This window comes from Rhea pennata, chromosome 4 (genome assembly GCF_028389875.1).
Source record: "Rhea pennata isolate bPtePen1 chromosome 4, bPtePen1.pri, whole genome shotgun sequence".
In the NCBI taxonomy this organism is placed as follows: Eukaryota; Metazoa; Chordata; class Aves; order Rheiformes; family Rheidae; genus Rhea; species Rhea pennata.
This window is the reverse complement of record NC_084666.1, coordinates 57,659,615-57,947,972: the sequence shown is the minus strand read 5'-3', so window position 1 is coordinate 57,947,972 and position 288,358 is coordinate 57,659,615. Positions and strand designations below refer to the sequence as shown.

Here is a 288,358-nt window from a genome sequence, read left to right as displayed (position 1 = left end):
ACGATGTTCATTTTCATTTTATTAATGATTTGGTAGAGCCTATTCCTGACTGCATGCATCTTCTAGAATGCATCTGGAAAGGTCTCGTAAAAGAAATTTGAATGGAGGTTAGGACAACAAAAACGACAATTTATATACAAGTAATCTTGGTTAATTCTGAGCAATATGGGAAAGGTAAGTTATTAAGAGGGCATTAAACCAGAGTACAGGAAGAGCCATGCACATGGCTTCAGGGAGTTTGTTCTATCTAGAGAAGATGTTCGAAAAACAGCTAATAGAGGTGACTTGTGAATGACTGACAGACTGGTAGACAAGCTTGAACATTAGCAAATGTGGGTGATAACACAAAGCCTGACAGGGAGAGATAAAGAGGGAAGGGACAGTAACATAAAACTTCGAAACTGATGACAAAGAACTTAAATTTAACTTTGCAACTGATAGCTAAAAGGGCTCTGAAAAAGAAGAGTGATACAATCAATTTGGTGAGTCAAAAAACCAAACCAGTTGTATATTGCGTATTTGAGAGGAATGGAAACAGTAATATAGTGGACAAGAAATTTAATTATGGAGCTGGAACAAAAATTCTAGGAAAAGGGAGAAAAAATTTGCATTGTCTTGTTATCCAAGCCAAGGGTGAGGATGAGGGAGGAGGCAAAGAACAATTTCTAGGTTGTGCTTTGGTACAACAAATAGAATAAGACTTTAACATCACTGAGGGAAAAGTGGAGGAAATGATTAGGGAAAAAATCTTCAGCCATTGTTAGGGAGAGAGACAAACGAAGTCCAGTAATGAGGCAGCTGTCTCAGGCTCCTTCATGCTGCTGTTTTCCTTTTAGGAGTTACTGCCTAACACAAATGAGAATTTAGTCTCGTGTATGCATGTCTAAGATTTGTGTATGCGTGTGTGTAGCCCAACTTTGGAGAATTTTCAACTATTAATATTTAGTGAAGGCTTTTCTTCATTGAAGAAAAACTTCAAATAAAATACAACTCATCCTGCTACTGCGAAGGCTGGGAGAAAGAAACACGTATGAAAAGATTAAGAAAATGTACAGATTTTGAATCTTCTTTGCAAGGTGGAAGGCCTCTCAGAAGGTCACGTGACTTAGTCTTATGATTTGAAGATGTTCTGCTAGTCTTAATTTTATCTTTCAGATATATTTTGTACCTAATAATTTGCACATTTGCTTAAAGAAATCAGTTGAGATCTTCAGGCACAAACTATTACTTAAAATGTAAGTTCTGTACTTATTAAGTACAAATTCTATACTTATTTTATTTAGGGAGTTAACAAACTCTGTGAATAGGAGGGCCAGACAAACCACTGTAAAATTTCTATTCCATTACTTTGAAAATCCTCCCCTTTGCCCTCCCTCTCCTAACCACAACCACACATATATCTGCTATTTTGAGGAATGCCAACATTGTTCTCTGTTGTATTTTCCTTGCAGTTTTAGTGGTTATAAATTGAATTCTTCATCTTCTACTCTGGTTCATATTTTTTAACCTAAATCAAATTCATATGTCAATCTCCAATTGACTAATGCATGCCGTATAAATTTAAGCAACAAGAATGTGAGCTATACACTGAGGATGACATAATACTTGGTAAGATACCGAATATTTACTAAGCTAAAAGCCAGAGGCAGAAGCAGAACTGTGAAAGGGAGAATCATCGGCTAACTTAGCCAGCTTTTGACAAAAAGGTAACTTTGACAATCTAAAAATAGGGCCGTAAACATGCGAAGTGTACTGTTTACTGATGATATTTTGGTAGTTAATGAGAAATTGCGCTAAACGCGTAGTTAGCATAAGTTGCTATAACTCCACAGAAATTAATACAGCTCTTTTGATTTCCATCAATTAAACATCTATCCCCAAATCTAGCTGCAAGTATTATTTGCAGAGTAAGCCAACTGATTTCTTTGAAATCCACGTTGATGTCAGTGCACGCAGATTCTCATTTTACTTGTCCCTGACTCTTGTGACATCCAGTATTTTGTCTTCTCAAAAAACAAGTAGAACCCTTTCCAGGTAACATGAAATGCATCTGTTGAGTGCTTTCCTTACTTATCAGCTTGATCACATTGCCTCCCTGTTTTGTGTCTCTCTGCTGGCTCCTCATCTGTTACTGCATCAGATTTAAGCAAGTTGTTTAAATTACAAAACTTTCACAGTTTTGTGTGTAAGAACAGCTTGCCCTCCTTAGCTGTCCTCCCACATCAGACTTCCTGTTCTCATTCCTCCCCATCCGCTCCTCCAGGATTCCCAAATGCATCTGCTTCTCATATTATCACCATCTTTTTTTTCATGCAGTCCCTGCTGAACAGCACAGCCTGCCTGAGTCAGTTTGCAAGACTCCTGCCTTATATGTTTATGTTCAAGTTTTTTTTTCTTTTTTAAAGTTCCTGCTTCATCTGTGACTTGTACTTTAAAAGAACCCTTCTTGCTATTCCATTTTTATGCCTCCTCTGAGATGGATAGGCCCATAAGGCAGGAGCAATTCCATCTTGAACGTGTAGAAAACACCCGTCACCCCATGATCATGAACAATAAATCCTTATGGTGGAATGTTCTCTTAAATGCACTGTGAGATGTTACTGGAGTTGTCTTAGGAATTTTTTTAATTAAAATCTCCTATCTTTTGTCCTTATTTACTGCTTGAAGAGAAGTTCTTCCATAAAGCTCTTGCCCTTCCCTCAAGGAAGGAAGAGTTCGGATATTCCTACAGCACAATTCTGTTCACTCCTATTTCACGTAGATCCTTCTAGGAAGTGGCATGATCTGTGCTGAGAACTAGTGCAGCCATTTGCCCAGCTAAAGGAATTGTCTTTAAAGAAAACGGTACTGGAAGAATGTTGAAAATGGATCCAGTGAAGAAAAGGAGGCCACAGTTTAATCAGAAATCAAGAACCTCTATTTACGAGCCCTTTCCTTTTTTTTTTTTTTTTTTTTTTTTTTTTTTTTTTTTTAACTGATAGTTGGCTTCAGTGGGTCTAAGCCCACCTGGTCTAATGCCTGCCCAGTTCTCGGTTAAAAGAAATTTGAATCTAAGCATTATGTAGAATTAAGTTCAGACATAGTGAAATGGGAGATAGGGCACAAACATTACTGAGAAAAAGGGAAATTGGGGTGAGCCCCAAAGTCTCTGAGGAACAACAGCACAGTAGAAACTTTCCACCAGCTTGTTGTTAAAGGGACCATCAATGGTAATATATTTACTTCTCAGTAAAGTAGAGCTGAGCCAGCTTTCTGAGATTCATACCTGCTATTTAAGCCTCTTCTGTATTTCTCCTGACTCTAATGAGGCTGAAAAACATTTTGTTTAACTCATAGGCTTAGATGGTTTAATACCAGAAGGGACCATGAGGGTATCCATTATTAACTTCTGACCAGTTAATTCTCTGCTGAACCCTATTATTTATGTTTGACTAAAGTGTATCACATACAGAAGTGTCAGTTTTGATTTGAAGAATGGAGGATCCATTACTCTCCCCCCTACCACCTTATATGGGTGTAAATAATTAGCTTAAAAATACTTTATTTAAATATGTCCAGCTTCACTTTCCAGCCGTTGGGTCTTGAAATACCTTTCTTTGCTAAAATTAAGAATCCTTTGGTGTCTGGTATTTTCTGTTCATGAAGGTATTTACACACTAAGATTGTTCTCAAGTCTTCTCATTTAAAGTGAACAAAATGAGATCTTCAAGTGTGTCTTAGTGCAAGAAATGTCCTCCAGCTCTCATATTTGTAACTTCTCCCCACTCAATCACTTTTCTCATTGTCTTTTTAGAAAATGAATGCTAAAACTATGCAAAAATATTTGTTAGTGGCCTCATCATAACTTGTCTAGAGGTTGAAACACTCTCCTTCTGCTCAGTACGCTTCTGTTTTATATGTCTTTGATTTCATTATTTAGTCTTGACAAAGCATTGAGCTTAATTTAAATTATCTGCATACTCTGACACCTAAATCCCTTTATATTACTCCTTTAAAAGATATAGTCCCCCACTGTATGTCTGCCTGTAAGTGTCTATTTATTTATTTATAGATCACCAATAAAAATGCTGAATTGCATTAGACCTAGTATCAGTTTATGAGGGCCTATTCCTAGGGAAACTTCCATTCAGTGACTATTCCTCATTGACAAATGATTAAAAGCTAGTTCTTAATCCGTTGATTATCTTATCCGTTGTCTTATTTATATTGGATAATACTAAAGAAATCAGATCTGCGTGTCTTACAGAAATCTAAGATTAGTGTGTCTGTGCAGTTACTTCCATTAATGGAATATATAATCTCCTCAGAAGACTGAATGGGATAGATGATGTTTGACAAGCTCTGTTTTCCATAAAAACATGCTGACTGGCAGTAATTACGTTCCTATCCTTGAGTTCTCTATCAGTGCAATTCCTTATTAGTTTTCCATTATTTTGCCTAAAACAAATGTCAAACAAACCAGCCTATAATTACCTGCGTCATCCATTTGTAAGTACTTGCAAATCATTAGCATTCTTCCAGTCTTCTTGAATTTCCCCATTATTAAAAGATTTGTTGAAAAATTAACTTCATCAGGTCAGATACATACTCAACTAGTGCTTCTAGGAATACCCTGTGCCTGCTCTCTTGGCCAGTTGGCTTTAAAGTGACTACAGCTAGCTGATATCACTAAGCATCTTCCTTGACTGTAAACTTCATCATCCTGGGATTCAAGTCTGTTTCTCTCGTTTTTGAGCCATGTTATTTCTACTTGAATATTAATATTTTAATCATTCCTAACTATCGTGGATCCTGATCTCTGTACTAAGATATTTTTATGTTGTTGTTTTATTTAAAAACTCTTCATATTTTCCTTAATCCTGCCATCGTTCATTTTTAAGCTTTCTTTGGCAGTTTTCTCCACTGCATAACTCCCAATTTTATGGATCACTGTCTCCTATTTTTCCATGAGTTTTAAATGGGATACTTTCTTCTCCACTGGTGTCTTAACTTGACTAAACCACCAGCTGGATCAAAAGTTATCTTCTTTCTTTGGATATGATTTTGTGGCCTTTTCGCATATGGTGAAATTTTTCCTAAAATAATTTCTGAGCCATTTCTTTTGTAATTTTTCCTCCCAGTGAATTTTGCTCAAAAACTTCCTTAGCTTTGGGAAGTGAGCTGTTTTGAAGTAATGCATATAATATATGTGTGTGTGTGTGTGTGTGTGTGTGTGTGTATATATATATATAAAATAGATCTGAGTGACTAAATATGCCACTAACCAGTCCTGTTTGCCATGCAGTATGGCTTTAGCCATGTCGGCCGAACCTGCAGTAGTTAGCTCAGCACGCCAGAAATGCTTCTGGACAGACTAGTAGCTCTTGCTCTAGAAGCAGCGTGCAAAAAAGTATACCAAGGTGATTGTTTATCATCTAACTGTTATATAACACTGAGTAATGCTGCTGAAATGGAAGATTTGCTACCACTTTACAGTGATCATGTCAGCCTTTTCCCAAGAACTTATAAGTTGTCCAAACTATCGGAGAAGGAATAATTCTTGCTTAAAAAAAATTTTTTTTGATTGAAGTCAGTGTTAAGCTGGGGCTTGGGGCTGCTATGAGGAGGGACATTGGTTTAAGAGTATAACAAAAATGTTCAAAAAAAAAAAATTCTAAAATTTTAATATTGGACATTTCCCATAGCTTCCAATAAGCAGAAAACATTGTCTTTTAAGAGCACTATATATATAGTAGCACACACTTCATATCTGGATTGTTTTAATGGGTTTGCTTTCAGAGATGAATGCCTATCACGGTGTTAAGTAAGCTTTTTATAATAATAACTTATCTGTAGTGCTACTGCACATCTACATGTGTGTGACAGTAAATCCTAACTGTCTTCACCTACCTTCAACATTAATATTAGATACAAACACACACTTGTGTATATTAAAAATAAATAACCCATTGGATAGCTGGTAGATGATGTGCAGCTCTTTTGGTTACTGGTTTTGGTTAATGAAATAAAATTGGGAAAGGAAAGCACAGAAAAGATTTATTGTTACATAAATCTTAGATATATTTGGTACATCCTTGGAACAACAGAACTTTAGACATTAGTTTTAAATAGATTTACAGGAGTCAAAGGTCATAGTTCCTGAAAACAGGGGAAACTATGCATAGAGATTGTATTTATTTTCAGTCTTTTTAAAAAAAATCAAATGAAACCATTCAGTGTATAAAGCAGAAGCACTTTGTTATGAGTAGCAGAACCAAGGATTGTGGATATTTTCATCTCCCTGGTTACTGTGTGTAACAAAAACAGACGTAGAAAAACTTGTGGCTTTTTTTCGTCGTTACTTGCCTTAACAGTTTTTTTTAATTAGTTTGTTTAAATAAATATAGTAATTCTCATGGAACATCTGCCCATAGAGCGTGCACCAGAACCACCCGCAGCAGACTGGAAGGAGAGGCAATGTGTAGTAGCCTCAGAGGAGGGAGCCTGGTGGTAGATCTGTGCCACCTTTCTGAATAAGGGACTGCTGAATTATATGGTTTACTGCAGGATAGATGAAGATAGATTTACAGGATAGATAAAAACCTAATACTGAGATATTTTTCCACAGATTGAATACCAAAAAAAATAATTTTAAGTAACTTATTAAAAATATATCCAATTTTAAAGGAAGATTATTTTCCTCAATTGTTGAATACAAAAGTTACGGTTATTTAAAGCTGGAGCTCAGAATGATGCAAGTCCCCCTTTTGACTAGACTGGACATAACACTAGCCTCCTTTAGACAGGCTGCACACCAGAGGCTGGGTCATCATTACTTTCCTGATGAATCCAGTATTTTTCCATAAAGGACTATCCAGAATCATGCTTATCCTATCCATCCATTTTAATTTAAATTTTGATTTATACACTGAGGGCATTTCTGGCTTTATTTTTGATTTAAATAGCTTATGGTCCTAGAGTTAGTAGACAGAAGAATTTTACTCAATGTCTCTTATAGATCTGCCTTTTATATTGTATAAAATATTGTTTTTCATAATGCTTAGGAAGCAAACTCAGCATTCACCTCCTGTTTTTCTGCTATAGTGGCTAGTGATATCACTAATCAGCCATGGGACTGTTTATGAACTTCCATCCTAGTTCACATCATCAAAGCCGAAGGCTTCGAGCAGGGCAGCTCTGTTACCCGAGTGTCTGGGAAGCTGCTGGGTTACATGTTGGTGTCAGTTATTATAGCTGTGGTTCATCAGTTTGTAAGGTAGTGGATTCCTTCTATTGAACAGTTGCTTTTGGAGCATATCGGTGCATAACCTAATATATGAATGTATTTATTTATTTGCGGTGTTTTTATCAGAGTAAAAGCTAGGTGCTTATTTACAAAGAAAAGCTAAATTGCCCTGAATCAATAGCGCGTGGCTCTGTCCCTGCCTGCGTGCAAGTCCGTGTGTAACTGAGCACCCTCTGGACACATTTGTGAGGGTGGAAATGTTTAGTGGAAGTACACAGCCCTTCTTAAAGCACCGGATGTCATAGGCATTGAGGAGGCTGAAATACCTGGGGATTATAACAGGCAGGAGGGAAAACATAAATGGAAAGAGAATAGATAAAACAGGAAAGAGGAGTGATCAGCGCTCTTGTATTCCAGTAAAGAGAGGAATCCACAAGCCATTTTCTGTTTGAGACCAAGGATCACAGCAAGTACAGCTGGATCATGGACAAGTCTGAAGAATAAGCCTTGTGGAAGGGCTTACGCATAAGCTTAGCACTTCTGCTGCTTACGTGTTAGGAAATGCAGTGCGTTTTCTATTATGAGCACAACTGTCTATCTATGTAATAGAAGTTTTGCCAAATACATTGTGTTTACTACACCTTCAAGGGCATTATTTACATGGTATTTGCATGGCCTAATTTTAGTCATCCAAATCCAATAGTGTTTTAGAAACTTCATTTCCCAGGGTCCCTATGCATCCAGTCAAAAGAAAGACGCTAACATCAGTAGCAAAAACATCCTCCTAAGCTTTCCTTTGCTCCTATCTTTCAATCATTTAACTGGAGTTTGCTACAGTATCTTTAGCTTTCATGAGGACATTTCTAAGTGTGTTTGAGCAATATGTCAAATCTATAATGTGTAGCTGATATTTAGGATCAAAATCCTTCTGTGCAATTAGACTTTTGAAATATGTTCACAAGTGTCTTATCCTGAATTCTTTTTCCTTGTCATTCTGTCATGCTTTCTGAGGTCATTTATGAGGTATCTGCCCCCGAAAAGTGGTTGTAGGCTCGACAGAGGGTTTCCTTGGAGGCGTACGTCAGGGTTGTGCATGCACAGGGAAACTATTTCGTCCTGCTATCTCAGTGAATCCTTTTTATAATCGTGGTGGTCTGGCAAAGTTCCCCTCTGAATCAGTCACCAGCCCATGCTGCTGTCACGTAGGCAGCAGGTCTCACGGCCGCTGGAGGTGGAGGAAGTCCTTTGGGCTTGCAGCATGCCCAGGAGCCCCCAGCTCTCGGCAGCGGAGAGCAACGGGATTTCTCGAAGCGAGGGTGTGCAGGGGCCAGGAGCAGACGCTGCGCATTGCGGATAGTGTTTAAGCACTGCACGCAGCCAGGTTTAACGTCTTGCAGTCGGTCAGAGCTGACCCCTTAGGTATACCCAGGGCACGTTCATGCCGAACGAAAGGTCAAAGTGGCAAAGGCTCAGAATAATCAGCCAACAAAATGAACAGAAAAAAATACTAGTTCCCTTCTTTTCCTTCACTTGGGGATTGGATATTTGGCACCAAGCTTCAGACGTAATTAAAGCGGGGGCCTTGTTCGCAGCAGGTACAGCAGAATACCTTCTTTCATAGCTGCTGGACTACAACACCACCGTTTCTCTTGCACCAGAATGATTATTTTGTTCAAATACCTCTTTGGGGCATAGCTCTTCCTGCACTGAGTGTAGAAACCTGCGATCCCCGTTCAGATCATCCGTTCCTCCCTTCCCTTCAGGTCGAAGCGGGCAGGCTCCCCTGCTCCCCGGGAAGCTCGGGAAAGCCCTGATCCCACGGACATAGCTACTGGCAGAGCAAGCGAGACCGATGTAAAGGCCTGAGCTAATCAGACTGCAGTTTTACTTTTGGAAGACAGGGAAAAGTCTGTGAGGTAGAGAGGGATGATATCTGCATTTGTGTGTCCAAACATGTCTTGTAACAGTCAAAAAATGAAGACGTGAGAGTTGTTCCTCTGCAGACAGATGTAATCAATGCCTGTATATACTGAAGCTGTTGAGTGTCATATTTCCACTTGAACTCATCTTGCAGACTTCTAAAAGTAGTGAAGTTATGGAATAAGTGAAATACCTAAGTGAATAACATAAAACAAGTTACTCTAAATGTTCTTGTTTTTAGTACAGTTTTATCTGTGTATTGCATGGGAGAGATGTGCCACCCTGAAAAGCTTGGGGGATTTTCTGCAAAGCTTTCAGCTTTTCAACTTCCCCTTTATGACTGTGGGTCAGGTAGGAAAGTCAGGCTGTGAGGACTGTGACGGAAAAATTATGTTTGTACTTGCATTTTATGCACAGACCTTGGGTCCGTTTCTTTAAAAAGCTACCTAATGGTGCTGCTATTTTGTGAATATCGCTGCTAAGGTTTGAAGAATCCACTCTAGTTAAATTGAGCATAGTGGACTTAAGTATATTTTACTGTTTATAAATCCAGCTGGTTTCCAAATGTTCTGGGGTCTAGTCTAGCCTTCTAATATAATTATGAAAAAAAAAGGTCAGGCTAAATGTCAGGTGTTGACAAAGTACTGATTGTTTCCACTTTGCAGGCTTCATAAATGTCAAGAGAAAAGAACTCTGCTGTCTTGCCTTATTAGAAAAGAATTTAGTGAATGTAATGCGTCTGAAGAGTATTAGCCTGGCAGCACGGCAGTCTCAGTCTCCCTCCACTCCAGGTACCTCCTGGGGGATGGATATACAGGTTTCTCCGTTTTGAATTTATGCTGTCTGTGCTCAGAGAGGGTACAGGTGTGACTCAGAGACTCTTTCCCTCTCATTTCCCACTCAAAGTTTTGGCCTTTCTGTGGAAGTTACCCACTGATCTGTGTCGCTCTATGTTGTTTTCCCTTTAATTTGCTTGCAGAAGCAAGTACCCTTTGAACCTGCTCAGCTCCTTGTCAGTGTGCTTGCAGTCACCGTTACCCTGCCCTCAGCTTGTTCCACCCTGATGGTCCTAACATGAATTAAGAAGGATTTTGAACACAGTGAATAATAATGCTGGTAAAAATAACTCTTCTGGAGAATTGCAATATTCATGTGGCCACAGCACAGATGGTTAAGCAGTGATTTAAATTTTTGAGGGCCATGTTCTTTCCTATCCTACATGAAGACACCTAGAAATTGAGATTAATCTCGAGGATAAATTCAAGAATATATATGAAATTCCAGTTTAAGCACATAGTATCAACACACAAAGTCTGGGCTTTGACCGTTCAGCTCAGTGGGAACTTCCATGTGATTAGCACTATTCATACGCACTTGCAGGATTATCCTGAAAGCTCTAAAAGACAGTTGTAAAAATAGTTTATTTAAAAATAAAACAATATTGAGAGCAGATGTTTTCTCAGTTAAAGCACTGTGAATTAATTTAGAGTATTTCCTTTGCTTTTTAGTATATTTCACTCAGATTTGCCCGTTTAAATCTCAGACAAAGGAAAAGTGGACAAGACGTTCTCTGTGCAGTCTGGCACAAAAAAAAAGTATGTGAAAAGTAGGTGTGGATGGCAGAGATTGCTCTTGATGTTGAGAAATTGGTGGTTGCCTAGAACACCAAGAGGAGACTTTTCCATGCCACTTGGGACACTACAAAAGGCATTTATTTTTAAAGAAGACTGGGGTAATTACCACTACATTTATGCTAGAGGTCAACATTAGTGTTATTTCCTCTATTGCCTGGTTTTACAGAATGTTATGCCCCACTGCTTTTATTAGATCCAAGCAACGGATGAAATAAGTGTTATTAACTTCTAATGCTTGAAAAAAAATGGTTTTAAGAAAAATGGAGACAAAGCTGGGCAGTTGTTTTTTCTCTGTTAGTTGGGTGAGGTGCTCTAAAACATTGCAGATTTCATAGTTATTTCATATATATCCATAGACAAAAAAAAGAAACAAAATAAAAACTATAAAAGTTAGTAAAATACCTGCAGTTTGTCTTAGGTCCATGACAATCAAATAGAACAACAGAAGCTCTTTACTGAGCGTAAAGTCATTTGAATTTAAGAAACACTAATGAGAGTCTTAACCCCGAATTTTAACAAAATATATGTCATTTACATCTCATTTGAGAGTCAGAACCATTTTAGACACAGTCCATTAGTCCATAGAGGACCTCGGAGGTTATCTTTGTCCATTTGCCAGCACAGCCTTTGCTAACCTTACAAAGAATTAGGTCTCAGCATCAGGACAGTGGGATCTGGACAGAGTTTGACTTTTAAACTTCTACTTTCTTCTGTATGAGTTAAGCATATACTTAAGTGCTCTTTGAAAAACTTTATTTCTTCATTTCTTAATTTGAATCTTTCATACAGTGGCCTCGGGAACAGTGAGGAGGAAAGAAAAAGGTTTTAAGGAAAAAAAATATTGTTGTAAGACTACAGACATTGTCAGAAAAAAGTAGGAAAAAGAGAACAGATGTACCAGAGCCATTTTAATTTATTAAACACACACACAAACACTAACCAACCGACTGACTTTGAATTACTGGTGTTTTTCTGAAGGCTGATATAATCTCCCTTATGGAACTATCCCAGTACTCTGCGTTTTGGGAAACTGAACTGATGATCTCATTGGTCTTTCTTATCTCTGATCACTAGGAGGTTATATTTTATTCCCTATTGGAACTTTTAAAAAGCTCCTGACTACTTGTAGATGATAAGGGGGTGTGTCATTGCTTGAAATGAAAAATCCACTTTAGATGCATGTGAAAAAGAAAAAAAAAATGCTTTTAAAAATGGCGTGAGAGGCTTCTGTAAGGCTCTTGCAGTGTAATTTCTGTGGGTAGCACTCATGAAAGAGAGCGCTCACTTGCAACACCATCTCTATAAACACACGTTATTGCCCTTCTTTAATATCACTGAAATTTAGAAAGTAAATACTGTCATTCTCTAAGCTGCTTTGTATTCAGTGACCCAGTTAAACCTACTTGGGGAATATTCCGCTTTTACTTACTTTGTTAAGGAGCTCTTCAATTGTTTAATTGAGTATTTTAAGCCAATAAATTACCCTTCAACATTTCTGTCTGGAGGCTTACTCAGTATCCAAAACAAGCTCGCCATTAATGAACACTTTCTCAAACAAAAGTGAGGAAGGCAGCAGATCTGAACTGTGGCCGTTGTTTGGTTCCCTTATTCTAAACACATTAGTACACTGTATTTCCCCACTTATATAGGCTTTTGTATGGTGAGCATGTGACTGTTTTAATGTCCCAGCAGGGCATCCAGAGATGTCGAAAAGAAAAGAAAAAAAAAAAAAGAAAAAGGAAAAAAAAACAGAAGAAGAAGAAAAAGAAAAGAAAATTGTTTGGAACAATTTGCATTAGTTCAAGGGCAATGTTAAGCATTTTACAGCTGGTTTATTGCTATTCTTGTGCTGTTTAAGCTGTCTTTCATGTCAAAAGTCCTTTCCTGCTTACAAATCATGGGGAAGAATTGCGGCCACCACGCTGTTCGCCTAAGCTCCTCCAGGGGCTCTGGCCCTTTGATCACAGATATCGTTTGCAATCGAGTTAAAAACGGGGCTGCTGAGATAAGCCCAGGCTGTGAGAGCAGAGCAGCTTTCCTTTGCTTTCGGACTTGGCTCTTGCCTTCTCGCCTGTGGGAGCCGTGAGCTGGGCCCAGAAGGAGCAGCCTGGGGGGCCTGGGCGCTGCGTTTGCGGGAGCTGGGCGCCTCGCCGGGAGAGCACGGCCTCCTTCAGCTTCGCAGGAGCCCCGCGTTCACAAGCAGGCTTGCAAACCCGAACCTCCCTACGTGAAGTGAACAAACGGAAACCTGCCTCGGGGTATTCAGCTCCATGCCAAATTTTAGTGTTTCCCCGCTCTCTTTACTGAGGAGCAAACGTTTTTAAAAATGAAGATCAATTGCTCGGGAATTCTGTTCAAATTGTCCAAGAACCCTTTGCTTGCTGAAGTCGCTTGGAAATCTTGGTTGACATTGATGGGCATTAGATCAAGTTCTAAGTGGCGTGTTTTGGGGAAAAATCTCCAGAATAGTGCATTTATCTATATGCTGGAAGTAAAGTTTTCTTGAGCAGAAGAAGAAAAGACTACACTGCAAGTGAAGTAAATAAAAAACATCTCCCTCCACCCAAATACATCAGTTTTATTTTTGTATTGCTGTCTTTTTAAATTATAGTAATGTGTCCTTAAGGAAACATCCATGTTTAGGATAGAGTGGTGATTAATTCAACCTGAAAATTTTAGACCTTGAAAAGATCCAAATAATACAACATATAGTCTACATAGAGGTTGTATAGCCCATGTGCACACTACCTTTTTTATTATTATTTACTTGTTTAGTCATATTGCTTAGGAACCTGATCCATGAACCAGAAGCCTGTTGGATCAGATGAAAAAACAGTAAGACAGTAAGGAAAAAACAGTTTCTTCAGGCTTTTTGTAACCGAGGATCTAAACATAGGGAGAGACAGACCAGCTGTCACAGCACATCAACAACTGATGTTTTTTGTAGTCCTCATGGCAAAAGAGATTTTTCAGGAGGTATTTGAGTGTGGATGCAGAGGTAGCTTTACAACCATTTTTTGCAAGACATGCAGCTTGTATTTCATGTGATAGAGAAGAGGGAGCTGGAGAATATGTCGAAAAGCATGTTGCTGATACAGCTATGATGTTTAAAGGATATCAGAAAGGAAAGATTAGAAGAGAGAAGCATATTTTATTAGGTAGATAGATTTATTTGGGGCTCCCTCTCCCAAGATCTTAAGACGAGTTTGTGTGCCTGCAAGATTTCCCTCCCCCCAGCATAGCAATTGGTATAACAGTTACTCTTCGCATAAACTTTTTCTTGTTTTTAGAAAGGACTTACATGGCCTTAGAAATATGCTACAGATATCGTAATACTGAATTTCAGCTTTACTTATGCACTGATTGAGTAATGTAACAGTAGCTCTGCTGCTATCTGACTAAGAAATCACTGCATGTTATCATTCTCCAAAATAAGTGAGGGAAGGGGGGTTGATTTTGTGTTTTTTGCAGTGCACATTCACATAGGAGCTGTGGGCTGACTCAAGTGTTGCAGAAGAACATGATATTTTATGTAATCAGGAAGTGGTGAATTCAGAGAGAAAAGTAAATCAAACTTGAATTTTATGTGCAGTTATTTAGCTCTTACAGAGCTGCCTCAGTATGGCGAGTCAAGTCAGAACTGCTGCTGCTGAGCTTTGCATTTGGGAATATTTTAGTGATGTATAAATTCTACTAGCAGTAAAAAAACAAAAACAAAAACTGTAATCTGAAAAAAAAGTCATTTTTGGTATTTTTAGTGTTTTTTATTTTTCTGGTAACGTAGAACACTTTCTTTTTTTCCTGGATGCTTTTAGTGATATCCTGACAGAAAATATCAAATGGCTCATTTATCTTTACGGTAAAATGTGTTTCGATGTGCCCCAAGCATTCACTAAAGAAGCTTCATCATCCATAAAATAATAGGAAAGCGTTCATAATTTTTCAAAAAAAAAAAAGGAATCTCATTGTTAATATCTCAAATTCAAAGTCACCTTGAACGACAGCTCTTGTGTTCTGCCGTATTTTATGGTGTAGTCTGTGGAATTGCTGATCACCCTTCACAGAGTTAATATTCACTATGACTTTCTGTTTTTAACAGGCTGATATTGACCTCATGCCACAGCACAACTCTGTAATCTCAGAGCTTATAGTATACTGAGAAAAAAATGCAATTTCATGCTAATATCGTCTATAAATTGTCAGGAGGGAGGAACTGCAAAATTTCCAACAAAATTCTTAAATGAAAAGAACAGAATGTTCTTGCACATCCATCCCTATGTCCCAGCCTGTGAAACTCAGATGGGAAATTAGTGAGTCCCAAGACTACAACAGAACTGAGAATATACTATTACAATGGTAAAACATTAGCATAAGCTAGAATGAACAGTATAAACAGTATGTTTTTTAATGAGCAAAATGCGGATGTGGCCAAAGAAGACATGGCACAGTGAAAAATGGATCCAGGAGATCGGCAGGGTCACGTGCTTATTTTAGCAGGAATGGTCTGAACCTACGTTACATCTCTACATCTTTGCACTCACTGTCCTTGGCCCTTTCCCAGTAAACAGAGAAACAGAGACTAAGAATAGGTATAGGAATGCTTATTCTATAGGATACCTGATGCTAAAGTACATATCTAAAATAGGTCAAGTAAATTAAATGTTAAAAGTTTCCCTCTTCACTGACCCTGAAGGGAGTCTAAGGTGACTAGCTTGGCTGTAGACGTCGCAGTGTACATATCAAAAGCTAAGTGACATGGATTACAGTCACCCAAAGCAGAGGACTGGGGTCTTCTCCTACTGCTGTAGATGCAACACGGGGATTAGGTTTACTTACCTTAGTTTTCCATCAGAAGGAAACTGTATTTACTTCAGCTTTCCCCCAACTTTGTTTGCCCTGAGGACTGACGAGTCTGTCAGTGGCATGGGGAAAGAGGCAGGTCAAAATACTGCCGGCTGCTGAGAAATCCTTGACCCCTGAGTTGACCCTTTGTAGATCGTCATCTGGTGGGAAGTAGCACAACCTGCCTAGGGGAACTTCATTTGAATGCCAGCAATGGGAGAAGGAACCTGCAGTAGCATATGAAATCTCACTTCAAAATACTAAATTGTCCTGAGCAGCATGTTGCACTCTCTGAGCTTATTTCTAATTTGTTCAATTATGTAACTGTTACATTTTTATTCAGTTTAGTAGTTCAGTATTCATTAGTATATGCAGAGTATTTTAATATCTCCAAGACATTGCATATGGAGAAATCAAAACATTTATGTCAAACATATGTTAAACATGTATAATTAACATACAGAGAAAAATATTTATTGCTCTTTAATATAAAATGTTATACAGTAAGTGCTAATAACAAATAACCATAAATCTATATTGTGCATGATGTAAAAGTGCTCATCAAATTCAACCCTTGGTTGGTGCTAATTATATAGCTTATTTGCTAGTTAGGCTCCAGTCCATTCTGTAACTTCTAATAGTGCTATTTCAATTTGTATTAGGAAGCTTCTTAACTACATGATGTTAAGCAGTCCTGGTTGCTTGCTCTTGAGACAAAAGTAAGCAAAATTGCTTGTGAGGCAAAGTTTGGGGATGTATTTTTTTCTATCTCTCTACCTACCTTTTGCTATCCAGCGTGGGAGAAGTTTTCTTGTTAGGCAGATCAGGATATTCTTAGAAAAGAAAATATTTAGTGGGTGTGTTATGTCTTTGAAATATCACGTGGCCTTGAATTAAAGAAATTTGTGATCCTAAACAGAGCTCTGTGACTATGGAAGGCATAATTTCCTTTATAATGCAGTAATCGCTAGTGTGTAGTCTTGACCTGCCACTTGTGTAGGCTTTGGAAATGTGAAAAGTAACATACGTTCAGATGTTAGGTAGGTATTCCTGTTTGAGAGAAGGTTTAGGCTTCTATGCTTGAGTCCCACCTTTTAATGCAACAAAAGAAATGGGAAAGCAATGACTTGCTGTTTGAGAAGAAGCACTTGCTGCTTTGCAGCCTTTAAAAAGTGTTGTTTTAATTTGGTCTTGCTCATAGAGTACCGGTTAGGACCAGACCAGAACTCACTACTTCAGTGAAATGGCTTAGCTGTAGCATGACTGAAACCGCCAGTTCTGCTTTTTGCATCTGCATTTGCATCCTCCTCCTTTGATTTTTTTTCTTATTCAGTCTCTAATATATTGCAAAGCTATATGCAGTGACATCTATGGCCAACATGGCATTATCTCTTTTATAAAAGGGCCAGCATAAAAACAATATTCAGAATTGTTCTAAATTTCTTTCTGATGAGCTGTGCCTCAGAGAGGGAAGATATGGGAGGGATGGAAAAAAACCTTTGAAGAGAATGGAAAATCCATTTGCACAGATGTCTGGAAAATCAGTTTCCTCCCAAGCTGTCATAAGACTTTTGAAGAAATCATTATATTACCTTTTAATCCCCTAGTGCCAGCAGTTGCCTGTGTGACCAGACATTGCCAGCAATGGTCTGTGTGTCTAACAGTTTTTCCTCAGTGTCCACATGTTAATTAGATTTGTTCCTGTGGAGAAGTACATTCATGTGCACGCAAATGCACGCATTTTTTGGTTTTCAGATTTTGACAGAGACTAAGAATTGCAGGTATTAATAGGACTTTCAAACAATATGGAACATGATTTACTTCCTTTTTGGCATCAGGCATGTCCTGTCCCTGTGCTAGGGAAGTACTACTAAAAAACGTTGGCCTCCGCCTTGCTTGCAATGGCCCATACGCTGAGCAAATGGGATACTCAGCCTTCCTCTCTTTCTCTTGCAGGACAATATAAATGGAATATTTTCCCAGTAGTTTTGTTGTGTGTCTAATTCTATATTATTCATTGAATATACCCACATTTATATAAATGTAAGAAGTCTATTTAGTAGATGTGAGGTATTGTAAGGTCATAATCCATGGCATTACTCTTATCTCAAAGATGTGGTGCTATATAGATAAATACCAATCGTATATGGAGTCAACAGTGTTTCTGTATTCATAAAACCTAGTTTTGCTTTACAGGTGTCTCCTGGGGAAAAAAATTACAGAATCAGCTACTAGAAAATTCTTTTATAACACTGATGCATGGAGGGATGGACTGCAAGGGAGTGTGAACAAGGAATAATCCTGTGCTTTGTACACTTTTTTTGTGTTGAGCTGCTGTCATTTAAAGGTTTGTTTGATTATTTCATGCTCTGAAATACCACTGTCAATCATCTACAGCTACATCTCCTACCCTTATTTGCTCAAGGAGTTGTACAGAAATTAAGAGATCTTACTCACCTAAGTGACATGAAAGAGATTTGTCTCATGATGATTGATTATTAAATCAGTGCAGTTACTAATGTGGCGGTAATACTGTGGTTAATAGGATATCCCATGTAAACAATGCTGTCTTTGTAGTCTTAATACTGAATATACAAATCCATGCAACGCCTTCAGTAACAAGGCTTTACTTTAATTGCTAACAAAATCTGGAAAAGTTCTTGCTGAGGACGTGTCTCCGCGTAAAACGTTTTATTGGGCACCCTTGGGTCGGAAGCGGCGAGCCAGACTGGCTGCTTAAGCCTCCGCCGCCGAAATCGTGACTGCGTGTGTTGGTGATCCCGGGACTAGCGCGAGAGGAGCGAAGTCGCTCTGTTTTTAAGGTCACGTTGCTGCCGAGGTCTTTCGGAGGAGACCGGCTTGCAGTCGTAAGGATGGCCTCAATTTCCTCCTTTCCCCCCTTTTTTAACGATTCCCGTGTGGAAGCGGTGCAGACGTTCTCGGCGCGCTGTTTGTCCTGCCGCGGAGGAGGGCGTCGCGCCCCGAGTCGGGGCCGCCGGGCCCGGGGCCGAGAGCGGGCGCGCGGCCGCCGGCCTCCTCCTGGCGGCGAGCAGGGCTGTGCTGAGCGCGGCGGGCCTGGGGCGGGGGACGGCTGGCAACGTTTTCTGGGAGTCAGCACGTGCCGTGAAAAAGCCTTAAACGTGCGACTAAAGGAGCCTCGGGCGCTCGAGAAACGCGTCCGCCGGGGGACGCGCGTGCCCCGTGTGCCGAGCCGACGCAGGGGACCGGGCCTGTTCCCGACACAGAAACGTGGAGGGGAAGAGCCGTTTCTGCCTTTTTTTTTGCCGTTTTTGAGACGGAAAGCGCCGGCCCGCCGTCCATCTAAAAGCCTGATCTCGGCGGACAGGCTCCGCTCGCCGCGTTCGTGCTGTCCGGTCCCTGTTGCGTTACCCGGGGGCCACGGGTCTCCTCGAGGGAGAGCTGCGAGGGGCCTCTCCCTCCCCCCAGGACGGGCTGTGGTTTGCCCGTTACTTTATATTGAAATTAAGAAGAAGAAGAAGAAAAAGCTTTCTCGTTTCACTTGAACGCAGGAAGCTATGAAGCCCCAAAGAGAAAGAAATGACAGAGGGAAAGTGAATTTTGAGCAGCCTGGTGATTAGGCTTGTCCTCTGAGGCTCGCTGACATCTGCCTTACAAATTCTCAAGTTCAGCGCTTTAGTGCACTCTGCCAGTTAGTTTTTTCTCTCTGCCCTATCGCTGTTTTTATAGAAAAGCCTATCGAATGTTTCTAGTTTTGTTTTAAAGGCTTTTCTTTGCTCCTTTTCCAAACGTTTTTCTTCTCGGAGAAGCCTGTGCCCAAATTGACAATGATCCATGTAATCTTAAGACGAGCCTAAGATGATGCCCCCTTTTTCCTTTTCCATCTCCTTTTCCTCTTCCTGCGCCTTTGCTCCTCTCCTGTATGGGCCTATGTAAAATTCACGTGGTAGCTCTATGGAGTAATTCATCAAAGCTAGCTTGCAAGAGTAACAGCGCTTTCCAGCAGAAGATTGCCAGGCGATAGAGAGGTTTGTTTTAGCTTTTCTGTGCATTGCCTGACTTCACTCCTGTTGAATCATAACATGTTGAGAAACAGAAAGCGAAGTCGGCAAGTACCCGCATCCACAAAACGCGGATTTCTGAGCTGGAGTTGACACGTGTACGTAGTGCTGCGCTCCAGGCTCTGTGTGTACCTGTGTCGGGCAGATTCCAACCTCTGTGCTCTACTTTCCTTTGAAAACATCTGACCAGAGACGCTGTAATATCTTCAAGAAAATTTTAAACGATAAAGAATTTAGTCAACTACTGCAATAAGCAGAACAGCACCATATGTATGAATGAGATGTACCATGTGATATTTCTACCTCCATAGTAGAGAAGTGGTGTCTTAAGATCTCCCCCAAGCCTCTGTTTGCACAGAGGGGCTTGACGCTGCAAGTCTTTTCTTGCCGTAAGAAATTAACTTTTGCAAGCCGGTGATCTTGCTTGACGTAGGCTTTGATATCTTTTAGTGACTATGCTGGCATTGATGTAAAATTAAAATCAGACAACATCATAGCAATCTCTAAATGAACCTTAAAAAAGTTATGAAAATTTTACTTTCTTAAAAGCATTATCTGTGCTATTTAACAACAGCTACGTACTAATTGTTCAATCAATCCTATTAAAATACCAAACTGATCTCTTGTATTAGAGCTGGCATCATTTCATAGCATTCTATGTTACATGGATAACTACATTAGAGGCCTTCTTCTTCAATACAGATATATTTTCTACTATTTTTGCATTTAAAAAATTAATGGTATGACTGAGCAACCTTAAACCTTATGCTTCCAAAAATGAATTGTACTCTATTTGTATCAATACACAGTCTAAGTCATTAAAATCAAAATGAAAACACATCACACATGTTTGTTTTCACACATGTGAAAACACATCTTTTTTTTTTTTTTTTTTTTTTTTTGAGGGACAGGTTGGTGCTGAAGTAGAGTGTACAGAAAAGCAGAAAAGTTCTTTTCTGACAGATACTGACCTTTCTGCCTGTCTCTCCAAACCACATTTCCAAGCTCCTCTCAAAATGTTGCTTGTAGTCTGTTTACCACTGGCATGTATGCAAGTCCTGTGATGTAAAGTGGGTTTTTGTGAATATTCTTTGCCTGTGGCCATATTCTACGCTTGGATAGTGGTATTCCCCCTTTCAGCCCCTCACTCTGTGGTTGTGGAGGGGAGTGTGTGTCGAAGATGGTGATGTGGCCTGCGAAAGCTGCTGTGAAGCCCACAAGTGCCGTAACTACTGATCAGTAAGTCAGGAAGAGCTTAGAGGTCAAAGGACTGCCGCTTTCCTTCCAAAGCGGAACGTCTGCTTTTACAAAACCAACTCTTCTCCCCTGGGTCTGCAAATCCTCTGTCATTCTTCTTAATGGCCGGTTTTGTACGCCTCAACAGCCATCAGCTCTTAGTCCTTCCATGGGCCGGGCAGGCTCAGTGACCCGTTCGTTCCAGAGATTTCTCAGGTGTCTCACGTTAACCAGCTTCATTTTCTGTCTCTTTTTGCCCTTTCTGCCACTCCTCTTCCATATCCCAGGTTTCTCTTGTTGACCAGCGTCATCCCTGACGCTGCTGCTTTCTCCAAAGTCCACAGATGTCCTTGATTCTTCATCTTTTTCTTCTGCTCTGATGTTGTTTTGTAGGTGTCCGTGTGAAAAAGGTTAATGCCAGCCTGTTTGTTTCCAATTTTCAGATTGGAAACATTATGAGATCCAAAATACAATAGCTTACTATTATTGTTATTATTTTTAGTACATCCATTTATCTTTTCTGTGGCAGCTGCTGTAGAAGGCCCAACAATGGGGGAAAAATGAAAAAAAGGCAGATAGTTACATTAGAACATTGATCCTACAGGGAAAACTAAGCTCAGTGATCAAGACCAAACTTTTTTTTTTTTTTTTTTTTTTTTTTTTCCTTTTTATGTGAAAAGACTGAATCCCTTCACGTCTTTTGTGATTTGAAAAAAAATTACTACTAACTGCATGTTATAATACAAGAAAAAACTATTTCTTTATGTAGTGTGAATCTAATTTTTGATAGATTACCTGTAAAGTTGCCTTGGTTGCTGCAGAAATGTTACCTGGTGAATTTTACACAGTTGGCCTATACATCCCTTTTATTCAGCCATTTTTCCGTCTGGAGATACTTAAATAATAACTTGAGGGTGTTTCCTCTTAATGAGGTAATAATACCCGTATCCTGGGCTAAATAAACTTGAGGCCAAAGGCCTAGGTGTTTATTAGCAGAGGATGTGGTAATTAACGAAATTTAGCAGGAAGCACCCTCAAGTTATTATTTTACTGACATTTCTAATGATTATGCATTTGAGAAATAATTGGTTGAAAAATAATGCTTGTACTTCTAAGCGGGCAGGTGAAGCAGAAGATAGGCTTATAACAAACAGTTTCTGTACTCTATCATGCTTGAGCCTTCTGAGACAGGTAGTGATACCAGAGGCAGGAAGATCAGTACAGTTTTGGCTATTGTTGCTTTGGGCACTTCAGACCAGCAAGTTACTCTTTTCCATGCATGAATGCCCATGGAAGTTTTGGTTTTCAAGTCAGTGCCAGGTAGACCATGCATTTGTTTAAGAAACTACAGTTATTTGTAAACAACAGAGGTAGCAAAAGCACATGAATTTGCAAAGTTTGCATGGTGTTAGCTCTAGCAAGTGACAACTGCCATCCTAATCCTCTTTAGTAAGGGACTTTCACCCCCAAAAGAGCAATAATAATGAAGTGTAGTGTCTGGAAAAACTAGTTCTCATCTCTGCATCTTAATTCGTTTTACAGAGATGAACAGGGGAACAGAGACCAAGGGAACTGGAACAGCATGCCAAGTTCCTGCAGGAAGTAAATAGCAGCTTGGAGAAGACTCTGGACTCTTAAGTCTGGCGTTCAGTCATGTTGCTTCCTCTGCCTTGTAATGTACCTCCATCCTGCAGATATTTGTGCTGCATGAATAGACTCAGAGGGCTTGGCTACACTTACCAGGCACTACTGCTGTGGATAACGTTTCTTTTACAACCCTTTTCGTTCACTTTGTATGATGCAAATACTGGCAGGATGCAAACTTACTGATGATGAGAAAGTACGAACCACTCACAACTGCAAAACTAAGCACGTATGTACATGTTTGCAAAGCTGGAGTCTATGTGAGGTCAGATTATGCTGTTTGGTTTCACTCGTATGAAATCAACAGCCATATAAAATCCCTTTTATGGCTACAGAACAGAAACTCATTGAATTTAGTATTTACTGAATTGAGATATCTCTATTGTTCTTAGTTTAGGACAGAAATTCTAGTAAAGCATTGTGAGGTTAACTAGCATCTGTAATCCAAACTTTTGCCAGGCTCGATACCTTCCTTTAGCACTTTGGTCGCTTAGGTAGTGACGAATTGCCATGCTGACAGCTTGTTTAAATTGAATATAGGATGCTAAGCTCCTGACATTAGAACAAAAACAAAAATACCAACGGCTAGCTATGTTTTGCCTACAATTAACAGAACAAACATCTTAATAGGCATAGAGGACACAAACAGATGTTCTAATTGCACATCTGTGAGAAGCTGATATTTGCTAGTTCCACTCCAGCTTGACCTCTGCACCTTGGGAGGTTTCAGTCCCACAGGATTTAAGTGATTTATTGATCTGAATGCAATGAATATTGCAGAAACAAGCTGTATTTTTAAGAAGTTAAATACATCCTCACTCTGTGTAGCACTAATTCATTTTTGAAAGGAATCCACACTCTGCTTTAATCAAAGCAGAGATACTAACATTGTTCAGCGTATTCTTGAACAAGTTGGGGGAAAGATGAATTATAGAGAGGGTATGATATTGGGAAGCTGGAGGAATGTGGAGAAAAGGGAATAGGTTCTAGTAATTACATCTTTCTCTTTAAGCTTCTTTAAAAAAAAATTTTGTAAGATAGACTAGAGAAAACCTAATGGAAAAAAACATGCTTTTTTGTACCAAGCTAAAAAAAAAACCCACCCCATTCTACAGTGAAGATTAATTTTGTATCATGGTTTGTTATCCAGAAAGTCAACAAAGCTTCATAGTTCATACGAAGCCTTTCAAAAGCAACATAAGATTTGTATTGAGGGATTTTCATGAAAATTTTCAAAAATTTCAATAATATTAGGTAGCTTTTATCCCAAGGACCAGCTGCAAAATACAAGACTCGGCAGAACAGTATCCTTAATTATACATTGGAAAATTGGCCATAGTAGATTTTTACATTCATTTTATTTTGCATTTTTTTTTCTGAATATTTGCTTGCGTTGTTTTTCATAACTATGCCTTTTACACAGCAAATACTTGCCCGTGTGCTTGGCTCTGAATATTCTGGGAGTTCTGCCGAAGTCAGTGCTTACAGGCACACATGGAAGATTGTATCTGTAGCTGGCTGTCAGGGCTAACAACAGTTACACTACGTGGAATCAAAGTGCAGCAAACCCTGCCTTTTCAACTGCGCTAATTTTTGTATACATCTGTCCAAAATCAATGCAGAGAAATAAATAAATAAATGGCACAAGGCTTGATTTGTTTGACCTGCCAGAGATCACTGAGAGGTTTTTCTTTTCTTTTTTCTTTTTTTTAATTAAATGTCAGACAAACTTGATGTTAATTTTAGTAAAGGAAAACGAGATTGGGAGGACTAACAAATCCTTTGCGGTAGAGGAATGGGTGGCCGTTTCCAGCTAGGATCAAAATGTCTGTAATCACTATGGCAGTACCTGGAGCACGTGTTCCTTGTGTACGGCTCCGCTCTGGCTGGATGCTGCCTCGCAGAATCCCTTGCTCAAGGTGTTCATGGCACCCTTGAACCCTGGCAGCACCTGAGGAAAGCACTTAAGGCATTTAAAAAAAAGTGAATTGAGAAAGCGAGACGGTGATAAGAAGGAGCAGAGGGAAGATAGCAAGAAAGTGAGAAGGAGAGTAAAGAAATGGGTGGTGCTGGTCCTGGCTGGCTTTACTGGGATCTGGGTGATGATGACCAGGAGGAGCTGTCTTTTCTTGTCGTAGTGCCGATGCTCTGTGGCATTATCGAGCTGCTGACTGGTGGGTATAATGGAAAGGAGTGAGCATCTGAAGTAGGCTCAGGGATCTGTGCATCAGTGGTGGCTAGACCCTTAGCCGACCCTGAACTGTTCTGGCTGGGAGACTGTTGGGAGACTAGTGTTTGTCTTATGGAGACAACTTCAACAGAAATTTATAATCCTTTTTTTGAGGCTTTAAACTCAGCTCACCCCTAAAAAAGTTGCTATTCATTACTAGAAAGAAGAGATTATCATTGAAGTACTATTATACTATATCCTTAAAACAAAGAAATCCTATAAAACTGGGAAAGCACATGCACACATTCATGCATGCATATAACTTGTATAAATCTCTGTCCAGAGGGTGGCTCCATTAACGACAGAAGTTTTGCATAGGGAGAATTTAGCACAGTATTTTCAATTTATTGTTTTTCTTGTCATTTCTATACCTTCTTTTTTTATATCTTATGATTTTGCTCTCCTTTTCTGGCAGAGGTGCTCAGCCTGCAGTTTTCAGATCATTTCAGTGATGCTTTCTGGCTTTTAAAATATTTTATGTGGCATACAGAAATCTTTGAATTAGAAGGTAAGTGGTTCTTTGATGCATATTTGAGGAACCAGTAAATGGCTTCTAGGTTTCAATTTATCTTTTGTTAACACAGGAGTAAGGACATCCTCTAGGTATTTTCAGTTAACTGTTTGGTATAGTGCAAACACATTTCATACCTTTTGTGTATTGTGTCTATGTACTTATCTGGAGCTATTATTAGATAACGTTGAAGAAATCTTTGAGGAGATTGAATGTATGATTTTAATGGTATAATTTCCCTTTACCTAGAGATGATTTTTATGTATGTAAATACATATGTATATTTTCCAAACATACATATATACATATAAAAAAAAATTAGAACACCCCAAAAGTCAGCCACAAAACTTAAGGCTGTGGTCACACAACACAATTACATGCAATTCCAGCGTCAAAGGGCTCCGCTATAGGAGTTTGACACCATTGTCATGAAGTATGGCTTAACATAAAACAAACTTAAAGTGTTTTCTTATGCTGCAAGAGAAAGGGAGAATTTCTTGCTGTTCTTAAATATAAGGTCCTGTTGTAATTGGGTTGTTACGTGCACTGCTAAGGCTACACACTGAAAATTAAGAAGAAAAAGAGATCGTGCAAATCTTCAGTTCTTAAGGCCAGCTGAGCTGTGATGCGGACCCCTTGATGTAACTTCCCTTGTTAGAACGTGACTCCGACTGGACCTGGAGAACTGAAGTCTCTCCTACAGCGTATACCTACTGAGAAAGGGGCACGCACGCCTCTCTCCTCTTCTGTGCCTATGGAAAGCTGCTGTGGCAGCAGAACTGGCAAGGTGCTGCGTTTCCTGGTCCCCAGCACAGCCTGCACTCGTGGCCCTCTGGCGCTACGACTGCTACGTTCAAGTACCCGAAGTCCAGCGCTTCTTTAAGGTAAACCTGGTCTGCGAACAAAAGCTTTAGGGTTGTTAGATCACTGTATCTATGTGTATAGACAAAGCAGACTTAAAAAACTTGTGGTTGTCATACTTTAAGAAGGACATTAATTTTGGTAAGAACAGGTTCTGGATTACTCAAAGTGGTCATATGTTCGGTGTATGGCAGTATTGTGGCAATATGTTTTATGCATGTTTTATTCTTATATGTGAGCAATAAGGTGATGTTTTTTGTATATAAGAGTGGAGGAAAGCAGATAGTTATTCTGAGTTTATGAGGAAAAAATGATACATGCTCTGTGTTTTACTTCATGAGACTTCATGAGATGGTGTGAGAAACTTGCCATAAATGAAAGTACAAGCCTTACAATGCTCTGTATTCTTACAGATTACTTTTTATAGTCTAGCAAGAGGCAGGATATTTACTGAAAACTGTACGAACGAAATGATAGAATTCAGATGCAGCAAAAATCAGTCCCCTTCATGACTGTAGTTGGTAAAGTCCATAACAGTCTCTATGCGACAATTCTTAAGATCTTTGGAAAGTAAGAGTACGGTTGATCTTGCAGTAGAAGATATGAGCTAGAGTATAAGGAGATGTAAAAAAAAAAAACAAAAAAAAACCCCAAAAAAACCTTCAGCTTATGTAGTCTGGAAAAGGCACAGAGATAATGTCAACTGTAATTACTGTTTTCTTCCGAACACAGGGAATAGGCCAAAGGGCATGAATGGAAATTAAAGAAAAATGGGAAACAGATGGTAGGAAGCATGCTACAGGAACTGGGATACAGGCAGCACTGTACATAATTTACGAAAAAGAAGAGAGGCCTTATGAGTTATTTTGTCCCACTTTAAACAACATCATCTTATGGTCTGTTTCACAACAACGTTATTACTAACCAAGTCTGTATTGATAGCAACTGCTGTATTGTTGCCAGAATTTAAAATTCCTCCTTCCCCAGCTTTTATAAGACATCTTTGAAATATAGGTCAGGCAAAATTGGATGCTGAAAGATAGCTACGTAAATTAACGGTCTGGCGTTCAAAAGTACTGGCCACCATATATTTCAGGGGGTACAGACCGAATACCCGTCGTCTTGGAAAAGGTTGACACTGATTTAAATGCTTCAGCATGGGATTAGTAGCCTAATTTTAATAACCATTTTAAAATAAATCATGTCAATATTTATGATGATATATTGCAAAATGCTATTACTTTGTTTAAGAGGCTTTTGTCTGGATAGGAAATAATTTAGCCCAGGCAGATTGTTTTTTTTTCCCCTTTACAGTAGATTTCTCTAAGTTGAAGGAGCTGGCTGGGGAACAACCCAGACATGCAGAGGGGAGGTTACAAAGTCTGAAATCTGAAAAGACTGTAACAACAATAGACTGATTAAATGCAAGGAGTGGATGGTAGCCCTTGAAAGCAATCCTCAAATTCATTATTGCTTTTGAAACTAAAGCTTTTCCCCTCGGAGCCGAGCCTGCCCCGTGCAGCCGTGGGGTGGGAAGGACGCGGGCACTAGCTCCGTCGAAGGCAGGGCAGGCGCCAGGGCGGGCTGGGCTCACCAGGCAGCGTACTGGCTGCGGGGCAGCCCTTGTACCCGTGCCGTGATCAGAGCTGCTTTGGCTTCTCTGAGCTTTTGAACACATTTTTTTGTGTTTGAGTATTTAGCTCAGCCCTGCTTGGGTTGATTTGCCCCATCCTGACAGCGTTGCTGTGCATTATACAGCATCACTCGTGTCGGTGGTAGCTTTTGGTAGCAGGCAACTCTCCTCCTAGCTACCCCGTGTAATTTTTGTGAGGAACCGGGTCTTATACTTTTCATGGTTAGCTTCTAATTTCTTGAGTTTTGTCTGCGATGAGGCAGAGCATTCAAATCACGTGTGGAACATGACGCCCTTTCTCTGAACAGCCTCAGTCAGAAGATTTGTTTCAAAGGAGAGGGAAAAAAAGGTTACATGGCTGCTTTTAAACATGTTAACACAAGCTCAGTCATCCCAAGGCTTCCAGCACCATGATGGGAGAAGGTAATGAGATCAGGAGTTGCATTTTTTCGGGTTCTGAAGACTTTGAGAACTGAGGAACAGTAAATAAAGGAGTATTTATTAAATGAAGAAAGAATTATTCATTAAAGGATAAATCTTGCTGGCTTCATGTGTACAAATATTTCTCATTGACTATGGACTAGTCGAATTCTTGCCTAAGACATTTATAACTTTTATGTAATCTTATAAAACCCCATATATTCTGTATGCTCTATGTTTAAGAAGCATGCACCAGTTAGCTAGTTGGATAGGTGTATAATAAAACAAAATATGCTCATTTTTACTAGAGAAATCTTCAAAGACAGATTTAAACAAGAAAACTTGATATCTGTTTAACCATAAGGCAAATTTATCCAGAAAAATATCCAAATAAGCAAGCACACTTCGCTGGAGACTCTTAATTGCTGTGAGAAGAGAGTAGCTGGGAAAAGGAGAGGAGGACCAAACAAAGCATGAAAACATTCAAAAGGTATTTAAATGGAGAGTTTTGCTTCCTCCCGCACATTCCTCAAAATCTTTCAGAACATGGAGCAAGGCTAACCCTAGAATGCTGCTTGCTGGATAACAGTAATCTTTATTATAAGACACTACAACTTCATTTCAAAATAATTTTCTTCCGGCCAGCCAGCTGTAGTTACTCAAGGCAGATTAACCAGAACATGATTGGTTTCAGCCCCTAGTCAACAACACCAGCTAAATACCATAACTGTATAGGATGCTAATACAGTTAGTATTAACTGTTAACTTTGAGATACCTCTGGCTCTTTGCAACTGTCACATCTCTGGGCTGAGCTTTTCCAGTGTACAAGAGCAATGTAGCGGAGGGAATCGGGAAGCATGAGGCACTCCTGTCATCCACTGCATGGAAGATGCATGGATTAATACCCACAAGGATATTCCGTGCAGTGCAAGTGCTCAGCTCCTGCCCAGACTCGTGGAAGCACCTTCTCTGTCAGCTGTGTGTGACATATTTGTAATCAGTGACTGTTTGTGCCTCAAATATGTCTGGTATTAAGTCGCTTGGCAGTTTGCAGAGCATTTAACTGATGTTATGAGCCATACACTAGATGCTAAAATTGTTCTCATCATCTTTCATCTTTATTGATGCAGTTAGGTATCATCCTGCTGTATGTTTCCCATAATTTATCTCAGGAATGCGTAAATAATGGCCTTTCATTAAAAGAGAAGGAAACATTCAGCCTCCTATTTTAATTTTATTCAGAAGAACAGCTGAATCCAAGAGGAAGATTTGGATTTTTTCCCTGCTTTCTTTGAAAACTCAGTTACAGAAATTTAGGAGAGCAGACTTGAATCATCACTAGACAAGTGCACTGAGTACTGCTCTGGAGTAACTCACAGACATTCTTTTCCCTGTGGTGAAATATTTTGAAATCCCTCATTTTTGTCTGAATGGCAAATGCCAAAACCTCAGTGTTCTTCATGAGGAGGAATTCTTGTCTTCTGGCCAGCTCAGTTAGCTTCACAGCAAGAAATGAGAAGTTAAGGTTAAGGCAAAGGGAGGATTTCCACATTCATGTGGAAGTAGAGAGCAGTTGCTTTCAGTCCTTTGACCTCCTCTAGCACTGAGATATCAAGCATTAGACTCATGACACTGTACAGAAAGTTATCAAATAAACTAATTCCTCGGGGCTTTGACTGTATTATCTATAATTTATCTCTGAAGATAGTTTAGTTAAGCTTAGACATTCATCATCTGTGACTAAAGATCATGCCAGGAAATTGTCACAGCAGGTATCAAGTATTCTGTGCTAACTCTTTAAAAGAAGAAGTAAAAAATAGAAGGGTGAGACGCTGTGTTCTCTCAGTATTCAAGCTGAAATGTATTTCTTTCCTTAATTCACAGTGCATACTGCCGTGGTCCAACCTGTCACCCATAATCTGTGTTCAGTCTTCAGCTTGATCTATGCTTGTGCTGTAACTTTTACAGATTCTCTGTTTTGTATTAATGTCACGATAAGGCAATTTTTGTCCAGCTCAACTTTCTGACTGGGCTCTACATTGCATCTTTTCCATGACCACAGTCCTTGTTTGCACTAATTCCTCAGAATGTGGTTGCCAAGATCATGCTCCTAGACCATGCTTTTGACTGCATCCTCCTTCCTTCTGCGTCCCTCCTTCATCTGCTTGTCTTCAGCCTGAGGGCCCTTCCTTACTGCTTTGCTGTTCACTATAATGATTCACTGTCATCATTGTCGTCGGGTCTGTAAAGCCAGGCCCCACTGTTGGCTTGTTATTTTGTCAAGCAAGCTCTTCGTAACTGTGCGTGGGCCAGGCAATCTCCAAACATCCAGAAAGTGACTTTGTTAATGTTCTTCACACTCCTCTTAATGTGCTGTCAGTCCACCTGCTTGGGAATGGTGCTGTTGCAGATGCGATGAGCAATATTGTTTCAACATTTCTGTGCACTTCACTGCCTGTCTCAGTTACCACTTGTCTCCCGCAGCTTGTGGTAGGTACAGCCCCTCTGTTTGCTCTGTGTACGTTTGTGCCACCTGGCATGGAAGCATGTGGGTTCGTGAGCAGGGCTCCCTTACAGGGTGCTCTTGGATGACCTGCTCTGCTGTGGCCAAGGACCAGTGCTCCTCTGCCTCCCAGGAGCCTCATACAGTCGCGTTTGGCTTCTCAGACCTTTCCTCCTCTGAACGGGTGGGCTTGTCAGCATGACCCACAAAGTCAGCCAAACGCTATAGGGCTTCTAATTACCACATACGTTGCTATGTCCTGGTGTAGCTTTATAGAAAGTAGTCCTGGAAGTGCTGTGTTTCTCAAGAGGAAGTGATAAACAATGTGTCCAACTTTTTGTCTAGGAGTGTTTTTTCTCTGTGGTTGACCACAGCCTTCAGTTAACTAGGTCTGTTGAGTGCTTTCTTCCCTGCCTCTTTTATGATGGATTTATCTGTCCTACCACGTGTTTTTAGGTGATTTGATAATAGAAATTGGAATGTGTTAAAATGCAAGCAAAATACATATTGTGTGTATTGTAAATTGAATCAGTCAAGAGAATTATTCTAAACTGGATGCACTGGAAGTTAGCATTAAAAAAATATTTACCTTATTCTTGTCAAAGAATATTTCAAATTCTTTATTCAATACCTTTCTTGCCACTGAGTGATCAGGATAGCAGTGAAGAGAGTAACTGTGCATGTCATGTCCATCTTCCGTTTCCTTTTCCCCTGCAAAGAGCCCTGTCACAGGCATCACTCTGGGCTGAAATGCTCAGCCCCTCATTAGCGTTGGGGTTGCATCTATCTCTGCGTTGGCCAGACAGTGACCCAGGTGGAACTGAGATAGCCAGCCTCCAGGTCCTCCTAACTTGTAGGTTAATACAGTATTGTTCCAGCTTATATTGCTGCTTCCCATTCTGTCTCTCTCTAGTGACTGCTCTCTATTTCTGGTGTTTGCTTTTAAAATTAAGTCCATTAAAACAGGAATTAAGTTTTTTTACAATGGTTTTATGGTAACGCAGTTTTAAATGGAGATGCATCTGTGAACCATTGCAATCTAACATCATGATGTTTCCTTGGAATTATCCCTCAGTTCATCTGTGACCTCAAATAAAAAAGAGGAGCATCAGGCATGTTTTGATAGGTTACATTTGCATTTCTTTGTTAGTTGATTTATCTTGTTAAATTTGTATTGACACCTTGCAGCTTAGTCTGTGTTATGCTCCATGAACACAACATGCGTTTTTCTAGTGCTAACAATTTAGCAGTGCTAATAAAGTGCAGGCTGACATGTACAGTGCTATGTAAAGCCAAGCTGATCAAAACTATCTTCCAAGAGGAGGAGGAAAAAATCTCCATGGTTTATTACACCCCATTAACCTTCCTAACCATAGCAGCCAGTTCTGAGGAATTCTTAACCTAAAATTCACCTCATTCATCTTCGTCCTTTTTCACACGTTGGAGTATTATTATTATTATTAGACATCATTAGTGACACGTCTATCGCTGGAGTCTGTAATTCTTCTAGTGGGAAGTTTAGAAGGGCAGAGAACTTCTAGTTCAAGGGATAGTTTCAGCCATTTTCCAAGCTAATGTAAGAGAAATGAATGATGGACTGTTTGTCTTTGGAAAAGTTACAGATCTTTCTAGGGAAGGAAGGGTTTTTTTGAAGCCTTTGTGTTTTAAGTGCTGACTGGAACTGATGAGGAAAACATATGCATCAATAGGTGCAAACCTGGAGATGAAAAGTACTGACCGGAATCAGAAGCACTCTGGAAAAACTCTCAGAAGTGAGGCTGGAAGCATGAGCCATTTCTGATGTTGGCTGAGATAGATGAAACTCTGGATGGAACGAGTTGCTTATATGTGCTTGGCTTCCAGGACTGACTTCCAGGATAAACACAGCTTGATTACGCTATCTCCTTGATGAGCGCTTGGGTCCTGATTTCTTTTTACCTTCACACGGTTTCATGTTGTGTAACAGGACTCATGCCCCAAGCCTGTCCAGTGTCCCTGGTTAACCGAGACTCAGGCTCTGGAATTCAATCAAACGAACAAGAAGCTTTTTTGAGGTGGGCACAAAGCACTTCGAGACACTGTGCTGAAGCTGGAAGCAGGTTAAATTCTCCCTCATGCCTACGCCAATGGTGCGTGAATTTGGTGGCTACCCAGAATAAGGCCACTGATATTGAGAAAGGCAAGAACTTTCCTCGAGTCATGAAATACTGTGTGGAAACAAATCAGTCCCAAGAAAAGCGATTTTTATTCTTGAAGTCATTAGACTGTAAGGGCTAGATTCAGCTTAATACTTAAGACTATACAGATCTGGGTCTTAAGTGGTGTCATTTGTTTGACACAGTTTAAAGCCACAGTTCTAGCTGCATTTCAGAGCATGAAAAATAGTTTCCATTGGATTCCTGTAGTTTTTACTTCATCACTTGAGTTACAATGATTTCTTGTTGTGCCTGAACAGAGTCCACAAACTCTGCAATTTACTGCTTCCTGCAACAGTCTGACACAGTCTCCTGTGGGAAAAAAATAAGTTAAACACAGAACTTTTTCCCCTTAAGGAATTATATTGATCTTGCAGATGCTGAGTTGACTTACTATGTTTTTCCTTAGAGCACTTGGCTGCAGATCTACTTAAGAGTAAATATAAGAGCTTTATCATCTAATTTCTCCTTAAGCCTAAGCATTATAATCTATATCAGTCACTGATATGCAGTTATTTTCTTTTAAAGATGATTTTAGTTGTATGAGGCATCTCCTCAAAGTTTGCTAAATTCCGCATTGTTATTTCCCAACTATGATAACCATTTCATTTCTCTTAAAAATCTGTACCTTATACACAATGTGAATTTCAAGTGCAGTATATAGAAAATATAAATATTTAAATATAAGATATGGTTTACATTGTTTTTCACTGGAGTGTCTCCTCTTGTTTCAAAAACCACAAGAGTGTAGCTTAAGTAGCCCACTTGAGAAGGCAAATTCATCATGTGTCTACTTTAAGGCTTTCTTGTTGTTTAAGAGTTAGATTGTGGTAAATAATCCACAGACATTAATAGGAGGCAGGGATGATCTGTGTTGGGAGAGCACCAGTTTGCTCCTCTTCGTATCTTCCTCCTCTTGTTTGCCCCTGCCCCATCTCATTTTCTCTGGGATGGGAATGAAGAGTTTCTTTCATTTCTGGAGACTTATGTGTGGTCTATTTAACATAGACCTGGATGGTTTTATTTCAGCTTTCCTGAGCTCCTCAAGGAGAGATTTCCATATTCTGCACCTAGCACTCTGAGTTTCCAAAATGAGGACTACTCTTGGCATCTGCCTCTAAATCCCATGTTTTTCCTCAGCATGAAAGTGTTGTCTTCATATTTTCATAAAAGATGAGGAAACTTCTCACAGGTCTTCTGCCTGTGAAGCTCTTCTCACATTCAGACTAAGACATATATGTCTACATCGAGTAATAAACAGTGCATGCCTATTAACTTGACCTTATCCAGGTAGTATGCCATGATTTTTCTGTCTTGAGGTTATCCTGTGGGCATTGTCAGATGAGCTGTGATAAGGAACAAAATTTCTATATTGTAGTATTATTATATTTGGATTTAATGCTTGAGAATTGACCCCTTGTGCTAGATACTGTAAACATATAAGAAGAGAGGTGGTTTTGGTCCCATAGGCTTACAGTTTTAGCCTGTCGTAGGAGCAAGAAGTTAATACAACAAACAAATAGGCAATATCATGGGGAGAGAATATGACACAGGGGTTGTGAATCTAATGCAGTCTCTCACCTGCTGTTGAGTAGTTGATGCATACAGAATGTGCAGCTTGAAGGCACAATACACAGCTGCTGCACTTCCTTTAAAGCTCAGGGTGTTTACCATCCAGGGTTGATGGTCATTGAAATCTTCTAATTGATTGCTTTATTCTGACTTATTTTCACACTAGTGCTAAGGTGATTTTATTCTATTGGCAGTTTCACCATATTTCAGCAAAAGCAAATAGCCCTTGCTTTCCTTCTGCAGAGCTCCTGTGGCTGATAGAAAATGACCCTGACAGGCAAGTGTTATATTTCCACGGTGAAAGAGACTACGTTTAGGGCAAAAGATTTTAATTTCCCTTAGTAAATAAAGGAAAAAAATCTTTTAATCTCTGACACTGTGTTTTACAGGTAATTGATTTAAAAAATTGACTTTGCTTCCTCTTTCAGGGGTAAGAAGCAATAGTACCACCACCCCCTACAATTCTAAAATTCACTACAGAGATGTTGCAAACAGAGAGAGCCAGGAAAAAAGTGAGAGAGAGTGTGCAAAATACCTATTAAACCAGACATCACATTTCTTTATGATGGTGGATTGCCACAATTGTTTTCCTTTCCCTCACAGAGCACAAGGGGTATAATACTTGTGAGAATTGTATCTCAGCCTTTCCAATGCTAGTTAGCCTATTATACAGTTTAATCAGAAGTTGCGTTTGTTGGACTGTACAAGTCACAGACAGCTACTGGGCATTAGTGTGTAATGCAGGAGTAAATGAAAGTCTTTGTTCGTATTTGGCTTTAATAATTGGACTGCATAAAGGGATGTAATGGACCTGGCTTGGGCTTTGGTGATACGGATGTTCAACATGCGGACCCTTCCCTTGTGCAGTTGTGTTGAGGGCAGGCACAGAGGCTGACTTTTTTTTCCCCTTTCTGTCCCATCCTCGTGTGGAGCTCTGAGGATCACCAGCTCAAAGATGGTGGTGCAAGGAGATGGCTCTCCCCAAGCTGGGGACGTCCTTTGCATTGCTGGGCAAGAACTTCAGAGAGGGAGGAGGGAAAGGGCAAAGCCTTTCAATTTAAGCAAAGAAAAATCCGGTATTTAATGGAGAATCTGGGCTAACACTACTGAGTTTTTATTTCGGTGTGTATGTGTTTCATCTCACAATGACCATTCTCCTCTGCTTTTCACAGAGGCTCACTCCTGATGCTTTTAAATATGCTTGTGCAAAGAAAGCTACGTCCTGGCTTTTCTCTAGCAGTCTTGGATATGTGTCGAAGAGGTACTGATGCCTTTCGGAAAGAGAAAGGAAAATCTGAGCATGTAGGTCATGAAGAAGAGACCTCAAAAACAAATCTAATAGATTGATGCAATCTTGTGAGAAGGTCTTCATCATTTTTTGGTTTTATTCTGTTAGACTTATCCAGAGGTGGAGCGTTGAGCAAGAGGGGGACTTCCCAGGGGAAGTGGTCTCCATTTCCATCTGAAATTACAAAACGGGCAATTTGAAGAGTTTTCTGACCAATTAGCAGGAACAATGTACAGGATATGGAAATGTAAAGCAATTTCACTACTTCTCTCCCATGCCTCCCATGAACACTACTAGAAATTTCAGTGTGTTTTCCCACGACACTTAATGAATGCAGATGATTATGGGGTACAGCACCATGGCAAGTAATTTCATTTCTTTTCAAGTCCCAAGTGGAACAAGACTGTGGGCTCTGTTTCTACTCACTAGGTTGTAGTCATGGTGGGCAAATCTTTTTTTTTTTCAATTTTAACTGTTGAATTCCTAAAAGTATAGCAAAAAATTGAGTTGAATTGGGGCAGTAGTTTCTGATACATATGCGCCTAGGAGGTTCCCTCAATTATGTGGGAAAAAATGCCCTTTGAGCAGACTGTCTCTGAGAAGGTGAATATTTTGTAAGAGTAAAAAGCACAAAAGACAAAGCATAGTTGAGGTTTGTGGTGTTCTTCAACTTGTGCTCTTTTTAGGAGGAGCCTTTTGCTGGTTAGAGAAACTGGTTGGTGCCTGCATAACATCAATTTTGCAGTTTTCTCTGATGCCTTATCCAAGTTGCCATGACAACTATGGCCTTAGAGGAGTCCACTTTATGGCTGGACAAATGATCTGATCATTGAAGATGCATGCTGAGGTCAGAGGGTGGTTGTTTGATGTTTGTTTAATTGAGTCTCCTGACAGAAGCTGGAAAACCCTGCACAGGAAAGGATGCCATCCAGGGCATGTAAGAACACTGAAATAGGCCAGATGTTTGAATCTGACCTTCCTGAAGCTGGCAAAACTTTAGGTTTTTGTGCATAGTGACTTTAAACAATTTTGCAATTTCCTGATCCTAAATCTGGTAAATCTATTGCTGCGCAATACTGTCAGAGTGCCTTAAGGTCCTGGTAGATAAGACAGCTACTACCAGAATTGGTATTTTTGAATTATATTAAGCTAGATGCTGTAGTGCTTAGTGTTTTACTTCACATCCAGTTAATAGAAAAGAGATGAAAAATTAATGAGAACACAGCCCCCTTAGTTTAACAGAGAACATTACAGTTCTGTATCTGAATGAGATTGCTGGCACACCTCATTCATGAACATCAGCCCAGAGCGGTGTGCTATTGCTGCTGACTTTGAAATGCCTGTTGAAAAGGAAACAGAGATGTTCCTGCTCCAGGAGACTAGAGTTTCCTAGGGTGAACGTACTGCCGGTTGGTGCCAGGAACAGCAGAAGGTCTTTCACTTGCAGAAGGGGTTTAATGACTTAATGAACCTGCTGTACTGAATCAGTCAAAAACCAAGCAAATAAAGTTGCAGAAAAACAGTGACTTCTGATAAGAAATACTTGTTTACTGAACTTTACTTATTTTATGAGCTGTGATAGACCGTTATTTTCACATTAGATATGAGGGTAGTTACCAGAATTTCAGTAGAGGACACGTGTGTCTATTTTCTGGGAAAGGTTCATGTATATGTAGTCAATGCTGGTTTATTTACATGATGTCCCTCAAGAATACTGAAAAGCCTAAGGTTTTTTGCCCAAGTATTGTCCCCCTCAGAATTTATTTCCACAGACATATAAATATAGTATGAGCTGTAACATCTATAAGAAGATAACCATAATTACAAGAGAAAAATAGTTTTTTGCACTGGGATTGTAGGATGACAGTCTGTTTATTGGCTGGAACAGAGACTTGGCACGTTTGGATTGTATTACTTATTTTGCCACTACTCACTGTTTTAAAGAAGTGCAAAATATTATTTTTGCTTTTTATGTCATATATGTTAATAATGTTGTGCAGAAGAAACCAGCGGATGGCAATGGAAGTTGTGTGTATGTAAAGGCAAAATTAGGAGATTAGAGTATGCTAACAGAAGTGAAAATTCTGGCTTAGGTACTTAGACTATGATGCTATCCTGCAATGTGAACAATATGTCTACAAGACATGTGACATTTAACATTTATAGTGGTGAAGTACAGGAACCTCTATGTATTCTTCTACTTATCTATATGGTGAAGATTGGATATAAAGCTCTTTGCAAAAAGTAAGGCAAAAGTATTTTAGTATATCATGAAGGTCAGGCTCAACTAATCACCAGCAGCTCCTTAACATAAGTAATGTTACACATATATAAATGGGTTTGAAATTTCACACTTATGGTCACATCATCCCCTTGCATATGGCAAAATAGATTGCTGATGTCCGGTTGAACTGGAACAATTTATAGTATCTGGCAGCTCAGCGTTTTAAGTATTTAACTTTAGAAACCCAAATTATTTAAAAATCTGTAAAACATCGTTTTCAGAGCAAAGGAAGTAAAGTTATATATTACAAAAAAATCAACTCAGACATGCCTCAGTTTCAGTTTTAGCGTGAGCCCTAAAAACCTGGCCTATGTTTCTTAACTGGTTTGCAACCACAAGCCAGCTTTCAAGGGGAACACCCTGCTCTCCACAGGGAAGGATTTATGATTTTATTCGGGATGTATGAAACGCGTTGTTTTTGGCTGGATTTCAGGAAACAAAAGAGGGGAGCAAAGTCTTCATTCATTTACACCCCTTTCAATCTGTTTGTTGTCAGCTGAGTTTTAATGACCATAAACTGAGGCGAAATACTAGCTAAAAGATGGGAACTCTGTGCTTTGTAATAACGGACCAAAGAAAGTTGGTGACACTTCTGCGAGTGGAAGCTGCTGGTGCTGGCCCAGCCCTCAATAAGAGGGCTGCCGCAGAAACTGAGCGGTAGGTTCAGCTGTCCCCCGTTAAGGGCCTTTCCTCTGCATCCTGAATTCTTTTCTCTTTGACCTACTGAAATGATCTGTTGTAATGCAACGTGAACTAAGTTGTTGTAAATAAAGGAAAACAGTTGCATTTCCAAAATTCACCTATGTGCAGACAAGTAGCTGCATTCCTGGGATTAGCAGGAATTTAGGAAGCTGAGCCGCATGAATGGACATTTGTACATTTTGAGGGAAGCTGTTTGAAACTGTGCTTGTAGGAACTCGGAAAATTGTGTGGTATCCCATTAGTTTAAGCAAAGGTTCCCCACTATTCCCTGTCACTTATAGTTTAATGTTACCTAACACATGGTAATTTTTCTGTAATAAAAGGCGGCTGGGGGAGGATCACTACTTAAAACAAGCAGTTCATGAGCCAGCTCCGTAGCTTGCTTGCATTCCCTTTGCACTTCTCCTGCACGAGGGAATTGCTTGGTCCCGACGAACCAAAGTAGCCTGGTAGCCTTCAAAGCACCCTCCCGCGCTGCCTTTCATGGAGGGAGCATGCCTGGGACCTAGCTGAGACCGAGGAGGGGTACTTAAACCAGCAGTGAACTCTGTCAAGCCCCAACTGCTGAAGCAGCCTTAGGAGGGTATTGCAGCTGAATGCAATTTTGAACAGTTGGAGGCAGCTCTGTGTTGCTGAGCGGGGTCCCAGCAGGCTCCCAAGTGGGATGAGAAGTCCTGAGACTTGCAAATTCTTGCTGCTGCACTTGCTTCTTGCTGCAGGAGGTGATGCCTGAGTATCAGGGCCCAAATGTGTTATCAAAAGCTTCAAAAAAGAGTGACAGGCTTTGCTGAATGGGAGTGAAGACCCTTGCCTGTCATCAAAATATATCTGCATTTAGTAAGCAGAGCAATAACTTATAATATGTTGGAAGTAACAGGTATTGCCTAGGAGGCTGAAAGTGAGAGCTGAACTAGTGAGCTGTATTCCACCTGGGATGTGAGAGCGCCTTGAGGTCACTGACAAAGATGTCCTGACTTGAAACTATAAACTTTCTTTGGGATATGCTCAGCACTTGAATAATCAAGTGTGAGATGATTTATTGACATTTTATGCAGATAAAAGACTCAGTCTAAAGGGAGACAAGTATGCTATTGAAATAGATTTCTTTTTGATGGAAATGAAAATAAAATGCTTGGCTTGTTTCGTATCATGATGTAGCTTGCAACCTTCCACATATCCTCAGAGAGAGAGGGTTCATACACACTCCAGCTCCAGTGTAACCAGCATTACATTTTTCACGTAGTATCTAACACATACATGTTGTGCTCCTCATTACTGCTCAACAAAAAGCTTTCACAGCCTAAACTTAATTAAACAACAGAGCTGCAATGCAGCAGCAAGTCCTTGTGAAACTAGGAAATCACCACTAGAAATGTTAGTCACAACAAACTAAAAACCTGACGATCTTACCATACTAAGCTGTTCATGTCTTTCTTCCTTCTTGCCTACTAGCATGCCTAAATATATTGAAAAATATTAAAGTGTAGTTACACAGTATACACTTGACTGGAATGCTTTCCCTCACCTGCAGTATATGTCTAGCTGCTTTGTTAATATTGCCAATCAGGTACAATTTAAAATCAACAGAGAAAGTTATTCCAGAACCTACACGGAAGGTCACAAACTCCCTTTGAAAGCGCTGATACTTCCTTTTGTTCACTCTTATGTATCTGATTACAAATTACTAAATCCTACTGCTATTTGAGAACTTTTAGATTCTAATCAGTACTTTGATGAATGTACAACACAATAATGCAGATGAGTGATGTCACCTTTTGTGCATACAGCAGCATGCATGAACTAAAATATGGAGAAATTATTCAAAAGCATGGGGACCTTTGTGATCTAGGAGCTTCTTTTGTAATCAATCCTGACAGTAAATTGCTGTCTAAGCTTCAAATATATATATATATATATGTAAAATACAAAATGTTCTGCTTAGAATTGCTTTTTTGATAAGATTGGATAAGATACTGGGATAAGGAAATATTACAGAAATTCACTGGAATAAATGAAAAGGAATTACAAATAAGTGTCAGTAATGCCAGTAAATTGGAGAGTTCTTCTTTACCATTTAGGAATTGAATAACTTCCCTGCACTTTGTTCTATGATAGAGTTTTTTTTATCAAAGAAATCCTAGGTAAGTATCAAAACAATTTTTTTCCATGAAATGAAAGGTAAACAATGTTATTAGGTATTAATAAATAAAATTCTGAGAAGGCATTTTTTTAAAAAGGTAACGAAGCTAAGTTATTTAGGTAGAACACCATCTCTATAAACATCATGGTGTGTCTTTTTTTAAACCACAGATGAAATGTTCGCAGGTTCTTTTTTAGTCAAGTTAACACATTCAGTATTTGCATTGGCTATCAAAACTTTGTAAAACTACTCTTTAAACTGAAAACTGCATTGAAAGAATGTGAGGATGGTGCTATGAATTCACAAAAGAGAAGAATGCAAGGACTGGCTGTCTGGTACCTCTTCAACACCCGATGAGGTCCCAGTAGGAATGATGTCTCTCTGTGGTTATGTATTCTTTATGTGTAGATTTGTTTTGCTCCTGTGGTTTTGCATCATAACATCAATATTCTCCTAAACTGGCTTATGAAAGAATGAGCTTGACTTACTTTAAAATGCACACTATTAAAATAGAATAATTGGGGGATTTCTTGTGAAGAGGATTTTATCTTTCCACTGCATGTGGGTATTTGTGCTGCTCTTCTGAGGCTGCCCATGAAAATGATAACAAGAAGAGAGACCAAAGCAAAGGTTCCACAGTGACATGCGGAGCTAAGGAAAGGATTCTTTGTACTGATGTACAAGATTTAAATTGTTCTGATTTTAAAGAAATAGCATTTTTAGTAGTGTCTTAGGTAAAAAGAAATAATTTGTTAGACAATACCTCATCCTAGTCCTCCTGCAGTCCAGAAAATGCCTCTGCAGGTATGACCTTTGGTTGCTGGGAACTGAAAGCTGCTCTCTTATAGTAACCTTCTTACTATTTCCCACCTGGGACTGCTGGCAGTCCCGGTCCTTTAGGCTGATGTATCTGAAGTACAGGGAAAAGACTCTTTGTGAAGGTTTTAAATGCATCTTTAGCATACCTGTATGGATTCTTTAATCTCTTAGATAATCAGTGCTGCTTATTGGTCTAAAGTATGATTAACTGATCTTGCTGCTATCTATCACTCGATAGATAGTGGAAAAATGCTAAACCACTTGTAAGTTTGTCACTAAAGCTGACGAGATCTTACTTAAGGATCAGGTACTAGCTGTGATCACAGTTATGCTTGTAGTTTAGTTTATTGTCAGTTCAAGAACCGGAGACCAGCTTCTGTGCAATTGTAAATTAAGCTACTGTTTTTTTGCTACTCCATTCTTTTTTTGTGTGTATGTATATTTATGCAACTCTGCTGATGCTGTTTTATCTGGGAAGTTCATTCTCCAAACCTAATGCTTTTCCCAGCTGAGAGTAGACTCTCTTCGTAGTGTGTCGCTTTTCGTTATCATGGGGAGCTGTCTTCTCAACACTTAAGCATGTCACGTCACCACAAGATTAACATTTTAAGCTTTTAACAACAAAAGTCACTGTTACTTGCCTACATTTTCCTTGTTGATAGTTATATGGAAAGTCACTCTCCTCTAACTGGGCAAATTTCTTTCAAGCGAGGTTGAAATAAACATGGGCAGAAACATGGTATCTGTTCATTTCATTCCCTTTCTTCCTCCTCTTCCATCGTATCTAATACATCTGATGCACATCAAAAGATCCTGGGCATAAAGTGAGCTATTAGAAGTCTCGGTTATTTCCAAAGCTATGGTGGAATGCAAAACGTTGAAAGAGGTCACCCTGAATCTCCAATCGTATGGAAAAGGCAGACCTGCTAGCTCTGATGGCTTTTCTTTATGCTTCTAGGCTATAAAGAGAGGCATTACTATTGCTTGGAAGGATTTTTTTTTTTTTTTTTTTAATGATCAAAAACAGAAGAAAAGGATTTAAAATTGTTAATATACTGCTTGAGTGCTTAGCCCTTTATATTTACAGTAATTGCTTCTGGAAAAAAAAAATCCTTCTCCTGCCAACATGCAGGAAAAATAAAGGCTGATTGAATTAAGTCTGAGAACCAGTTTGATTAGAAATTGAAATGAATCTCCTGGGACTCTAGAAACCCGGTTTATTTGCGACATTCCTTCCATAGTCTAATGGGCTCTAGTGCCTGATACTGAATGATAAGAAATGCTAAATGTTTCTGAAAACAGCTGTTGTGGGTTTGGTAGTTTGGAACTGCATTTTCAGAGCTGAATTTAAGCCGTAAATATATGCAGATAAATGCAAATCAGCTTTTTCCTTCTGATATGCTTTTGAACCAATGATAATTCTTTTGAAAATTTTCGTTAGAGATATTAGAATTCCACCTTTCACTTTTTGAAAAGAAAGCAAGAAAGAGAATAGGTAGTGCCATTATTCCCATGAATGATACTGTGTGAAGTGTGTGTAATAGGCAATGTTTTTTATATAAACCTTTTAATAAGCACTTGGAGGAACTACATACCAGTTTTTTGGTATTTTCAATTTGTGGAACTGTAGCCCAAAGCTGTTCTCCTGGGATGCTGCAAGTATTGGTTTGGAATCTGATTTTAAAAACCATTTCTGTTCCATGTTCTTGTTAACGCAAGCCAGGCCTTTAAGTACCTAAAAAAAATTGTGGCCCCCATTTCTACCCTCTCCGCCACTCATTAAAGCTTGTAAGACACGTTTGGCAATTATTGCCCGGTGGTGCTGGAGCTCTTCTTCACCCCAGCACGGTTCTCAGTGCAAACTTGAAAATGAGTTTCTTGAGGCACTGAGCGGACCACAACTTATGAGCTGAAAGCAGCAAAATCCTTTGATTACTAGATGTAGTGGCTTACCTCACTTCCCCACTTTCTTGTTACTGTTACTTCCAATAATCACATAAAAATTAGAGCAATGCCTTGGGCCCTCCCTGGTGTAACGCCAGCTCCGAACCCAAAGGAAAGAGTTGTGTGTCGCATCCCAGACCCGAGGCTTATGAAGGTGCTAGTAAACATTTCTCAGTCCGTAGCAACATTAACGTTCCTGCAGCCATGCAGAGGCAGAAAAACTGCTCAGAGACAACAGGTCTAATTCGCTTCCAAAGAGCATAGGATTTCTGGTATTTTTGCCCATTTTGTGAGACATGGAAAAAGTAAAAAAGGCTGGTAGGATTGCTGCATTAAATGATAGTGAAAGGCACTGAAACAAAGAGGAACATTTATGCATTTGTGAAACACAGGCTAAGAGAGGAGTTTCTCCTGTACCAGTCTTGAAAATACATACTCTGCATGAATACATATTTTCTATTTTTTAAATAGAAAAATTAAGGCCTTTTTTCCACATATCGGTGATGGTAGAGACTCCTTTTTTTTTTTTTTTTTTTTCCTTTTAACAGAAGTTGTGTAATGCTAAACACATTTCTCAAGTAGCTCTATTTTGCAAGTACTCTTTGAAAGTGACAAATTAATAATGATTATAGTTTTATATAATATATAATTATCTATTATTTGCAGAATAAAGAGTGAAGAGTGAAAGTAGAGATCATGCCATAACATGCAGTGCATGAAGATTCAGAGAACAGTACTTTTTTATTTTATGTGTCTTCCTCTTTCATCCTGTGGAAATTGTGGGAAAATATTTCTAAAATACAGTCTTAATAGGCATTATATTTAAAACTAAATTTAATGGAGCAGACAGTGCAACAGTTAATTAACGGTGACTTAAAAATACTTTTTTTTGTAGCAATTAGTCATAGTAGAGTCTCAATGAACACAATTTTGGGGGCTACTTTTAATTATATTTGACATATTATAGAATATAAGTCAGATACTATTGAATAATGTAAATTCATCCCACATTTTGGAAAAGAGCTTTTCAACAATTTCAGTGCGTAATGGAATGATATTTGATACTTTTGCAACAGTTGCAAAATGCAGTTAGCTAAACAAAAATATGAAAAGAATTAGTTGTTTCTGTGCATAAGGTGCGTAGAAAGATTTTGCACACAAAAATTTGTGAAAATATATAGATAAAAATGTGGTGTAGCCCAGAAGTGTAATGCATACAAACTTTGTGTGCAGCTCTGAAAAACCATTTTATAACTTGAGTTCCTTAGTGCAACTTCTTCATATTATACCGGCATAGTACCAAAGGCAAATAAATCTATATACCTTCTGCCTTAGCAACATGTAACTTTTAGAGAAAAGAGACAATTCAAACCAGTTAAATTATAAATGTTTACAACTCGCTGATCTTAAAAAATACAAAATTAAATGATTACATTCAGGAAGTGCATGCAATAAAAAGCTGATGAGTTATGAGGTTCATATGAAGGTTACGTGGCGTTTGCCAAACGGTTTCCAACTCAGATCTGTGGAGCAGATGAGGGGAGAGAGGGTGAAACACAGCCAGCGTTTCCACACGTGCCTCTGCAGTCCTCTGCGGCTGCTGTCCGACTCGGTGGCGTGCTCGGTTAGAGCTGCTGCGTGGCCCCACGCTCTCTTGGTCGCCGGGCCCAGCGCAGTCCTGCGTGTGCTCGACGCTGTTGCGTCTGCTTGTTAAGTCCTGCGAAGTGGCCCGTGTGACTGAAAGGGTGCAAACGATTTGTACTGGGTTTTACGGCCACGATTTCAGTTTCAGACCGAGGAGGTGGAAAGGGTTCGTTTGTCGCTGGAGATGAGCAGCTGCGGGAGAAGAGAGTAAGCTGGGAAGCAGAGGACCAGGAGGTTTGCCTGGCAGGGGAAAGGGAGGCAAGAGGAAGCAGGAGAAAGCATCTGGTGTAGAAGCGTGAAAAAAGCAACAGTGGCATGAGTTTAAATGGAGTAAAAAGTGCAGCTGAACACTCTGTTTTCCTTTGCTTTATGTACCCTGTGAGCAGAGCAGTCCATATGCAGACAATTATACCACCGGGCACTTTAGGTTGCATTAGGATGCCACGCAGGCTTTGCTCTCCAAGGTTTATGGTATCAGCTGAACTCCCTGAAAGGACAGATGATACAGTTCGTGATGTGACTCATACCGGAAAGCAGATATTCCGTAATGTGCCATAATGCAAGTGACAAAAAGACAAAATAATAGCCGAGGAGCAGTGACAGCAGACATCGTGTTCTGTCTATCTTCTGGCTATTGTTTATCGTATTGCTGTTATCATTATTATTTTGTTAATGTTATCATATCACCTACTGACAAAAACTCAAGGCCTGGAGCCAGGATCCTAGACAAAACAGGATTTTTGTCTAGGATTTTTGCCATAAGCATTACGAGCTTATGGCAGCTTCTTCCTTTGTTAGTTATTAAATTGTTGCTGTGAACGAAGATAGCGATAACAACAAGGGGGAACGCGCACCATGCTGGGACCAATTTCCAGCCGCGCCGCGAGTGAGCGACTTGGCTACCTTCTGCGGCCACGAGGGAGCTCGTAGGCAGAAGGAGCTCTCTGAATTGAGAGCGTGGCTGGAGCAACCTTCTGAACTACACTGTGAACCCTCCTCGCCTAGGACGTCAGAGTGCACAGCTTTACTGCATACTGAAAAATGTGAGCACAAGAAGGTAGATCTGCAAGGGCTGCTTGGCATTCAGATTGAGTACCAGTATTGATTTGCTGTGGAGATGTCAGTTTTGTGGTGAAGTTAGAAACATCCAAGCTTACCCTCTTAATCTGCATTTCACTGCCTTTTCTCTTCCTGTGTTTTTATTTATCAAATTACGCTAGAAGGTGCCAGAGAGAATCACTTATGAAAATGAGGTGCCGTTGCTTTTCCAGTAGATGATTAATTAAAAAAAGGCTATCTTTTTTTAAAGCTCTGTAACTTTATGCAGAGCCTTGGGATATGCTATTTGTTATATTTTTTTATAAGCCTTTTGCTAATACTTTTGTAGGCAGACTTGGGAACCCCAGGAATTAGATAATGTTACATCAGTGAAAATGTTTCTTGAAAAAGACATAGACATTAGGAACATTTCCACTGGGAATTACATTCAGTCATATTTTTTTCCATTAGATCATACTTCTATGGAGTTTCTAGACTCTTATTAGAAGATCCTGCTGGCTCTTGGACTGTGACTGCAGAATGGCCCATATGTTTGTTAGTAACTTATATGGGAAGCAGAGGGCTTCTGAGCTTTTCAGCTGTAATTCAACAATATTAGTCTTAGAGTGGAGAGTGAAAATTTATTTACTGAGAGTAAAATATTTGTTTTGGCTAAAGTGCAATTTTTGGCAGAGGTGCCTGTGCTTTTTAGGTCAAATTTTGGTAGTAGGATGGTAAGCCTATGACTACAAAACAGCTAATTTAAAAGTTAAGAACCGTAGTCTGATCTCATTCCTTTTGGTGTAAATCCAGAGTATTTTGCTGAAACCCGTTGCCAGCTGACTAAACTTTCTGTTTTCAGGGTCTACAAGTACACATAGTATTCAGTGTTATCAGCCCAGAATAGGTATATACTTAGATTTTCTCATTATCATAGAAAGTAAAGACAGAACAGCTGGCCCACTTTGTAAATTACTATGTGAGTAATGAAAACCTAGCAATCCCAAGCAGGTGACAACCTCATGTTACCGATGTTGCAATTAGCTAGATTAACAACAGCAAGTAACTTTAACAGCAACAATAATACTGTATTCTATTTTTGAAATGTCAGGCAAAAATCAAAATAATTGTAAAATATCCTCCTGAAGAAAGTATTAGTAGCTCTTTTATGCAGAAAAACTGGATCTAAGAGGTTAAACAACCCATCTTGCACTCCTGCATAAAATGGGAATGAAACTTGTGTGGATGAATGATGAATTTATGCCAGGTGCCTAGTGTCACTTGCTACTTTTAGATCTAACTTTGCTGTACCTATGCTTAAAAGCTTGTGGAGGTAATCTAACTAAGACCTTCCCTCACCTTCAAGACAAGAGGCTTTTATCTGCTACATAGGAGATTAGTACAATAAGGAACCATTGCTTCACTGCACTCAAAAATATTTTCTGCTTGTATGTAATGTGGTATCTTTTTCCTTCTATTTTCTAGATTGTCACCATCTTCGTGCTTGCTTTGCTAAGAGGACGGCTGCTGACAGGAGACGGGGTTCCTGTTATATGTGGCCTTAGACAGCTCAGAGAAGACAGCAATTGTAAGTTCTGGGTCCCTGAGAGTTTCCTCTCTGTGTTTTCCAGGAGACTGCGCAAGTGGTAAATGCTGAGATTCCGCATAGTGGTCGCCTGCTAGAGAGGTGTAATTAGCTGTGTCCTGAGCCGTGAGCTGATTTCACTCTGTAGAATTGCACTCTCATCCAGGGAATTAACACCAACATTTTACTTGCTCCAGATTTTCACCTCTCTTTTGAGCTTCCTAGCCATTCAGCCAGAATTCCAGTTTTGACTCACTAGGTTGAGACATTGAAAGCTGCAGCTAGATCCATCGACTTAATAGAATGAACCTCCTGTGGAGGCTCTGGGCATGCTGCACAGAAAATGTTAGCACTCTAATTCAGATTTTTCAAGATTGGAGGTAGATGCTTAAATGTGGCAAGTAAGCCTAAAAGTTCTGGTTTATACTTTTAGATCCAGTCTATGCTTTAAGATGTCAGAAGTGATTTAAGCAGCTATTAAGTCTGCAACAAATTGCAGTGGAAAGATCAACAGAGCATAGAGAAGCCAACGTTCAGGTTATACAAGGTACCAGGAACCACTTGCATAACAAATCTGTCAATGATTTATAAAGTGTACAGATACAGTACCAAGGGAAGTCTCACTCAAAACAATTGGTTACTCATTACCACACTATTTCGGTGATCTTCTCATCTTACTAGATGTGCTGGATAGCAGAGAAGACATTCTCGTCTCTTAAGCACCCACTGATTCTCAGACAACTTTGTTGCCCTCTCTATAAATTAATGACAGCTTTCTTATGAGAAGTACAAGACTGCCTGCAGAAGTAAGATGCCTGTTTTATTTGAGTATTTTTTAGGAAAGGGTTTAGAGAGCATCCATATCAAACAATTTCGATCTTGCAGTATTTGTACTTCGAAGAGTTAGGTCAAGGGTTTTGGATCAAAGCCTAGCTGAGATTCAGAGACTGCATACATCATGGCGCCCAGAGAGAGAAGCATTAAATTTCTTGCTTAAAAGTGGCTGTTAAATGCAAATGCATCATCTTTCATGTTATATAGAATTTGAGTTGAGTGTCCTGTATTTTCCTGAGGCAGCAAGCTGTTGAACAGATTCCCCTTCGTTTCAAGGTCTTTGGATTAGGCTCCTGATGAATTCATTAAACTATTCATTATAGGTGGTGAAAAGTATATAACCTTTCTGGGAGGGAAGTGGTCTGCTGCATAAATAAAACTTGCCTGTAAATTAAAGATGTGCTAGAATGAAATACCCGGGTCCAAGAGTGCTGTAACTTGAGCAAGGCAGCTGTTTGTAGTGGTAGCTTTGGGAAGGAAGCTACTCACCGTGGAATAGATGAACCTTACGAAGTGCCAGCATAGTCTGAAAAATCAGGCTGTGGTGGACCAGGGGAAAAAGTAAATTCCAGAACTGAGGTGTCTCAGGGAGAATACCCTGCCAGAATTTCTCTTTTGCTATATATCGAGTTCCTGTCTGAGTATGGCCTCAAATCAAAAACACTAGAGTACTGCACCAGGAAAGAGGCCTAACATGTAGGAAACCTTTGGATTATATTCTGAGAGGTCAATTTGTACAATCTGTGTCCTTTAGGAAATCAGAAGATAGGTGTTCATGAAATCGTGGAATGCTCTTCCTGGTTACTTTCTCTGTGTTTATGATGACTACGTCTGTTGCTCTCTGTATTATTTGTAATTCCTCATGAATATAAAATCTGGTTCCAGCATTGAGAGCGCAGCAGTAGTCTAAGGAAGAGTTAACGTGCCAGTGAGTTCCACATATCCATGTTGGCCAGAAACATAAAGGAGCACTGTCTTTCTCATCGCTGTTTTCAGGCTGGCTGCTATCAGGCGGTGGCTAAGCTCGTAGCCAGATCCGCATCCTGTGATGTCAGGTGACAAATAGCAGACACGTACTCCTATGCAGAAGGGTCAGGCATAGTCTTTGCCTTATTTTGCTAGTGATTTTCCCAACGTGCCAGTATTACTTTGGCTTTATATGGATTATATTCCATCTAGATCCTGTAAGTGAAATACCAGTCAACCACAAGCTTAATCTGTGACTTCAGAAAACCCCAACCCTCTCCTTATATTTTCAAGACTTCACCACTTTAATTTTTTTTTTCCTTTCAAACGAACAGTTAAGCTTTGCGTACTTTGGTTCAAAATGCAACAGTGCTGCAGACAGCTCCTAGGCACCATTTTCTGACCAGTATCTTAGCTGTGCGTGTTCATGCAGTCACTGTCAAACTCATCGGCACAGGCAACTGGCCATAAATGGCTTACTGCACAGCACTTGGTAGAGCAGTCTGATGCCAGTGAAGAAGATTTTATGGCAATGGCAGCCTTGCAGCATCTCGGTTGTTTTTCTCAATCATTAGACACAATCCAATCACAAAAATGTTAAAATACTAATGTAATCTGTGTTTGTGGAAAAATAAATATCCCATATAAATATCTAACTAAATACTGCTCAGTGCAGACTGACAGAGGTGCAAGCCAGATTAATTAGGGAGAAAATAATATTATCCTCATATAATGGACCATGTGACGGTGGTACTGCATTAAATCTATAGTTGTTCTGTATTTGAGTACCAATTCAAGATGCAACTAGTGTTTTAAAATCTATAAAATGCTATGTTCTTTTCTTAAGACTCTCTCTCCCTACCCTCCCTTAGTCATCAAGTTTTGATCTGGTAGAGCCAATTCTGCTTTCTGGAAAGCTGAGACGATTCTCAGGAGCCTTCAAAGCTACTGTAGAGAAAGGGGCTATAGTGGGTCACTTGCTAGACACAAGTCACTTTTTTTTTTTTAACAGTTTAATGCAGATTCAAAATAAGAGCCACTTTTTAAAATTTTAGCATGACAAGGCATGTGCAGCCACAAATCATACAGTTGTCCTCAAGATCTTAAAAAACATACTACTTGGGGGAAAATACACTAAAGCAGTTAAACAAAGCACGCTGAAGAAGGAAGAAAGGAAAACCCACAAAGGTGAAAGAGGAAATTAGTGCACTACTTCCTGGCACACTTCAAAATCTCTCTTCTGTGCCTGAAATACTAAATACTGGGCTGCAAAAATGTAGCCTTCATGCAAAAATGTATTACTTCCTTCAGCATAAATAGCACTGCTTTAAAGCAAAAGATTTTCAGTGTGTGAATTGTATTCTTGTGGTGCAAGCAAACACTTTGTGCTATTGTTGCAATTTTCCTTAATAAAATGCAGAGAGTAGAGTGGTGAATCTTTTGAAGTTGCTCCTGAACATGTAGTATTTAGCTTGAGAAGCAGTAGTGAGGAAATGAACATGATAAGAGCTCATTCAGTAACAGCCCTAAATTGATTATTTCCTTCCTTATGTAAACTTATCAGTCCGCCCTTTGGGCTCACTTCCGAATACCAGCTCAGCACAAGAGTCTTATCACAAGGAAATGGAATGCAAAAGCCCTGACAATTTTGATAAGGCACGTACTTGGGTTATTATCCTTTCTCTCCCTTCCTCCCTTTTAAATAATTCAGCTGCGCTAAAATGAGGGATGCCTTTCTTTAGCTTTTGCATACATGTAGTTTGCTGTTATTCTAGTTATAATAAACCCTGGTTATTTATTCTGCTGTTTTCTCAGGATGTTCTTAAGTAAAGAGACTATAAGACACTATGTCAGTTAGGAACAGTCTTGGGGTGAAGTGGCACTGCGTAGTGATTAGATTATTTCTGAGTTTTTGGAGACGCTGTGTTTTGGGTACACTAAACGTTCTCACTAGGAAGGGTACTGAAGGAAACTAAGACTCCCTGGTTTTGTTTCCCATCTCTAGTCTTGCACTGACCCATCCATTATGGTGTGGATCTGGCATCTCCAAGTGAAACTGGACTAAGTAAAGATCCAACAGCTCTCAGTACAAAAGCCAGTCAAGCAAACCAAAGAAAATACTATGCAAATACCAAACCGCACATGTACACATGTGTATAGGAAAAGAAAACTGACGAGCAAGCCCTACCTGCCCAGTCACCACATCCTAAAACCTCACTGAACTAGCAGCCAGAAACGCAGGAAGGAAGCCCAAAATTCAAATTTAACCTCATTCACTAGTTCCAGTAAAGTAATAATGCAAGAGTGTATGTAACAAGCTTTGTGGTTCATTGCATTCCAGGACAGCAAAGCCTGATAAAAGTGCTCAAATGTTATTGTTTGAGATGTGATGACATACTCCTTAAGCAAATGTTGTAGGCAGCAAATCCGTGACCCAGTAAAATACACTCCAGACCATCAAAGTAGTTCTACAGCTTGATGAAATCCACTTGTCTCTAGCAAGAATGACCTAAAACTCTTCAGAGGAATGAAAAAGTGTGGTGGAATTCAGAAAGAATGTTTTTTAAGCAAACAGTGACATACCAAAGTGGAGTGCAACTTTTTCAGTGAAACCTAAAACTAAGTCAAACTTACCTGATTTATTTTTTCAAAAGAAACTCAAATCTTGAGTCAAGTTTCGTGCAAATTAAGGAAAAGTTTTGAGTGAAACTGGACTGGAATTTCATTTTGATTGGCTACTTAGCAAAATCTCCTCTAAATGTCTTTCCAACACAAACCGGAAAAAACTCAGTAATGCATATCACCAGAACATAAATCAAGAGGGGACTTAATCCCGACTCTGTCAAAGTTAATGGCAAAGATCCCATTGATTCTAGTAGGGCTAGGCGTTCTGCAAAATTTTGCACGATCCTCTATGTGCAGAAACCCCCACACTTCCTCATAAGACACCCTAAATGCTTGCCTTTGAAGGGAAGGTCTCTTGTGAGGGTAAATGCTTTTGGTGCAGCAGTATGATTGTAATAGAAACAAGACCGGAAAAAGGTCATGGAGCAAAACCAGAACATGCATAAATTCACATACACACACAGAGGAAAAGAAGGCTTTCTAATGAAGGACTTAGGGTCAGAGAAGAGTAAATGAATTTATGTTACCTTTGCTCTGTATATGCCTGTGTGCAATATGAAGTTTAATAACTCTACACTTGCTATGCCATCGCATCATTGATGCCACCACACCTGTAAGAACTGTGTGTACCTAATGAGAAACTTTTACTAATGTTTGGGAAAAAATATAAGAATTAAAAGGAATAAAAGTAATTAAAAGGAATACAAGTTGTAAGTTTGCACAGCATGCGCTAGGTAGCAAAAAAAAAAAAAAAAAAAGAGGGTGTAACTACTTTGCCTGTCATTTATTCTTTGTGCCTACAGCAGCAGAGTCCTCAGGGAAGGGAATTAACAGTAGAAGATATTATCTTTCTCTAGCGTTGTATTTTCTATCTTAATAGTGTGTAGGATTTTCTTTATAATTGGCATAATCATTCATGAATCTATTTTATTGCACAAGCTAACACAGAACACTGTGTTGGTCCATGAAACCTGATTTGTTTTATGGAGTTTAAATTAAAGCCTTCAAGATATTAGTAAGACAGACAAAATACTATTTATTTATTTATTTATTTGTAAATATGTGTGTTTCTTCACTAGCTGAAATTTTCAGTCCAACAGCCAGGCTGATGTTCAAAGCAGAGAACAAGTGGAAGGGCTGGGACTTTGCACCGTTTTCTGGACGTGCTGATGTTTATGTTATGTTTTCCCTGCCTCCATAGGGGATAAATCTGGGGGAGTTCACACACTTTCTGCAGTGACTATTTGTAGCATGCACCGGCTTTGCTTTATGACACAGAACTCAAACACTGGAGAAGAGCAGAGCAAATAATCAGATGATCCGTAATGTAACAGAAGCTCTGCTCGTAACAGGCTTTATCAATAGTAATTAAAATGAGGGCAGAATTGTGCTGATCAGTCATTGGTCACTAAAATGCAGAGAATGGAATAAATTCAGAGAGAGCTTTTGGAGGAAGTTCCAGGCAAAGCTCAGTTGTCCATCCATGATGTTATAAAGATGTGCATGGCTAAGTCTCTTAGGGCCTGGTTCTGCCACCTTTACTGGATGTACTATGCTACAAGCAGAAACTCATTGGAAAAGTTTCGTGACCTGCTAAGGGGTGGCAAAATCAGGTATTTATTTAGGCCAAATAGATTCATGTACTTGGAGACCTAGGGAGCTTATGGGTAAGTGAACATGGTACAAAAGAATTATGTACTGCACAACTGAGGAGAAGCATGGATGAAATAGCTGCGTATACTCTGAGTAGGTGTCCAGAGACATTTCATGGTGATCTGGAGACAATTGTGTGGCCAGAGACTTTCTAATAAAAAGATCTACAGAGTCTGAAATGAAAAAAAAAAAAAAAAAAAAAAAAAGAGTCATGAAAGCAGACCAAAAACAAGAGAGGAAAAATAATTAGTTTTGCATCCTGGGCTTATTAACAATGATATTTTGGAAACACGTGAAGATCACCTAGTACCCAGCTCAACCTTCAGCCTTCTTGAACGAGTTTGGGCTGAAATCAGGTTTCAGGTATTTTAAAACATTAAGCAGTACATTTTGTTGTCTGAAGCTTGTGTGAACTGTTTTAGGGAATTCAGTTTGTCTGTGTTAAGTAAAAGGGCATAAAAGCGAGTCTGGTTTGTTAACTAACAGTAAACACGTTTCCTTCTTTGCTAGACAGATAGGACTGTATGAAAATAATACAGAATGCACAGATTGTGCAAAAATTTCAGCAGGTAACTCTAAGTTTATAACCAAATTAATTGTGGCAAAATTTTCTGGTAGCTGAATTCGGCTTTTAAATGAGCATTTCCATTACTTCTTGTTGTCCTTTTTTAATAAGCTACACTTTTTCCACCAATTGCATGTAGTTCCTGCTAACAGATGATCTATTTCCTGCAGTGTTGCCAGCCCCAAATCGTTGTTGTAAAAGATTCAAAGTCTTAAATCAAGATGTATTGTTATTGTTTACTGTAGCTCTAGTGCTGGTTACATATTATCGGATATGTGAAGCTGCATGGTGCAATGAGTCATCTTCTACATTTCCAATGAACAAATAAAGAGATCAGGTGAGCAACACATGCACCTTGTGGGCTATCACAAGACTCAGTCTAAAGGGAGTGGTGTAACTCAGGAAACTGTCTGCCAGCTGGTGCAATAAACCATGAAGTGACATATACGTGGTGCTCTGTGTCAGACTGCCAAACTCAAGTGCTGAGGAACAGTGCAAAGGTTGTGTAACGCGGGGGCAGCATGTGGCTGCTCCGCTGAGAAAATTCCTGGGGAATGCTGGTGGTCAACGTTGCCTATGTGCCTTGTGGGGGAGCAACGTGCTGTGGAAGCAAATTGTCATCACCATTTAAGGGCCATCTGTTCAGTGCTGGTTAGAGCCGTGGAGCTGGACGGGTTACTGTTGGGTCAGACAATGGTTGTCCTTTCTGCAGAAGACATTCTCTCCTTGTTTACACAAGGCCTGAAGGGTATTTAGCATATATTTTTGCTTTGGTGGATATGTCATACAGGCCAGACATTCAAGATCTGAAACCCTGGCAGTATGAGTGGTGAAAATAATGTGACACAAACCAGATTTTTGCCCATTGCAGATAACACAATGTGACAAGCCAATGATTCAGTCTACAGTGGCCTCATAACCAAGCTGGGAATAGACATTAAATTGATCTCTACTTTAATATGGCCTTTCAGCATTTTTTTTTGTAGCTGTGTGAATGGCATAACAAAGAACATCACACACAAATCTGTGAAGTTGATGTATCTAAAAATGTGTGTTAAATTCTCCACTCCATACAAGTTGTATCATCAAGCAGAAACATTACCTCATTTGGAGAGCTCATCTTGTAAATTAGCATCACAACAAAGCCATCTCCTGAAGGAGCTACCTCTCCTTCCATTTCCTTTCCTTTTGTGATAGATCAGTTATTCACAGGACATTCTTTCTTTTGAGAAACCTTGTTCCACTCCTGTTGTCTACCTGTTCCAAGCTGTGTTCTATTATATGGGAACACATGCAGGCAACAGATGCTTGCAAACAGATGCATTTCTTACAAAATGGTCTTTGCAAGCATTATATCTGCTCCCCACCCTGAAGAAGAAAAGCTTTGTTGAGAACAAGTAAACCTATATTCATTTCCCTTAGGAAAGTCTGTCTTAGTGACTTCAAAAGCTATTACTAAACATATACATTTGAGGAAATAGCCTGTATATCAAAAAAGTGAAGAGATTTCTCAGACATCAGGCAGATCAATGATACTTCTGCACTAATCATTTGTGCTATCATGGAAATACATTTCTAATTAAGCATGAATCATACTGATTTTCAGGGTTCCCAGATTTTGAGTCAATTCTATTAAGTACACTTCTCTTAATTATATCTAATATATAACAGTCTCCATTTCTTCAGGCACTTGATTCCCTGCTAGTTATGGAAGTTATATCTTTCATTTCATAACCAATGATCATAACATCATTAATCTAAACTCTGTACATTTATTATGTGTGGCATCAGTCACTTGAAATGTGATCACATCCAAAGTCAACTTTGTCGTGATGCAAATACATGGGTATTCCCAGGATTTTTTTTACGTTGCATAAGTTACAAGAGGGAAATATGTGCTAATATAGAAGACAAGGAATATTAGAAGTGCTTGATATAAACTTGGAAACAAGTCTTACCAAGCACAGTTATTTTTTTCCATAGATTAGAAATAGAACAAATGTTTCAAAAGAACTTGCTGTGTTCTGCTACCAGCAGAACAGCTGGTAATTATTGTAGCTGGCCAACAGTCTAGGCATACTTTGCCCTTTTAGTTTTCAACTGCTTTTTGTTCACCTTGCAAAATCAACATGTGATTCAGTGTGATTTGCTTTTTTTTTTGTCTGGTGCTCAACAGGGCAGTGCTAGAGCCCAGGATATTTGAGTCTTGACCGACTGGGTGTAGGATATTTGAGAGTCCTGAGATAATTTATTTGACTACTACATGGTTGCTCAGCATAGCAGAGCTCTCCACCAGTAAATGGAAGGGACAATTCACCTGGGTATGTGTCATGATGGCAAGGTAGAGGTGGCCCAATAGGCATTTGGATGTCATGCTCCCCTGGTACCAAAGTGTTTCCTTTACTGGGCATCTGTGAAGGGTAGAGATTTATTGACTTCAAGAACTGGAGAGATTTTTGAGTTTTTCAAGCTGTGCAGTCCTCTTGAGGTTACTCTCTCCACAAAATAGTTGGCAAAAGTGTTAGGTTTTCTGAGAAGAACTGGTACGCTTCAGAGCTCTGTGTTGTTACAGATGAGAGGCTCTTCAGAAACTTGCCACGAGGCTGTGAGGAGTGGGGAGGAAACATTTGGGCACTAAAGATTTAGAGAGAGCTAGAACGGTTATCTCGCAAAGTATTACCTTCCCAAATTGGTACATTACTGCTTTTTTCCCTTGCAACAATTTACTGAGGAGCTGTAAGTAAGCCTTATTAGGAGAAATCAATTATTTGTGAACGTTCTTCCTTTCTCTGCAGCGAGACTGGAGGGGCTGTGTCTGGTCCTTCCAAAACATTCAGTGTGATATTCCTGACCCGAGAAGGATTCAACTCCTCGCCTCCTTGTACAATTTCCCCTGGGAAATATCCAGTCCAATTAATATTACAGAATAGCAATTCCTTGGGTTCTTAAGTGCCACCTAATCTCACGTATTTGAACTACATGTTTATGTTGCTCCCAAAAAGTTATGCTGAGGAAGAAGAGAGAATTATGTTTATTGCGATATGTTATTTGGTGTTTGATTTGAAGTTGTGGTGAGAGGTTCCTCTTCTCAGCTTAAATATTTTAGGTCAACCAGGTACGTATGCACTGCATAGATGCCCAAATATTTACACAGCTTTTAGCTTTATTGAAGTAGAATATAAATGAACAATTTATAGTGCTTAATTTAGCAGTGTTTTAAGTACTTTAGGTAGAACCTTTAGATAGTTTTTAAGTAGGTGTGATTTAGGCTCTTAGGAAAATTGTTTTATATGGAATCTTTTGCAGAAAAAATATTTTAATTGCAGGCAGTGAAATAAATGGAACTAAGATAAATTGTTCTTTTTTAAAAAAGCAGCAACCTTGGTTTCTTGTCCTTGTGCACCTGTCCTGGTGCCATGTAGATGATTTCTGTATCACTTGTCTGTTGTATAGAAATTGAACATGTTTTTTAATGGGCCGAGGGCATGCCGAAGAGTGTTTTTATTAGGGTTACTGCAAAGAAAAAAAGATCTCCTTCATCAATTATTTCTTTGTCTGAAAGATGTCATTAAATTTGATGATAGAAGCTGTCAATGTATAAAAATACACAACTGAATGGAAGGTGAGAATAAATGCTGACAAGTGTAGTGTACAGCCCTGTACAGACACAGAGTTGAGTTGAGCAAATGGATCATAAAGCTCATTTAGCAAGAGGACAGTAAAATCCTTCCTTTAAGGTGATTTAGCTTTTTATTAAGCATTTCTGTGGAGACAGGGGTCTACCCTGGTAGGTGGAGGTGCTTACTTTTACTAGGTACTGCAGACACCACTGCAATATAATTTTAGTTTATTGTGGCACTAAAACTACTAAATTGTTGCATTTTTTTAATCTTGAATTAACAATTGTTTCTGACTAAAAGCAATAGCTGTTCTTTTCTTATGCTGGTTATTGTTTTTGACAGACAATCGTTGTCATCTCTTTTTGTGGTAACATACAGGACTGAGTTCATTTTGTGCTAAATGGCTTTAAGGGAAAATAATACAGAGTTAATTATAGAGGTTGCTAAGTATCTCATAACTACACTAGCGTAACTTAAAAAAAATGCTAAAAGGCTACTCTATTCTCTGTTATTGATTAGCTTTTTATGTCAAGTATAAAAAATAGTGATGGAGAGCCATAGGGCTGTTTGATGCCGTTGGCCAATATCTGTCGGTTTCAAGACTCTAGTCTGAAAACTAGCAGACTAGATGTAAGGGAGCTGATCACTGCATTCAGTCTCCAAGCTCAAGACCAGCCTCCCACCCAGATGCCAGCGTAGTAGAAACCCCTTGCAGGTATGTCACCACTGAGCAAGCCTCCCCCCAAGCATGAGGGAGGTCTGAGCACGTTAGGCTGAGATCAGGGCTGTCCGAGTAGAAGACCACCAGCCTGCTGCTTCTCAGAGGTGGCAGGCAGTCTGGCTGATGTCCTGGTCTGCTGGGGTCCATCACTGCTTATGGTAAAAGCCTGCCCTGTGCCAGCTGTGCCCCTACCAAGCAGTTCCTCGTATGGCACAGAGCTCCTCGGCGCCTGGCAGGCGCACCGTCATGAGTTGTGTTAGTTTGGGTGCTGTCCTGAGGAGGTATCCAGAAACTCTCACTCAGACTTGCAGAAGATTTTTCCAGAGACCTCTGTGGCCATGGATGATCTAGGTGTTTCTGAGAAGCCTTTGGAAAATATTACCAGTATTTCTCTGCTTAGGTCTTCATCCGCTTAGAGAAAAAGAGGATGTTTTGTAATATTCACACATTTTCTGTCAAACTGGATGAGGAAAAGTCATACAACATGTAAGTCCTGATTTGAACTGAAAGCTCAACTTTAAATTCATGAGATGGATTAGAAAGCTCAGCTTTAAATTCACAAATTAGATTAGAAGAAAAATTGTCTAAGAACACTGACAAATTGGGGCTATCAAAAACAGATTTATAATGATGTCCGAGTCTTATGCAAGTCTTAGAACAATTCTTTATTGATTTTATTCAATTAGTTCTTCACAAAATAGACTGTAGGGAGTTGAACTTACATTTACTTTCCTATAGCAGTCCTTGTGCTGAATAAGAAGAGACATAATCACTCTGTTATTAGGAGCGTCCTTTGGAGAAGCACTCACAGACCCACTTTGTTTTTTTTTTTTTTTTTTTTTTTTTTTTAAAAAAGTTTTCTTGGTTACTTACTCATGTTCCAGGAATTCAAGCAAGCTGAATCAATCTTTTTTCATAGATGTGGGGACAGATGAATATTAAAATATTGTATGTGCTTGGGACTTCCTCGCTGATACTGAGAATAAGTCCAAAAGCAAGCATGGAGTTCACAACTCCTGGTGCTGTACTGCTATAAACTTAACCCTTTTCTCACTCCAAGAAGGGTCTTTCCAACAGACATAGTGAAATAGGCTACCGGCATGAGATAGAAGCAGTCCTAAGTCAGGGTCAGTGTTGTGGATGGGGTTCAAAGTGACAGGAATCCTGGTTTTGTGTAGAGCCTAACCCAAAGCATGACCTTGTCAGTGCTGCCAGCCCCAGATGTGATGCCAGCCAGTGGTACCGACCAGTTGGCATCATAAACTATGTCCGAATTTCACCTCAGCAAAGTAACCACCTTATTTGGGAGAGAGCTCTGCTATAGCCTCAACTTTTCAGTTTATCCCAGGAATATCAAGCATGTGCAAACTAGCAGACACATTTGTTTCCTACAGACAGCAGCAAGGAGCTTAAAACTTTTTGCTCTTTGACAAATTCCAAAATACATGTATTAGCGGATTGTTCGTATTATCCAGAATTTCCCCCAAAGTTGAATATATATTGCTCTATATTTGTCTCACTCTTGAACAGGGAAGAAAACAAAAACAAAAAAGACCCCTCATGTATTCCAGAACCAGAAACCACTGCTTATCTCATGCCTACCCATAGTCAGATGGACAGGTCTACTTTGGTATATCAAACTTTAAACCCTTATCTCACCTTAAACTCTAGCATGACAATTCTGTTGAGATCAGACCTTGATGGTTTTGAGCTCTTAAAATCATGTTTTCTGAGAACAGTCAGTAGTCTGGGACTCCGAGTCATTTTATCTCTTTTGTAGCAGTGTAACTGAGCATGATACAAAATACTTAAATTCTTTGAAACCACTGTCTGTGTTTAATGGCTAACAAAATAGGGTAACAAAATGAAAGCAGCAAAACAGCAGATATGTTAGGAAAAAAATGGCAAACTAGCAGAGACCATAAAGTCTATTATTTAAGTGGATGAGATAGAAGATTATTTACCTTGCTCTGAAAGCGCATGGCACTAAGTCTTTTGGCTATCAGGACAGCTTAAGTGAAAGTGGTGTTTATCACTGTGCCATGTTAAGTGAGTTTGAGTGCAACAGAAATAAACAGAACAGCCTCTAGAAAAGTTTCAGGGCCATCAAACTGGGGAGTGTTCTGGCTTTGCAGACAGCTCAGGTCATTTATTATGAGCCAGCCAGTCTGCACAAGTGACAATATGTGCTTTTATGTCCTTTGGTTTCTTTGTAAAGAAGGTGGATTTCTCATGTGTATGTTATCATAATGTTACCTCCCTTTTCATTTAAAAACAAGCTTTAGCCAGTCCATCTGACAGATCCTACATCTTCTTTCAAATGCTCTCATTTGCTCTCCTCCTGAGGAAAGGTCTCCTTTGCTTCTCTTCTTTTTCTTATCTGACACAAGCTAGACAACTCTGGTATCCTATAAGTATGGTAAATTATTCTAGTTTTTACTTAGCATTGGGATGTTTGCTGCCGGCTTTTCAGAAGCGGTGTTTTGGTAGATGACCAAAATGAATGCAATCCATGAAGTCCAGGATGATAGCTTGCAAAGGGTACAGGATTTGCTTGTTGGGTTTTTTCTGGTACAAAAAGTCCGTTTTCTAGCCATAGAAAATGGGGCCTCCCACCACTACCACTCAAATATCACTCCTTCATTTTAGTCAAAATGTTTCTAATTGGTTCAGTATGTATCTGATCTAGCAGATGCAGAAATTCCTAGGAGTCTTAAGATCAAAATTCAGAGCTTTGTTCTCTAGCAGCAAAGAGTTTGAAGGACTCTGACTTAGCCTCTCCTTTGATCTACTAAAATTTCTAGGTAAGATGTGAAAAACTCTCTCTTCACTGTTGCAAAAGTAAGCTAACTGGTGTGAAAAAGCTCATACAAACGTTTTCTTGTTGCTGGTCTCTTGTGACAGTTGTGCTCTCCAAATGTGATGTGAGAAGATGAGCAAGGATAATGAGGAGAAGGTCACTACCACCTTTATTTCTCCTCCACCTTTAGATCCCTGGCAGACCTTATACAAGTGGTATAAGTTACTACTGGCCCTGGAAAAGCTCATGTAGCCTATATTCATATTAAAAATGTTAGAAAATATCAAAGTCAAAACCATTGGATATAAACAGCTTTAAAATTTGTTTACAAACACTGAAGTTTTATTCTTGAGGCTTCTGTCATGAAAATGTGAAAGTTACTGTAGTTTTCTTTGTTGATACTTACGGCTTTTATGTTGTAGTCTAAGAATAGGTTTTGGAGGCTGGTATTAGATAACTTTTCTCAAAACTTTGGCAGCTATGAATATTATTATTATTAGAAAGAAAAAAAGGTCAGTATTTTTCACCTTTTATTAGCACAAGATGGGGTGGAAGAGATCTAGTTTTGATTTTTAGCAATTTCTAATGTTCATTTCATTAATGTTTTAATGGGAAATTTTGTTGCATCTTTGCTTGTAAATTTTTGGATGATAATTCTCCATCTATTTGGTTTTGAAGTCCAAGCAAATTACTTAATTTCTTTAGTTTTGCCATGAGAACCTTATTCTCTAAAATACTATTTTTTCTGTTAGCTGGCTGTCTTAGTGCTTTTATTCTAGAGAGGTATAAAGACATTTTGATCAGTGATATGTTCAGACTATTAATTGCAGAGTACACTAGAAGATTACAAATAGGAAATCTGATGGGTTTAGTGTCTCATATGCAGCTAATTGGTAATGTGCAGTAACTTATCAGAAAACAATTATTCACAGTAGTTTTACACAATATTTCTGGGAATCAGTTTTGACACTTTATTTACTGTGTCTGTCAGCATATATGTTATTAATCTTATTGGGATATCGCTCAGCAGCCACTGTTCCACAGTCTGCAGAAGAAGGTAAAGATCAGGAAAAAAGCTTGCTTAGATGATCAGTAGCACAGCTTCTTGAAAGATACCTGATCTCTCTTGTCTAATTTATTTTTTGTCTGTTTGTTGTCTGAGATGAAAGTGAAAACACATAGAACATTACTGGCTGCTTCTCTTAGCTATTCTTGAAATATTAGATGGTTATAATGCAGTTATTCCAGTGATTAAAGAACTAAAAGATTTCACTAGACTGGGAATTCTAAATAGCTAAATTTCCCATGGAATATACTTAAAGAAGAATTTAGGTTGGAAGGGACCTCCAGAGAACGAGTGCAATCCCTAGCTCAAAGCAGATCTGACTAGACCAGATTGCTTAAGGCATGTCCAGTCAAGTTTTGAGTATCTCCAAGGATGGAGGTTCCTTGTACTCTCTGGGCAATCTTCTCCAGGGTTTGATCAGCCTCGTGGTGAGAAATATTTTCCTTATATCTAATCCAACCTTCCTGTTTTACAGCTTGTATTCATTGCCTGTTGTCCTGTCTTTGTGTCAATCTCTGAAAAGCAAAGAGAATTTGTCTTCTCTACAGCTTCTGATCAGGTAGTTGAAGACAGCCATAAGGTCTCCCCTTAGCGTCCTGTTTGTAAGGTGGAACGAAGCCATCTCTCAGCCTCTCCTCCTTGGGTGAATGCTCCAGCCCCTTGATGATCTCGGTGGCTTCTGCTGGTCTTGCTCCAGTATGTCAGTGTCTTTCCTGGGGAGTCCCAAAATGGACACAGTAGTTCAGTTGTGGCCTCGCAAGTGCGAAATAGATGGGAAGAATTGCTTCCCTCCCTCAACTTGTGGGCTGCACTCTAGGTAATACAGCCCAGGATGCTGTTGGCTTTTCTTACCACCAGGACACACTGCTGACTTGTGTTCAACTTGCTGTCACCAGGACCCTCAGATCCTTTTCTGCGAAACTACTTTCTGTCCAGTTGACCCCCAGCCTGTACTGTTGCATGGAGTTATTATGTTCCACATGAGGAATCAGAGCCTGAGATATTACTCGAGTATATATTCGTGTAGCATACTATTTGCTGAAAGTGTTTTCAAAACCGGCTCCTGAATCACTTTGGAGCTAAGGCAATTACAAAACCTAGCAGTCCCTGCCTGTCGTTAATGCCAGGAGTGAGACGCTGTTGCAAAAAGTTGCAGTTGACTCCCTCACTTGTCTAAACCTCTGATTTTCTAACATCTGTCACAAGCTTTTCCTTCATAATAGGCATGTGAAAAACGTATGTCACATTAAAAACATTGTAAAAAGATTTAACCACAATCAAAAAGTTATGAAACCAAATCCACCTTAAGAAGAAATGAAAAACAAAACCAAAAATCCAAGCCTGGGTCATAATGCTGCTTTTCTGTATCACAAACTCATTATGAAGGTAGCTTTTACTTAACCTCTTAGTTCTCACATCACTCATGTTAATGGCCAGGTTTCTGATAGGGAGACATTTATCAACTGATCATCGGTGACTTCATGAGTCACTGTCTCCAGGCTTGACATAAACCACTCAGACTCTTTGCTAGGGTCACCTGGACTTTGTCACTATTTAACAATTGAAAAGGAGCAGTATTTTCTTAAAACACAGGCCAGGCCCTCAGTGATGTAAATGAGCACAAGACCAGCAAAGTCAACACAGCGCTGACGTCGCCTAACTCGCCAAGGCAGGTGAGGGGAGCGGTTTTCCCTGGGCGCTCTCTTTCCTTTGCTGATTTGTTCCCTTGGTCTCTTTAGTTAAACATACCTATATATATGCAGCTGTTGATAAGCAGCTGTCAGTTTATTGCATCCAAACATTTGGGTGAACCGAACATGCAATTGATGAAAATTCTTGGATTGTTATCTTTTGCTGTTTCCCACGTAAAGACAGAGTAATCACAAGGGTGTTTGCTTTTCTGTTTTTTAAAGAAAAAGCCCTCTGAATAAATGCCTTGGTGCTTTTCTTTCAGTGTGTAGATGGAAAAAGTAGAAGGAGAGTAGAGGAAGAAAGTATTTTATTTATCCTGCTTTTCAGTACAGTGGTTACCTCTGTGTGAAAGATTTGATTTTTGAGGAGGCAGAACACTCAAATTATGCCCACGGCTAACGCTTTCCCATGCCCAGGTCTGTAGGAAGAGGAAAGAAGCAAAAAGGCACCGTTTCTTCAAAGGCAGCGTCACATCTCCCTTCTTGTAGAGTTTAAAGCCCTAGCAAACCCGGGGCCTGCAAAGTGCCGTTGCCCGCCTTTAGGTAGGCTGCAACCCACTGTATAGCTTCCATACAGCCGGTAAAGCTGCAGGCAGCAGAGGACCCAGCCACAACATGGGGACCAGGGTCTGTAAGTGAGCTAGTGCCACTGACAAAACCTTATTGTACTTAAGTCTTGTTCTTGGGAGCTAATCTGCAAACACAGACACTGTTTTTTTCCAGGTCAGCTCTGGCTCCAATTTTATTTCTTTTATTTTATTCCTGACTTAAGTAAAAGGTATTGATGGATTTCAGGAATTTGTTGTATGGGAATTTGTGTGCAAATGCAGAGACACTTATTTCTTCTGTGCATGCATTCTTTAGTACATTAGACTAGCTAGGAGAAGCAGAGCACTGACTCAATGCAGAGTGTCTCTGAAACTGAACCTGCTGCTGGGAATTCGCTGTTGGTACTAGTGAGCAACTGCTGGTTAGTCAAAGGACATGCTTATCCGCACATCTCTGCTACTCTGCTTCAGTCCTGCCCTGAAATGCACATCACAGAATCTATTCCTGGAACAGGAGGCAGCAGCCACCAAACAGTCCTTTCGGATTACATGGTTGACCAACTGGAGGCTTCGCTCTCGTCTGAAGACAAAAAGGGGCCAATTTAATGTTGAATGCCATAATTAGCTCCATGTGTTTTGAGGCATTAGTGCAGAGTGAAATGACCAAAAGTATACTAATAAATAAAGACCATATCCTGGTATTGATCTGCATGTGGAACTCACCTCTGAAATCAATAGGGAACACTGAAAAAATCAATGGCAGGATATGACCCTAAGATAGGCTAGTTTCAAATCGTTCGGTCTCTCTATTACAAGAAGACAGGTTACTGTGTGTTATCTCGCCGTCACACATCCCCAAGTACTTAGGGAAACAGAAAAAGGCACGGGGAAAGGAAAGGATATATAAATATTTACATGATAAAATATGTATGCATTTCATAAGACATTGACTAGTCATTGCTTTTGAATATCAACTCTATGAATGAGATAATTAAATGGTTTCTTGCGATTGAGACTGAAAGTCTCCGAGAATACCTTTGGGAAGAGTGAGTGAAGGAGCAGAAGGAAACAGTGTTTATGTGCACTTCCTACTAGCGTAACTGATAAGCTTGCCCTTCATGAGAGCGTGGAGTAAGCACTGCAGAAATAGGGCCTTCGGGCAATTGCTCTGCATGAGAATTCAGCCATGTGTCGAGGAGAAAATGGAGCTAGGAAGCTCAAGTGACGCAGAGCACCCTCTTTTCTAAAATACGTTTTTCACAAATGAACACAGTTTAGTGGTTTTTTTTCTAGTGGGTAGCACAGAAGCCTAGTTTTACAACACACAGGTTATGTTTCTTGGCTATATTTGCTTGTGTTGTATCAAGTCAGCCTGTGCTCGGTGGGATCTTCCAAAGCACACAACTGCAAACAGGGATTCTCCCTGAAGCACGCTGCAGCTCCCTCCAAGCTCACAAACTTTTTTTTTTTCCCCTTCAGAAGCCCAAGTGAAAGCATGGGCTTATGGACACCCAGATTTTTGTCTAATGTGGCATCAAGATGAAGCTGCAACATATAACCAGACCTAAATGTTCCAGTCCTGGCTTACTAACTTTGATGTCTTGGTGACCTGAATAAATGAGTAGCTTTAAGATGGCTGCATGGATACTCTTCCTGCAAGTCTTTTCTGTTGATGTGAGTATTCCAAAATTTTTTCTTCACTGTAAGAGAAATGTTCAAGCAAATGTTTCTGGGAATGAGAAAAAGAATTTTTATTTGGGTTTACTCTGGTGAATATTGTAAAATGCTAATCATATGATACAAGGCAGGCTTGATGTCAACTAAAAAGAAGAATTTATATAATATGGAGATAATTGTAAATTGAAGCTGAAAAAAGATGGAACCAAGAACATTTATCCAAAGAGTTTCCATCTTCAGAATAACTCCCTTTACTTGCCCTTGCTTGTCATTGTTGTCTTTTTTCCCTTTAGATTGTAGATATATTTAATGCATGTGAAATGTTTCATGTAGCCACAGACATAGTATTCATTTACATTCAGAACCTTGTGGACTTGTTGTTCCCAATACCGGATGGTGTAATCTAGCTAAAACCCTCTCTAGATGGCTCTGATACTTACTTAAAGTACAAATCTTTGCTTGGATCCTTGTCTGACCCTTTTCCCTATCTGTAGCTTTGTTCTCCTTTAGAACTGTAAGTTTGAAAATTCCTGATTCTTTTTATCCGTAAAAGAGATCTCTCTCTCTCAGTAATACAAGCTTTTGCTTGCTGCCTCAGTAGTGTCTCATCTTAATCCATGCCCTGAGGGTCCAGATCTAGGGAGGATAGAGTAATTCAGTCTCTACAGAGATCTTGGACTCTTCTCAGTTGACCAACAAGTGTGTCAGTTACAACTGCGTTTTCATGGCTTTTCAAACCAGCCTATTGCAGAGAATGTGGATGAATAAAATGGGTTTATAATCTGTAAATTATCATAAAAAATCATAAAAAGAATGGTTTTCCCTACAAAATTATCTGACTTCTATTGTGTCGTTGTTCACAATTTAATCAGAACCTGGAATGTTACCTCTGGGTTATGGAAAGTGGCAAAATTCATAACCTGGCAAAAGGGAAAATGTTCACAGAACTCTTGGCAAGAAATCAAATTAAACTATTCTTTTTAATTACAGGTGAGTAATAGCACTCCTACATTTCATACAAATAACGTCAGCATGCTCCTGCTCTGTGATTGATGGGATGTGTTAAGTGGAGTACTTTAATTCAGCACAGCTGGAGGTCTCTTTTGGGGTTCCACTTCTACACTCAGAAATTTTTATTTTTAGATGTACTGGCAATGACTTGCACTAATGAGGCTGGAAAACATCCTTCAGAGTAGGTGTTGAGTGGTCAACTCTTTGCTCTGTCGATATCTCTGCTAAAGAAGACTGGGGATTAGTGTCCAGCTGTTGTTTAACCAAATTACCAAGTCTTTCAAGGTATTGTTCTAGCTTTTGAGTTGAACCGTAATGTCTGTTAGGAGAGTCGTTTGTCTGTAGGGTAAGTGCTTCCTCGTAGTAGTTTCAAAAACATCGTTTCCTCTCCCTGGGTCTCAGACTGCAGTTTTGTGGCTTGCCGTGGCTAGGGTTAGGCGGCTGAATGCAGACTGACAACTTGAGGAGAGTTCCCCACACTTTTTTAACCCAGGTGCATGGCAAGTGAAGTGCTGATACGAAATCTGCTGCCTTCTCTATAAAACCAAGCATTTAGCTTGTAAAGATGTTTGAAAGCCTAATTTAAAGCATATTTCGAGAACAGGATTATGCAGTGGTAGCATATAGGCCTTCAGATCATATGCTGGACCGCAGTGCTTTGCAAAAGCTAGGGAAAAAGAAAAATCTTCTGGATGTTTTGGGGAAGGAGGAAGACATTAAACCATTTCTGTTAAGCTTCCAAATGAGAAGGCTTTAACTGTTCAGCAAGTGGAGCTAAGGACAGGATTCTTTGAGGATCAGACTCCTACCATGCTACAAGCTATAGAGTTTATTTAAACTAGGCATATACCCACTTAATGCATTAAGTTCCCCAGCAAAAAACTTGCATGGGTTTCTTTATAGTCTCTGACTGGAATCAATATGAGGTTTCAAAGCCCTGGAGCACATAATAACAGGAAAACCGTGGCTCTCGTTAAACACATCCCCAGGGAACGCCTGGTAAATGTCCAGGGTAGTGATTAGGAAAGGTTAACTTATGATGTGACAAGGAAAGTAGTACAACTTAGATAACGCTAATAAATGACACCGGTGCCGAAAAATGATAGATTATTCTGATGTGACCTGTTAAAAAGGGAATAAATAAACTGAGCAGTTTTAGAGGAATATCCTGAATCTGTGAATAGATACAGTTAGTTACTGTACTAGCATACCATTTTGAATGTCTGTGTGAGTGTGAAAAATGTATTACAGAATGTATTACAGAAGGAATTATTTAATATGTAAGGAACTGTCTGCTGTACTCCGTGCAGGAAAGGATATTTTACAAACTTCCAATTTGTGCAGCTGTCATGAGTGGGGATCCACAATAGCTTTTTTATTGGAGGAAAATACCGGTGATAGAAAGCATTTACAAAATGACTGAAAACAGATTTGCAAAGGAGAGAGAATTGTTCTCTTTGCTCTGATTGGTTTTATGATCCATACCTTGAAATCCATAGATTTTGGAGTTAGTAAAATGAATTGTGGGATTTTTTTTGTCAAAAACAAGCAAACCCCCAAACCCTCAACATTAAAAAGTTCTCTTTTTCGAGAGTTAGCCGTTTTGTTATTGTTGTTTTTTGTATGTTAGAATTTATGCCGTAATCTTCTTTCCTTCTACTTTATTTTCCAGTAGGAAATATTATTGCTGGATTTCTGTCAAATATATGCTTCTGGGCTTTATTCTCTGCTGCAGTGCAAGCTCCCAGTCTTGTACAGGCTTTCAGATTTGCTTACCTTCTTATACTGAGATCTGAAGTATTGATTTCAGCGGGAGAGTTTGCAACAAATAGAGTTAAGCAGCCCTTCAAGATCTGGGATCTAAATAGCTGTGTCTTGCTCAGTAGTTGAATAGTTGTTTAGTATTCAAAACTTCCCGACACTTGGAAGGACTGAGAATGTCTGCTGCGTGCCAGGGGCTGTGCTGCACGGATATCTGATCTGTCCTGGGGAAACCCCGCTTGTCTGTCCAGCACCGTGTGCAAATAGCAGAGCAGGTCTCAACTTAGCAGAACCCCATGCTTGACACACTTCTAGGGCAACCAGGTCTGCAGCTAGTTTAATAGCTGTTTATTTGCGTGTCACTATGCAACACTCCACTACCGTGCATAGACATACTCAAGGCATGTTTTTTAGGGGAGATGATGCAGAAATAGCACAATGAAAAACAGCTATCCTTGCTGATGCACTGAGTTCATGTGGGTATCTGTAGCACCCCTCGTTTCCTCAGGTCTGTTCTTGAAGTTTGAGATAGACATGTGATTACACTTTTACGGAGGGAGAAGTAAAAACTGACTTTTTTTTTTTTTTTTTTTAATTCCAAGTAATATACTGGGGGATTCCATGGCACCTAAAGAAAAAGTGACTCAAAATACTAACTAGAGAGACCCTTTCCCCACCACTCCTGTAATGGATAAATAATATATGCAAGGAAGATGCTATTATGAATCATGCCTCTCTTTTACAATAGTGCCAAGTGTTAAAACTTGAGTGTGTATGTCCAGAGCAAACTAATGTTCAGCAAGGTTTAATGCTTTACACCGTGGTCTATGAGATGTTTCCCTGAAGCGTAAGCAGCTGACTGCGGTGTATGTCACTGACTGCTTTCTAGGTTCAAGCACTTAGTAGTGCTCATCAGCTTTGAGATTTAAACACCTTGGCATCTCTGACCTTGAAGCCAGTTCTTTAAGGCATGCGCAGGTGCAACAAAATTTGAGCCTGAAATACGAAGCTAGCTACAAGGTTAATCACCAGTTGCGAGAGATGTCTGTGTTAAATTAGCACAGGCATACACCTACAGTTTCTTCCTATTGCTCTGACTCTTCTTCTGACACGGTGGTAGTGTGGATGGCCCCCTTTGGACTGCAGTCTTTCACAGAGGCGCTGCCGTGGAGGTGACGGATCCAGTTACTTCACGGTAACTCTTTTGCGGGTGACTTCTCTGGGTTTGAAGTGACCCGGCTCAGAGAGGACAGGCAGGTTGTGCCGGTTCTTCGGCAGCCCCAGAGCAACCTACAGGGTTGTGGGAAGGAAGGGCTTTCCGTTCCAAAGTTTTTCTAAGACATTTTTCAAGATATGCCATCATTCTCAAGATGCTGCCATTTCTCTCTTTCCTGAGCTGTGTGTCTGGACAGGGAAACAATTCAAAACAAATTGGCTTCTTGTCTGGACTCCAGGGAGCTGATGGTCTATAGCATAAGAAAAAGAAGACTATAAAAAGATTTATTTTTCAGCCAGGTTAAAAAAAAAAAAAAAAAAGTAATGTATTTTCCACTGAGACCAAACAAAAGCTGTCTTTTTTTTTTTTATTTTATACCAGGCGTAAGCAGGCTTCATTTACATTAAGGTGCAAAGTTGAGACGAAAAGAATAAATTGGTTAGCTATTAACTCAGGAAAAAGGTACCTATTCACTTTTGATATATGATGCCAGACCAAAATATAGAAAAAAATTCTATAAATTCTAGAGAGCATTACTGTAATGCCCTAGCTTATCCTTTAATTCAAAATCTTTGTAGTCTATAATACCAATATTCTTTTTCTCAAGTGGCTGCAGTCACAGCTGTGGGTCTGTATGCAGTGAACTGGAGCTAGAATCCTGTATGAGTGAGTCTGCCAGTTAAAAATACTAAAATTGCTTTGTTCCCTTTTTGCTCTTCCATGCTTTCCTCTTTGCAGATGGCAGAGGACAATAATGCTGGGTCTGCAATAACACTGACTCAAAATGCCTTGCTAATTGTAAGATAACTTCCTAAAGATTGCAAGTGAAAGGAAGTCAGAGAACAAAGCAATGTCAAGCATGCACATGTCACAACACAATGTGCTGATTCCAAGCCTTTGGAAACATGCTGAAAGACATGTCTGGAAAAAATAGGGAAATACTTCCACACAGACTTTCAGCATAAAAACAACAGCTGAATGTGCCTGTTCCCACCAGGAAAAAATACCCTGAAATAACAAAAGGTGCTGGAAAGCTAGAAATGAAATCATCAGATGGCTCGTACACGCTTTGTCTGTTCCTAAAATTTACATGGACTGTACTTCCACTACACTGTAAATCAAGGGACCAGTCTGGAGCAGTGTTTAACTGCAAGGAGCCAAGAAGACCGAGACAATGGAATGTATAAATAGGTCTCTTACAAATAAAGAGCTAGAGGAATAAAACAGAAGTAAAGCAAACAAGGGGCAACACTTTCAGATAATGTATCTGCAGGAATGCAAACCCTGTGCATTCCTGATCACTCCTGTAGGTGCTGAGGGTGCAAAAGATACACTCTTGAGGAGAACGGCATACACAGCGTTTCTTTGTGAAACAGTCTGCATACATTCCCTTCATAACCACAGGTAAATCTTTGTATCATTGGTATACTCTAAAGATCTAAGTGTTTGTGAGTGAGTCCAATTTTATGTCATCTTAAGAACTAAGCACCAGAGCTTGTATGTGCAGCATGCATGAAACGCTGCGTTGATGCTGCTGACATAAGATATTACAAAAATATCACCTAAAGAAACAGAGGGATACCATACCATACATAAATGCAAATCAAGCAACATTCACTTATTAATAACGACATGACATTTTTCTTTCAAAGCTGACAGAGGGAAGTAAAATTATCCCTAGTTTCTCCAAAAAGAAAACTATACAGAGATGAAAAGCAAGTTACCTAACACTGCACGTGACATCAGGAATAAATTCTCCACCTGCAGCTTCTCAAGTGACTTTATAAAAGTGTTACTTTTCCATAACAGCCAGACTCCAAAGAGCACTCATGACAAGTGTACCTGAAAGGTTTGTTTTGCATTCTGTGCTACTATTGAGTTTCAAAAGATACATGCTATAAAATGACATCAGAATTTGTTAATGTTTCCTACAGAGGGCATGAGGTGCATCACAATGAAAATCCAACCTTACTTTAAGCAAAACTTACTCAGGTGTGTATAACTAGAAGTTTCCTGCTATAAGCTAAAATCTAGCATAAATGTTTCTGCTGCATATGGAAAAAGTGTTTCTATACCAATTATAAAGGTGAACACTGATTATAAAGGTTGAATGTAAGCTGAAAAATCATTTATTTTCCCTTGCTGCAAACTGTAGTATCTCTTTGAAACCTATTTGTTATATATTTCCTGCTAGTATACTGTTTGGGGATCAAGTCATTCTTGCTGGTTTTAATCTGGACTCCAACCATAGGGAACACTTTTTTAAATTGGGGTTCAGCTGTCTTCTGTGGACTTTCATACAATAAATGGATTTCCCCTTCTCCTCTTGGGCTAAAATGAGAACACTGACTGAGTCTCCCTGTAGCAAGTGATGTTCATGGAAAATCTGGTCCAATTCTACCAACCCTATTTTTTAAAATTATTTGTGTAAACAAGAACCTGACCAAATTGAGCTCCCTGTTTTTTAATCTTGTTTCTTGCCATAGAAATTAGTAGGTTACTTTTCTGAATTGCAGAAATCCCACAGTAAATTTTAACATTTCTGTTATTAGTATCTGTCCCTGCAATGTCCAGACCTACTATAAAGCTGAGGCAGCTTAGCTCTTATGAGGTTCATACAAATTGTGACTCTGTGGTGCAAAGGAGGAAGGACTAGAGTTTCATTTGCTGTTATGTGTTATGGTTCCAGGACTTTATGCCCACAGTGTGTCTGTGTAGGCAATGAAGCTTTGCAGTCCCAGGCAGGCACTGTGCAGGTGGAGGTGTGACTGCAGGAGGACCGGTGCCGCATGGGAGGTGCAACACTACCACCCTGGTGTGAAATTTCACCCTTTGAGCCGCAGGCAAGCAGCTCTGAGGGCCTGGTGGTGAACCTGAGAGCATGCTACCAGGCTCCAAGTACAGATGCAGAGCAAACTGGCACTAGAAAGAGTCCTGCTGCCACAGTAAATCACTCATGCAGGTGCCAGACTATGCCTGCCTGTAACGCAGTCATGTGAAGGAGCGAGATGCTCCATTACTGCTCTATGTGGCCACCTTGCATTTGGGAGCTGGCAGGAGCCAGTGTGTAGTAAGGCATGTGGAGCTGTTAGGCAATGAAAAAAGATAGGGAATGTACCTTAAAAAGAGCTTGCCAGAGGTTTTGAAATAATGCAGAACAAGAGCATGTCATCCTAGGTAAGCTACTCCAGCAAACCGCATTTCCCTCGACCAAGGGAACAATGACTTTTATCATAATTCCTGCTCTTAGGCCCCAGCAGAAATGAATTGAAAGCTAACTTTAGTTAAATAAATAAATAAGGTTAAAACCAAGAAATATTACAGTGTCCAAAAGCAGTGAATAGACTATAGCAGGTGGTCTCACCACCTGTGCTTGTCTACTTCCCCTCCAAATAATCTCCTTATCGAATGCAGGGAGGAGCAGACACCCTGGAGGGTCCCACAGGAAGAAAAGTGACTGAAAAACAGAGTGACTAACTAGAGAGACATGAACTTGTGGTGCAGGGAATACATAACATCGAGAAGGCAGAACAAAGTGAAAATCACTGGAGACAGAGCCTTGTCTCATTTACAGCCTGTGAATATAGAGCAATGCTGCTGGTTTCAGGGGCAGCTCTTCACATTTATGTCAAATTGGTAGTGGATAGGAGATAATAGGTCCAGCAATTCAAACATATCATTACATGTTCTAATGGCTGGCAGAGAAAAAGGCCAATTAACCGATGCTTTTATAACAGCACCTATTTTCTTTATCCTTCCTAAACTGCTACAGGAAATGCTTTAATTTAATAGAGCAGTAAGGAGAGGCGTTGCATGAATTCCAAATGGCATGCTAACAACATAATGATCCCTACCCTCTGCATTGCAGAGAAGTAAGTGGTTTGTTTCTCAGTGGTTTACACTTACAATAGCTTTTTATGACTATCAAGCTTTGGGTAAAAGAAACAAAGCACTGGCTGAAAAAGAAAAAAAACCAATAAAATCCCATTCTTGTTGTGTATGTGAATATTCCTTTTCACCCATTCTTTTCTATGCATGAAATTTCTTAGGTAAATACAGCTAGAAGGGAAAAGGTACCTCGAAGGAGCATGCTGTTGCCAGCATGTTTCCTTGCATTCAGATTGTGAAAGTATTCTCAAAGTTGAGGACTTCTCTGTCAGGCTGCCTGCTGGGCATGATGCATACCCTGGAGCTGATGGCTCTACCTACTCACAAGCTGTTCTTCAGCAAGCTGAAACACTAGGTACTTCCTTTCAAAATGGGAGTCAGTGTTGCTTTTTCGTCAGGTCTCCTCACTGTGGTGCAACATTGCACTGACATAGCCTAATGGCTTCTCAAGTGCTTGGTGCTGCTCAGCCACATTCCACTTTGCAACTCTGAATGGTCTCCAAGACAATTTTAAATTTTAGATTGACATCCAAAGGCTTCCAGAGTTTCCTACCTGCATCATGCAGTAAAGAATGTTTTGTAATAACTTCTCAAGAGGTCTAATATACAATATATAATCTTCCTTCTGTTCCTCATTGACATTGACACATTTCTGTCAGAAATTAAGGATCAGCTTGGTAACAGTTGACATTAGATTTAGACTTTCCTTAATCCTCTCTATTTTAGCAACACAGCGTGATATGGGCAAAAGTTGAGGCCTGTTCATATCAGTGAGGAAGGATGACTGGTGCTCTGGGTAAGGGTATCAGAACCCAGGCCCTACTTTTTCCCAGCTTGATAATTATGCATAAAAAGAAACACTGTAGAAGAGCTATTCCTAAATCTCCAGCATAGTTTCTGCAGCCTTCAGTGGTTTCTCCTATTGTAACAGTGTTTTCTATTATTTTTTTGATGAAGGGAATCTTCATTTTGGATTTAACACTATGGCCTTGCAATACTGTGTTATTCATTTTGATGATTATTTGACTGGTTCATTTTGAAATACAGTTTTGAGATCCTTGGGTGAAATATTCTAGGTGAGTTAAGAGAACAGTACTGCTATTTTCTTTCAAGAATCAGAAGTCATTTCTTGCATGATACTGTCAAGAAAAGAGTATCCTAATTGTACCTATCTCTTTGGTGCATCTCTTTGGTTTTGGAGAACCATGATGTTTTGGGGCAACTTCTGGGCTGCTCAGGTTTGGAAATATTTTCAATACAAATCTTCTCTCTCTTTTTCTTCTTAAGTATTTAAAATCTGCAAGTAAATGTTTATTCCTGGCTGGAAATTGCTTGATATTTAAGGCCTAATGCAACAGGCGTATTTTTTTTGATCATGTGATTGTTAGAGTACACAGGCTTTGTGCTAAATTTTTAACCAAAAAATGCTGCGTGTGCAAAGGACTAATGTTCTAGAAGCATAAAAGTCAGGAAATAAAACCCAGTGGTTCTCTGTAACTATGCCTCTTTCGAACTATATGACATTTTCCGCTTCAGTGTAGGATAATGACTCTCATATCTTCATAAACTTGCACAGCATGTCCAACTTTATAGTAACTTTTCTTTTGTCAGTTTGGCACTTCTGCAGTCTCAGCTTACATTGTGGTAACATCCTTTTTTAATATTTAATTTCCTTGACTGAATCCATAAAACAAAGAAAAGAAAGATTAAAGTAACAAGTACACTGACCTAAATTCAGTTCATAGCTCATGCTGGTTTCCGCTGTGTACTTACAGCCGATGAGCCAGAACTTTTTTGGTGAATGAAATTGCAGAAATGCTTTTGCTCTTTCCTCTTAGGAAAGAATTGTGTCAGAACAGGACAGGCCCAGAAGGACTTGCCACGAAGAAGTGGCAGCTGTGTTGATGCCAAGTTTTTCAGACCTCTTCCTCCCTGCAAATGTATAATCATGTTGATCAGAAGGCTTTCACTAATCAGACTTGAGGTTCCTGTCAGTATGAATCTTCCTTAGAAATTCTAAGCAGACGCTCAAAATTGGGTAGGAAGAAAGAATTCATATTACGATGAAGCTACTCTGAGGAGTTTGATTACTGGAATAATTACAGGATCAGAAGAATGTGTGTGGTAAAGTTCAAATCAAGACACTGTTGTTTCGCTTTCCATATTGATAAAAAAATATGTGCAGAAAATGAGGGAAGAAGAACCAACGTAGGCCAAGTTCCTGCTGATCAGATTCCAGGGCCATAGCAATTGTTCCCATTTCAGGAAGAGCATCTTTTCCAGATGATATCCTTCTTTCTTCAGCTCAGGTAACTAGAAAGGTGTTCTGTGACAACAATGGTTCAGGGATCACGCCATAATTAATTTTTACCTACATATATGTAAGACTATATCTTAATGTGGTTAGGAAATGTTGTATTTATAGCTGCCTACAGAATGCAGCTCCTTTCCACATTAAGATATAGTCTTTAATTGCATAATCACATACTATTTTTTTCCAAAGGACCTCTGTCTCACTCAGGGCACAGGACCTACAAGAGGGTTGAGCAGAGGTTATGCAGGCACACATAAATCTGTCACTTCCTAATTTAGCTGTGCTTGACTTTGCAACCTAAATAATTTTGCTTTCAGAGAGATACACGCATAATTTTTGTTAAATCATACTAGAGAAGCTTTCTGTAAATAATCTCTTCTAGACTGGCTTTGGACATCAACTTGCAAAGACTCCTAAAGGAGACATAGTTAAGAAATGGATAATCCGGTAAACACAACCTCCATACATTTTAAACATGCACAGACTAGCACTTCATTTGCTCTCAGTTTGGAGTGTCACATGGTGTTTCAAGTGCTAAAAGATTTACTATGGTTTATGGCTCAAATATTTCTAACTCAATTTGTCGTTTAGCACCAAACTCCCCTGTCCTGCAGCACACTCAGAGGCTAAAGGGCATTGAAGCATTCTCCTGCTTAACTGCCCATGGATTGGAATAGCTCTTGTGACCTTTCTATTGCTCTTGGGATCTTGTATAAAATTAATTATTAAAATGCGAGGCCTCAGATCCATCTGTGATGTAATTCTTGAGGTTTTCAGAATAAAACTAGATCCTCTCAGTCACAATAACTTTTATACATTTTACATGTTACACTTTCTCCTGGAAAAGAGATATCTTTCAGTTTAATCCTGCTATTTTAATAGGCCGTATTGCCATTTTACTCTTCTGAAAAGCACTATTAGCTGAGTGTATTTCCATTAAATTTCAAAGTAAATCCTAGTCTTTTTCAACTGGATGTTATTTTGAAAACATTCAGGTTCTGGCAGTTACGGCCTTGGTAGGACCTTTATTTACTAAGAATAAGTATTCTGGTTATGACACTTTGCTTATGGCTCCATGATTAAACTGCTCGAACACTACTACAACAAATGGGTTGAAGCTACAAGTATCTGGAAAATAATGAACAGGAAATAGAAAAACAGAGAAGAAGAATCAAGTTGGGGGCAAAATCAAATTTGCAATTAAGCTTGTCACATCCAGTTCTGCTAACTTTGCAAATGGTAGAACGTCTTGCCCAGTCATTTCAAGCCATCCTCAAGTGAGAAGAATGTTCCCAAAGTAGAAGAACTGGAAAGAACAAGAAGATTTAACAGGGAAGATTCTGGAAAATAACCCTCTTGTGTTGATACGAGTGTTAAACTATTATAAAAAACCTACAACAAGAGACAGCACATAATGTTCTTTTGGATATCTGTCTATACTTAACAGGCATCAGAAAGACTCCTTCAATCCGAGGTGTTCATATTTCGTAGGTGGTCAAGTCAACAGATACGTCATTCATAAAACTGGTTTGCTACAGAATTGCATAAAATTTACTGGTGGAATAGTTACTGAGTGATGAACACATTCTAAGGTAGTTTAGTGGCAGCTTCACAACTGACACTGCAGAGATCTATTACACTCTAGGTTTTCATAGGCTCAGCAATTTTATTTGGGGAAATTACTTTAAACATTTGAAAGCCAGAAAAGTCAAGAGATGCCCTATTCCAGGGTTTGTGACAGCCTTTGCTAAGGATATTTGGCACTTGTATTTTTTTCCCCCATTTCATCTATAATTTTTAAGTTGCCTACTCCTATTAAAAGGAGCATACTTCATCAGCTACTGGGGAAGCAAACAGGGGAAAACACAGAAGGCTGAAGAAATATGGAACAGATAGAAACTCTGAGCACATCTTTTCCCTACCTGAGAAGATCACCCCATTGACATTATGGGGAGATACATTCATTCAATGAGAGCATCTGAGAGCTATCAGTCTCAGTGAATAGGCTTCACCCACTCTATCTGATAGGATGGTGTAGGACTCATCAAGAAAGCTTTCATACTAAATACTGATTCTGTTTCTCATTTAACAAGGAGGAAATCTGAAAAAAGCAAATGCTGTTTCTGATTGGGGATTCAGCTGTTAAACATCGAAAACTTTCACTTCAGATGCATATCTGAGGCGTAAGATGGATGGGCAATCTGAGGCACTGCTGAAAGAATTCTTCATTTTTCTCTTTCCAGTTTCTTCCCGTCTGGGTTTACTAGATTACCCAACAAATATGAAGTAATATTCTAGTCTGCAGAGAGTTCTCCTCTTTGTATTCAGGGGGACTAAAGATTTCATAACGGTTTTATGAGATGAGCTTAGACTTGCTTTTTGGAAACATGTTTTTAAAGAGAGGATGTGTTTTATCTTTCTTTAGAACTTTTTTTTTTTTTTTTTTTTTTTTGATTAAGCTGGCAGGAATTTGTATTTTTGTGATAATTTAAGCATTGTGGATCCAGGACCCAAATTACGTGGAACTTAGGTAGAATCATGGCAGAGGGATGGTTGAAGTAATGAAGAGAAATTCAGTTTGATGTTGAAGATAGGGTCAGTGAGAAATACTTCAGCTGTTGTGTTATCCTGATTTAGTAGATAAATGAAAGGCTTGTGTGCATCGTATTGACATGAAGTGACTGAATGTGTGCAGATGCATCATGACCTGAAGTCTGCTGGGCTTATGTTTGTAGACGTACAAATGTATAGTGAGTACATACAGAGAGAGTTTGTTCCCGGGAGAGGCCAGCCATAATTTCTGGAAAGATCCCAGCAAATCACAGTGAAGTTATTCAACTACATTTTACTGCTAAGATGGCACAAAAATAAGATGATTTATCAGTTTTGGGGTTTTGGAGCATGACAGACATTAGAGGTTATTACCAGTGATAGTAAGGATACAGGGTCACATACAGAGCCCAGAAGCTTCCCTAAAGATTCACATGAAGAAGTGTAGAGGTTCAGCTGTGTGTTTTGAGTGCCTGAGGGAGGAGCACTTAAAAGACTAGGCATTATGTCCCTAAATCTCTGGGCTCCTAAGTCTACATCTACTGGATGTAGCCCTCAGTGTAGGAAATCCCCAAAGGGTAAAAATATTATTGTCTCTCAAATATTTGCATGTACAGGTGGCCAACACGTGTAGTTTCTACTGGTCAGAGCCTAACGATAAGACCTCCATCCACAGAGACTGTAAGGCAAAATGCCGTAGGCCATAGAGTTATACTCCACATCAGCTAAGCATGCTCAATCTAGCTGATATTTCTAGATGGCCTAGACACTAATCCTATAACCAGCAACAGTATCAGCATGGTGCTGTGCTTGGGCTACGTAGCTTCCCTCAGCAAAAGTATTTGGTGGGAAAGATCTGTAGCATGACTTTTTTAATTCAGGGGTGAGGTAGGGTGGGGAGGGAAGGCAGTGTGTTCTCCGACTGAAGTCTGTTGTTCAAAATCATTACTTTTTGAAAAATGATTGACTAATATTTAGATAGCATTACCCATCTACTTCTATCAATTATTTAAAAGGAATTAGTGCAAATAATGCTTCATTTTTCAAGCTGCTCTGCTGCTTGAAATAAAGATACATTTAGAGAAATGCTGAGATTTTGAGATTTTTGAAAGAGGTTTAAAAACAATGGAGTCTGGAAAAAAAAAAATCAATGGAATGTGTTCAGTTCCTTTAGAAACCCAGCCTCTGCCTTCAGAGTTTTCTCAACAGTCCATATTTTTCCCCGTCACTAGCAAAACAAGGATAAAGGCTTTCCCAAGGGAAATCTGTTTAAGCCTGTTGCAACGTCTGTGAGGAGTATGGGTGCTGGTGGAGAGTGATACAGGGAGGAACTGTGCTGTCAACAACAGGAAGTTGGTGAAAAATGAGCGGTGCCCCTGGGGAGGTGAATGCAGAGCAGATGGCTCTAATTGTGAGTCACACTGTGACAACTGACAAGAGAAATTCTGCACTCTTGACACTTTAAAGATACCAAAAATACCAGAGAGCGCATTCCACGGCTTCTTGAAGACTTCCATATCGAGGGAGCTGGGGGGGAGAGCTCCAACTCCTCCTGTTTCCATCACGAAACAGCCCATAAAACTTGCCGTTGATAAGCTTCCAAGCGGCCAAACATTCTAATACTTAGATAAGTCACTAATGTTAATAAAAACACTGAAGAAATAAGAAGGAAGAGGTGCAAAGGGGATACATGTGCAGGGCAGCACCAGTTGCTTTAGATACTGATCCTTTCAATTAGGGGCGGTTCTGGATAAGAAAGGGGAAAGTAACATCCTTGTTTATAAGCACTGATAGATTTTGAAATCTAACTTTTTTTTCATCTGGAATGACTGCAAGAGCATTTTCTTCGTGTATTTTGGTTATTGCCCGGATACAGAGTTGCAGATTTATATTGTGTTTCTTTAGTGGAGTTACAGAAAGTCAAGACCAGAAACCATTTATAGTTGGTTGCCAATTTTTTATTTTGGGATGAATGTCTGGCTTGGGTAGAAATCAACAGAGCTATCCCAGAAATAAGTTTTGTTTGCTGCATTTGCTTGCTTAATATCACTGTTTTAATGCCAGTGCCATGATACTGAGGTGGTCTCTCTCTCTCTCTCTCTCTCTCTCGATCATACCCTGGTTGTGTCACCTGAACCCTCATAGCATAGATCAGCTCCTTTACTTGCAACTCTGTTAATATCAGGCTGAGGTATACTTGTTATTCTTCTTGTAGCATGCAAAAAATGACCCTGGATGTTTAGGGGCAGAAGTTCGGAAATTTCATAGTATTAGAAATATTTTTGGTGAGCATCTCGTTCTGGCAGGATTCAGGTATCTCATATTTTGGCGTTCCCTACTGCCTCTCAAATAAGTTATTTGTGAAAGTTACTAACAATGGAAAAGTGCCTCTAGTCGCGTTGGAAGGCAGATCAGCTGCACAACTGTTACTCTTACAGCTGTTAAGCTGCTCCCTGAGAGTGTAAAGCACATTTGAATATCCCTATGTGAAGTGGTAGGTTAGCTCAGGCGGATCCCACAGTACAGCGCCAGAAGTTCAGTCCAATATTTCTGAGCTAAATAGAGTTGTTCTTTTTCCATTTTTTTTTGATATTAGTTTGCTTTATGCTGTATCAGTTAACTTGATTTCACAAAGTTATCTGTGAGGTAAGTCTGCTAGAGAGAGATACCCAAGATAAACCGAGCAAGTAACCTTAGGCAGCAGCAGTACCGCACACTTAGTGCGGCGCTCCGCTCAGCTCAGCTGATTTGCCCCGGTAGTGCCTCTACGAATGGCAGTGCCCGTGGTAGTCATGGCACTTTGCACTGTGGCACCTGGAAACGCGAGGATCTGCTCCTGAGGTTACGCCAGCGGCACTTCTTCATCCAGTTCTTTTGTATTAGCAGCACGGATTAAAGTGAGAATAATTTCACTCCTTGGGCATTTTAGAACAAGAAAGCCCCGTTGTAGCTGCTGTCCCAGTTTGACATTTGACTGGCTTATGAGCAGGTATTTCATATGTCAGCTGTTATTTTGCCATTTTTAAAGATTTTGCTACCACTGTGAAAAACCCAGAATTTACTGCCGATTGTAATAAACCTACTAAAATACTTGCATTTTCATGCTTTTGAATTTGTAAATTGTATAACATTCATGTACATTAGGCCAACGTGAATGATTTTTGTATTGAACTCAAAGAACTTTGCAGATACATGTCCTAAAAGTCTCCTGGGATATGCAAAGCCCTGTCGTCGTTCTGTGGTATCACCACTGCCAGAGAAGCCCACTGTAATGCCAATAAACAGGACTCAGAGAGCCCCTAATTTTCACATTTGCTGTGGATTTCAAAGTTTGTGTGTTATGTTGTTGTTTTTTTTTGCCGCTGATGGAAATGGAGGGGGTGAGGAGCAGGTAAAACGTGATCTTTGGTACATGAATCCTTGGCAGGGGTTGAGACCGTGACTCTTCTGCCCTTTGAAATGCTTTCACTTGGAGACGTTGTATGATGCTGTGGAATTTCTTTCTTCTCTATATCTGTGTTGGCTAAAGCAAGACAGAGAAGCTTGAAGAGGCTCGCCCTCCTCAAAGGACGCTATCTGATTCGTAAGCATTCCTAGAGGTTAAGGCTGGTGACTATCAGGAAAGCAAATACTTCACGCAAGGGTAAGTCCTCTAATTGTGTTTGTGTTGAATAGCTGCCAGATCCCCGTGTCAGGATGTCTGCAGTCACGGCTCTGATCTCACCATTCCTTCCTAGGCTGTTGCACAATTGTGTTGCGTGTTTGTGGTAGGAGAGAAAGTTGGAGAGCAGGGCTATGAAACCATCTCAGGGAAGGAAGCCATGTTTTATTTTAGTTGCTTGGTTTGGACAGAAGCCTGGAGGAGATTGAATAACATAAAAAAGCATAGTGTGGCCCATTCATGGAAACCAAACCTGCTCTTCTATACAGATATGTGAAATACAAGGTTTAATAGACAGGGTGGAAAAGGAAATGTCAATGAAAATGTGTTCATTGGTGTACTAGAAATCTATATATACATGTGTGATAACTCATTACTTGTTTTACAGGGAATCTCAGCTGTAGTTGCGGGGTCCCCTGGGCTTAGGCTCGCAGATGCAACGAGGGAACTTTTTCCAAAACTGGTTCTGAATCTGCCCCTGTGATGGATTACTTCCAGGATCATCTGTGGAAGACAAATGAGACAAAAAAGTGACAAATCACAGGTTATTGGAGAGAGAGGAAGGAGGTGCAAATATACTGCAGACCATGAGTTTAGCAGTGGAGAGAGAAGGAAATAATGTCCTAAATCCTCAAGCCAGAGCAGAAGCACATTTAAGACTCTTAGCACACGTAAGAGTTGAAGCCACTCTGTTTACACAAATACTGAATTCCTGAAAGAAGACAGTAGTTGCCTTGGCCACAGAAGTGTTGGTTAAAAGTAATATCCTGATTATCCCACTACCATAAATCTTTTCTTAGATCATCAAGTTGTGCATTACTGCAGTTTGGTCAGACCAAAGCAAATTTCACAGAAGCCTAACTTTACTACTGAAAAGTAGTAGGAGGCTGGATGGCTATTACCATCATGTTGTCTCCCATAATAAAGTGTGCAGAGCTGGTAGCAGTGCTCCAACAGGATGTCAGCTCCATTTCCCAGACCAGGAAGCAGAGGATTGGACAATCCAGAGCAATAAAGAATGTGTACAATCAATACTATGGAAATCAGAAGTTAATCTGAACACCAACTCAATCTAATCAGTTTGTATAGCTCTCTGCCAACTGCTCCATTACCTGAAGCAGGGGTCAACTGATAAACATCAGTTGGGCCTCTCATAAAAAAAAAGAAAAAAAAGAAAAAAAAAAAAAAGCAACCTTCATCTCAAATTCCATCATTCCTGATAAGCAGTAACCAGTTCTTCATCTCTCATTTGCAGTTCATATCCTGAGCTACATAGATTTGCTGTTAGAGATAAGGATATGAAGACTTAAAGTGATTTTAATATGCGTGTTGCAACCTGTCAGCCTCTCTCGGGCTGCTGTGGCTGGCATTGTAAGCAGAAGGGGTCAGTCTCTCTACCCAAGAGCTTGGGATCTGGCCGCGCGTCATCTGTTTAACAGCATTAGCCCAGGTGAGTACGTTCAGGGAGAAGAGTACGAGTCATGAGAAGAGCGAAACAGACGATCCGATCAAAAAAAAAAAAAAGTTAAAAATAAAAGTGAGCAGGCAATAAGGAGCGGGAGCGAGCCTGAGCCCACCGTGTGCCTGGGGGTCTTCTGGAGCAGGCAGAGCAAATCTGTCAGCTGAAGATGGGAGAAGAGAGAGCAGGCGATAACCCCAGGCTTTTGAAAGATATGACTCAACTGACAGCAAATCAAACCACTTATATCTGGATTTCTATAGGGTACTCACCCCTGTTAGATATTTGTCAGTTATAGCTGAGACGGTATTTTTTCATCCTTCCTTTTTATCATGAGCAAGATTTTGCTCCTAAATATCCTAAAATATAACTACACCAATCAATAGCAGCATAGCAATAGGACTCACAATTAAAATGGTTCCTGTATCTGTATTCTGATATTTGAGTCAAATGTGGATCTTTAAGTGATCTATCCAATATTTTTCTAAACATTCTGGAACATACAAAAATCGAGTTTTGTGCTTGCTAAGGTATTACGGAACTGAGAGAAAGAAGGGTTGAGTCAACTACATTATAATGCAGGCTTCTTTACTGTGTTCTCAGAGTAAGTCTGATTTACTTGCCTTTCTAGGAAAGAGATGGTTTTTTTTGGTCATGTACTTTAGATTTGCAGAGAAACTAATCAAAGCTAATCAAAAGCAAAATAAAACACAAGTAATATAATATCCCAAACCTGCTTTTAAAGGTCACTGATACAACTTTATCTATTTTAATATATTTTTAATTCAGTTACGTAATAAATAAGCTGAGATAATTTCCTTCAAGGAAACCAAGGTTCCCTTAGCTTGTTTGCTTCACTTCAGACTTAGATAAAAATATTATGTAACTCTAATCACCTGGGAACAATCTGCCCTCTTTACTCTCAAAAGTTCTTCACTATTTCTTTACTGACTCAGGAAAAACAACTCTATTTGAATGAGATACGTGACTTTAATTTAATTCTGTTCAGTAATGATTCAGGACTTCTGGAGAACAGCTGCCTGTAGATAGCTTATAAGAAGTGATATTGTCAAATGAAAAACAACTCTGCAAAACTGTAGAATTTAAATCTTTTTTTGTGGAAAACAGATGCATTGTTTCATTTTGTTTATCTGTGAGTTATCATTCCTATTTCTTTCCAAACACATAAACTTGTTCTCTCCGTCTAGTCCTTACTTTGAATTTCAAAGCGAAAAATAATGGGATTAGAAAAAAAAAATCAGTTAAAATGCCTAGACAGTAATGAAATAAAATATTCTGTGCATCCTAAAAAGTGAGACACCTGCTATTCGACAGGTGCAGCTAATGGGCCAGACTAATGTAGCATGGGAGTGTTTCAAAGCTGCCTATGAAGTTAACCACAGACAAACAGTGTATCAGAAAACCTTACGGAGCTCTGTCTGGGAGAAGCAGGAACAGCCTTGCCTTGTACCTCCAATTTTTATTTTGTTATGATTGTTACTCCCAAATTGTCTACGAGTAAGAAACCGTGTCGCAGGCAGACAACATGATCTGCTTTTGCCGCTTGCCTAGCGGAGCCTGTACTGCTGCCTCCGCTCCGTGTTGCATTTGTTTCTCTAAAGCTGTACTGGAGAATTACGAGCTTAGAGAACTGTAACACTGCATCTTGGTGCATGGAGTCATCACGCTAGTACCTAAAAAGTGTGTTAATCATGCAGGGCCCTTATTCCCCCCCCAGCCATATGTATATATTGATTCTATTAAAAACAACTTCCAGTGAAAATTTTGCATCTGTACAAAAATTAGGGAGTACTGTACAATAAAAACAAATTCTAGCTCTATTAATGCATAACTTTTGCTGGTCTCAAGGCCTCAATCAAATATGGGCTGATTAAAATGCGCCAAATTAATTTGGTTAGATAATACCCATAGACTTAATCTAAAGCCCTCAGTTTATATATATATATATATATATATGTGTGTGTGTGTGTGTGTATATATATATATATATATATATGTATATAATAATCATTCATACATATTTTTAAGGTCTCTCAGATGAAAAAAATCAAAACTTTTATTGCAGTGATTGTGGGTATTCTAATAGCCATAATAAGAGAGCATTTTTCTCATATATTCTACCCTTAGAAAACTGTCATTGCCCTTTATATCCAATATTACAGATTATTTTGTGAAATTGCACAGGTAGTCATAAATGCAAACTGCTTTTCTTGGACTGTTTTGTTCTTATGTTTGTTTTCCATGAAAATACTCTTCGTCTGTTCTTCGTGTTCAATAACTCACTGCATGCGAATTCAAAGCAATAACCATGTCATTTCTTTTGTTCCAATGACTCGCTTTAGTTAGGAACAAACTCTGGTTTTAGCTGTTACTTCTGAGATAATATCATATGTTGCATTCTGACATAATAATGGATTTTAATTTAAAATTATGGAAAAAATAAAATGATCAAAAATAGCCTGTAGGTGATTGGAAATGCTACATATAAAATGATCATCAAGTCTGGATTTATCTTTCTTTTCTACAGATCATATATATATATATATATATTTTTAAGACAGTTCTTGACACTTGAACAAATCCCTTTTCTTCCCCTCAGTAATGTGGTTAGCTGTCGGGAATGTGAGCCACTGGAAATTCTTCCCCACAAAAGAATCTCCATTAAGCTTTCAAACAGTTACTTCATCCCCACAGCTGCATGGATAGAAGACTTTCTAGTGCCTAAATACTTACTGTATATGTCATCCTTAAATTTAATTTTTTTCTTCCCAGCCAGAGCTTTAGGAGCAGGTGCTAGCCTTTTGCTTCCTTTCTGCTTCCTCTGTGGGGAATGAGCTGGAAAGAGCCAGCTAATTAGAAAAGTCTACAGGGAAATTAATTCTGCAAACAGCTGAGGAATGGCATTTCGTTATAATGTTCACTTTGTCTGTCAGCAGGGTCCCGACTGGCTTGACGAGTGGCAGTTCTCCCAGATGTTCCACGTTTTGTGATGAGACCAGAACTGCATCACACATTGCCTATTTACTAAAAGGCGTGATGGAGTAAGAGTGGAGTATGCAAAACTAGCCCGTAGAACATGCTATCTTGCTGTGGTAAGGCAAGAACGTGACATTTTTACCTACGCTTGAAGCGTAGTAATGAACCAAATCATTTTTGCTAGTTTAGTTCCAAATGTCGCCTTTGCTTTCAGGTAGGGCTGAGGCACAGATAACGTGGATGAAAAGAGACATACTGAACTACTTGGTGCAGAAGGGTGGATTGTCAAAGTTAGGCTTGCATATTGTACACATCTACAAACATGCGCAGATCTGTAACATGTCGGAGCAAAAACACTTAAACAGTTGGCTGGTTACAAGCACGTGAAAACAGTCAGATCTGCATACACAGGCTTCCTTGTTCAGGGGTGCTGATGGCTTCAAACTTTGAAGGAGCTGGTGTGAGATGTCTTCGCAAATGGCACTGTCTTGGAGAGGGACATGAAAGCGTTGAGTCTACTCATTTCTCAGGGATCTCATGAGTCCCAATTAAGGCATCTTAGTACTTTTTACTTACAGGCTAGGGGATTTGGGCATAAAACCTCTCTTAGCCACTTACCCTTTCTTTAGAGGTGTGCTGGATTCTCAGCTCTCCTCTTGTGACAGCCATAGACCCTTGTGATCCTCAAGCCAGGCAAAGCATATATAGAAAAAGTCCTCCCTCCTCTCCCCCCCAACATTCCTTAGCTGTTCCTTCCCAAACCCCAAGCTTTTTCCTCAAGCTTTTGACAGTGTTAGATAACTTTTGCCAGCAGACTTTCCCTGTGCCCCGTTCTCTGATTGATTTGGCATCCTCTGTCTCCTTCCTGCTGGGAGGTGGCTGTAGGCTTTGCTCTGGTGTTGAGCTGTTCAGAACTGGCCCCCAGGCTCCGTGTGTCTGGGAACTTGCCCTGGAGGAAAGAGGGACTTCTGACTGCCCACAGGGTAGCCTAGAGCTGCTTTTCTTGTCTTTTTGGTCTAAACATAATGTTGAAGCTGAAGGTGTTACGAGTACCTCCATGTGTGGCAGCTGGCTAATTTTCTAGATGTCTTATTTTCCCTCATTTGGTCTGGTATCTTGAGTTTGTTGTACTCTGTATCTCTGTCATGAGTATCTGAATACATTTCAATCCCATGTCTCTTTAAATCAATAGATCAGATCTAAGAATATCAAAAACTAATACATTCATATACAAGTCCCATGGAGATATGTCACTTTTCTGTAGCTGAAGATTTTCCAATGTATTTTTTTTAATGTTTATTTTACTGTAACAAGATTATTCACATTTTTTTGCCGTTTCCCTTGTTATGTAGTCCCCGAGTGCGGTAGTATTCTATACTCTACCTCAAAGTAAATCCTCATCTGTCTTTCTTTTCTTATCAGTCTGTTCTCTCTGCTGTCATTACAATCCTTAATTCATTGCACAATATTCAAAGGACAGTTTAAATAATCTGTATCTTGGTATCAGTTCAGTGTTATCATGGATAAGTTATTTGAGAATCACTTGAGTAGGTACTTTATTGAAAAAGTCAAAATTTTTGCTATACTTACGCTTAAATATGATCGTCTTTCAGCACTAAACAAACTAAAGGGTGTTGGCTTCAAAAGGGTCATTTTCACAGATGAAGATCGCTCACAGCTGAAAATAGGAGCATTCCATCCTTTACCTTTAAAAAAATCAAGCTCGTGTCTCTACCTTCTAAGTTTACTTCAGCTTTGATAAGTTTCTCTAGTTATATACGTTAGCAAATTAGTAGGACCAAGAGGTGGCTCTCTCCAGAAGAGCTGTGTTATGGATTGTCGAATGTAAGCAACTTGATAATTCTAAGATGTCTTTGAGCTAAAGAAGTCCTAATATCCACATATAGAAGATCTATTCTGCAGTCACTTTTTCTGAATTAATTGACTTTTTAATTTTGAAATCCTAAATGCATCACTGCTTGGCAGTTTTCCAAAGTGCATTGTAATATATCTGATACACATTTTATGGAAATGTGTGAACTGGTCCATGTTTAAAATTAATGCATGTTTGCATTTAAAGTAAACATTCAATCACATTATTAAATGTTGTTATCACATATTCTTCCCAAAATTGCAACATTTATTGTGTGTAATAATTACAGGAACATTGTCAGCTTAAATTGCTGAAATGATTGTCGAGTGACAAATATAATAGGTATAAATATACATAAATGTCTAGAAAAGCTAGATTGCCTTTATATACTACCTAGATAAAAGTTTTCAGTAATTTAATTTTCTGTTTATTGTGACTTGGATGTTCAAAACACTGACCCAGCTGGCATGGAAACTTTTTTTTTCAACTTACAATAATGGATTAAATTAATTCATGGGGGAAAAAAAACTAAGTTAGTGGAGATTCACTGGGAGGATTTGGAAGGATTTTTTTTTTTTTCTTAAAATTCAGCAAGAGTCAACATTGCCTATATGTGTTTAGGAGCTAAAAAAATGTAAGTAAACAAGAAAACATGCATCTGTTCTTAGAAGTTACTGAATAATTGCAAATTTGCACCTCTGGCTTAATGGTATTATCTGATGAATTTTTATGAGTTCTGCTATACGGTGTCAGCTGGACTGGAATGAATATGGGATGTTTTCATGTCATGGCCATCAGAAAGACTAGGAGGGGTCATGCTGGAAAGGGAACGTCCTTACTTTGGAAACACGGGGTGGGTGGTGGAGTTCGGATATCAGGTGAACTGCGCAGTGAATTCAAAATCTGCTTCTGATTTATCAGCACATTTCATTATGTTCTAAACAAAATGCTTACTTCTTTTGGGACAAAGTGAAATGCTTTGTTTCATCTCTGTGTGCTCACAAGAGCTGAGTTTCAACCTGGTTTTCAAGAGATTTATGTTTTTAAAGATTTGTTAAAGTTATTAAAAGATTATTTCAAAATGGTAGTGCTGGTTTAAAAAGTCAAGGATTTTATTTACTTATTTATTTCCACTTCAGAATAAAGAATTCAGTAAGTTGAAGTCCATTTACCCCAGTTTTGGGAGCAGAGCTACACACTGATCTGAGTTTGCAAATGGTTTTATTTATGTCCCAGACCCTATTTTTCAATTAATTTTGTACTCATCAAGGAATTTCATTCAGCTCTAGCTATAATATTGTTCCATTTTACGAGACTTTTTGTATGTGTTTTTCACACATGTTGCAAGATTTAATAAATAAAACCAGTTTCATTTATGACTTTTGGCTTTTTTGTTTGGAAGAGTTTATGAACAACAATGCTGTGTATTTTTAATTAAATTCTTTCTTCCCTCTAAGGATATTATTATCCAAAACAAATTGAGAATTTTGTCTAGAAAGTTTACTCATACCTTCTATTATTACATGTGCATAGTGAGACAAACTTGCATCTGGGGTAGATATTTACAAGAATAGCTTCCAAATTTCAAGATAGAAATGTTTAAATTTTCATACTATCCCTAAGCTTTAATATATAGCTTAATAGTAGGCTTAATAGTATTACTTTGTGATACTTTACATGAATTCTGTATGTTACACAATAGATATGTCTCTGAAAAATATAATAAAATATATTACTGTAACAGCTGCAGATAACAACCCTGCTTGAATTTCTAGATTGTTTGGTAAGGTCAATATTCATGAAGCATTTTATGTACTGCACTTTGAAAGATTTCCTCTAACTACTCTAAAAATGTAAGTGTTATTGAGTTCTCTGAAGTCCCATCAATTTGTTATCTGTGGGCACGGACTGGAAAGGAAGGAAGGATAAAGAGATAGTGGGAGTGAATCAATATTTTATTGCAGTGACACTTTTGTGTTATTCCAGTTAATCAGTTAAATTTATGAACTTCTGACTGCTGTGCTATCCATCACAGATGAGTTGCTAAAAAAGGAAAAACTGGATCCTGCTTGCTGCTAGCTCCTGTGGTGTAGCACAGATGAGAAAACAGGTAGATCTTCACACTGGCTTTGTTCTCTGATCCAAGGTGCTGCCAGTTTAAAGCTGAACCACCTCTCCCACAAACCAAGCCTGTGGAAAGGTGGGCTTGTGCTACCCTTCTTCCAATGGCCCCTCTCCTCTTTTTCCTCTTGCAGAATTAATGCCTGCCTCAGATGCAGTGTCTTGGGAGCTCTGGAAACAGGTTGCTTTAGACCTTGGAAATTTTAAGGGCCTTCTCATCTGAGCTGCTAGGAGACTCTCCAGTTTACCTTCAGATGATGTATACAGTATATCCCGTCATCAGTCCTGCTCGTGCTTTTAAAACAGTGGATGCATATCAGCAATACGTGGCAATGAGATGGATGCTGCTGAACGAGGCTACCTTCATCCCAGTCAGGTAAGCAGATCTAAGCAGATGCCTGCTTCATTAGTCCGTGTGGCGTGTCAGCAGCTGGCGTGAGCCCAGTAGTACAAATATCAATGCACATTTCTTGGCCTTCAGAACCCTCTTTAACCGTAAGATTCGGCACTCGTAGGTATTAGAAATACATCTTAGAATGTGAATATGGCCAGATACCTTAGTTTAGCTGTATGGCTGGAGTCTAACTAATAATTAGGGTGTGTATAAGTTTCTTAATCTAAACAGAACTTAGATAAGCAAGGTTTCATGGAGATTTTTACCTTGCTTTTGAAGTTTTGTTAATTTTAATTGATCATCTAATCATTCCACTGAGTTTATCAACAATTTCCAGAAAGACAGATGCTTAACTGAGCTAAGGATTAATCTGCATGTTGTTACCACAAAACTGTTCTGTTGAACTCATCTGAAAGCCTGCTATTATCATAAGAGAAATGTGGTGAAGGTGGTTAAGGGTGATAGATCATGTTCCTCATGGCTGAGAGGAATAAAGGCATGACATGAGATTAAAAAAAAAAAAAAAGATTTCCAGAAAGGACTAGGAATCTGTTGCCATAAAACATCAATGAAGTTTTTAATGTTGACTACTATAGAAAAAATGTTAGGCCAATATTGACTGCTTCTGAAATCTTGCCCTTAATCCTAGCCTTCCAAAAGAGTAAACAAATAAATGAAGAAATTTCTTCTGCCTATCTGTCTTCTTTCTAAATGGTGGAAAACCCCCCTGAAACCTCTGACCTGTACCTGAATGAAATAAAGAGAAGATGTCATGTGGTTTTTAAGCACATCTAGAAAAAAAGTTAAGCATGGAAATTAGATGAACATATAATGATTTTTGACACATTTGGCAAATGGCGCTCTTTTCTGAAGTACATGCACAAAAACTGTTGTGTAGTCATCCACTTGCTCAGTTGGAGTCAAGAGGATTTCTTGCCAAGAAGGGGGAAAAGGAGATGACCAATTGGCAAAATTCACCCTTTCTGCTCATATTTTCTTTGACTATGACTCTCAAAGTGTTTGGTATAAATGACAATTAGTATTCTGTTTTGCTTGTCTTTTACAACTAAAGCACAGGAGATTAAAGTGAAAACATGAAAACACGGTGCTTGAAAGGTTATATTTGTGGAAAAGAGACAGGTGACCTGACAGACAAACCTGATGTTCAGAAGTACATTAAAAATCTTCAGATACTCAGTATTTATGAAAATCAAAACATTTGTTTAGGAACTTAAATTATACACTAAGTGACCGACCCACACTTTCACAACATGCCAGAAAGAGAGCAGGAATAAAAGCAATGTAAAATCTTCATCGTCCTTGTAATCTATCCTAACTACTCGACCATATATTATGAGGAACTAGAAAAAGTTGCAGGTCTGACATTTTGCTTCACAGAGTCAATGCCTGAACGGCATCCATCTAATTACTTACCATTCTGTTCTATTCATTAGTAATGTGTATGTTCTGTTGTATAGAGTCATAGAGGATTTGTCCAGAAGTTGAAATGTTCTTTAACTACCAAAACATTTTGATCAGTGTGGAGTAAGATCACCTACAGAAAGTAATTATTGAATAATCACTGAATTATTGTTGGAACTTAAATAATTTGGGAGCTCAGCTATCATCAGATACAGCAAAACATGTCCTCTTTACCACAGAGGACATGTAATTATTGGTCAGACAAAAATTACTGAGAAACATTTAGATACTGGCTTCTTGAAACTAATTTTGTCATCAGGGTACTTGCCAGGTATAAAAGGAATATCATATTGTGTTGTTTTTTCTAACATGAAGAAAGATTATTGATATAAAAAGAATAAGATTTTCAAGTTCATGCTGTTACTGTTTATTTCAAGGGGCTCTTCTAAATGTCTTTAGCACTCAAAAGCCCCTCTATCTAAAAAGAGAGAGACTTGAAAGAATGTTGGTAAACTGTGATTTTTTTTTAATTTATTTTATTTTTTTATCCAAGTGAGAAAGAATATGATGGATACACCTGGTCAAAGTTTAGGAATTTTAAGATAATCTCAGGGTCCAGAATAACTTAAGATGTTCAATTTTCAAATTGAACAGCTGATTAATTTTCAAATACATCACTTAGATAGACAGATACAAAGCTTCTGTGAAGAATTTTCTGAGTTAGTTGCAGACATATAAGAGTGGTACTGATTGCATGGGTCTTCTAACCTTAGCACTGTGACAGTATAGTTTTCGTATGGAAATCATGTAGTCATGTGTCAAACATCTGCAAGTCTAAAACATAGTCAAAAACTAGACTTTAATGAAGCATTTTAAAATTTTTATTGTCAGATTTATTCTAATTTCAAATGATACATTGGTCCCCTGATCATCAAAATAACAACAGAGATCTTTTACTTCTGCTAGCATACCATAAAAAACTTGTATAAGTAAAAATATAGAATACCTGCTACACAAAAAGTAGAAAATGTGTTGTGTATGGATAATAGCTGTTCAGAAAATGTAACATAGAGAAAACTCAGAAATTCTTACAGTATCTCAGCTACTCTTAGTTGTGATTTCACAGCTAGACATCAGCCACAAGTTGTTATTTGTACCTGCATCTTCCTATCTTAGAATTATCTTAAAGAATGTTAAGTGAAGGCTAATTATAATTAACTATTAATTAATCGGTTACTGTTTTAAGGGAGCAGGTTTGCTGGCTTCTGTAATACCCAACTTCAAGGCATCCTGCTGGCTATTAGGAATTTTTGCTCCAAGGTTTGACACCCCTCTTCCTTGACGGAGGTAGAGGAAGAGTTAAGTCAGGTTAGAGTAGTGTCACTGGAGACCAGCAAGCTAAGCTCTCCCAGAGAAAAGCCACAAGAAGTCAGCTGCATTCCCTAGAGAAAGGCATTTAACTCTACTTAGGTTTCTCCACTGTGAATCTGGTGTTTGAATTAAGCATCTCATCAAAACTGGCCAAGAGAGATTTCATCCCTGTATTTTAAGTGCTCATCTGATAGGTGGCTGCTTGTTTTCAAAAATCCTTTCTGCTTTGGTTTGAAAGCTTATTTCTCTGGCTCCCAGGTCCTCTGAGATGAGGATGCTCTGCTCTTACTGAAACAGTTTGGTTAATATATATTAAATACTTTGGGGGATGGGGAAGAGAGTGCGGCTGATCAATCAACTTGATAGTTAGATATTCTTTGGCAGATGAGAGAATAGCATTCAGGTTTCTTGTGTAATGCATATTCACATGATTTATGCGGAGAAGAACCTTCAGTGGGAGAGGATGATACATGATGGTCATAAGCTGCCAGGATTTACTGAGGCACAACTGTGTCAGTCAAATATATTAGTGCAATCAGTATTCAAATACAGAGTCATATGCGTGGAGACAGACTATCAAGCTAGAGACCTGTGAAAACCAACTTTCTTCACAGGCACCACAAAGAATGACATCTCAGTATGTAGGACATCAAGTAACAGTAAGTGTCTCTACCTTTTCAGGACTGTTTTTGTAAAATTCAGAAAAAACGTAGAAGGTGCTATTGTCCAATGGGAAAACATTTGTGAAAACAACAGGAGAAAAACAGTAAAATCCTTTACTCTGTGCACTTCTTAAGGAAAGCATACAGAAAACCACATGTGCAAACTGGCAGAGAGATTGGATTGTTTTGTCTGTCTCTGCAGCAAGTCGAGCTCTAACAGACTGGCAGAGTGAAGAAATAACTGTGAAAACAAACACGTATCACGTAGAGAGGGTGGAGTTCTACACTATTTCATTAGAGAGTGAATGGTTAAACGTTTATGTGACCGTGTGGCTGGAGGGGCACCCTACTTACAACAGGGTAAGGATGTCTGCGGAGCGCTGCCCTGGAAGAATTCGCAACGAGATTTCCAGCAGGAAGCCCAAATGCTAAGCACATGTATTTTCTTCCAGACCTAAACCACTGGACTTTTCAATTTTTGATTCACATTGGCAGAAAATCTTCACTTTATCCAGTTTAGCATTTTTAGGCTAACTTTCACAGAGCTATGACTTTTCAACCCTATTGACAAAGACTGGAAGCCACTGAGAAGGTAACGTAGCACAAAGACTGCTCGTTGAATCTGCTCAGTCATCTCTGCACCCCAAAAGCAAGTAGCATTCCCGCTCAGAGGATGTTTAAGGGAGTTATTCCAATTTGATCTTTGTCCCATACATCCTCTATGGGAAGAAACATTGTGGAGGAAAATGGAAAAAGTTCTCAAAGATCCTGCCATATAGATTTCATGGTGTTATGCTCTACAGGAGGAGACAAAAGTTCTTTCCTCAAATTCCTTTCCCCATGTTAACAAGAGGAAGAATATTGTCTTCTGTTAATGTTTTATTTTGCTTCCTTACAGTTATCCTCAAAACATACTATATATAAACATGCTATTTATTAGGCATGATTGTTTTGTGTTCTGCAAAAAAAAAATCCTTTGGGCCCATCTTTGTAATATGTGCTGCAATGTGTTGTTTGTTGAGTGGCCTTATGTATAATTCAGAGAGTCCTGTGTGTACTGTGGAAGACCATTTGGCAAATTCTGTGTAAGGAAGTCATTTAGTTATCTGGCTGCTTTAAGAGTGAAATCAATTTAAGATGAATTAGGTTGCTTTTTTCATTTCATTCTTCTACAAGTACTAAGCTTTTGGCTTTGGAGTAAGTAATCGGCCAGGACTACAAGAGCCTTAGTGAATATACAATGAGATATCCTGTAGTGGGTCTAGAGGAGCAAATTAAGAAAGCATTACCCCCAGCTTTCCATTCCTACTTCACAGCTGGTGGTTACTTCCTCAACAGCTGAGATGTGGTATGTACGTTAGCAAGTGCTTCTAGCCCATGTCAGTTAAAAAGTAGCCAGATTAATTTAAATTACTGTGTCAGATAATTCAGGGACAGACACTAGTCACTCTCAAATGATCTGAGACTTCATTTCAATTTGATTCTCTGTCTCCTCCTCTTGCTGCTACATGACCATCAAAACGTTGAGTGGGGAATGTTGCAACCCAAATGAAAGCAGAGCTCCTACTCAGATTGACTTCAATTACAGAATGCTCATGTTCATAACATAAATTTGAAGAACACACTGCTAAATCTTTGTTAAATGAAGATGCAGTTCACAAGCATTTACTCCAAGTCATTTTCAATATAGTGATAAATTTGTGCAATTTTATTTCTATCTCAACAGGACATTGGACATTGCTAAAATGTGTAACGTATGCAACTTGATACTCTGATAAAAATGATCCATTAGTGATCTGAGTGACAAAAAGCATGTGTCAAAAAAACCCCCCTTAAGGTTAAGCCAAGATTGTTTGCATTTTTTTAGTGATATCCAAATGGTGTTCTAACTAAAGATGTTAATATTTAAGATGTGCAATAAAATTCTAGAAAGAGTTAAACTTACTGGCAGGCTTTATTCTGCTAGTGTTCTGTTTGACATAATTCCATAACCTCTTCTCTTCAATAAATGTCAACTGTTTTATTTTTTAAAATTTCTTAAATGTCGTAGCTGTGAAGAGAGACAGACCATGAAAACTGTCAGGGATATATCACATTTTACAATCACGTGCTTATGGTTTTTGCTGAGGTGACTGAAAGGCTAGAGAAGATGCTGTAGGAAGACTTTCAAGCAACAGTAAATATGGAAGTTCTTTCTAACTCAATATTTTGAAATGCTTAAAACATTTTAATCAAAGAGTCTTGTTATGATCAACTCTGTACAGGAATAAGAGTAATATTTCCACAATAAATATTTTATTTTTGATGATTAACTTTCTCTGAAAACCACCAATGGAGAAGTGAGGATATTTGATGACATCGATTTAAAAAAATGCTAAAAACTTATCTAAAGGCAGATGATGATGATAGTTTTCAAAGATCTATCCACCAGTCAAGAAATGCTGCAGCCAGACAGTAAAAACTTCATTAGTTTTACTTTGAAGCTTCATCGGTCAATGAAATGGTCTGTACAGTATAGTGGTATCTGACAGTAGGGAGCCAGCCTCAAAGGCCTTTGAAGTGCCTTCCACTCAAGTGTCCTTTAGAAGGCAGAATAACATATTAAAGTAAGAGCTTTTTGGTAGCTCCACATCAGCTGTAGGCACCCCTTTACCCATGGCCATCTGGCTTTTAGTGCTTTTTCTGTGGGTAGCATGACAACACGGAATTAGATCTGGTCTTTTTTTTTTTTTGGTACTAGAGCTACTTTTGCAGACCAGGTAATTCTAAACATCGTAAAATGACTGAATCGTAAAGTCCTAATTCATTTCCTACCAAGAAGACTGAAAGACTCCTAAATCTTCCCTGGGACTGAAATAGAGTGTGTCTGTGAACTATGTCATGGAAAGCACCAAGCACACTCTTCATTCCCATCCCACCTCATGTCATGTTGGAACAGAACAAGCAGGAAAAAAAGACAAATAAAGAACTTTCAGTCAATTACTTATGCTGTTATTGCACCTCTAGGTGCAGATTTGGGCTTGGAAAATGGCTTATTATGGAGTCTAAGTCCAGAAAGATGGTTCGGGTCCTAAATAATCACTTATCCTACACATTTTGGTAGAAATTTTTAATAATGTATCATTTTGCACAAGCACGAACTAGGATCTATACAGATAATTGGCAAAAGAAGCTCATTTTGATGAGAGAAATTGGACAAAGCTGTCCCTACATGTCTTTTTCCTATTGTCGGGACTGACAGAAATCAGAAAATCTAATAAGGTTAATCCTTGACCCAGCTCTAACAGTATTTCCAGAGGCCGTTTCAGAAAATAGAAACAGGCTAAAGGAAACCTGTTCTACTCAGCAATCACAGATCTTTCAGTTGTGTGTTGAAGACATAACAACCTAAACTACCTTTGAAATGACTCTATTTCAACTCATACGTTTTTATGAGCTATATTTTAGAAGACTTAATACTAGTAGCACTAGAATTTATTACAGACAAGGACTTAGCTTGGGTTTATGTTAGCATATAATTTGTAAAAGTTTGTAATAAACATGCCTTACTGAGATTGGCAAAAATTATAGGAAGGAAAATACCACTAGTAACTTTGGGCTACTTGCTTTTGCATGCAAAAGGAACAGATAACCAGCTTTGATTCAGACCTCAGGTTTTTTATGTGAGCTTCAAAACTGCAGAGAATTGATGAACTGTTATAAATCTGAGTCCAGAATTTCCAAAGCAGTTGTGTTTTTTTAGAAAATCTGTTTTGATTGAGGATTTTAACTTCCAATGTAAATATTAACCAGAGGCCTTGATACTTAGATCAGGAAATACACTAACAGGTTTCTATTCAGATATGAAGAAATATTCAATACCTAATTCAAGAATTTAGGCCTGAACTGGCATCCTGTAATATGCCCATTGAAGTCAATGAAATTTTATGGTGTACGGGAAGTGCTAACCAAAGCCTTACAAATAAACACTTAGTGAATATTTATAAAAAATATGGTAAACAGAAAAGAGAAATGTCATTACGCATGGTGGTGGGCAGTCTTTAATTATTGCTCTTCTCTGGCAGATGTTTATAGTTCTACAGCATTGTAGGGCCATCCTTATTTTTCCAGTGCTTTCCAAATTGCGGTAAGAAAGAGTTTCCCCTCTACATGCCCAAACTAAAAGCAGGTTTGTAATCTCAGAGCTCCATTTGGAAATTAGTCTTGTTTGCAAATGGTGAAAGGAAGACACTCAGGAACCTAATTACCAAGTTTGTCCGTAGAAACAGTCAGTTTTTCCAGGGTCACTCTTTTCCTCACACCGAGCAGCTTCTCTGGAATATGTTTTCAAATTCTTCAAAATACTTCTTTATCATTTATACAAGTCAGGAGCTGTCAAAATTAAAGAACACATCAATATCTGGTAAGGCACTTTTTTTTTGTTCTAGTTTATTATTTAACCAATGTATTGCAATAACACCAAAATGTTCTGATCAAATTTCAGCATGACATTGAGACACTGCGCAAGCACAGGGCAGGATAATCCATTGCTCTGAGGAGCCAACACTTTAATTTAAAGGTATGCACGTTTCTTATTCTTTCAAAATGAAGTTCAGTCTGTTATTTAATTTACCAGGCAACTACTGTTTGATGGTGATGGATGATCTTAAATTAAGTGAAAAAAAAGATGATTGAATATATTAGATAAACATTTAGTTATAATAAATAATACTATTCTAACAACCAGTGAGATGTCTTGTGTTTATAGATTCTCCTAAAGTATTATGTAAATAATGGAAACAAAATGCTGATTATTCAAGAAACAAAAGCGAATTCCAGTGATGTAACACATGCAGACTGCTAGAGCTGGAAGAGAGTGAATATTTTTTAAAAGCTGTGTGATTGTGTAACTGAATTGAAAGGATTAGATACGAGAATTCACAAATATTCAGGTGAGTTATGTTCTGTTCTCACTGACACTGAAGAAATATCTAAATTTCTGTTTCTATACATACACACCAGTTTTTACAAATCTGAAAATAGGGAGAAGCATTTATTAATGCTGAAATTAGTAACGCTGCAATCATGTGCTCAGCCAGCCAAAACTATGATATGACTTGAATGACCAGTTACACGTAACAAAGTGATTACGGGGCAACTAGCTGGAGAACAGAAGTCTTTGCAACTTGCTGAAAAATAAGCTTGTTAGTATTTGCCTCATAGGCATGACCAAAAGTAACACAGCAGAATGGCAGGAAGGAAAATGGAAACAAAAGGAAATGACCTAATTTTTCATGATTGCAATGCTTGACAAAGCTGGAGGTAGTTCCTTCTTCTCCAGATCGTAGTCTCAAAAGACTGTATTTTCTCCTTAAAGAAAGAAATACATAAAATAAAAATAAGCTTTTAAGACCAGTATAGAGGAATCACCTTGTCCAGTTAAGTGTTTACTGTGAATAGCTGCAACAGATTGAATTGAAAGTCTTCTACAACTAAATTTGTGCTCTTTTATTTCCCAGGCAAATACTCAATGTGTTGATTTATTTAAGAGAAGATGCCTGAGACTGATGGCCATGATCCAAGATTATTAAGAATGATCAACTCATTGCAAAACATTTAAGTGGGTGATAACTTGGTGACCAGTCTCAGATGGTGCTGGTCTCTCACGGACACGTCACCTTGTTGTAGTAACTGCTAGAGCTTTGAATATGAAAAAAGCCTGTACTCTACAGTACATATAGATTAGTAATGTGAGGTAATGCCAAGAGACGGGATCTTTACCCCACCCATTGCCTGTATTTGTTTTTTAACTCTGCGGACCCTATATTTTATTTGGGAAAGCTAAGTATTATCTCTATAGCAATATTAATAAATAGTTGTTACTGGTTGTCCAGGTTCACCTAGACTTGAAGACAGAGCTTGACACTTACAGAGAAAATGTTGTTCGCTACAGAACATTTGACACAAGTACTGACATCTAAAGCTAATGCAGATGGCAGGATTGGAGTGGTGTGCAGACCTCAGAAAAGGTCTGAGAGGAGAAGTGAAAATCTACATATTTGTGTCTGTGCATGTATATTTGCATATATGTGTGTCTGTATACACTAACACAAATTCTATCTACTTGTGATAAGTGGAGATAAAACAGGTGTTTTTGCTGACTTTATTGATTCTTGAGGACACAAAGTATTTTTTTTTCCTATTTTATGTTGGGTTATTTTTTATATAGAGTTCACATGTATGGTGCAGCTTTGTTGGAGTATTGGAAATATATGGCCAACTGCATGGTCTCAGATGCACACCCTTTTTATTTTTGGTCTACATTTCTATTTGGTAGGTCTTTATTGGCTTGGCTATTTTCCTCCTCTTTACAACTACCTTTTGAACAAAGAAACAGAAGAGAGCTTTCCTCCTCCCCAGCCACTCTGCAAAAGTCCTATATGAAATAGCCTCCTGTAGTCCACGAGTCTCTCATAGTGATAATTCAGTCAGGTAACAAATTCCAGTCTTGCCCTATGGACCTTGTGCCAATGCTGATAATCTCTTTGGGGAATGACAGCAAGGAGACTGGATGGCTCTAAGTTTTATTGACAAGATGCTGAAGGTCTGGCTAACGTTTTCGTAGATTCCTCATGGAATCAGCCAAGCCTCTGTTAGTTTTCTCTTAATACAGCTTGTATAGATAGGCTACAGGGGTACAGAGAAGCTACAGATAGGCTTTAGAAGCTCAGCTCTCCATTTAGCCAATTCAGTCAAATGCAGGGTGGTGGTGACTGAAAGCTATGATCAGCCAAAGGCTATATTGAACAATAACTTATAAAAATTGGTTTATGGCCCTCAGTCCAAATTTTACTGGCAAAATGCCAATATCTTAAAAAATTCCCACAAAATTACTGCTTACTGAAACTTTAGGTGCAATCAAGTGTTTAAAGACAAAGAGGATGAACTTTCGACTCTTCCCCTACTAGAGGATTCACTGCATGCCAGCAACAAAGTGCGAAGGGGCATGCTTGTGTTAGCACCACTTGGGCTGTCAATAAAGAACTTCTGTCTTTAAATCTATCAAATCAAATTCACATAATCTTCCTAAACCACCTTCCCACCAGGCAGAAGAGATCACAAAATTAAACAGCATTCCCTCCTTTGCCTTCTTGCATCTCTCCAGTTTTTAAGTACTGTGCCTATCATAATGCTCCCAGGAGGTTTCCTTAACCACAACATCTCATCTCTGCAAACAGCTGCTTCCTTTTTGCACAAGAGTTCTTGGAGGCTTGCTTCACTTATCAAAACTAAGCCACTGAAAAGCTGGGAAATAACTATGTTCTACTGGGAGATGAAATCCCATCACAGATGGACAGATTTATAAAATAATTCTGGAGTAACTATTGTCTTGGCAAATTTTAAAAATATAACAAAGTTTGATTGTTCTTGCCTTCTCCTGATTTGCTTACTTTGGGGTTATTTTTTGACCCTCAAGATGCACATGTTATTCCCATTATTGTTAACAGGACTTATATATACACACACATGTCTAAGGGAGCCTTGACCATTTACTTTTAATGTTCCAAGGTCAACTGAAGTCTGGACCTTTTACTTTCTCTGTCCCACTAATTGAGAAAAAAAGCTTATGCAAGACTTCCTTGGGGAACATGGAGTCTGTGATTTTTACAGCTCACAAGGCTAAAATTCAAATACGAAACACAGCTGTTTGGACAGGAGTCTTGGACCTCTTCATTTTGAACTATACTGACCTGCTCAGTCTCACCAACACATGAAGCTCCAAGATCTCGGCATAGCTAATGACTAGGATGGGAGATTTGCCTGGCAGGCATATCTGGGTAAAGTGAGCAATTAATAGTTCTCTGAGATATGCAGGTGGAAAGGCTATTTACACACATACACACACACACACATATATATACACACACACAGATGCACTTATGTACATGTCACATTTCATTTGTGTGTATATATATCTATATGTACATATACATATCTGTGTGTGTCTGTACATATATGGAGATTTTAATATATATTCACCATTGTAACAAGCTGACCAAATGTTCTTGTTGAAGATGATGATGTTCTTTCTTGCCAGATACAGGTATTTCTATGAGTCCCCCTTGTAAGAGGTAAAACAAGAAGAAAAACAGTGTAGGATAAACTTATCTTTTGATTTAAGTAGTGATAAACCTCCTGTACCCTAAGGATTTTCTTTACTCAACTATATTCTGTCTTGGTTGAGGAATGCTATAGGGATAAATAAGCCTGGAGTTTGCCCATCATGCACCATCACACTTCAAAAGATTTGTGAAGTGGAAAGGAACAATTTTTGGCTCACACCTCAGGAGATGACATGCACGAACTCACCGGGATGCAGAAGAAAATCACGTACAGCTCCACAGATAAGGTCAGTGTTAAAAGTTCAGATGCATCTATTGCACTTCATGCAGTCATGGCAAATAATGCAGACTGAAGCAGAATGGCAAGCTGCTTGAGTCACCCGGTCTGTGGCAGGGCTAGGAGAGCTACTGAAATGAACTAAATCACTATTTTCTATACCTGTGACCCCGCAAGCACTTTGAAGCTAAGTATATAACACATATAAAAGTGCCTGCCCAATGGCGTCACTACAATTGCACAAATATTTAGAATTACGCCAATGAGGACCTTAGATACGATATTCTGGATCAGAGTTAATCTGTTTAAATGGACCGACAGTCCACCTTCCAGTGACTGTTATGAGTTGCATCAAGTGATGATCTCAGTAGAGAGTGCTTGATTGACTACATTTTTTTATGTGTCAGTGGTGGATCTTCTCATAGTCTGTTATATTTAGCACCCAATTCCATTATTTTATTTTCAGAAGTAATATTTGTTCTCCATATTAAATACTGATTGTAGCATGCAAGGTGAAGCATATCTTGCTCTATTTTGTATCTGACCTTTCGCATTCATTTTGCTATTGCAAAATAGATAAAATATTATGGAAAAACTGGAGAAAGTACAGTTTCCTATCTACTGATATAATGAACGTCAATCTGTGCGTCTAAGAGCCAAGGTAATAGAGATTCCAACATTCATGCTTATTGTAAAATGTAGTAAGTAAAAGCTAAGTAAATTCTGCTTGTTTTAATACAGAAATAATTTTGACTGCATCTTTGGCTTTGTATGACATGGAAACTGGTGATTATTTAAGCTTTGCTACTTTTTTTTACTCTGCATTAAAATCCCACATGAGAAACAAATTTTTCTCTAGGAACAAAATGTTACTTTTTTGGGTCTGAATTCTAATTATTTGTGTAGTACGTCTGTTTCTTTTCCGTTGGGAAATGCAAAATGTATAAAATCCAGATGGACAGCACATGATGCCGGAGCCAGCCCTAGCTGATCAGCCACATCACTTGATTAAAGGAGGCCTGTAAGAATGTAAGTAAAAAACCAAACCCGACAAGATTACAAGAGCAGTAAACTGGCTGCAGTATAGGGATTTCATCATAGCTCTGACATTACTTTTCTTTTGCTAGTTGACCTTCCTGCACTTGATTAAAAGCTAATCTGCAGTTGTTTTTAAATTAAATATACATGGGATTTTGTGATTAGTACCCTAAATACAGAAGGTGGAAGATGCATGATAAGAGGAGGAGAAGGATATTCATCATCAGACATCAGGTGACAAGGACCACAGTATTGGGCAACAGGATCTTTGAAGGAAGCCAGCTGAGTTTCTTTGCATGGATTTTGTCTGTGACCGTACAGTCTTTCAGAGGGCAAGTAAGCACTTATTCTGGCACTTACTCACAGGTCCTGCAGTGTGTAACAGCCCTTAAATGTTCCAGGGGGTTCACCAAATCTGAGGGTAAGGTTTTCTGCGAGGTCTAGTGCAGCCCATGGAAAACGTCTGAATGCATCGCAGGCAGGCCTTGCAGGGGGATGAAGCTACATCTGGAGTTCTTAAGGACACTGTAGGAATGTTTATTATTCTTTGTTTATTATTTTGAATGTGTGCTCTCCCTCTTTCTGTCTTCCTTTGTTATTTTTGCAATAAAATTCCTGTAGGCATATAAAGTAAGTCATCTGGAATTGTGCAATTCCTTCTGCCAGGAAACTGGAAAAGCCCCTCTCCTGTGCAGAAGAAAAAATAAGGACCCATCTTAACCATTGAGAAATTACAGAATTACAGCATTTGTCTTTGCAATGAGTATGGTAAGTACTGCAGTAAATAATTGTGCTTCTCACTATTAAAAACTCTGTTTTTATCCTGTCCAAGGTGTTATGTTTATTTAAAACTTGAGAAATAATTTGTACATTTTAAAATAAAGCATGCAAAATACATTAGAAAGACTCAGTGTCGAAGCTGTTTTTTCTGCCAGCGGGTGCAGAGAAGGAAAAGGAAATGAGTAAGTAGAGAGGAGCGTCTTTATAGCCACATGGCTAGTGAAATTTTCTATTTATTCTTTGGGGAAAAAGCAAAGTAGCTGAATAGCTGCTGGTTGGATAGGTGCCGGTACTATTTTTATTGGCAGGCAACTCTGAGTGGCTGAAAGGTGGTCATTAACACCCTGACACAGAGTGCTGACAGGGCGATTATAAGATTAACACCCTATGTTATATTAACAGTGTCAAAACCTCCCCTTACCTGTCAGTGAAAAATAATGGCACAAACGAAAACATTATAGACATGCTGAGATTTTGAACATTAAAATACCATGCAGCTATTAGCTTTTTCAAATTGGACTAAATATCTAGATGACCTACTGAAAGCCAATAAAATGAAAGAACATATTTTAAATTACAGTTTCACAGGGTCAGAAAATGAATGCAGAAGTTAAAGCACAAGGACTACATTTACTTTCTGTCAACAATTTTTAGATCTGATTTTCCTGGGAATAGGTCCTTCCCAACTGCTGCCACTAGAGTTTTGGTCTGAGATCTCAGAAACTCTGGGTTTTCCCTTAGGACTTGAAAAGCAGAGCTTTTCTGGGGAATATTGTTGATGATACACACAGCAAAAAGTGTTCTAGATCTTCCTGTGGGTTCACTAGTTATCTCAGACAGCACTAGAATCTGATTTTTTCGAAAAAGCTTTGGGAAGCTAAGGCCCTGCCTGCCTTTGAATGTGTTTCTGCTCCCTGTTCACTGAAACAGGTAGGGCAATCTGCTAGTGTAGCTTCAGCTAAACTGGTATATGCTGCCATATCTTCTTCCAGTTTGATTGAATAAAATAGTAATCACTTTAATTTTTGAGAACTAAAATGGTGTTAAGTTTGATTGACTGGTCTACCCCACTCCTGAGGTCTGTATCAAGTCAGGTGCCATGACACGGAGCTCCCATCCGCATCCATGCTGAAGCACATCCAGGGCTCTCGCTACCTTCAGGTCTCCAGAGTTCCTGTCCTCATATTGTCCAAGGGTTGCCAGATAAAGCATTCTTTCTGTATATTGTTATTCTTGTATCTTACGTGATGATAATCTATTCGCTCTCTCTCTCTATCTATATATGCACACAAGAAATATAGATACAATGCATAATTTAAATCCTTTAAATTTACTTCAAATTCTAAACAATATTGAGAGGAGGTCAAAGCGCCAGGAATAACAAGTGTTTAGAGTTTTGCATAGGGAGTGTTCAGTAGTGTTGAGTATGATTTTATGTCTTACAGAGAGCTGCAAAGCCATTATACCTTTAAGTTTATAACCCCCTTCCTTAAGGAGAGTATATGTAATTAGCTTAAGACTTGTTACAATGACTGAAGCTCCATCTGAAAGGTTCAAATGTCTCAGAAAAAGATCCAACAGAAACATTTAACAACAAAACAAGGATAAAGGATGGATTTATTACTCCTGTTTAGTTTAGGGGCTATTGAAAGACAATGCAAAAAATTCACAAACACTCTCAGAGCTTCTATTAAATGAGAACTATGCCTGCAGGCAACTGTGTACTTATTATAGAAACTGATAAGCATTACCAAAGGTAGTGAGTTTCCAGTAAATAGGAGTCTAGCTGTAAGATGCTGGAACAAATCTGTTAAAGTTTGTGTGTGTGTAAATTTATTACAGCATCTGCTTTGGTTGAAATCAAGGTCTTTAGGGCAATTTTGAACTTTCAGGTCATCTATAGATTGGGGTGTTTTCATCTGAATATCATTTTTACTTCAAAAAAATGGAAATATGACTTAATTTGGAGAAAATGATGTTTAATCATGTTTTATCAATGATATTCAAGCAGTTTGTCATGCTGAGAAGAGTCTCAGAATATTTTATGAAATATTAGAAATACTTTCAGAGATTTTTGGCATTTCTGAATATTTAAGTGATAGTCAAAACAAGGAAGAATCAAGAAACACTATTGAGATATTTCAGTATTCAGTGGTCTAACATAATAAGACTAGGTGATCATTGAAGAAACACTCAAGTAATGAGAACTTGCATGCAATACAGTTTTCGGGGTATTTAAATAATATATAAAGGTAGATGAATGGCATTGTGTTGCTTTCCGTTGACTTTGCAAAATGCATAATGACACGGTTTTAGCTATTCAATAAAGGTATACTTCACTCTGCTTTATTTTACCTTTTATAAATGGCACTAAATTACTTTGTGGAGATCCTGTACCTGGTTTATGTACCTCTGGCAGTAGGCAAAATTACGAGCGGGCTGCTATTATCCTGTTTTATGGAACTGGAAAGGTAGTGCAAGGCTCCTGGCCAAAGGGACTCTGTCTGCTGGGTGAGATAGAGATGGGCTCCTTGACGGTTGCTTACGCCAGAAAGTATAAAGAGGGGATTATTGGCTTGGTAGAGCTAAAAGCAGTGATCAGTACACTACACAGCTTTGCTGGCTCTGAGCTCTGAATGGAAGCAGAGCAACAGGCTGTATCTGCTAATCCTTATCCCTTTCTTTCTGCACATCTTCCGTGTGACAAGAGAGATCATGGGTCAAAGTCTGCCCTAACCCCAGTCCTTCTCTCACAGTTGCAAATCAAGATGCGCTTTAGCAAAGCCTGCATGGCAGTCAACAAAAAGCTGCGATACAATGAAAGCCACCAAACATTTAATAAACTATGAAATCATGTGTAGACACGAAAGTGGGAGGAGAACTACCTAAAACCTTATTTACAAGGGAGTGAAGACATAAAAGATGACCTTCCTTGACCACTAAGGCGACAACTTCATCAGGATGCACTTATGCCAGACCATGAACAGACTCCTGTCAATCATGCTGAAGTGCCGGAAACTTTACTGTAGTCATTACAAGGCTTTCAATGAATGAGGTAGGGGTTTGTTTTGTTTTGGTTTGTTTTTTTGTGAACACTACACACTGAATGCTGGAGTCCTTCAAATCCCTGGACTGTGTCTGCTGTGCTTATACATGAGGAAGAAAATGTGTGTACCCTCATCAGCTAAGGTTTATGCTACTGCAAGCACCGTATAGACTAGTCTGAAAAAATTGTCATTTTAAAATGGCCAGTGTAACTGAGTTATGTTTTAGCATTATGTGACAAGGAGGAAATCATTTTAGTGTAATTGTAAAAATTAGACATATGTAGTATCTTTGCCTCAGACAAACTACTGAGTGACAAATACATTCTCCAGTGTGCAGACTGCCGATGGACACAGCAGATGTTTGTTTCTTGATTATTTTGGAGTATTATTTTTGTCTGTGTTTTTCACTTACAAGACATCTGTATTCCAGGAACATTGCTTCATCTGTCCCAAGGCGGTAGCTGGAAAGTTATGAGCAAGAGAATTTCTCATGGGTTGGAGAAGAGGGCAAAGCATGCCATATACCAGCAAACAAGCTGCAGTGTGAGTGAGGAGATGTGTTTCATGTGGGCCACAAACACAGCAGGTCTGTGAGCCTCTGCTATAGAGAACACCGCTCATCATGTATGCTATGGTTCCCAGAATGGCAGCATGGGATTGATCAGCAATATTCCTAGGAAGAAATGGGGTATGTATGGATGCAGGTGTGGGAAAAGAAGCAGAAAAGATGTGTTCTGCATACCTATTGCACATTATTTTTCATGAAGGATGTACTCTATCAGCTACTTAAGTATTGTCCAACGAAAGTATTGAATTAATTCTGATGTATTTTATTTTTTAATGCTAGTAAAAATGAAGAACTTTGCCACAGAAACATTGGAGATGTTGGCCTCCTTATGCAAGATCACCTATTTGCATCAAAAAAAGCATAGGGAGGAAGAAGTGGAATGGATCCCACAGCTGCATTTTAACACAGAAAACTGCTGTCTATCTGTGTGTTCTCCCATCCACATTGTACTGTCTTCCTTTGCATATTACTAGGTAAGACAGTTTTTAAGGCATTTATAGTGGGGTATATAGTAAAACTTTCCACTTTTTCATCTCTTTCAAAAACACTTCAGCGCATTAACGATCTGGAATCTGATTTTTATAATTGATTTAGGTGAATCCAGTTTATTTTTAACCTCTTTGCTTTCCAGGCTATTTTCAGCACATAAATAGAATGCTCCTGCTGTGCTTTCCATGCTAAAAGAAGGTCAGTGACATCACGGTGAATTGCAATAGCAAAAGGAAAACAAAAGAGCTCCAGCTTAGACTATTGTAGCGTTGAGATGAGTCAAGACCGGACAAACTACTGAATGGTGGCTGCTGTCAGCAGCTCTCTTTTGCCAAAAGAGCATTACCTTCCTAGATCCCAGGTAGGAAGTTGACGTCCTTAAAAAATCCCGCAAGCATCGACAGATGAAATTCAGACACTGTCCCCAGGACTGCTTGGAGGCATAGGAATACTGGCACACGCCGCCTAAGATCAACACAAAATGTCAACATCGACGCATTGCCTAGAGACTTTGCCATTCTCGCACTGCAATTTGAGTCACGTAGTTGACAAAATATTTCTGTACTTCAGGAAAGGAAAAAGGTAAAATGGCTATGGTAGCTCTGTTGGCTTCATTGCTATTGTTGCTATTTGTTTATTGTTATTTGTCAAGATTTATGGCTGTTTAGAACAAAACAAGCATTGGTTTGGGAAGATTGCTTAATGAAAGGAACAAGTTTCAACTTTATTCCCTGCTTTCATGCAATCAGAAGTTATGTTTATTTAGAAAGCTAACATTTATACAGATTATGTACTCTCAGTGGTTTTATGCCAAAAAATACATGACTTAAATGGGTCTTTCCATCACTCACTCAGTTTTTGACCTATGATTGTTTTTACAGGAACTGGATCTTTCAAGCAATAGCCTCTGGTAGAGTAAGGGGAAAGCATGGCAACTTGTGCAATAATTTGCAAACAGTGGCTTGAGCAAAAGGATGTGCAAAATGCTTTTGAATCACTAGATTCTCCAGTTATTATTTGATTAGGATAATTTGCCAATGGGAGTGGGAAGGGCCATCAAGCAAAGTCGTATGATAGTGGGGAAGGTCAACAGCTAAGGAAGTCTTTTTTATTTTTTGTAGCGAGAGACTTTTAATTGATAAGCCATACAAGAAAAAATTAATAAGTATTAAAAACAACAAAATAAGAATTACTAGAGCTGGAAAACTGAAGCAAAAAGTTAGTGAATAGCTATTCAAGTTGTAAATTTGGTTTTGGTGTATGTGCTGCTTATTACCTTACACTTGAAAATATTGCTGGTTTTTAAGTGCATATGGTCCTAAGAAAGCAGTATTTGCCTCAGGTTTGTGTGCAAGCCCGTATTTAAAACTAATTTAAAAAACGCACTAATAGCAAAAATGGAAGACCAATTACTATGCTTAAGAGGATCTACCTGGCCAAGGTCTTACTTTTAGCTGATTGTCTTTAGATGTAAATATCCAACCTGATAAATGCTATGTTTATCAACCAGAAAACAGAAATGATTTTGAGTCATGTGACTAGAGATTGCTAGAAAGCACTAGTTTTTGTTGGAAAGACTCTCAGTGGAATATCTTTTCTAGGAGATAATGGTTCTCCTATGGAAACAGTCAACAAATTAAGAATGTATAAAAAAAGAAATGTCTTTCTGCTTTCCAATATTTTTCCAGCTGAAAAACAGTGACAAAGTTTAAGGATGTGAATTTTTTCTCCACTTTCTCACACTTTCTAAATGTTTTCTAACTGGCAAAACAATCAGTGTTACCTTATGTTCTTTCCTGCATTTAGAAAGAAAGAAAGTTTAAAGGAACAGAAAGCCCTATTTGAAAACAGTGCTAACATTTCGCTGTTTTGAGCTACTTTCAGAGAAAAGAGTAGGATTAAGTTATTTTTCTTTTCATAATTACACAAAGAAAAGGTCATTAGTACAGAAAAATTTCTCCTCCGAAACATCTTCCCAAGCTAATTAGAAGCATGTATTAATTTGCAGTTATTTTCAACTCGCGTTTACGCTGCAGTCTTTATTTTAGCCAAGTCTATCGTACAGTCACAGCTAATTAACAGATTCTCAGTATTTTACCTTAAATAGAGCGCTGCAGACTGATTTGCATCAGCAAAGTGTTCATTAGAAAGGATTAGGCAGGGCTAAGTGCCAGGGCCCCATGTCGGAAACCGCCACACACCTTGTTTGCAGCGATAACGGCAGCCCGAGCACCGCAGCCAGCAGCTCTTTTCCCGCGGAACGTGCGGAAACCTAAAACATTCACAATACAGCGCAAACCGCCCCGTCAGCAGGTGAGTAAATAATCACCGTTGACTTGTTCCCCGCACCCCAACACTGCGCGCTCGTGGCACGAAACGCGCTGCCGTGCGGCACGGGAAGGGGTCCCAGGCCCGGGTGGTCTCCGCGGCGGCCGGGACGGTAGCAGTGCTGCCACCAGGCGCCAGCGGCTGCTCCTCCAGCTCGGGGCTTCCCGGCTTTCGCCTGCTCTTTCTCAAAGGTGCATTTTCCCATGGGATGTGAGCACCTAACTCGCTCACAGTCTTTAAACTCCTCCATGGTACAACAGGCTGGCAACCTGGGCTGCTGGGAAGGAGCTCTAAAGCAGAACCCTTGTGGAGGACGGGAGGACGGTAGAAGGCTAAGAGCAGCCCTCAAACTCTGGCAATAGTCTTCACAGCACCAGAAAAGGGGGAACCCCAAACTCTGTCTAACTGCTCTTCTGCTTTGATTTTTACGTAAGTGCAAAAGCGAGATTCTTGCATGTTTGCCTACTTCTTGGGCCTATATAATGATGATAGGATGAAAATAATTTTGCAGATTAAGGAGGTTTTGTATGATGGTATTTATTTTGGCTTCATGTAGAGAAGACTTGACATGTACCCATTAGCTTATTAGTTTTGTTCCTCTGCTGCAGAAGAAAGGAGTAAGTCTGGGGAGGAAAATGTTACAACTTACATCAAATTGCTAAGCTGCCCATATTTCTTCGTACGGGGTAACCACTCTCATTTATTACTTATTTTAAATAAGTGCTGCAATTAACTTGTACGCTGCTGTAAATGAAGATTTCTCTTCAAACAAAGGAGAGTTCCTCCCTCTCCCACTTTCCCGCTTCAATATGTTATTTCCCACTTTCAATATATTTCTGATCATCTACAATCCTTCCAAGTTTACCAAAGTGGTTGTAGGGTTTAGCATCCTTTCATCCTGTAATTACATGTTATGTCTCAAGAATTATGTTAAAGCTGGGGATGGAAGATCCTCGGAAGACTTAGTAAATATCTGAAATGTATAAGACTCTCTTTATTCAGAAAATCTGCCTGGAAAGCTCATAAGATTAGGCTTTCCTGCAAGATTTTCTATACTTCCTACTTGAAGACAGGCTGGAAATCTGAGAAGAGTCTTTCTGTTCCAGCTACAGTGACTAGGTGCCAAGGTATTAGGAGGCTGAAAGAGAGACGAGGGGAGGAAAAGGGAGTTACACTTTTTCTTCAGAAATTCAGGTTCATCTTGAGTTTTGGCAAAAAGTTAGGATTCGCTTTTGTTTTGTCTGAACAAATATGTTCACTTTTATTTTGTCTAAACCATGTGGCTGAAGTACAGCATGGCCTGAGAAGCCACACTGAATTAATAAGTCTATTCACAAAGTATAAATTTAAGCCTGTTTGTAAATCTTTGCAAGAATTAATCTACACAGTGCACCTCTGGACAGGCACACTGGAAACTTCTGCACTTCACAAAAGACCAAATCAGCCTGCAGAAGTCCAGATGTGCTTGCTTTGTGTTTGGTTAGTGCCTGAATCTTAGCTGTTCTTCCAGGGTGATTTTTCATCCATCAATCAATATTAAATTATCTTTATGCAGGATGCTACATTTTCCAGAAGAAGGGATTTCATTCCTCCCTGCTTGTGTTATTGAAGACAATTGCTGTTCAGTCTCTAAAGTATTCAGGTTACCTACAGCCATAGTCTGATACTGGCTAGTTCTAGAGTGGGAGATCACCGGAAAGTCCTAGGCACAAGCCACAGAGTGAAAGGCAACACACCTCACATATCACTGAGTCATGGGTAACAGTCAGAGGTGTTTCAAGTGCAAAATTTAAGAAGCTAAGAAGGCAAATGAGAAGTTAATTGAAGATAATTTATAAAATATAGCCCCTTTTCCCAAGCAAGCTTTGGAGTGAAGCTAACCTTTTAATAGTAAGAAGTGCATGTTAAGGATACAGAACACAGATGAGCTTAGGATACCAATTTTTCTCCCCAGAGAAGGGTGCTGTGAACGTACAGGGTAAACGTGAGCACTCAGAACATTTCCCGGAAGGTCCAACCTGTGTCGTTCTTAGATTTTGCAACCAGCAAACTAGAGAGAACAACCATGCTCCAAGGCTGAGAGAGAGACAAATGCCAGGCCTTCACGTGAAAGACTCCCCCCAAAATGTGATATCGGTAAGGCAGCAACAAAATCATCATTTGTAAGAAGAAAGGCACAAAACCTCAGATACTAGTTTGGCTCCAATGTGACTATAATTTAATAACACACAAAATTATTTCTACCAACTCTCCAAAGCAGTAATGGGTGCTGCATTTTTCAGGCACCCAACTTGAAACGAGGCACAGGCTTTTTGTTTTCCATACATAAATGCTTTGTCTCTTGAAACTAGACCCTGCTGAGGTGTCTTACATCCAACAGCCAAGGCTAGGGCTCTTTCACTAGAATAGTTCTGTCCTATACTGTGCTACCAAGAATAAACACTGTATTGAGCCTAAGTGCCAAAAGAGAAAAAAATCCCTCCCTTTCATTTTTTTCTTTCCTTGCAAGGCCAAACATGCTGACTTTGGACAGATTTCAATCCTGCTTTAATTCATTAAAAAAGTGAAACAAAATCACCATTTACATCCTTGACAGCTGGCGGATTTTATGTGTTCTTACTGCTCCTGCCAAGTCAAAAAAAAGTTTTCATTCAGCTCTGTCATGGATCTTTGGAGTGCTGGAAGTGTGAGGGATGTCAAAATGTACTCATAACAATGACATACAGTACCTGAAGGCAGGAACGTATTATGCGAATGTACTGGTGTAAAGGAAGTTGCAATTCTCCTTTTTACTTAAAAAAAAAAAAAAGGTGGAAAACTCACAACATCAGAAAACATACCAGTCCCGAAAGAGGCAGCATTGTGCTTTCTACAAAGTCATCTGACACATTCCAAGAGCTTTCTGTTAATCATATTGCATTCCAGCATATATTAGGGGAAAAAAAAAAGTAGAAATCTTATGCTTACTAGCATTTCTTGATTCCTATTGCTTCTTGGAAAGCAGAATGGTCTTCCAGTTCAGGTGCTGGAAAGGGCCTCCAAAGTGCTACAGGCAGATGTGCTGTTACGACAGGCCAAGCTAGCGACGCTGAGAAGGGTGCTGTTCTCACTGTGCATCAGTTCCCCAGTAGGAATAGTTTGTCTTCCTATGTGACTATACTTGCAAAATGTGGCACAAGAGGGCATTGACCAATAATGTTATAGTGATTGAATGCAGTGATAAATAGTACCTTGTAGCTACTTCAGTAGCAAATCCTTGCAGCTATTCAAAAGCTATCTAGACAGGGTCCTGGGCAACCTGCTTTAGGTGACCATGCTTGAGCAGGGGGTGGGGGTTGGACCAGAAGATCTCCAGTGGTCCCGTTGCACCTCAAACAGTCTGTGATTCTGTGAAAAAAAGGAACAAAAATGGTCATCAATTTATATCTTCTGCAGGCATTTCATGTCCCTAGTAAGATAATAGCAGAAAGAAAAAGCCTTCCAACTAACAAACAAGAGCTTGTGTAGCAGATCTGGGGCATGATGCAGAACCCCAACCTTTTATGCCATAATGCACACAGACCACAACAGGTATCACGTTACCCAGAATATATACCTGGCATGCATACAATTCAATCATAGGCATCCCGGGTGCATACACTCCATGTATTTCTTTACCAGGAAGCAGTTGTGTAGAAAAACTTGGCAGCTGGTTGAAATCTGTGGCATTAGGTAAAGTTAACTTGATTATGGTTCAACAAAATCTTAGCTGCCACTTGAATTATGATGGGGACAAAGATAAATTTAAAATTGGACCTGCTGATGCTGCATAACCTTGTCACACCACCCATCCCAAGGAAATGCAAGTGTAAGGAGCAAAACTTTCCATTTCAACCCCGTACAGTTGTTTACACTAGACAGAAACACTTCTGAAAAAAAATATATATAATATATATCCTGTGATATAATTACAACCCGTGAGCACACCATCGCTGTCGTCTCCAGAGGCATTTGGGAGGGAGCTGTTGCAGATTTCAAACTGAAGCCTCACTCACGAAGGACAGATGCCAGATCATTATTCTTGGCTTTCAGATAGAAAATAGCTTATGGGCATAAGATGCTATTTACTGCCTACACTATATTTCAAAGAACAGCTATGTTGTCAATCACAAACTCTTTGTATTACTTGACTAGGTCATTTTAATTTTGCTGTGGTTAGTTATTTTAAAATCAGTCTTATTCTATGATCAGCTACCCCTTATCTATGGTGGTGAGAATAGCTTGGGGGTTGCAACTTAAGCACCACAAATATGACTAGTCTTGGCTCTGAAACTCTGAGACCCATAGGCACAGTCTTTTCTTACAAAATGCAATCATTGTGGCATGCATATAGCCCTAAGCTATTTCACTTATTAAGCCAACAACTGCTTAAAATGGCAAGCTGCTCTTGGAAAAATCAACTTGCTGCTTTTTGCCTGTACAAGATCCTTTTTGATACACGTAAATTTTTAGAAAATCTAAGCCTAGGGCAATTATCTACCTCTGAGATGCAGTTAAAACAGGATAATAAGTAGACTCTCGGTTACATTTCTGTGCTCATCTTTACTCACAGTATGTGGATGTAACAGGCAGAAATTATTTGTTCTCCACAAGAATAACTTTAAAAGATGCCAGTGGAAGTGTAGCTTGTGCAGCTCTCTGCTGTGAGAGAGAACATGAAAAATATTAGCCTGAAGGAACAGGAACAGTGTGGTATCTTTTACCAAGACTGGTTCTGGGAAGTTTGAAAATGCGGCTGTCTAAGATCTATACACATTAAACCTCATCATCTTTTGGTCATTACATTTCAGGAATGACTATGGCACTCAATTCTCAGTTTATTGCACTCATTTTGTAAGCCCTCATGTAAGTGTTAATGACTTGCAGTGCAATTTTCCTTTACAAGAAAATCTGCTGCAAAGCAAACATGTAGGAAACTGAAGAGTATAAAAAGAATCGGCAAAGGTGCAAAGCTTGAGAAACAGAGAGTGCCGAAATTTATTTCTCCATTATTTTTTTCTTTTCACTTGTGGAAGCCACATGGAGCAATAGCAGAATATCCTGGCTATGAATATGACACCAAAAGGAAGTCTGAAGTATCACCATGAATCAGTAACATAAGTCTTAATAAAACGAGACCTAAGGCAGGCCAAGGCTCGCTGCTGTGATGTTGACACTGCTGTGACTGAGCAGCCACTAGCTAATCTCTGCATAAAAGTCTAGAGATTTGTTCATCTCCTTCAACAAAAAGAGTCGTAACAGTGTTTCCTCAAAGCAGCACACACGGAGGTGGAAAATAAAGTAGCGCTGTGCCAGGATGATGGTGTTGGGATTACACTAACAGAAACGTAAGCAATCTCTCAATTTCTTATTATTAAAAAAAGTATTTTTGGCATCATTATATATACTTCGATGCCCTACTAGGAAGGGCAATTCTTGAGGTAAAACTGTTCTGGAGAATTATTTCTAGATGAAGTGATGGGCTGCGGCTTTCTGGGTAGCCCAGTCTACGGGAGTGGGAGAAATCCTCATACCCAAGCTACAGACTTCGAGTCTGATGTGGTGTATACGAACAGACACTCAAAGGCTTCCAGTAAAGACGGAGCTTGAGATAGTCATGAACCGGCTCTAGGTACAAACACGACCTCGCCAGCGAGCCTGGCTGTAACAGACAGCACGGCATCGTTTCTGAGGCACGGCGCTGGTGATGGCAGTCGTGCATTTCCGCGGTCCCCCTGCCGCGGTAGGCTGCGGCGCGTTGCTGCCGGGCGCCGGGCGCCTGCCCTCCGGAGCGCAGGGCCTTCGGTAGATCCTGATGTACGACCGGACGCGTGCAAAGCGCCGGCAGCCGCGGAGGTCCTGGAAATCTTCAGATAAAAGGCGCTTTCTGAAAGCAAGATTGTTTTTATTACGGAGATGATGTGAAGTTGTTTATTTTATTAGGTATCTTTTCAAATCATTTAATTATCCTACTAGTTGTTTTCATAGATTATGGTCTAAGGGCACAATTTTGTGACTGAATGAAACCTTGACTCTTGGCAGTTTCATTGTACAAACACCCTGAAGCCGTCTCCTCCTTAAATATATACCCAGAAGTGGGCTGCATGCGTATGGGAAGTGGAAAGATACTTTGGAAACAAAGGCAGCTCTTACCAAAGTTCTGTTTTTTAAGAGTTTTGTTCAGACATTTGCATTTTCTAAAATAGCTAATATGATCCCTCAGAGACTGGGGAAAAAAAAAAAAAAAAAAAAAAAAAGTTGTGCAGTCTACATAATGCCGGCCAAATGATTCAACAGCTGATTCCAATCAGTATAAATTTGCCATATCAAGGTGAATATCAAAAATTGCAAAATTCTGTGATTGCACAACTGGAAAGGTTCTGCTTTTCCATATTAAATATAATGGAATACTGGGCCTGCCAAAAGGTTTATCTCAACACAATAAAAATGGAGCAGTTGCAAAAATAATTAGCCTATGGAACTTACAGCTGGAGGGTTAGAGAGAAATTATATAGGGCTATAGAGAAATTGGGAAGCAGAATTGTTATCAAGTATGGGTTTTTGGCATTCTAAAGTTATTATCTCTTTGAATCAGGAAGCTAAAAGATGCAGTGGCATTAGAATTATTAAATATTTCTAGAAAGGAAAAATGCAACCTTTAAAAATGCAGTCTATGTACCAAAATGATATTTTTAATTTTCCTTCTTCCAAAAAAATACCACATAATATTACTAGATTCAATATTTTGGTCCTAATACAGTTACATTTTTCAAAACTGTGTTTTCCAGTTGAAATATTTTTCTCTCTCTCAAGAAAAAAAAAAGATCAATCCTTTCTTTTTTCCTTTTCCCCTCATCTACTAGCTTATCACACTGGCAGGAAAAGCGCCTCCGCTGCCCTGGGAAAACCCGTGGCTGCCACATACTCTAGACTGGTCATGTCTTTTTACATCAAATTCACCCTTCCCAGTCAGTCTCTGAGGATCATGCTTCACACTGTTGGTTGAAGGAACAAATTGAATCTAACACACTTTGGGAGCATGGGATGCTTGTTATTACAGTACGATTTCATAAGCACATCAGTAGCGTTTTAGGTCGGATCAGATACTCCAGAATTGGCGCAGCTGCTAGGCACGTCTTGAGTTTGCGGCGGGATGGCTCGTGCGCTCTGGGATGGCTCATGTGCTCTCACAGCCCTCCGTCGCCCTGGAATCAAGTGCACGAGGTGGGTAGTCACGTGAAAACCAGGGACAGGTCTCCAGCTACCCAGGCTGAAAGGATTTGGGACCACTGCTGAGAGAAAATGCTTAAAGAGCACCTCCTCTTGCCACGTACGGAAACCCTAATATCACCCAATATTCAGAAGAAAGAGCACATCATCCAGTGGGAGGATCACTGTGTGCTCCTCCATGTGTCTAAATGGGAAAGGTCTTAAATGCAAAAACACAAACCCTTGTAACAGACCAAGAAAATTGCCCTAAACACCTGGGCAGCAGAGACAGATTCAAACTTCCTCCTTGAGTGAGGCAGTCTGTAGTACTTTTCTGTCTGAACAAAGAAAAGATCTATAGGAAAGCTGAGGAAATTAAAGACATACATACAATGGAAATGCTGACAGATTCTTGAGTAAATGATAAGATTTTTTTTAACAGATTGCCAAAGTTGCACACAAGTATGTAAAAACAGGCAAATAGGTAAACTATCAGATAAAACTGCATAGTGAGAAACAGGAATTTAATTACATTTTTAAAATAATGATGGTTCATTATCTAAGGATCAGAATGGGAAATTAGTGGTGAAAAGGAAGGATTCTTCTCTTCCTCAGCTTCCCACCATGGAGAAAAGGACTAATAATGAATACAAAGAGCAAGGCAAGAGCCTGCAAAAATGCAGAGTCAAGCTTACCTGTGGCCCACCTCCACACCAATCTTGTTTACCCATCAACACCTCAGGAACAATTTCTTCTTCATTCACATTCCTCAACAGCAGCCTTTATTATATGGTGTACCACATCCTAACATTAATTAGCACTTCACTGGCAGACTAAGTATCATTTTTCAAAAGCACTGCAATTAACAAAATAAAACAAATCCCTTTTCAGTTCAAGCAGCAATGTGTCTTTCACTCTCTTCAAAGTGATGGTGTCAAATTGTTGCTTTCCTCTTGCAGCTTGCTGTAAACTAGCAACACTGGAAATATTTTCCAATGTGTTATGGTTTTTGCTTACCTGATGCCTTTCACCTGAATATTTTGAAGCACTTAGCAAAAGCAAAGGGTGGGGAAGGATATTGATTTTCTTCAGTTCATATGGGGAATTGCAGGCAAAGAGGTGGTAAGAAACTTGCCTCAGGTTACAGAATGACTCATCAGCAGAGTCAATAAAACCTATTTTTCTCAAGTCTCTGATTATTCTATTCACAAGATAATCCAGCAAATATGATGATTTCACTAAAACATGAAATTCGGTAATGTGTGTTTCGGGGGGGGGGGGGGGAGGGAAGAAAGAGTGCTCTGTTTGTGTTGGGGAAACATCCTGGTTTATTCATTGGGTTGGTATAGTAAATTACCAGGCTGCCCAACATTTGAGACCGATACCAAACGCAATCTGAATTTAGAGCTTGTGAATGACTCTCACACAATCACCATCTGAAAAGCTGTGCAGCAAACTCACAAATGCAAAACTGCTGGAAGGCGCTGCATGCTACCAGCACAGACAGTCTTAGTCCTCCACAGCTGGGGAATCATCGAGGTCCTACTGGAAATGAGCGGGCCACAGTCTCAGTATTTGGTACTCAGTATTTGGTGGGCTTCTTTGCAACATCACCTCCTCTTTGTGGAGAAAATCCTTAATAGGTTTGTCTTAAAGATTTCTTTTCCTATTTTTGGGGAAAAAATCAGTGAAAAAAGATTGTTTGACTTTAAATTTTCTATATAAAAGACAGCTTAGATTTGCCACTAAAATACCAAAGCTGAAATAATTCTACGAAATATATAAATGCTGACTGGAAATGCTCTTCTAGCAACCTGGGCAGCTGGCTGAGACCCTCACTGTGCCGCTTTCTCTAGGCAGGATTTTCCGGCAGGACTGACTTTTTCTCGGGGATGGCACCCTTGGCACGACATCCTCAAGTGAGGCATTGCTCCGTTGCGAGCCTCTGCTCACGGCTGCCTCTCCAGTGTCCTCCCTCTCCATTTTCCAGAGGGAGGTAACGTGACAGCAGCCTCATGGACTTGTCCTCAGCTGCTGGTCAAAAGCCTCGAACCAGGCTTCCTAAATCATCCAAACTGGCATCAAGGAGAAAATGTGTTAGTTTCATTTCTGTTCCTGTGTTAGGTGAAACGTGCTGAAGCACCATGGCCTGCAGGGCCACTGAGCACTCCTGCTGAGGACACCATCAAAAGCCACCTGATCCATGCCCAAGACAGCAGGTAGCCGGATGAGTGCGTTAATCTAGCTCTGCCCGGTGAAATCCAGCGTTGTTTCAAGTTAAACTGCTTCAGGAACTTTTTCAAAAGCTAACGCCGTTGATCTGTTCTGCAATGCAATGCTCAGTCTTAATTCTCAAGTCTTTACTGAATTTGGGTGTCTCCTGAAGCTATTACAGATAGCACAATATTTACATTTTGCAGCAAACTTTTTTTAGGGCCTCTACCCAGAAAAGGAGTCATTAATGGGCGCTGTCTAATTACCACAGATCACTTCTTCTGTGCCACAGGTACGTATGACTCCTAGTGGCTTTTTAGCACATGGGAAGAAAGATGATATTGCACCTCGCTTTAGTAGGAAATTGGTCTCTAGGGCCGTCATGCTGCCCACAGTGGCAAATGCTCCAACTTCTAGGGACGATGACTTCTGCGGCACAGCTGGGATTTAATCAACCCTGTCACACAAATCTCTTGGCTTCATTTCTTTACCAAAGATTTTGTTTAAAAAAATAAGAAGGGATCTAGGGGAGCCATCACAAAGGGACTAAAAGCTATACTGGAGGTATCTCCCCTGCAGGCATTAGACCTCTGAATAGGCCAGAGTTTAGTTTGGGTCAAAAGAAAACCACTGATCTGGAAATAATGGTGCATTCCCGAAAGTCCCGGCCGTCACGCCCAGCCTCCCAGCTGCGCCCCGCATTTATCCAATATTACAAAAGGAAGTGTAAATAAAGATTAGCTGCAAAATTATGATTGCAGCTCCATGTAAGGATTATGATTGTGCTCAGGTCATTAAAGACCTGGGTCAGAGGCAGGAAAGAGCAGTTTCAGAACCACTTGCGCATAGGGCAGGTCCGTGCGGTGTAAATCAGTTCCCCATCACTCTGTTTTCCTAATAGGTCTGTTAACATGTAACATCTGAGGATGAATTCTAAGAATATTTGCCATCAAATGTCAAAAATAAGTCAAGTTTGCATAAAACCTAAACATGATGCTGCCTTATGCAGCATATAAAGATGTTGGACAGCCCAGTGGGTACTGTCCCAGATTAGTTTCCATTTATATTCACTTCTAAAAAGAAACTATAACAAAAAAAACTCCCTTTAATTTTTTTAGTTATGTTGTCAAGTTTTGGATACATCCTGTAAAACTCCACGCTGGCACATGTTTCATTTTGGAGTGTATGACACAATGGGTAGTAGATACAGTCATGGACAAACAATCTTTCCACCAGCTAGATTTTTCTACCAGTTATAAAGGTTCTGTATCAACCTGCCACTGATATTTTTGCTTTCAATTTTTGGCCCTTAGTGAAGCCTTCTAGCCAAATGGAGGATATGGCCACTGGGTGTAATCCTAATGGTAAGTGAAGTCACTGCACATGTGTGTTGTCTTTTAAAACAGCTAGTCAGGTTCAATGATAACTTAGGTGCTACTAGAAGTATTGGCAATAGGTGATTAAAGCTTCCTGAGAAAATGAAAAGGAGCCAAAATGCCAGAGCCAGTTATATAGGGCTAAGCGAAAGGGGAGTACCTTCTTCCTCCATCAGCGGGCTGCTCGAAATCTCGCATGGAAAAGGAGGAGGACCCACTGGGCAGCAGCATGCTGGAAACCAGCCTGCTTGCCCCAGTGCTGCTCTCCCAGGTTCTCCTGCAAATTAACTGTCCATAACTGTACACACAGCGAGGGCATAACTAAACTGTGTCAGTGACAAGGGTTTCCGTAGTCGAAGCTGTTAGTGAGTACTGCTGCCATTGCTTTCCAAAATGCAATACTTTTTTTAAAAAATGACAGCTTTTTTCCCCACATGGTTCCCCTATGGCACGTTACTTTCTTCCCAGGAAAGGTCCATGGAGTTTCTGTCATGGCGGAGGAGGCTGATTGATTGTGCATCAAAGCCTCCCATCTGCATTCACGCAAAAACAAATTTTGAACATCTAGATTTCATGTCTGAATGCACTCTTCATGTACTGTACTGTAGTCATCCTCTCACCCATCATTAGTAGATATTGAAGATACCAGAAGGGAAAGACCCCCATGTAATCTGCTGTCTGTTATTAAAAATGTCTGTAAAATAATACAGTAATTGCTTTAGAGTAATATTTGTAAAGTGACACTAGTAACACTCCTAAGAGCTGTGGAAATGACTCAAGAAATAAAGAGCTATACAAATAACAGGTGAAAAAAATCACATGGCATGTAGCCCACATCCATTCAGGAGAACTGCAGGACTTAAACCGCAGCCTCCAGGAGGCATGCGTGGGGATAACTTCCCAATCACACAAGGAAGAAACCTTGTATTTGTTAAATAGAAAGGATATTTTGAACTGTGCCTCACCTGACCTTGAATTTAGCACCCCTTGTATTTTGCCTGTGTGCAGCTTGATTGCCAGAATTAGTAAAATACATTTGGCTGTTAGGAATATTGCTGGCTTTCATGTATATCATAAAACACATCAACCAGGAAAGTCAAGACAAATGCATCTAACTGTCCATCAGGGATGCCTGGCATGTGTCTTGTTGCTGTTGCAAAGGCACAGTACTTCAGCGAATGACCAGAGTATAATCACAAAAGTTAGCAAGAAAAGTGGCATATTTAATCTACAAATTTTGTTTCTGAGCATGTTCATAATCATAGCTGTTTTACTCAAGTACAAAAAGAAAACTTAGTAAAACCTTTTGCTCTAGTCAATATTTTGAAGTCATTATAGCTTTGGAAAAGGGGAAGAGGAATCTGTAGATAAGGTGCATCTTCCGTAATACACCTCCTCCAATTCAATACACCTCTTCAAAATGCAGAGCTCTGCTGCTGACAACACAAGCATTAGAGCATGTGCTGCCTTCTCAGGGCCCGGGAGGAGTTTGCAAGGGTGGCTATAAAAACAAAGATTTTTACTGGTAAATTCATCATATTTAGTGATTATGGGTACACAAGCTTGAGTACACAAGCTTTTCCACATATTCAACCTGTAAAAGAAAAATGGGCTTTAACCTTTCTAAGATGATTCCTTCAGGCTGAATATGAACGTACGTAGCAGGGATATTATGTCTGCAGTGAAAGTAAGTGCTGTGTTTCACTGGTAAATATGCTTTCTGCCGGGTCACTTGCCCTTTGGATATATTTGACAAATACGCCCTGGAACTGAGCGTTCCCGTTTGCCTTTCACACCGACAGCTGCCAGAGCTCAGGTCACAAGCACCTCGAGTCCCGGCTAAGGACGCCGGGGAGTAAAAGCGTGCCGCCACCGAGCGAGCGTGGGCTTCGCAAAAACCCCTCGCTACTCCTGCTCTGCGCAGCGCTTCCCCCCCGCCCCGGGTGATGGCTTCTCCCTGTGCTTCTCCCCCTCAACAAAACGCCGGAGTCCCTCAGCGCACAAACCGGGGCCGTGGTTTGTGCAGACCCAGGTCCCCGCCGGCAGCAGCGCAGGAGCGGGTGGCCAGCCCCCGGCCACCCCCCAGGCGCGCTCAGCCCCGCGCCGCCGTCTCGCCTGCTGCCGACTGGCGTGGTCAGGTGGAAACCCGCTGTAAGCGAACATGCGGAGATGTCCTACGAGCGGCTGGCAGCTCACCACGAGCCAGCGAAGAGGAAGGCTGTTTTACAAGACAGCAGACAAGTCCTAGGGTAAAACCATGCGATCGGGTTGAGGGGGGCTCAAGATGATTTCCTGCTGCCAGGGAGAGGATGGGCCCTCTTAGAACACAGGTAACGGGACAAAAATTTTCATTCAGGCTTATAAAGTAATATTTGAACGTTATTTATGTGAACTTCAGATCTACTGGATTGCATCAATTGCAAGGAGGAAGAGTTCGCAAGAGGGCTTCACTTCATGGGTTTCACCAGCCCATCTCCTTGAAAGCAAGGTGCAATTAAAGACCAAATTCCAGTTTTAGAAATTATTTTCAGGAATAATGGCATGCGATATAGTGGGCACTGGATCTCCAAAACTGTAACGAAGGATTCAATAGACTAAAAATACACATGGGAAAATCATGTTTTCCAAGACTGAGTAAAGGTCATTTTTAGAGTGACCCTTCAAGGAAGTATCAGAAGCACTCCCATTTAAATGAGGAGAGAAAAACTTCAAATTATTTAATCTCTAATACTATGTGGAGGAATGAATTCCTACTTTTGTTTCCTTTTAATCTAAGGCACATCAGCCTCAAGATGAAAAAAGTTAGCCTTTTTTGGTATCTGATATACGTTTAACTTAAAATTATATTGGGAAAGATATCAATTCACTTACCTCAAATCAATTTGTTGAATTTCAATATTAAGTGAGCACAGTAATTCCTGTCCAATGTAACGTGTGAAGAAGAATACAATTATATGCTCCTGGGCTATGCCCTTTTGAGTTCGTCAGAGCACAAGCCTTAACAGCTAGCCACACTTCATGCACAGTAGCCGCCTTATAAAACCCAGTGCTCACGCAAAACACCTACTTTAATTTAAAGTCATGGCGTTATGCAATAGCCAGCTGATAAAGTATGTATGTTGAACGATGTAAAAGGCAACTGTGAGAAGGTGGAAGAGGCTATCGATTAAACTTTCGCCCTCCTTCCTCATTCGTTACGCCGCTCTCCATAGGGAGGTCCGTCCCCGGGGGAGGCAGCCGAAGTGCCGTGGCGCTGGAAGGCAGCAGTGTCCCCACAGCCGCCCCCCGACCACAGGTGCCAGCCGGGGATCGCCAGATTATTATGACTCCGTTCTCTTCTGCCAGTTTATTATTTCCTTTATGCTGCTGAGAGACCTTTACTCACTCTCACCGTTTCCTTTCTATCACCCATTAGTCAGCCCCCTGGTTGTGTGGGCTTTTCGGGTGAGTGTGAGAAAGCAGGCATTAAGAAACTTGGGAAAATATGAATGCAAAAACCACAAAAAATTTCAGGCATCATCAAGGCCAGGTGCAGCCTCTGAACCCATATTTAACTAAGTTCCAAGTTATCTTAGCATAAACTCATGGTTAAATATTGTCACCGGTGTATTGGCAGGATCATGACGCATTGAACTCTTTAGGCACTTTTTTTTTAAAGTACAACCTAAAAGAGTCAAGAACCTCCTGTTCTACCCACCAAAGAGATTCATGAAGAAAACATCTATCATCTGTGCAATTTTTAATGGGGAACTTGACTGCTGCTTATCAATAAATAAAATATCAGATCTTAAGTCTTTTAAGCACAACCAGAATCAGAGGTCTGGCATTATTCATTGTAGTTACCAATGCAGTTATTTTCAGTGTTTCCTCATTAAGCTTGTAGAAGAAATAGGTGATTTTTAGGTTACGAGACACTGCTTTTGCCCCTTCTGTCCCCAGCTGCCTTAGGAAAGCATCCCTATCCGCGCTGCTTCCCCGAGCTGGCGGTGGCTGTGGCCCCTCTCTGGCTGCCCGTCCTCAGAGGGCCCACGGAGGCCCTCCTCCTTTTCTCTCTTTACTATCCTCTGCAACAGAAAATTTAGTTTGCTTGTATCATCGCCTTCCTTTTCCTGCTCTGCAATTTTTCTCCATTTCTTTAAGTTTTGAAGAGCTTGAGTGGAGAGAATGGGAGTTTTTTGAAAGCTGGAGAGCTGCAGAACAGCCCAATGAAAAAGCTGAACTGCACTCCACCTGTCAGTTTTCAATTCATAGCATTAAGGAGCAAAGAAAATGGAAGATAAAAAAATAATGATAATGATGAGGAGGATACACTAATTCTACTTCGAATATTGCCAAATAAAAGTAACTTCAACAGCTCGGAACATTGTACAAGAATGCATTCTTCTTCTTTGTCAAACTCACTCTAATACATGCACGAAGAAGGAAAAAACATTGGCTTGTGCAAAACAAGTGTGTTTCATTGGAAACATTAAGCAATGTTAATGGTAATATTGTCCAGTGCCTTTAAAAAAAATACAGGCCAAGAGACACACAAGCCAGAACCTGGTATCCAAAGCACCTCTCAGCTTTCAGAAAGATTTGATACTCCTTGAGCATAAATGTGCACTAGAAAAAAAAATACGCCTGACTCTTTTCTATCCACACCAATTCCGGGCTGGTCCAGCAGGCATCCGGGTGGAAACACAGTCATGCTGGCCGAGCGTGAGCCAAAGGGGTCTGGACCTGGCACGGCTGCCCTGGTTCAGTGCTGCCTCGGTGCCAGCAAGCCCTGCCAATATGTCTCCTCTCACCCCGTCCTGCTTCGGACCAGAAAAAAGGCATTCTCAGAAGAATAAACCATAACTGATATTTTGCTGCCTTGCCGAGAGTCATGGCTTATTACAGCAGGATCAGCTTTGCCTGAATGGTAACAGAGAGAGCCCCGAGAAGTGGGCTGGGGGCTTGCTCTGCTCCCCGGCGGCACCGAGACCCCTTTCCCATGCCTGGCAGCATGGGATGGCATGGCATGGCGTGGGATGGCATGGCACGGCACGGTCAGGGCCCTGCAAGCTGCGCCGGGGGCCGGGAAGCTGCTGACTTACTCTCCCTGCCTGGGCTTGACAAATGTTATCGGTTCTGGATAGCGGGTGCAGGCAGGTTTGGGGAACAGATGCACTAAATCATCAGTGAGAGCAATCACTGTCCCTAGAAAGACAACCGATCTTTTCTTAGCCCATTTTTACAATGTGGCAGAAAGGAGAATGTGTGTACATATGTGTGGCAGAGAGAGAAAGAAACAGAGAGAGGAAGAGACTTTTTGAACATTTGAAACATCCCATTTTAACGTTCAGAAACCAGGAACCTTTTATTGCATTTTGCCTCAAATCTAGCAGAAAACCCCTTCTTCAGATACAGATTTTGTGCCAGTTTTGAGCTAGATATTCCATTTTGTGTTGATTTTGGAAGTGAAGCCTAATCATGGAAACTGAGCTGCAGCTTTAAATCTGCAGGGGCAACCAGTTCTCCTGAATGCTTTTAAACAGTTTCAGCTCTTTGGAAGAAAAATGCCCAAGCCTGTTTTATCATTAGTCTCTTGGAGTAAGACAAAAATGCCACTGCTGTCTCCTAAGGACCAGCTAAACCCTGCTAGATGCACAGCTTCTTTGTGAACATCCTTTTCATTATATGAAGTACCTGGAAAAAAAAAAAAAAGGTGTTTATAGAAACGAGTCATGCCGAGTGGCATTTTCTTTCATTCCAAACAAAGAAGTGAAGTTTATATAGGTAAAATACATAGCTCCCTGTGCCATATTTTTCCCAGTGCATTTTCAGGCAAAACAACACGCTCAATGCCAAGACTTCAAGTTGTTCAACAGAATAATCTAGCTATCGTTAATGCAGGTATCCATCCTCCAGTGGAAACAGCCTCCATCAACAGCAGACAGTCATGGCTTTTAATATGATCCGGTGGCAGATAATACAAAGCAGTACTTTCACAACTGCAGCGTGGATGAAAAATGACACAGTCCAGGAACATGAAGAGTAACAGGCCTGCGGGGTGAAGTTCTGACTGGCTGTAACTGGAAAGCTTGTTTTTTCTTGAGCGCACATGTTTGCCAACTTCAAATGGCACTTACTATTTTTGGTAAAGTTGTTGTAAGCCCTCACACATGCCTCATCCAGCACCAGTTCAATAGTATATGATAATCACTTGGTATTAAATGCTGGCAACAGAGCCAGAAGGTTTCCTTCATGCATCCTCCTACCACTGCCAAGGCAATCAAATTAATTCTGTTAACAGCCTGCCAAGTCAACTAGCCCACTAAACTGTCCCGTCTTAAAAATGAAATCGAGACATTCATATCAAATCACACTGTTTCCCCACCGAGTGTGATCGCTGGCCCCCGGCCAGCGGGAATGACTGCTATCGTCATATGATGCCATGCGATGGCTCTAATGAGCTGACATTTCCTGTTGCTAAATTGCCATGTCTGCAAGCCAAACCAAATAGTGTTCAACCTCTTCAGAAACCAGACGATGGTTTCTGACTTTTCCTTTTGCCTCCTGTTTCCTCACTTGCGATGTTTCACCATCCAACCCTGCCTAGATAAAGAGGTCTGGAGTCAAAAACTGCTCTCGCACCGTATGGGATGTACATCAGGGTGCTATGTGAAGCCCTGTTGCTCTGCAACCTGCTCTCCAAACCCAGGCAGTCCCGCACTGGCGAAGCAGGGGGACGCCGTGAGGGAGCACCACCGCAGCAGGTCGCCCACACGAGCCTGGCCATGTTGTTTTACCAGTGTGAACTGCGGCTGGGTTTCACGCCATACATTCCGCCGTCCTCTGGCTACTTATTTCAGGTTCACAAGAACCGGTGGCATCAGGGAGGCTGCAAATACCCTTTCTGGGATCTCAGGGGAATCAGCGCAGAAGCATTCAACTTGCTGTCACTATTAAATCTTCCAAGTCTCCCATAATCACCAGTCGGCATGGTGAAATGTTAATGCAGTAGCTTAGCCTGCGACTAATTGCCTTGAGTTTTTCACCTAGAGCAATACTATTTGGAGGGTCAAATCGTCAGCGCCTGTTGAAACCAGCGTGTTCTCTCGCCCCCCCACGCTCACTGACGCGGACGCTTCTGCTGAAGCAGGCACTTGGCAGGAGCGCGTAAGGAATATTAATGTGCAGAAAAATGTCGGGCTCAGGCCTTCCATGGCCTTCCGTGCACTCCCCTCAGTATTTTCAGTGAGATGTATGGCAGATGTATGGAGCCGAACAAGCAAGGAAGAGATATTTTGCTAGAAACAGCCTGGAAAACGGGAAGAAGGCAAAAAAAAATTTTTTTTTTTGTTTTTTCACCCCCCCCACAGAGGAGGCCACAGGGTAATGTAATTTTTCTGTGTTCTTGTTTGTTACGCTTGGATAGAGTTGTGGAAGGGATTTTTATCTAGCTGCACTTTGTTGCTTCATGAAGACTATGGACCAAAGAGGGGCCTGTTTGGAGGCCAGCTCTAGCTTTCTTCAGAGCTTTTGCTTTAGGTCTCCAAATGGCAGATGAATTTCATGTACCTCATGCGGTACTTGCAGACTTTTTCCTAATCCACTGCACTGGTAGTCTTGGCTATCCTCCATCAACTTAACTATTAAGCCTTAAAAGTCTGTTATATATTTTATAGACTTGGGGGAAGCTTATTTTTCTAGTGTGCAGGCTATTTGCAAGGGGGCTGACATTTACCTTTAAAGCATTCATCTGTTCAGTTCAGTTTGTTCTCCAATGCACTGACACGTTTCATGTTAGTGACTCTAATAAATAATAAAAAATATAGCTATATACTACCTCTTTCTTTGGAAATGATCATATTCAAGGACTTAAGACTACCTACTAAAACAAAACGCTTCCTCTGACAGTAACATGCAATATATAGCATGACACTAAAAAAATCCTTGCCTGTAGCAACCAGCTATACTGGTAGACTCTGAATGTGCCTTTATTATTTTCAAACATCTACGCAATAAGTCGAAGCAAGTCTCCTCTTTTTTCTTTGGGGATGCATTAAGTGACAAGGAAAGAAGAGAACATTGAAAATATGAACGCTAGGGTTATATGAACTCCGTTTTTTAGTAATTTTAGAAGTTTTCAACACAGACTTTTTCCCAGAATGAGAACAAGATGATGTTGCCCCAAAGAAACCTCAAACATACCTTTACTAAAGACATGTTCCATGAGGAAATCTATCTCATTCCTGACAGGTCTGGGATACAGAGGTCAGTGCCTTGTATCTCAATATAATCACTAACTACAGCACACATTCCTTATAATTTTGAATGCATCCTCTTTCTCTCTTCCCACATTAGTATGATGAAGTTTAGCAGGGAGATTTTTGGTATAGGAAAAATTAATGAAGGAAATATGTGCTGATGTGGATAAAACCCAAATTTGTACAGTTGTACAGAACTTTACCAGCCTTTTGACATTATCTGATGCTTTTCCTAGGTACTGACCAATTTCTTTTAGTCTAGCCAAAGGCTCACGGTATACGAAATAGATATTGTGCTGTATAGTTTAAATAGAACAAGGTATTCTGTCAGATCAGAAGGCCAATAATATTCATATACAACCATCTCTCTTTCAGGCTTGTCTTTAAAAAGCCCTGTGTAACAAAAAGGCAGTGTAAATATAATGGTATGTCAGGTATACAACATAAATAAGAATGCAGGGTTGAGTAAATCAGGACATACATACAAAATAAGAACTGCCCAAATCTCAGCAGGGAGCTGAAAATGAATTCAAGATGAGTTTTCTTACCTCAGCCAACCCTAAGAGGAGACTTGGATCTGTAAGAATAAACTTGTACATGAAATTCAAAGCACTCTGATGTTGAATAGTTTAGAAATGTAACAAGGATATAGCATTACATATAGTATTAACTTGATGGTTAGCATATCTCTCTCCAGACCCAAGCTGGAAAGGACTTAAGGCCTTACATAAAACATTACCAAGTATTTTGAACCTGTCAAATTATTTTGTTCATGTTTCATTTGAGCTCTAGACAAAAGCTGGCTCAAGTGCCACCACGAGAGCGGGAACGGAGCAATCTGAAAGCGGCACAGGACACAGGTGCTGCTCAGCATCCTGCAAAACACAGCCATCCTTTTAAAGTGCCAACATATGAGTTCAGGTCCTAAAAGTAGGTGCCCAATTGAAAATTGCTTAAGAATACTAAGCTTACATGTCTGAGATGATAGATACACAAACAGGTAAACAAAAACCTGCAAAACTCCCTACACACTCCCCACCACAAACAAATCTCATCTGAACCAGGAAAAAGATGCACTTTTCTGCACTCTGTAGCTTTTTATAGAGTTCTTAAAGTGTAGCTGGAGGAGTGATTTTCAATTTAAAGGCCTTCTCCAAGGAGAAAATGAGGAGTGCCTCATTTTCCACCTACTTATATAACCCGGTTATTCCTGTTTCAAAATAAAACATCCCATTGCTATCACACCAAAAGCTCAAGGTTTTATTGTATATGGTAAATTAGAGGCTAACAACGTAATTTTTTTTGTGAAAAGACTGAGCAATTTAATTTTTAATGATCTAGTAAATGTACCTTAACCTTAACAATTGGTTCTCAGTGTGATATGTGACAAAGGATATTTTGCAATTGGCTTCAGTGTGGAAATCGGTTTTGGCCTAAAGGTAATATCATGTGCATTATGAAAAGCAAGGTTTGGAATATAGCAGGAATTATTTAATTATTTAAACTATTATTATAGCAATACAGATAATGTCTTTTACAGCAAGTGCATTACGGTATGTTACTTACTGTTGACACATTGCCTCCTTCTCATTCAACAGCTGGGTTCGTATTAATTATGTATAATTACAAGAGGTGATCTCTCAAACCACTGTTTTCAGAGTAATCTCAGAGAAGAAAATGGGACCTTGTGCTAAATAAATCCTGAGAGGATCAGCTCTACCCTCTTTTGACCAAGAGGAAACTGTATGAAGAACGATTCAAGTTATTTTCCACTCCTATTTGCAGTGTATTTGCTTTCATTAGCAGGCACATGTAGACCTACTGACATGTTGCTGGAAGGGCGAGCGCTTCTAAAAGAACAAGGAAGAGAAGGGTACGTCCTGAGATGACAACGTATGTCAATTAATTAAGAGAATGTTAGGTCATTTCTGAATAGGCTTAGTGTCAAATTCATGCTTCCTTCAGACTCTGGCAGCATTTAAAGCCTGTTGTTGATAATATAACTCGAGGTCTCACTGACTTTGACAGCTCTGCAAGGGTATTTTGGAAGGATTTAGTGTTTTTGAATAGCTTATTTCACTAACCTATGCAGAAATACTTTCCTTCAACACAAGCATCAGTGGTTATTTTCTATACCTAATAAGGCCAAGGTAAAGAAAACCCAACTGCATATTTTTAAATATTTTATTTTTACACAAACCCAGGTTATGCAGAATACAGAGCCATATACATACTTTCACAGAGACGGTAATAGTATCTGACAAAATCTTGAGAACTGCCTAACTTGCATGTCAAGTTTTTCAAGGAGGGGTAGATAATCAAAAAAATAGTCACAACAAAAGTGTTATTAAGCATAGGAACTTCCCGGTCAAACAAAAAGCTGCATATTATGCTCATGTCTAGGGGTAGGGAAAAGAAGAGCTACAGCTTCTGTGATTTTTCTACATTGTAATGCAGTAACGTTAAATGACCGCTTTTCTCTAAAGTGCGTGGAAGATTTATACCTATAAAAATTCCTGCAATAACACACAGAGTCCTGTTATTTATCCTGGAGGAGATTTCCCAACGTACAAGGTACGTTGGGAAAATGGAGAGGCAGAGCTGTTTCCTTCAAAACTGACCCCCCCCCAATCTTGGTAGGAGTCTTTAAATGCTTGCTGATTATCACCTGAGGCCTCTTTTGTTTTTCGGGAAGTCGGCAGAGACAGTTGCGTCCCCATTTCACTGGGGCTAAGAGTGGTTGCAGATGTTACTGTCTTTGTATCCTGCCCTGCACCGTCCCAGTAGATCTGGGATCCATTTGGAGCCCTGCGCTTAGTCATTACATTAGTCATAGATGCCGAAAACATTCTGTTCCTCTTAGCCGTCCAAACACTAAATCCCTGCCCTGGAGGATATGCAATAAATACAACACTATTGTGCACTGAGAAAGCCCATTTCGGCTGGGTAATGCAGGAAGTGCACTGTGTGATTAATAAGCACACATTACATGCTTTTTAATGGTATACTCCTGAAGTTGCAGGGTCTATATAACCTCCCCAAGTTTTTAAGCAGGACTTTTAGGGGTGGGCAAAATCAAGCACTGAAACCCATTGAATCGAATTCTACCCCTGGCACAGAGGAGCTGTGCATGTTTCATTCCTCAGGCAGTTGTGTTGACACTCATTTATACTAGGCAAATGTGGTTAAAAAAAAGCAACCAAAAATTGATTCCAAATGCCATCATAAAACATATTCTATTTTAATCACTGTGTTTTACAGAAAAAGACTGTAAGCAGACACAGCCAGAAAGCAGTCTCCATAGCTTTGACCAAGCACAAACACTGAATGTACTTCTCACTTCCAGGATTTCTGTAGCCTTTGACAAATTTCTTTACTCATTGTTTGAAAATAAAGGATAAGCACTGTGGTAAGACCTGTGAAAGGCAATCAAATTAAATGCCATCCACATAAACCTGAGAAAAATCTGAAAAGTCAACAATGCCTCTATCGCAAATGTTACTACACTTCACTGTTATAATTATTATAATAATATCTTCCTTAGCAACAGTGTATGGTTTGTTTAAGTTAAATACATCTTTAACAGGTTGACATTATGATGATTCAGTGGATAATATAGTCGGATGCTTGTTAAAATACAAGTAAAACTTAATCCCATTTCATTTCATATAAGACACCTGATTAGCTTGCCCGGCATGTCATACGTCAGAGGACAGTCATCCTGATATAAGAGCTGAATTACCCAAGAAAAATGACCAGAGAAGACCAAAGTCACTGTTGTAATAATTCATTCTTCTATTTCAGTTTGGGAAAGGAGAGGAATATTCCTGTCTTACACAGGCCTGAAGAAAGCAATGTGCCCAAGGTCACCCAACAGACCAATGACTTGCGTCCAAAGTGCCAGGATCCTCCCCCATGTCCCCTCTGCTAGGTTACAGGGAAGGTTTTCAGCAGTGAATGCACACTGTATCTTCTCGCGTTAATACAGTGTGTTTTCTGTTTGCACTTTTTAACTCTAGAGCACCCTGTTCTGGTCCCATCGTGACCTACACAGAAGGGAACAGGTAGCTTGACGTGTCTCATTATCTGCATTCTCTGTCTTTGCACCCATGTTTTGCAATGGTGTTGGAATTAGCAGCATGTAAGCATTGACAAGACAGCTTATTTCACTGCTGAAGTTGCTCCAATAATAGCATTATTGCTATACTCTCAGCCAGGTGCTTGGCTCTAAGTACCTACTAGGAGGTGTGCGGTACATCTGTACTACACAACAACTTAAGGAGCTAGAAACTGGGCGTGTGTCTGCTTGGGGCATGAAACCTAACTCATCTGCAAGTCCATTCACCAAACCTTCGAGGGCTGTGTACCATTCAGCCACTAAAATGTTAGAATTAGGGTTTTCTAAAAAGCCTTGCTAGGAAGGTGTCTTTGGCTTCTGGTGATGATCCCACTCCAGTGACCTTTGCGGTTTCCTAAGGGCAACATAGAGCTTTGTGTTTAACTTCACGAAGAACAAACAATCTAAGTTAGTTTAGAAAAGAAAGAAATAGATTCCTTTGGAAGGCTATAAAAGCACAAGTGATCAAATGTAATCAGAACAGCGCTAGTAAAGTCCTTACATTTCTGTACTTAAAAGCACTGAAAGCAAGGTGCATGAAGAGGCAGCCTGTACGGTGTCTCTCCTTCAGTAAAGCATTGCCTTTTCCTCTACAAAGCACTAAAACAAGCTGATAGATCTTCACAGTCTCATAGTAAGAAGCTACTTTATTAAAAGCACGAATAAGTCTTTGCTGTAGTATGAATAGTGCCATATTCTGCTCCCTACTTTAACATCTGGAATTACAGTAAAGAGCACTAAGAAGTTACCATGGTGGTTGCAATAACAACCAATTGCTTTTCTCTGTCTGGGAGCTATATCTGATCTGTTTTGCATTTGAAGCCTTTGCTGGAAGGAGTTATGGCTCTGTGAATATTATTGTGTTCTTAGTCATACATTTATTAGATACAAAATATTTTCACAGAGCACTTCTTAGAACCACTATAAAGCACTTTAATGCTTTTATATGCTTTAGCCAATCCTGTTCTTTGCCTTGGCAACTATGCCTCCTACTTTCCTTTCTCTTTTCCCTCAAAATAACAAAAAATAATGATTTAATCCAGGAGACAAGTGCTGAGGGCATCAGCAGATGTGCTTTTGATTCTGCACACTTTCAGTGACTCAGGGTCTTATCCAAATCCCCAGATGAAGTCACTGCAACTAATTTCGTTGATTCAAAAGGGGGTTGGATCAGGCCCTTTTCTGCATCCTGGGGAAACCACTTTGCTCAGCAGGCACGTCTGTGACACAGCGATGGCAGTAGGAAACTGCCTTCAAAGTCCTTGCCTGAGAGATGCCATGTAACCACGTATTATGACGATGATGTATAAGGAAACAGTTAATGGCGCAATCATTATTATTACTGGTTGAAAAGGAGTCATTTTTGTTTATATTTCACTGATGTTTAAAGTGCTCCAAATTACAAGAGGAAATATCCGATGATTTATGCCATGTTCCTATTGACTTTCTTCCCACCTACGTTTTCCTACCGTTGAGAAACACTTCCCCTGCGCAGACACCGGGGGTAGGAGAAGGCTGTGGAAGGCCAGGAGAAACGCTCCCCAGCCTCTTCTGTGGGAGGGCACTTCTTGGACGTGAGCACGGGAAGGAGCCCAGTGCTGGCCGCCCTGAAGGCACGGGGGGACCGGTGGGGTGGCGAGACCCTCTGTACCACCTGGTGAGGGCAGAGGCTGCGTTGTGGCCCCAGTGGGCATTGGCGGTGGCCAGGACGAGGAGCTTCCTGGCTGGCTGGTGGAACCGGGACCCGGAGGCGCTTGCTCCCAGGAGGCTCCTGCGCCCTCCCCACCCTGCTCCTCTGTGTGCCTCTGCCTGCTTGTGGCAGAGCCTCATCCTCCGGCTCCACTGATTTATTTAGTCCTTGATGCAGAGCTCTCCAAGATCAACGGTGGAGCCATGGGCCAGCTCAGTGGCAGCCAAGAGAGGAAGAAAGGAGCCAGCTCTTAAAAGTGACATTCTCCAGCCGTTGCAGAGCGCGGCTGTGGCAAAATATGAAATAATTGTCTCTTTGCGCATTGGGAGGGTTGTGGTAACAGCTTAGGGCTCAGTTCACGCTTCCTTTTGTCTCCCTCCCCCTCCCCTGCCTTCCCTTTCTCTCCCTCTCTCCTTTTCTGTCAGAGGCTTCAAGGAAAATAAATTTCATGGAAGTGATCCCAAGCGCTGTTTGCTGAGCGTTGGTGCTAGTCGGTGCACGCTCCTCTCTGTCCCAGCCCTCCCTTCCCGTTGCCCAGCTCCAAGCTCATTCACCTCTTGCAGAAGCCGGATCAAGTTACCATTCATCAGCTGCTCCTCCAGGCCCCAGCCCCCAAAGCAGAGGAACGAGTCCCACAAAGCACCAGGTACCTGCAGCTCCCTGCCCCTTGCTTCTCCGGGGTGGGAAAAAATTCCCTTGGTTTCCACACTGGGAAAATTTGAATTTCAAGCTTGTTCTGAGACAAAAATGTAAATGGTGCTGAGTTTCTACGTGCAAAGGAGCAGCAGGAAAAAGCCTTTTCCTTGCTGGCCTTGTCATGAGATTGCTGAGCTCCTGAGCTGCTACCGACGGCATGTGCGCGTCCTTCACCCCCAGTGTCACCGCCGGCACAGCTCCCACCTGCCAAACCCACTGCTCTTGCCAGCAGCCCTCTGCTCCCACAGGCAGCAAAACTCCTGCCAGGACCACCGGACTTCCTCTGGTCATTCAAGCCAAAGCAGCAGCTGTAAAAGACCGTCTTTCCTTTGTCCTCCTTTTTCTTTCTTTTCTTCTCCATATTCCTGTCTGTTTTGCTGATTTTCTCCCTTTACCTTTTGAAAACCTTGTTTTCATTTCTAATCTCCATCCCATTCTTCCCCTCTTCTAAACCTCAATGACCAGTTTAGTCTTCAGCTTGATCCCAACCTCAACAGCAATTTTAAGAATTCAGAATTGTTCATCTCCTTTCCACACCATCAAACTCGTATTAAACTTGGATTTTAGAAACTGCATAAAAGACAAAACAGGACCACCATTCTTCACGGATGCATTTTTGTGTTCAGACCTTATTCATTGCATACAGACCATACAGCCTGCTGTGAAAACTGGATTTGCAATGAAATATATTACAAGTGCTATAGTACAGGTGCTTACTGAGTATCACATCGTATCTTAGCATTTATGATATAATCATGCTTACTGTTTTTAAGAGTACTTATATAAAAACTATTTATTTTAACCAGTGGTAACTGTTTGTAATAATGGATTTCTACAGAGAAAGAAAGAGATCTCAAAATGGCCTAGTCTGAATAGTTAACTTCCTGTAAAATATTTCAAGTAATAGATTAATAAAAAGCACGTGAAGCGTGTGTGTTTTGCATAACGTTGATATGCAAAAAATGAGCTCAGAAGTTATGATCCTGTATGACAGCTGTCAGCCAAGAGTGGCTTGCTGGAGGTACATTGGCAGCTGCCTAAAACGGGGACCGCAGTGCTGAAGGATCCTTACTCACAGACACACAAATGGTGCCGTTATAAAGACTTGCAAGTGGGCAGATACAGAAGTAATACAAAAACAAGTCAATTTTCCAGGTTGTTTCTTGGCCTTCCCTCCGTGATGATGTCTCATCCACAGCATGGGCAGTGACTCATCCTTCAATTATTGTGGCTCTCGTTCTGGTCCAAATTGCTTGGAGAAAGGGAAGTACTGATGATAGAGACACTTCAGAAAATTAAAATAACCGTGTCTGTGATGCCTTGTAAAAGCTGTGCTATACGGAACCCGATTTCTCCGTGATTACTTTGTTTTGAATTCACTTGGGCAACACATTGTTAGAACAGTACATTTTGTCTTTGCAAGTGGGAATTAGCGACAGGAGATTCGGTATAGACAGGGCATATGTTCTGTAAAGAAAAGCTGTCGGGTCAAGTCACGTTTTTATATTATGGTTAGTAAAACAAGGTGTTTGTGTACCTGTAAACCTGCCACATATATATGCATCTATCCCCGCCAGGCGATGGACACGTGGCACCAGCCCTCCCGGAGCTGCAAACCCCCTTCCTCCCGCCAGCACCCGCAGGCTCCCCCCGCTCTCTAACGCTGCCTGCAGAGACCATGCAACTTCACCACTGCAGTCGTGAGGCAAGTGTAGCAAATGCAAATCATTGCATACAACCCTAGTTTTTTTGGGGAAAAGCCTGAACCTTTATCAAAATGCTAATAATTACAATACTCTGTACGAAAAATAAAAGTGCTGAGAACTCACCTAGCTGTATATTCCTCCTCTGTGGGCAAAAAAAAAAGAGCTGCTAGTCAAGTATTTACCTAGATTATCATCTCTGAAGGAAGGTATTTATAATTTGGCAGTTGTGGTCAAAGTGTTTAGACAGTTCAGTCAATGCAAACCCCTGAAGAAAAAGGAAAACTAAAACAAAGAATAAAAAGACAGAAGGATGTAAGGGGAAGGCAAATCCCATTTGATAAACTGTGTCTTAAAACAAAAATCCACACCACTTAGGCATGGTGAATCATAGGAACTGTTGCGCTCTCAGATTAAGAATATTTTCCTTCTGAATGTGAAGAAAAACAGGCTTCCTAAATAATTAATATAAATTAGTTTATTAAATACTCAGAGCAGAAACAAGGAAAGCTGAAATTCAGGCAGGATCTCTGCACTTCTGTTTTCCTTATTATGAGGCTGGCATAATAAGGAAATCTTTGACTTCTTTTTTTTTATCAAGTGAATACTTCTGTCCCCTGATTTATCGTGCCACTTGCTGATCCCCACAAAAACCAAAATTTGCCTACAGATAAACACGGACCTACTCAGAAGCCCTAGCAGACTATTTAATTAAGAGTTTCCGAGCGGAAACCACACGCCATTTCCCCAAATTAGGGTTGCTTTATACGAACCCTCCGCTCTGCTTCTAGATAAACAGAAACGCCGCGTACGAGGCCAGGTCACCTTGTGAACTTCCATCCCGGCGCTAGCGTGCTGTCAGCAATCACGCTGTGCAAACAGAGACCTGCAGGTACCTCTGCTGCAAAATGAGCCTATTTTCTGCCGGCTGGGCCCGTGCGAGGGTGGAGCGGGCTCTGCGTGCGCCGGCTGCGCAGAACTGGAAATGCCTGTCTCCTCCAAGATGAAACCTGGAGCAAGGCCAGACTCCACCGGGCTTACTGCTGGAGGGAGGAAGGAGCTCTAAGCCAGCAATTAGTAATCCTGCTACTAACAGGAAGGATTGTTGGGAAGTATAAATAGGGTCACTGTTTATACGCAAGTTAAAGGAGGAAGTAACGTTGATTATACGTTTTTTTTCTGGGAGCTACCTAAGTAGGAAAGGACTCAATTTGTGAGGGTCACGGAGCTGGGATTAGGAAGAACTTTAAAACTACGCGGTCGTTACGCACAGGGGCTTGGGAGCTTCAGGAATCTCCCTCACCACTATTACACACCACTGTTTTCCAAGTGTCGTGAAAAATAAATTCATAAATGATCCACAAAGTCGTCGTCACAAGCACAAAACTAAGAACAAGAAAGACTAATACCGGGCTTTAAAAAGGCATTTGCCTGTGTGCAAACTCTCCATCACAGGAATACGACTCTAGAAGCACTGCCAGCATCAACTAACGATTCAGAGGCTGGAGATGAAGAGAAACTGAGGCCTAGGTCCTCAAAAAGTAATTAGGCCTCTGATTTCCCCTGACTGCAGAACTCCCACTGTCAGCCAGCTTTTGCATCCCTTTTACTAGCGCAGTTCCTCAGAAGATCAAGAGGCTGTGCTGCTAGAGCAGAATAATCTGGGCACAGTGACCCCATCCTCCGGAGGTGCACAGAAGCCAGGGGGTAACTGTAAATCAAACAGGAGATAAACTTCTTGGTTTGTGTAAGAAGATAAACTCTAAAATGCAGAAACTAGAAAAGGGGAAATCACTTGGATCTATCCGTCCCCAGGAAACAGAACAGGTTCTGCAGGAGGGGAATTGAATAAGGAGGTAGCAGAGCACAACTACAAAATTCTCTGAGTTCTGATAAAATGTGAATGTTAATTAATTAATAATACTAGAAAGGAACTACAGTAGGCTAGAGGACAATGACAAAGCATGTCCCTTGCAACATTGTCTAATATACTTCATTGAGAATGCAAATTCGAAATTAGTCTCTTAAACATAGCAACCATTTCCCCACAACTCACAACTCACAACTCACAACTATGTGTAATTTGGCTGGTTCATCTAACCACTGAATTAAAGGGAAAAACAGACATGCTGTGGGGTGCAAAAAATATTAATGATGACATATATCACATTTGGAACAGTGGGACCGAATGACAACATAACATAAAGAGGAAATTCTCTCTGACATACCCTTCACTTTCCTTATGGCATATCATTTCTCGTCCAAACTATGACTATTAGGACCTCAAGGGCTATTTGACAGTACATGAAGGAGACATCCTTAAAAATTTGCCAGTTTTGTCTTAGATAAATAGATACAGTTTCTTTCATATTCCATGCACTTCCTTGAACTTACTTTAGAGAATATTGCTAATACTGAGGAAACATTATTTAGCACTGAGGCAATTGGCAGGTTTTAAAGAACCATTGTATGTGTTCATGCTCAAGTGATAAATCTGGACGAGAGTTCCCGGTACAGTCAATGAGAATGTGGGATGTGTGCTGCAGGAGACAGGTTTACAGCATTAAAACCTTGGAGAAATAATTATGTGAGCAACTTTGGATGGAATCATAAGTAGGCCTTATTGGGGTTTGAAAATTTGGATTTACAATATATTTCACTAACCATTTTTCACTTTCATAAACCTCTGGCAGTTCCTGGTTCCAGCGGGGACGAGAAGCAAAATGGCTGAAAGTATTATGAAGAAAATTATGGGTGATCCACATACTTTCTGGAGGACACACTGACAGTCTCATGAGAAACTTTCTTATTTTGAGACACAGCCCTCTACCATATTCCTCAGGCTGAAGAGTATGAAGTAAAAGTCAAAGACCTGGTGTATTTTGGTGGTATTTTGCCTTTGTCCAGCAGACAACAGAAAATGTCTGAGGTTCAGTCGTGTTTTCCCTGAGGAAACTTTTCCCTGAGGCAGGCTACAGCAGAGACTAAACAATTCCCATCCTTGGCAATGCTCACAGAGAGAAAGAAAAAAAAAAAAAAACGATGTTCCCTCTAAATGAAAGAGTAACACATAGGACTGTACCGTTGATAATGATCACAAACACCAGCTTTACATTCTCCAGCCTCTATGCACTGTGCAAGAAGGAGCTGTAAGCTGGCCAGGACAGGAAAGATTGCACTGGTAGCATTGTTTATATATTTTAAAATTTTTGAAATTACACCCAAAATGGTTAACTCACTGTGTTAACGTAAATATTTTATAATGTTATTCTTCGGATCATTATATAAAGCTACTGTCAAGACCTAAAAGTGGCATTTTAGTGGTCCCAGATTTCACTATAGGTAACACTATCTGAAAACACAGTAAGGAGAAATCCAAGAAAAGGATCATTAAAAACTAGGTTGCATTGTCAGATACATGAAACTAGTATGTATGTTTGAACCTCAGTTTTTGTCCATGTTTTGTGAAGAATACGAGTCTACTTGTGTGCTCACCATAGCCTTAAAGTGAATTCACAGACTTCCATGTCTGAGCTTTTCATCTGCATCCTCTCTGGATATCTAATCTCCATGCATATATGCAAGCTGATTCTGCTCATGGTAGCCTTCTTCCTTTCTCAGACGAATTGGGCAGTAGAAACTCTCAGTTAGGCTTGAAGCAGAGTAACTATGCACTTGTTTGAAATTCTGGCCAATGTCTTCATAAATAACGTAAATATCAAAGAATGCAAACTATTGTACAGTGGCACACCCATTACCTCCAGCACTGGCAAGAGTTATATTATATAAACATTTATGTAATACAAAAATTCCATTAATTTAGATAATAAAGATTAATATACTAATCTAAAACCACACACTCCTAAAGAGAGTTTGAATGTTTTTTTTTTTCCATTAGGTCCTGGTGAAAAAAAGAAAATCTTCTGCTTCCAAATGTCTTGAGCAGAGATTTGCTTTCTGGGTCATTTTAAACTTAGAAGTTAGACTGTAGTTGCAAAATGCTTCTTGTGTAGAATCCACAAAATGAACTTATTATCTCCATAGGTTATTGAGACAGAGTACAAAGACCAGACTTTTGAGTAAAAAAAAGTAGAAAATAAATGGTGGAAGTAGAGACCATTAGTCAGGAGCTGCGTAAAAATCTCCCAGGTGATGGACCCTTGAGCTTAGATGGTGCTATCCATCATGTGGGACTCAAAGCTGAAGAGATGATGACTTTCATGTTTGCTCCCTACACAGAAAGCAGATGTGAAGATCCACCAAGCCTGTCCATTTGTGCAAGAAAGGGGACCATCAAGAGGAAAAAAACGTGCTACTTGGCTCTTCAGTGAAACACACTGCTGGAGAGTACTGCGGCAAATCCTATCCTAATATTGAGTGCAACAGATACTTCAAAAGGATTAGATACCTCCTCCTGGGGTTATACTTACTACGCTAAAATTACAAGGGCTCTCAGTTTTCACTTTTTGATGGCATAATCTGGACTCAGGAGGAATCCTCTTTGACGACGAGTGAAATCAGCCTCTTCCTGAAGCTAGTGGCTGGTCAGCAGAGGTTGTTTTGCTCTCACAAACTGTGACAATCCCATGATACTTAAGGAGGTGACAGTGCATCTGAAACAAATTAACCTAGATCTGACTCATGGAAGAGCACGTTATCAATAGAGAGGCCAAATTTCTGATTTCCAGCCATGACACAGGTCATACACAAATCAAAGAACTTAAAAAGAGGTGCAGAAGGATAAAAGAAGCTTAGTAGAAAATACCAGGCACTCAGGCTCCAAAATGAGGTCTATCATGAGCTTTTTTTTCTCATCTGTAGTGCATCCACAGTTCATCTATGATATTTCCACACCACATGGCATTGAATTCAACTGTTGCTTGTTATGTTCCTAATTTTAAGAATGTGTGTAATGACCTGCTGTGGACTTGTGCTCCTGTGCTGGGAACTGAGCACTATCACACTACCTTCCAGAATCAAGACTTAAAAGTAGATTTTAAGCCCTAAAAGCCATGCAATTTGGAAGAGGCATGGACGGTCTTCCACCTTAAGTCTGTCAGTAATTTAAGCAATGTCCAAAACCTCAGTCTCGTTTAAGTATCTGGAAGTAGTCCAGCATGCTTTACTATCCAGACAGATAATGATATATATATATGTTAATAAGGAATTTAAATAATACCATTTATAAATGGTAAGTACACACTCATCTGGTTTCCCAGCTAAATCTCAGGAATGCATTTCTTGGAATTTCACAGAACCATCATAAAACCCCAGCACTTTCCCTTCATTCATTCTTAGCAAAATACAGCACTGAAGATCATTGTAACTCCCCCTTCAAAACTGATTTTATTACTTATATCTAGTTCTATAAAAAACAGCATGCTACACTACCAAATCAAACTTTCATTATAAGCTTTACACTTTGGTAGTCTTTGTCACTCCTGAATACTTTACAAACTACAGTGCACAAGTGGAGCTTGAAAACAAGCAGCACAGAGACAAAGCTAGATTAATAAATAATAAAACCCCAAACCATTCAGTTTCATCCATGGCCTTACAACCTAACACAGTCATGACAGTATTGGCTGCTTTCTCTTAGAAAGAAACCCTTTGGCCACTGCTGGAGACAAAGCATCTAAATTAGATTCTCTCTTGGCGGGGTATTGCATGGCACCAAGGAACAGTGAGAACAGCCCCCCTGGAAGGATAATGAAGTGCACGCTGTAAACTTCTGCTGAAACTATACACCTTTCATTATTCTTCCATTATCAAAATCAAGTTTATAGAAATTTTATTTAGGAGTGTATCAGTTATCTTTGCTTGTAACATTAGTAACTGCTATTAAAGATAATAGGTAAGAGGTGAGCGGTAATAGGGAGAAGGTGATAGCTCTGACTGACATCTTTACTGGCACAGCATGATGAAGTAGTTTATGTAGGCTTTCTAGTGGTGGCCCAAACAACAGTCAAGACTGGCTCCATGTTGTCTTGCCAAGAGTGCTATAATCTTCTCCAAAAGCCGCTTCAGCAGGAGTCAGTGACAGAACAGCTTTCCCGGAGCTCAGGCTATTGCATCAGCAGATACGCATAGGCCCTCTCTGGGGGAAAACCCAGTCCGGAGCCTACAGAGAGCGTGTGGGAACTGGTTGTCTCTCTGGGCTCCTCCGAAATCTGGGCTCTCCCTCTGGGGGCAGGCGAAGCATTTGGGAGAATGTTTAATTCAGGGGCAAAATGGGTCAGCTTCTTTTAGAGATGATTGATATAGGCGTGCTATTGTCAAGCAGGAGGCGTTCTGGTGCCAGAATATTTATTTAATACTAGGCAGTTAAAATTCATGTGCTTGTGTAACTCTGAGGCTGGAGTAAATTTTCATTCAAGCTAAAGGAGCAAGGACGGGCCCTGCCTTTCTGATGGCTCTTCTTCTCTCTTCTTGACCATACTGTTTGCATTTCCTGCAACCTTCAAGCTATAAAAAGAATATAAGCATCGGTCTGTTGTCTTCCAGGCAAACTTCAGCTCTGCCAGTCCAGCAGATCATCAGCCACAGAGATTTTTTAAAACAAACTCCAAGCCATACGTACAAGATACAGCAAAACTAGATCACTTCTCAGTCTAAAGCCACCCGTGAAGTGTCAGTCTATGGGAATCAATTCACACATGTTTTAATCAACTTGTAACTTACACTGGATATATGGGAATAGTTAAATTTATAGAGCTTGGAGTCTGGCCTATTAAACTCTGTCTATACAGTTTTAACACTTCTGGAAACCTACGTTCAAATTTGCCTCAGGTCACGATTGAAATGAATGCTCCTAATCCTAGTGAAATACCCAGCAAAGACCCGTCAACATATCGCAAAAAGAAACCCCAAACTTCCGCACACCATTTGTCGGGAGCGCGCCGCGGCGCGAGCGCAGGGCGGCAGGGCGGGATGGGGGACACCTCCGTGTGGGGCTTTGGGTGCGGAGGTTCAACCGCGCAGCGCTCGGCTCTGGTGACCGCTAGTCACGTAAGTCCAGGAGAACAACCCTCCCCAAACACGCAGCAGGAGCAGGAACATGCATTTGTACCATCAGCTGAGATGCAACCCAGCTGTTTGCTGGACCAATCTGTGTCACCGACCGCTAATTTGGACATTTGCTATATGTCTGCAGGTTTATGTTTATCAGCTGGGTAGGGTTATTTTTTTTTCTTATGTATTTTTCCTGTGTTCTCTTAGAGTGCATTTGGCTGATAGCATCAGAATTTGAGCGGCAGCATGAAGCGCCCTGCCTATGCAGGTACTGCGGAAACTAGAGACAGAGCTTTTGCCAGTCAGGACAGGAATGTTTGCTTAAGTGTAAGGAGAGAACCAGATCTGTGGCTGCTGTATCTGCAACGCGTCTCAGAGGGGTACGCAGGGCAAAAAAAGGACTTATTTAAAAAAAAGCTTTGTGTCCCATGAAGGGAAAAACAAAAGTTTGCTAGAAAACGCTGTCCCCCTACTGAAAACACGTTTTTGGTTTCCAGAAAAGTAGGGTACAGTCTGCGTGCCCCAGGTTGCCCAATGACAGGCAGGCTCATGGGCTGAATATCTACATGAGAGTTCGCTAAAGTAATTACTTCAATTATCTCGTTACCTTGGCAACCGCATAACACACACTGAGGCTTTGCTGAGTGACTCAGAGCAGCAGTTCGGGGCGGGCATGCCTGGCGCGAGGCGCTGAGACCGGGCAGCCAGGCTCTCCTGCCACACCGCTCCACCACGGGGACGCGTGGCTTCGTAAAACAGGCTCCCTAAGCGACGGGCAGGGACGTACAGGCAGGGACGTCTTGGAGTCTGCTGCTGACCGCAAGGAGGATGCAACCCGAAATGCTCTCCGACACTCCTTGTCTGCTCTTGACAGGCGCCTTCTCAAACATTTGATGATGTCCAGCAGCTTAAGAACTGCGCAGGTGTTCTTCTGCAGCTACCAAGACAGGTCGCAAACTATATAACATCACTGGTGACACAGCTGTAATTCAGAGCAAGTGCCACTGCAGCCAAAAAGCCTAACTTGGATTAGTGCAAAAGAAAGAAAATGTGAAAAATATCATTTCAGCTTCTCAGGACTGTATATGGATTGTGTATTAAACTGCCATCACTGAGCCTAATCCTGTCCTGATTCCCAGTGTGAATCTGAGACACTATCACTATATTTTTGCGTCTTTTTTTGTCAACATTCAAAAATATTAGCTGATCAGAGATAAACAGTTGTATTAAGAGTCTTCAAAATACAACAATGTTTAGCCTGAATAACTTATTTTATGTTAATACCAAGAACGGTGAATATAAAATCTTCATACTAATACACAAATAGCATTTTTATATATATATATATATATATATATATATACATATCCTTATGCATATATGCATAAAAATATCCTGAATAGATGGACCAAATTTTTGATTGTCTTTTGTTAATTACATAGCAACGGCAAATATGCAGAAAGAGCAACAAAAATGATTCAAAGTTTCTGGGAAAGTTTGTATTAAGATGACGAGTAAGAAAAACATTTTATGTATTCAGTGAAGGAATTCAGTAACAGGAAACATAACAGAAATGTCTAAACCAGCGCTCACAATAACAAATGCTGATCTGGGGCTCTTCATCTTTTTTCACACTACCACAAGGAGAAGACCTGGTAAAATTCAAAGGAAGATAAAACTAAAAGGAAAACACGCAAGATATACACATTTTTGTTGCATACCCTCTTGCCATATACAACCCCTCACACGTACTTCTGCAGCAGTATGTGCAGATGACAGAGTTTTAGGAAAACTAATATTTACTACACTTGCTAAATCCACAGCTTAAATGCGGAATCAAATCTCATGCGTCATGGCACAAACTGACTAAGTGGGAAGTGGCCACAAAGGAATCTCCCATCAGGCTGAATAAATCGCTGCAGAGTCACTCTCTTGCACGCCAGGGTTTCTTCCCTGGATTGCAGACAACAGCCCCGTGCTCCAGCAGGGGAGGATTGAGGGCTAGGCGAGCAGTTGTCCGACTAGTCCAGCGCTTTGCTTGTAAGAATCTATCCTCCCTACACTAAAGTCTATGGCCTTTGAGAAATTGCCTTTTTATAGATGCTCAGACTTTTAAATGTAGAGTGAACTATATGAAAATATATTCGATAGTTAGATTCTTTTGAGATTTTGGAGTGGAAATCGTTATAAATATAGCACGACTGTGTTTTAACTGCTGCTCTTTTCCTCTCTTCTACTTTGGTTGTCTAGCTTTCTTTATTTTTAAATCGGAGAAAGCAATTCAGAAAAATCACAATTTACCGAGCAAGCTGCAATAATCTGCTTTACCATCTTACTAACGTCACTGACTTAAATTAGGAAAAATGGAAGAAACGCAGCTCCTGTTGCTAACTTTATTTTCCATGAAGCTAGTAGTAGAGAAAGCAAGCTATGAACCTACACAGATGCTGAGCAGTTAGACGCTGAGATCTTGAAAACCAGCTGCATTGTAGCAGCAGCAATAAGGCACAAAAGTAACACCATTTCATCATATAATCACAACAAATTATTTTTAATCACAAGCAGGCAGGATTCATAATGAGTTTTATAAAGTAAATCTAATGAGAACCCCAGCAACTCCCAGCTGATGAATTGCTTCAGAGGGCAAGGGAATACCTATAGGTCAGTTTACACACTTTGGCAGCAACATGCAAGCCAGTGGGGATATCCAGAAGGAAATAAGGTCACAAATTGGCAGGGCAGCAGCTGCATTTATGAGTTTAAACAAGATTCAGTTGTTGAAAATCTACAACTTACAGGCCAAATCAGCAACTCATAGACCAAACTATGAATCTTCAACTCCAATGTTATTTCCATCTGAACATATGGATATGGACTCTGGAAGCTCCCCAGAGGCACACAGACAGGCATCTTAAAGCTTTTGAAAGAAAATGCCTCTGAAATACTAAATGGAATGAAAATATTAAATGGAATGGATTTATAACAAATGTCAAGAACTATCACAGAGCACGGCAACTCCTTAACTCCGAAAAATAAAATGGGTGCACTTGGGACACATGCTAAGAACGAAGACAAACAACCACCACGTTAGATATACCATAGGGTAACTGGAAGAGCACACTGAAAGGACTGATGGTAGGATCTGCCAAACACTGTTTGGGGGACACTCAAGAGCAGTACAGGGATGACATGAGGTAGAGTCTGAGTCAAGACTCTTACAAAAATCTTCTATTGATTGAATCCATCTATCCACCCATCTATCCCTTGACACAAGAGAACACGGTATGACATGAAAATATGATCTTGGTCCTAGTTAATATAAGGCTCTTTGACTAGTTGTGTGTTGTTGCAAGAATTAATTTCAGACTTTGCAGTCTGTACATAAATAAACAAAACTTTCTTAGATTTTGTTTTTTTTTTTCGTAAGGACACAGTAGTTAAAATGTGCTATGCTTTTTCTGGATATTACTTCAGTTTACAGGTTCCTAGAAATATTAGCGCTATAGTGAACTGATATTTGAAATCCTGAGTTCATAGTTGACTACAGCTTAAAGGAAAAGGTAACGATTTTAGCAGGACTTAGACTCTGCCTTAACTTAGACTCCTAAGGTTTAAGGGCAGCAACTGGAAAAATGACAGATTTTTTTTCAATGAAAGAGTCAGGAAGTTGCCTTCCACCAAACTTCCTGTCCCATGTAAAGCAGTTTCCTGGCTGCTATTCATGCATGCATATAAATCCAAGCTAGCTGAATTCAAGGTATATAAAACACGGGGAACGCTGCTGCGCACAGAATGTGATGGGTGGGATCTTGACGGATTTAAGCTGTCACTATCAATCAAAGCTAGTGAAAAGGCTGCTTTCCAGGTGGCACAAACAAGCTCTGTTTGGAAATCCTGTCCTAGCATAGTTTCTTGCGATTGTGGGAAAATATTTTGTTTGTTTTCTGATCTGGATAGCAGGCTATCAGATGCTGTGAGCAATCCACCATATTGGACTAGAAACATAATCAGCATGAGGCCTGAAGCAGCAATCTCATATTCAAAGGAGAATGAGAGGGAAAATAATGAATTACTGGAACAGTACTGGACACTTCAGTAAGAACAGCAGTAATCTAATGAAAAAACTGACATTTATGGGAATCCACAGAGTTAGACATAGCTGTGGTGTCCTCTACTGTATCATTTTTCATAACGTTTAATTTCTGTTTACCTTCCAAAACAAACTATTGTAACTAATACATTTATAATAACGAAGGAGGAGACAGCCAGGTTCAAGTAAAGAACAGTTTCCAAAATTCACACTTTTCCCAGATGGAATGCTTAATTAGGTTGTCAATTTTTTTTCTGTCACTGATTTGAAGGAAAAGCTGGGAAAAATGAACAATGCCTTGATTATTTCCGGTATAACTTCATAAAAATATGATATGCTTAAACAAGGGCTTCATTTAATGCATTGTCCTTCACTAATCATGCAATTAACAGCTAAATAATCAAAACTTAGATATTCATGTGTATATATGTGTATACACACACATATACATATGAGAATGTCATATGAGAATATGACACCTTGGTTGCTTCTTGAGGGAAAGGTTGTGTATAGTGCCCCAAATGAGCCTGATAATCCATATCTTAGGGACAATCTCTCTTCAGCTTTTGTGGGTTGTCATTGCATTGGCACTGACACAGCACAGACCATGCCTGGGAGGAAGAGGCAGACAGCTTTCTCAGTGAAAGGCCTGTGACTATTTTGCAACTGCAAATTGTCCCAGACCTGAGGGATTATACTTAAGAAAGAATGCATTTGCCCTACGAAAATGCTAGCATGAAGACAAGAGTGCTCTGCAGTTTTGCAAGAGCGACTCAGGCTGATCTACATTGCAAGAAAGTCTGTCTCATGCACACATTGACTCTGATCTCTTAATCTCATGGATAAAAATGTATTTTTTGCATGTTCTCTTAGTTACTCAACAAGGAAGGCCTTACTCAGCATGCAGCAGTATTCAGCAATTCACCTTATTATATTGTCTTCTGTCTTCTTGCTCTGTGAACAAAACATTAACAAATGCTACCTTAATCTACTGGTGGTGAAGACTTCTTCCTCTTTGTCTCTATGATGCTAATAAGTCTGGCTGTTACTGCAATGATAAATATCTGTTGCACTCTCATCAAAGTCTCTTGTAGCTTTTTATCTCCCCTGCCACACTCAACCAGCCCAGTGCTCTTCTGTGGTATCACTGAAGAAATGATTTCTTAAAGAAAGATAATCATGATATGGATCTGCTAGTTATGAAGTAATGTTTATTACTTCTGGATCAAAAGACTGTCAGGAGAACATCTTTTAAAGCCAAGGCGTTCATCCAAAAAAGCTGTATGCCATTTCAGTAGTTAGCAATCTATTTTTTGGCACTAGAACTTTGTTAATCATATGTTTCAGCTTGTTCCTTAAAAGCATTGATTTTGTTTCCAAACAAGTGACCAAGTAAATTAATAAAAGCAGTCAAACTCAAACCAAACAGTGAAGATTTCCTTAACTAAAGATTAAAGTCTTTAGTTCAAAATGAACTTGGCACTCACGGTAACTCTTTCTAAAGGAGATGAACTGACATGCAAAATCAGCGTGCAGCAGAAATGCATTTCTTTCTGTCATGGTTTCTTTCAAATTTTAAATTATAGAGTGTACACAAAAGATTTCTCCAGGTTCAGTACAGAGCACAAAGGAAAATATTGACTTTGGAAACGTAACTCTCTTTCACTACAGCAAATATTGTTTTATACAGCATATTCATTGTTGTCTGAAGTCATCTATTGTTTGAGGACTACTTTGCAATGCTGACAAATACTACACTTCCCCTTTGCTTCTAAACAAACTTGTCTGCTATTTGCAGCTCCTAGGCGCTTTGTGCAGTGGTCACAATTACAGTGTCAGCCACCACGTAGAGACTGGAATCAATCTCTCATTCTAAAAATAAGTCAGCACTGTGGCACTGTGGGGCAGCTAAACGTTCAAACAACATTTTCTGTAAACTCAGCCAGCAACACTTAGATTCAGGAAAGGACCAAACTATTTCAATGTATTCAGTTTAAAGAAAAAGAACAGTAGAAAATATGAAGTTATCCTTGTATCGAATTTGAGGGAGGGATTTGATTTAAAGAGCTCTATAAGTTATGGAGCAGATATGCTAAGAAGGCACTGCATTTGTGATACAATAGCTTTAAAGGAACTGTGATAGAGCTTTAAATCAAAAGTTTTCATACAATTCCACACAAAACCTTTAGTGAAAGTATATAGCACTACAAGGATTTTATAACCAAAAAGGGACTCAAATTAAACATTCATAAACCCAAAGTGTCTCCACACCTTCTCCTAACTTGCGTTGGAGTAGTGTTTGAATGGCTAATGCTGTGCAGAGTTACTTGTTAAAGACACTAGGATTTACTTAGGTGTTCTGCTCCGAAGGCAGGAATCTCCGAGTCTGGAAAGCATTTAGGTTTCACAAAAGGATATGAGAAAACATTCCTGACAAAGCCTCCATGCTCCCACTTGATTTTAATTTTGAAATCGCATATTGCAAACTGCTGCGCTCTCTGAGCAAGCCTTTTGAGAGAGAGTGGTGTGTGCACTCATTTTCAGCTTTCTCTCCCTCTTGGTATTTAGGGGATTCTTTAGCGTTTGGCTGTAAAAGGCCCTGCCTGCCTCACGAGCACCCCTCACACCACATTGCATATCTGGAAAATCACTAACAGACAAATATTAGGAGAATCTGTTTCTTAAATCTGTTTTTTGAAACTTCCTGTGTTACTATTTTTTTTTAAGCGGGGTTTATCCCATGACCAATTTGGGATGTTAATGATTTGCATTTTGGAAACCAATCTTGATGGTTATTTATGTGCTATATCTCTATTTCAGTTATGAATTCAGCAGCTGGAATCCATATGGAAATGTTAGTCATTTCAATTCAGTGAAGACTTCTGCAGATAAGGGGTAGGAAATATGACCTCTTCTGCCTATTTGGGTTCCTAATCATATCATATTAAAAAAGAAATATATTTGGAACAGGATATCTTTCCTAATATTACATTTTACTATATCAATTTCAACCATCAACTTGGGCCCTGAAGCAGCAAGCATACAAACAAATGTTTAATTTTAGAGTTGTGAGCAGGAATTAATGGGACTGGACTGGACTAGAGCTTTGAAAGAGCCTGACCTTGAGCAAGGCTTTTTTCCTGTAGGAACTTTCTTCTCTTCCACTTTCCTTCCTCATAAACAGTCCTGCCTAGGAAGCAGCTCATAAAAAGCCCTGTGACCTCCAGAAGCCACGCTGGCTCTCCGACACACACAGATGCAGAACCGAGGCTCTGTTTGCTTGTAAATACCAAAGCTAACATACACTGGCAGCTTTGTTTCGGTGTCAAATAATGGTAGCTCAGCTGTAAGTACAGTGTAAGGAAGATCACCAAGACCCAGCAGAGACCTGAAGATCCAACTCACCCACCAAACAAGCAGCCCACCACCCACCATAAGCACAGATGCTCCTACCCAGTCCTGCTATCTAGACAGAGATGGCAGCAGGCAACATCATTGATCTCGACTATTTACAAGGATCCCAAAAGCACACTGGACATCCTACACGACGGAGAAGAAAGCAAATAAACCTTGTACTGGAAAGCTAATAACCTCTGGAAAGATACAGCAAGAGATAGTATGAAAGGAGACAGATAATATGAGAGATAGGAAGATTTAGGCATATAAGACCCTGAGGTGACTTGGTAATCATGTCTTTGGTGGCAAGGGAGGAAATGTGTAAATTTTTACTGATTCAGTAAGGCTAAAATTCACTTCCGTGCAAGAGGCCAGCATAGGGTGTGCATAAGGGCTTTAGTAAAACATAAGTGGTTCTTAGGGGTGTGCACCGCCTTGGGACGGATTTCATGCACATGAGTGAAGTTAAACACAAGCTCTGCTGGGAGGAACAGGACCCTTTTTTAAGTATCAACAAGGAACATTGTGGCAAGCTAAACCAAACAGACATCAGAAGAAATATATATATATATATATATATATATATATATATATATATATACACATTTCATTCTAGAGTCATTTATTCTCAGATATCAAAAAGATTTATTTCTCACAGAGCCAGAATATTTGATTTCAAATGAGTATCCAGGCTCTTCCAGCCTCCCCCCCCCCCCGACCCCGTAACCTTCAAATACAATTTTAGATGGCTTTATCAGGACAACAGGATATCATGCTTTCCTGACCGGACTTGGTCAGCAGAAGATGCAGGGGATGGTAAGAAGTGAAGCAGTTTGATTTCCTTTATGCCTGAGGAATGTAAATGAATTTCAGTTTCCAGCTAAGTATCAAACATCTGTAAGTTCACTTCCTCGAGAAGCTGACAAAATAAATTCAGCAGTAAAAGCAAGAAGAAAATGAGTCTGACAGATTCATTCTCATCTGGGCATCCTTTCATGGTTTACTCTTTGCCAAGCCATGATTGCAAAAGCAATTCCTTACACCCTTGAATAAATGCCATAGAGCTGTTCCAACAAGTACAACCAGATAAGTCAATATGGGGGTGCTGTATTTAATACAGTTGATAGCTGTGTGCAGAAGAGTTGTTAGACACAAATGTCACTACTAGAAGTCCAAGGAAGCGTTGGAACTGACAGGAAAAATAATTATGGAGCTACAATGAGGCAGTGGAAAGAGAATGATGGAGAACTTGAAAATTACAAAAATATATGCTAGAATTTCAATCGAATAACCATCTTCCACTTGCTATGCCCCGTAGAAGAGGAATGAATTGTGCAAAACCTCCTCAGTGAGAGAGGAGGAATATGAAAACTATAACCTAATGTTACAAAATTTCTGATGACGTGGAAAATTCTTGTATTAGTAAAGAACATAGCTAGGTTTGTTGGTTTTCAAAAGTAAATGAAATGAACTGCCTGCCAGCTTTATTAAAACTGTTTAACAAGAAAAAATTTAGGCCAGTTTACCACAAATAGCTGTAAGATGCTGCCAAAACAAAATCTGTAACATCCTCACAAATCCCACACTTTAAAACCGTAAGTTCTTCTGACAAATGCAAGCCTGAGGATTTTGAACTTTCTTAACAGTAATGCTGCAATAATAAATGCCTTCTTTACTCAAAACCATTACTTGTTTTCAGAAACACGGACTACTGAATATAGATGGGTAAATATTTTCATATTATTATTGTTATTGTTATTATATTGTAAATCAGTGTCAAGCCCACCACTTGCTTCAGGTGAAGTTTTTTCCACTTTTCCATGTTGAACATTTCATTGTGAATATCATCTCTATTATATAAAAAATAGGTGAGAGAGGAAAAATATAGGGAAAAAAAACAGAGAAGAAAATGTTTATTTTGGGTTGATTTAATTATTTTCTTTGACCTGGTATGTTTTGTCTTTCTGTTTTCCTTAGGAAAAAGTGAATATTTTGTTTTAGGTCAAACAAAATGAATTTTTATTTACTTTCCAACTTGGCCAGTGAACCAAGGGAAATGGTCATATGCACAACGCTGCTTTTGGGTGCCATAACTGTGCTTGCCAAGATTCATTGGGCAGCAGCTGCTGATGACCAAGACCAGCTCTTTGCTAATGTTTTAAGGGTGCCTTCGGCCGCCACTTGTGCCCCGAGCCAGGCTTGTGCTCACACATCGTCCCTCCTTGCTCCCCCTGTGCCCCAGGGCTGCCTGGCCCGTGGGAATCCTCCTCCTGCCCTCCCGCTCTGCAGGGCCTGCGGCCCCTCTGCTGCACCAGCTGGGCTTCTCCGAGCCACCACATATGCCACTTTTTCTGCCACTAGCAGTTCACCAAGCCATCAGTGCACCCCAGGAACATGTTTCATTCTGTCACAGCTACACCAAAGTCAGGCATCTAGTTCTTTGGAGTTGGGTAAGGAAGGGTAAGAAAGAAATGAGACTCACCCCAGTTTCACCCTCGCAGGGACCATCAGGCCACAGCCACCTGAAGCCACAAGGTTAAAAATCTCAAGACAAAGGGGAGTTTTGGGCACACATTACCATCCTGAAATCCCTGAATGGTTAGCTATTTCCAAAACAGAAGTTTTCTGATGAAGAAAGGGAAAGAATCTGGCAAATCCAAAAATCTGACCTAATAGAAGTTTATTACGCAAATTTTATATCACCATTAATACTATCAGGTCACAGGCCAGCCTAGGTGAGTGATATACCCCTAGGAACCAACTAGTACTCTTAAGATGCAAAATTACTTTCTCTATGGCAAGTGTCCCAGCTCCCATGCCTAGTCTATGCATTCAGAGCACAGTCTTTAAGGCACAGAAGTCCCATGGAGTACAAACTAGAAGCTGTCTTTGCCACTGGTCCAGATCATTACATTCTCAGTACAACAGCTGACTCCACTTGTCCGACGAGGAGAAACCCAAGAGCCAGAGGCCAAGCAATTGCAAAGAGCCAGCCTTTCTGGGTGGTGCCGGCTTTCCATGTCCCTGCCTAGCTGGATCTCCCTCCTTCGGAGACAAGGTGGGGGTGCGTTTCCCATAAGAAGAAACGTGTGGGTCCAAACAGCAGCACACATATTTACATATAGCAGAATCTGATATTTATGATGCATTGGTTTTCTTGGACTACAAAATGTCAGTCTTTCATGAGTACAGATACAAAGAAATATAATTGTTAAAAAGAATAGGCATTGGCATTCTTGCTCATTTTGATCTGGGAGAACCAAATCTGGGTAAGAATACATGCAGATATTACTTCATCATGGCATATTTTACCTCTACAGAAAATTAGATGTTTTCATACCCTCAGGGTCTGCCAGGACAGAATTTTTCCCTTCAGTATGGCTTTAGATGGTTTGTCCATCTGACTTTTAAAGGGCCCAAGTAGCAATATTTTCTACTGATTCTCCTTAGCAGGTTATTCAAGAGCTTCATAATTTTCAGCACTTGAAAGTTGTTCCCAGAAGTCAGTCCACATGTTACTTCATCTAAATCATCACAATATACGCACATATCTAGGAGGAGGGATCTTAAGTCCTGGTCTAAACATAATATCAGAAGAAATATGATATGGGAATAGGCTAGGCTAGGATATGATATGATAGGATATGATAAGATGTGATATGAAGTTCAAAGAAATCACTGCTGCCTTGCTCAGAATGAAGACAGGAGCAATCCTTTCCAATATGGATGCAAAATCTGTGACACCCAACAACCTCAATTTGGGATTTTGATCACTCTATACCTTACTTAACTAAGGAAGGTAAGGCAACCTGCACAAATTTTATCACCAGAAAAGCTTCTTGTCCTTCAGAGCCTTTCTGGAAATACGCACCATTGTTAGAGCACCTGCCTTTTAACCTGCGTATTAATGTATTTGTTCAGGTGACAAGTCTGCCAGACACAATGCATTTCATCATGCCTTCCTGCAGACAGAAGGGGGAAGGGAAAGGAGCAGAAGATGTTCATGCTGATTTGCAATTTGGTGCATAGATCATTTTGTAATCTAGGACGCACATGATGAGAGCATTTGAAACATCAAAGCAATAAGCCAAATCATCCAACAAAGCTCAGCTTACTCTCTTATTTAGCCACAAGCATCTCTACAATTTGCTTCAAGTTCACTGATTAATTTATTAATCTAGGTAGGAAGGTACTACTGCCCTATTACTTTGACAGAATGGAGAATTTATATGATCCATTGTGTTACATATTTCTCTTGTTTTAGTGCCTGTGGAAAGGAGATCCAACAGCACTGAAAATCACCGTGTTAAAAAAAAAAATAAAACTGCTCTGTTAAGCTTTAAAAAGCATTCGATTGTGATGTGCTAGTTCCAAAGAGCAGTTAAAGGAATAACTGCGAATCAGGAGCCTAATGTTGGCGCAGGAATCACAGTCTGGCTTGGCTATGCATTCTCTTGCAAATGTCTTTTTTTTCAGAACATGCACATGCTGCTCTGTTTGCAATGAAATATGTAATGACTGGTTTTGCACAGATATGTGTATAGGCTTTTGCAGTGGGTAATGAATGGAAGAATTAGCCCTCTTTCCTAATCTTACCAAAGCCAGGTCCTAGTACAAAGTTGCTACCTGGAGATTGGTATCTGGAGTGTAATTTCTAACAAAAGGAGCTGCCTAGCGCATCTTGTGACCACTTCTGTTTCTGCAACTCATGGACCTACAGAGGAAAACACCTTAGCATTGTATATTACAGCTTTCTGCTCCAGTGAGTTTTCCTTTATTCAAGGTCCCCAGATCTACTACTGCTTGGCAAATAAAAAAAAGTATGCAAAAAAAAGAGAAAGGTAAGAAGCTGTTGACAAAGTTCTGATTCAGCAGATGATTTTAGCCTGGGTTAGATTCTTGTTTCTGATCTAGAGGTGGTATTTATCTGCTTAACAGGGAAAACTGCAAGCCCTACTGCCCTGCCAGGCTCCTGCCACAGCTGCATTGCAGTGATTTGTGCTGTGGCAGCGCAACAGGGCTCCGTGCAGAACCTCTGGCACATGCCTGCAGAGCCTGCCAAGGAACACGACCTTTCTACTGTCTGCCAACTCTCAGTTCACATAGGAAATCATTAAATTGGAGCCAAATATATTGTTGCAAAAACGAAGGACCTGGAAGGCCAGCAGAACAATTGCCAGACAGGTTTGAATTGTAGGCTGTTCAGCACAGGGTAAATACTTTTGTTCTGTACTTGATAAATGTCCTAATAAAAGATTGCACCATTAAAATGGAAATACATACCAAGCTTGCGGTCTCTGCAATGGGGAGAGGCTGCCTACCGAAAGGTCTCCATGTACTCAAGACAAGATAAAAAGTCGCTGCTGAATCTCGGTGTAAGGAACAGATCAGTTTCCTCTTGGCTACGGTACAACCAATTCAGTTAACGCTGAAGCGTTTTGAAGTAAGAGAAGCAGCTGACATCTTTAAAACGAGCTGTGAAAAGCACGTGGGTCTTGCAGCGCTTGTGAAAGTCACCAGTGCTGAACTAGTCGCGACGGCAGCCATCACGCCGGTGTTTGACGGGGCCGTGCCTGTGCCCACAGCCCGCAGAGGAGCGGCTGGAGACGGCAGGCACGGCTCGGCCCCGTCCTCCGCTCCGAACCCCGCTTCTGCCGGCTTAGCGCCCCGCCGACACCGGGGTGAAGAGAACCCCGAAGGAAGAAAACTGCCGAGCAGCACGGAGCCCGCCTGCTGAACGTGTGTTTGCCTCCTCTCACCCCATCTCGCCCGGGCACCCGAGGGTGCGCGGAGGAGCAGGGTGTGGGAGCAGGTAGCTGCAGGGCGGCCGGGGGGATCGCGGGGCTGCTCCTCATCTCTGGCCAGCGCAGCGGTCCTGGCCAGACTCCGGGCGCAGAGCTGCGGAGTGGCAAGCTTAGAGCTAGTTTTCTCCGGTGTGCTGAGTGTCTGGTATACTCTGTCATGCCACTCATACATTTTCCTATTTTTCTCTTTATTCATTTAGTTTTATTATTATTATTATTATTATTTTTTTTTTTTTGCATGAACAGTTCCTTAGCATGGAGTCTGCAGATCTGACAGAATAATGAAATTAAAAAAAAGAGCCTTTCTGCGAGGTAATTTGAACTCCAAAGTGGATTTGGATTTAATGGTGTTTGCAGGCCAGTCGTGTTCGTTTTGCCTGTGCATTTCAGCACTCCAGCTTTCCTAGTGAGAATACGTATGGAAAGCGAATTTCAGGTAACAGCTCACTTTGGACGTTATAGTTGCTTTTTATGTCTGCCCTTTGCAAATCTCATTATACTGATTAGTTAGATAGATGGCAGAAGAATAAAAATTTCCCATGAGAGAAAACCTGGTCTAGTGAAATCAATGAGAGTTTTGCCAGCAGCCAGAATTTCAGCCCATTATTTGTAATGAAACAAACAAGACAGTCGCAGATTTCTAGTATCCATCTGCAGAAATAAGATTTCCTTTCAGAGGAAACTGGACAATAGTCAGATAATGAGTACATCTACAATTTGCGAAGAGGAGAAGAAAGAGTAGTTGTTTATTGTAGTGTGAGTTATTGGCTCAGGCTAGAATTCCAAAATAGAATTATTTTGCCTGCTTTATAGAGAATTTGAGTGAACTAAATCTGTTCTAGAGACATAACCCTAGTAGTCAATCTAAAATCCCTAATATGTATAATTTATACGATGGCTCTTTTTGCAGTTTGTAAAGTTGGCAGTCGAGGGAGAAAAAAAAAGTGACCTTCTTCTCATGCAGCATTTAAAAACCCTGAAAAATATTGTGAGGAATTGGTGTGTTATTATTATGACACTAAATTCCAAACTGACATTTGGGGTAAGTGAGAAGTATTAGAGGTGGGAAAGGAATCAGGGTTATGGATGGGGGAGGAAAGGTTGCCTACTCCTTACAATATTTTATATTGGAACAACTAGCAAATTTAAAGAATTGCTTCTTTTCTCCTTTCTAGATCGATTTTACTCTTGGATTAACCTTGCAACAGGTCTTGAGTTTATCTTACCCTAAACGTTCAAGTGATTTCCTCCATTAAAACCCCTTCCTGTACACTGGGGTGTGTTTCAGACCTATTTTTTTGTGCAGTCAATGGATTAAAAATAAATAATGTAGAACTTTTAGAGAAAATACTGGGTCATCTAGTCACCAGTGACATGTTCCCAGCTTGTCACGCAGGAGCGTCCCCCGGCTGGGCGACGCCAGCTGGCTGCTGGGGCTGGCCACGAGCTCGCCCATCACCCATCCAGCCTGCACTGAGCTCGCCGACGAGTGGCATGCTGAGGGCCAGTGCCCTTATTAAAACCATATCCCAAGCACTGGCAGAACAGGGGGAAAAAGAAAAACAAAAAAAGAAAGGCTACAAATATCCTGAGTATAAAATGTAGCAAAGTTTAGAAGTGAGTATGGTTCCTCACTACATTTCAAGGTGTTGGAGAATGTGACCAAAGATAAGCAGTGACTATAAACAGAGAATTCAGGTAGACTGCTCAATCTTTTTCCCTCAGGAACTACTTTTTTTTGTGTCAGGAAAAATGACAATGTGAAAAAACAAATATTTAGAAGCAGATGGCATCTGCTACAGCGTACTGGGTTGCTGGGCTGTAGGCCCTCTCCAGGCTTCCTATCTCAGCACTGTTTCCTAGAGCAGGAAAACAACATGGGCAACCTAGGCGCTTAACACAGAAGTGCAATATCTCATTTTATAATCTCTTTACTTTATTGGCTCTAGGGAGAAGGGGAATTATTCAGAGAGGAATTGTGTAAGTGCTGTCTTTGTCAAACATGTGCAAAATGAGAAATAAACATTTAAAACAGCTGAAGGGCAAAGAAGGCACTGCCAAAAAATGCTTGTTGGAAAGAAGAAAATTAAATTTAAACCAAGTGCTACTAGTATTGCAAAAGAACAAGAAACAGAACCTTCTTCTATATACAGCACAGGAGCCACAAGGAAAAACCAGAGAAGGGAGAGGAAGAAAGTGCCAGACCTGACAGGGGAAATAGCACTGGCAGCGTCCTCGCAGGAGCATGCGTGCGGGAAACCAACTGTGAACCGGGACAGACTCAGGTAACCTCGATAACAGCTTCTCTTCCTATCACTGCGCCTCACACCTAAATCTGGCAGCGGTGGGGCTGGCTCTGTGGCAGCCCCCCACATGGGAGCTGCTCTTTTGCATTGCAATTATTTATTTTGACACCCCCTCGCACACACCCCTTCCAGGCTGCCTCTTGCTAGCTCAGTCCAAATACAAATACAAATTAACATTTGCAAAATGGAGCCTAATTAGAACACAGTCACCTTGCTCTACTTTGTACCACAGGAGAGTCAGCCCAAACTCTAAGAAGGTCAAGCGTATCTGCTACGTTTGCTAGCAGCTTTTGGAGCCAAAATCCGAAACATACAGCAAGGTCTGACAGAGAAGCAGTAAGACTGTGAAATAATTCTAGCACAGCCTCTTTTCTTCTGTGGGTCCCTGTATATCTAGCTGAAGGGCGTATTTTCAAAAATGCCTCTTGGAGGTATCTCTGTAATTGTGCACATTCCAAAATCACTGGCCCATGCCTTAAATTTCTCATTTGCACAATGGACATGCTGCCTGCAGTTTCAGAACTGCCAACCAACCTGAAAGCTAGATTGGCGAATATTTGTAAATCATATATAACCGCTTTTGCTCCTGTAAGCAAATCTGGAAAGGTAGGTATTCAGAGACTTAAGAAAAGATTGTAGAGAAGATTGGGGTAGCTGTTGTTGGAATAGGAACAGGAATCTCTGGAAGATGTTCAGTTGTGCAGTGCCAGCTCAGCTTGCTTAAAGCCAGAGGTAATAACAACCATCTGTCTAAGTCATTTTCAGTGTTGTCAGGCACTGTAATTGTAGGTAATTTTGTGCGTGAGTGTTTGATTACCTCAAGACTTCAGAAGTCAGTTTTACACCTTTTAAAAGACTGAAGTTCAGAGATTCTTTGAGGTGGAAGTTGCTTTCTGAGCAAAACCCCAATGCAGAATGTATTGGACTTGTCATTTTTATAAAAGGGCATTAAACTGAATTTCTATTTTAAGTTAAAGGAGAGTGGCACAAAGTGCCTAGGTTGTGGAAGGTTAAAAGAAAAGTGTCTGCATTTAGGGAAAGGTCATTCTATATCATGCTTGTAATCATGCCTTCGTGCACAGTTTACTAATGGCTTGATTTCAAAGTGGATTATAAATAAGTGAAAGGGGAAATGAAGGTCATCACTGTTCAGAGGCTGGAAGTTTGTCCAGGCAAATCTTTACCCTAGGTCATGAGGAATGGGACTGACCCCCCTTTGCAGATCCAATGCAGCTTCATGGTAAATGATGTGTGGGCACAAGCCGTAGCTTGCCGTAGCCGGCAAGTTCCTCTCTTTGGAGGAGACATCTGCACTTGCTTTACACCTAAAATTTGTTCATCCCATCTGATTTTTGTCTTTCTGTACTACCTGTGGGGATAAAGAACAGCCAAGATCTACTTTGGCCTGGCAGCCTTTTTGTTACAATTACAAAATATCATAATATCTTGGTCAAAGGAAAGAACAGGGTGTTTAATTTCTCTCTCTTATTCTTTATGGAGATGGGTCAGAGCCACAAAGTTTGGATCTAGATCCATCATTGAACATTTTCAAAGCTGAGGGTTGTTTGGATATGGGCTTCCGGCTCAGGCCTATCTCTTAATGCTTTATACTATGCACTGCCAGACACATTTCAGATTTTGCAAAAGGATGAAGATGTAAATCTAGGTTCAATGGTCATGATGAGAAACTAGGGGAAGACATCTCCAAACAACATCTATTTAAAAAAGAGAGTGGATTTTAGGTCATGTGTGTAATCTTTGTCTTAGCATATGTTTTCAACAAAGATCTGACAACTAAAGCTCTGCTAATTAAATACTTGGGGTGGGGGGAAGAAGAATTATGAACTCAAAAAACAAGTTATTTTCAGCTGCAAAACAAACATAAGATTTTAAGGGACCAAGTTATTGCACACACACTGGGAGAGGCCTCTTTGTCTTCTTAATTTTTAGGCTCAAGTAGACAGATGAGGAGACAAAGCAGCCGAGAAATGGAGAGGCTGCGACGGTGAATGCAAAGCAGCACACAGCTCTCCTCTCCGCTGCAAACTACCACTGGGATAACGATCAGCAGTTGAGCTGCTGCTTACTTTGGCAGAAGCAAAGAGGGAAAGGCAGTCTTTCAGGCAGCCAGGAGAAAACCTGCAAAGAAGTAGCTGCTTCCTTCTTGCTGGTTGTATCTAGGGGAAAATGAAGGGAGGATCTGTTCTGGGGCTGCCACCTGCATCAGATTGAGGGAAGGGAGGATGTTCAGATTTGATCCTTCAGTCACGGACTCACACTATGGGGTGGGGGCTTGGAGTGAGCTTGGAGAAAAGGCTTTTGAAAGCTTCAGAAAAAGTGAGGAAGATGTTTCTTCTTACAGAGTAAGGTGTAGCCAAAAAGGTGAGGGATGTCACACTGAAGGCAGTCAGAAAGACCCAAGGAAAGGGGAGGAATATAATGAAGAGCAGAGGAAGGGATGGAATCAAAAGAAGAATAGAAAGGAGGAAAATCCTTGCAGATAGAGGTAGGGAAAGGGAATGACCACTATAAACAATGAACGAAAAACTAAGGAATAGACTGAAAGGAAAAGTGTAAGGAAAAAGGTGTTGCATGGCCAATACTGCCACGAAGGGGTGGGAGCACACTGGACCTGTTAGATGAGTGATCCCAGAAGATTTATTTCCAAGACTTTCCAGGGACCAGTCCCGGAGAACAGCTTCTGCAGCATCTCAGTGTCTCAGAATTGCAAGATAAATATGAGAATCATGTTGTGTCAAGCACTTAGTGCAACTCAAAACACGTTGCAAAAGTTTATATGTTAATAAAGTATATCTACATTTCAACCTCATTAAATGGCAATTGGAAGTATAAATGAGGGCTTCCTTCAGGAGAATATCAGGACAGGAGGTGGGAACAGGCTAATCTTAGGAGACACTGTCTCTTCACAGCTGGAATTTGGGAATAGCTCTTCAAATTCTATATCCAATTGTAAACTAAGCTATCCAAGTTTTGTAACTTCACTAATACATGTCACATAATCAGGAAATGAGAATAATACAGTCTACCTCTGGCTTCTGTAGCTAAGCAAAACACTGCACAGGCTTACTGCAACAAACTAAAGAATTCCTTAGTAACCTGGAATGCAAATTAAATGAGATGGTTTCCCTTTTCTGATGATAGATGTTTTGCGTGAAGAAAAAACCTAGCATTTGAACACACGATTATGTGGAATTCCTCACTGAGCCATACTTAGCACATTTTAAGATGGTTCCAGTATCCCGCTCAGACAGTTAAAATCAAAACATAAACTCATAATTTTTTCCTCTTTTTTTTTTCTTAAGTGAATGGATATATTACTGTCTAGAGGCATGTAAATCCTTACAAATTTATGACTATGTTCTAACTCAGTTTATTTGTTGATTTATCCGTTCTACTTCTTTAAAGAAAATAGAGCTAAAAGCTCTTCAAAAGCTGTTTTTGTGCTGGGGGAACACAGCTACAGACTCACATTATGTATTATATGTACAGTACTCAGCTCCCTGGACTTCTGACACAAAAGTCACCTTCTTGTTTTAAAACTTCTATGCAATAAGTCAGTCCTGTCTAATTCCAACAGTAAATGCAACGCATGGCAGATTAGCACATAACACATTTTGTCTGCACATACAAAATGAACATCAGCTTTTAAGTCAGCTTCTGCACTCTGTAATTTATTCAGAGAGCTGGGTTTAAAGAGAAGAGATGGGAAGGGTAGATAATTTTCAGGCATCCTCTCTTATGCAGGGTGCAATGTTGCCGCTCCTCCTGCCCTACCAGGCTCTTGCGATCTCCCATCTGTGGGAGATGAGACTTGTGAGCCTGCGTTCCTAACTCTCTCAGTATCACTCTGAGGGTCAGACAATAGGGTGTGATTTCAGCTACCTCCTTCCTTCCTTCCTTCCTGACTTCCTTCCCTCTCCTCTGCAGGGACCCAGGACCTGATATAAATCCACTGACGTCAATGGGAGTCTGATCAAAGGGGCCTGGCTAAGACCCCAAGGGCATTGCCTCTAAGAACTATTTATGGCAAATTGATGCGGCTTCGGGGAAATGTTCTGACTTTGAAATTAGACACAAATCTGATTTTAAATATCAGGTTGGCAATCTTCTATTTAGGTCCTGATCCAGGAAATCATTGAGTACTTATTTAACTTTAAGCATCTCGTTAAGTCCTATGCTGTCCGGCATGAGACCAGAATGAGAGCATTATGCAAGTTCACAAGTCTTTGGTTTAAGTACATAATTAAAGGTAAGCATGTGGCTAAGTGTTTTGCTGAATAGGTAAGAAATTACTTGCATGCTTAGATGCTGTACTGAACCAACAGAGACAGGGTCTGCTTTGTACATGCTAAGAGGAGGGAGAACAGGGAGCCTCTACTATACTGCCACAGGCTGGAGGGCGAAGAAAACAAGGGACTGAGCAAGCCTGAGGAGCAACCATTTCTTAGTGAAATCAGTAGGACTTCGAGACCTGCTACTCAAACATTAACAACTGGAATGGGGAAATCTGTGTGTTCCTCATCAGCCTGAATGACTTCTGCAGGTATTCTCCCCATCTTCATTAGCTTTCTAGAGTTGTGTTGCAGGGACGGTAAGACAAACATGGTCAAATGCAGAAATACTGTGAAGGAAAACGAGTATGAAAAGAAGACGGAAAAGAATCTGCAATATTTTCTAAAAGCTTGTAGGCCGTTAAGATATTTCATTCCTGCTGTAAGTGGGCAGAAAGAAGAGATACAGTGTTCCTTACCTTAGGTATAAGGTAATATAAGGGTGCACCTAAAATTTGGAGCTGTTTCTTGAACTTTAGTAAATTATTGCTCAAAAAAGAAAGAGCCTTGCAGCTCGATGATATCTGCATATGATCTAAAATGAGAGTAAAAGGCATGTTTTAAAAGATAATCAAGAAATAAACCTGTGTGGATGCGACATGTACAGTAAGCCAGTTTCAAGGCAACTATTCATTACTGGAGTACCAGTGCCATCTGCTGACACACTGGCTCCCGGACCCTTCATTGCTCAGTAAGCAACTCCAGAAAGAAATGACACCAGCAAAGCTTTACTTTCATTGCTCCTTCTCACCTATAGATGGCTCGGTTAGGGAGTTTTCGAATGAATAAAGCTTTCACTACCCTCTCACAAACTCCAGCTTTCTCTTTGCTCCAAATCTTTGGGCATGGAGACATCACTTCTCCTTTCATGTTTCCAATTTGAACTGTTCAGTTCTATCTCCCGGTCTTTTAAAGCAAATGATGCTCAATCCCGGCCTTGTCAGTCATTAATATTGCTGGACTAGATGAGAAAATTTATATCTTGTTTAATTGTGCCTTCGTTTTCCACACAATCTGCTGAACTTTTCAGAAAGAAACCTGTAATCACACAGGAATGAGAGAGCTATACAACCATCCCATACACAGCATCCTTACAGAGAATTAGGATTACCACATTGTAAACTACATCATCTGAGCTTTCTTCCTTAAAATTTACGCCCAGTGCTGGAATTGCCAGGCACGTGGGAACAAGTTCTCCCTGGAGCTGCACCAGTGATTTCAGCGCATCCCCACAGTGCATCTGTCACCTTGCAACACTTGGGCAACAGTAAAAGGAGGGACACAGAATAGCACAGGAACAAAACTGCATGTGTCTGTTGCAGCATCGTTGACCACTGCAGCTTGGGCAGTGTACTATACCCAGATGGAAACCTCAGGTAGGGAAACTGCCTGCAGGCACTGCTGCCTGATGTGGGCTGAAGGCCTGGGTCATTGCTGTATTTTTGGCACAGTAAGTCAACCTGTGGCATCTAACGGCCAACCTGTGGTTGGATTTGAGGAGCGAGCCTAGATTGCCTGCAGGAGCAAGGCCTCTCCCCAGGTAGACCCAGTGCAGGAGGCCTGTCCCTTAAGGCCAGGTGCAGGAACAACAGCTGCTGGAGGATGGTCACAGAAAGGTGACATTGCAATATTACCCCACGCACATGCCCTAACAATGCAACCCTGTGGCTCTTCTCTGGTTTTAAAAAGATAAGGAAAATATTTGTCAATATTTGTTATTTTCATGCCTGCAAAACATTGGCTGGTTGACACCCATCTTGATACTCTGGTCCTGCCCTGAAGAAATCTACAACCAGCTTTATAAATTCAAAGTGGCTCATGTCCAGGAGCACATGGTGCTCACCATCCATCTGCCCATCCACAGCCGGCTGCTGGGACAGGCTGGGGAAGTCAGGAAAACCTTCCCAGTTCCCCTCCTCCGCTCAAGACAGTGCTTTCTCTGTGTCCTCATCCCAAAGGTGAAAAAGAAACATGGAGAGCTAGGACAACCTGCCACTGGATATTAAACTGTGTGAATGAACACTAGAGATTCAGATGGGCTTTTAGAAAAATGTCTGTTCAAAACATGTAATGCAGTGCATGGTGCATATACCAACAGTCAAGGATTACACATACAGAGTGCCCATTCACCCATTCCCAATCTGACACCTAGCTTAGTGTCCAAAGATACTTTCCTTAAAATGCTGTGCACTCAAATTTATTAGGCAGCTTTATGGACTGATACTTCCTTGCATTTTTACCAGTTTGATTAATTCAGCTGGCATCTCTGATCTTGCTTTCACTACTAACATTTTATCTTGAATGGGATGACTCTGTAGTCTCACCATTCATGTGTTTGAGTCAGATTTTACATCAAAGATGTCCTGGGTTTTACACTGTCAGAAGCAATTTTGTCCCAGAAGAATGAAGTTTGTGATTATCCCAGGAGGAAACCTGTCAACTCAGCTGTATGTGGAAAAACTGCTGTCTACAAAAGCTTATACTGGACACTCTTTGGCAGGTTGCCCTCTTAAAAAAAAGTTCAGTGTTACCTACATGAAAGACTTCTTTTTTTTTTTCCTGAAAGCATTTGTGTGTTTGCTGACTTGGTTCATGCAGCAAATTCAAATGAGAAGAAAGGGGGTAAGTAAGTGCTTCATGTCTTTCATAAGCACTTACTCTTCAGGGCAACATACAGAAAAACAATAAAAGGGAGTATAAAAAAAAAGACAAGTTTTGGGAAGGCACTGAGAGATGCTGGGTTTTGATGATACACTAGCTCTGAAGTAGGTCCAGAAGGCAGCTGGATCACACATTTTCAGCAAGTTCCCAAGCCTCAACTCAGGCTTTCCATACGCCTCAGAGACATGCAGGGGCACTCCCAGCCTTTTGACATTTTAGCAGGTTTTTCCCAGCCACTGCTGGCTGCTCCTGGAGGTGTCTTCGCTCCAGAGATGGGACTGTATACAGCCCGTTCCCAGCATGAGGGGCTGTGCACACTCACTCCCCCGTTCTAGGCTGCCTATGACACTGGACCATGCAATAAACTTCCTCACCCACCAATACACTGACTGCAAGGTGATTAAAATATCACCTACAGCATTTTATTCCAAGAGTTGTGTGGCTGCATCTCTGCCCTATTGCAACACTGGCACCAGAGCAATTACTTCTCTCTTGAGCTGCAGATCAGGGAGTCGCAGCAGCTTCTTTTCATGTATTTCAGGGTGTGTGGCACTTCCCAGCCCTATAAATCAGCCTGGTTTTCAGCTGAGCCTATGTGATCATCTAGGAATCTGAGTATCTCTAAAATCTCATTTGGTTAAAGAATCTTTTTTTTTTTTTTTTGACTTATTCTTTTGAAGCATCTCAGAAGAAAATAATGCCAATGAGCACACCTAGTTTGTTCTTGTTGACAAGAGACCTACATAGCTTTGAAGTGAATGAGGCACAGTGAAATGCCCTGTCCCAGAAGTTAAGACCAAGGGAGAAAGATTTTAGTTTTGATTTAATGAAGCACTTAAGCAAGAACTTAATACCCACTGAGCTCAACAGGAACAGAGTAGAAGCTTACAGTAAAGTATGTGCATAAGTGTTTTACTGATTCCAGGCAGAATTACAAGTAGTGCAGGAACAGATGGAGAAAAGACAGATAAAAAGAAGAAATCTGAGAGCTAAAGTCCAAAGGTAAAGCACCCGCAATTAGAAAATAATTATTTTGAAAATTCTACAATGAGAGAACTATAAGCTGTCATACTATTCAGAAATATACATTTCTCCCTTTAAATGCATGCCTTCTAGGCTTAAACTAATATAGTGGTATTTCATATAACTTCAAAAAAACTCTACTAAAAATGACAGGATGGGGTACATTTCTATTACTGGAAATGGAATTTTAAGCACCGAGTTTATCTTGTCAGTTTAGCTCAGCAGTGATGTGATTTTGGAAGAGGTGAAGTGATCACTAATTGCCAGCAAGCATGACAATAAAGCGATAGGCACAGGAGCTGAAAGTCTTCTAGATGGGAGATGTTTCAGTAAAGTGGGGACTGTCTGAACAGGCATTTATTCTGCACGAATTTGTTTCTCCCACACTTCAGCGTTGATGGCCTGACTTTTGTTCTCTGATCCCCAAAAGGAGCACATTGTAGGTTGTTTGGGCCAAATCAGAGAGGCAGGTATATACCTGTACAACTTACTGCCATGCCAGCTCCACCCTGCAAATCTTGCAGCTCTGTTTATGCTACATTTTTCCATGGCTCCAGACAGCCACAATTTTAATTGGACTGGCTGATTGTTTTTTTAACCCATTCTATTTTTTTATTCCATTTTTTGATGCTAAACTTGGCACTAGAGACTGTAATTCAAATCACAATATTAAAATACACATCAGCTAATATAATAAATGGCCATTCACCTTAAATTGGGCAACCTACTGTAAACGATAAACCAAATTAAACCCACGCCCCTCCTCTCATTGTTTTGGCCTAAACTGTCCCCCAAACATCTAAGGGGAATCTCTGTTCCTCATGTGAGGAGGATTAACAGATCAAGAAGGATGAGAGGAGGAAGACCAAATTCTGCCTTGGACTTTTAAAACTTATGATGCATTCTCCTCAGCACAAAGATTGTGTAACAGAGAGAGAGAAAAAAAAAATCTTGGCCAGCTGTGAAAAGGAAATCCTAAGAGTGGTAGGGAACTAATAGGATACAAGCTTTTTCTTCTGAAGAGTAGCCATCCCTGGCAGGAAGCAAATAAAAGCAAGGGAGAAAAGGGACTGGCCCCCACTTTGGGTGCTTTTTTCTGTTTATTAATTGCCTCCTGGGGTTTCCTCCACACCTCCATTCCTCAGCTGTGAACAACAACAGTAGCAACAAAAAGATTTTGACAAACACAAAAATCCTACCTACCTTCTCTCACATTTATTATAGTAGGCACACACCACTGCTTGAGCAATTATGTAGAAAATGTATTAGTCTTTTTCTTCCTTTCCCATCGCTTTTTCCATATCACTTACCATGAAGTGACTAAGTTACACCTTGGTCCTCCAAGCAGTTTCTGCTATTAGTACAGTTGCAGTGTATGAATCACTGAAAAGGAGGACCCAGGCAACTACAGGCCAGTCAGCCTCACCTCCATCCCTGGTAAGGTGATGGAACAGCTCATTCTGGATGTCATCTCTAAGCATGCAGAGGAAAAGAAGGTGACCAGGTGTAGTCAGCATGGATTCACCACGAGAAAATCATGCTTGACCAACCTGAGAGCCTTCTATGATGGACTGACTGGCTGTGTAGATGAGGGGAGAGTGGTGGATGTTGTCTACCTTGACTTCAGCAGGGCTTTTGATACTGTCTCACATAACATCCTCCTAGAGAAGCTCAGGAAGTGTGGATTAGATGAGTGGACAGTGAGGTGGATTGAGAACCGGCTGAAAGGCAGAGCTCAGAGGGCTGTGATCATCAGTACAATCTAATTGGAAGCCTGTAGCTAGCGGTGTTCCCCAGGGCTCAGTACTGGGTCGAGTCTTGTTCAACTTCATCAGTGACCTGAATGAAGGGACAGAGTGCCTCCTCAGCAAGTTTGCAGACAATGCAAAACGGGGAAGAGTGGCTGATACACCAGAAGGCTCTTGGTGACCCTGCTTGAGCAGGGGAGTTGGACTAGGTGATCTCCAGAGGTCCCTTCCAACCTCAACCATTCTGTGATATGTAAATTTAAGGCTCTGAAGCCTTTAAAGCCTCAGTCACTCAGGAGAGAGGCTGGGTCTTAAGCTTGTTCTGAAAAGCACTCTTCAAGACCTTAGGTGCCTTATAAACAAGAAAGTTGACCTTAGGGAAAGTTGGATTTGGTTTCACACTAGATCTGTGCTTTTTTTAATTGGCTCAGCTGAAGTATATATATAGCCAAGGAAGTAATCAAAAGTCAACGTGAATTCCTCTCACTGCAGTGAACAAACATTGGTATATCAAAGTGTACATTTGTTACCCGAGCGTAAAGAAGCTATGTCTGTGTTCACGCTACACGGCGCCCGGAGGTAATGTTTGAGCCTGGATATGTCAGCAGTGCCCAGCAGTGGCAGCGGGCATGGTTGAGTGGAGTGGCGAGTCAACACATGCTATGATATATTTGGCCTTTTCCTTCCTGCTTAGGCAAAGATTTCCCTTATTCCTGTTTGCTCAGAAGGTTATTCATGAATTAGTGAGCTTGTTTTATGGCACATCATAGCATCTCATCTCTTCCCCTAGATCCCACTGGACCATTTCGTAAAATACTTATATATGTTCACTGACTGTCAGAGTAAGAAATGATTTTCAAATAGTCTGAACAGTGGCTATCACTAAAATGACCCCAAATGAATTTTATAGGGGTTCTTATAGCTTTGATGCGTCTCAACAGTGGTACTTGCAATACAAGATATTAAGTGTTATGTTACTTACCGAGGTTACGCTTCTGTTTATATAGTATAAAGTCTAAAGGAAAGGTGCAAAATAATGTGCTAGACAAAAAACTTTAAAAGCATTTTTGTTTAAGGTAATTATGATCTCCATTTATGCCTATTAAATTACAAAGATTAATATTAAAGAACACACAAAAACTGCCAGAAGGCAACACCTGAACTGTGTATGTTTAACACCCATGCTGTTTCTAAAGTAACTGCTCACTCATCTCCTTAAAGCTGCTTAGATAATTGCAACATTTTTGTCTAGAGTTCATTTGAAATGGAAGAAAGCAGGGATTTCCTACTCCTTAGCCTGGGAAATGTGGGGTGGACTTTGATCCACTGTTTACATATCATATCTCTGATAATGTATTGCAGTATGGCAAGATTTTGTTCACCTAAGCACGGTGGGATGTTTGTTCTAGTTACAGCTGCACCAGCTTTTCCATTTGAATTTTGCATGTGTACACGCACACAATTGCCATAATTTTATAGAGTCAAAAGAACTGTTGATAAGTAATATCTTAATGTTTATATTACTTGGATGCACACATGCAATATAGCTCGTAGGACCAGCACTAGCAATGACTTTTACCATTACAGGCCAAAAAGATCTTTTCCAATGTCACAGGCAAATATTGGAAAATAAATTATATGAGAAGAGCTAAACCAATTTGGATTGATCTTTGCTGGCTCGTAGAATACATTGAATTAAGAAAAGGGTCGAGAAGAAATATGAGTCATCCGGATACCAAAATGCTAAGATACTTCCAAAAAAAGGCTTTTTCTATAAAGTACTCCTCTTCTGGAAAAGCTCGTATTGGGCAATATTATACCTATCCACAGCAGAAGCACATGACAAACCACATGAAAACAATTCCCTTCTGTCTTTTTTTTCCCCCCACTGAACCCCATTTTCAGTGAGAAGCAGCCAAAAGCAAAGAGGACTCGCACAAACATAGCGGCGTGCAGAGGTGTCGCGAGGAGCGGGCTGGGTGCTGGGGCAAGACGAAGCGGCTGGACCGCGGCGCGAGCCCGGGCTGCTGCAGCCCCCGCCACCGCCACGCGCTTTTCCTCGCCTTGCCCGCGAGCGCGGGGTGCGGAAGGGGAGCCTGGCTGCTGACTTCAAGGAACGCCGAATCGGTCCCAAAGTGCCAGGCAGCTCACGTGGGCGGGATTGAGTTTCAAACATCGCTTATCACCTGGCTTGACTCTGTGAGAGATTCTGCAGATTCTCCCTGTATTTCTCCCATTCGTAGCTGATTTGCTTCCATCGCCAAACAACTTCAGTCCTCGGGCATGACAGCAGCCATTTTGGTCTGTAAGACAGACGGTGAAAATCCACGTCCTAACATGCTCCAAGCCTCCCAAAGCCAATCTTGCTGGAAACTGATAATTTTGGCTGGTTTACAGACACTGTCAATGAAATGTAAACTTTTGAAGAGCAAAAATTGATTTTTGAAGTGTTGTTAACAGCTGCTGTAAGCCAAAGTTAGGAGAAAAAAAGAAATAAAAAGAGGAAAACTTGGCGTCTTCCATCTCTCCACTTGAGCTGGAAACCTCAAGTTACGAAAACAGGATGGATAATAAATAGCTCTGTCCAACTCTCAAGGGGACCAATATGATTTAAAAGATTAGCACATCACTCAGCACGTTTCTTTAGTTCTATTAATGACGAATAGCTATGCATTCGGTTTTGTTAGTACGGCGTCTTGTTTAATGCCAGAACCTTATACGCCCCTCGCATCTGTCGATTTAATCTGCCCACAGTGTTTACTTGTGCCGAGCTGCTCACACCTCACATCACAGATACAGGAAGAACAGCTGGATTCTTCACAAATTTCTGTAGGCAATAAGAAAACCTAGTCCGTCTGGTATTTGCTATAAAACCCTAGCCTTAGTATTTGAGTTCAACATTTATTCTCTGGCACTACACAAAGCTGTTTTATCAATGCTTTTATAGACTGTGTGGGCAGGCGAGCAGCATACCATGGCGAGCGCTCATGCTGCCAAACTCAGACCCAGGATTTGAAACCTCTGCCCAAACGTTGCGAACATTTAGATCTGGCCCTTCTATAATTCTCTTTTTAAGAAATGAACCAAAGGAGCGCTTTTGTGGAAAAAGAGGTAGTTAATAGCATGAGGTACGTGTGTTTGTGGGGGATATCATGTTTAATTTTCCCAACAGGATCTTACCCTTGAGTTTGCCCTTGATTCCCAGTTGTTGCAGGGTTGATGTAGCAACAGCATGCAGTGCAGGGAGAAAAAAAGGAGAAGGAAGGGTAGGAGGGTGGGATTAGGTGGGCCAGGCTGTTTATGAGGGCATGGAGCTGAGGCTTCCCACTCATCAGACACATCTTGAATAGAGACGTTTCAGAAGACCAAACCTCAGAGAAGTCTCCTGAAAGGGAAATTTGGGGCTCTGGATCTAGGTGGGGTGATGGCCACATTCCTAAATTCCCAGTTCTGGAAATGGCACACCTTTCCTGCCATAGGGTGCTCTGAGATGCATCCCAGAGTGCCTGCCCGTGTGCACAGCTGGTGTAGGAAGAGCAGAGTGAACACCACCAGAGTTTAGCTCTTGCTACGAAATGACTGCGTGCCACCTAACAAGACCCACGCCATGCGTCTCGTCTTTTGACTGACTGCCTTGCAAAATCTCAAAATTGATTAAGCATAACTCACAAATGCAGGAGTCTCCTACTCCCCTTACAGTCAATGCAGAGCAGATTCCTAAGTCTAGCAGGCTCCCTGCATGCCAAGCCGAAGTTGATCCTTTCCTCCCTTGTCACAGGGATTGGTGCCCAAAGTTGTCTTTTCTCATGCTGGCATACAAGTCAGCCAGTGTACCTGGCTCCTAGGTACAAGCACAGAGGAGCCCTAGAAAAGCACTTGCAAAGACACAGACAGGACCTACAAGAGCAGCTGGAAGTGCCAAAGCTCATGATTGTATTCATGGCTCCCACCCCTTTTTGCCACGAAAAGGCTGGAGCTAGCACTAAGGGCCAGGCAGGGTCTCCTACAGGAAGGCCATCTTGCCCATAACATTTCAACCAACGCTTTTGCCAGCAGTGACTAATTCCACATGCCAGAGACACAAACTGCTCCTTCCTTATACCCCACTTTCCTATGATTTCTACCTGCAGATAGAAAAAAAAGAAACCTCTTCAATTGCTTGTTTCAAAGCTGTCATCAGTTAGCAGTTTTTCTTCCTACCAGATGACCAGGCAGGGCAGAAATTACAGAGCTACCACGGAAGATTATATGCTTAGCCTTTGAGAGTGTGGAGGTATGTAACCTTTCTTTCAAGCATCCCTCTGTCACCTTCCCACCCTCTCCCCGAGGCTCATTCCAGCTTGTTCACAAATCAGAGGTAACTGACAGCAGCAAATCAGGTCACATAAATCACTTGCCAGCGGGTTAAGTGCCGCAGTAGGTAAGGCGAGGGTGCACCGCGGCTGTGTGAACCAGAGGTCACAGGGACGAGCGCTCCTCGCCGCTCGGATGCGAGCCGGACGGCGCGAATGCCTCATGCCTGGGAACACGCTAGGAACTTCCACCCTGACTGAGAGGATAAGCCGTGATTGCAGAACTAAGGGGACCTAGCAGCACCTTTAAGAAATTAAATCTTGATGACCCCTATGATGCTGAGGTTTTGCAAACCCATCGTCTCCTTAAATTAAGGCCACTTTCACCAATACGCTTGGAAACAGATTTTGACACTGCAGTCTGCATACGTTGGTTTATAATTCCAGGTTAAGGAGGAGAACGGTGTTCTTGTAACATACTGTATCATTCCCCACTGCCCTAACGGTTTTGTTACGCAGTGACTAAAATACAAACAGAACAGCTTTAATAATATCTGCTATGTTGACATTAATGAGAACTGCGACCATAAATGCACAGAGATGTGAAAACCGCTGTGCTGAACCAATAAATTAGAAAATGCTAACAAAGTATTGAGCAGAACAGGCCTCAAAAGTAATGAGCGGCTGTTTAGTGGCTGAAGCCCTTCAGTGAAATGATATGCTTCCATCTAACACAAATTATCAGAAAATTAAAGGCAGTGGGAGGAGGGGAGGGAGAGTTGAATAATTTAACACCAAAGAGTTTTTTGTTTGCCAGGAAACCCTCCTGCCCCCAGCACCTGCTGACTGACATCAAAGCAAATATAAGTACATGCAACTATACTGACATCAACAGAGTTTTAGCCATTTATACCACAGCATCCTCCTCCTGAACGCTAGTACAATGCTCATGTTATTGGCACTGGAAGCAGGGGGAAAAAAAAAGAGAAAAATAAAAAAAGACAAAGAAACAAAAGAAAAACCAAAAATCCCACCTATGTGCTCCTGAAGTATAACAAGCTTATTTTTTTCAGTGTTATTTCTTATTCTGACCTGTATAACACTATTTCAAGAAACTCTGTGTTGTTTCCAATGGATTCTCAGCCACTGACTCCCTGGCAATTGAAAACTGTATTAGTGGACTCCACAGTGTCAAGTAAGTCACACAATATAATAAAACAGCTAATTTTATAAACTTTGTTTTACTGTCACCATATACTAATTTATACGTTTATTTAAGGCCACATATTTTTATTTTCCGTGAGGATATTTCATAAAATTCTGCAACGTTAACTTATGTTACTCATAAATGCAGCACCTTCATTTCCCTTTTAAGACTTCTGCATCTTACTAATTAATGGAGTTGGGAACAAAGATTTTAAATAGCTTCTCTGGTATTAAATAAAACTGCAGAACCACTATATAAATGCCTTCTCTCTGGACTGTCATTTCATCCTGCATTAGCAGGTGAACGTTCAAGGAAAGATGTCATTCAAAATGTGAATTTTGTATGTAATGGGTTTCATTTTGGTTATAATGCTAGGGCCAAGAAAATATTTTTTTTCATCACTTCAGTTCCTGTTTAGGTCAAGACTAGATGTTGAAATACTATAATTCTAGGAAATAAAGACTTGTCATGTTATTCCCAGACTAGGTAAAGTAATTAAGTGTCTGAAATCTCTTGTATCAGATTTCCAAATGAAGCGAGTTTGCTCAATTACAAACCACATGAGATTTACTTGCTACTACCAACAAGCAGCTACAATTTCCATGAATTGTATCTGTTGCTAATAAATACAACTTTATAAAGAGTTGTATAAGGCCTGTAGCAGAATATCAGAGACGAGGATGGAAGACTGTTATGTTGAATCAAAGGCAAAAAAAAAAAAAAAAAAAAAAAAAAAAAAAAAATTGAAGGTTTAGAGTCTGGTGAAAAGTCAGTCCTAGGAAGCTCAGCAGAGACCATATACTTAGCCTTAGCCCCTGCATTTCACTGGTTTATTTCCAATTTCTTTGTATACTTACACTGACACAGAGAAGATGTATCCTACCTCTTGAAGCCACTTTTTAAATGCATAAGAAATTACCAGTTTATACCTAAAATTATGTCTCATGCAGGGAAAAATGTTGTTCAATTCTATATTACATCTTGCTGTCATGAGACCAGCAGAAGAGCCCCAGAGTCAACGCTGAGATGCTCCTCCGCTATCATTTCCACAAAGAGCACCATGCTTCTCTGCTCCTCCAGTGTAGCAACCCTGGTTTTGAGGTGTGGAAGCTAGGTTCAGAGGAGCATGGGCTGCTTTCACTGGGTGTATTTGTGTGATATGTGGCCACTGGGCAAGATACCATGTATTCTTCAGTATCCATGGCTATGTGCACAGTTAGACCTGCTTTTTTTTACAGATGGAGAGTAACCCCTGCTGCCCCAATCTGTTAGATCTTTAGAAGAACTTTAGTCCTGTTAATTTCTTGGTTTTCTGTCTCTAATTGTAACCCACTACAGCCTAATTCCTTATATAAAATTCCTCCCATGTTCCTTGTTACAGCTTCTTTTGCTTGGTCAGATATCTCACTGGCTAAACTCTCTGTGTACAGTTCTCTAGGACAAAGCTGAAAGATCTTACTTGCTCCTTCCCTCTTCATAGCTGGTGATTACATTACCCTCTTGATATCTGACTTCAGAGAGAAATTAAGTCATCCTAGAGAAGCTAAACTTAAGGGTCATAAGTCTTTTAGGTATCTATGCACAATTTCCTGCTAAATTTTTATTACAAAACGGTTGAAGTCCATCAAATGTAGACAAAAAAGAAGAATATGCCACATATGAGCTGCAGAAGACAGTCATATGCCCAAATGTGGTTGTAAATGGTTTCCCTTGAAGTGGTCTCCTTTGCTGCTGGTCAGCTTGACTTTTTGTCATATTTTCTATCTGGGAGGAATTTTGACAGGTTTATGTGTGACACTAGGTTACCCTGTAAAGTGGAAAGCCTGTAATTAGATGCTGTGCAATCAGCTACCTCCCACTGGCAACTGGTCTGCCTTAAATCTGCCATCACGCTTAATCAAGAAAATGCCTCCAGGGAGGCCAGTGCCTCCACAAGCCACTAACCTGTCATCTGTGGGATTTACCTTAACGCATGCTGCCACCTTGGTAAAGGACCTGCCCTGAAGTACATCGGAAAGCCACAGACCTGGGGCAAGCGTGTGTCCCGTAGCACTTCTACGGTGCTGAAGCAGGGGAAAAGCTTGGTACTGCAACTGGGAAAGAGCTTCTTCTCCAGTAACTTGAGGTGTGCAGGGCCCCATCTTAGCACCATTCAATCCACCAGCAGAATTCCTCGCTCACTGCTTAGGGGTGCAACTAAAAATATGCCTGTGTAAAGGCATAGTATTGAGGGCAGGATTTTTTCAAAATCCTATCACAAGAATTCAGCCTAAAATATTATTCAAATGAAACACTCATTTTCTGTGGGCCACTGCACTCTCCAGCAGAAAGTTTCTGCTTGGTTTTGTCTGAAGAAAAATATAGTGCAGTAGTTTTGGAAGCAGCTAGAAATACACACTGTGAAACTTAAACAGGCATAACAATAAAATACAATAAGGTCCTAAGAAAGTGATAGGACAGACTGCATTGAAGAAATACACTGGAAACTTTTTTCCCATAAAACATCATTACTATGTTTAAAATCAGTCTTCCGATTATTTCTAAAATGTCACTTACAAAAAGATGCATTACATAACGGAGAGTGTATTGCTAAATGCCCAAACACACACACAAGCCACATGAGCGCCATAAAACTCCAAAGGTGGCTGAGTGAGGAGAACAAGTTGCATTTCTAGAGCACGCTTTCAGGTGGGGGAGCGCTGTCCTTAGTTTCTCAGGTATCAGTAAATAAACAGTTGCAGGTGGGTGGGTGGGGACTTGAAGCCAACCCCTCCTCATTACAGTGGAAACTAAAATTTGGATGCAACTGCGTGTGCCCTGCGCAGGCAGGTGCTGGGTGTGCATGCAGCCTGCTGACAGACATCTGCGCGGCGTGTAGGGGCAGCCATCCCCAGAGCCATCGCAGGGGCTTGTGCCCGCTCCCTGCAACGGCTTGGCACCCCGCGCTTGTTCCCGTTAGGAGCCGCACGGATGTAGGGCTCAGCCTTTCTTCCTCCCTCAGAAATGCAGTATTAAACGCAAGCTGACAAAGACTAGTAGCATTACCTAGCTCCTGGCCAGGCTGTTACTCCCCTGCTGACTCTGACCCCCATAACCTGCTGCATTGCAATAGCAGCTCCCGTCCCCACTAAGACAGAAAAGCCAGCGTTTAGTAGGCTTGAATTGTAACGCCGAGGTGGACTGGAGGTAACAAGTATTTTGTGTTCTCTCATTAAGGCTGCTTTCTTCTCAAATTACATCAGCAGAATGATTGAAATCCCCAGAAATTAATTATTTCTCTGTACTTGCAAAATTATTGCACAGGAAACATTTCCTTCATAGCTACAGGTAGTTTTTCTCAGTCATGTTAGATGCCAGCAAGTCGTTACTGCTTTGCAGACATATCTTGGACATGCGACCACACTCTTCATTTTATGCTGTTCAGCTCCTCCAACAACACAGCTCACCATCTCTAACCTCAGTAAACTGTGCCATATTACCTTGCAATGCTACAGAATCTTCTTTACAGAACACTGAAATATTTGTGGATACAAAATGACCATAAAAGTCTTAAATATATATATATAGATATGTATATATATATATGTATTTATATATATATATATATATAAATACAAGAAAGGCAACATTTTAAGAAACAAGTACTTCATGGTTTTGGATAAAGCAGTACAAGAATTAAGATATCTGAGGAAGGACTTATGCAGTCATTGACCCTCACTAGCATTCAGAGTAATTCTCAATTTCTTACTAAGTTTATAACCTTCATTGCCTTGGTAATATATATAATTTTATTTTTTTAAAGCAGGTAAATAAAGGAGAAGTCACCGGTTCCAGTCAGTAATCTTTCAGTAGAGTTGGATTTAAGAAACCTTTTTTGTCCTATCTATGCCAGGGTCAATTCAGACAACTTTTATTCTTTCCCAGGAATAAAACAAGTGGAGGATTAGATTACTGAGATCAGCCAAGTAGTTATGCCCAAGTGTGAGAACCAACATAAATGACTGCTAATTAGCAACCTTGTTTGTCATTTGGCAGTTGAAAACCATGACCTCTATTTAGCAAAAGCTCAAGCCATCGAAGAGTACATTCAAAGACTATAAAAATTTGGGTATGGGCAACTCTGAGACAGAGAAATTCAAGAGCAGGGGGAAATAACAAAAATAAGTGTATGCTTTGTTTGTCATAGGAAACTGTAACCCAGTGTCTACAATGCCTTGTTACTTGATTAAGAGCTTAGGGACTAGACAGGACTGGCTGAAATTTGTTACTATCCAACAGAAAATTTCTGGTTTGAATTGAGGGCACAGAACATGAAAGCTTTTCCATTTTAAACCAAACACCCATACAACTTAGATTTTTGAGGTTAATGATTTTCAACAAACAATTTGAGAAAAGCAGATACTTACAAAAAATGTTAAAAAAATTCTATCATATCCCTTTGTACTGGAAAACTTGTTTTTAAACCAATTCCATAGAAAAAAAAGAGCAACCCCAACAGCATATCTAATATATCTCCACAAAAACATTCCTATTGTTTGGCACTTCAAACACTGCTGCATTTTGCTGCAGCATAAAGACTGCAACAAGACACGTGGGAGTGTGCCAAAAGCACTCTGCAGATAACTAAGAGGAAAGTAGCTATGTTGTGACAGGGTTTTTGATGTAGGTCATATATTAAGATGTTTATGCAATCATCCCCCCCCCAACACACCTCCTCCAAGAGAAGCCACAGTTCAGTCCCTTGTCCTCCTATGTCCCCTACTTCGTCCAGAGCAGTTATCTTCTTTGCTTTTCAGTAGGGCCATTCTCCACATTCGGAAGTGGCCTCCCTGCCTACAGTAGGCACCTTTCGCATTCCCACCTCCTTACAACTCCTATGTTAGCTAAAGGAAAAAAATCTTTGTCAGGTTTTCTATTAAACTCCTCAAATTTTAGCCTAGAGAGATAACAACAATTTTTGGATTCTACCTGGCATCATAAATTCAATGTTTTGACCTGACCTTCAGTTAAAAAGTTTTCTCCATGTGGCGGCCACATTCACAAACTGTTATGGGCACTGATAACCTCCAACTTCTTTGCTTCTTTCTCCCCTTGTGAACAACTTGCCTTCTCACTTTTTATGTTGATTGGGCTGCCTCAATCTTCTAAAGTGCTAGTCCAAGAAGAGTTTATTATAAAAGATTTAATTTGAACACAGGAAAAATACTTTGATGCCATTTTTATTTATAACTGATCTAAACGGAATATTCGTGCTTTGAGATGACTCCTATGCCAAACACATTGAAATCCAATAGTCTAAAGGCAGATAGTATTGGGTTTTCATGATGACATACTGTTTCTTCCTTTTAAGATGCCAATACTTAAATTATCCAAATCATAGTACTTCTGTGCCCTCTAGTGGCAAAATGTTTTAGTGATGTAAAAATATTTAGTACTTCATTACCAAATCTGCAAGTTCAAATCCAGTCTAGTATGTTATGAAGTGTTTTCTTATTATGGCTCAGATGCTTCTGTTTTGGTATATTGAATTCGAAAGGATGGGAAGGTGAGCCAAACTGGACCATTAGAAACATCGGCTCTGGCCAGGAGTCAGGCATCTGGACCACAAATGTCCTCCCAGCACAGGTGTGACAAGCTCGGCACGCAGGTAGAGCAGGTTATCGAGATAGCAGCGAGCTGTAAAATTCCACTTCCCGTCCAAGCTTCCACAAAGTGCTGCAGAGGCGGTGACTCAATCAGAAACCACCTTACATAATATACTTAATCAAAATTTTAGCAGATGCCAGTATCCTGTGCAAGTCACATAACTTCCTTTTATTATTTTGTTTCTTGCTCCCTGTTTGGAGATGGCTGGGGTGCTCACGTGCACTGCTCTGCAAGGGGAGCCCGGCCATACTGGGGCTGAGGACCCTCCTGGGGTGAGCTCGCCATCCTGGCTGCCAGTGAGAAGCTCCTTCTGCCTTGTGCTTGAGGAAGCAACTTTACTGCACTTTAAGTGCAAAATTCAGGTGATGGACATATTAGTAAGGACTTTTTCGATATGCACATACCTCTTGACCTTGTGTCCTGAGATGACTCTTGCTGCTCTCTAGAACATCTGCCCTGTTAATCGTGGCTATGACTCCTGTGGGTTTGACTGTGCTTCCTCTGCTGTCAGCAGATGGCCAGTTGACTGAATTGCAACATGCTATCTTGATTTTAGGGGAGGGGGGTTCACAACAAATGTAAAACAGGTGAAAAAAAGAACCACTTAACAAGCATGTAAAATCCTGACTATGATGATATTAGCAGGTATCAGAAAAGGAAAGGAAGGAAAACGGGACCTGATGTGGCAGGAGCTTGCCTCCTGAACTAGACCTCCTGTTTTGCTGCAGGAACCAGAGCTGGGCCCCGTCTTCCCTACGGTCCTGCCACAGTGCTACAGATTTAGTTCTCAGAGCAGGTGTGGTTTGCGAAACACTGGCTGACAAAGTGGCACAGCCTCTTCCCTATGATATAGGGCACCTACTACATTTTCAGGCCTGATCCTTAAGACATAAAGGGAAACTGAAATCCTTGTGCCTCACAATCCAAGAGAGGAGGGGTGCCCTGTTGGCAGCTATTGTTACCTGAGGAGAAAAAAAAAGGACTAATGGTCCTCAAACCTATTGCATTATATTGGAAAGGTTCAGTAAGAGTCACACCATACAGATGGTATGATATTTTAATCAAAATATTGGTCATTAAGTCATTTGAGTAATATTTGCAACTGGGGAATATTAATTTCTCCAGGTTTTTGAGAGGGAATTCAAGGTAGCATTTAAGCAGTGAATCCTTTACATTTGGGCTGATCCCTTGCTGTTGTCACCCAAGTGTTGGCAGAAGGTCCTGGCACTGTAAACTCAAAGTCACAAATCAAAATTCTTGTTCTTTACTACCTCAGAACATCAAATTACACAGTATGCTAGTTAATTCTCTTATGTAATTTCTATACAGCTAGTTCATATTCTTGGCTTATTTTATATTCTCATCTGATGAAAACTAAGAATTATACAGCTGCAAAGAAGTCTTTGAGGATAACATAACATGATCTAGACATGCCTTCCTATCTTCCCAATGATCTCCTATTAAGCTTATAGTGGAAGTCTTTTCTGTAAGCGGGGTTTACAGCTTTTCTGCGTGGGTCCCAAAAGTGAGTTTCTCAACTATTCAGAAATAGCCTGTGTGACTGGAATACACTGCCCACTCTCACTGCAGTCTTTTCAGGAGAACAGTGAATAAGTGAGTTCAAATAGTACTAAATTCTAGCAAAAGCCCTCTCAGAAATACCCTAGAAAAACCCAACAGTATATTGCATAGCATAAAGAACAAACCAAAATGAATAAATCTTATGTTTCATTTGAAGTTTGGCATTGCTTTCTTTTAATCAGGAGAATGAACTCTGCCTTATGTAGCAAGACTTACTGATCTCTGTGGAAATGCCAGCCCGACCACAGACTTCATAATGACTTTACATTGCCCTTCTCAAATAAATATTATAGCATTCTAGAGTAGCAATCCAAAATGTGAAATAATTTCACTAGAATAGTTTCTGTAAGGAAACCCAGTGTCTTTAAATCAGCTTACAGCTAGGAGACTTTAAGTGAAAATAAGGTAATTCAGTGCTGTGCAGTACGTAAAGAATCAAGGCATCAGCTCTGAAGCATAGTTCTCCCTTTCCTGCCTCTTTCCCTGTCCGTGGTGAACAGACCCCGCTAGATGGCATCCACGTCCTGGTGGAGCCCCTGCGGGCTCCTGTGCTGAATCGGGAATTGCGTCCCACAGCTGTTCTAGAAATTAAAAAATTAAAAGGCCTAGTAGACATTTTGAGGGCTTTATGCTCTGTACTTTTTGTATGAAAGTCTTCACACTTTATTTTACTTTTATACATATATATATATATATATCTGTATGTGTGTCTGTATATATAAGGGTGCAACTTTTTAAATATGTAGTATCAGCTTTTTTGAAGTCAGAAGTTCTTTGACTGTATAATGTAATGTCTAAGTGGAACTTAAATGTTTTTTAGCACAATAAGTGCTCTCTTACAGAATAAATAGAAAACTTGGTATTTTTAACTCCAGACAGCTTTAATCTATGCATTCTGTAATTTATGGTCTTTAATGACACAAAGAAGAGCTGAATTCACACTGGCTAGAGAACAATGAATAAGTCAAACATCAGTACTTATGGAAGGGTGACATTTTTGACTTTTTCATGACTCAAACCCTTGGTCACTGCCTGCTAAAAAAGCTTTACTCACATTCTTCTGCCATAACCCCAAATTATTTTATGGATTGTTAAATGAGTATCTGAAAAAACAAGAAGGAGAAAGGAGAAAAAAAAAAAAAAGCTATTTGATTATTCCTACTTGCTTCTGAATAACAGTCCTAATTTTAATATTGTGGCAGTAGAGAAATCATTTGCTTTTAAAATGCTTCCTAAAAATGCATTTCTTTTGTATTGCAGTTACAAAGGAATTGCTTTTAGCCTTTCCTCTGGTGCTCAAGTTCTAGCTGAACAATAGCTTTGGTTTGTTTGTTTGTTTGTTTTGCAAGAATTTGATTGTAAAGTAGCTGACTGACTCAGATGCCAACACCATTAAACAGGACTTCCTGTAAATTAATGAGGACCATTCTTACCTAGCTGTTTGTTCATAGAAAAGTAGATTTAAAAAGGTACATTGCAACAAGCTGCTTGCCATTAGCAAAAAGAGAGCATCATATTTTTTGAATATCGAGTGTCCTGCAAATCTTTATACTGCACACTGGGCACTTTTCACAGAACTCCTCAGATCTATCAGCTCCTTAAACACAAACATTTGAATATCCTACCGCACAATCCAGTATTTCAGTCCCTCACAAGTTCTCCTTCAGATGCATTTGTTCTCTCTGTTACTGTCTAAACCCTCTGCCCTAGGCCTTCTGCATACCCCACCCAGAGCCCAGCTTCTGGGGTTGGCTTCTTGAAATCCCACCTCCTTTTATGCCCATGCACTGAAGTTTTCACCCTGGCTCTTCCACACCTTTGCTCTCCCTTAGCCTCATGCACCTGCTACCTTTCCTGTGGCCTTCTCCTTCCCTTAAGATCTGCATGGCTCTCCCTCACCTTGTTTTCCTCCTAATTTCCACCCTCTGTTTTTTTTCCTGAAGGTGGTAAAGAGTTACTGAGGGCAGCCTGATTAGCTGAAAGCTAAGCTGGAGACTCAACAACCATCCCATATTTATTTTGGAAATGCTAAACATGATAACCAAGAAGCAACTTACAATAACCAAGGAACAGATCATAACAATGGTCTGCTTATTAGGCTGAGTTCTCTAATGTTTGTTCAAAGTTTTCTCTGTAAATCTAGAGCTTCAAGGTTGAAGGTGAAAGTAAAATTTTCCTGAGACTGCCAGATCTGCCTCTTTAAGGTCAACACTAAGGTTAACATAGATATAAAAGTACAAAGACTACTTTTGGGGATAGGAAAAAACTGATGTTCTGTAGTTTTTGCCATTCAGTTATATTCCTAAATCAGTATTGGTAAAGGGGTGGGAGAGACACCCAGACTTCTCAAAGACCCAAGTTTTCCTAAACTATCCTTCAAGAAAATGTATTGCCTTAAATATAAGCAAATAACTAAATGATAGGTAGGATTCCAAAATGCATTAGATTCTTAATGTTGGAGGGAAATTAGATTTAGGAAGCAGAAGAGATGGGAAACAGCTCTTCCTCTCCCAGAGAAGAAGTAACAGATAGAACAGGCAGATGCTGGAAGTAGGGAAGCCCATCCCTGCAGAAGTGGTCTCTGTGAGCAAGTGCCTGACTGTCAGGGTATGCCCATGTTAGCAATCTCCACTCACTGCATGTCTGTTTGCTGTCTCAGAGCACACAGCTCTGAGAAATTAAAAGTGCACATCAGGAGCACGTCAGCTGCAAAGAAGCCTTCAACTCATGGGACACCAGCGTGGAGGTGGTCTGAAGTGAAGCCCTGGGAGGGCAACAGCACCAACATCAAGTTAGTAGCACCTACTCCTTTGCTCTACAGATCTGCTCCTCATGGTCCCTACTGCTCTCAATACAGACATAGCCTAAGAGACTGCAGAGAAGAGCTGGAGCCACAGAAGAGTTCAGTGAACCATGAGCAGGCGTTCTGAGCCAGTTGTTCTCTCATGGGGTGGCTTTTTACCTCAAAACAGTAGGAACCAGTCTTATTGAACCAATCCTTAATTTGAACTCCGCATTGGATCATCCTCTTCAGTTTCCAAGCCATAATGGAGACCCATGCTACTTTTTGGCAGCCTCAGTTTTGACAGAAAAATGAAACATTTACAGGATAATATTGACTAAATATAGAACTGTATGGGAAAGAAAACAATTTTCAGTGGAGCAAAGAATGCATAGAAGAAAACGAAGATAATAAAGAGGTAGTAAAAGCAACAAGACGTAATAAAGCTGTTATAAAGGTAAATAATTAGTATAGCTTATTTACATGGTTATATTTTGTTGACAGTGCTGGGGCACAAATAAGGGCTGACTGCAGCAAAAACAACACAGGAGGCAATATTTAGACTCATTTTGGTGACCAAAAGCTAAGTTATACCCTTACTCCATCTTTCTGTTGCACTGAAAAAAAAAAAAAAGAACTTTTGTATGTCTCCCTGTTTCCACCACAAATGATAGTATGACTCTGTGTACAAACTGGGCCTACCTGGTTGACTTTCAAGACTGCAATGAAATGCAAAGCCAAGCAAGTTCAGCCCTGATTCAGGAAAGATTTTGAGAAGCTCTAGTCGCAGACTGAATCCAGAACTACAAGCTAAACTGCATTTAGAACAGTATAACTGCAGCTATGGCCTGCTGGAACAAACATTCAATGCTAATAAGTTCAGTTTGAATAAATACGAGCAGTTAAAGTAAATCTTCTTCCTACTTCAAAAAACAAAATTTCCTCTAATTTCATTTAAAATAGAAAATCCTTCCCCCCCCCAGCTGTCTACGAATAAACATCTGGAACTGCTGTGTTTTGTTTATATAATTATTTAGCGGATGGCCAGAGGGTTAGAAACTGCCAAATAATTCCAGTCTTAGGAGTTTACATTAACTAATTTCCGTGGGATTTAGGTTTCATTTGCCAAGTTTCAGACACAAGCAATGCTTTTGTGGTTGAGTTGTAATTCCTGGAAAGTACAGTCAATAAATGAAAATGCCAGACACGCATCCCTAATTCGTCTTCAACCCCAAGTGTTATTGTGCTGGGTGAAGCTGTAACATGTAACCCTGAGTGAATTATACTCAATAAGAACCCCAAACAGATTAAGTCACTCTATTGCTCCCAGAGTCTTTGGAGGGAAAGACATGGAAGTGACTTCAACGTGGTCTTTTTTTTTGTGTCCCTGATTTTACAGATAATTAAACTTCCATCCAAGTGTCACACTATCACTGCCAAAAACCGGTTTACTTCATCAGCTTCTTCATCAGCTTTTTAAAACTGTGAATCTCTAAAAGATGGACTTCTGAATCTTTACTTGAGCAGCTTAGAAACACTGTATGCCTACAACTGCTTGATGGGTTAAACATACTGGCCAAACAAACATTTAGCTGTAAGGCTGCCTACAACAGTCTGTATTTAGCAGAATGCAACATGAAGGATGTGGAAAGTAAAGGACCTTTGAAAACAGAAGTTTAAGGGGAAATGACTACTTGATACAGAGATCATACGGCGCCAATCTACAGACCTGAGAGAACAAGTCAATATTCAAAAAACCTCTCTGTAAAAGACATGCCTGGTTTCTGAAGACAAAGTGAAGAGGTACCTAAATTATTTGCCATAGAGGGAGATCACACAAATTTCATTATTTAATTTAGGTTGAATTAGTTGCATCTGTGTGTCTATTTAACATCTATATGCACATGTAGACATACATATATACAAACATAATTACATGTTACCTAAATAACAAAAATCTGCAGAGGGAAGAATCAGTGTTGAGTTTAAGAGCGTATTCAAGTCTTTCTTGCCCTGGTGATACTTCAGTCCTCACCTCCTTACAGGTACTGATAACTGGGCTTTAAGGTGTGGGAGGAGTAACTAGAGATTTCTAGGCTGATCATTTATATCCCACAGGCTGTGAAATTGCATGTCAAAGTTGATATATTACTGGTTATGGCTGAGGTAGAGCACATTTCTTAGAAAGACATTTCCTGACTATTCCTGTGATTTGTCAGTATTTGTTTTTTTAAAATTTTGTTTGGAAATATTTGAAAGAAAACTTATCCCTTTCTATTTTGTAAATGAGTGGTACAAATCCATAATTTGTTCTTAAACTGAGCACTCACCTACAGTAATGCTCCCTGCACAGCATTTCCCCAACTTGCTTACAATTTCTGCTACTGCTTTTCATTCCTTTCCTAGCCTCTCCTTTTCCAGGCGAGAGAGGACAAGGAATACAAGCAATAAATTCTCCATATTGAATCAATTTCTGTAACTTATGTATTTTTTTTTCCTTTTTCCTCTCCTTTGGAAGTGGTTCTAAAACCTCAGAGAACTTCAGTCACTAGGTATATGCTTTTAGTTTTGCCTTCATCTTTGCTTAGCTTCAAGAATTTTGACTGGACTACCAGACTTCCCACTGTGGCAACCCACGCAAGAGCAGAAGCTGCAGTCTTGCTGAGGATTTAAATCCTTCATAAAGAATCCCATTTATATGAACATGATTGATTTTATACACATTTTGCTCCTGTTCTTGAGCAACTCATATTTTAATCCTCAAGGAAAAATGCATCTCATCTTTCTACATAGAAAACCTTGAAAAGATTAACATGCCTGTTTTTTCTCCCCTATTACTACAATGATGAATTTTCTTTTCCTAGGTGTCCATTAATACTCTTTAATATCTGAAATGCACTATACCTAATAAAATGTCTTCATATAAGCTGTTTTGATTCAAAGTTAGCTTTGGTGAACACAAATTGTGTGGAATCATGACACAGAGGTATGCAGAGATTTCCACTAGGGGAAATAACAGCATTAAAAATTTTCTGTATACATTATTTAGCTGTTTGTGATTTTGAATTTCTGCTTGATTTAATTTTCCAGATTTGGAATGAAGAAATAACCCTGTTCTTTCAAGCTGATGTATTGAACTATGAGGTATAGAGGAGCATTTAGAGTTACTTTCTGGTTGCTTCCTTTTATTATCTGGCTATTCAGGAACAGATAAGCTTCCCAGACCACAGCGATGAGTATAAATGATCTCCTTTTTAATAACAACAGCTATGAGAAAATAACAAATCAGTAATAACTATATAACAGTATATGGCCATGTGTTCACAACCTACTGATCTCATAGCTGAAAAGCATTAATTCTGGATATGACATCTCGGGTAAATGTTAAATATAGACTCCTATTTACATTTGCAACTGTAGTTATCAAATTGTCTCAGTTCTGGAGAAGTGTTAAAGAATATGCTTATTATTCTTTAAGTTAGCTGCTATGTTGCAGTGAGGAAAAAGAAAATTATTAATAGTATTTTGTGGGCAAAATGTAACGGGAAGAAGTATAAAAAGAAAGCACAATGCCATTTTTGATTCTTTAAGAGATTCCTATTTTTTATGAAGTATAGGGAGTTTTTAAGCTTGCATTATTAACATGTAACATCTATGTTTAAGATCACTAGAAGTGATTTACAGCAGTTTTCAAGCTAAAAAGAGAAAATTGAAATGTTGGCACTGGCTGGTTTAGTGAATTTTTGAAAATTAAGCCTTCAAAGAAGAAGGTAAAGGAGAAAAGCTCATTCCATACGGTTCCTAAAGTAAGTCAAGCAGAAAATTCTAATCTGAAGAAAAATAGCTTTTAAGAAAGCACAGACTTGCATAATCTTTCAGTAACAGTTTATAAAAATGCATCTTATAACTGCTCAAAAAAGGAAAATGTAGACCTGGGAGAGAAATCATTTTAATACATTCAAAATTGATTTCTTATTCGAACATTTGTGAGCCTAAACTTTGGGGGATGAGGGGAAAAGGGTCGATTGGAATCAAAGAAAATATACAGCTGCTGTCTCCCTCCCTTTATCCTTTCTATAGTCTTTTGTTTTGTAGTGATCCTACACTGATGTCCTGATTTCAGTTATAAAACTAAAAGATGACAAAGTTTCCACCCTATTCACGAGCACAACACAAGGGAGAAAGCACAGGAGACGAGTGTTATTGAGAATCCTGGATCTGTGGGAGACCCAAAAGGTTAGGATCAGTTAAGAAGTCTAAAACAAGCGTTCTGACTTATAAAGCCCTAAATGAATGGTCTGTTTCAAAAGCATATTTGTATTCATCATTAAATGGCTCCCTTTCCCTTCAGTGGGATCTACTGACTGCCCAGCATTTCTAACTCCCTAGACATATACTGATGGCCATCATTCCAGATCTTCTCTTATGATTAACCAAAGTTGTTAGCTGAGACCAGTCTTAACAGTTTTCTCACCAAGACAGAGAGAGAGTCTAGAGACTAATTAAAAGGAAATAAGGAATTCATGAGGTATTAATGTAGAGGCACGAGCAATTATACCTTCTACAGGCTAATCCACGATCTTTTGGATACAAGATATTTCTGTACAATGCATTTGTTCCAGAGATCAATGAATACTTTGATATCTTGTGTAGCTATGACCTAACTTTACATTTTCTGTGATACTTCTAAAACATTTCATCCCTATGAATTGTTTGAGCCTCAAATAAATACTCCCACCTCACCTTTATTTTTTTAAAAAAATAAAAAAAAAAAAAACAAAACCCAAGTCTCAAGTTCTTGTTTTGTTGACTTCACTGTCCTGCACTATCCTGCAATACACAGTCTACTTCCTTAATCTTTATCTCCTTCCAGTGTTTGTGTAACAGTTATGTCTTCCTTGGTTATCACTCAGCTAAGCCATTTTAATCTGCTTTGGTAAGACATCAGGAAGGCTGGAAAGATTTTCATAGCTTTTCTCTGAATTCCATTCAGGTTATTCATGCTTTTCAGGGTAAAATTTATTTTCTTGAAACCTCATTTACAGTGTTATTTAACATAGGTTTAGGAAAAAGATCTCAATAGTTTCTTGAATAAGCAAAAACTGTATTTCACATTCCACAGTTGGTAAAAAAATATTCCATCAAAACAAACATTCATCCTAAAAATATTTGTGACCTGAACATTGGTGAGACAAATTGAAAGAGGGCTCCATTAGGAGGAGATTCTGTTGGTTTGCTGCTGATGTAGTATTAGTCTTCTATCCACTTCCAGAGTAGTCCAAAGCCAGCTGAAGACAATGGAAACAAATCTGCTAACCCTATTAAAATTTTTCAGCTGACTTCACCAAGTTGAATTCTAAGCTAAAGAGCTGTGTTTGAAAAATATTATGACAAAATTAAGTCTCCTTTGTACTTATTAATAATGCTATCTGACTGGTTATTGGGATGTTTAGTGTTTAAGTGTTGGAATTTCTGAAGCAAGTGCTAAGAATGGAGGAAGAAAAGCCTTTTCACAGAGGGAAACGTTGGAAAGGGAAGGTGGTGTGGCAGCTTTAAGGAGAAAACCTTCCCCACCCTCAGTGCTGTGCATATCTACTGGAATTCCCTTGCAGAGATATTAGCAATTTAATAGGAGTCAGTTGCCCACTGCTCTCTACCCCACCCAGGCTCCCATACACTGAGCTGCAGTTATGGAAGAAGACAGCACTTATGTCCTACAGTCAGCATGCAAGGGGCATATTGGTCCCTTTGGACTGCTGGAGGTAATGGCCTCTTCAGCTGCTAAGCCCAGCAGAGGTCACCTGCTGGACGTCCTAGTCCCATAAAGGTTAAGAAAGCTTTTAGGTAGCCTCTGAGATCAGTGAGAAACAGAAGAGGAAAGATTTGAATGGGTGAGAATACCCACCAGAAAATGGGCCTACATACCCACCCGGTTTCTGTTACGGACCTGTTCCCACTGCAGCTGGAGTTCCTAGTGGGTTATGAGGAAGACTTTTGTGAGTGTACACACACAGTATGTCTAATAGCATATTATGGAAACACCTGAATCCTGGTCAGAAAAATCCTGTTAATTGCTCTGAGACTATATACACTTACAACTCTACTTCTAAATCACTGCTACAGGTGCTACACTGTTCAGAACACCTGCAATCAACTTAATTCATGAAAATACTCTACTAACAATTCTCATTTATTCAAGGTAAAGTAGTAGTGAAATTTTTTTAGACACCGCATGTTCTTATAGATTTGCTCTTTTTGCTTAGGCTTTGAAAACACATCATTGAAAGAACTCTGAAAGCATATAGGTGTTTAAGTGGGCACTGAGAGTAGACAGAGGAAGTAGCACCTATATAGATATTTAGAGTAAAAAGTTGTTATTTCCTACTAGGTTAAGTCACACCACATTGCTAGTTTCCCCCCACCCCTACATTGCAGCCTTTATCATGCTCTACCTTTCAATTTTCTGATTATTCATTATAGAACAGGCAGATTAAAATAAAGCAGCCAGCTAAATGCATCCATTTTGCCAAAAATCCACAAGCAACTGCAAAACAGATGTTCAGTTCCTGGGTCTGCTGATAATTTGCCGAGATTCTGTTCAGAAGGATTTTCTCCAATTTGTTTGTATTTACTGTGCTGAACCTGCCCTTCCCTCCCTGCTCCCCCACACTTGAATTCCCTAGGTATCAGAGGCAAACAAATAAGAATATTATTTTCTCATGCATATTTACTAACATATGAATATTTATTTATGAGAATTCTCAAATTTATGCGAATGTTTTGCCATTTCATATCCAGAAAAGCACACATTTTTTCAACAAGTGTATACACAGGCAAAAGAACCAAAATGTTTCTCTCCTCTGCAGTGGTAACTTGCAGAATTTGAAAGCCCTATCAGTTTTGACTATAGAGTTAAATATGTGTATACCGACATGAGAATGCAAATAGGTGTCTCTTACAGGGAAGTAGGCATCTCTTTCATTCACAAAATATAAATATTCTGTCAGAGGCCCTTAGGCTGAGCAAACGACAGAAGTGGAAGAATTTAAGCCCTCGGAAGTCATGAGCCAGGCCACAGAATCATCAAATTTATATGTTCACAGCATATAGCACCACATTACACTATTTGAGCCCCCAGATTCACCATATCCCACCATCCTAAGTGTTAGTAACTTACTCTGGTATTTTGTTCTCGGAAAATTCTTGTGTAAGGGCTTGACTGCAGAAGATAGAGAACTGTCAGATGCTGTAAGAGACCACCAGAACCTCGCTACAAAGAACGAAGAATTTCAGTATGAACAGGGGAAACATGACTGAGCCTACCAACACAATCTGTCCTACTAGAGATGTGCATGTGTGGAAAAGGAAGGAAGGAGGGGGAAGAAAGGAGAGAGTGGTACGTTTTTACAAGCTGGCTGTCACAAGAACAGTGAGCAGGATGTTTGGATGATGTTAAAGTTTCCCAGAAAGGGAAATTTTGGAGAATTTAACTGTAGGGATCCGTGTTTCTTCTGAGTAGCAGTCACCTATTAAGCACGGTGCAATGCAGACAGCCTGCGTCCCAGAAGCAGGACAGCTTCAACACAGGTTAGTGAGCCATGCGAGAAATAGCGCAGGCATAGCACTAAACTGATGTGGCTGTACAGGCCCAGTACCGGAACTGGGCTGAGCAGAAGGGTGCGCTTAGCTGTGTAATTATACCATCAGACACCTAGCCAAGCATCTTCCACATCCCAACCTACCTTTCTGTGGGGTTCACGTTAAAATGAAAAGGTAACCAGACATCAGCCCTCACTTACTGTTCCTGAATATTGCGAGATCCTCGTAATAACACAAAACAGATTCAGATACATCTTTCTTAGATGTTCTTCAAAGGAAAAAGAACCACTCTACTGCTGTTATCTTTGGGTTTTCTTTTCCCTCCTCCCCTCAGAATATTGTCATTCAGAATTTAGACTCCTGTTCAGAAGGAAGAGACAGCAGAATCCATACCTGACGCTCACGGTTCACTCAAAGCCAGTGCGTGATGGGAGCCCCTAGTAAGCCCTAAAGCAAAGCTTCAAGTGTCAATTGGGCCACATTAAGTTTCTGTGCAGATATAGATTTCATTCCAAACGAACACATTGGAAAAGTAGGACACAAGCGTCTACTTGAATTTTCTATATGAAATTTGCTTTAGCAAACAAGAGACAGGGGCTAGAATGATTTAAATAGATCTAACAGAAGGGGCAAAGAATGTGTGATTACAACAAAAGTGTACTATCTTAAACAAATCCCCATAAAGTGGGCCATTCTAGTCCTGGAAAACATTAATTTCTAGTCACTATTTTTAAACAGATAAAAACCAGACATATCTGAGAGATTGCCAGCTGCCGTTTCAGCATTTGTTTCATATTGTTGTTGGCTGGAGCAATGGCAAGTACAGCAGCAATGATAGAGAAGAATAAATTTAGTCACTAGTTCCTAATTTGCCTTCTGAGAGTTTAATTCAATTACTTGGGATGGAGAGCAGTCTGTGCACATTTCTACCCATTACACTCTCCACAAGGTATTAAGCAACAACACATTTCAGTATGAGCATGGTATTTGGAGCCTTGTTTCATCTGACACTTTAGGCCAAGGGCATGACAACTTGTTCCAGCACTTTCTGAAAAAAAATACCTCTATTTCACAGTTCACATTACAAGTCAGAACAGCACCCTGCAAGGCAATCCTTTTCCAGGAGACAACAGCACCACAGAACCATTACGACCATTGCCCTGTCACTGCTGTCCTGGGGAACTGGGAGATGCTGCCCATGCCAGAGCCAGGGCTCTGGTTGCTGGGCCACAGTGGGCTCCATCTGGGAGACCAGAGCTCAGGGCGGGCAGGCAGACCCTGCCCCCCAGCCACTGTGAGAGCTGGCTTGTATATCCTAGCAGTGCAAAGCAGAAGTCTATTTACCAGGAGAACTGAGGAAGCTTTAGTGACCTCCACTATCTCCCAGAGCTCTTCTCCTGCTCCTCCTGCCATGGTGCTAGCAATCTGCACATTCCTGGAAAAGCCAGGCCAATGCGAGGACCTTGCCCTGTGCGTGGTACTCGTGCCCTCCATGCCTTCTCAAGGCAGGCTTTGAGCACAGGTACATGCTGGGTTTTCCGCCCCCAAAGGCTGCATCTGCCCCCAAGTAATCTTCTCCACATGCTGTGTACAGGCCCACCATTTTTGCAAATGGGAACACCAAGTGCCCTCATCCTAAATTTTTTTGGCCCAGAAGATCTTGCAGATGAGATTAATCTTAAAAATAGATTCTTGAAACATCTGTCAGGTCATCTTGTGACTGTAAAGAAGCAGAGGTTTTTTTTTCCTCTCCTATTTATTTTTTTTCCCTTTCAATCTTTTAATGGACTCTCCCCTCTAAAGATATTCTTTTTAGGTCAGAGCGCAGATTCACCACTGACATCTTTTTCCCCATCTTATTGGCTTAGACAGATTGATAACTTGCACATTTAATGCCTGTCAGGCATTTTCAGGTATTTCTCCTAATTCTTCAATGCTTACTACACATTTGTCAAGGGGAAACCAATAAATAACGCCTTAGGCAAAGGGTTCTTACAGTAATTCCTTAATTTGCTAGCAGTGCAGAGTTATCTGGGCATACAAAAGGAATTATTTTCTATCCACCAATTAGCAAACCAGAAGTTCAAAAGCCTCTGTGATTGCCTTTACACGCAGAATTCCTTAATCCATAAAAATTAATGGAGATTATGTTAAAGAGACTTAAATATTTAAATCCTTTGCCACATTAGTCACTCTTTTATGTGCAGGTAAGGCCAGCTGAAGTCCTTGGGAGCTCTGCATGTGTGCGTGTGGCAGAACAAACTAATCTCTTAAATGAGAAATCTGAGCTTTACAGCAGTTCTCCTCCAGTGACGGGAGGTGGCTGCTTGCTCTGCAGCTTTTGAGGTCTGATTTCCCGCCGTCCACTGAAGCACTTACCACACGATTTCAACATAAAGGCTTTAACGGGCTCCAAAATCCTAACTGGCAGCATTTATTGCTGTTGTGCAGGGTTGTCGTGGTTACAGGTAACTACAGTGCGCAGCTAACTACAACTGACCTCATAACATGGTCCAGCTGCCAGACACAAGGTCTGGAATTGCAGTTTTGCTTGGATCGAAAACGCGGCTTCGTGACCGTCCTACACGGGCCCCGGGCAGGGCTGCCCCGCGGCATCCCCACGGCGCAGAGAGCGCGCCGACGCTCTGTACTGCTCTCTTCGTGCCTACGCACTTTCCACATGCACCTACTCACTGGAGTTGGGTTAAGAGGTTTTGAACCAACTTTTTCATCTCAGGGTGGCTTTAAATAGATGTGTCTGCAGAAACAGAAGAGATGTAGAACAGAGAGTAATCATCCTTGACGACAGAGATAGAAAAAGTTGTGTTTCAAAGATTTGCTGGAGGGTATTTACTGAACTGTACCTGCCAAAAGCAGGTTATTTCCACCCCGCTCTATTTCTTCTCCTCGCTTTTCAGCCCCTTTGTGCATCTCCTGAAACACTTGGTTTCCCTTGATGCCACAGAGGCTCTTTGCGCGAGTAATGAAGGGGTAGATTTGCTATTATTAAGGGGATAAAGAACTACGCTTACGCAGGCTGGCTGAGGCCCAAAGTCAGAGCTTCGCTTCGAATTTGCGTTTTCCTTGAGTGACTCGGTTGTCACCAGCAGAAACTGCAACCTCCAGAGGCTCGCGTCACCGGCCGAGGCAGCGCTGCCGAGGGGCGCCCCGTCCTTCTGCAGGATCCCTCCCGTTGCAGCCAGGCGGCCGCAACCCTTGAGCCGGGAAGCGTGCCGTTCATAGGGGGGGTTGGGGTTTGCTTGCAGGAGTTTGCACAAGCAAGACAAGACGTGCGTCAGGGAAGCACGAAGTTACCTGCTCGAGACCTCAGACCGAGTCGCTAGGAAAGAGCTGACTTGGGTTTAACACAGGACTGCCACTAGGGGTCAGTTATGGCCTGGTAAATCCCCCAGCGGAAACAAAGTCCTCCCGTTACCGACTCCAGCACACGCATGGGTTTTGCTAAGCTATCAGGCTAACAAGTTATTAGGCAAATAAACTGAATATGAGCGTTAGGACTAGTTCGTCTTATGATTAAAGTTGCTACCTTCAAAGGGAGAATGTTGAAAAACTAAGTTAAGAAAAGCAATAATGTGAAGACTACAAGATACGTTTTGTGCATCAGAGAAATTTCTAATCCAACTTTAAGTGCAAATTCAGATAGTGATGACTAAATGCTGCCCAGGTAGCAATCACAAACCTACAGCATCTTTTCCTGGTACTCCTACATTCCAGTTGCCTTACCTTGCAAGAATACAGAATAGCCAGCTACCCTGGTAGTAGAGTTAATGTGATATTAAATTATAACAGTGTTTGAACATGTTCTATTTAAACCAGTGTAATACAAAATAGATTTTAACCTCCGACAGCATTAAAGTGGGCATTATACAGAAGATGCATGGCATACAAAACTCATGAAAAAGTTCAAAGGCTTGCAAAGCATTTTCACCAAGCAGAGATTTTGCTATGAATTTGATGCTTACAAATTGATTTTCCTTTGATGAAATACAGCCTTTTCTGAATTCCAGTATAAGATGGCTTGGGAGGTATTTTATTCCATTGATACACTTCAATACGTTATTATTAAATTTGCTTACATTCACTCTTACAACCTTTTAGCAAGGATTACCCTAGAAACTAAGATAAAAAAAAAATAAAATAAAAAACCCAGCATTGGTTCATAGTGGATTTTGGTAGAAGCCTTGCAGACAAATTCCTGCAGCAAGCTGAGAACATTTAATCTTTATGAAATAAGGAGCTATAGTGATATGTATGAAGGCTATGGGAGACAACTCCTGACATCTTTCTCAAGCAGTAACAACAACAACAACAAAGAAAAGGAACAAAAAAAGACACATTACCCATCTCACATTTTGTCAGAGCCAAGCTTTGGCCCATGGAAGCCTCTAACTGCTATTTAGTCTCCCTCTCAGAGAAAACTACCAAGTCTCCAAGTATAAATATCAGACAGTTTTCCAGCTTATTTTTCAGAATTAGCTTCATGACCAGAAAATAGTAAAAAATCAGGCAAGGACTTTTCATAGTGACATTTGAATGGTTTGAGTATCTGACTAGGAGGTCACCTGCAGTATTCATAATTTCATACCAAAGAAAGAGCAAGGTTAAATTGTGAATGTTTTAAAAGAAAAACAAAATACATATGGAAGACAAATAATAAAAGAAAGCTTTTAGCTCTGGTGATCACAAGTATGTGAATGGTAACATGTGGAGCAGAGCCTTGTGTCTGGAAAGCTAGTGGCTTATTAGTGCTGCCTGCCTTGCAATTACTAGTAAAGCAGTAAGCTCCTTAGCTGAATAAACCAAAAATAAGATCCAGAACAGCAGGGCATGATTCTCCATCTAATCAACTGCTTTACAGTCTTTATAAGATGTACAAAAATAGGCGAGTTGGGATTTGGAATTCACAGAAGCCAGTGCTACATTGATCACTAATCCAAAATTGAACAGTCAAAGAATGAATATGGATTGCTCCAGTAATAGTGGAGCTCAGGAGAATCTTAATGAGATGATCTAATGAGTATAATGTGGCAATTAGCTTGCCTACATGGCAAATACCTTTCTGTGTGGATGAACAGCACAAGTCAGCCAGTCACTCAGACCAAATGAAGCCACTCAATTCTCTTGTCCCATACTTGTACAACTCAACTAAAACAAAGGTCTGGTAGGACAAGCCACTTCCACTGCCTTCTGCAAAGCAAGGCTTTATTGTAGTTCGTTAAGATCTGGCATAGCTCTGCAAGCTTGTATACACTAGGCATTTCATGAATAACAAATTTTTGGCAGCTGACCAGTCATCTGAATATTTCAAGGCTTGGCAACATTTCAGCACAATCTCTACAGCAAAGGAGGTACTTGGTTCAGTCAAATTCTTTCAACTGACCTTTCCTTGCATTTAAAGTATTCATCTTTTAAATAATTTATCATTCTTTTCCAATTTCTGTTGCAGTTTGATGAAAAAGCCCAAACCTGGCATAGGATTCTAGTTACAGTTCATACTGAATACTTCCCTCACAGACACAGATTAGAAATGACTAATTAACAGCTACCCTCCGTTCTTTGGAATAGGTCTAATTAGCCAGCCTGAGGTGTTTGTAGGAAACAAATGATGTTCCTCCATTTGCATGAGAGATGGACGATGCCCAGCCAGCATAGCTTGCCATCGGTAGCTAAAAGACTCAAGGGTTTCCTCAAAAGGAAGAGGATTACTTAAGGGGCAGAATGGAAACCTAATATTTAGTGAAAATAACCCCCAAGATGAGAAACTGTCCCAATAAGGAATAGAGTGCCACATGTCACTAGACAAGAATAGTCTAGCATGGCTTCACTCAATTAAAAAGAGAACTGGTCAATTGAAATAAAACTGGAGCAACTGTTAGGCTGCCACGTAGAGCTTAGTCTCCTGGCTGTGGACATTTTTGTAATATATTGAGGAGTAAGGCATAGCACTGACTGTAGCTAAATTTAGCATGAAGTAACCTCTCACTTGCTAGAACCTTGCTGAGAAATACGTGAGATCCAAGAAAAACAGAATGATGTAGGCCATGCAATAATCTCACACTTTCATAAATGCTATCTCCAGCTTCTGGAGATCAAAAACCTTCCAGGAGCTAGTAGTCATTGCAGGACTTCCTTCAGTGACTATCTAGATATCTGTTTTACTTCAGCCTTTTACATCTGTACAAGAGTACTGCAGGGGTCTCACAAGGTCCAGCATGGTAGATGCTCTGTGAACACATTGGAAGACAAAGTTCACAGTACACAGAGCTTGGTAAAGAATCGATCTGCACTTTATTTCAGCGATGCTGAAATGACTAAGAGCGTAATTCAAAAGGTTCCCAAACAGGAGACCTGAGACTATAGAAAGACTATAGGGTCAAGAAGTAGTAGTTTTGGGGCAAACATTTTGGCTAGGTTTAAAGACCCTTACTATGCACGTTTTTCTTTCTTTTTTCTTTTTTTTTTCCTTATTTCTTTTAGACGCTAGTCCAGTTCAACTAAACAGGATTAAACTGCTTTCTACTTGAACCAACAGGCAGTTTTGTAATAAGTCTTTTGTAGTTTCAATGAAACTGTAGGATTGACTAAAATCATTTCACTAATGTTAAGACTACTAAAATAGAATTTTTCACCATTTTCACTGTCTTACAGAATGTTTTACAAAGCAATAAGAGAAATTATTACTTAGAACTGGAAATTCCCACAGTTGCTGAAGTGAGAAATAGAGCAAAAAGAACTTTTCATGTCATGCCTTGTAAAAAAATATTTAAGAATTAGCGGTTTCAAGTTTCTTATGCGTTTTGCTAAAATATTGCAGTTGTTTTGCAAAGACCACTGTGAACACAGCTGTGCCAAAATACTAACAGTTGAGACCATTGTTGGTATTTTGGCAAAACTATCTTACCGAAAAGCATGAAAGCCACCTGCTTTGAAATTGCAGATTCAAACTTTAAATCTTTGAGGAATGGAGTATACAGAAAAGGCAGGGGGTCAGAGGAAGAAAAAGGCTTTATTCTGACATCTTTACCCATGCCAGTAAAAGCCCCTTGAGACCACTCTCAGAGCAGGATACACCCAGACGGTAGGGCAGATATACTGCAGGGGAAGGAGAAAAGGCAATAAGCTCATGCTGAGAACGTAGCCCAACTCTGGACATAGCCAGAGCTGGAATGCAACCTGGGAATATACCAAAACCTGGAAGTTTTAGGCCTCTCCACTGACTCGAATAAATCCATTAAAAGTAGTACAGGTTTGTTCAGCATCTATATTGGTGACAAAAATCTGGCCTGGCACATACTGCATTACCCTGCCTTATGCTGTACTGGACTTTGCAAGAAATCCAACAGTTTCAGTGGCTGTTCCTAGTGACTTTATCTATAAAGTTAAAAATATCCTGAAGAGCAGACTTACCATGCAAGCATGCAAAACCAGTCAAAATCCTCCAGCTAGAACATACCAGAGATCATGGCCAAGCATGCCTTGTGTGCAGCCATGCATAGTCACACTTGCAGTTCACATCTATTTAAAGCAGATTGCAGAGCACACCATGTTGGTGACTCTTGCAACATTGTGTGGAAATTGCCTGTGGGACTCCTAGTAAACTCCTACTCATTGAGCTTAGGTCACCAGATAGATCTACCTAGTGATGAGACAGAAACATGCTGGTGAAACTCCCAGCCTTTGTTATGCCTTAACTAGAGATTACACTGTGGTATCAACTGTGAGCTCTGTTATCAACACCAAAGGCCAGACTATAGAGTCTCCCCTCCCATTGGAAAGCAGTAACTCACTTTGCAATAAGGAATTTCCAACATGGTGTTTTCCTTCTGGCAGCAGGCTACTCAAAACATCTGTGATGACTTGGATGCTCTTGGTTTCCCCTGCAAAGATCCACTGTGATATTTCTGACAGAATTACCTCTTCCACACTTCAGCTGCCAAAATATATCATGTAAGTGCTGTTTGTCTGCTTCAGCGCACAGTCTACCAGGGTAATTTGGACTGCCACAGAAGCTCTGCTGTGATTTTGCGACCACAGTGTGATACACACATCAGATAGGTAGGGCCAGTGGATTATAGGCACTGCTGATGATACCTGTAGTTGGCAGAGATATTGCAGTCTTGATCATTATACAAAATACAAGCCACTGGTTAGACATAATAATAAAAAAAAAAATTAAAAAAAAAAAAAAAAAGAAGAAGCCCTCAAAAGCAAATAATGATACCAACATTCAAAGTGATAGGTGGAATGTGATTTTTACTTTTGAAATAGTGGAGGCCAAGAAAACATGATACAATTTGTGTTTAGGGAGACTGATACTCTGCTATGATGTTTGATCTGGCAAAAACCCACAGTCCCTTCCTTCAAGTTGGCAAAATACTAAACATGGAGAATGCTGTGCACAGACAGTTTCAATTAAGCTGTCTTTTCTGAACTACAAAACATTACTGGGCACAGAAAACAGCAGAAAACACTTTGTTTCTTCCCCATCTGTAGAGGCATATATAGTAATTTAGACTCACTGAGTTTATAAGACAATAGGAAGAACAAACATACGCTTAATCGATGTTTAGTACCACCTTACTCTGTGTTGGCTATGGCTTGTTTTCAGTTTCACAAACAGTTGGCAGTGCCAACTTGAACATCCTGCCTTCAGATGAATCTAGATCTGGAACTAACAAGTTCGTTAATCATGGTCTGCACTACTCTAAATAGAACACGGATACAGAAAATTTGCTACAATGTAGCAAACTTGCAGATACAAAAATCATGTACCCGTTGCTTTAGTTCCTTGTCATGAAATTAGCTTAGGCAAGGTGTTTTTAGAGCTGATGAAATACTCTTCCTTATAACTATTTTTTTAAAAAAAAAGTCAGTAACTTGGTGCCAACAGATATAAATTATGCAATATTTTACTTAAAATTATAGCAGTTCATGACATATAAAATTATTCTACAATTGTTGTGTGTGATCTGATGAAACTGATTGCAACAGTAGCCTTGACAGTGGGTCATATGAACAGGAACATTCATACTGCTGCAAGTAGAGGTAAACTTTTTCATCACTTGTCAGAACAAACATTTTTTTTACTGATTATATCAGGTTTTCTTACATATAGGGCCCATTCTGCATATAGATATTTCCATATTTAATACCTAGAATTCCACTGATTGATGTTGACATTAAAGGATACAAGGCCATTGCCTAGAAAATATGTATGAATGAATTGGTGCAGCTCACTGCAGCTATATGTACTTGCAGCTGTCAGACCTGATTTAGCATATACAGGAAAAAAAGAGAAAGGAGTAGAAATGTAAGGAAAGAAGAAATAGTAGACATGGGTCTCCATCTAGTACTTCAGTTCAAGAGCTATTTAGTTTATATCACTGTTCTCTAATTTACCTGCTTCCAGTGGGGGATTTAGAAAACCTGAGATTCTGCTGGGTAGGCAGGGAGCACAGGAAATCTCAATGAGCTGGGAGACTAGCCAGATTAGTATTCCCTTTGCAGCCAGCCCCTGTTTCCACTCTGCTACTGCATACTGACATGTTTTCACTAGACTGCAAAAGGACACCTATGTGATAATTTCACAATCCAATGCAAGTTATTACCTATGAAAAATAGACTTAGATCTGTATTTTTTTTGTTTTTTCTGCTGTAACTACAGCATACATTATTAGCACTGCTCAACCATAAGAAAAGAATAATCATATTCAAATTTGCCCTTTAATCAGCAGCATTTTCCTCTTTACATGAGGAAAGTTCTGTACAGGTTTAGCTTGTGCTTTTGAGATAAACAGAAAATTACACTGCAAATTTTCTGGCAAGTCTACAAGGAGCAAAGCCAATATTCAGTAAAAAATTAAATTTAGAATTATAGTTGTTTCACCATTTATTCTCCACTGGATTTTATGCAATAAAACAGGATTCTAAATCCTTTATTTTGGGATGAAAAACATTCTTACAAGCATTTCCAGGACCACCATCCCAGAGAATGGTAGTCTTGGCTCCAGCAGTGCCACAGTGAATTTGAGCCTGAGGACCACCCTCACATGGATATCTCACCTCATCCACATCTGCAGCACAGGTCCCTTGAATCTCTTTTGCCTGGCCTAGTACAACCACAGCGGACATTATCTGGGGTAACCGTAAGTGTCATACTTTATTAGTCTTGTAACATCCCTTGCGTCTCTTCATAACACTTGCTTTGGCTTTGATGCATTTGTAGGGTGCAAAACTATATGACCTTCTTTCTATGAAGAGCTCTGTATGACCTACCCGTTTATCCACAGTTGCCCTTTGGCAGAAAGTGGAATGGAGATCCTGGTCCAGAAGTCAGGCTTCAGGTCGTTTGTCTTTTTCACCGGTCTCCTGTTTGCTCATATCCGGCAGCACAGGATGGACAAATAACACCCGCCCTTACATGCTGAGGCCAATTAAGAGTTTTCACCAGACAGGTGCATTTCTCCCTAGACTCTGGGGCCACAAGCTACAGCATCTTCTGTGATACCTACTCTACAGGTGTCATCCTGTGGATAATATCTTTCTATCTGGTATCTATCTATCAGGTATCTATCTGAAGGGAGGGTGTCAAGGGGATGGGGACAAACTCTTTTCAGTTGCCTCATGTGAGGGGACAAGAGGCAATGGGCAGAAATTGAAGCACAGGAAGTTCTGCCTGAACGTGCGGGGGAATTTCTTCCCTGTGAGAGTGACAGAGCACTGGAACAGGTTGCCAGAGAGGTTGTGGAGTCTCCTTCTCTGGAGATATTCACGGCCTGCCTGGATGCAACCCTGTCTAACATGCTCTAGGTGACCCTGCTGAACAGGGAGGTTGGACTAGATGATCTCCAGAGGTCCCTTCCAACCTTACTGATTCTATGATCCTCACCTCTGATGCCAAAAGAGAAGGCATTAAGCAATGGAGAGAACCTGGCAGCCTGGGACATCCAGTGCTCAACAGAAGGAGAATAGAGGCTCCCAGCAGGAAGGACCATGTGGAAGCTTTCATGTGCAAGGTGGCGAAGAGGGAGCACAAAAGCTGCAGTCCTTCCCCAGAGCAAGGGGTCAAGAAACAAACACACATGACCCATACTATTCTTGACAAGACCCTTTGCTCTTCTCAGGCAAGCAAGCCTTAAAGAAAGCACAGATCCTTAGAGTCAGCCCTCAAGAAAAAGCAGTAGCAGAATTTCTAACAGTTACTGCAAAGCTGCCTCTTAACCAACACTCTATCTTTCCTCTTTACAGTATTAGTGGATGCATGTATCTAAAAAGCCATGCTATCCCTTTGTCAACTGATTGTCTTTAATGACTAATCATGCTAACTAACTGTGGAATATTATATGCAGTCTGACAGACTTTCCTCTTGCTAATGCTAGAATGAGCACTCTTACCCAGTGCTCAAATTCCTCTCAAAAACCATTTAGGATGCAGACAGTTTGGGATTAGCAAATTTTGTACCTAGAGTCTAAAAAACAAGGTGATAACAATAGGATCTAAATAAGAGTCTACTGAGACTCTCAAGTCTCATAAAACCCCAGTCTACCTACTGGCCAGAGACAGACAGACCCATTTTAAAGATTGGTGCAAACTACTTGGACACAGTAGGATACAACTCCTACCGGTACAGATTATCTGAAGGCACTTGGGCAACAAGTGCCTTTAAGAAACTGAGGGAAGGAAGCTAAACTAAACAATACAAAACCAAATGAAGAAATTAATACATCCTCTTCTGAGGACGCATAGCCAATGGGAAGCTTAAATTAGTAGGGATGGTAGGGATCCATTCATTCAGTGGATGGCAAAGGCCAGCTGGTTGTGAAAAGATGCCTTGTACACGTACTCCCACTAGCACCGAGCATCCACTAACCAGTACCAGTATCACTGAGGGGCTGCAGAGCCTCAACAAGAGGATACAGATGCTCTCACAATGGCGTAGCATCAAGCAGGCAGTCTGCTGTAACTTGCGGATCCCAAAACACTCAGAAGTCTGTACGTAGGCAATGTGTATCTGATTAAGCCATCAAATAAGTACAGAGATAAAGAGAAAAAGCAGAAGTCCAAGCTGCAGTAAGAGACACATCATCTGAGGAACTGGTACTGATGAAGACAGAAGCAAGTGTAATTTTGATATACAGTTGACACATGCAAGCAAATGTCTTTCAGACCAGATAAAAACATCAAGGCTATGGTTTAGTTGGTAATCTAGCAAGAGTCATAGCAGTTTTAAAGAAAAAAATTACGCACCAGCCTGGAGAAAAATTCTGCAGTGCAGTGACCAAGTTCCTTCCAATCTTTTGGCTTGAATATCTCTATTCTACTATTGAGTCTGTGACGCAGGCATTCTAGAGAAAGACTCTTGTCCACCAGTTAGCCTAGTGTAGAACTGATTAGAGGGGAAGAAAAAAAAAAAAGAAAAGCAAGCTTGTCGGCACACATGGAGAGGGAGAAAATTTGTCACCATTGGCGAAAACAAACAAATGTAACGAAACAAGGAAAAACTCTTCTAAAGATCAGCATTCTTGAAGGAACAGAAGGCTTAGGAGGCTGAAAGAGGCTAATGTTTAAGAACACATCTGTAGAATGAACTATGTATAAATAACTCCTGGCACCATTAAATTAGTAAAAGGCACTTGCCACGTCAGTGACTGTTGCACAGAGATTCAGCAATTCAAAGGCAGATGGTCAGGTTATGCATACATACCTAGAAGACCAAGTTCCAATGCAGCATTATAAATAACGTATTACTAGATATTTAAAATACTATAACATAGCTATTTTCAAAACATCAAGTCCTTTTCACATTTCTCTTCCACATATGACACCTGGAACAAATCAGGTTGCTTCTGAACACATGTATCTCAACAGTATTCGTTAAAGCAGCCAAGAATGCAACAGAATTTGGAACAGTCTTTCCACGATGTGAGTTATTTGTCTTTCCAATCCTTCCAGCTGTCCAATGATAACAGAGAGCAAATGATCAGTAACACCAGGTATTTTGGATACCAGAACAGTGACCTCTTTTTCCTTTGGTAAATGGGATCGTTGCTCCCCTTGGATGCATAAGGTTGTTGTGTAGTGGCATGTTAGCAATTTGTAAGGCAGATATAGCTGACATGTTTTAGAGGAGCATCTTGTATTAAAGAAGAAATATCTGATGTGTCCCATGGAAAAGTGGGCTGTGAGGAGCAGAATAGAGAATAAACACTCAGGGCTCATGACTGCTTATCTCTAGAGGTGATCTGGTACCCTTGGCCTCCTTCATTAATTTCTATTGAGTTTAGGCAGCAAAGGATTCACGATGTTCAAGTTAGGTGCTTGTAGTAGATAATCTCATTAGGTCCTGCAGTTCTCTTTCACTATAGTAAAGACACAGGCCAAGTTCTCTAGAACTCCTCATCCTGGGACTAACCATATCTGCTGGTCAGTAGCATACTATTTTCTTGCAAATCCATTTCATAAGCAAGTTTTCCCTGGCAAGCTAAGGAATAAAAGAGTCAAACAATTATTATTATTATTTTAAGAAAGTAAGGTCTCTTGGAATTCAGTTGGTCCTGGGCAGTTTCCTTATAGAATTGACTTGTCAACATAGAGAAAGTCAGCAGCAACACTGTCCTTACATTCCTTATAGAAAATGGCATTTCTGAGAGCTTAGTGACAACTAGCATCAAATATCTAGTACAAAACTACTGTGATAGACAGAAAAAAAACCCAAAACCAAACACTGTTTGTCTCTATTTTAGGAACTTAAACGTCTTTACTACCAGTAGTGACATATTTCTGTTCTCAGTCCCTCTCTGGAGGTAATTTACCCAGTTACAAAGGGGAACAGAAGCACAGAGAGGATAAATGACTTGACCAGAGTGACCTAAAAAGTCTACAGGGAGAAGTTAATTGAGTCCAAAATCCCAGTCTAACACCTTAAGCATCAGACATGTCTTCAACACACATAGGGGGAAAGTCTTCCATATGCTGAAGGATGACAGATGTCTTGCTGTATTGGATTTTCTCAGCTACTTTTAATACATTAAGGTTGAGATAGAAAGTAGGGAATCTCTGCTTTTTAGTTCCTCTTTTTATAGTGCTGAATTGTCAGCTGAATAGAAACTGCTTTAATTTTTACTCTTAATTTTCATGGCCATCATGGGTATTTGACAGCACTTGGGATAAGGTCATTTCCTCCAATCCCTTTGTCTTTTCCTGCCCCCTCTCCCTTTCCTTCTCAGGTATTTATGGACTATCAATCACAGCAGTATCTAAGCACAAACTGTCACCTGACTAATGGCCTGTGGCTTTCAGATACCATAGCAACTTAAAGAGACACATCTGCATATACCTCTGTCACTGTAATGATGCAATGCGTTTAAAATACGACATCCATTCTACTATTATATCCTGCTTTTCACACAAGGTCAGGGTGATCTACACCAGACCTCCCAATCTCTGTGCCCGCAGAACAGGTAAAGTCATCTCTCTGCAAAGTACAAGTGTAAATAAATTACTGAAGCATGGCCTAAATGGTTTTCCTGTGAAGGGGAAGAATCTCTAATTCTAATTAGACTCTAATTTCATCGGGTGAGCTAATAGCAGTTACCCTCATTTTGCCCCTTAGAGAGCAAGAAGCTGGAGCCAGGATGAGGATACAAGGTGTCTGGCTCAGTGGCATCTGGCTTTATGGAGCTGTGCATGCACCGCCGCCTGCCGAGCCAGGACCCGAGGGGCTCCGAGCAGCTTGATGCTCTCGATCTCAATTGCTCAATAAGGTAAAACACAAAACTCTCCTGGCGTGCTTATCTAAATGCTCCCTGCTTTTCAAAGCCTTCTCCTTTCTCCGCTTCCCTAGCCACGTGGAGTTTTGGCATTCAGTCCCTTTGTCTCCTTGATCTGGTCTACTTGCATAAACTGATAGTGGACTATCCAACTTAAACTCCACCCATCAACATACAAAAAAACCTAGAATATATCTGGAGGGCCTTTTCGCTGGAGGGCAAAGGAAACATTAGTTCAGGAAGGCTTAACAAGAATGGAAGAAAGGGAATGACTTTGAACTGAATCAAGACACAAAGGTATTGATTTTTTCCCTTTATAGCAGGAGTCTAATCATTCCCCTAGAAAACAAACTGGAGGCATCCCTTGCAGAAAACCTAAAAACTAATTTTAAGCATTTATTTCAGACTTCAGCTGGATGCAGACATGAGTTCAGAAATACTGAGGCATGGTAATCACAATCTAATCAGTACTCTGCATCTTGCATGTAAGGTGTTCTTACATTCAAAAGATCAAATGCTGTTTTTTTTTGTCTGCAAGTTTATGTGGTGTTATCTCTCTCTACACACACACACACACACTTGATCCATCTGCCATCATATTTCTACTATGTAGACAGTATCTATAAATGGATGGCTATACAAGGATCTAAGCAGAATTATATGAAAGAAAAAGAATTTTATGAAATAAAATCTTTTTTTACTATCATGTTTTTCTTTCCACCTGTCTTGGTGGAATTTCTGCATATGACATGCAAGTACCTGCAGCTTACCAGGTGCTTTTTGATTCTTAATAAATGGTTTGTCTCAGCAACCATATTTGCAGCTCATAAATCATACTATACTAAAAAGTAGTACCTTCCATTTACTCATTTGAAATACACCCCTTTCAGCTATGAGTATCCTGATAAGATCAGTTTATTGCTACTGTTAATCTCTCTCCATTCTCTGTATCTGTCAGATTTTTTATTTGGAGTCATATAATAATTTTATGCCTTTTGAGCCTCATTGTTCTTTTGCCAGGTCTGGGGATCATGGTAGATGGCCATCTCTTTCCAGCAAGGAAAACTTTGAAGTTCTATGAATCACAGACAGAAGCGTTCTGCAGTTTCAGCACCTTCCCGCCCCCTCCTCCCCCTTTTGCAGGCACTTAGTTGCACAGCCAAGGCCTTTCACTGAACTGTGGCTTTCCTTTGAGAAGCTCATTCTCTGCTGCATGCAAAGGCAGGATATCAGTTAACTTTGCAATCACCTCCACATTAACAGACACATACAGGTTTCCTACTCACAGCACCACATCCTGAGGAAACAATTGCAGCTTTCTAAAGTGGACTTATAGCAGGAAAAAACATAAGTTGTTTGTTGCCTCAAATGCTCACCAGAAACCTGTCAGTCCTAAAATAACACTGATATACTACTACTAGGGGTGAAACAGACTGTATCTCATCCACTGCTCATTTATCTTACAGGTTTGCGATCTTGCAAATGCCACAACACTGAGGGTAACTTTTACTCCTGCTAATAGAAAGCTGTAGTAGGGAGAGAAGGAAGAGTGATGAACACAGCTTAGAGTAAGCTGGTAAGGAGGTTTGCGTCACGATTGCTTGGATTGGGAGGTTAATCCACTCAGTAGTAGTATTTACTTCACTTTAAAATCATAAGCCGAGATGTCACCTACTTAGTTTACAAGTAGAAAAAGACGTTATAAAACGAGCTCAGATTCTTTTCTTTCTTTTGCCCTCTCAAGGCTTCAGCCCTCACTGAGACAGTATGACTAGCGAACTGCTTTTCCTGTTTGTCAGAAGGTAGGAACCTCTCAACGGACTCCGACTAGGAACTGCCTTTGCATCTCGGCATGCAGAGTTTTCCTCCCTCTCTCCCGTCCCCTAGAATTTCCAGTTCTTCAGGAGCACGGATGCAGTTGGTGGTTAGGTGCAGTAACATTCATGCTGGTTCGCATTGAGTGCTGCACTGTAACAACTTGTGCAAACAAACCCACCCCTCTGTCATCCCAGTTACATAACAACACTCTTAGGGGGCATCAGCACTTCCAGAAGATAATCTTGTATACATAGTTTTATATGAGACATGCTTTTGAAGTAACAGCTAAAATTCCTTACCATTAACTGTAATTCAGGACCTCCATATCTATCTGTCTGTCTTATTTATGAAACTCATTCTACCAGACACATCAGCTAGGTGTGATGCTTTAACAGAGGTGTGAGCATCGAAAGTGGTTGGAAGAAGACTTGAAATGAAAATGAAGCCACAAAGATTAATTGTGAAAGGCTACAGAGTAAACAGTCTGGTAGTTTCCCCCATTTATATAAATAATCCATATTTACACAAATAAATGTTGAGCTACTTTCAGACTGGCTTGAATATTTTGAGTAGCACCAAGCTTTTGAATTTTTTTACTTTCATATATTTAAGATACTATTTCCAGCTCTCTAAAGAAGAATTCAGTTACCGTTTATCAGTCGCTTTATGTAGACCAAGTCATCCTGATCTTTTTCAAAGCACTACAATTCCTAGATAGAAGGAAACTTTAAGCAACGAAGCCTTACCAAATAGTCTAAAAAGAGGGATATATTTATCAAGTAAACATAGAACCAAAATGTCAGAGCAAAGTAAAAAGAGTAACCATATTTTTTGCAACCTTAGATTGTTTCTTCCTCAACTCTAAATTTTTGCTAGATTCTGTTTAGTCAGAACCTCTGTTCAGTTACTTTTTTTGACTCTAAGAAGAAAAGAGGAACCCAAAACTTGTTCATTAAAGCCGGTTCACTCAGGGTTTTCTATGGATTATTCCATGATTCTCCCTAACACTCAAATGCCCACTCTAACTGAGTTTCCAAAAGGCCAGAATAGGGTCTCTTGATCATTACTATTTACCTTTCAAGAAGTTCAGAAAGGAGAAAGAAGTTGCCATCTAACCAACCTCACCTGGTTCCATCTCCCATCCAAAAGCCAAAGAGAGTCTCCTCACAGTGCCCCCCTGGCTATCACAGGCCGGAAGGCCCCCAGGGCCAGGAGACCAGCTGCCCACCTCCTCACCAGGCCCATCTGCTGCCCCTCATGACCTCACTCCCACAGCATCAGCAGCAGCTGAGGTCGTAACATGACTCAGCAGCGAAAGCCAAAGAGGAGACAGAGCTGTCCCCGGATGTGGGCCTGGGAGCTCTGCCCCTGCCCTGGCTGCTAGGGGCAAAAGTGCTCGTAGAGAAATCAAGAAGGGCATTATCCCTACCACACATTTATCAAGCTCTATTTTACACAGAGCTAGGTTCTTTTTTCCCCTGCGCTTTGAAATGCACCTTTAGTCCAGAATATCACCTCGGGTCTTCATAATACTCTTGGCCTAGAGTAATTGTTCCCTACTGATGTTGCTTTTAATCTTTTTTTCACGTGAGCATTGTGCTGGTGTTATAATCATCCTGCAAGTCAATTGATAGGCCTAGGATGTGTCCTTTGTCCCTTTTCTGAAATTCTGATGTTTTCTGACCTAGACAATCTTCAATCATTCTTTAACAGCACAGCTGCTATCTCTTACTATTATTTCATCATACATATTTCATTAAATATAAAATTAATATTTGTAATCAAATTACATTAATATTTGAATATAGTTACCAGATAACATAATCATATACATTTAAATTCAATATTTTATAATTTATATTCCAATAGGATCTATAGTGTTTTATTTTCTTTGTATGGGTGATTTATCTTGAAATCTTGCTTTGAATTTTTTTCTTTACAGTGCAAAAGTCCTGATGGTTCTCCTAGTATATAACATATATAATTAAATTGAGTTTTCCACTCCAGGTGTTTTCACTGACCTATGCCCTTGCTTTCTCAGTTTTTCCTTCTGAAATCCCAAACCTGTTATAATTTAATTCCATTTAATTTAGACTGAATCAACATCTGATGGTTTGATCCAATGTTACTTCCAATGGTGACAACTCAGTAATTTTTTGCTGACCTCATCCAATTCCCTACGCAGACAGGATAATCATATATGATTAGGTATCACCTGCATGATTACAGCTTTCTACATACTCTAACTTGCAAGAAGCTGTTCTCTGACAGCCCTACCATCTTAATTAACAATTCTGTTGATGGAGTACAATGAAGTTGGAAATGAATTTTGGCCTTTTTGCTAGCTCATTGTACTACTCTAATAGGAATTAAATGTCAGTAAGTCCTTTGCTTCTATTGCTAAGCTACATGAATGTCTGTTACCATTCAAAACTAATAATCTAAGTGTGCCATCTACCTTGCAGAAAATATTCCAGTAATATATTTCAGTTTCACATTAGTCCTGAATTTGCCTGTGTGTGCATGTGTGTGTAAGGGAAATAATCTGAATTCCTGTCCTTCAGATTTCGATCTTGTGGTGGATTGACTTTGAGGCCAAAGAAAATGCAGTCTCAGCTTGTGGATTTTCTGTAGTCTAATGCATGAGGTTACACTGAATTAGACTTCTGTTTTTAATCCTATCACTCCCATAAATAAGAATCACAAAACATATAAGAATGTCAGTAGTCTTAGGAGCTCTGTCACTAACAGTTTTTGACCATGTCTACCACTGGGCACATAATCTAATGGGGTCTAGGAAGAAGAAAAATAGACAGCATCTTTACATGAAACTTATTTCCATAGGAAACCAAGCTACAAAACTGTACTGTTTTATTTTAACAGCATGTACTTTTATTACGTCCCTTCAGAATACAGTCTATATTAGAATCATAGAGATCATAGAGACGGATCAGTGTATAGCGACTCATCTCTTTTAGTTATTAAAAATCCAAGGTGAAAGAAAAGCCAAGCACAGAGGATGGCTAATGGGGACTTGGTGTGGTGGTGAGATAGGGATTTGTGTTAGAGTAACTGTGGTTTCTACTTGTAATTTTATTTGTGCTTTTCACTTAAAAAGTAACTCATCAAGCATTCCCGTATGGGTTTTCTGTACAGTTGGAGTTTCCCAGTCTCTCAGCATGCAGCTGTTAGACATATGTGGCAACTAATGCAAAGGCTGTTAAAATGTACTTTCTATGCATGAAGGAGGAATTATGACACTTAGACTTGTTCTCAGCTGGGCCTCTAAATTTGTACGTGCATGTGACTGTGTAGAAATGCTGCCTGTTCTCAGAACTGCCCTGTTCCTTGTTCTTTACTCAAGTCGGAAATGTTGCAAAGAATTATGAATAACACATTGCTGTAAGTATTTATGAAGTTAATGAAGGGTAATGGAATGCACTCTCATAAGCTGGTAACAAAATACAGGCATAAACGAGCCCAGCCAATTTATCTTACAAGTAAGGCAACAGCATATGGATGAAGAAAATAAAACAAATAAGCAAGTATCTGTTTAATGAGCCACCAGAATCAAACTAAACCCTTCACACTATCATTATATCTTTTTCCTCCAGAATAATATAATGTAACTTTTATTTAAAGTAATGCACCTAGCCCAGGTCTTTTCTTCCCCCTTCCGCAGCTGAGTAGATTTCATACAGTAGTCAAACAACTCAATACCATTTGGGGTAGATGCATTGTACTAAGAAGGAATCTTCACACCTCGGCTTCCTTATAAGAAGTACTTTGTATCTATATTGCCTAACCTAAAGAAATGTGTATGAAGTCAACTGAAGTGAAAGCAGGCTAATTCTAACATGTTAAGAGGTCAGGGTGACACCCGGTTCTTACAAAAAGATGAAGGGGCTTTCAGGCACAAATGTAAAAGAAGCCCTAGTAAACTCATTTAAACATGAGGTTCAAATTCTCTAGGAAATGCTGGTTTGGTTTGGAGTACAACTGGGCATTTCAGTGTCATGAAACACTCAAGAATGCTTGAAGATATTTGAAAATTAACTGTGATATTTCTGCCAGCAAAACTGAAAAGAAATGTCATCTGAGTGTCTTAACACTTGCAATATTTTCAGTTCCATTTTACTAGAGAAGTGCTAAACAGCAGACTTGGCTAGAGTTTGGTGGTGCTATTTTCTGCGTTAGCTATATTTCTAAAGCTTCTAATATACAGTTGTTGCTATTTTAAACATTTTAAATTCAAAGAAAAGCAGCTGGCTGGAGTTCACTACAGGAATTCACATTCTTAGATCTCTAATATAACATAGAACAAAGCTAGATATTAATGAGGTATATTAATAATATTTTTTTGCACTGGAAAGGCTAGTGAATGTGAGAAGGGCTTTCCATAAAATATGTTTTTTTTTATTTTTTTCTTTTTTTAAAAAATAAATGCTTTCACTATTTTGGCAATTTAAAAATGAAACTTTTCTTTAAAACCAAATAAAAGGCTGTATCTTGGCTGTTTGAGTGGTCCCAGACTAGGGAAGACAGAGAATCTCACCAGATGTTCCTGAACTGAAGGCTGTGCATATCTACAGGAAAAGCGGTTGTGGAGAGAGGCTTTCTCCATAGAAATTCAAAATAAACGGCAGTGAGGGCTGAGCCAAGTGGAGCTGACAGCTTGGCAGCTGTTCTGGATGGATCCTCCAAACCTCGGAGATAAAAAGACAGCTGCTGCAGCCTAGTGGAAGCTGTGAAGCAATCCCTTCGCTGAGCCTTATTTCTCACTTCCCAAATTCTGGGAATGACAGAGGGAAACGAAGAATGAGGGGCAAAAAACAGCTTTAAGGGAGGAAGGGTATTAGCAAGGGAGCAAGAACATCTGTTGCTTATACCTAGGGTCTTTCAAACGTGCAGACTGTGGAATTTGGTGTGCATCTGGGGTGGGTGTGGGAAGGCAAAGGAAGTCCATTAAAGGAGGCGCATAGCAGGGGCCCTGCAAAACAACAGACTGTTTGCTGTAGCTCTTGCCGGAGGGTGCGTGGGGTTAGCATGATGATAACCCACCAGTCCTTCTGGAGGCAATTCTGCTTGGGGAGTAGTAGCTGTGGCTCCCACAGGCAGAGCAGGCAGTAGATCGCTCGCTCGCTTGCTCTCCCAATTAACCGATTTGTTTCCTTTCACGTTTGGTCAATGAGTTACAGTGCATTATGGCTTCAGTGGATACAAACTAATTAAGGGGGAGTGAACTAGCAAACACTCATTTAAGTTCGGGTTCCTCATTTAGGCAAGGGGATAGCTTTAATATCGCGTATACAGGATCCAGTGCCAAGAGTATTGAACCTTTCCCTGGTTGAGAACTGTCACGAATGGCATCTGTGTACCTTATGTCACTCCTCTTTAAAGAAGAGTGGTTATGTCTATGTTCTCCGTTCTAAGCAGCAACACATTCATAATCATCAACATAGCAAAAATGCCCACAAGATGTTCCTACTGGGAAACCAAACAAGCGACATTAGTGCTTTTGTTTGCAACTCAAACTGTAGGCACTCCAGTCAAATGCTATGTTTAATCGTGCAATTCAAACTTTGCATATGCAGTGTAAACATTTGTTTTAGAACAACCTGACAATAAGTCGCATGAGCTTTGGTCTTGCTCACTGCTGACAAAGAGAGACACCTCTAGAAGCTACATGAGGCATCTCCAGTTCAGTATCTTTTGTCAGAGGACATCTGCTTATCAAATATGAGGCTCCATGAGGGGATACATGTCAACATGAATGTGTGGGAGGCTTGGGGGAAGAGGTGTGTGTCTCATGTCCTTGGCTAGCACATCGGTCTGGTGGAAATGGTGCCCATCAGAAATACATGAGAGAAGTGTATTTGCATGGCAAAAAGATTAGGGACTTTGTAAGAAGACTCCCATACTCCCATGGCCAGCCTGTCTCCTCACTATTAGTGCTGCCGCTTTACCTCAAAAGCAGATTGAATATACCTAGTTCATGCCTCTGGCCATCAAGGTCTGGTCCTGTTCTGCTAGGAACACGTGTGGCTCTGTGCTAAGTGTTTGTGTATCCCACTAAGTTTTTTTTTCCAAGTTACCCCCAAGCTTGCATAAAGCCCTCATTTTTATCTAAATAGTGTGGGTATGGGGAAAAATTGGGGCTGCAATTTTGGCTATTAAAATACAGTAGGCCTACCCCTAAGATAAAGTCCTAATACATCAAAGGATAAATACTAAAGAGAGCTCTTCAGCTCTAGGATTAGAAGCCACTATTTTTAAATCATTTGTATTTTTATCTTGCTTCGGGCATTCCAAAGCTTTCTATGAGCAATTACCCTGAAGTCAGTGTGTTGTGTAATACTGGCAATGACTATGAGATTCTTTCAGCTATGGAGTTATGGCTTGTATCTATTTCTTAGTTCTGGAATTATAGCTTATTTCTGTCAAGAAGACAGTCAAATTATCACAAAAGGGGAAGGCAATTGTTTAACTCATCCCTACTTTTTGCAGTGTGAAAAATGTCATTTTTATATTGCCTCTGCCATATACGCAGATGTTGTTGCTTTCAACATTGTCTTTGTTATTGGAACACAGCTGAAGAATAATTTTAGTCCCCTGCTTTACATAGTCTCTTTCATGTGCTAGTGCTGCAGCCATCAGCCAGACAAGACATTTGACTAAGCAAACTGGCAGTTTATTTCACATATTCATGAGAGATGAATAAAATCGTATTCCAAGTTTATGCATGAGATGCCTCCAGTTTGTTCAGTTTTATGCCAGACTTACTTTCCTCATTAGTTTCTCTTTTGTTTCAGTTGAGAGATTTTTGACAAAGTACCTTTTAAGCAGAATTTTCTAAAATCTTTCATCAAAATAGGGATGTTTCATACATATTTTATGACAACCCATAGATCTTTTTCTAATTTGTTCTCTTGAAATACCAGAATTCAATTTTCCCCAGCTACTTGCCTGGAACAATAATTTATTACATATAATATGCATGTGCACACATATTTTGTATATATTCAGCCCATTTGAATACATATACACACATAAAAATGTTGGCACTTCTGGAAAAATATAAGCTGAAGAACTTACTGTTAAGTTCTGATCTGGCATTTGGTGGGGAGCTGGATTTCCCTGAGACCTAGTGCTTATGGAGAAGGCACTTTTCTGCTCTAGAGAAATATGAAGCAATGCACTTGCAGTATAAACTTAGCCAGCTACTGAGAGCTCAATCTGTCTTTACAGCGGTGCAGTCTGCCACCATGACACTATGGTATCCCAACAACAAAGACTTTCTCTGCACTGCGACGAAGAACAGTTACGCTAAAAGGAGAAAAATTCAAAACATCTAAGACTTTCTCCTTGGATGAAAAGCAACCCTGATCTGGAATCCCTGGAACTTCCTTAATTGAACTGTAATTTCTGTGAGAAACTATCTATTTCAAGAGATTTCCTGCATTCAGTTTCCAAGCGGATAATGCCACTTACACTATTTCAGCATTTTGTGTTCTGCTTGAAGCCAGTGAGTATGGGAATATGAAAATGGGAACTAATTTTTAGAAGCATAATCTGAATATTTATGAAGCTTCAGAGCTATGGCTCTTTATAAATTTGGGGAGAGGAAAGTCTTTCTCTGGTTTAGGTCTTGAGTGTCAAAATGATCTAAATATGAAAATGAGGAAGGACATAAAAAGAAAAGGTTTTTCTCCCATTCCATAAGGCTGAAAGGCTCAAATATGGCAGTTCACAGCTTAGTGTTTCCTGGCACCAAAACTCATAAATGTTCCAATAATGCTGCAAGGATAATGAGTCCAATTTATGTTCCAAGTGTGAAATGCCCAAATCTAGCACAACTGGGAGCCATTCACCATTTCATCTGCATGGAATGATTGCAGAGAATAATTAGCAAAATGAATGAAAAGGCTTTGGACTCAATTTTAATCTACCTCTATCCAATGGTAATAACAGTACAATTCATTAAACATCAGATGCACATTAGTGAAACACAGTGGCAACTTAATTCAGCTGGGAAGGGCTTACCCCCAGGGAGAGCTGAAACAAGCAAGCCCATCATTTCTCCATAGGTGGTTAACCTTAATTAAACTTCCCAATACACAAATTTGTTCTCACCTTGAAAGAAACATTAAAGAATAACTTAAAGCACCTTCCAGTTGTGTTTCAAGATGCAAGATGGTTTCCTTGTCCTGAGCAAGCTGAGACAGCAGGAGCCGTGGAGATTTTGATGGAATACAGTTCAAGCTCTCGAACACTATGTTTATGCAACAGTGAGGAAACAATTTATAAAATCTTTAGGGAATATTATTAAATATCACAAATTTATTTATTCCTCTGGATTAGTCTACTCTTGTCCTTGCCACTTCTGATGCAGTGCTCCCTTGTTAGTTTGTTTTTTCACTTATTAAAGGCCAAGCATAATTCTGTTTACTCAATCTATGGGAAAACAGAGTGACAGCTTGCTGTGGGCTTTGGGATTAAAAGCTCTATCCTGAAGTTTCATTTCCTTGCAAACCATTCTATCAAAGCAATACGGGAAAAAGATGAGCCAATTTTCCCTTTCTCTTAAATTTCCCTAAAGGTTTGTTAAGTGTCTTTAGCTCAGACTAAATCTAGATGGAAAACACTCGTGTGTTCTGGTTCTTGTTTTCTTGGTAAAATATCTTGGAACTTGGCAAGTGTGTGGACTGAGGGAAGAAGTTAATTTGACTTATATCCTGCTCAGCTGGATTCTCTTGCCTTCTGAGATCTCCGTTTGCAATTCTAGGACAGTAAAAATCAGCCATTATAGAAATTGTGTATTAATTTTCCCAGGGTTTCATGTTAAATCACTGCCACACATATTCAGAATTCTCTAGGACATTATGTAAGGATGAACAAAAGCAACTAGGATCCAGTATTCTTAGGATCTGTCCTTGACTCTAGCGCTGACTCGCTCCTCAGTTCTCCGAGAGACAAACCTCCTTCTCTGCCTTGGCAATAGCGTGCAGACTTGACCACACAGACTGGCTGTTGTACCCAGAATAGTACCCGCATCCTATGGTCATTCCAAGCAGAAAGAACCCTTCTTGGGGGCAAAAGACAGTGCTTGAATAGCTATCCCCTCTTCCCACTTGTTTCTACACAAAAGGCATTTGTGATTCAGCAACAGACACAGACACAAGTCGCTGCTGGTGTTCAGTTTCTGGGAAAACTGTCTCTCTTCTGTATCGGCTGAGGAGGGAGAAAGCTGGGGAGCCCCCTACTTCTTGCTTCACAGAAAGCTGGAAGAACTGGACATGCAGAACGTCTCAGCATTAGGACGCTGTGCACATACAAAATATACCTTAAGACAGACCTAATGAGGGGACTGGGCTGTCAGCCCAGCTCTGTCTGTGCCATACTTCATAACTGCCATAGACTTGACCTAAAAAAATCCCTCATGGTCTTCTTCCAACAATGCCTTCCACTGCTGAGAAGGTACCCTGGCCCAGCTCTGAGTGAGCAACACTTGTTCTTAGCCCAAAGAAGAAGTAACATATTGCTGCTTTGCCTCTAAAGTTGACATTTTCCATGTAAATGAGAGAATATAAGAATGTATTCCCAGAGAAGATTTTAGAGAGAAAAATAGGACATGTCCAGGAGAACCAACAGTACACAAACTGTCACGGACAACCCCAAATGGAAAAGGCCTGTTTCCTGAAGATCTAGTGGTTGTATTGCTTAGTAACCTTAAATAAATAAATAAATAAATAAATAAAATTTATTATGTCACTTGCCAAAAATGACCACTTTGGACTCCATTTCCAGACTTGCATTTTTCATGCGGTATTGATATGCCCATAACTAATCTGAAGGAAGATTGGGAAGCAGAGTCTAAAACCAATCAATTAAGATAGAGATGTCTGTCCCTCATCACATTCCCCGAACAACTCTGAGTCATCGAAGAGACCTACTATTCCTCTGATACAGAGGGCATATCAGGCACACTCAGCATACTTGAGCTATTTTATCCAGAGAAATTGGCCAGGTTTGATGTTTCTTGTGAAAAAGTAAATCACTGTCTTCCTTATTCTTCCCACTGCCACATAAATCAGCCTGTAGGAGCTCTTTGTGGCAAAAGAGCGGTTAGGTGTAAATCTCAGGAAAAGGAATCGCTGCAGCTTCAGATCTGTGACCAGATATGGAGAGTTTTCCTCAGCTGGTGTTAGGGTGACAGACATTTCTGACATCAGTGATAAAACTTGTTTTGACTCCTTGGCATGGTTTCCCTAAATCTTCTCCATCCTCTCATGCACTCCATGAACACACCAGGGGGAGCAAACTCCAGGTGCGCTAGCAGGCATGGCTTTAAATAGTTCTAAACACGGCAAGTTTGTGTCTCTGTACTGGCTTGGCTGAGATTTTACAAAGGATTAAATGTTTTGAATGTGAAGGTGATGAACCACGGCTCAGTATGAAAAAAAGCTCAGATAACAGCAGGGGCTTTTAAATTCCTCCCCTTTTTAACATTTCATATACAAAGGAAGGCCTTGAATTCAGCGTACTAGTTGTGTCAATGGCAGTGTGGACTGTTTATAAACATATGACAAGCAAAGACGATTTAGGGGAAAAGTCTGGCAAAAGTCTGCCAGTCTCCGAATTTCTCTTTTGTAACCACCATTCTGCCTAAGCCACCACAGGCAACTAATGGGTAAAATAAATTAAAACCAGGAGCTGCTCTTGTCCTTGTGATCCACGCAGGGGGCTGACAATCCCTCTTTCTCTTTCTTAGAAGCCCCTCTGACTGCAAGACTGAAAAGCTAACCTATTGCTTTTCCTACTACAGGTTGAGGCCTGTTTTTCTTCCTCTGACACCCTCCATTCCCCTTAGTCCCATCTAGAGATCCTGGGGCAAAGACTGGAAATGACAAAAGGACAAAGCCCGCTTCCCTTCATTGCATGAATAGGAAAAGGCCTCTCTGAGACAACAAAAATTGGGCAGGCAAATTGATTAATTGGGGGGCTGTAGGATTTGCATGCAGCAGAACTGCAAAGAGCAGAGGGAGGAATGCAAGTTGGCGACGGCTGAACAACAGCTTCTCAGTGTTCAGCTCAGGGCGAAAGAGAGAAAGGGCCTTTCTACGAAGGGCCCTCTGCAACGTCTTTAAGGTCCTATTATTAGTAAGCACTGTTTAGCTTTCTGAAGCATCCTTCATCCCAAAGCATCACAAAACCACTCCCCCAGCTGTTAGATTACATAGATAAATATAGTCTGCAGATGCTAATGTGAGAAACGGATGTCACTCATGATACATCATGCTAAGGGATGAAAAGGTTTTTTAGGCTTCAAAGCAGCAAATTTTTAGTCTTTATTTCTCCATTGGTTTGTATCCTGCAGAGGTAGTGAGCTAGCCTCATTCATCAGTTTGGACTAAATTAATTTTTAAAAGGGATAATGCTTTGAGGCTATTTGAAGACAAATAAACATTTTGCATGTGGCCACAGCATGAGTGGGCAGCAGCAGCAGAAATCACCTGAGTCAATCATAATGGGAGCTTCAGGGACTCTCTTCAGCTTTGCTATCATGTGTGGAAGAGACAGAAGGAGACTGAAGCACTGAGCCACTTCAGGCAAGGAAGGTTCAGGGCTTCAGTAGCTCAGAAATTCCCTTGGGAATATCATGGCTCATCTCCATCTACCTCTCTCAGTGCCTTAGTTTATCTCTTTGTCCATCTCTTTGCTTAACTGTGTTTGAGGAAACCTGAGAATGCCTGAAAATGTCATCTATCTGTAGGATTTTAATGGACACATCATCCTATGGGCAGGCAAAATCTCCTTTTTGCATTTGTTTTACAACCACAGGAACAGTTGGTGCCCCATGATTATAGGCTTGAACATAGCTTGGCCTAAAATAATTTGGAGACTATGGTTTAGAGGACTAATGGCCCTACAGAATTTTAAACATCTCTAAGTATTTACAGATGTGTCACCAAATCTGAGAGCACTGAACCAGCTTTATTGTATGAGACAAAAATCATGGCACATTCCTTTGAAAAAGAGCCTTCCTGGCAATAAAGAAAGCAGAAATGGGCAAACACATTTTAAAGATATGTTCCTTTGTGTCATTTTCAAAATGAAAACTATTAATTTTATATTCATATGTTAGTTTTTTTACAAAGCCTATATTTGAAGTATGGGCTGTAATTTTAGCTCAGGCTTCTGATGACTTGAGCTTCATGTTGTTTGTTTATTACATTGTCAAAGACTCTTGATTTAACTATCCCTCCATAATTCTCACTAACTTCCTACTTATTCTCCCTCTTCAGTATATGGGAAGCCTCTCAAAAAGCCATAGAAGTAGCTGCACTATTGAATTTGTATTGTGTGATTAAATGTGACTGCGTATGAAATTTATCAGGAAGAAAACAATAAAACTACATTTTGAAGAAAAGTCTTGCAAACGTAATCAAGTGGATGCATCTGTCCTGATGCTGACATTTCAAATATTCACAGTTCAAGGTTGAAAAAAAAGCAATAATAGACTGTCTATTAATGTATTCACCATTTTTCCTGACTTTCTTTTACCCTGCCCAGTGACTGCTACATAATTGGTACTGGAGAGTCATACTGGCATTGTATAAACCACATACCACACAAGAAAGCTTACGGTAGGTGACAATAACATTAATCATAAACAAGTAGAGAGAAAAGTTGACATTTCCTGCTTTCTATTTTTTAATTCTCCTGTTATCTGAAAGTGAATGTTAAGGATTCAAATTGCCTTTAATTCTCTGCACATACTGTATTACGCATTTTTTGCACTAAATAAATATAACTTTTTTTGTACTATGAGCTTTACTAGTCATGGAAACATAAAAAGCATCTCATGCAGCACACTCTTTTTTCTTTTTGTCCCTCACTTTAATTGTTGTGACATCAAAGATAATTTTCTGTGCAGCTCTTCCAGACTATACACTAGGGGCTGAGAATAGCTTTAATAACTTCACCTTAACCCCTGTTTCTGCACCTTGCTTCCACCTAAAGCACATACAGATTTGATTACTGAGGCTTTCACAGTACCACATTTCTGATCTCCAACTGCCTATGCCATTTTGAGCTTGCCTTTATCCTTAATGATAAAAAAGGAAGCAGGACACAAACAAGAAAGTCACACAGGCTGTGTGTCTATTATGAAATGAGGTGATTACTTGGAATCAAATTAAAGTAGACCATTCCCCGTTATCCATATACCTTCTGTCTATACTGGCAGTTGTTGAAGCCATGTCTAAAGTGTGTGACAGGTATGCACTGTAGTCCAAATACATTAGGGCTTATTTTTCAACATCCTTGTTAGCAGTTCCCATTTTCAGAAAGCGAGATATGATATGAAGGCAATGCATTTGCTTATCTCCCCCAGTGTAGACATGTGATGGGAGATATCTGCAGGTACCATGAGCTGGGAAATGCTCTCAGGCACCACCATTTAGAGGTTAGCAAGTCAAAATGATAGTGAGTGGGATGCCAGCTGTTACCCAAGACTTGAGTGTTGCACATCATGATGTCCCCAGTTTTATAGGTTGCTACTAACATTTGTCTTCTGATTACTCAAATAAGAAGAAAACATGTTTATATGACATCAGTTTGGTTACTACATTTTGCTTCTATATTTCTGAAAAAGAAGTGATCATCTTTTAGTTTTTTAAGTTAGAATTAAAAATGTAGCAGGCAAGATTATGGTTACAAAACAGCTAGTGTGGGAGCTAATGCATCCCACCAGTGTTTCCCATATGAAAACAGGGCCTAACTTCATGTCCTTGAAGTGAAGTTTTGTGTATTTGCTATCTCTTATGGGAGTGGTCCTTGTTCAGAGCTGAATTGAGGTTGTGCTCAAATAGGATTAGGTACTGGAGTGCATTTCATAAAACTGAACAATTCCATGCATGTGAAAAGAACACAGCGAAGGATCTCATAGATGAAGTTTAGGGGGATATTAAATCCATATCTACTAAAAACCCCACAAGTATTTCCTCTCTCAGGAATTTTCTGCCTCACATAGTATTCCTCTTGAAGACTGCCACTCAACTGGTTGTTATGTTTCATGCAAGGAGCTGGAGTTTCTTTCACAGATAAAATTCTCTTGGCTATCAACAACTTTCTTGCCATTCTCTTACATCCTATCTTCATTAACCTGTCATTTTAAAACAGATTTAATGACATTCTCCTTCTTACTGGCCATATGGAAAAAGGACGGCACTAGCTGTTGTCTCTAAGTTAAACTATTGTGAGAAATACATGTGGAAGTTTTATGTTTAGAGTATATAGTCTTAATAAGTGTTTTTTCTTTTTATAAATTTTGTCAGGGGGGAAGTGAGAAAGACAGAGAGAGAAAAGGAAAAGAAGGATGCAGCGGGAAGAAAACAGTATTGCTGCTGCCTTCAGTTTGAAAATAAATTAAATGAAACATGGCCTATAACTTTATTTTGTTTCTCTTTTTTCAAATAATGGAAATACTAAATGTTCTTGGAAAAAATGTACATTGACTTTGACCCTTCAGATATATTTAATATATTCATTAACAGTTGCTGTATCTTCACCTTATTGCCCCAAGATGTGTACAATGTTAAAATCTTCACTAGAGATAAAGCTACCTTTAACATCATACCAGTCAGGTGGTAGGATCTGTGACAGTTTTACTGAACTCAAAACATTTGTAAACCGTTCCTGTTTCTAATTGTATTTTAAAAGTAAAGTAGTACACAATGTCTCACATTTTTTCATCACAACACTGATGGGACTATCTCAGATATATTTACAAGGAAAGAGGCTTTTTTCTCAGAAGTTCATTTACAGAAGAAATCTGTATTGCCTTATCTTTGACACTGAAGAACTTCAGATATATGATAAATACCCAGAATAAAATACATATCAAGACCAACTCTCAGATGATTGTTCTAGCTTAGCAGAAGGCAATGAAGCTGAGTCATTTATACTCCTAAGCTATGGTCTCAGGTACCAAGGGCAGGCAAGAAAATGGCTCCTATCTTTGCGAGGGGTCACACCGTATTCTGGGAAGGAAGCATGTTAGTGCTTGTAAGGGGTCTGAGATCAAAAGAAATAGTCTCACATTTTCCAGTCTGGGGTACAAGTCTAACTCGAATCCAATTCTGAGGATCCTTTGTACCCTCGCAAAGACATAGTGTTGCTTAAGCCAAGCTGCATGCCCTCTTATCTAGATGTACTCAAATGATTTCCCATCATTTACTCTATTTTCAAAGAGATTTGTTCTGATGCACGTGCTATATATGCAGCAGGCTGGCTTCATTTGCAGCTGAGAGTTCTTATCCAGTTTTTCAAAGGTCATGGCAACTCACAAGGGTATCACTCGTTCCTGAAAGTGCTGTTTCCCTGTTAAACAACCTCCTTCCTTTCTCATTCTCAGCCGAAATGTAGTAACTAAAAAGACATGTCAATGATCTAAACTACACAACAGCAGGAAAGATGCATCATTATTTGACACTATGGATCTGTATGAGTCCTTTCAATCAATTGCTCCAGAGCAAATACACCCTCTGACATTCCAGGCAAACATTTCCCCAGAGCTGCCTGTAGGACACACGGTGACAAATTACAGCTATGCAGGGTAGGCTTTCTTTGAAAATGTGATCAACAGGAGCGTGTGTTCTGTTATATCTAAAATTCCCAGGCAGGAAGGCCGTGCAATGTTAGGGAAGCACTGTGATAAATTTAGCAAATGATAATGTAAACATCATGGAAAAAATGTGTGCTGTACAGGCAGGCACAGATGCATTTGCTAGCCAGGAACTGCAGAACGCTTGGAAACAGGATTGCAATACATTTAAACTTGATCCAAAGATGTGTGTGTGCCCTTAGTTTTATACTCTTCAAATAACCCCCCTGCAGTCACTGAGACTGCTTACAGAGCATGCAATTAAATACTTAAGAATTATTTATTTTTCTAAGATTCAGGGACTTAAGGAGGCAAAATGTCCTTTGTTTCACCTCTCAAATAGATCAGTAATGTAAATAGGCAGTTACTCTTATTATTGTCAGTGATTAATCTGCCTAAAGACTGAACTCTTACTTTCTCTGGTTTATTTTACTATTTCTTTGTTGGTATTTGACTGACACATCATTTTGCCTGAAACAGTAAAAACATCAATTTGCTAGAAGCCAGTGAGCAGCCTCACTCCTTTTAATTTGCTTGTTTTCAGTGTCAACTCACCTAGATGTCCAAAGAGCCAGCCCTGCACTATATATTCCTGCAGCTGCATTCATAACCGTATCCATAAACCTGATGCAAGCGAATTTCTCAGAGGGAGGACATCTGAAATGTCACTGAGAGTTAGTCAAATCGCTAAACAGCAAGCGTTAACAAGAAACAATTACATAAACTCTCAAGCTGAAGTCAACCCTGCCAGCAGCTATCTATTTGAATTCCTTTCTTCCCATGTCTGCTGCACTCCTAATTGTCTTTAACCGGTAGCTTTATAAAAAACACCAATCATGTCTTCATTACGTCCTTATATTATACTGTAAACACAAATGAGACTGTTGCTTCACAATTCTAGGTTTCCTTCCCAAGCTACAAGCATTACTTTCTTGCCATTGTTTTTCCACAGTGACCTTCAGTGCTCTTTGATTTTTATTGATAAACAGTGATATCGTTTCCCCTTTAGCTAGACATTGTTCAGATCTGAGGTGGAAAATACCCATGCAGTAAAATCCAGAGAGCTGAGTGTGTTGTGAATGTATTAACAAAAATAGTGCCTCCATAGAGCCAGTCTCCTTAAAGAAAGGCAGTCACTCTGCACTTATATAGGTATGCAAATACACAAATAGCTCTGCACATACGTGGGTTTGCACACTTACACACACTCAAAAACATGTGATTCGTATTTACAATACTTCTAGTTCCTTTCTAGAGTTTTTTGTTCTCTGTGACATTTATAGGATAAAATTCCTCTGTTAGGAGCATAATATCTGCACTAATATTTTGTTTTCTACGAGATAAAAAAGAGCTTTTTCTTATAAGATCAAATAGATTTTCAGACAGAAGAGCTGATTAGAGGAGCATGGCTCAATAATCTTCAACTGAACAATATATTCCTAGTCTAAACTAAAACATTAAAACTGTAGGAGTTAAATTTGAAGATTATCGAAAGGATAGTGGAATATTTTGGCACTATATAGGTAGAAGAATGAAGTAAAGAGGAAGGTTGAGAAAGGGAAGCAAAAGAACACAATAACCAAAGTCAAAATAGAGTATAATTCATAAACCTGAAAAATGCCAAGGCCTTTATTTACTTTGAGAGCTGGACTTGCACAAAGAACAGGATGCAGAAAAAATTCTAAAGTAGCTACATCCTCTCTTGCCTCAGTCCCAAGATAAGCATATTTCTCAATGCCTGGACAAAAGCAATACCGGAGTGCGATCCAGCTGGAACCGATGGGATTCTTTCCAAAGATTTCAGCAGACTATGGATCAAGCTACATGTGTATAAACATCTAGAGCATGTACTTTTGTAAACTGCTCCTGCTCACAGGAGCAAGCCTCAGCTTCATAACTTTTTTGATAAATTGAGTGATTACAGAACATCCTTTTACTATTATCAAAAAGTTGTTTTGTTTTTATTTTCTTGGTTCACCCATTTATCCTCACCAGTGAAAGTCAACAAAATTTATTCTTTTTCTTTGTACAATAAATAGCAAAATTCTCATGAGATCAGCAAGTTCCTTGTTTATTTTTTTTGTCAGGTAGTGTCATCATAAAACGCGTTAGTTACTGTAAATCTGTCCTGCTCTTTTTTGATGTGATAAAATGTAATATAAAAGGTCCTGTGAGACAGAACAAACCATAATCCTCACCAGTTCATTCAGCGCTACGTACTGGCACCAGAAAGAAACTAGCTGTTTGAATTCTCACAAACTAGTAGGGTCACAGTGAACCTACTGTAAAGAAGAACAGGGTGAATTTGGAAGAAACTTCCCAGTCATAGCGCAGTAACTATGTAGCAAGTCAGCTACTGATAATTCAGAGTATTCAGAGGGACAAAAAAGTACCAAAGAATCCAAAGAGGGAATTTAAATATCCATCCTGGCAAAAGATGGTATAGGAAAGGGAGAGGCTGGATTATGGAAAGGGCAAAGGAAGGGACAGTATTTTTTATGTCAACCTCACTGTAAAAAGAAAATGCCAGTGAAATTGATAGGAGAAAGATGAGAAAGAGAGAAAAATCTCGTTCAGTTATACACTGAGCAGTGAATTGTGCAGCAAAGCTCAGTGGTACAGCAGAGGGACTATAACGGGTATGAAAGGCTGGACTGTTCATTTGGATAAGATGACAAATTGTTAATGACATGAGAACTTCTGCTGTGCAATTGCATTTTAATAAAATGAAAGGACTCAATGCAACTGGCAAATGGCACAGAACAGAAATTACCTTATGAAAAAAAAAAAAAAAAAAAAAAGAAAACTGTCTATCTGTTGACACTGAGCAGGGAGAATACAATAGGGAGGAAAAAGGATCAGAGTGCCTTTACTGTTTCTTACTGGTTTTAATACAGTGGTATGAATGCCTGGATATGTAAGTAGGCAGTTAAGGCAACAGACTGGCTGATTTCAGTATCTCGTTTTACTAGATTCCAGACAAAAGAGACTGAGGTTATCCAGAAACTGATAGAACAACTCACAGAGAGCACAACTGCCACCCAGCACCAGTGAGGACTGCAGGAACCGAGCCTGAACTTTCCTCTTGTCCAGCTTCCACATGAAATCTCCAATCTTTGCTTCTCTTCATGGAGGTTCAGATCTATGCATTTATGCTTTTAGGTACAGAAGTTCTCTAGTAATATGATTATACAAATAAATAGAATAAAACCAAAGGTGCAAAGGCTGTTTCTGTCTTCCTAGCCCTGTCTCATTCTCTTTCTGAAACTCTTACAGAATACTTTGCAATGGCATTTCTAGCTTTCATTTGGTATGAGGAGTTTGTTATTTCCTAGTGTTTTGGATGCACACATTGCTGAAGTGGAGAGAGAAGAGACTGGGAGGAGGTCTGTGTTAGTCCTGCTTTCCTTTTTTTTGGGGGGCACAGCATTCTCACTTCTTCCACATATGCCAAAAAGCACACAACAGGGATCATGTCTACTCAGCAGTAGCCCACATAATTCAGAATTTAACTCCACTGCAATCACAATCAGAGAGTGTTTCCTATTCATTTCAGCATGCAGCATCTGCAATATGTTAACTCGCATGGACTTCGTTGAGGAAGGGAACTCCAGACCTACCAGAAAGGACTGGAGCTGTTGTAAATCAAGCCTGTGCCATTTTGCCATGTATCAGCACTGAATGAATGTGACTGAGCTAGTACTGTTTTGGTGGGACATCCATATCAAAACTAAAGATTTAGCACCTGGCTTAAAATATTCCCATTCAAGTCTGTCAGAATTTCTTCAACTGCATATAACTCAATAAAAATACAATATCTAACTCTCCATTTGGAAAACATTCTGCTGCTGCTTGTGAGAAAAATCTTTCAGATCATACCATATTTATATTTGCATACTGAAGGCTTCCCAGAATCTGGACAACAACAGAGAGTACAATAGAATAAATGATACCAAATATCAATTATCAGCTCATAAAATGGCTAAATTCTCCCTTCACATTTGCACTGAGCTGTAAAAACAGATAGAAAACATCCTGGCTGAGATGACAACCACAAGGTTTAATCAAGCTTTTGCGATTTTTTCTTCCCTTCTTTACGACATTCAGGTGGCAGAGATGGCTTGTGTTTGAGGGGGCAATATATTCCCTGGTGATGAAACTGCTTTCATCAAATGGCTGGGACAACAACAAAAGAGCCCAAATCATGTCATGATTTATACCTCAAATACTTCTACTGAAGTTGAAGAGATCACACAGCATCCAAATCAGAGCTGAGTACTCTTTAATCTTGTATAATCAAAAACTGGAAGATCTAGGTTTTAAGACATATTTTTCATCACCATATCCATGAGGAATATATGGGTGCAAGCAGTATTCATTCTAAAGAAATAATCTACACTCAAGACCCAATCCTCAAACATACAAGAACAGGATAGTTGTTTGGTTACAGATGACCACCTACTTCAGCAAAGCCCACTAGTCAAATATAAAACCTTAGTACTTTAAGCAACACATGATTTGTGTTGTTCCCAAGGTAAACTGGAATCCAGCTAATCAATGGGAATGACATTTAAGTATAATGATTCCAGTTCTGTGGGATTTTTTCTCTGATGCTTTTACAGTATTTTATTAATTCTAGCATAATCCACTTTGGAAAAGCCGTTCCATTGCTGTGCTCATATTGAGACAGGCTTTCTTGGAGCTTTCCTTCAGTGCAGCAGAATAACTTGGTACTAATGAGATTATTCACAGGGCAGAGTTAAACAGTTATATAAATCTTTGCAAGAGTGGGGTGTGAATTACCAGCTCGCATACCAGAACCCAAATAATGAAACATAATAGTATACACATTTCCCCAAAGTTTTCTAGATTCCTCTTGGCCAGAGCATTGGTGACATACGAAGGGCTCTGCGGGAGCTCAGGCTCCAATCACTGCCACTATTGTGTATAATGAAGGGAATTTATTTAGCACATGCACAATACTGAGCAATAGTAAATGCATAGATCTTAGAGATAGTCGCAATGAGTTTAGAAAGTAGTTTCCTCTAAATAAAAATTCTTCACTGAAAAATATTAAAGGCATTTATAATTTTTCCCCGTCAAAGCTCTAAATCAAGATTTTAATTCAAATGAACATTCTAAGGTGAAACAAATCATAACAGTAATTATTATTAAAAAAAAATAACTTAAAAGATTGTTTCAGTTTGAAAGTGAAAAAATGTCAAGTTTCCTTTTCAAGTTTCTCTCCTCCCCCCACTCTGCTCTCTCCACCTCCCTTCTTGAACAAGACAAAGGGATGGAAGCGTCAGGGACATATTTTTCATCCTCTTTTATTGTTCTTTTTCTCCGATATGTATAAACTTTATTGAACTGAAATTCATTTTCAACAGATTTTTTTAAACAAGCTTTTGAACATTTCTCTTGTGTTACATTCTCTATAATTTTGTTCATTCTTATCGTCTTAAAGCAAATGGTTCTGTCTCTGCCTTAATGTTATCTTTTATGCTATTTCTGAAGAAAGTAACTAAAGAGAACTTTGCATGGTGCAGATAAGGGAAGCAAGCTATGCCTTGGTAAGGTTTTAACAATTATGAATAGTTTCATTCTGTGATTAGTCTATTACTCCCACATCCTCCCTCTTTTCAGTACTGGACCAAGAGATGCCTTTGAAAATCTGTGGAGATTTATGCTTCCACTTAAAAACAACAACATTTGTAATTTGCACATCAGCATTAGACAAAACCAAGAAAACATCCACACTGCCTAATGCAACATGGAAATCAAGTAATTATAACCAGACACAACATACACCAGCAACTGCAAAATATGTTATGAAAGAAAAGAAAACTGTAGGGATAAATTATGTAAATCAAAGAGTCCATACAGGAGATATGTAAATGACTAAAACATATTACTCACAGACTGCTAACTAATTCCCAAGGGAATAGTTAAATGTGTGTAAAATATAGATTACCTTGAATCCCTTTCTATATTGTGCCATTTTGCCTAATGTCTCACTGATTAACACGCTCCTCACACTTTTTTTGTTGTTTACCTCAAACTGTTTCCAGCTAAGAATATATAAAAGCTATTTTATAAACCAAATTTTATATCAGTTTCAACTACAGGAAACGAAAAAGAGGAAGTCAGTGGAACATCCTTACATGCACTAAGAATAGATTATAGAAATTGTACGTACTTAGTAGATCATTGTCATTCCTCTGTGGTCGGTGCCTCTCTTTTTGAAAAGAGGCAAGGGGAACTGGGCAGTTCTAATAGGGTTACACTGGGGTTGCGTGAAACCTTGGAAGACAGAAACACTCTGACACTTCTCCTGGATGAAGAAAAGTCGATCGAGTTCCTTCATGGAGCTGGAGGCATTGGAGCCAGTGCCCCGAGGGCACCTGCTCATCTGTGCCACTATTTCCCATTAGCTGAGACTTCACGTGTGAGGACCAGACACTGTCTAAGGGAGACGGGAGCAGGACGGGCCAGCGGTATCACTGAGGCTTACAGGAAGGGGGCAATAAAGCACCTGCATTGCGAACCTGTAGCACAGGTGGGGAGCCGAGGAGCGCCAGTAGCCGGGGACACAGCTCTGTCTGTTGGAAAAGAGGCGCGGGGCATTTAGGAAAGCCTGCTCCATCTTCTGTGTGATCAGGAGATGAACTTCCTAAATGACCGTGACTGTATAGAGAAAGCGCTCGAGTAACAAGTTCCCCCAGCCAACCCCAGCGGTGAAGAAAAAAAAAGCAAACTCACGAGATTTCGGCTCCAGGTAAATTTTAAAAGCTGACACGCAAATGTCAACAGAAATGACATTTTAGAGCAACAACGTGCAGCGTCTGTTGTTCAGCAGTGCTTATTGACTAGCCATACATCACCACGTAGCTAATTGCCTGCCAGCTGCTAATCAATGAGATCTGAGGTACCGTGTGTGCACAACTGTTAATCCTAAGGCTAAAAAAGAGGGCGGGGGGGGGGGGGGGGAGAGGAGAAAAAAGAACAAACAGAAAACACCAAATATCCCTCTGGATATTCACCCTCGTAGAAGTGTCCCATGTAAGATAAACGCTACTCAAATCCTGTGGAAACCTTTTCTGGAGGATGTGAAAAAGACAGAAGTGATGGGTACTCTTCATATTAGGTCCCTAATCTTTTCCTTAACTAATAAATTGAGTGCTGCTCTTTAACAGACATTGTGGAGGCCGAAAAAAAGGAAGCTGAATACATCAGTTATGATAGCTCTGGTATAACTTTAGAAGCACTGCGGTTTTGTTTTGTTTTCCAGTTTTCACAGACCACCATCCAAGTGACTGCTGCCCTACGACGTAACAGATCTGCCTGACAGTGGCACCGATTTGTTCTTACTGTATTCTGGTGATCTGGAGTATCTGGGCACAGACTGAAATCTCTCTAACTTGGCTGCAAATGGCTCTCAGAGCAATTTCAAGCTGAAATTATCCAGACATTTATCCAGGCATTCTCAGGACTGCAGCAGCCAAATGCTATCTCCCAGTGCAGAATTAAAAGCCTGATACTGAACAGATTATGTTTAGGGGAGTCAAAAGGATATAGAGTGTATTCTTCTGAAAAATTGGAATGTAATTAGGACTTCTGGGGCATGACAAAAATAAATTATAGCATTTGTCATATATTTTGAAAAATGCTATTTTGTATCCAATCCAATGGGCATGTAATATTTCGGTAAACAGAAAAGTGCACATTCATATTGTCATAGCGCATACAATAATATGAATTGCCGTGCCAGAACAGAGAATTGCTCTGTCTTCATCTGCAGCCCATTTCCACATGTGGAATTCCACAAGGGATATTTTAGAGCAGAGTGGTACATCTCCCAAATCCTTATGAAAAAATGATGAAATTAATCAAATTAACATTTTATCTCTCTCAAGATACTCCATTTTTTTTTTTTTTTGAGGCTGACTTATACATAGCTTTATGTTCCATCTGCTTGTGGGATATTTTGCGTTCTGTCTGTTTGGCTTTTTGTTTTTTTTAAAATATAAGGACGGTGGGCCAAAGATGGAAAAATTCCACAGAAGGCACAGGGAGTCTCAGCAGCCAGTGCCAGAGACCATTTACTAATGGTCTAAACACACATGTGCATCTACCAGGTAGCAGGGACCAGCTAACAGAACCCACCCACGAAAATTTTGCTGCATGTTTTATTTCTGAAATTCTTGGAAAATGCAGGAACTATTCCCTCCTCCTTTTTTTAGGGTGCTTTGTTGGGGCTTTACCAACATTTAAAGCATAGGGTGCTCACTGGGAAGGGAGAGATATATTCCATCAGTGCCTTTAAGCTTCACTTTCTCTTACCTCCTATTTTCATCACCAAAGATGGGCAGGAATAGCTCTGAGGCTTTTGAACTAGCACTGCATGTGACATCTCTCTCCTATGCCTGCCAGTGGCCAAGAAATAACTGAGTCAGAAAAAATGACTCACGCTAAGGTGTTTTTTACAGAATTAGAGACATCCATAGCTTGTAAAGAAAGAATCGAACTCTCTCTGAAATATGCAAAAACAACATTTTTGACCAAGGATAATTAGAAAGGGAACAAAATAGCACAGCTCACTTAGCCAGCTCTGCCCAGCTCTGCTAACAGGCATTCCCTCTCCCTCCAGGATGAACCCATATCCACTGCTTTCTCCTCTGCTCTTTGCTTCCCTTATGCATAATAAGCCTCAAGGACACAGGTGCGTAGTGATATTAAAAACAGACTGCTTTTCAAAACCGCCCCTAAAAGAGCCTTATCACTAGAACGAGCCTCTGCCTGTAATAGTCCATCCACTAAAAAGTCTGGTTTTCAGAAATTAAACTAGGCTTTCAGAAACACAGCTGCCCCCAAGCTAACACTGCTCCTCTTTCGAGAGGAAGGGATGCCTCCTCCTTCCTTCCTTCCCAGAATAAAAGCACTATGGGCAACTTGAAAGACACAAAAATGTAAACACAGCTTTTGATAACATATATTAAAGAAAGCAAATATATTGAGACTAATAAAAGATGAAGAAGTTCAACCACCTGACATAATGTTTTGATGACACCCTTTTGCAGCTTAAACAAGAACAGAAGAGTAATATATTTTATATTTCATAGAAAAACAGCAAAACAAGCTTGGAGATTTATGTTTAACTACTAAAGAACATCATTTAGAAAGCTGCAGCCTGGAAATGAGTCTTTTATCAAATTGCAGAATGGGCTGAGTGGGAGGATTACACAAAGAAATCAGAAAGCGATGGTTAAAGGGGAAATGAGCAGTCTCAGATATACACAGAGGGAAATAGGGGGGAGTGGGGCCTTTTTTCAGAAAATTACTTAGAAATATTAATATCTAAGAAAAACACCAAAGAAAAAGACAAATAGATACAATCGCATAACTGAAGTATAAGATATCAGATAGCTGCATTTGCAGCTGGTGGAGATTATATGTAGCATGTAACCTGTTGCCAATTCCTTTGAAGAAACCAGTGCTCCCTTTAAGCTACTCTTGCAAATAAATGAGGTGGTGACCAGTTACCATTAATCTTCTGAAAATCACAAATGAAGGCCAACAGTTTTCTATCAGCCTCCTTATGAGAGTAGAGTTGAGGTAAGATCAAAAGCTCTGTATTTAGAGCAAGAATGCCTGAATCTGACCAAATCTATCTGGAGTGGTAGAAGAATGAAGGACAAACACAGGACTGGATTTAAACAGATATTTATACGTGCCCAGCATAGACAGAGTACCCAGAACTGAGCACAAATCCCCTCTGGCTCCTCAAAGGGTACAGACCACCTCTTCAAAACCTCCTCCTCTCCCCCTCTTCTCTGCCCTGCTCTTCCACAGGCATGAGGTCCACAGGTAAAACACTCAGCATACCTCCGGGCTTTGGTGATAATGTTACTATACACTCACTGTGCCTACATATTAATGATATTAATTTCCAAATCCTTCTGCTGCTTATAAACTATGTCCTCATGATACTGTAACAAAAACACATGCACGCAGAAGAAACTCATTCTGTTCAACACCATCATCAAACAAATTTCTCCATACTATTAGCAAGAACACGATAAATAACCCTCTTCTATAATACAAAGATGGTGATTGTAACCTCTAAAGGGGGAGAGAGGTTCCAAGTGGCCAAGACACAGCTTGGAAAAGACTGGAAAGCTGAGGTGCCAGTCACCACCAATCTCCTTTTGACTGGTGCATAGAGAGTTCTTTCTTTTCCTTTCCCATTTGTGCTTCCTCACCACTTCTTCTATGACTACTCATCTTCTCTAGGTCAGATTAAGGCTCTCTCTCTAGAGGAGTTGGAGTATTCTATTTCATAGAGACTAATGCTTCTCATTCAAGCTGGGAAAAAAACCACCACAACATGGACAGACATGAAAGCTTGATGCTTCCTGAGCTCACACAGATGCAGAGGCCTGCAAGAGACTCTTGGGTGCTATCTGAAAGGGATCAGGGACAGCAAGCAGGTTTTTGGCTGTTGTAGTGTATGGGAAAGAGGATTTTGTTCATTCCTGGTAAACAAGTAAGGAAGCTGTTGTGAAGAAACACAAACTCATCAGCCAATTTTTTCTTCTTATTGGGACAGCTTACCAGACCTTGAAGGTTCGCTAGCCAACGAATGCAAGTGTGCTGTGACAGCTGGCAACGCATTCCAGTGGGTAAGTGATGGACTGGCTCTGGAGAGAGTAAAATAAATTATGAAGTGGGTGAAATTTCAGCCTTTCAAATAACAGTCAAATGATTTCATTGGAATGGCTCTGTCTGGCAACTTATTCCAACACATACAGCTGGGCAGAACACACAAACACTTCTATATAAAATAGTCTCATGATGGGAAGAGGGGGAATTCGTATTGCATAAGCAAGCCTGAGTCAGGAGACAGTGTAAGAGGTTTTCAAGGGATATTTGCATGAAAGTCAGCCAATTACAGTTCTATGAAAATTTAAATACAAGAGCCAGTGACGTGCATGTTACATACGTTGCTCAAAAATATCATCTTCAGGATTCCTCAAATGTTCTACATGACCTAGGGAATCTTATCTATCAGCTTCATGTTCAAAGTGCTGACATTTCCAAAGACTGAATTTTTCTCTTGATAGGAATAATTTACGTCGGTATTTTTGCATCCACAAACAAATACACAATGCAAATAATAGACATGCCTTGGAGTTTTCTGGGAAGCAAAGTGAAATCAGGTACGTAACTCCTATTTGGAATCCGATTAGTTTTGATAGCAGAACCCCATCAAGTCCCTTTCAAATTCTGAAAACCATGCCTCTCTAAATACCTGGTGTGTGTCTGTTATTACAGAATTAATGCTTTCATTTGTACCTAAGAATAGCTGTAGGGGGATAACCAGTAATGGACTTTGACTGACTGATAGAGGTGGAGTGGGGAGAGGAAAGAAACTTTGGGGACAGGAGGTTTGCTTCTTTGCTTCTTTGCACCTGCAGCTGGTTCTATGAAGTTGCATATTCTGAACATATCATCAATAAATGATGAGGTGGCCTGTTCTGCTAATATCTGTTGTTGTGCAGGACCTCATTTTCTCCTTTTGTGAAATGTAATCAACATAATCTGTCTGTTATGATCAGGGGAGGATTGTGGTCAAGAATTAATCAATCTTTTTCAGCCTCTGGATAGGACCTATAAAAGTACAGAGCACTATTATGAATAGAAAGTGAATTCACTTTCATTTTTTTTCTATTCTCATTCAAATAACCAAGCAGAACTAACTAAAATCTTCACAATCTTTACAAGTCTAAATGTTAAATTAAAGTGTTTTCACTGATACAGAAAACACACATATAAGGCATTCCTGTAAGTTTTACGTTTGGCCAGAGACGTTGAGATCGGCAATGATCTACAGCTGTGTAAAGCTTTCTCCATGTTTCCAGTTACTTGCACACAGTGTGCGCGCGCGCGCGCGTGTGTGTATAGGTGCGTGCACACGCATGTGTGTGTCAGGGTGAGTCATTTGGGCTGACATCCTGCCAAAGCAGTAAGTTTGTGGTCCTTTCCCACTGCACCATGGTGACACCAAACTCTAACAGCTTCACAGCTCATATGTCACCTGTCTGAAAGTGAAGCCTGTGCACTAAGACGACTTACTGCAAGACTCACAGCTACTCACATGTGTTTTGCAATGGTTTTAATCACCATTAGGCAAAGTTAATGGATACACTGACTCTTTAAAAATAAATCAATTTCCTTACACCTTTCTATCTTTTTATTGCTATGCTGAAAGTTCCGTCAGAAACTTAAACTTCAGGGATAAAACACTCTCATCTAATGTCTCTTTTCATCACACACTGGCATGATGACTTTTCTCTTATTCCAGTGTAATTCCTTTCTCTGTATAAGGCAATTACTACTTGTTTTAGAAATACCTGTTTGTAAATACTTATTTTTGTTTGAGAATCATATCTCCAATGCTTCTCCTAAATGTCTACTGAATTTGAAATCAAACTAAACCACAGGAGATTTTGTGTTACGCCATTAAGCAACTCAGGGTATATATGGTCTTGCAAAATCCTAGAGGACTCTACCAGTATGAAATCACTTTTGTTTTCTCAAATTTCTCTCATACTGGGGAACCCAGAACTAGACACGGTCCTCCAGATGTGGCCAGGGCTGAGCAGAGGGTCAGGATCACCTCCCTTGACCTGCTGGCAACACTCTTCCTAATGCACCCCAGGATATCTTTGGCTTTCTTGGCTACAAGGACACATTGCTGGCTCATAGTCAATCTGTCATCCACCAGCACTCCCAGGTCCTTCTCTGCAGAGCTGCTCTCCAGCAGGTCAGCCCCCAGCTTGTCCTGGTGCCTAGGGTTATTTTTCCCTAGGTGCAGGACTCTGCACTTGCCCTTGTTGAACGTCATGAGGTTCCTCTCCGCCCAGTTCTCCAGCCTGTCTGGGTCTCTCTGAATGGCAGCACAGCCCTCAGGTGTGTCAGCCACTCCTTCCAGCTTGGCATCATCAGCAAACTTGCTGAGGAGGCATCTGTCCCCTCATCCAGGTCATTGATGAAGAAGTTGAACAGGATGGGACCCAGTACTGAGCCCTGGGGGACTCCACTAGCCACAGGCCTCCAACTAGACTCCGCGCCACTGAGGACAACCCTCTGAGCTCTGCCTTTCAGCCAGTTCTCAATCCACCTCACTGTTCACTCGTCTCATCCACACTTCCTGAGCTTCTCTAGAAGGATGTTATGGGAGACAGTGTCAAAAGCCTCGCTGAAGTCAAGGTACACAACGTCCACTGCTCTCCCCTCATCTACTCAGCCAGTCATTCCATCACAGAAAGCTATCAGATTGGTTAAGCAGGATTTCCCCTTGGTGAATGCAGGCTGACTACTCCTGATCACCTTCTTCCTACCCATAATGTTTTTTTCCATAGAATCATTTATGCTGCCAGTTTCCTTTGTGATATAGTGTGTTTCTCCTCTGCTCTCTCATTGTTGGACCTGCTTTCTTGTTGTTAGACCTCTTAAATACCTCTCCAGCTAGGAAGCCCAGAGATCATGAACTCACATGAATGCTTTGATAGTTGTCAGGAGCACTGAAAGCAGTACTTCTGTTTATTTAAATAGAATACATAATTATTATCTTTGGGATACTTGCAAGAAGGAAAAGAGGATTAAGACACTATTGGACAGCATCCCAGCACTGTTGGAATCCTCAGGGGATTTTTAGGGTTTAAAATTACCAAGATATTAATTTTCACTGAGAACAGTTAGTTCTGGATAAGGAGATACATCTGCACACTTTGTTTCAAATAAGCAAATCATTAGAAATATTCTGAGAGAGCATTGCTGCTATTCAAGACATGAAATAACAATGGGATAGTCACATTTGTTTCACTTTCCATCAGTTCTCTTCTGTAACATGCCTCTCAGTTAAGCTCTATTCATCATTGTGCTATTTTCAGCTGGTTTCCAAAGGAAGCAAGGCGTAAGGGATCGTGTTGTCTGCCAGTCTCCTTATCATTCCCTCCGTAATAAAGCACTATTGGCCAGTTTCAACCAAACTTGTCAGTGGGATAAAAGTCTCCAGGATGTGAAGTAGCTGCAGGTTTCCTGAAAATCGATGACCAATGGAAAGACTGCTTTGGGAGCTCAACAGCTGTCTGATTTCTGCGGCTTACCAGCACCTTCAGCCAATGGGCACGCGCAGCGCTTGGAACCAGCCACAGCACCAATTGCCATAACACGAAAATTTTTCAAGGAAATGGTGAAAGGAAGGACCACAGGGAGCTTGAGTGATTAGAGTGGACTCAAGTCTTATATTCATATGATATCAGGTCTTGCTGCTTCTACTGCAAAATTGCCTGGAAACAGAGCATGAGAGTTCCATGACATAAAATTTGGGCTGGTTCCTTGCAGAACTCTTTCTTCCATACTAGCCATTTCCTGTTGGGCTACCCCTTCTGGAGCTCCTCTTGATCTTTTGTATCTGTGCAGAAGAATGAACCTTCCTGCCATTATATTGCTTCATCTGTGTTTAGCTTTTCATCTTACTGTACATCACATTATGTTATACAATTTGTCATTGTCATACATGGGAACTTCATTGTGATAATGCACATGTGAAAGCCTCAGATTTCTTCCCATTCTTCTGATCACCCCTAAATCCAAATTAAATTATTCCTTTTGTTTTAAGACACATAGTAACAAAGATATTTGTTTAAGAAATAACTTTCAAAAATGATAGCTCTAATATATGACAATAAATTATAAATCGAACCCCTAACCCTACTCTGCTGCTGGTATTTAAGTAGGCCAGCCATAACAATGGAGAGAAAAAGACACAAATTTCCACTAAACATCACCTGCTATATTCACAGAGGGTATAGACCAGTCAGCTGAAAAGGTAGAGTCTTGACTGCCTGGACAAAAATTAAGTTGACAGAGTAACCTCAGGTGATAATTCCTGATGTGAGTAAGAAGGAATCTGTCCTCTTCATTGGCTCTTATAGAAAATTAAATATTTAATCATTTACACGCAGCCAAGAACACAAGCTGCTACCAGAACCCTGTTTTGTTCTTTTGAGCTGTTGCCAGCTCTCTCTCAGGAGTGCTGGATAACAAGGAAGTGTAATGCAAGTGAAGCCAATATTCAGTGAATATTAATTATCACCTGCCAGTGAGAACTGCATGCTCAGGGGTCAACAAACTGCTTCATGAGGTAGTTATTGGAAAGACTTAAACATTTCTGTAGCAGTTACCCTCCCCTCCCCACCTTATTTCTCTTTTAGAAGAACAACTTATTGCTCAAAAGCCTTACTCTTTCCATACCTTTCAGTTTCAAAAGCAGGCTGACCCTAATCAAGTGAAGAAAAGGAAAATCTCTCAGGAACCAGAATCCGTCACATCTATAGTCTAAAGGCGAATGTTACTTACTGAGCAGTTGTATGGAAATCAGAAGGGCTCCCTGCTCGAGTCAACTCTAGGCTTGAAATCATGGTAATATCTGCATGAAAAACTATTTGTGATGTCTACACCTTAAATATTACAAAGCTGTATCAGACATCTATTCTGGCCAAAATGAGCAGACCTGGGAGCCTGTCAGGTTTTGGGCTGTGATTTATTTCTGCTTTGTTTTTAATGGCAATCAGAACCTTTACTTGCGGAAGCATAAACTAAAACTATATTTAAATGCTTAAAATAAGTTGACAGTCAGAATTGCTGAGTGACTACAGTTTTCATTAAGAAATAACCGACGTTTACTTGTTTGAAAGTGAAGTCTGGACTTGGAATACTAGAGCAAAGGCTTAGCCATTCAGCTCATTTCTCAACAGAGCTTATACTTTAAACAAAACAGGAGCCTACAGAACATTATGGGGTGAAAGATGCCCACTGTATAATGACTCACAGGAGTCTCTGTAATTTTTATGACAGCATATTTTGAGTCATCATAACCTGGTGTCTAGAAGAACTCAATGTGTTAGTCAGGTTTAGTGAGCCTTTTGTAAAATATAGGGTTGTAATTTTCCAAAATATTTATCTTTTGAGCTGGAAAATGTCCATGCTTGGTCTCTGGAGTTACATTCTTGGAAACAAGAGCAAAATACTTTCAGCTGTTTGAAATAATGTTTAAAATGATCAAACCATACCTACTTATATGTATTTTGAGAAAGCAAAAAAAAAAAAAAAAAAAAAAAAAAAAAAAGAATTAAGTTGGATAACTGTCTTGGCTAAAGCTTTCATTTAGAGCTAGTGCATTTTTTATATTTGAAATAAAACAAAGATATGCTAAGTGAAACATATATCTTGTGCATTCACAAGAGATGCAACTTTACAAGGTACATATAAATGCATAGGTAATGATAGTGTGGGTGGTATGCAACAAATAGGGCATGTTGAAATCAGAAAGAGAACGTGGTGCTGTGTGAGTTTTCATGTTTCATACCCTCAGTCTTGGGACAAGCCGGATTAGTGGGGCAGCAGATGAAACAAATCTGCCAAAGCTGGTAAAATGGGGAGAAAAAGGGAAGGTTAGTGAACACTGAAAGGTGTCAGATGAGACCTTCTAATGAATCTAGACAAGAGATCAATTTTAAATAAAGGTGAGAAAGGCAGGGACTGCAACCTTATGATTAGAGAACCAAACAAGAATACCGAGCAATGCTCTGCATTAAGGGAAGTAAAGCATCTCATAAACGAGATGCTGGAAATTTTGGAATGATTTTCTCAGGCTTGAGTTCATACTCCTGTGTAAGCTGAGTGAAGAGATGCCACTCTGTTTAACTACTGAGCTAAACTTAGAAAAACACTGTACAGAACCTCACTACCACACCCCAGACAGCCATGAGCTATCTCATCATGCACTTATTTCATGTCTTCTGTACTCTGTATTTCATAGCACTTTAACAAAGACGTACTAGTTAAGAAGCACTAGAAGCACGTTATTTTTTGGAGCTGGGGTGGGGGGAATGAGGAAGAGAACAACAAAAAAAAGGAAATACGAGTTCCAAGAACAAGCATAGTGCATTTAAGGAAACACTCTTAAAAAGAAATATATTTTAATATACTCAAGAGCAGTTACTGCCCTTAAAAATCTTTGTTCTGTATCTGGAATTTTCACTGGGAAATGAGTATTTAAATTAGTGTAGCTTTCTTTGAAAATCTTCATGTAAAACCTGCAGTCAGAGTGCTGGATTTTTACACTTGTGTTCATTGAAAGGACACAGATGTGAAAAACTTGTGGTCTTTAATTGCATGCCATTTTGCCAGGAAATTTCTCTGAAATATTTTTAGGGTCACTTTCACACTTTTTTCTCTCCAGATTTAACAAATCTCTGCTAATTGCATTTATAGCATCATTAATTTAACCAAAAGAGGGAAAGGATATGTCCAAATTCAGACCAATAAAACCAAGCTAGTAAAATGATTCCTTCTTTCCACACGGAGCATAACTTGAACTGCGAAACTCACTGCCACAAGGTGTTATGGAGGCCAAACTGGTCTCACAGAGATGAGGCAAGTTCATGATGGACAGGCTTACTGGTGCTTCTTGTACAAGGTGGCTCAGAAAACCCTGCACAGCTGCTTGCTGCAAGCACAGAAGGATTACACTGTACAAGCTCCCTTACTTGCATATAAGCAGCTGTTCCTAGCCGCTGTCAGAGACAGGTTATAGGGCTATACCAACTTTGATCTGATCTGGTGTGACAGCTCAGGATCATGCCTCTCTGCCAAGCTCCCTATCTCAGCCTCAGTAGCTGTGCTCGTATGGCTTCAGGCCAGGTCAGAGCAAAATCGGTTCTGACTGCAAGTGTACTGAGTAGGTATCCAGAATTACAAGTCTGATAAAACAAGGCCACCTAGACAAGACAGATTCCTCATCTAAAATGTAGCCATCAAAGAACACTTCCCTCCCTCTCCTCCAAAAGCAACAGAAGAGACCTTAAGCACATCACAGTTCCTGGGGAAAACGTCTGGCATGATCTGCTCCTGCACAGTTCCCCGTGTCCTTTTTAATACTAACGAGTTGTTTTCAATCTTGCCTAGTGGTAATACTAAGCCAGTTCCTCATGCTCAGCTCTGGTATGGGATAGTTGAGAACCATGGCACACGGAGGTGCATAAAGCCTCCATTTGTTCTTTCTTAAAAAAAGAAAAAAACGGTCGTAGAATGATTCCTGGTGAAAGACTATTGAATTTTTGAATTCATACCTGTCCGGATCAAGTGGAAAAGCCTGAGAGGCTCTGAGAGAGGATTTTGGAGATAGCGGTCGGGTACAACCTCTGACAGCTATCACAGGGAAAACTGTTATCCTCATGAAATCATCATCTCTGCAACATTACACAACCTGTGTGGAGCGCTGCAACTGTTTCCTTGGCAAATTATTATATGCAACCATATTGTCCTAAGGTTATTCAGAGAACCAATAGCCTCCCCCTTCTCCTTCCCCTCTCATCTCTCAGCTTCCTATGCTCATCCTAACATGCTTGGCCAGTTTTCCCTGCTGAACCCTTTTTCCTATGCTAATTATTGCACCTTTCTTACTTCCCTCAGAGATCAGTGAAGAAAAGGGGGAACAGGCATTTCTCTCAGGGCAACATGCTAACCAACAGCAGAAAAGTGATCCATGTCCTTCAAGGTCTGCTGCCACCTGCCCTTTCAACCTTGTATCATGAATCATCTCTACATAAGACAGACAAGAGGAAGACTGGAGTGATACTACTTGGTGACAGTCCCCAGGGACCTCATGGCTCACTTTTCCAAGAAAAAGCAAACCTTGTTAAGAACAAAATAAAACAGGACCTTAGAGAAAAGGCTGCGGAGAACAGTTATCCTCTTGAGGGCTGGTGCTCGACCTGTGGAGTCAGAAAGCACTGAAACTGGACGAGCTGGCGATAGAGACAAAAAGCAGCCAGACCTATCAAGCAAGCAGCAATCAGGCACGATATCAGGAAGCCTCGACCTGTGGCTGGCCTTCGAAAGGCACCTTTCAAATATTTGGAAGGGCACTGATATTTATGTTTTGCCAGGGGCATGCTTCCAGGAACAGGATGATGATGATGAGTCAAGCACTGAGGCTGGCAGCATGTTCACCTTGTTGTTCTGACCAATTCTTAAGTAATTGTGTTGCTTAAACAAATATCCTGACAGAGATGAAAAAAGCAGAGCAATCGTAGGCATGTCGAGTGCCTGTACTGATGGGAGCGATTCCAGAGAACAAACAGGAGAGACAAGAACTGCTGGCATGTGAAGGGCTTGTGAGGAATGGGCCTACGGACATGAAACCACAGCAAGGGGGAATAAATAACTAGGTAAAGGGAGGGGGGAATTTCCACAGACCACTTGAAGATATCATAAAATGTTCATTAAATTAGGTTTTCAGTGATTGTCAGCACTTGAATTATAAGGACCATATGCAACTGGAAAACTACCTTTTGCTTTCATGTGAAATGGTAACTGCACATCAAAAGTTTTAATCTTCTCCAGTGACTAAATATGTGCAAATCTGTAGATCTATTTATATAAAAACTTCCAAAGGATATGTTATCTCTGATTTCTCCCCCAACTCCCTCCCCAAGGGATTTTTCTTTCATGTCTTCTTGCACCATCTACATTTATTTACCAGTGAATATCACTTCAAATGAATTTAGTAGCAGTGGTATTTATAGAAACAGCACATTTTCAATGACATGTGGAGAATACTCACATAAAGTGAATGTTGTAAAACACAAGTATGTTTACACCAGAAAACCAATAACAGACTGGTTAACAGCCAGTCAAAGTATCAAACAAAGTAAGAGACCTGTTCATCTATTCCAAAACAGCCTACAGTCTGGAATATGAAGAAAACTCTTCAGTGGTTTTACCTCTTCTGAGACAAATCTGTTTCAAAATAAGCTTTAGACCAAGAGTTTTTTTCACTGAAATTATTCAGAAGATTATTTGGATAATGGATACATTATTCTGGACTGAACAGTAAAAAGCAAACCTTTTCCAATAAACAATTTGCAATAAACTATTCAATCACCTCTAATCAAAATTGCATAGCCTGAAGGAGAGTAAAGAAAAATATCTCAAAGCAGCAATTATTTTGTTATATTAGTGTAAGGAACTGTGTGCGACAAGTGTACAAAGTGAACTTTCCCGGAAACCCGCATACATTCTTGTTTCCTTTTAGAGAACAGTCATTTAGATACTAATTTCTTTGTCAGTGAGCATTTACTTCCAGGTCATCCAGCTGCTTGGTAGTTAGAAAATAGGAATGAAGTGACAAAAGAAGGGACAACCTCATTGCCTCTTTTTATGAGCTTAGTTTAATTTAGCTGATGATGCCTACATTCCTTCCTGCCCTATGTAAGCCCTCTAACATCTGGCTATCAGATAAACTCTGTAGCTGGCACCCAGAATTTAGATAACCCTTTATGTTATGTGAATGGAACAGAGAAAAGGGCAGCAGCAAAGGACTTTAAACTCTCAACAACAGACAGCATTCATGACCCCCTCCCGGCTTTGCCCTCGTGCCTCAGAGAGAGATGAAACCTCCGTAACCCCTGCAAGTGCATATGCAACTCTGCAGCACCTCCTCCCCTTCCTTCCTCCCAAGTGAGACTATTCAGCATGTCCGGTCTGTATTCATAACTGTTTGCAGTATGACTGAAGCTCTGCTTTTCAGTATGTGTACTATTGCTGGAAGTATTTCATAGAGCTTTCAAATGATGAGAAATTAGCTGTCTAGGATAACCCCTTCATGATTCTGCGCAGTCTGATCTAGAAGCAAAGAAAAGAGGAAAAGAAGCCATTGCCACTTTTTATGTTCTTCTCTTGTTTCCTGTGAAGAAAACATCAAGACATCAGGTGTCACTCAATCTTCAAAGAGTTCTTCTCACATATTTAACAACACTGTGGCCTTCTGGAAACCAGGCAGCTTTTCTTACTTTGCTCGGTTTTGAAAGCACAATCAGCTAGGACCTAATTCTGGGGTATATGTTAGACCCTGCTGAATCAGGGGCTGATTATACCTCTGAAGAATATCGACAGCAGCAAGGATCATTTTCATTTGAAATACGTGTATTTCTGCATACCTAGAAAATCAGATAGAAACATTTTACTTCCATCTGTAAGAAATCTGACATCTGAATTGAGGTAAATTGAAATGCTCACTGTAAAGGAAAAGTTGCTGTGAATAGGAATAACTATCAACAACTTCTTGGTAAATTGGAAGTAAAATCTTCATGCTGAGAGGAAGAAAATGGTCTAAAATATACTGAAATGAAGAAAACATACTAAAACTGCCAAAATGAGGATGTTTCCAGTATGGAATCATGAACATTATGGACTCACACAACAGAGAAACCTTGACAAAATTAATAGTGGCATTAGCTGGGCAGAGCCTGCAGATGGTACAGAGCCAACATATTTCTAAGACAAGTAACACCCTCCTTCCTTTCTGTCCAGCACAATATTTGGGAACTAACTTTGTTCCTTGCTTTGACTAAATCGTTTCAGACCAATACGAAATCAAAGTTCAACCAATGAACAGATAGAAAGTGGAACAAAGAGGTACAAGCTGGAAAATATGGTCTCAAGTTACACAAATATCCTGTGCAGAACCAGAATGCAGGTCAGAATTAACATAAGGGAGTGGAAAGTCTGCTTTTTATGCAAAAAATGAAAAATGATCAACACATTCCTCTCTATAATTCATCAAGATAGAACTGCTACTGAGACACCAAAGGAACCTTTGAGTGCCTCAGTTATATCATAAATATTTTACAGAAAAAACTAGTTAGCCACGAGATAGACTAGATATATCAGACACAGTGGTATTGCTAAGTATTGGAAAAAGTCTAAGTGGGGAAGATCAAGAAAGTCACTACGAATATACTAAAGCAGTGATTTTAAAGCACGTTAAACCCCTGTCAGAAATAAAACCAGTATTAGTTCTCTATTTTCCAGTCATGGGCCACTAATTGAGCAGTGAAGGTTTAACAAAACTTTCCATTCCTCCCAGTCGCTTGCCATCAAGCCATCATCTTATTAAAAGCAGAGTTTCTTTCATTTATGCATTGACAAGGAGGAAGCTGTTACCCAGAAGTCAAGTTGTTAAGTTTTCCTAGGAAATCACATTTAGCACCCTGTAGCTGCTTTGTCCGGTGATGTCCTTGGGGGGTGGTGGTGGAAATTGCTACTGCCAGCAATACTTCAACCATTTCAAAAGCGACACACCAGGAAATACAAGTACCAGCATCCAGCCAAATACCAGATAAAAAATCCACTTGCAGAGCATTGCAAATTCCAAGTGGCAGAGATGGCTCGATAATGTCAATGAACTAGTGGTTTCACTGGTAGACACATTTCCCCCCTGCTGTCATACCAGTATACTACCCCTAACCAAAGTAAGTTTCAACCTAAAAAAATCCTCTGAATCCATGATATTCCCTTCTCTAAACCTTAAACAAATAGTAATGTAATGTTATTTGCAACCTAGTTTCTAAAATAAATAATTACATTATTCAGAGCTTTGCATTATAATTACAGACACCTTTTAGAGAAATCAAACCTCCTGGTAGGTTTGGATTAAACTATTTCCAGAATGTTTACACATAGTACTGGTATCGTTTTCTATTGTCAAATCCAAATAAAAGTAAACATTGTTCAAATAAAAAGAAGAAAAAACACACTTTCTTTTGTGGCCAGCTTCTGTGGGGATCTTCAACAGTTCTAAAAATTCAAGAGAAATAGATATTTAAAAGAGTAGAACTAAGAAGTGAATACAATGTTCTAAAAAGCCTGCCAATCTCCTTGATACACATGTACATTCAAATGAGAATACTGCACACTAGTTTCTTTAGGGGAAAAAAACCCCTTCACGCGATATGAAAGAAATTTCTAAATTATAGCTATAGGTTTTTAACAAGAGTTCACAAGGTTTCTGTCCTTAAGCTCTGTTCAGATAGAGTGCTTTAAAATAGAAAATCACCCCTTCTGAAGTTCAAACAAGATCACAGTTTGCTGTCATTCTAAATTTTTCTGAATCACCATCAAACCACCATTATTTGTCCTCAGCAGTGAGGATTCACCATCTATCTACATTGCCTGGCCAGCGTTTCAAGATAGGATCATAGGGATATTTCACACATTCAAGACCTAGCATTTCCTTGGACAGGAAGGCCGGCAGAGTCAAGCAAGAAGAAAACAAGAGGGAAAAATGCCATGTAAGTATATCAGGATAATGAAAGGTAGTCTCCCTAACATTTGTTGCTGTACCTGCACACTATAAAATCAAAACAAAACTATCTATCTACCAGAAATTAATTGCCCAACAATGTGACCAGTTTTCCTGAATTACCATTATAAAGGGGCAGGAAAGGAATCTGGGGCAGTGTTAACAATGTGATCCAAGCTCTCTTGCCGTGTCTTTATGAGAAGTGCTGTAGAAGACTGCACGCTCACCCTTCCATCCCTCCGTATTTCTAAGCAGTAATTTTGCCTCATCCATCAAGTGAGAGAATGGTGGAGCGTCAAGGTCTGCAGTGTTCGGGAGTAAAAGGTTGGGGGATGAGGTTTACTGGAAAGCTGCTCACATTTCATTCTAGTAATCCTGTCTGCTTCCAAGCAGATTTCAGGAAAATATCAGTGTTCTGGTGAATAGCTTTAATGGGATTACCTATAAGGCTTCTCTAATAAGTGGTGTTATTAAGTTGTCTGGCTCATACTGAGACTTGTGCATAACTACTAGCACTCCCTCTATTCTCTGGTTTTGTTACAAATTGGAATTAGTGTCTATTTAGTGTTGGGTTTCAAGTTTTAAAGAGGATTGGGTTAAGGGAAAATCTTCTTCCAATTTTGTCTATGTTAAAAAATCTCATTTTTCAGCCTACAGAACATGTCCTGAAAGGAATTAGATAAACTGTTCAGTACAAATCTGCCAAGAATTTCAAATCAAGATTTCACAGATCAAACACTGGTACAAATAGTTGTATAGAACTAAGATTTTGCAGGAAAATGAAAATTATCTCATATTTCTGATGACAGTCTGAAAGTCCAGTTGAAATTAAACGAGAAGGCATAGTTTGAAATGACATAATGTAATTCCTTCAGCCTTTTAAGATGAGTCATTTAAAAATATTTATATTTGAATCACTTCTTTTTTAAGGGAAAGCACTTAGAGAACATTGACTAAAAATGTTTTGAACTTGATGGAAAGACTCTTTAAAAGTAAGTGAAAAAAGACTCCTATTAAGTTCAACGAGGTTTTCACTAGAGCACTTCAAAATCAAAAATTTGAGAGAGAACTTGAAGAATCATATAGCACTCAAAAGAAGGAATTCCCCACAGTATTACATTTAAAGGACCCATCCTCTCGTGGGATATTCCGCCATATGAATGGTGGTCATGAGGAAAGCTACAGCTACGTTATTCGTGCTGACATCTTCAATGTCAGTCTCATTTGTGCACGAAGGGAGGGAAATGGGCCCTGACTCCAGCAAGGTGATTGCTGATGAGTTTCAGGGCAAGACAGCTTTTTACTCCTCTGTCATGGCTTGATCCTTCTCTACCTCTGTTGGTAGCAGACCATCCTATAAAAGGTGTCTACTTTGAATGGTTTAATGTGGTATTGATGAAGGATGCAGAGCTGCTGATTGTCTCAGGAGCTTTTTCCTTTTTGCATCAATTTTGATTGCTAGACCTGCAGGAGAAAATGCTCTTTATAGAGCTACTCTTAGTTATAGAGCTGATAGGCTTGTTGACAGCATGTATATACTAAATCCTTGAACAATGAATTTTTACGCAAAGATTTGTTTTTTAGTTATTCATTGCATTAAAAAAGCAAGTAACACTGACTTTTCTTTTGGGGTCTCCATCTTGCCTGGCAAGATCGTGTACAGAGCTGGAACTTCAAGTGGAAGAATGCTAATACAACACAAGAAATCTGTGTGGGTTTTGCTTTTCACATGGGAAACAGCAAAGCTGAATTCTAAAACTACAATAAAAATAATTGAATGATTGCCAAGACTTGTAGTCATGATCCCAGGATTTCACTCACTGGGCAAACATCTTTGAAGCTCTTATAATGGTTTGTGAATCAGCTGCTGCCTTACTTTCTTACAGATATCATCACTACAAATAAAAATGGTGAATCCCTGGGGAGATCAGAAAATTCTGTTCTCCCTTCCCAGGGATTTTTTTTTCAGGGGTATTTACGGGATTCCTGTTCTATTTTTTTTTGAAACAAAAAAATGGGTCTTGGGATTTACTACACAGACCAGCCTTCTGTTTTCTCATTATATATCTGACCTTTCCTAACTACCTTGTAGAAGAAGGAATTAAAAACACAAGAAACTACTCTGATAGCCCTATAGCATCTGCTCAGTATTTTTTTGCTTTGAGGTATTCCGCTGCTGTTAGTGGGATTCCTTAGGCAGCACATATAATGCCATCAAAATCTGACCCTACATATATCTAGTGTTATATGAAACACCCTATGTATTACCAGTTGAGCTTGTTGATGTCAATAATCAAGGAAAATATATTCTGACACTATTTGATTCTGAGAATTTAGGAGACATTTAAACTACTTTGCCTTTTTACATGGCACAGTGTGAAATCATTCTTTTTCCAGTTGCACTGGAAAATCTATTCATACCCAGATCTTCTGTTTTTCTAGTGACTCCCAATACACGTTACCAAACCAGCATCACTGCTGAATTTCCAGGCAAAGATATAGAGCCCTGAGGTAACATGGACCTATTTGAGAAAATAAGTGCTTTTTTGGGGATGACTGACTCCTTTCAAAATAGCATAGATTTCAAAATAGATTCATTTTTTCACTGACTCCTCAACATGGATTTTTAAAAAAATCCAAACGGTGGAAGCCAATGTAAAATAAAAAAATAATGAGTGAAGTTTTCAGAGGCATGTAAGGAACTTGGGTCCCTGCACACAACTTTAGTGAATGATTTGTACATCAATGACCACATTAAAATCCATTTTTTATAATTGTATGCTTGCAAAACATATTTTCATTGGTTGACCTGTGCTTCTAAATGGATGGTACAAGCAGTGGGTCATTTCTGAAAACAGTTCAACTTTTTCATTCATTTATCTATTTATTTATGTTCATTTCTGGACACATTGCTCTGATATTTAAGTACCTTTGTGACACATACTTCCATAGATAGAATATTATGAATGCTAACATTTTTTTGGTGTTAGTTGCTGTGTGTCAGGAAGAAGGAAGCAAAGTGGATATATTTAATTGCAGAGGTAAATGGAGAACACTTTCATGTGAAGTTCTAGTCTCTTCCCGAGCATAACTGAAAGCTGACTATGATCAAGAAGAAGCTGGGAGCAACCACTGGCTGTAATAAATGCACATACAGAGATGGAAAGGCTTGTTATTAAAAATCATTTTGTTGTGATTCAAAGTGTCAGGATGTGAAACTCAGCAGGACCATTCCAATATCTGATCAAGCCTAGGATATTCTGATGACCTTTTGCATTGTCTTTCTTGCGAGAAGGATGGAAAGTCACAAGTATGAGTAATGGAAATGTCTTTCACCAAAAGGAGTCTAAGTCCTTTTTTTAGACCTGCTAAAATTTCCCTCTCTGGTCCTCACTAGTTTACATTCCTAATCTTCATGTGGTGCCTATTAACAGAGCATAAATAAGGAATGTTAAATCTCTGTGTATCCCAAGCTATCTACGGCCCTGAAGGATTCAGGAAAAATTAAGCAAGAGAGTAGGCAGACTTCCAGAAATAACACAGCTTTAACAAACACATGAAGTATTTATAGAACATGTAAAGAACAAAGGAAATGCAGCATTTCCTCCATCTACAACTTCTATCAGTGTTTCAGGAATAGTAGTCCTCTTCCATGTTGCTACCTCAAGGAGAGGGACCACAGCTAAGACACCTAGTAAACTTCCCTAGATTAATTTGATTTTGTAAAGAATATACATTCCAGTCACATAACAATCAGTCATTGCATTGTTACTTTAGTTAATTTTTTTGCAAAAGGAATCCTATAGCAAAGCCTTTTGGGGGGGATAGGTGAGGCTAACTTGGGTAGCTAAACTTGCCAGTGGTAAAGTAATCGCTTATTGCATTATGTAGCCAAATAATGTTACCTGAATATGCAAAGTATCTTTTTCCATAATGCCAATATGCTATGGAGGTAGCATAACCCATAGAAGAAAAAAATATATATATTCATGATCAGTATCTCATTCAGATACCTTGGGCCACACAGTGTCTCTGTAATTAAAGAACAGAAAACTATTGCAGAGGACATTATAACATTATTACATGAATCACTAGATTGATCTCACCCAGAATGTGTAGGTAGGACTGCTCATTCTGTTTTAAAATGGGATGATAAAAAGCACATATATTTTAGAGCAAGTGGAGAGGATAGGATTGCAAAACAGAAAGGATGAGTATGGGTCCAGGGACCTGAGTTATCGGCATTTCCATAAATGTAACAATCTCGAAAAAGATTTTGGATATCTATATTGATCATAAATCTTCCAGATGTTTTTTTCAGTAGTGAGAATATTTTTTATAATTAAGCTTTTATACTTCAAGATTTAACCCATGATGTATTGGAGATACAGATAGGACCAATTGTGGAACGCAAATTATCCTACATTTGCATGTAGCAGAATTCTGGTGTGGCCTTCAGTACTGCCTGTGGTGGGATGTGGAGCACCAGGGCAAAGGTACCTCAGGTAACTCAGGTAACTCAGGCCTGAATAGCAATGTACACTCATTTTTGCATCTGTTAAGTGAGGCATCAAAGAATGAAGCTACCCTCTTGAAGGCACTCAGCAGTAGAACAGAAACTGTAGCTTCTCAGTTATGTTCATCTAATTAAATATTAGATATTAGGATAGCAAATAAAAAGGAGCTCTTGGGTGCGAGGAGATAGAGGTCAGGGCTGGGGCTTAGGGTTGGCAAAAACACTTCCTTGTTTGGAGCCCGCTGTTCTTAATGGTGAAAAGTGTGAAGTTGACATTCTTCAGGGAGCTTCTCTGAAGCTTGACTAAAGGTTTCAAATGCTCACCAGTCCAGACTGTTACAGTTTATGAATAAGTACTCCAGCACCTTGAGTCTTTGAGATCATGTTGGAGAAGACTCCCTCCTGTAGTCCTGAGAGAATCAACTGGTAGCTCTTCTGTCCATGCCTGCCTCTCGCCTGACAAGACTGGTCTACTTATAAAACCAGACTAATTCACACGCAATGCAGTTCCTCAGCTTCTACTGAGTTATGGGTATAAGTTTAAACTGTGTAACAGTTTATTCTCAGGCCACTCAAACTTCCTTAGCTCTATTGTCCAGGTGTTGCTGCAGCGAGCGAAAAAGAATCTCATCTTCACGTTAAAAATATTCTCATAATAATGAACCACACCAATCTGAAGGTCCTATTCGTACAAGTACGGGAGAACAAAACTCTCATCTTCTTCTCTTAAAAAGCAAAAAAACATGCAACCAAACAAAAAGTTGTGACAAGAACATAACTGAACATTCACGATCCTGATAGTACAAAAACTTAAGGCAACTCCCAGCTAACAACACGTGACACTCAGCAAATTGTAGAGAGGGAGTCTGTAAGTCTATTTGTCAAGCGCTGATTCCAGCGTGAGGAGGATTGGAGCCAGTGAGAACCTCCCAGTAAGAATCCTATTGCAAGGCAGTGCTATGTGCTGAGCATTTTGAAACTCCATGTATAGGCAAGACGAGTTGCGGCTGTTCAAAGTTTATGCCTCACATCATAGATTTCATAAAGTTCCTAATATGAAAACAGCACATCTAACACAGCCAAAAAAGGAAGAACAGTAGAAAACTAGAGCCAAAAGCTAACCTACACTGAAAAGTTTGAGTTTCTTTTTAATATATCTAAAAATGAATACAGAAAGAATTACAACAAATAACTATTTGATTTTTCATGTAAGTCAATAATTATATACACATATACTTATGAATATCTTTTGCCTAGGCTAATGGAAATCTTTTGGCAACTGTAATTTAGCTGCTGTTAACATTCCTGCTACAACAGAGTCAAGTGCAAAGTGAGTTGCAAATACTAGAGCTGTTTATAACCTGAAGGGCAAATTCAAATCCTTTTAATTTCCTTACCGTTGTTCATAAAACGGTAACTTCAAGAATAAAAGTACGATGTGCAAACATAGAAGAACTCTCACTCGTATCATCACATCAAAACAAAACATTCCTCTTTCTCAGTTTCTCTACCATTTTTGGAAGAGAGAGAAACTCTTATTCCTAATGGTTGGGAGGGACTTTTGACAATCCAGAGTTGCCCAGGCTTAACACCAACAGAAAATCTCTCTCAGATTTCACAGCTGATTTGTTTTAGTATTTCTTGGCATCGAAAACTGTGAGCCGTTGCCCATCACATTACCCTGCTGACTGGCAAGGCAGCAAAGCAGTTTCGTGGCTAGTGGTACTGGAGGCTTGCTGGCACTTGAGAGCAGGAGAACCTGAGGGATCTGGCAGGGAAGTCAACACGTCCTTGTCAAGGAGCTGGATAAATTAAGCTGTGGTACACGTTCACAGAGATCCAGGCCTGTTCGTGAATGACCCATGCCCACAAAAAGTAACCCGATTCAGTGGGTGCACTCAATAGTTTCAGTTAGTTCCTGAGCTATGCTACTAATGGTGAGTGGTTCAAATATAATCTGGACAACAGAAATATTGATGGAAATAATTTGATATCATTTTCATTACAATAGACCATGGAGAATCTAGGATGTTTGATAATAATATCTGATCTACTGTGGGATTTATGAGATTAGGAGCTGGGTCTAAAACAGAAAGGTAGAATGGAGGATGACCCCTTATTACAGAAAACATATTTAAGCTGTATCCTACAAAAGAACTTCAGACCAAACATTGAAGAGCTAATACGGAAAAATTAGTGGAAGAGTTTAGATCAGACTGGGATTTTGGGTGCTCCTCTGCACGTCCAAAATGACTCCTCCATTAATTTCTGTCTGGATCCCTAATTGTTAAAAGTTCTTCAAATACTTTGCCAAGTGCCAATTCACCAGTCATCATTTTGATAGTCAAACTTGTAACTTTTATTCCTGCTCAAGTAAATAATATTTTTCTTACTAAGGATATTGTTGGACCACTTCAAAGGCACTGATCATGGATCTAATCACAAATAAGCCGTTCAAAGGAAAGAGAAATGTTAAGATAATGTTGAAGGTTCAGTTAAAGATGACTTTGTTTATTTAAAAACTCTGTTATTCTCTAGGTAAACTTTCAGAAATACTTCCAAAGGAGGATCTTTTTAACCATTTGCTCTACTTTTGCAGTAATACTTAAGCTTAGGTGAGTTGAGTGAAGAGCAGGTTTTCAGCTTTCAAGAACTGAAAGATCCGAGCAGTTTGCTACACAGAGAAACACATTTGGAAAGAAAATCATTTGTAAGAGATAAAGTATCATTCACAGCTCTTGTTTTTCATGCTTGCTATATTTAAACTATACTTAGGTGAGAATAAGGCCTTTTCTAGTCCATTCCTAGTGACTCCTCTTTGTGATCCCCCTGCAAAGTCGCAGACCTATCTTCATGATGACATCTGCTGTTGCTATGGAAATGGTTCTGAATTCTCCAACTGGCTGTTTCAGTTTCAGAATGGGATCACTTGAAAGAAGCTTAATTATGAGGGTTAAAGCCTTTATATGGTCACTGAGGTTACTGAAAAATAGCCAATGTGGCACGAAAAGTTACGTGAGAGAAGAAGATGGATTTTCAGAAGTATATACTTCAAAGTTTACCTCCAGAGAAAAGGCCTTCAGTAGTTTGTTATTAATAGGGCTTTTGCATGTAGTTCATGCTTTTAAAATGAGAGAAGGAATCCATCTCTTTCTTGGAAACATATAAATACGGACAGATTCATTTCAAAAGCTTCCAAATCTTTGAGCTGTCTGGAAAACAGCACCTGTCAGAATGGAAATTCCTTTGAGGTCCTCCATTCAGGTCCCTTCCAGGGGTCCTAACTGGGAGGACAAAGCAAGGAGGGAAAAGCATTTCTCAGGAAGTGCCTGTATTTCTACTGCACAAGGTTGTAGTTTGCCAGTTCTGATTATTTAGGTGTAGTAATTCTTACTGGGTGTCAGACCCTTTGCAGGAGGTCAAGACAGATGATGCCTGCTCTTAAGAGCATGCTGGGGAGGGGGATGTTTCTTGAGATACAATGATACTGCAGCTGTCTAAGCTGAGAGAACATACTGGTAGGCATTGGGCCTCAAATGTCATCTTGCTCCTGGACAGGCACCAGCTCGAGTATAGTAACGCCACATTTGGCCTTAGATGCAAGTCTTCAGACATCAGAAACTAAGAAAATGCTATTGTTGCACTTTCTCCTTCCTAAATTGCATACACAACCTTGTTCTCCAGGAGGAGGAACTACAAATCCTCTAGCCTAAAAAGACTATTGTCAACTAACACATAGGTTGATTTAAGTCTGTATAATGGTGCCTCTGAAGTGATTAAAAAAAAACAATGAAAACAAAACATTAACAGAACAAATTATGGGTGAGAGTTAGGTTTAGTGTATTAGATACACTCTACAATTGTTTCTATATAATGATGTACAGATGTCTGCTTATAAAGGAGGTTAAATACAAGTTAGGAATCTCTTAATTATTTGCTCCTTGTTTTCAACTCCTTGCAGTTTGTAAATAATGTACAGTACAAGCGGACTGGGTGAAATCCTGATCCCTGCTGAAGTCAGCTAAGTTTTGCTGTTGAGCCTCAGCAGGGCCAGCATTACTCACATTTTTGTCCCTTTCTGTCCAGATCCAGTAGCTGAAGGGATCGTTGTCCAAAGAGAGAGCGTCCACGGACACCTCGGCTCTCCCAGCCCTCCCAAAGTGCAGCAGTCGTCAGCGACCCGCGATCGACACCAGCGTACAAACACGGCTGCGCACCCTATCCGCGCAGTGCTAGCAGACCGCATAGCACAGGCGGAAGAGGAGGCAGCTTGCTAAAGAAAAGAAAAATTCTAAGGATACCGTGCTGTCCACCTTTTCTAAACATGCAGATTTATTTGGGGCTGTTAAATAGCTATGCCAAGGCCTAAAATGCTAGCACCTGACTGGGATATTTTAAAACAGAGCGACTAGAAGGAATAATCAGGGCACAGAATTTGCAGAATGGCTAATGTCTTGAAATGAGCTATGTTGGAGAAATTGGAAATAGGGCTATAATAATGTTTTATACTGTAGTTATTTTTATGATCCCTGCATAGCATATTGGAAGCAGCTGTGACATTTTTGAACACCAGGGAAATGCGATGGACCTATTTATTAAAGAGGGTTAAGAGCCCCAGGTGGTCTGGAGATTTAAAGACCAGGAAATACCAGAGACAAATGAGAAAACAGGATGCTCTAAACCATACCAGTTGAAATAGATTTTGACAATAAGACATGGTTATATATCTATATATCTAAGATAGATACATCACAGTAGGGGATAGCATTACTGAAGGATGTTACAGTCTCTTATGGATAATAATTATATAGCCCTCTTCCAAAGATTATATGTCCTCTTCACATAGATTCACTGATCCTTGCTATACACTGCTAAAAAATTGCCATTTTTTAAAAAGCACAGAAATATCTGGGATTTTATATCTCAGGGTTATAAAGTCATAATAATTCACAGACTTCATGTGAATGTTCCTTGCCTGGAACTGAACCCACAGGAATCTCAGCACATTTAGATCAACACAAAAACACAGAGCCAAGTTCTGCCTTCACACAATACCTGCAGCGCCACAGTCTTCACTGCTGAAAACTGAAAATCAGCCTTTCTTCTTTCTATCTATCGTATAGAAAAGATAGATGCTTTTAAGACATACTTTTGTCCACCATGCATCTGTAGGACATCCTGCTGCTACACATTTCTCTAAACCTATGTATTTTGCCATATTCCTGGACTTTCTCCAGCCTGATAGCAGAATCTGATCATTTATACCTATTACTCAGGGAACTGTTCAGCAAGACAACTGTTAATGTCTGCAGAGAACCTACAGATGATCCCCATATATCTGCTACTTTCTGAGCAGAAACACTTCTGAGTGAAAACTGCGGCAAAATTCAGACAGTGGAATAGAAACAAACTCCGTGTACACCAGCTGAATTCAGAAGCAGTTTTGTCTTCACTGAACTCAGTCAAGTGCTCTGCGCGAATATCCAAAGAAGGGCCAGAATTTGGGCAGTGGGAAAGCTGCCACCCACTTCAGCGAGGCCATGATTTCACTACAAAGATCTTAACTGCCTACACATGCACAATGATGCCACACAAATCTCAGCATCTAGTCTGCCTCACAGGCGTAACTCTGTAGCTGTTTGTTTGCAAACGGACTCAGAGCAGCATCACCTGCCGAAGTCTTCATTAAGCAGACCAGCTATCTTCCATTATCACTCCTATGTGCAACAGGTATCAGCATAAAGTGACAAATTCACAGTGCCCAGTCGTTTGCTTATTTTTGTACTCACGGGAAGCAGAAATGCATGGTTTATACTTGATAAGTAAATAAAGTCTGGTTACAGTGTAGCAGTTCTGGTCAAAATACGGAGTTTCCATTTGATCAGGAAATGGGGGAGTTTCAGTTCCCAGTTAGGATGAGAAGTGGATTCTTTGAAATTCACTGCATAGGGAAAATTCTGTGAAAAATATTCACTATAAAAGCATGTAACCACATGTATTTTTGCAGACCTGTCCCAAAACCGCAAACCCTGGCAGCTCTGGAGAAGTTTCCTACTGGAACTAGCCCCTGGGAATGGCCCAGCAATGGCCCCTGGGAACCTGGGAACCAGACCAGCCCACTGGACAGGATGAGAATACAGAAAAGAAATTCACCTCAGGCACTTGCCTTTTTAATCCAGGTGGCATTTTGATCAGTGTTTCAATGAAAATTATTGTTTTGACCAAAAAAGTACTTTCACTCTGAATAGCTTGAAAAATGAATTAGTTTTCTTATATACATATATTTTATATATACATAGCATTTCTTTCAAGGAAAACTGTTTCAAGTTGTAATTTGCTCTAGAAATACTCCTACGCTGGATTCACACCACTAAGAAATGCAGAATCCACTCCTCTTATAAATTACTACTGTTTAGTTATTGCTTTCTGAGATAATCCACTCTCTCCTAAGATATTCTTTCCAGACATTTTAAACCAGCTGCTCAGCTATTGCAATTTCATACTAGAGCAGTCTGTGCAGGTCCTGGTAAATAGACTTATGCTCTGGATGACCAAAAAACTTCTTGATATTTTCTCTATCAAGACTACCTTGTTCACAAGAGGCAAAAATAAATCCTTTGTCCTTTTAGTGCTGAGAACTTGTTACTAGTTTAACCCTCTACATGTCAGGAAGAATTACTGTCATTAATCACCTCACACCATTTTTTTTGAGTAAGTGCTTCCTGATAATAGTTAGGTGAGATGTTTGTAAAAAAAACACTGCAGGCTTTGTAATGCTTTCTATGTAACCAGGCAAAAAATAGCAACCAGAAAAAATAAATAATGAGTAGAAATGCAAACAATTTTACACATTCATATCAAATTCATAATATTACATTTTTAGTATAAAATAGGATTAGTTGAGTGTCCTGAGTATTTCTGCAGACTGACTTCTGTCAGACAGGAACCTGTCAGAACTTAGATTTGCACATTTAAAGGGCAGAGTTTCGGTTCTCCCTGCCCCAATAACCTCATTAATTACAAGGATAAAAATCAGTTCATGTGCAGCATCTAAGTATGATGATTTTAAGTGTTTGGTGGTGATATCATTTCAAAAAAATAAAAATTAATACCAATTAATAGTTTTCTAAAAATCAAATGCAATATATACTAACTATATTGTAATAAAGTCATTAAATGAAGCTATAATGATTGTGGGAAATACCAGCAGAGACTATTTTTTCTTATCTGCCAACAGGGAACCAGGTTCTTTGTTTTTTATTTTCACCAGGTTCCTTTCAACCTTATGTACTTTTTAATGAAAATCTTAAGACTTGCCATATGACCTACTGGTCCTAAATACATTAAATGCACATAGCAAAATTTATCATTTAAATGACAGCGGATAGTGAATAAAAGAAAATGAAATGTTATTACCCTTCCCTAAATGACACTTCTGAGAACCAAAATGCACTAACCCAGCTTTCCATAATCCGCAGTTAAGTATTGAGCCCTTCTCAGAATACAGGCTGGGAGAGAAGGGAATGGGATGCCCTTCTGCTGGAATCTGTCAGAGAGATTTGAGTGTTTAATTCTTCTCCCTCCTGAAAATCCCAACCTTCCTGTTAACGATCATCTGAACGGACCAAAAGCACTCACAGCAGAAAGGCACGTTTTCCTCAGTTACCCACAAAGGGAGGTTAGATCTGAACCAGTGAGACTATCCCTTGGATCATAAGTGAAGAAGTCATCTCAATGTCTGCCCTGCTATTACCTCGTTAGGAGTTGATGAACCTTGGCTCATACTGTGATAGCAACTTATGTTGAAGCTAGCATTTCATGTGGTCAGCCGAACTGCGGTCTGGCAGTAACAGCTTATGGCCGCTACTGATTGCTAGTTGTTTCAGTCAGTGACAGCCAGCTAATCTCCCCAGGTTTCATTCTCATAGAAATGATTTCGTAGTTCAGGCTACAATTTATTTACATTATATTCCTGTTCCTGGCACCTTCTTTACCAAAGATATAGAAGATTTCAAAGAAAGAGCTTTGTCTTTTCACATTGGATGTCCTGAAAATGGTCCATCCCCTACTACAATTATTTCTTCACTTTCAGAATATCTTTAGAAAATAATTTCCCAGTTATAGATACAAAAACATGAATAAGCTGGTGCTGAAACTGAGGTTACTGCCCTGGCTAATAGAGCGATAGACAAGCCTGCAAGGAATATGAAAGGAGCTCCTTTGCAAGGTACTATGTGGAGATGATCTAGAAGAGATGTTTCTTCCAAGACTTCCTCTTCCCTCCTGATCTACAACAAGCCTTGTAAGACTCTTCAGACCTACAACAAACTTAGGAAGGGCAATCTCCAATAATTCTATTAAGGAGTGGGCATCTGTCAGAAAGATGAGCAAAGCTTTAACATATCTTAAGGACAGAGATTATGGAAAGCAGATGTCTAATCCCCAGGGACTTGAACAGACCACAAAGCAAGAGAATGTAGTGAAGAGACCTCTTTTCCCCCAATTCTTCCCTGGGAGTTAAGAGCCAACAACAAGCAGCATGGAAATGAAAAAAAAAAAAGGAATTTAATTCATATCGATCCATAAGGTATTTCCCAGGAAGGGAAAACAAAGACAGGAAAGAATTTCACTTCATAAATCATCTTTGACCCACCTTTATAGCCCTGGGGACAAATAAGCATTGTACAAAAGAAGCAGGCCAAGAAGCAGCATACTTTTTGTTCCACTGTCTCCCAATTCCTCCTCACTTAATGTCACTCTAACAGTCCTAACATAGAATGAAATCCTGCCTAGGTATTCCTCTTTCCTGGCTAATCTTTGGTTAAGAAATTGTTGATTCACTCCCTCTCTTGCTGCTGCTGCACATTTCTTGTACAAGAAGCATCCTAGCTTTTGCTATTACAAAACACTCTTTTGATAGTCTATGGCAATAATTAAAAACTAAACTAAACTGTATTTTAAACTTTGCTGGCTTCTGAAATTTTTGTAAGATTGATTTTTTAAGAATAGTAACCCATAATTGCACAAAAGTTAGCAGGAATTTAATTAATTAATTAAAGATGCTGTTTTAGATATTTCACTTTCAAGCTCAGAGCCAAATATTCGATTATAATGCATATGATCATGTGAACAATACTAACAAAATAAATATACCAAAGTGGTCCATGTCAGGCAAGCAAAACCTTCTGAAATCCTGAAATACAACAGCTTGTAAACCAGTAGGAATACAGTCCAAAAGTGGTGAGGAAACCGCCTACAAGAACTGTACGCTTTTGTTAGTCAGATTTAGAGAACTTTTCTTTGCCTGAACATAAAAACACAAGTTTCTTACATTTTTACTAATGCAGTGTAAAGTAGCTAAGAACAAGAATATGACAAGGTTGAGCAAAAGAAAGAGAAAAGTCCAGTTCCTACATTGCACTGCAGGCTTGTGCAATGCAAGCCTATTCCATACCTGAAATAGGTGAGAGATAGAAAAGTGAGAGACCAAAGCTGTAAAGAATGTATTTTACAAAGATCCAAAATTTTGTAGCCAAAGTTTAGGTAGGCAAGGCCAATAAGGCTGACTAGGTTGAATGCTAACCTAAATTAAAATATTTCCAAGGAGATTAGAATGGCATGTGGAAGGCTCAGTAATATTTCGATTAAAACAATATTTTTGCATTCTGGACATCATTCCTTTGGGATAGGTACTCCTGGCAGTTTAAAAAGATTGCAGCTGGACATGGCCACTTCAAAGCATCTGGGTGCTTGGAGGTATAAAAATGTAATCATTGAAATAGTTTATTATATGATATTGTGAATATAAGCCATGATATGGGTTTCCAGGACAATGCAACCAAAAATACCATTTATCAGTTGAGGAAGAAAATTATAACCCTTTCTATTTGCTTAACTTTATTTACCTTTAAAGATTAGACATATAAATAGGATTAAAACAGAAAGTAACTGAAGGCTATAAAATAATTTCTTCAAAATAAGAAGCAATATTTTCTATGTATTTCCTGTTTTCAAGTGGAGATATGAAGAGGGTGGGCCCCTTGGTCACTCAAAACAATTTGCATCAGCTATGAACACATTGAACCTCAGACTACAAATAAGCTGTAGCTCAACGTACATCAGTTGTTTTCATCAGCTTTCAAATGTCCTTCGTGGGAGTATGGTCTTATACTAATTAGTTGGTTAGAATTTGCAGTCCTAATATCTCCTGATGCTTTTTGATTTACATTTAAAAGTAAACAATCACACCATATATCTCTAGAAAATGACAAGCTGATAAGGTAGAAATCTTTACCCATCATATATATGTAAATATCTATGTCCCCAAGAACATAGTAGTAGACACAAGAAAAAAGATGGCTTTTCCTCTGACCTCTGAGATCTTGGATCAAATCACGTATTCAGCTTAGATCCATTTAACTATAAATACTTTTACACCTCAACAACTCACAAGGCAGAAAACAGATTTAAGATATATACACACTTCAGGACCAGACAACATACTCAGGCTTTTCATCTAGTGACTGTCATGTTATTGGTATCTGCAGAAGATTCATTTGCTTTATAGCTCTTCTTTACAATAATAGTCAATTATCCTGTTTTTATAATCTTGTAATTTACAGTACAACTGCAATAGTCGGTGCCTTTACTTGCAGGTTAGCACCTGACAAAACAGCTTCAAGAGCTGCTTTGGATCTAAATCCAATGTATACAATACAGGCTCCCATGTAATGCTTAGAAATGTTCACATCATAAACATTAACAATGAAGTCCTTTCATTCTCCTTTGGATAGTGCTTAAAAAAGTTTGCTGATTTTGATGTTCCTAAAAGTGACAGAAATAATATGCAATTTAACACACTCATTCCAGATAGCTTCTTTGAATTTAATGATCTTTTGCTTAGTTTTCATGATTGCAATCTTTTTTAGGAATACTGAATTGGAAGAGTTTACTTTGATGATCCTTCCATAGTACCTTTTATTTTTTACTACTCCTCCCAGTTTCATTGTCACAAATATTTAGAAATCTATTAGAAGCATATGAAGAATGCATAATCAACTTTATAATCTTCATTTCTCTCTCCCTGCTTATGTATCACACACAAATAGACTGTCTTTTTTTTTTTAAAAAAAATCTGCCAAGTATTTTCTGTAATTAATTATTGATCTAGAGCTTCTCTGTGAAGACACTGTTGGATCTGTTCAGGTCTTTGAAATGTAACTTGTTCAGACTAGGCCTTGGAGCCCAAGGTGTAACTCTTTTTCCTGACTAATCAGATATCACTTCCAAATTATTTTCTTGATATAAGTAATTAGTATTATTTCAAACTTTGTTTTCCACAATTATTCTGCAATGCTTGCTTTAAATGCTTTGCCAACAGTTGCTCTCATTAAGTCAAGGGCTGAGGAAAGGGATTCCCAGAGGAAAGGAATTGAGACAGTCAGCTATGATTAATCTAAAAGACAAGCACAAGAAGCATCATTCAGGTGCTTTGATACTTTTTTAAGTGAGAGAGTTGTGTAAGTTGTAAACCAGTTGGTCTTTCACTGGTTGAACAAGTTCACCACTTGTCAGTCAGTCTACCACTGAACGGAGGCTGGTGCAGAATACAGCACGGGTTAAAGGAGCTTAACCAACAGAAAAGCAAATAATAACCAGCAGCTTTTGTTTCTATAAACACAGTTTAGTGCCAGCTAGTGACTTCATGTCTATGGAAAAGTTTAAATATTCTTGTCTAAATTAAGCCTTGGAGATCTTATTTGAAGTGATGTTTTCTAAAATATTTAGAAAGGCAACCGGAGTTGTGCCATGGATGGGGTAAGAAAGTCCTGATTATATGCAAAAGGGCAGCACTGGGCCCTTCAAGCATGAAAAAAAAGCTTTAGCAGAAGTGTGTGGGGTAGGTTTGTGGTTAAATGCAGACAGTCATCTTTCAGACATCATCATCAGAACTGCTCTACTAGACAAAGCAGTAAAATGTAAATGCCTAATTTCCCTGTTAGCTATATCCCACATCTTTTTTTGCTGAGGAAGAGGAAATTGCAGGGAATAATGGGACATAGCTCCAAAATATATATTAGTTTCCCTGGAGAGCCAGAATTCAGGCTAAGATTTTTAAGCCTCAAGGGAATTGTGCTTTCTAAGTCACCCATGCAGAAAGCCTGGCCTGTTGCCTAGAAAGTGGAGCTCTTCAGCATAAAGGAAGTTTCTAAGAGCAGGAGACCAGAGTCCTTTTGGAGTTTGCATTTATGTTTCTTATTTATAGTGGAGGTCCTGTCTTTCTTTCTCAGTGTCAAGTTTCATCTTCACTTGTACTCCTGTGGCAGGAAACTCAGAAGAAACCTTGTTTTCACCAGTTTAGGCTTGCATTACTTTAACAGATAATTAGCAATTTACTGAGCCTACAGTGTCCAGCTGCTTCCCTGGGTCAGGTATTTGGGGAAACTCAGCTAACTTGCCTGAATTCACTCTGCACATTACAGCTCCAGGTCCAACTGCCAGTTCAGAGCTACTGACTTTATTGAATAACTCATCTAGTGGCTAGGCCTAGTGAGGACAGTAGTTCTCAGTACTGTAAAACTCCTGTGTCATTTACCAAGAAGCTAGACATCTTCTGGAAACCTACCTAATTTCCTGCCCAGCTCCTTGCCTACCTGCATGGTGCATTTCTATTGAGCCTCATCCTCTATCTTCCCAGCTCCTTAGCAGCCTGCCTGGTGGGGGCCTGGGAGCTTGGGAGCTCGGGGAGCGTAGCCTCAAAAATTCACAGTCCTGTGGCAACTCTGACTTCCAGTTCCTAACCAGCTTGCCTGGAGGGCTGGTGGAAATGAAAACCTGGATTCCCAGGCAACCCTGGCTTCCAAGAGGCCTGTAATCACAAGTTCTGCAGCTTCAGAAGAGCCCACGGTGCAGTTTCCTTCACAGCTGAAGACCCACAGCTCTAGGACAGCCAACAAGTCTTTGTTCCCCTAAGGCTCTGCTTCCTTTTGTGGAGAACTCAAAAACGTTTGGGTTTGCATTTGAATTGGAACAAAATCAAAATGATCAAACTCAAAATGCTACACAAAAGAGGATTATATTTCTTTGTCCATTCCAAGATCAACAGCTAGAACTGAGCAGCAATTGCCTGTGTTGCTTGCCACTTAATTCTCTCTCCTAGCCAATTACTCCATGAGCAGTCATTTCTGAGGAACAGCCATAAGAAAGATAAGAAGCTCAAAAAGGAAAAGCTTTAAGAAATAAGGTACAGGTAGGAAGCTTTTTTAAGAATTACTCTTACAAATTAGAAAAAGACAAAGCAAAATAGCTCCAAAATCAGCTCCTGAGTCTCTCCCACAGACCTAGCCAGAGTGCAAAATAAAATGACTACAACTGCTTCCCACACTCCCTCCCCCAGAATATTTTCCCTCAGATTTGAATTAATTCAAACTAGGAATGCAATTCAAGCAAAATATAATTTCTTGGTATCTGTTCTACTCTCAGTAAGAAAGGTTAATCCTCCTTTCCCCAAGCTATTTTCTCCTCTAAGCTTCTTATCACCTTCTACACCATCCACAATATGAAGACACAGCTTTTATAGATCTCTAAGTTTTCTGCTGTGAATGCTGTCAGGATACTTATTATAGAAATGCAATTGCAAATGCAATTCTTTAAGAAGGAAATACTGAAAAAAATATGTAAAAAGATGAGGAAGAGTCATAGTTACCATCCTCATTTTCAGAAGAATTTTATAGAAAAATAAAAATGGTACATTAAAAGACATCCACACACAAAACTTTCTTGGGAGTTGGACCTACCAGAAGAGAAAAATTCAGTTCCTAAGAGGCAGCTATGATTTTAATGTGTGCTGAGTTAAATATAAAACTCATTTGTTTTAGTTATTTTTCTCATGATAGTATCTTCTCTTCAGAATCTAGGCAACAAAAACCTTTTAAATTAGTCAGAACTGTTGTTCATAATGTGTGGTAAGGAAGGAAGCAGTTTTTTTTTTTTTTTTTTTTTTAATAAACCACAAAAATGGAGACTACACAAATATCTAGTCATGCAAGAAGTACAAGATAGCACATGCCCATCCATGATAGCCACAGATACCATACACAGGTACACACTAGCAAACTGAAATCTCAATTACACAATAGCTTTCGCTGGCACTTAAGGAGTCAGTCTTACCATCTTTTTAGCTATCTTAAGCTCACAGACACCCTAATGAGATCTATAGCCTTTTCTTCAGGAGCAGGAGGGAAAAAAAAAGTAGAGTTATGCTTCATGTTTAATGGTAAAAGCACCATAAGAGTCCTCAACATTCCCATTTGAAGAAATGAAAGCAAAGTTTTTTGAGTTTTGCAATCATTTTTGTCAATAAAGATAGACTCTGAAGGGCTTAAAATGCCCCAGTTGTGTTTTTTCAATCAGCATGAATAATGTTAATACTAATAATACTAAATAGTGGTCCAAATTAAAGATCTTCATGTAACCTGGAAAAGAGTGCTGCTCACAGTCTGAATCCAGACTGAGAATGACATTTGGAGGCAGATTTCTAGCTGAACATGGGGAAAGAAATCCCGGGTGGAAACTTTTCTGAGGTTTGACACAAATCAAAATGTGGATGAGGACCTAGTTCATGCTTCCTAGGCCTATATATTTCATAACTTTCAGCAAAAGTATATTACTGCACCTGTAATTTGCTCTCCTCTCCATGCCTTTTCCTCCTCAAATCTCTACTCTCTATAAGGGAACACATCCAAAAGTTGCCTCAGATATGTCATGCTCAGTGCGACCACAGACTTCCTTAAGGTCCAGAAGCAGATGTTCCTGATGCCATGTATATTTTATATGGTCAGCATAGCAGAAAGACAACTTTTTTTTTGGTAATGTAAGGTTTATCAATTGAATGGGATCCTTTTACTTTCAAAAGCACTGCCAGTATCTTCTGGAAGAAAATCTTTGCAATCCCTGCCACCTGATCCTAGGCCATGATGAATGAAAGCATGACCTGCATAATTCATTTATGTTTTGAGACAGAGCAGCTGTCTTATATTTTTAGAACATGTTTATACTATCTAAATTAATCTAAATCTAATTAAAATTACTTTAAGTTTTTAAAAAAAGTTACTATAGAATTTAAGGCTGCTGGATATAGTTACGATATTCTGGCACAATAAAAACACATTTTCTCTGTGGATCATACAAATATTGACCGACTTGGTGGGCAATAGCATAAAATACTTGCCCAGTAGAACAAATATTTCTGCAAAAAAAGGTTAAAGCAGTTTCTTCAAAGGATGATGCTGCTTAGAAATCTTTCCAGTTTTGCTTCTGCCTGACATAGATTGGCTCAACATTCAAGGAAGGTTTCATGATAAGGATACTTTTCAGAGGAAATTATCTTTTCTCAGCACAACAGCACAGCAGCAAAAGGGTCAGGTTCCTTCTGAAGCCAGAACAAACAAAAAGACCTCTCAGAGTCTGGGCAAATTAATTACTCCTCTCCAAGTAGAATTGCTTCCCCTACACAAACAGCAATTCTTTTGCACACTTAAAAGACAATTTTACTAGGGAAAGGTAAAGTCAGGGGCAAGCTTGGGAATATCAGCAATAAAGCTAATATGGCTCTTTCTCCTGCCAAGGTATCCTGTCCTAACTGCAGTTATCCTCCCAGCAGGGCAGAGAGGCCACGAGGCCTTGCATGCTCCTTCCCTCTTGTCTTCTGCATTTCCACTTTGCCTACTGCTCCTCGGGGGTGGCAAAGTCACAGTTCAAGCACTTCTGCCTTGAGCAGTTGCAATAAAGGTGCCCCATTTGCTGCAAGGTCTCTGCCATCCCTCCCGTAAGGAATGGCTACCAATCCCTATGATTGAGAAGCGAGAGTCTCAGCTATGGTGTTCACCGGCGTACCTCAGTGTAGGCACTTCCATGCCCCTTACAGAAAGTGACCCATAAGCAGACTTCTGCCACTGCACTGTCCCAACACAGAGGTCAGAGGCCCTGGACAGAGCCTTTAAGAACCTTCTCCACATGCAGTTGCTTTATTCTGCATTGCCTCAGCTGTGAAAGATTTGGTCAGCATGAATCCTTTCTCTGACACATCTAGAGAAACATTAACATTATTTGTTATGGTGATACAGTTCTGTTACCAGCAAACTAAAGAACACAAGTAATTTTGATTCAGAGTTGTCTCAGAAAGTGGCATATGAAGCAGAAGTGAGGTCTGGTCCTTGCACTCATTTCCTCACATTTACTGGCAGATGGGAATGGAAGGACACCCTGTCCCCAATCTCCAGTTCCCTGTGATGGTCCAGGTCCATCCAAAGTCCTCAGCAACTCAATGCCAGTCCTCTTTTCACCAGCATGAAGAGCACTTGTGAACTCATGTCCTACTAGGGCACCAACACATAAGACTTAGAGCTCCATCCAGGTTTTGGCAAATAAAAGTGAACACACAGGTATAGAGCAGGATTTTCTCCCAGAGCTGATGTGAGAGGGGAACAGATGACAACTGCAGATCTGTGTTGAAGGCTGGTTTCTGACTCAGATAGATCTGACCTTTTTTAATGTTTAAAAATATAATACTTTGGTTGGCTCCTACTCATCTCCTTTCATGCCTGCTTCTCCTCTTCCTTTCTTATCTAAACTTACTTTTAAAAATATCTTCTACTTGAGATACAACCTTCTCTCTCCCACCCATCTCTAACCTTGTAAACATAACAGTGCAAGCAGGCTTAGAGCACAGAGGTCTACTGCACAGCCCTTTAAAGTGCTTTTGTGTTTGTTATTTGTACAGCATGCAGCCAGCCAGGCAGTAACTCTAGGAGTTTCAAACTACACCCAGAACTTGTTGCAAGTTGCCATGTCATTAACAGCAAATGTGGCAGAAGACACTGGCACAGCAGCTCTCCTTTCAATACGCTATAAAAAAAGCAACACTACCAAACAGGCTGCTCTGGTATATATTATTTCCATCTGGCTTTATGTCCTGACTGGTCTGACTTTTGGGACTCCTCTACCAACAACTGCCAGCCTGGGAGTTTGCCCTCCAGCATCTTCCTGGAAGTGGGCCGAGACTGTCAGCAGCCACAAAGCTGGGTGCGGTACTCTGGCCATACAGCTAGGCAATTAGTTTCTAAGGCTTTTCCTACCCTCCACTGTAAATTAAAAGGGAGAAAGAGCTCGAAAGACCCAAGCCAGGGTCAGACCATGCGTTTAGACTTTATTCAGAGGAGAGGGAGATGCTGCGGTAGCAGCTACGCTGGGACACACTAGAGGAGAGGGCGAGGGGACACCCTCACTGAACGGCAAAGTAATGGGGAATGAAGACAGCCCCCACAGGGCAGAACCCTTCCCTCAGGGTGCACAGAGCTGGGGATGGCAGAGGGACATCAGGAGCACCTAAAGGGGATGCTGACATGCCCAGGAAATAGCAACTCTAGGCTAGTTCTCTAGAGGAGTAATAAGAAAAAAAAAAAAAAAAAAAAAGGAGAAAATGCTGCAGATAGCCTGAGCAAGTATGAGCCTAATTCAGAGACTTAACAGGAACCGAACGGTCCCCGCTCTATTTACACCAGTGCCTGTGTGTAGCAGAGACCAGTGTGGACCTCACCACCTGACCCTGACCGTGCAGTGGCAGTAACAGGCTCCTTCATCCAAGCCAGGGTATTGACTACCACGGATCACTTAAGGGGAAGGAATGACTACTGCGCAGTGATTATAGAGTCCTGCCATGCCATCACTAATCCTTCTCCTTTATGCTTAGATTTTCTCATGGCACAGCTCATCAAGGGATTTTCTCTTCCTTTTAATACAACTGCACAATATTTCCTTCTCATATATCCACTTCCATTGTGTTTGATCCCAATTTCAGCAGAACATGGGTTGAGGGTGGCAGCCTACTTTATGTCCACTGTGATAGTCTATTCTGCAGCTGTTATCTCTCACTAATCATTTTATATTATTGAGCTATTTGCCTGGCTAGCTAAGAAAAAACATATTTTGTATAATACTGAAAACACTTTCATTTTCCACTCCTACACATTATAATTTTTTCTGCATAGTTTTAAAGTCCTACTCTCATGTACTTTTCAGAGAAACATTTAGCTGATTGTATTTGAAGTGGATTATAGAGTTAGACAGGAAGAAATAAACTCTACATGAAAAATAGAATGCATTGTAAATAAATATGGATAATAAATAAATACAGAAGGCAGTTGTACTTCACTGTTTTCGAAAAGGAGACATCATCTCCAGTACCAAAATGGTACAAAAATATCTAATTCCATCATCTTTCATATGTGCACATATCATGGCATGTCTCACAGCAAATTAGAATAATTTCTGAGGTCTTAAACTGCATGTTAACTTTACATTACAAAAATTAGACTATACATTGGATATCATTTCATATGCACATTTCATAGCAGGATATTTGCCATGAAAGTTTTCTGAACTGCAGGTTGCAGACTTTGAGTATTTGTCTTTCAAATGTTGACTTTTAACATCTGAAAGGAATTAACATTACTATGGTATTACAGTCATTCCCTTATTAATCATTTGGCAACCTGCCCTCTTCCAAAAACAAGGGATCCACTTACTTCCAGGAGTGCAACCTTTAGATCATTGCAAACAAGATGCAAGAAATACGTGTCAAGAGTGTTGCTTCTCCTACCCTGGGTAGCACGTTTTGAATATATGTGTAACACAGCGATGTACTCATAAGCGTATTAATCCTTTAAGCACAAGCATGCATATTAATCCTTTAGAACCTATGTTTGGTTTTGGCATCCTTTTTGGTGTAATTCTGCAATGATAATATATTGAATCAGGTATCATAAGGCGATTTATACAACAAAAATAAAAGGTTTCCTTATTTCTGCTAAGTAATAACAATTCATAAATAATTGGTGTCATCACAACAAATGTGAAATGATTAGAAGGATTTATAGTTGTATTTAGCAAAGAGCATTAACATGGGATTTTTTCAGTCTAAGAGACTGAGAAGTGAAGAACCAAATCCCAGTAATTAAAAATGCTGGAAGACTGAAAACTTATGCATACATTATTCTCTCTCTCTCTTGCTGTCTAATGTGGTTAGGGTTTGCTTATTTGTTTTTACTAATAGGTAGTATAAACCACAGAAATGTCAGACTTGTTGACCCAGTTTTTCCATTCAGAAGATTTGTTCTGTATTTCTACTTTGCCTCATGGAAGGCACACCCCGAAGAGCAAAGAGTAGCACAGAGTGAAAGCCACATTGTGAAACCTGAAAGAATACATACACAGTAACAGAGAAAATGTTGAATACAATACAACTCTTGCCAATCTCAAAGAAAAAACATTGACAGTTCTAATGAACGATTAATAAACATAGAGCTCTAACAGATTTGGAAAAATTGTGAATTAATTAATGTTTAGATTTATTTTTGGTGGATTTTTTTTTATGAAACTTAAATATGTTTTGTGCAGTTCTCAAAACACAGCACATTTGTTTGTGACTGTTTTGATAATTTCCAGTTTATTCTATAGCTGAGCATTTAATTTTGGAGATTATTCTCTCAAGCAGAATCCAAAACTTACAGAGTAGTCCAAATTCACTTCGGCTATGAATCCTTAGAAGTCTTTTTGATTATATCAAGGCTATAGATGGTGTTTAACACAGTTATTTTTCAAAAAGTTCTGGAGAAAATAAGAAGTTACTCAACTTCCAATAATTTTATTATTTTGCTAGATTAACAAATGTTAATTTAATCACTGACCTAATAGTACATATCTGAGCCTTCCTTCATTAAAACAAATTCATGAGGTTAATTAAGCATTGTAGAAATGAGGATCTCTCCAGAGCACGAATAACTTTTAAACAATGCAATGAAAAAATCCAGAACTTTATCAATTACATTAACCAGCACTTCTCATGATGTTCTGCAGCTGTATTCAATTTTCAATACCAGAGCAGATTCACTATGAACTGTTCATATCTTAATATAACCCCATCTTAAGGCAGTTCAGTTTGGAATTGAGCCATTGAAAAGATTTTTCACCTTCTTAAACTCTGTCTCAGGACAGCAGGAATTACATTTTACATTAACACCTTTAAGAACACAGGTCAAAAATGCTCCTTTAATCTTGGGAACCAACTATATGAAGCCTGATCTAAAAGCTGCTGCAGGCTCCAGATTCTTCATATTGACTTCAGCGAAGTCTGGATCATGTTCAGGCCTATCCAAGCTAATGTGGGTGGACCCACTGACGTACTCAAAAGTTAGGCAACTAATGGTCCTGTCAACTCAGTATCGCTTATTTTTTTCGCTTTGTGAAGTACATATATACCTGGAGGAGCACTTGCAAAAATGAGAAGGCAGCATTAATTCTGACACGTTACTAAAATTTAATATTTTTAGATGATTCAGGGGCAGAAGGACAGGTTTTTCCAGACTGACAGACCACTTCAGACCTGTGTCTTTCCAAACTCCCGTCTGTCAGCTTCAAACACCTCATCTTGGTTATAACAAGTACAATATGAGAAGATTCTGTGCAGTGATTAGACCATCACTCCCCAATGTTGGTCCCCATACGAATTTGTAAGGAGTCCACTAGTCTTTGTAGGCAGAGCAGCAAAACAATTGTTTAATTCATTATGCCTAATTTATCTGCAATGTGTATCCTATTTCCTCATCAGAAAGCAATTTCAAGCTGCACTGATTAGAGAAAAACTGTTTGTTATCTGTAAACTCTTGCTGAACAGTGTAGAAAAGCATTTTTCAGCACATAGCCAGTTCCCAAATTGTTTGTTCCAATTATTCCCCCTTTGTATCATGTGGACACTTAGGTTATACGGTATTTTTGATTCAATTCCTTCCTCATTGAATACATAGCACAGCTCAACAAATGGTGAATAAAGCACTCAGCAAATACTTGATAATCTCTTCTGGTATGACAGGAATAGTTATGCCTGAACAGGGCTTTGTATATTTAATTCAAGGATAATTATTGTCTATTATTCTTCTTCCAAGCAAAAAACTAATGGTGTAGGTGTTTCATACTAAAGAGCCAGCATGTGATGGAGTTGAACCACCTCTCAGGCTCAGCTAAGGATTCAGGAATACTGTATTTGGAATAGTTGACCAGTTTTAAGCTGTAAACTATTTTCACATTTAGAAGGCAGAAACTACAACTGAGGAGGAGGTGGCAGGTAGTGCTAGCTCATCCAGCTATTTTTGTTTGCCTGTCAGGGCCCAGGCCCTGGCCCTGACTGTTTTTAGACTTAGACTTTTAGATCTTTAAGGCAGGCAGGCATTTTTGACTTTTCCTTTTTTTTTTTCTTTTTTTTTTTTTTGAAGAGTAGGAGGTCAGAATGGCAGCGGTCTTTTCGTTTGATCGACAGACAGAGCAAGAGCTACTCCGCGGCCCTTCTGCTTACCTCTTCGCCACAAACACAAAAATAGCGGTTGCCTGCTGATACTGTCTTTAAAAACCTCCTCGTACTAACGACGACGTTCACAAAATGAAACCACAGTCTCAGAGAGATTGCTTTAAATGGTTTGGACCGGGTCCAAAAGGCTTCCTCCTTTGTGTGGCCAAAGGAAACTCGAAGTTTTAGAAAGAGCACAGAGCTTTTGGTAAGGGGAGGAAGATAAATGGGTTTACATCTACAGACAGTGTTCGGGTCTGGCATTACTGGAAACGGTTCCTGCTGGATTTTGTGTCCTTCCCAGCTGCGTCTAACCTGGGGACCCAGATCACTCCCAGCTCCAGCCGTACTGTGGGCATGCAATTTTGCCTTTTCTCCCCCACACTATATTATTTTAGCTCCCACATGGAGGAAGTCTAGGCACACAAGGCAGAAGTAGCTAAAGACATCTGGTCTTACTCCCATCCTGAGAGATGTGGCGTGTGCCAAGGTGCATCCGCGTCATTCAGTCAGCCTAGGATCCGTCTTTGCCCTTGGAAATGCCCATAGGCATACTATATTCTTGTTTTTCCCTTCTCATCTTTTATTGACTAAACTGGAATTACAGCTGTTTTGAACATGCAGTCATTGTAAATCATTGATTTCAAACATTTTTGACATTTAGTATTTGACCTTCCCAGGAGAATTCTGCAGCCAAAAATGCTTTCAAGGAAACAAACACAAATGTTATCCATATTATTTCCACCCTTACGCAGAGCACAACCAAATCCCTAAGAAACAAATTGTCTTCTGGAATCACAGATACTAGAAAACCGTTAGATCACCTGACTAAAGGAAAAGCAGACAGGCCCTTAATTTCTTATTCCTGGCAACAGAAACAAAGAGAAAGGAAATCAGTGGGAGGTAGAGCTGAATGTTTTAGATAGGCTAAGGGGGGTTTAGTTAGAGTGACACTGCTGCAATTAGGTGGCTGATCTTGCTGAATATCATGGAATGCTGTCAAGTGGATACAAAGCTCGAGGGGCTCTCAAAATATGGCAGCTTTCACAGTAATCACATATTTTGCCATATGAAGAGATAGTGATGAGCAAAAACATTCCTAGGAAATAGATGGAAGTCTTAAAAATCAACTAGTGTAGTGTACAGAGAGGAGCTCAAAGAGTTCAACATGACATGATGTGATGATGCAGAGCAAGCCTGAGAAAGCACGTTCAGAGCAGTGGTGGGAGTTAGAGGCGAGTTTAAGATTAAACTTTTTGCCAAAGTAGCAATTAATATAACACTATTAATTTTCCCATAAGCACAGAGCTGTCACTGGTAGACTTGTTAGTATTTTATTGGCCCTGAGCCTCCCGTACCTGTCTCTGACGGAGATGCTGCTCCGGAGCTAATGCGCTTGTACGTGCAGTGAATGAGGGCCTGTGAGACTGAACAGGCGCAGCGGCCTCCCACGCACTGTGCAAAGCGCCTACGATTCACCGTCGCAGTTGCTTCATCCAAAAAATATGAATAACATCACTGACATCTTTGCCACGCGTTTTTCAACACACTGCCAAAAAGTTGCCTGTAAGACCTAATTTACTCCGGGAATAATCTGAGACCAATCTTCATTCTTATTTTTGAAGAGATTCCCCTTTCTCCAAACCCGACAAGCATCCAGCTACTTGGTGGGGACTGGTCCTTTTATATTCCTTATTGAATCTGCCACCTCATGGAGGTGTTTCTGCATAGCTAACTCACTTGGTACACCCAGCTGTACTTTGCATGAAGCAGGAGCCATGTGGTATATCCTACAAATTAACATAGATTAAAAACAAACAAACAAACAAACAAACAAACAAACAAAAAACCTTCTACACCTCTTTTAGGATCCCATAGAACCTCAGAAAATGTGTTCGGTTGTCTCATTCTCTGCTTTAGGCAGACAACTGCCTTACCTCCTACGATGAAGCTATCAGGTTTAGTGCTGGAGAAAATCTAGGAATTTTCATATCATAAATTGCTTTTAGTTTCTACTCTGCATATGTATGGGGGAGGTTATTTACAACTTTTATGGCACAATATTTGACTAGGTTATATTTTAAGAATATTTAGTCCAGACATTGATACCCCCTACCCTCTATAACTCCTGATAAGAGAAAATAAAACATAAATTCACACTTCCCGAAGCACACTTTCAGCAATTAAATAGTCTACTTGTATTAAAGTAGACTAAAAAAAAAAATGCTGAGATTTCTAAACCCAGTTATTTAATGATTAACTTGTTGATGAAAGATGATGTAGATGAAAACATTTAATGTGAGCCCATATTCCTTCATAAATAAGAGTTTCTCACTTTCTAAAGTTTCTCACCTTGTGCCCTCAGGAAAAAAAAATTGGTTTCACAGACAGGAACTCCCAAGTCATAACAACATATTTCCACAGTATAACACAGCTCTTACTACCTTTATATCTCTCAATATTTCCTGGCTAATGTGGATTAAGAAGCAATGAAACAAAATCATTTTTACAGGTATGATTGTCTGGCCCACTGGCTATTTATTTAACCTAGCAATTTATAAGAAAGCTGTCTCTCTTTCTCTCTCTTTCATACCATCTATAGCAGTGTTACTCCCTCCATTCTACACCCTGAAAAATATGTACATTTTCACAGGGCAAGAGAGTTGCACCCATTTAAACTCTAAACACAAGTTAATACCTATATCATAATATAACAAAAATAACTCCAAACCTCTTCTCCTGAGGCATACACTTTCAACACCTTGGGTTACTGGAAATTCTGCAAATATCTCAAGGAAGAATGTCACACTTCCAACTTGAGCTGATCGCTTACAATTTTCCCATCCTGAAGGGCCCGAGTCTCAAGACTCGGCCTGTGCTCAATCCAGAAATCTATTTCTGCACCAGTAAACCATCATCACCTGGGAAAGAAAATTTCTTGTGAACTATCATCAAAGCTGAGCTGCATCCAAGGCCAGGTGACAAATATGAACTGAAAAGAATAAAAGTTATCATGGTCTTTCCATCCCACATGGAGTTCCAGAGGGTTTGGTTAGGTTTGTGTTTGTTTTGTTTTTTGGAGGAACAGCTTGCAATATCCACAGAGATGACATTAGAAAGCCAGGAAATCCTAACAAAAGATGACCGTTGTGGTTTGCTCTGAAAAACAGAGATGTTTATTAAAATGTCAGCCAAATGACTTATGTGTCACTGGCTCTGAGGACGGTGCAACAGTCTTGCAATGTTTAAAAAGTAATAATAATGAAAAAAGGTCACTCGTTGCTATTAAGTGACAACTAGAATCCTTACTATACTGGTCAATTTTATACAAGTCTAAAGAGCAAAAATATTGTTGGAGTCTCAGTGGCTTAAGACTCCTATTTATTTTCAATATATGGATACATAGGTCAAGCCGGTTATTTGGAAGGGACTGAAATTGATACAGGCTACTTTATAGTTCTGACATTTCTATTTCCCCAGTGGAATGCACTAAAGGTTATTGACCTGTTTAGGGCTGAGTAAGCCCATAGAGAATGGCTCTGGGAGATTTTGGCACTAAAAGCTATACCATTCCTTCACGTGGATAACATTTATCAGATAAGTCCCATTACTGGTTGCTCTTGCAGTTTCAAAGAGAAGGAGAAAGGGATTTACATTTACAACTCAATTCCCAGCGTGCTTTACAAATATACACCATATCTATTATTTATCACGCGCCTTTCATTCTCCCTCTCCAGTGTTGGATTGAGACCATTTGAGCAATTACAGTTTTGCAGCCTGACTCTATAAATTTTAGGCACACCGGCTTTGTCCAAATGTCACAGAAGAGCTGAGAGTGCTTCCTGAACCATGAAGAATCAATGCTCAAGCCATCGCCTGGCGTGATGATGCATTCAGTAAACAAGGCTAAACTAGATTATAGCTGTAAACTCAATCCCCTGATTTCAAGAACTGCAGGTACTCTGTTTCATGAATCCGCTCTTGTGTATGAAGCGTGTGTATTTAGTTTGGGGCAGGGGGACAAGTGGGAAGAGTGCATGCAGAAGAAGTTTACTCTCTGATAATCAGTGAGTAGTTACAGTTGCTGGGGAATTTTCCTGCCACAGCACACCACTGGAGGAAAGTGTCCCATTAGAAATATTACACTGCTTACAAAATACTTTAAGCTTAATAAATTTGAATGGAATCAATTGCATTCCCAGCAATGTATTAGATAGTAATTCCAGACCTTTCTGAATGTTTCTTATGTTTCATATAAATACAGTCACAATATTACATTCATAATGATGCAATTTCCACCTATAAATTATCTGAAAATCAATACAGTAAGCTAATACTCCTATTATTAACTAAAACAGCAGTATAGTATTCTCAAAATATTCTTGACAGATTCCTAAACAGTGGATAGATTGGTCTATTAATCCTTCCCTGGACACAGTAATTTGGCAGATCAGTTAATTATGTGTAGCTTTTCATGATCAATGAAGTTTATAGGTCTGCAGCTTACTATCATGCCTTAGGCATTCAGTTAGAACCCCAAATAAATAATAATGCAACAAATATTGTTTTATATTTGCAGAAAAACAAATTAAGAGTTACTAAAAGGTAAATAAATACACACATCTGTATCTAGCAGTCATTCATTCAGTTGTAAATAACTCATTTGCTTTGAGTTAGATTTATGACTTTTGCCAGGAATCATATTGGCAAGCTAACAAAATTTAACAGTTTTGGAATGGCCATGAGATAGCATTTGCTCATGTTGAACTTCTAAATGGGTACGCAAAATTGTGCTTTGCTTCTGCCTTCTTATCAATTAGTGTCTAAAAGCAACAAAAAAAAAAACCCCACTGGCCACCTAATAACAGCATACAGAACAACTAAGTATGCCTGTGGATAAAGGCACAATTACATTTGTAGTATAATAAGCTGAGACTGTGAACCCCAAGGTTGTCAATGCATTTGCACATCTGATTAAATAGGATTAATTCCAACCCATTCACCCCTTTTTGGTAACAGATGCTTCACTTCCTATAAATTAATGACTGAGAACTGCATTGTGTTGTGGAATTCCGGTGAAATTTCCATTTTGTTACATTTTTACAGGTTAGAAAGACAACTTTTCTGAGATATTCATATCTGGTGAGCTTGTCTCCAAAGCTCAGGGTGAACACTAAAAATATTAGCTAGACTCTTAAAGCATCAGTTTTTGCTTTTTTTTTTTTTTTTGTTATTTTTCATCAGAGACAAAACTCTCAAAACATCTTCCTTTTCCCTTTCCACATTTCCCTGCCATGCCCAGCCAGTCAAATAAAAAGCTCTATAGCTTTTCAGTTCAGCATTTTCAGTTCGGTTAGCCATAGCATAAATCCCAGTGTAAGGTATTCATGAGTTTTTGGACAAAGACCCCCATTTTGCAATTCGATATAGTCACACAGCTCCCGATTATGTGACTATCCTCAGAATTAAACACTTGGTGTTAAGAAATCCATGAGCAGAAGGAAAATTCAGCTCTGCAAATCTGTGTGCTGCTATCTTAACCACAAACTGTTTAAATAAATCATTAGTAGGCAAGGGAACAGACAGACACTAAAACAGGATATATATTGAATTTTGAGACTCTAACAAGCCAAATAAAAGGCTGCCGGATCCCTACACGTGCATATCATGAGTGCATATCATGATATGGCATGAATGGCTTTTCTTAGGGAAGATGGTTGGCTCTTTTAAGATGCCAAGTAGTAGAATATTTTAAGATGCCAAGTAGTTGTCAGCAGGACAAGCAGCAAGCACAATTCATGGTAAGATCTGCAATTCACATTTCAGCCTAGCAGAAACCTCAGTTTATCAGAAGTTCTTAATTACTCTTTATCTATGAGCCCCTTGAGTATCTTAGTCTTAGACACTCTCCAGAATTAAAGACTGTGAGAATTGCCGTCAATTCCAAACTCTCACTAGTCCTCTCCCTCCTTCCCACCAAAAAGAAGGGAAGGGCCTTTTAGTATTTCCCTCACCCCAGGGTCTAACTAAGTGATTTTTGCCCTAGGCGATACCAGGGAACCTGTTTTGCTTTGCATAACTAACGGGACAAAGTCTTAAAACCTGGCACCAAACCAGCATCCTACACAAAGAACTAATATAATTTATTTATTTATTTCACACCTATTATAAAGTAGAACTGTTTCACCAGGATAAATTGGGAGAATGAAATATGAGAATGGGGTATCATATTCTTGGGAAATGGGCTCCTGTCCAACAAGCAAGGGAGAAGTTTTAGCTAGGATCTCTTACAACCCTAGTCAGTGCTGAAAAGCGGACCCCCCCCTCCTCGTATTTTGCCGTGGCTGTTGAAAAGGACCACCTCCACTGCAGTGATTAGCTCCAGAGAAAGCTTCACAGCTGTAATTTCATTTTGGGATGAAACATCTCTCTCTAGCAGAGAATTAGGTTTTTAACTCTCTTGGGAGGATCGACTGCAACCAGAAACTCTTCTCTTGGCCTTTCCTGCTAATAGTTAGGAGACTCCTGGTTTAATGTTCGGTCTTCTCCAAGTTCACTTCTAAGTTATCTAACTCTTCCCACGTATAATAGGCATCCAAATGGAGCCCAGTTCCGAAGTTTGGAGTTCTATATATTGCTGTCGCTAAAGCAAGTTAACATCCCTGAGCCTACAACCTGACTTAAAAACAGTTATATTCATGTAGTTATTCTTTTTAGCTCTCATTTATATTTGTGCAAGTTGGACCCATTCAGGTCAATGTTTGCTGATGCTCCAGCAACCTCAGTGCTGTGCAAATCTGGGCTCACAGTGTGACTGCTCAAAGCTTTTGCATTTTGTTTCATTCACTGAGCTCCTAATATTCTTCCTGGGAATCAAGGCACTATTCCTGTAACACGTGTGGTTTTGCTTTGAAAAAAAAAAAAATAACATGAGCTCTGTCAGAAATCCATGGAAACTTTTCAAGTAGGATGGACAACATCTATTCCGCTAATCTTGTTTCAGTCTATGCTTAGGGAACAGAACTACTGTTTCCCCAAGTCTGTTTTCCCCAAACTAAGCACATCAGATTCACTTTTAAGCTTCTTCATCAACCTTCATGAGTAAAACTTAAATATATATTTTTAAAGGGAATTTGAGTTGTTTAAAAGCTTATCTAAAGAAAATCTTTTTTTGTGAAAAAACTACTTTCAATCCTTCTTGTTATGATATGTGATTTAAAATATAAGAAAAATGTTAAAAAAAACATTCCTAACAAAAGGAGAGTACTTATTTATTCAAGTCGCTACATTATGCTTCACACCTAAAATAAAATTGCATTAGTCTTAACAGAGAATTACATATACAAAACTTATTTTAAAAAGGGAGTTTATAATGTTAGGAGATAGACAGTGGCTGTAAAGCTCAGCAGCTATGTTTATGGTTACAGATCTAAAAAAAAATTTTTTTAATTTCTAAAAGACTTCATGTGATGAGGAGGTGCCTGATGGCATCACTGCAGGAGAGAAGTAAAGTTGCTTGGGCTCAGCAATCATTTGTTTCAGTGATACATTTTGATTCCTTTTCAATTTGTTCCTCACACCAAATAGCCAATATCTGCAAAGCAAATATTGGTCCAGAGCAGAAAACTACAGCTTAACATTTATATAGATATTTAATTTTAAACACAATTTGTTTTGTTTATTTATAGGAGAATGTTTTATTAGGAGCTTGAAATTAGGGAAAACCTCAAAACCATCTGCGTACACTTTTCATTTTAGCAATTTGATCTGTGCATTTTTTTTCAATTCAGAACAATTTTTCATACCCCCAAAATAATGCAAATAAGATTTTTCAAACTGTCCCCTGGCCTTTAAGATTTCTAAATGTTACACAGTGCTCTTATAACGGCTATGTGTGACACGATGCCAGGAAAAACAATAGCTCTATTTATGAAATATATTATTGCAGTTTCCAGCTCACAATTCAGAGACTTCATGCCTGGAATCTAAATTATGTGCCAGTATGTATTCAGTTGTTACTAATCCACAGTATGAGCTGCAAATCAGTTTTTAGTAAAACATATTCTTCTTTGTTAATTATTGAACAAGTTTTGTAGATAAAAATTACCTTAATTCATCAATATACCAGCTGCCTTTAAGAAATGAGCAGTGATAAATTGTTTAATATTAGGCCTTGTCTTAGAGTTTATAAAGGTTACTTCAGGCAAGTTTTTACCAGTACATGTGTATACTGGTCTCAGAATTTCTTTTTTCTTTGTCTGATAATTAATCTCTCAGCAATACGTTGTCTCCCCAAATTTCCTGACACTTGCTAGAAAATGACTCTCAGCCTGTCTCACAAGCTACATTTCATTCAGTCACAGACAGATTGCACCAGTTTTCACTCTTTAAAGATTACAGATATAATTATACACTGTTATAATTACATAAATATATTACAGATATATTATACTATTCACTAAGTCAATAGTTTCTCTGCTGAATAACAGCTTTTTGGCATAAGCTAGTACAAGTCAGAAAGTGACACTTGCTGCCTTAAGGCAATGCTATGTGAACTGCATAACATGGACGAGGCAGAGATCTTACAGGAATGAGGAGATGATTGTGAAGACCCATCTCCAAGTAATCATTTATCAAGTTAAATTCTTACAGGAATATCATAGACTAATAGAGACTGAAAGGGACTTCCAGAGGTCCCTGCTCACATGCATGGCAACCAAAAAAAAAGACAAGGAGCAAGGCTTGCTGGCAACTGCCAGAGGTGTTCTCCACTGAAACACTTGTTCCCAAAATGATCCATCATGAACTTCTCAAATGGCCTGTACGAGATACATGAGGTTGACAAAACTCAAACCTCTTCAGAGAAAAGCAAGAATGGATGACACAGATTAACCCTGTCATTTTATCCATCTGCTGGCAATAAACCAGTGTATCCTGTGTCTACTCTTCTAGTAAGGCCACTGAATCCTGGAAAGCTTCTGACTTGACCCAAGAACCAAGACTCTTCCCCTATCAGACAAATCATCTGCTTCTCTAAGTGGATGCATGTAGCAGATACCTGTGCCAACCACTGAATAAATACATCATCCTCTGTCAGGCTAAAACTCCTTAATAGCACAGCAGGAAACCTTAACAAGCAAGAGTTACGGTTTGAAGACCATAACTAACCTTCAGTTCTTCAGGCTGAGATTTCCTACCTTTCTAGGCTGCTGAACACCACAGCTTAGGCAGTACATTAGCATTATTACAATATCCTTGGGTATGGCCAAATTCAAAAACCTAGGGACAAAGCCTAACATACCATGTCCAAAGGCTATAACGAGATCTTCCCTGTCACTGCAATTAATCATCCATATTCGAAGAGGATCCAAGAAGAGAATCCCAAAACAATAGATGATCCACACCATTAGAGGTGTGTTTAGGCCAGAGCTGAAATTAAGTGGTTCTTTCAACGGCAATAATCATACACAGCTTAGGGAATGTGAGGCTGCTGCTTTCTCAAGTCTGCAAAGCTGTTTTACCAGTAGTGTCAATCTACTTTGATGCTACTAGAAGAAAATTGTTATTAACTCTTCATTACAAGGAGAACTATCTAAAACAACAACAACAAAAAACAAAACAAAAAACCCCACACCACTAAGTGCTGCTGCCTCTAAAATGTACCACACTAGCAGTTTACATCAAGAAAACCAAATTCCCTGAGCATTACTAATGACTGCTTTCATTTACCTTCTCCTTATTATTACAGTAGAAATTTCTTTAAGAAAATCTCAAGTTTGGTGAAAGGCAAATTGAACTAGCTATGCAGTACTCAAATATTTCTATTTTTGATTCTGTAATTAGAGTGGGCAAAAGAAAGACCATTTTTATATTCATATAATTTTATGGATTGCAATGTTTTTATTTTATTTCTAAAAACCACGTATGTCTATTTTCAAATATTCTTTGTAAAACATTCACTCTCTGAATCTGACAGAAGTTTCCTGAAATAAAATACATGAATGGTAATTTAAGAACTTAGGTCATTTATAGTCAATGATTCAAAGCAAGACACTAGAGACAGCTGAAACAATAGGAGAAGAGCTGAAGAAAAGGGCAGGAAAGGGTTTTGATGCTCAGATTTCAGTGGAGCTCAAAGTGATATTTCCACAGCCAGGCTGGGTTCTCCACAAAAAGTCTGTGAGCAGGAAATCTAGCACCTCCATCTCCCCGACCTAAAACACACACGCAGTATTCTCATTTGCCAGTAGAGACATGAGAATTTTCAGACCAGTCTGTGCATAAAGATAACATCAAACAATTATGACTCCATCTTCCCCTCCTGGTCTGGAGCATAAAGATGCACTTTAATATGCTAATGAAAACCTTTCCCCATTATATATGAACGCACTTTTGACAAGAAGCAGGTGTCCTGTGGTTTTGCCTGAGTATTATAATACGAGAATTTGATATGATGCCTCCTCCTAAGTTTGTAGACATTTGCTATTTTGTCCACATAGGACAGAAATGCACAGCAGATGGACTTTGCTTCTTTCTTCCAGCTGGGCCATAACTTTAAAAGTAACACGTTATACTGTGAAAAAAATGAATTTAAGCCTGAAATTAATTCATAGTGGAGTGTCATAAATGAGTTTTTGAATGGTTTATCCAAAAGGAGGAAAAGATAAGAATTTATTTGTTTTTTTAAGAAAATGTATATGCTAGAGAACAGCAAAGATGGAAATAGGCTTGGGAGTATTTTTCCTCTTTAGATAACTGTATACATTGAATAACCATCTACATTGGATAACCAAATTTAAAAGTGTTTGCAAAAAAACCACACCTTCATCTCTCTCTCTTTTTTTAAAAAAACAAAACCTTTAAAATCATTTGTAGTTCAGACCAAATCACTGCTGGTGGCTGAGCCCACTGTCTGCTATCGAGGCAAGGTCAATATTCTGTACTGACCTTGGTAGTTCTCTTTGGTTTCCCACCCTCATTTGGTGACTGAGAAGGACTAAGAGGGAACTGGAGGTGATCAGCTCTCCATGGGCATACAGTCAGGCCCTGGCACACACCTGGCATCCCCAGCTCGGAAGCGCCTTCTTTTTCTCGAGTCTGGCAGCAAACAAGTGCCTGGAGTGCTGCGCGTGCTGGTGAACTGCTGCCAGCTGCACGAGGCCAAACTAAGCGCCACAGAAAAGGTCTGAAGTCACCAACAGAGGAAAAGCTTTAACCATCACCGTGAGAAGCGATGCTGAAAGGGAGAAAATTGCGTAGAGAAAACCAGCCTCAAAGCCCAGCCTGACCCTGATGAGGTATACAGAATACATTTGTTGTCAAGTGCTTCTTATGCAGGCCTAATTTGTTATTGCACTTGCTTATGATTAGTTATTTCCATTTGCCCAGGCAGTTATGCTACCATATGGCCAGTGGCCCCTGGAGAGGCTAGACCTGTATGCACAATTGCTGCTGGCATATGAGGGCATAGGAAGGATTTTGAAACTACAGCTTGGAAGAGTCCTATCAGACTACAGGGACCTCAAATTTCTGTTGGTGCCAGGACCCGAGCGCAAAAATCTGCATTTCCCTTGTAAAGAATCATGACGTCGCAAACAGTGAGAGCAAAGGCTGAATCTGTCCTCCCTGGCTTAGATGCAAGTTATGCCGCCAGCTACCGTAGGAGGAACAAAGAACTAGAGAGGGTGAGGGATTCAGGACCACACTTTTGCCTTCCTCCTGTTGAACTAGTTCATACTCTGATACAACTAACACCTCTTCAGGTCTGTCACTTCCTTACACAGTGAGCTAATTTGATAGATAATTAATGTGCAAAAACATGGATTCATTCCATTTTTATTTTTGTCTAGCCCCTGGACTCTGAAAAGCATTTTTGTATTTGACCATAGATTTTGAGAAAACAAAACAAATTTTTAAAAAAGTCAGATTTAATGAAACTAAAATTACGATAGTAAAAGCATAAATCTGAGACTATGAAGAAAAATACTGTTCTTGTCTGCCTCATAATGTTTAATTTTTCTTTAAAATATTTGAGATGAAATTCTGTATTACACTCAGAAGAAGCGTGAAAAGCATCAGAAATTTTTAAATGACTGTAATAAAACATGATAGTATTGTTGGATAGGAAGTATTAGACAGATGGAAGGAACCCTATTAATGCCCAGCAATGCATCAAAGTAATTACACGCTGTA

At 39.8% G+C, this 288,358-nt stretch overlaps 3 long non-coding RNA genes across 5 annotated transcripts; 2 read left to right on the top strand and 1 right to left on the bottom strand.

Moving 5' to 3' along the window:
* The first annotated feature begins 91,668 nt into the window (after positions 1–91,668).
* Positions 91,669–101,622, top strand: LOC134139520 (uncharacterized). The gene is made up of 4 exons (XR_009958193.1): positions 91,669–91,904; positions 99,861–99,935; positions 100,125–100,308; positions 100,876–101,622. It is a non-coding gene; the product is annotated as an uncharacterized LOC134139520 (long non-coding RNA).
* A 3,125-nt stretch (positions 101,623–104,747) lies between these two features.
* LOC134139518 (uncharacterized) lies at positions 104,748–110,699 on the top strand. Of its 3 annotated transcripts, XR_009958192.1 has the most exons (5): positions 104,748–104,785; positions 105,461–105,562; positions 109,052–109,309; positions 109,469–109,662; positions 109,821–110,699. It is a non-coding gene; the product is annotated as an uncharacterized LOC134139518 (long non-coding RNA). The 3 variants fall into 3 exon arrangements; XR_009958191.1 differs by lacking the exon at positions 104,748–104,785 and having other exon boundaries at positions 104,913–105,562; XR_009958190.1 differs by lacking the exons at positions 104,748–104,785; positions 105,461–105,562 and adding an exon at positions 108,288–108,629.
* Positions 110,700–114,198: 3,499 nt separating this feature from the next.
* On the bottom strand, positions 114,199–258,956 carry LOC134139517 (uncharacterized). The gene is made up of 3 exons (XR_009958189.1): positions 258,834–258,956; positions 237,653–237,738; positions 114,199–115,393 (listed from the first exon to the last, which is right to left on the bottom strand). It is a non-coding gene; the product is annotated as an uncharacterized LOC134139517 (long non-coding RNA).
* Between the last annotated feature and the right edge of the window lie 29,402 nt (positions 258,957–288,358).